The 287,653-nt window shown below is 43.2% G+C and overlaps 7 protein-coding genes and 1 non-coding gene across 29 annotated transcripts in view; 2 read left to right on the forward strand and 6 right to left on the reverse strand.

The window, feature by feature from the left end:
* Positions 1-5,150: 5,150 nt before the first annotated feature.
* AMBRA1 (autophagy and beclin 1 regulator 1) lies at positions 5,151-128,742 on the reverse strand. Of its 2 annotated transcripts, none has more exons than XM_072338664.1 (18): positions 128,611-128,742; positions 119,603-119,862; positions 119,294-119,352; positions 118,365-118,548; positions 117,579-117,751; positions 116,761-116,827; positions 114,709-116,168; positions 97,357-97,443; positions 90,554-90,736; positions 77,501-77,581; positions 77,185-77,285; positions 52,983-53,093; positions 46,093-46,281; positions 45,476-45,630; positions 30,196-30,335; positions 15,802-15,894; positions 13,963-14,156; positions 5,151-6,673 (listed from the first exon to the last, which is right to left on the reverse strand). In XM_072338664.1, the coding sequence occupies exons 2-18, from the start codon at positions 119,735-119,737 to the stop codon at positions 6,183-6,185; spliced, it is 3,903 nt and encodes a 1,300-aa protein (XP_072194765.1). In that variant the 5' UTR covers positions 119,738-119,862; positions 128,611-128,742; the 3' UTR covers positions 5,151-6,182. The 2 variants fall into 2 exon arrangements, with proteins under 2 accessions (XP_072194765.1, XP_072194764.1); XM_072338663.1 differs by having other exon boundaries at positions 77,501-77,584.
* Positions 128,743-129,277: 535 nt separating this feature from the next.
* HARBI1 (harbinger transposase derived 1) lies at positions 129,278-132,036 on the reverse strand. The gene is made up of 2 exons (XM_072337178.1): positions 131,261-132,036; positions 129,278-130,057 (listed from the first exon to the last, which is right to left on the reverse strand). Exons 1-2 carry the CDS (start codon positions 131,928-131,930, stop codon positions 129,681-129,683), a joined length of 1,047 nt encoding a protein of 348 aa, XP_072193279.1. The 5' UTR covers positions 131,931-132,036; the 3' UTR covers positions 129,278-129,680.
* ATG13 (autophagy related 13) lies at positions 131,698-153,197 on the forward strand. 10 transcript variants are annotated; one of them, XM_072337169.1, is made up of 18 exons: positions 131,698-131,828; positions 137,514-137,595; positions 138,264-138,344; positions 138,929-139,048; positions 139,494-139,540; positions 140,046-140,186; positions 140,632-140,672; positions 141,199-141,295; positions 141,639-141,737; positions 142,486-142,576; positions 144,928-145,026; positions 146,929-147,039; positions 147,720-147,853; positions 148,610-148,727; positions 149,392-149,469; positions 149,773-149,889; positions 150,339-150,467; positions 151,026-153,197. In XM_072337169.1, the coding sequence occupies exons 2-18, from the start codon at positions 137,527-137,529 to the stop codon at positions 151,101-151,103; spliced, it is 1,650 nt and encodes a 549-aa protein (XP_072193270.1). In that variant the 5' UTR covers positions 131,698-131,828; positions 137,514-137,526; the 3' UTR covers positions 151,104-153,197. The 10 variants fall into 10 exon arrangements, with proteins under 10 accessions (XP_072193270.1, XP_072193269.1, XP_072193271.1 ...); XM_072337168.1 differs by lacking the exon at positions 131,698-131,828 and adding an exon at positions 132,507-132,645; XM_072337170.1 differs by lacking the exon at positions 131,698-131,828 and adding an exon at positions 132,507-132,645 and having other exon boundaries at positions 146,956-147,039.
* Positions 153,198-154,629: 1,432 nt separating this feature from the next.
* Positions 154,630-179,934, reverse strand: ARHGAP1 (Rho GTPase activating protein 1). 5 transcript variants are annotated; one of them, XM_072337202.1, is made up of 14 exons: positions 179,824-179,934; positions 175,745-175,928; positions 175,148-175,240; positions 169,946-169,975; positions 165,017-165,104; positions 164,669-164,800; positions 164,095-164,181; positions 163,385-163,483; positions 162,594-162,701; positions 161,320-161,396; positions 160,831-160,908; positions 160,140-160,268; positions 159,816-159,919; positions 154,630-158,890 (listed from the first exon to the last, which is right to left on the reverse strand). In XM_072337202.1, the coding sequence occupies exons 2-14, from the start codon at positions 175,881-175,883 to the stop codon at positions 158,711-158,713; spliced, it is 1,344 nt and encodes a 447-aa protein (XP_072193303.1). In that variant the 5' UTR covers positions 175,884-175,928; positions 179,824-179,934; the 3' UTR covers positions 154,630-158,710. The 5 variants fall into 5 exon arrangements, with proteins under 5 accessions (XP_072193303.1, XP_072193304.1, XP_072193305.1 ...); XM_072337203.1 differs by lacking the exon at positions 179,824-179,934 and adding an exon at positions 179,499-179,661; XM_072337204.1 differs by lacking the exon at positions 179,824-179,934 and adding an exon at positions 176,141-176,279.
* Positions 179,935-184,223: 4,289 nt separating this feature from the next.
* On the forward strand, positions 184,224-194,086 carry F2 (coagulation factor II, thrombin). The gene is made up of 14 exons (XM_072336971.1): positions 184,224-184,310; positions 185,233-185,396; positions 186,572-186,596; positions 186,768-186,818; positions 187,343-187,448; positions 187,528-187,658; positions 188,044-188,340; positions 188,691-188,801; positions 189,067-189,193; positions 189,661-189,828; positions 190,151-190,324; positions 190,481-190,659; positions 192,133-192,203; positions 192,615-194,086. Exons 1-14 carry the CDS (start codon positions 184,232-184,234, stop codon positions 192,753-192,755), a joined length of 1,824 nt encoding a protein of 607 aa, XP_072193072.1. The 5' UTR covers positions 184,224-184,231; the 3' UTR covers positions 192,756-194,086.
* Positions 194,087-194,234: 148 nt separating this feature from the next.
* CKAP5 (cytoskeleton associated protein 5) lies at positions 194,235-239,747 on the reverse strand. Of its 6 annotated transcripts, XM_072336961.1 has the most exons (46): positions 236,453-236,977; positions 231,514-231,605; positions 230,805-230,998; positions 229,525-229,731; positions 227,270-227,441; positions 226,246-226,378; positions 225,874-225,977; positions 225,391-225,504; positions 225,067-225,171; positions 223,093-223,182; positions 222,820-222,984; positions 221,886-222,014; positions 220,937-221,116; positions 220,598-220,711; positions 219,430-219,540; positions 218,393-218,485; positions 217,732-217,917; positions 217,062-217,156; positions 215,724-215,781; positions 215,516-215,641; positions 215,022-215,158; positions 214,693-214,867; positions 214,209-214,322; positions 210,961-211,089; positions 210,113-210,307; positions 209,398-209,533; positions 208,997-209,085; positions 208,390-208,500; positions 207,960-208,085; positions 207,128-207,277; positions 206,664-206,867; positions 206,284-206,419; positions 205,308-205,501; positions 204,684-204,856; positions 204,450-204,473; positions 203,396-203,569; positions 202,865-202,985; positions 202,122-202,301; positions 201,508-201,695; positions 200,895-200,970; positions 200,113-200,301; positions 199,894-200,031; positions 199,298-199,381; positions 199,045-199,204; positions 197,139-197,293; positions 194,235-196,695 (listed from the first exon to the last, which is right to left on the reverse strand). In XM_072336961.1, exons 2-46 carry the CDS (start codon positions 231,568-231,570, stop codon positions 196,441-196,443), a joined length of 6,246 nt encoding a protein of 2,081 aa, XP_072193062.1. In that variant the 5' UTR covers positions 231,571-231,605; positions 236,453-236,977; the 3' UTR covers positions 194,235-196,440. The 6 variants fall into 6 exon arrangements, with proteins under 6 accessions (XP_072193062.1, XP_072193065.1, XP_072193063.1 ...); XM_072336964.1 differs by lacking the exons at positions 208,390-208,500; positions 236,453-236,977 and adding an exon at positions 239,617-239,747; XM_072336962.1 differs by lacking the exons at positions 204,450-204,473; positions 236,453-236,977 and adding an exon at positions 239,617-239,747.
* Positions 202,703-202,813, reverse strand: LOC140253663 (small nucleolar RNA SNORD67). The gene has a single exon (XR_011903939.1). It is a non-coding gene; the product is annotated as a small nucleolar RNA SNORD67 (small nucleolar RNA).
* A 775-nt stretch (positions 239,748-240,522) lies between the features above and the next one.
* LRP4 (LDL receptor related protein 4) overlaps positions 240,523-287,653 on the reverse strand; it is a 78,223-nt gene continuing 31,092 nt past the window's right edge. Inside the window, exons 2-39 of one of the 3 annotated variants that reach the window (XM_072336970.1) lie at positions 281,357-281,503; positions 272,391-272,507; positions 269,532-269,645; positions 268,974-269,090; positions 266,454-266,582; positions 266,035-266,154; positions 265,775-265,900; positions 263,521-263,646; positions 262,933-263,067; positions 262,644-262,769; positions 261,027-261,257; positions 260,573-260,729; positions 260,011-260,228; positions 259,531-259,707; positions 258,861-258,986; positions 257,959-258,167; positions 257,274-257,355; positions 256,524-256,629; positions 255,423-255,624; positions 254,918-255,107; positions 254,541-254,672; positions 253,906-254,046; positions 253,164-253,250; positions 252,780-252,951; positions 252,534-252,696; positions 252,061-252,286; positions 250,503-250,806; positions 249,947-250,165; positions 249,499-249,633; positions 249,210-249,318; positions 248,722-248,866; positions 248,109-248,222; positions 247,704-247,821; positions 247,016-247,083; positions 246,321-246,408; positions 245,648-245,789; positions 245,015-245,083; positions 243,718-243,831 (exon numbers count right to left, since the gene is read on the reverse strand). In XM_072336970.1, the coding sequence (XP_072193071.1) occupies positions 245,039-245,083; positions 245,648-245,789; positions 246,321-246,408; positions 247,016-247,083; positions 247,704-247,821; positions 248,109-248,222; positions 248,722-248,866; positions 249,210-249,318; positions 249,499-249,633; positions 249,947-250,165; positions 250,503-250,806; positions 252,061-252,286; positions 252,534-252,696; positions 252,780-252,951; positions 253,164-253,250; positions 253,906-254,046; positions 254,541-254,672; positions 254,918-255,107; positions 255,423-255,624; positions 256,524-256,629; positions 257,274-257,355; positions 257,959-258,167; positions 258,861-258,986; positions 259,531-259,707; positions 260,011-260,228; positions 260,573-260,729; positions 261,027-261,257; positions 262,644-262,769; positions 262,933-263,067; positions 263,521-263,646; positions 265,775-265,900; positions 266,035-266,154; positions 266,454-266,582; positions 268,974-269,090; positions 269,532-269,645; positions 272,391-272,507; positions 281,357-281,503 (5,363 nt within the window). In that variant the 3' untranslated portion in view covers positions 243,718-243,831; positions 245,015-245,038. Of the gene's footprint in view, positions 243,832-245,014; positions 245,084-245,647; positions 245,790-246,320; positions 246,409-247,015; positions 247,084-247,703; positions 247,822-248,108; positions 248,223-248,721; positions 248,867-249,209; positions 249,319-249,498; positions 249,634-249,946; positions 250,166-250,502; positions 250,807-252,060; positions 252,287-252,533; positions 252,697-252,779; positions 252,952-253,163; positions 253,251-253,905; positions 254,047-254,540; positions 254,673-254,917; positions 255,108-255,422; positions 255,625-256,523; positions 256,630-257,273; positions 257,356-257,958; positions 258,168-258,860; positions 258,987-259,530; positions 259,708-260,010; positions 260,229-260,572; positions 260,730-261,026; positions 261,258-262,643; positions 262,770-262,932; positions 263,068-263,520; positions 263,647-265,774; positions 265,901-266,034; positions 266,155-266,453; positions 266,583-268,973; positions 269,091-269,531; positions 269,646-272,390; positions 272,508-281,356; positions 281,504-287,653 lie in introns of all 3 variants that reach the window. The other 2 variants (XM_072336969.1, XM_072336968.1) reach the window with 2 other exon arrangements.

A 287,653-nucleotide genomic window follows, 5' to 3' on the forward strand; every position in this document is an offset into this window, starting at 1 on the left:
CATTACGATAATCGCAGTGCGGTGTCTGCGGGGAAGGGGAGGGGAGCCGGGGAGAGACGGGTAGGAGCTGCCCGCAGCCTTTTGGGGCACAGGATCTGGTGAGGGGCAGGCACAGGGCATGAGACCCCGTGAGGGGATATTGGTAAGACACTGACAAAAAGGTGGGGATAGAGCCCACGGGGTTACACACAGAGGGAGGGGGGAGGCAGCCTCCCACCAGGAGGTTTCCATCCATCTCCTTCTCCAACTCGATCTGAATGAGGATTTTGCTAGGAGGAAGAGAAGCCCTGAGAGAAGGTGCGCAGAGAAACCCAGAGGATGCAGCGCAGTTGGAAATTAGAAGGCTCTGTTTTGGCATCAATCCTTCACCTCCCCTTAATTCCCAGTAATTACACCATTTATTTAGGTAAGGCCCTTGGAGCAGAGTGCAGCAGAGGAGAAAATGGCAGGAGGCCCCCCACACAGGCATAGCTCCATCCACCCTCCCAGCCAGCTCCCTTACGCACTCGGGTGTGCAAACATGTACGTGCAGCCTTTCTCCTCCTCCTCCTCCTCTCAGCAGTTCTTGCTCTACCCATGCCAGCAGTGCTTCAAGACCCTCTCCCACACCGGGGAATAGTGTTGTGCCCCCCATCGAGGCTATGGACCCCCTACCTCAGGACTAGGGGATAAGCAAGCAAGGAAGAGTGAGAGGAGCACCTGGAGGGGCAGCCCAAGTGTCCCACGCTGCGGTGGGTGGCTGGGCTGTGTCCAAGCCCCAGCAAGTACCATCTCCAGCCCGTCCTGCTGCCATCAGTGTCATTAACTGCGTGGGAGGCAGCGCTCCTAGGAAGAAAAACCCATTCAAGCTGATGAGCATAAGATAAATAACAGTGAAGAAGGGGTGAAAAAAAGAGCAAGAGGAAGGTGCTTGAGAGTGTCACTCTGTGAGAGCCTATAAAATATGCTGTTCCCTGGCAGAGGAGTCATGGGAAGCAGTGGCATGGACACCTTGCAGCAAACATACCACAGTCCTTTTGTTTCACTTTGTCACTGGAATGTGGCTGAGGTGTTTCCCCAACCTGGGTCTGTAGAGGCAGCAAGCAGCTGTGGGTAGTGCTCATCCCTGCCACGCCATGCCTGCCGCCCTGGCCTTGTCTCAGGGCCACAACCTACATTCCACATCCCCAGCACATGCCGTGCACTTGTCTGCATTGAGCCCACCGAGCACTGCGCAGGGCTAGTTTCTGATGGGGCTGTCACGATGCATCATGTCAAATATCTCACAGGAGCATAAGCGTATTATGCCAACGCAGCCACCTTTGTCAGCCAGAGCTGAAATCCCATCATGAGAATGCCACAGGTTCAGCCTTCCTCAACACCCCTGCAGCAAACCCATGCCTGAGGCCCCTCGGGGCTCCCGCAGCCCAGCACTGCCCAAACCCCCAGCTTGTGTCCCCCTGAAGCCCAAATGCTGTTGCTCTGGAGATGCACTTAGCACCTACAGCAAAGCAGCAGGCCCAGCCTCACTTCCTCCTTAAGTAATTGCTTTAATTAGCGTTGGGCTTGATGTAGGTGATTAGTTCTCAGGAACTTTTGCAGCAGGCAAACAGACCAGCACAACCCCTCACAGCCTTTGCATTTATATGCCTCAGAGCTAGCCTTGCTGCCAGCTGCCGGTCTATCTCCATCAGCCCACACGGGCCCTCACTGAGCCCATCTGGGACTGAAGTGGTCAGAAAAAACTAACTGCCCATTACAGCTGCCCTGCCACATGGTGGCAGTGCCTGTCCTGGAGGAGCACTCAGAGCCTCCAGTGTTCTCCAGGTGCCACTGCTTTGTGAATCTGGGAGCAGAGGGAAGTTCGAGGGGCTCAGTGAGGTGATGGAGCAGGGCTGCAACCTTCAACATGAATGTCTCTCTGGTTTCAGCACTAACCTGAGAAAGCAGCAGGTCCTGCAGCTCCAGAGTCCAGCCATCTCTCCCAGTGGCAACACCATGCGCTCCTGCTGGCCCCATCACCCACAGCTCCCCACCCAAGGCAGGAGCAGATGAAAGGCTTCCGCTCAGGATGTGGCAGTGAAACAAATCCCTGCGCACTCTGGAGGGTGCCCAGCACACCGTGGCAGCGGGCAGAGGTCTCTGCTCCAGGGGCTGAGAGAAGGGGTGCTGCCATGACGGGGCTGGGGATGGCTGAGGGCAGCAGCTGGAAGGGGGAGGTTGTCCCCTGCTGTGTTCTGAGCCCCTTGCAGGGCTGGCAGCAGCGTCACATTGTGCTGCACACCAAGATCCCAATTAGGGGCAGACACCTCACATGCTGAACATTTCAATTAATTTGCCTTTTCCTGGTGGAAAGTGGCTTCTCTGACAGATGGGGAGGGAGCAGAGAGGGCTGCTGCTGCCCAGCAAACTGCACTTCTGCCTAAAAGGCTGGCAGCAGCAATCCACTTGTTTTTGGAAGGAGTCCCACCTGCTGCTGGCCTCCCTAAGTCTGTGGATGAGAAAAGCTGTGAGGAGTGGCTCTGTGCCTTAACATGTGGGGGAAGGGGCACCACCAACCACTGCCACCAAAGGAGGGGAAGGCTCCCAGCAGTCGGCTGTGCCCATCACCCCACCAACTGCTGCGCAGGGCTGCCTGCTAAGCCTGGTGCTGGAGCACTCATGGGCTGCAGCAGTGCCTACACAGGGAAGTGCTGTGAAGGATTGACACAAAAGCCCCCTTCCAGCACAGCAGCTCCAACCAACAATTCCAGGGCTCCAGGCTTCTGGCTCCTTCTCTCTCTTTTCCTTGCTAACCTAAATAACATTGGGACTTCAGCTGTTCCCCTGCTCTTCTAGCTCATTAGGGTGTTTAGAGAACCCTAGCTCCTACGGAGCCTGGCCAACCCACCATTAACCTCCTTCCACACCAAGAACTGGCTCTTACTTCACCTCCCATTCCCACCTCAGTTTTCGTCTCCAGGCGGACTTTACCCCTCACCCTGGAGGTGACTCACTTTCTTTAATAGCCTCTTGTGAGGGACTTCATCAAAACCCTTTTGAAAGCTAAATAAAATTCTCAGCACTGCATTCCTCCTTTCCCCAGGATTTTGTTAGCACATTAAAAGACTCCTGACAAGCTAAGGCTGAGAAAAGCTTTTGGTTTTTAAGATTATTTCCTGCTCCTAAGCAGCAAAGCTCTCATTTTGCCTCCTAAATTGGGCCAGCAAACACGCGTGGCTCCAGCTTGGTTTCCTCAGGCAGCTCGTGTTGAATTTCCACCTCGCTCCTGGCAGGGTGCTTGCCTCCGTGCTGCGTTATCACGCTGCAGCAAGCAGATAAGCTGCAGGCTTTTTAGGAAGGAGCCTCACAACACCGCTGCAATCCCACAACCTGCGCTGCACAGTACTCTGCACCTCAGGCAGCTGGGCAGACTGTGGGATGGCCAAAGGCCCACGCCAGAGTTTAGCTCAGCCTTGCTCTAACCAACCTCCAGCTCTTGGACTAAGGAGTTCAAGGCAAGGGAGGGGAGCTGCGCTTGGCACATTCTAGGACTGCACTCCAAAAATAAAATATGCATTTCACACGCAAGGTTCAAGAGCACCTGCTAGTTTTGTGGCCATATAGCAAGATGCCTCTAAAGCACATCCAAGGCAGCATCTGAGGAGTAAGCCTACTCTCTCCATTCCTACTTACAGCTTGTACAAGCACAGAGATCAGGCCACAGCTGTCACTACACTTTGGCCCAAGGTTAGAGAGCCAGTTAAGAGGAACACCAAAGCTGCCTGCTCTGATCAGGCCTCTCAGCCTTACCTCATCTGTGGGCTTTCCCCATGAGCCCTCAAACAAGCAGCTGCTTTGGAACTTCAGAAGCGTCCCAAGTTGACGCCAAGTGGAACGGCTGCAGTTTGCTGCAGCTCCCACTGGAGTTCACTGCCGCTCTGCCAGCACCTCAACAGGGACAGGTCCTGACCAAGTGGCAGCTCCCAGCAGAACAGCTCTGGGCCCTGCACAGAGCAGCTCTCCGTGGCACCAGGACTTTGAGAATCTCTTGCTAGAGCAACACAGCTCAGAAAACCTTTTTGCAACCACGATGGAAATTTTTCCATAGGTAGTTTGGCTCTGGTTACAGAAATGGACATGTGTAAATACTTTGCAACACATCCACTGAGAATGGGTCTGAAGAGTCTTCCAGAAACCAGCCAAGGAGAGGGAACAGGAGATGCCAGACTGAGCTGAAGCAGAAGCGGTTTTTTCCAGGCTCTGTTTTTGTTTTCAAGCAGAGCAGTAAACAGCTCTGCCCAGACCTGTGCCACCCTGTCTGCTCGAGTCCTCAGCTGAGACACAGCTCCTCCGGCTCCCAGTGTCGGCACATCCTCAGGTCACCCAACACTGAGGCTATACAGATGCATGAAGCCTTCCTCATCACACAAGGGAATCCCGTTTTTCAGGCTGCTCTCCTGTCAGATCAGGGATGTGGTTGGCTCAGGGCAGGCTTTAGAGTCTCATTAACACTCTGCAATGAGGCCTGGCAGCAGCTGATTTGATTTAAGGTTCATTTCCAGGCTGTGATTTAAGAGAAGATTTGCTTAATGTTCTCTAACAGACTCTTCTGACTGGGAGCCTGAGTGCTGCCTAATGACAGCCTTATTTATTGTAACATCTTTGCAGTGCAGAGTCTAGAGGAGCAGAGCAGAAGCACAGCAGCTGCTGGCAGGTGATCTGATGGCAGAGGAAGCATCCCTCAGTGCAGACAGTGGTAACAGATGCTGGAGCGTGCATTCCTTTATCCAGGACAGCCAGACACTGGATCTCTTTTCTGCTTCAAGAGGTCAGCAAGACAGATCCCCCTCTGCTTGCCTAAGATGGACAGAGCTGTTATGTACCATTTTGAGCAGGACAGGAGAAATGCTCCCCTTTCTCTCTGTTGCAGTACCTGAATGATAGGAAATGCAGAAGTGCCTGCTCATCCCCAGACTGGTTGAAAGGCAACTTGCAATTGAGATTCTCTATTCCTTCCCTCTGCTCCATAGTTGAAAACCTTCCACTCCAACTCTGAGCCTGCTATCCTTCCGGAAAGGGAATGACCATTGTCAGACGTTTGTAAGCTACCTTGAGATTCTGAGCTGGATGTACCTATCTCCCGAAGTTGATCCCACAGACATCCATCACACAAATGAAGACAGTAGGTCAAGCAAGGGTTTGTCATATTTTAATGACATTGATCTTTGGTGTTTCCCTCGTTAGCACTCACACTCTCCCTGTCCTTCTTCCACAAACCTGCTAGGGATGGAGAGTTACAAACGAAAAGGAAAATCACATTTGAGACTAAAAACAGAATATCAGAGCCTTGATTTCTCCACTAGAAACTACATGTACAAGGTCAAGATTTCACATGCAACACCTTACATCACAGACCCATACCTCACACCCTGGCCTAGAGCTCAAAGACATTTCCTGCCCCCTGCCAAGGAGGTGCAGCTCAGTCCTGGCACCATGTAACCACTGGGATGGCTCACCCATGTTAAATGTTGGCACAACTTATGAACTGCATCCTGACTGGAGAGCAGTAGCCCCTGTCCCTCTATTCATCTACATAGCAGCTCTGCTTAGGTTCCTGGCAAGTACTAACCTAATTTCTAAGAAGGAAAGATCCCCACGTGTAAGCAGTTCCCGAGCCATGAAGGTTTTGATGAATCCTAGCTCTTCCCAGAAAAGACCACAGCACAGGACTGTGTCCTGGAAGACTCCTCTGCTCCAGCAACAGCGCTGGAGCATCACGCCCAGGTTTGCACAGGAGGGCTGCCAGTCTCCGGAAGGATGCTCAGGCCCATTTCCCTTCACTCTGCTGATCAGCCCCTATGCATAAAAGGGCAGGAAAAAGGAAAGGGAAGAAGCATTACAAAGAATGACACTGACCAAATTGCAGGGTTGAGCTCAGTGGATCCCACACGACTTCAAAATCTGCATGGGGTGCAGCCAGTATTGTTTATATTCCTGTTCTTATTCAGCAGTGGGAATGTTGGAAGTTAAGATACTATGCTTCCTTGCCCATGGCTTCCTCGCAGTTCTTATCCATTGCCACTCACCCAGGACATAGAAACCCTCTGAACTACCAACATCCTGTTGGAGCCACATGTCCCTACTCTTCCAGCTTCTGGCCAGCTGTGAGGTACAGGTCTCTGCTGAGCAGTACAAGGGTAGCACCAACACACAACTCATTTCTACCTGTTCCGCGACTCCCCACTGGTGCTGTCATTACTATAGAAGTTGGTACTGTCAGGAAGATGGTTATTATTAGTTAGGTCACTGTATTCGATTGGTCCCTCAGTGTCCATGGAGGGCTGGGCCTGCTCCGGCAGGTCCAGATCACCGGTGCCTCGTCCTTCACTCCCGCCAGAAGATGTCCGCGGGCTCAGGCCGTGCTCTGACAGCTGCATAGACTCTGAAAGGATCCGTCCCTCCAGCTCAGATGCCAGCTGCTGTGAGGTGGACTGATGTGCTGATGTGCCCTCAGCTCCAGTGGACTCCGCACCAGTCTGAGAGCTGCGGTGGATCCGGTGACTCACTATGATGTTGTTGCCAAAGCCACCCATGGACGCCATGGTGGTGCTCTGCTCCCGCTGCACCACAGCAGTCATGCCACCTTCTGCCATCAGCCTTTGTATCCTGCTCAGGGCATCCTCCCCACCGGCTCCATATTCTGGACCTTCACCTGCAAAGAGAGAGCAAAAGCAACTTTGGTGCACCAGGCAGACTAAAACACCAAGAAAACGCATGCACAATGTCACTGAATAACAGGGCACGTGTGCTGGGACAGAAGACAGGCTTTGCTCCAGTGGAAGCCCAGTATTTCATTTCTGTAACTTTCCTTCAAATGCCAAACAAATGCAGTGCCCTCTGTCAAGAAGTCCAATGTGTAGGTTCCTGCTCTCCTCAACATATATCTTTTCGAGGAACATCTCTTAAGGTCTCTGTTTACTCTCCCTCAAACTTCCCCTCATAATCTGGTTGTAGTGAGCTCTGAGGGAACCACTGTCAAATGCCTTGGCTGCTGAAGATCACCTCTGAAAAAGAAAATCTCTCAGACAAACAGCCCATGTAGATTAAACCCCACGGCAGGAACATTCAAGCCCAGTTCTGTTTTTCACCATTCTCCTTTTGCTACAAACCTTAACCAGACCGTCTGGGGAAAACAATCTGTAATCATAAACTACCAGAATCATTCCACAGTGGGATCCTGACGATTCTTATTAAAGAGATAAATCTCACTCCCAGCTCCATGAAGCTATCACAGTGCTGATTAGAGGAGGAGAAAACCATGGGCTCTCCTGGCACCGAAGAAATCAACACAAATGTCAACAAGGCTAAGATGTAGGCTGAAGTTAAAACACAACAAAAACCAAAATGCCACGCTGACTAGGAAGACAAAACACCTGGGACTGTGGGATAGAGATCGTGTCTCCAGTATGGGAGCTGGAATATTCAGCACACAAAACACCATGCTGCTGTAGATGTTAATTTTTGTGGAAAAAACAAGATAGTTAAAGCTGTTAACATTTATGCAGTCAGTCGGTGACAGCTTACTCCTTTTATTCTCTGTCTCAGTGGTATTTGCATCAAATACCATTGACTTCCTCCACCACAGAGTATGCCTAATTTCTTCAAGCAAGCCTGCTGACATACTGCCCTGCTGTAGAAACACAGCAGATATTAAGGGTAAGCTTAATTCTCACAAGCAGAATAAGTCCTTTTCTGCTAGGAACGTAGCAAGCCTGCTATATCAACCATACATACAACAATTACATAGCTCCTTGATTAGGGCATTAGTGAGACCGTGGAGACACCAGTAATCACATGAGAATTTGAAGCAGAGCCCAGAGGATTGTGCAAGAACACTGACTGTGCAGAGCACGGCCAATAGCTGCAAGCAAAGAAATCCTGTCCAGGATGCGGTTGATGTATGAGCTAGGAACCAGATTGACCAGCACAAGCAAGACCAAGAAAAGAATAAGGAAGGATTGGAAGGACTGGAAACTTCGGTGTGAAAGACATGAATGCCAGGTAATATTGGAACATCAGTCTTGAGCAAGAGTTAAGTGGAAGGTTTGAGAAGCATGGTTTTGAATTCAGTCGCTGCTGCTTCCTTCTGGGGACACAGTCATAAGCACTTCATTACCAACCATCTGGTCAGGCCAGACAGGAAGCTCGAGAAAGCCAAGATGTGCAACCTGGTTGAGAGGAGTGCCAGCCCACCCTACCTACACAAGCCCTGGAACAGCAGGTACTGTGCTCTTGACAGATCGCCTGCTATAAGCTGGCCCATGCAGGAGTGCTGGAACTGTGTATCAGCCTGGGTCCCCAGCCGATGCTCCTTAACATTACAAACATATGCTTCACAAGAGGAGTCCATGCACACAGCGCACACCGCAGCATCTCCTGCTATTCCCATCCCCTTAATTACTACATGTTATAGCTGAACTGCCAGTTAAGGCACATGCCTGCTCAGAGGCTGATGCCATAGTAGGAATTGGAAGGTCAGAAGTCCTCAGACTACAAGGACTGAGACACAGATGTGCTGGAAATGCCAGAAAGACAGATTATCAAATGCCAGAAGTCAGCTTTACCATTCAAGTGGCCAAGAAGCACCTCTACTCTGGGAGTTAGGGAGTTGTCCTCCCCCCTTCTCACTCTCCTCAGGTTTCAATTTCAGCTGACTGGATCAGAGCAAAGCTTCCCGAGCAGCGTGCCTTGTGCTGAACAACAGCACAGATTCACATAACAGCCTATTTCTACTGTCTGGTGACTCCCACACATGTTCTTCACCATGCTGCCAAGGCAGACCACACTAGTTCTCCGTGCAAGTGAAATAAGCTAACTTCCATTTAGTGGACATTCAGGCTACATACCTGGGCACTTACCCAAAACAACAAGTGCCCTGAACCCAAACCTGAGGTTACCAGAAATTTCAGCTTGATGTAGTGGTCAAGCTCCATTACTTACCCAACAGCTGAATAAAAACTGGACAGAGAGAAATCCTGTTCTGGTGACACCTTTTTCATATACCAAGGGTTTTAAGCATAACCTGAGGTCCTGCAGGAGCAATAAGCCACATGACTGCATATCTTATTCTCCATCCAGAGAAGGCAATTCCTCTTATTTTATGCTCAAAGCTACATTCTGATCTTCCAAGTCCTGTAAGATCCTTTATGCTAAGGATAAAGGAAAAAACACCCAGAGTACTGAAGACAAAATTCAGAAAACTGAGCCAACTGGTTCCGGAAACAGACAGTGTGTGGAGCAGGTAGGTGTAAGACCTGGAAACTTGTTTTCTACCTCAGCTGTTCCTGGGTCAGAATCCATCACAAGGCAGGAAGTAATCCCAAAAGGGTCCATCCACTTCTGGATAAAGACATACGTATTCTGTGCCTGACAGTACAGAGAAGCAATACTCCATTCCCTTCCAGTAATAAGCTATTCCCACAAACCTTTTCTACTCAAAGTAGTAAGAAAAACCTTTTCTTACCCAAAGTGACATTTTCAGAGTTCCAAACCCCCATCAATCCCACAAATACACACTGAAAATCACTCCTGAGAGTAATTATCCCAAGGGCCACAGCATTTCAGTCACTCTGGGTGACAAGGATACTCCTGAGCTAATGCATTTGGCTGCTGAAGCCCTCTACCACACTACTCCAGTAGGATGAATTTGTTACAGAAGACTACAAAGGCAAAATGCTTGGCAATCTGTCAACGTAGGTGGGTATACAGAGTATTTCTGCTCTTAAAGGAAGTGGAATCTGACATAAACACAGGGTGTACAACTTATTTACAAACGGACATGGAGAATGCAACACCCGATAGAACAAAGCCCACGAAGGCAGTCGGACTCATCTGTTGCTGTGCAATACAGTGATATCCCTCTTCAATTTTTCCTATTTTCAGCTTTTCTCTTTCTAAACTCAAGCAGTAGCTAGCTATGCCTGCAAACAAAGCTGTAAAATTAGCACTAAGTGTTAGTACTGCAGAGTTACCTAAGTCTTCAGAGTACATGGAACAAGAGCTCTGAGGTGTGAGCTGACCCACTAATTCAGATGCTCAAAGATAAAAATAAAAGCATTTTAAAATTAATTCATGTATTGTAGAAGGGGAGGAAGGGGAGGGTCACAGCTCTGCCTAACCAGCTATGAATAACAGCATCTCCCCTAGTGCCAGAAGAAACACTACCAGTTACTTTCCTCCCCAGCCCGCTCAGAAGCAGGCTCACACTCCCTGTCTGAGGTGGCTAATTCGAACAGAAAAGGCACAGCTGCTTTGACTCATAACCAATTTCTTAACAATAACTTACCTTGGTGATTGGAAGAGTGAAACTTATTTTTCTCATTAGAGTTTAAAAATTGCTCTATAATTTAATCCCAAGAGAGTCAGGTACTTGAAGTACTTAGCACTGTAAAGGCTTGCACAGTACCTGAAGATGATTTTTTTCAGGGAGCATTTTTCAGAGGGCTTTAAAGAGAAAGTGAACTTTGCTGTTCTGTCGGGCGCGTGACACACTGTACAGATCTGCAGCTCTATAGGACACGGTACATTTTACAGATGGGCAGGCAGATGAAAGGTTAAGGGACCTGCCCACGTTTCTGCCTGGAGAATGAAAGGCAGATCTGTAAATAGAGCCCTGGTGTCCCGGTTCCCACACTGATCACAAGAAGTCACATCACATATGACAACAGCATTGCAGGAACGTGTTCAGCTAATGCAAAATGGTATGTTTCTTCATAGCACACGTGAGGCGCAGCTGCTATCAGGGTATTCCTGCCCATGCAGTCCCTCAGCACGTGTTCCTAATGTCTCAGATTAAATGTATTACATCACAGCTAGGCACACTGACTGTGCTCCTAAGTGCTGCTTAGGCATCCTCAGGATGATCTGTTTATACCAGAAAAGTTTCATCTGCACTGGACATAATCACTGGATTAACTTGAAAATGTACCAACATGCAGCCAGAGATAGCATGGGCACATAACCAGACAGGTTTCCTGCAGTACCTCTTCCCCTGCTGGCAGCCAACATCGCTCACACCGCTCTTCACACATCCAGCAGCCTGAACAAGTGTCAGCCACAGCTTGACACAATCTGGACTGGGAATTACATTTTCTAAAGGTTAAACAGAGGTCATTAACACTCATAAAGAATCTTGCTGATTTTTGAGTGCGATTTCATATGCCAGTTGAATACAGAGCCTTTCCTCATTGTGCCCATTTGCAAGTGTAAATGTTTACATCATGCCCCAAAAGATTGTGTTTAATTAAGAATGCCTCCAAGTTACAACTCTACCACAATTTCCACTACGTCTGTCAGCTTAAAAGAAAGCAGGAGACAGCTGAAACACTGTTCTAGGCATTTCTCAGTACCTCTCCTAGTTTTTTTCCTAAATGTATCTTATCTTGGTTCATGTGTGGCTGGTGAGCAGAGCTCACAAGGCAGCTATCAACTGCTGTATAACAAAACCATACAGACATAAGAGGGATCCGCTTCTAATGAAGTCATCATATACTCATTCCTCCAAAGGAGGTAGAAAGATAATCAGAACAGCAAAGTCCCCGCAGAGCTTTGCATGAGAAAAGGAAACTATTTATACCACCACAGAGCTTAATTAGATTTCTGATGCAATTCTGCATACTTTTTTTTCTTTGTACAGTAAGCACACATCTGCAAGAAATGCTGTGATCCAGAATTCCCCACAGCAGCAGAGCTCACACGACACAGGACAGAAGCTCACTCCTGGGGGTAGCACTATTCTGTTTTAATTTTTCTGGGGAGACGTTCAGGGATTTTTATTTTGTTTTCTTTTTTTCTTTTCTTGTGACGAGGTGATAGATAAAACGTTCCTTTACTTTACTCAGAATCACATCTGATTTACCCATTTTGCTGTTGATAATACTTGCTAAGCCCTTACACAGTGATTTACATCTTCAAAGCCCCATACAAAACACTAATTAATCTTCACAGCCCCTTGTGTGCTGTATGGGAAGATTTATTCCCATTTGGTAGACGATTAATATTTTGCCTTAGGTTACATACTATGTTAGTGGTACTATGGTACACTTTCCCTCCCCATGCCCTTCTTTGGATGTCCCTGACATCAAGATACTGATTACAGGAAACCTTGTTTGCCTTTCCACAGACAAATAGTTATGGCAGATACAATGGGCAAATTTAACCATCAGAAAAGCAGCATAGCACCCAGTCTAACCTGCTTGAATGCACTGGGAGAATATGAGTTTACGATGCTAGAATAACAGTAACCTTAATGCCACAGCGAGATCAGCGGGACTCAAGCTATACATGTATTTTGCAACTTGCAGAAGAACTGATCAACTACAAAGCATGAACACCGGAATCGTCACCAGAGCACAGGTCCACACTGGGAGTAATTCCTTTGTTCTGGGAACCTGTATACCAGACAGGAGGATGGACAGCCCATTATGCAGGCAAAGCCACTTGTGTAAGGGCACACAGTTCCAGTCAGAGTTCACACCAGATGTGGAAACTGTTGCTCTTCTTTCAAGCAAGAGACAGACTACAAGTCTCTGCCCTTGGCTTGCTACCTTACACTCCTTTTCTTCTGAATGCTCTACGTTTCACTCCATTACAGAGAAACTCTGCCCACAACACCAGTAAGGGATATCTCTTCCCCACCTCACTGTCTAGTTACAAGCCATGCTCCAGATCTGAAAATGGAAAGGTTATAAAAAATGAAGAAGAGAAACCTGTAGGTGATTGCAGAACAGCAACAGAGGGAGGAAATATAGAAGTTCTCTTTTAACAGAGCAGAGAGAGGTCCCCACACCTGCAACATCAGCCATCACTGCCCTGATGCAAGAAGCTCCCAGAGCTGCTGCACGCTGTGCCCTGTTCTCTGTCTGCACACCACATTCAGTGGAAGCAACAGTTCCCATAAGCTCAACATTTGTCCAGACATTCTGTGTTCCAGTTGAATTCACATGTCCTCAACTGCATTAATGTTCTAGAGAAGTTAATCCTAGTTCTGCTGAGATTAGCAGATAGGAAGCAACACAGATCAGGAATCTGCAATCTAACATTAAGCAGAAGAGCCAGTATCAGTGAAACACAAAATTGTATCACACATGCTGGATGCTGCAGAGTGGGAACTGTGAAAGAGTTGCATGCCAAAAGGCATCTTCCACAATGTCAGACCACAAAGCATACAGATACGGATGTCATGGGGCTGCTCTGCACAGTCAGATGGACTGTCATGAACTTTCAAAATTGCCCCTTTAATTTTCTCTGCCTTTCCCACATACACACAGTCCAACACCAAGCTTTCAGAGTTGGACCCAAGTGCTACAGTTCAGTACAGAGACAGGAAGCCTGGACAAAATTACTATGGTTTCAAATTATCAGTGATTTGTTATCATAAAGGAACTGCACATCAGCTGCTCAAAGCTCTTTATATGCTGATAATTTCTCCCACACTGGGAAACATTAGAGATGTTTTCCAGTAGCTGAGCTGGACATTCATCACAGCTTTCATTAATCAGACTAAGGAGAACACTCATATCTGCCTTTGTGAGAATTAATTTAAAGTATGTTATTTTGTATTTCAAGGCTGAGCTTGTGAAGCTTGCATGGGTTTCAGGTGCAGAGGTTGAAGGACCAATTGATGATCCTCAGCAGTCTGCAGCCCTACTGATGGTTACAGCACAGAGTATTTGTGAGGAGTGATGCCAGTACAATTGGCTTTTCTTGAGATCACTGTGTCTTTGTACAGCTGATTTTACCCTGTGAAAGCATATGAAAAAGACTTTTCTATTCATGTGGACAAGCTGCCATGATCATCTTGGCCTGGCTACAGGTAAATCATGCTGGAGAAATCTTTGCTGAAGAGATCCAGAAGTGTAAAAAATGCGTCATGGGATATGGAATCTATATGGAAACTCCTCACCCAGCAGATAAGTTCTGGCAAATAAATAAGCTCCTCACCTTCCCCAGTCCCTGCAGAGGTGGATTCCTGCTCCTGTACCTCCCTCTCTGTCTGAGTCTCGGCATTCTGCAGCTGAGGCGCCAAGGTCTGGGTACCCTGTGAAGTCACAGAAGTGGGGGGATTTCGGGGTTGTAGGCCTATGGCATTCATCAGGCCCATGTCCCTATCTGTCCTCCACGTGGCTCTGCTGGTTCTGAAAAGAGAGAAAAACAAATATGATCATAAGCATTGGAGGTAAAATATCCCAGCAAGATGGAAGCATCTACCTGAGCCTCTTCCAGTCTCCACTCCAACCAGGCAGCTTCCAGCCACTGCATAGTTTGGGACTGGAGTGAATGGTTATCTGCACTTAAGCACAGACACATCTTTCCAGCCTCAGCTAGCTGGTCTCTTGAGTTTTAGGCTAAGAGTGTCTTTCAGTCTACTCACCCTTCCACAGAAGCAGTGTGTCTGACAGGCTTAAATATGTATCCCTGCAGTACCACAGCCTGCAGAACTATTCGCTCTCGGGGTCACTGAGTTCAGTTGGCAACACAAATTCAGCGCAGGACCATAAACACACATACCACCTCCCTCTGCAGCAGGACAGTTTCTGCTCCTGAGGGTACAGCCTGTATCCTTTCCCTCATCTGGACCCCCTAGTTTGTCAGCATCACACATGAATGCACTCTGGCAGGCATTTCTGCTTGTTCCAGTCAGACAAGAGAAATTCTCTGTTCTCCAAAGCAAATAACAGGAACCGCCTCAAGGCTCATTAGCTTCCCAGAGAAGAACAGTTGAAGTGTATTCAGCTACAAAAGCTGAATATTGGTAATGCTTGGATGCTCTTTCCAAAACTGACCTCTGGCTGTAAGTGCTGGGAATGGTAAAGAGTTTCTAGGAAAGACTGCCTCGTTCACAGTCAAATTCTTTTGTAAGTTTTTGAAATCTGCCTTGCTTCTCTTACCCTCTCTCAGGAATTTGTTCATTCTCAAGCAGTGTTTCTGTCTCTGATGCTTGAATCCCCTAAAGAGGTAATGAAGCTCCCACCTTTCAGGCTGCTCCTTAGCCCATCACACAAGACTGATATACACTGTCAAAAAAAATGCAAGTAGTGGCAATATCCACTCATGGCAGGCAGAGAATCTCTGCTGTTTATTGTTCATTTTCAGTCAGACAAAGGCTGTAGGACAGCATAAACACCGACTCTTAACCTGCTTGGGATCCTGAAGCTCACGGTTCAGAAACAAGACTGCAACACTCTTGACGAGACCGGTGAGCTTAAGGAGAAGCACTTTTCAATGGGGAAAAAGCATGGTACTGCACTATTATATTTGTGTTTAGGATAACTAAATGCATGTATGCATCATTAGGTAGACTGGATGAAGAAGCCAACTGGGCTCTAAACGGATTTAGCTTTATTTTTAGAGTTCAGTCATGAGAAACAACTGTCCCATGACTAGAAACCAAAAGGATGAAAATCATTCACAGAGGCCACCCAATGGATTTGCACTTGTCTCTACAAACACCACATTGCTCAGTTATCCTCCAAAGGCACCATTAACTTAGCATTGCATCTTTGATGATTGAAGCTTCACATGTTCCTCCTATATCTTGCTCAAGGATATTACCAAGGCAATAGATGACACATGTAATTCACTATCTCCAGCAGCACTTTTGGGCATCTCACTTTCCGAAAGCATCCCAAGTGGCCTAACACAATAATGTAAAAGGAGATGAAAATTGTGTTTTTAAAGCTGCTGGTACAAAGGGAACACATGGCAAAAAGTGATGCTGTCAGATGTAATGAAGCCAATAGAAAGAGTCAGCTTGCTCTAACCCATGTCCAGGAGACTCACCCAGGCCGCTCAGTGCTCCTGCTGCTGGAATGCACAGTGAAGACATTCTCATTCTGCTGGTCCCAGTGGTATTCAACTCCAGAGTTTAAGGCCCTTGAAACACCAAAGAAAAAGTTATTAGTATGGCAGGACACTGTTTCAGCAAGCATGCATTACATCACCACAACGTGGAGGATAGTGCTGATTCCTGTCCCACAGAGAACACAGGTCTAGCTCAGCTCATGTTTTCATTACAGGGGTTCATCATCACTTGCAAACACCGAGTATTGTATTACCCAGATAGCTGTGGAGTATCCCATTCATTTCAATTCAATATTAGTACTGAAGCACAGCAATACGAGCAGAGAGATTTTCAGGAAATGAAGACATACAACTGTGTATAAAATCAGGTTACCGTACCTCCAAGTGACTAAACAAAGAATTGGAATGGAAAGACCAATTCTCTTTGTGGTGTCTGCCAGCATTTCCTGCTCTAGGTAATGCTAAGTAAAACACTGCTCTCTATTTGACAATTAGTTTCTTTGTTGGTTCTCATTCTTTCTACCTAAAAATAAATCCCTATGCAGCTTTCCCACTGACAGTCACTGCAGAGCAAGGGCAGACTCAGAGGAAATTCTGGTAAGTTTCCACAAAAGAGTGTGCTGGATCAACTATATCTGTGCCGGAAAAGTCCAAAACTAGTATTTTACAGCAAATGTTACTAAGTTTAGCAAAACAGCAACGCTCCAACAAAGTTTCACAGTGCATTGTCTAAGAAGATATGTAAATCCAGGGCCAGCTAATCACCTCACAGGAACAGGCAAGGTCAACAGTGTATTGCTATTCACCACTGCACTGCTGAAGACACTAAGCTGTTGTAGCCAGGATGCTCTAAGTATACCTCCTACAATTTCTGAGGCCCAGCAGCAATTCAACAGGAAGAAGATAATACGGAATTCCAACTTATTCCATACCACACAGAAATAAGAGGCCTTCTAGTCACTTAAGAGCATCCATCTTCTCCTATAGGATCAAAGCAGGTGACTATGGGATTTGATCTAGCCAGTTGAGAAGCCCTGCCTACATAAAGTGCAAGAGCATGGACAACACTGTAGTTATTTCAAGCCCAGTATAACAGAAAGAGCATTGATATAAGCCTAAGGATCATCTGTCACACTCTGTAAGCCTCCAATCACAGGACTGATGCTGTGGCAAAAGGAAAAGAAGGAAGTCCTGCAAAGATAGAAAGGAGCTGCATGTGAAGGGAGGGACACACATCACTCCTCAAGTAGTCTGAAAGCATTCATCCGGTCTGAAAGAAGGATACAGAACAAGTTGCTGGTAGCTGAGTATGACTGAGGCATAAACGTAAATACAGTGTTTATGAGTATACATGAAAACACACATCCTCCATAATGAGATGTCTCAGCAGAACTGCAGTAAGACTCCAGTTCAGAAGGGGGAAGGATGTTGCAGGTCAGGTGTGTTGCAGTGGCTAAGCTGTGCCGACTGGAGGCCTGGGGCATGGCTGCTGGGTGACAGAATCTCAGGTGAGGGCCAAGGGCAAAAGCTGTAGAAAATGAGGTCAGCAGACATGGTTCTGCAGAAGTGATCATTACAGGCTTTTTTCCAAGCTAGCCCTGCACTGTATTATATCCCATGAAAGCAGCTGACACAGAGATGCTGATTTACACAGACTTCAGAGTTTACTGGCAGATGACAATCTACCACTGCACACATGCTGGTCCCTCTCTGGTTGTTCCATCCTTTGTACACCAGAACCTAACTGTCACACTCTGCTGCCTACAAAGCGACAAACTCCCTGGGTAAGGAAGACTTCTTATCTTGGTAGTGAAATTTTCCAGAAAAAAATAACCTCCTAAGTATTGGCAGCCGTGGTACAATAGAGCCAAACTGACCCATGCTCTTCTATCTCTCCCTTCACACTTTCATGCTTTCTGAAGTACAGGCATGGTCCCCACAGCCACCCACGACTGGTATTCCTCACCTACACCCTGTGCGAACCACTCGTTTTTGTCAGTTTCCACTTCCAGAAACCAGAAGATTGCAAAATCTTCCCCAGGGCAAATCAGGAGCTGGCAATCCTGCATTTCTCTCCTTCCCCCAAACACCCAACAGCCTGTACTACACAGAAAGCTCAGCACACATACACATTTGAGTGATTCATCTTACTTCTAAAGGGAGCATCATGATACCAGCATCATGCTGACACACAAAGCAGGAGTAAATGCTGCTGTCCGTTCTCCCACCCATTCTGCAGAGGCTCGCTGTCGTACAGTCAGGTTCTTGGATAGGAAATCCCAGTTCAAATCCATGCTGTCAGTTCACACCTTTCTCTGGACAGTGAAATCAATAGCCATTCTGCTGAATACATGACTTCGCACGCTACTTTTAAATGCTGCCATTTATCAACTATATTTCACTGCCAAGAACCTATTAGCTGCTCATTTACTGCCAGAGAGCAGAGGACTTTGCTTTCCTTTTGCAGGAGGAAGGCCTGTGGCAGCTGGTACTGCAGCTGCCTTTGCTGACTCTGACATTTAAGCCGAGGTCACAAGATTTGGTCACGATGGGAATTCAGCATCCTCACTGCCACTTTAACCCGGATTTTTAGCCAGGACTAAGCATGTCTACCAGTAAAGCCAGAAAACTGGCTCAGAACAGGCAGTGGGCAGTAAGCATCCTCACTGCTACCTGTCAGCACTTTTCTCCCACCAGGGCCAACCAAACAACTTGCTCTTTCCCAGCTCCACATCTTGTAACAGACTTCTAGGGGTAAAGCCTTTTGCATGATCTTTGCTTTCTCTTGCAAACGTGTACATCTCTCTGATGTGGAATCCACGGCTATAAGGAAGGTGTCCACCTTACAGCCTTAGGATGACTGTTGGAGACTATGCAAAGGATTCTTCAGAATGCATCAATATGCAGTGGAGAAAGCAAATGCCTGAACCTACTAGAGGGAGTCAGCCGGGCAGTATAATTTATACAGAGATCATCACCTCACGATTAGCAAATATTTAATCAAGGAAAAGCCACTATTTTATGGGTTAAGTGACAGTTTTTTGGCCTTGTCTGCATTAGAAAATTGATCAGATATTTGTGCCTTAATCCATCTTAAGCACGTAAGACGTGACATCCACAATTACTTTGGTTTAAAACATTTTCAATTAAGCTTAAAGATTTGCACTGGTTTAACCACACCTATTTAAAACAGTGCAGTCTCCCTTGGCAGAAAACCTGAAGGGTTTTTTTACGCCCTTTGCAAAATATTGCTTGATTTTTGTAAATTAGCAAGCCTTTTGCAGCACGTTTCCCAGGAGACTTGCAAATCAAGGCTTGACTATTCATTTCACAGAAGAGCTTACACTGGAGAAATGAATATTTTTCAGGAAGCGTTTAGCTTTTGCTCGATCAAACTCCAGGCATGGAAATGCTGGAAGCCCTTAACATTTTCCAAGGCATAAGGTAGAAGCTTTGTGTAGCATGGAGCATGTTGCCACTTGGATGTGGACTCAATAAGGAGGACATTCGTTGCCGAAGGCTTCTGGGTGAAAAATTGCAATTCTCCACACTGTGTCAGTCATGGACAGTGAAGTCCACTTAGGCAAGTTCTTATTTTTTTTTTCTTTTTATGGCTGTCTCTAAACCCTCACTGGAAATTTCCATTAGCTTTGTCAGATGCAGAGCTGCTCTCTGACAGGCTTTCCCAGCAGAGCAAGCCTCTGTCCAGCTCCTGTTATTAACGAGCTTGAAGAAGATGAAGGGCACAGACTTGCATGCTTTGCTGAGAGCTGAATAAGGACTCTAAGTGGTGCCTGCTAAGTACCAAGTGGCGACAACTTCAGTAACACAGCCCCTCCTCCTGCACTGGGCTACATAGCTCATATTCAATCCCCTGAAGAACCTAGAATCAAACTCTAGAAGTTAACGATGAATTCACACGTAACGAGAAAGAAAAGATGAAACACTACTTATAGCACTGTCTTAAACAGTATTTGAAGAGTAAACCGAGGGAGCAGCAGCCAGCACAGACTGACAGACATTTGGGTAATGGCCCAGCTGGTATATCCATAATCCGGGGTTGAAGAGAAGGAGGATAGGACAACCTACCATAACAATAAAGCTCAGCATCAAGATGGCAAAACAAAGAAATCATTTGCAGGTAAGTTACAGATGTCCAGAAAGGCAGAAATAATACTTGCTTACTGTCTTTTCACTTGAGTCATCCCCACTCCTGAAGAACATACAAACAGTGGCCAAGTTCTCTCCATCAGATGCTGCCACATGGAAAGACTCAACAGTAGCAAATATGTCTGCTACAGCATTGAATCAATTTCTGATTATGACACTGCTGCCTGCAATCCCTCCCTACATATAAAAGTACTAGTACAAACCCATTTCTATCATGTAAGCTCCTGGCAAGCCCAACATGGAACAGACATACTGCACTGCAAAGCACTGCAGCACAGAGCCAGGTGAAGATCAGATTTTCATGCTGCCAGTGCTCACTTCCTCTAAGTTAGTCTTTAAAGCTATTTTCTCTAATATACTGCCCATTCAAGATCATTAACAGCCAGTTTAGTTTACAAAGGATTTTAGTTTACCATGATGCACTTTCCTCCCTTTGCTTAAACTTATTAACTCTTACAGCATTCAAACCATGTCAAGCAAATATAGGGGGAGTCACAGAGAGCAAGGTGATACCATGTCAGGAACAGCAATCCATTGTTCTGGCTCAGGAATGAGGAATCAGTGCGTGGTACTCCATGCAATGCAATGCCTGGACAGATTCCAGATGCATCCTTGTCAGTAGCTCATTATCTCTTCTACCAGCATGTGCTGATCAGCACAGCAAGCTCCATCCCTGGCTCTCATGATTATCCAAGCAACATTATTGTCAGTACAAGGCAAAGTTTGGCACTCTCAGCAGTCGCCTGGGTAGGCAAACAATCATTTCTAACACCCGACTTCATAAATATTTAGCTTTCTGTCCATATGATGTGCAGAGGCAGACCCAAGAGAAAACTGGCTGCAGTGCAAACTGTATGGAACCATCACAGGATTCCTGGAACAGCACTGCTGGGCAGTAGTTCCCTTTGATCAACGTGGCAAGCTTCACTGGCACCTCCTACTTCAGAGCAAGGCCTTGGAGCACAGCCCATGTATGATTAGCCAGGGAAGAGCAGGAGACTGAACACAGGAATGTCTAACAAGGTAAGTCACAAAAGAAAAGGGCTGCAGTTTAAGAACCACAGGTACTTAAGTAGCATATGAAATTATCCGATTGATCACATCCAGGAGAGCACAGTAAAGGTCATCTCTTCACTACAGGTAGTAGCAGGTGTATTTTGAGTGTGTGGATCTCTACAGCCACACAGCCTGCTAGTTTTCCAGAATTCTGCAAGCTTCACCTACATGGAAAGCAGCAACTATATAAAAACTCATCCTGATACTTAGTTGAATTGCCAAAGGTGCTAAGAAGCAAAACAGCAAGCAGCTTGGCGCAGCTGGTAGCCACGTGCCTGCTTCAGGGAGGATGCCAACTCAACTTAGAATACTATATAAGATGACTGGCCCAGTTTATTCAATTGTGAAACTCTGCCAGTAATGTTAAATACTGGGATTTTTAAGAGGCTCCCTTCAAACTCACACCACTTAAACGAGCTTAGCCTTATTAATTTGGAGGCACCAGTGCCTTATAATACCTTCCTGCCTCCACAGGGTGAGTATGCATGAGTTTGTTCTGCCTGTCAGGGGACAAATAAAAGTGGATGCAATACAAGTTCCTGGAGAAAGTGGGTAAGATTTACAGAAGACACATCTCTAATAGTCTTCTTCCCCAGGTGAAAATGTGACATTTAAGCTCAGAAATTATCCTTCAAGTTAAGCTTTTAGAGACCTCAAAGAGAAAAAGATATTAACAAAGCAGAAAGGGTGCAAACTGAGTGGTTTCTTCTGATTCAGACTATCATGTAAGAAGCATCAACAGAAAACGCATGAGGAATTCCTGGGAAGAGTGTCCTAGATTACGAAATCAGTTTTTTGACACGAGTGATAAATGAAAATTAAGCATCAAGACAATGACAGAGCAGAAAGAAAGAGTTTTGTATGAAAGTGTTAGTGTTTGATCATCTTGGACCTAAGAACAAATATCATGGTTAAAAGTATTGCCCTTAAGGGACATGAAGCTACACAGCAATACCTCTGTTGAAAATAAGGACAAGAAAAGTCTTCTTGCAGACTTACATGCCCATGCTAATTTCTCCATCAAAAAGCCACAATTGCTTCTTAAAGCAAGCTTTGCTGACAGCTTTTTCATGCCACTCTCAGCAGGAAATAGAAGTTACAACCCACTCCTGACAGAAAAATGGGAATCCTCTGTATTTGACTCCTGTGCTACCCACATTGTAATGAGATATCAACTCTTCTGACGTTAAAAGAGACATACCCTCATTTGGAGTGGCATATTGGAGCCACAGTGCAAAATATCCATATTATTACAACACTGTAAGCAGATGGACAAAACACAAAGAAAGGAAGACTTTGAGTTAAGATTTTTCTCCTGCAAAGCTGGTAAGATCTTTGTGTATCATATAGTGCACTATGGAGCAGTTTTAACACTATTAATAAATGGATGCTTATGTGCACAAGAAGATGCCCTGCAGGTCAGATAACCTGGAATAAACAGGGCAGAAGAATTGTTTGCTGACTTTCTTCTCACTCAAAAGCTTGCCTGTATTCCACAGTATCACTTAAGTGGCTTCAACCATGTGAAACAGCATGCAGAGACCCTCTGAAAGGTTCCTCTGCATTCTGGAATTTGTTAGGTTCCCTAAATAAGAACTATCCAGCTTAGTATCACCTTAAACCAAGCTCTAAAGATGGATAACTTGCTTAAATTCCTTCAAAACCCAAAGCCTTGTTAATTGCTTTAAGTGATTATAGGCAGACTATGCTCTGAATAAGCTTTGAACTCTCAGAATATCTTAAGCTGTTTATGATCGATGAGCTCTTCCAGTGGCTTAGACAAATTACAATGTTAGGAGACTTCAGGGGAGTACAAATTGCTTAAGCCTTCTAAGGCCTTAAACATCTTAAACTGCTACAAGTCTGGAGAGCCAAACTCACACGTCAGTCTTTGAACTTTCACTGGAATTTTAGCAGAAACTAACAATCACCTTGATTCAAAGACAGCAACTCTGAAGTCAACTTCTGTAGATCTTATGCCAACAGACCAAACCAAGAAGACATTTAGAATGTGTTTAGAATGGGAGAAATCAATGTCAAAATAAGTGCTTACAATCAGCAAGCATAGCAAATGCTTTTTTTCTTTTTTTTTCTTTTATTTTTTTTTCCTCCCTCAAATAGAATATTGCATACAAAGCTGCCAAACTCCAGAACCATGGACCCTGTCTTGGTCAAATCTCAATGAGATCCAACACCAGACCAACTTCTCTGCTTTTATCTTCTGCAGTTTTGAAATCAGACAACTGAAAGTGTTGCGGTGGAACCTGCTCGAAAATCCGAACCTCCACAATTATTCCTGCAATTACATTTTTGAAGACACAGAGTTGAAATCATTTGCAGCACCGGGCAGCTTCTGGGTTTAAAACAGGGAAAGAAAATGAAGAAAAAGTTGGCTGTTTCACTTACTAGCTCAAATCACCACAATCTTGATGAAAAATGCATGTGTAAGGGACAACCAGTAACTCCACAAATAGACTGGATCAAAGCCTGGAAGATCAAAGATGATCTTATTGGAAAGCCAAGGGAACAAACAACCAAATGAGAAAGAAAGTCTAATATGGACCTGCAGAGAAAAAAGGTTCTAAAGAAGCAGGATGGACTGGTGCTGCCAAAGAGGGAAAGGACATTCTAAAAATAAACATGAGGAAAATGGTACTCGAATGAAGAAAGGTCTATTTAGCAGCGAGGCTAAGGATAAAATCAATGATGACTCGAAGTGGCTGAGATACTGAATTTTCTCTCTGAAGTCTCCACTTAAAAAAAAATAATCCAATGGTATTTATGCAATTAGGAGTAGGAAAAGTCTTTGGTCAAAGACGAAGTCAGGCACAGCAGCTAGTTGTACTCATTAATTTTAAAAGGAAAAAAAAAAAAAGGAAAAAAAAAGTTAACTTTTTGAGGCAGTCACACCTAATATTGAAAAAGTTTGAGTAAAATGGGAAAGTGACAAAAGGCCAAAAAAGCCAACTTAGCATCATTCCTCAGAAAGAAAGTCACATTTAATGTGACAATTACTCTCTCCTAAATGCAACTTTTATTGTTAAGGGGAGTAATGTAATAGAGAAAAGAGAATAAATCTGAAAACAATGAAAGAATGAGCCACATGCAGTAGGCAGGGGGATTTAGTAAGTCAGATAATTGACTGCATGAAATTTAATTGCTTTTGTAGATAGAACTAGAGAAAAAGAAAAGGAAGAGAAGGTGGCAGATGTGATCTGAATAGAATGAAGTAAAGCATCTGGTAACTGTTCTGGAAGTACATGGCTGTGTTCTGCGATAGAAAGATTGCTACTCAGTTCAAGAACCAGTAAGGCCCTGCAGAAGCACAGTGGTGTTATGAACAAACCAGTAAGCAACAGGTTAAGTTTCTTTTACCACTGAGCTCTGAACCAAATTCCCTACCCAAAAGCAGAAAACTATCACTAACGAGTCAGTGCTGCAGCATATCTTGAACTAGGGGAAGGAAACGAACTTGTTAATAACTGAAGACTTAAAGCAACTGTCAGATTTTATCTCCAGAATTCATATACATATTAAATGGAATTGCATGAGGGTATCTTCTACCTAATGCCATCACTCATTGTGGATATCAAATTCACGTACTGAAATAGAAACAAAACTGGAACAAAAACAAAATCAGAAGGAAGATGCTCTTTCAAGCCTCCATATTACCACACTACTTTTCATGTATCTTCAATGACCGAGTCTCTTGGTACTCAGAATAGTCAGGCTTTCCACAGTTTGGAAATAACTCAAGTTTAGTTTTTATTCAAATGTTTGTAAGCAATTTTGTCCCCTTTTTTCATCTTATTTTAATCAATCAAAACACATCTTCAACCTTTACTTAGAAAATACACTGCATTATGGTTAACAGGCAGGAAAAGTTCAGAATGTGGATTTGCTTATTTGGCCACAACCAAAAGACACTGCTCAGATGCAAAGAAGTCATTGGCAGAGAGGACTCTGGCCTAACCAATACCTCCAGCTGCCCCAGTTAACAGATATGGAAATATTCCCTGGGCAGGTTTGCAAATATACCTTGACGACACATAAAGGAAGACAGCTCCTCCTGACTTAATGTTAACTCCATCCTATCAGCAGTTATTCTTAAAAGGAAAAAATAAATAAATAAATAAATAAAAAGCACCAGGGCTTGTGCTGCTGGAAGGTATCATTGCAGAAGGCTGATGAACCAGATGAATGGAATCAACCAGCAGACAGGACATAGCAAGCAGCAGCATTGATTATCATTTCCTTACCAGCACTGATAACTACAGACATTGTCCCAATCCCTAGATAAGAGCATATGCAGTACTCAGAGGAAGAAAAAACTGGACTGACATTTGCAGACAACTGCAAGGATCCTACACAGCACCAGCATTCCTTGTGAAAAGAGTTTTCACAGAATTATTTCACATTTGAGGCAGAGCTCACTTAAAAGAATTAGAATATGTACACTGCATAGCACTGAACTAATTTGAGACTCTTCACACCTACTTTCCAATGAGAAAATTCCATGGGATGTAGTCTTTGAATCAGATACAACTTCAGGAGGCATTTTAATTCCACTGTCAGAGGTTCTGTCTGCTGAAGAAACGTGTCTCTCTTGCATGCAGTTGCCTGCACTACAGAGCAAGCCGTAGGCAAGGTACCTTCGGTGTTCAGTTCTGAAACATCATTCTCAGAACACTGGGGGTTGTAAGGTAATATTTTCAAAAGCATCTGAGCACTGAGATCTTCTGGAATGTACTCCCAGCCACTGGAGGCACTCAAGATGAAATGACAAAGGACTGATATGTGGCCCTGCTTTTCTCCCTTGACAGTCCTTTATAAGAGAAGCCAGCAATTGCCAGAAAGCAGCATGCAGTCTGTTCCTCCTCAATTTCAGTCTGATCTGTTCACGTTCTACAAGACACTTGAGATTCTGCACTGGGGGTGTTTGTGAATGGGAAAGCTCCTGATATGACATGACAGGATAGGAAAGGCTATGAGCACTAAGAATAAAAATCCCTGTTTCATTTAGTAGAGGTATTTCTACTGCATTGGACACTGTGGCTTTCATTCCATTTTGAAAAATATCAAGGATTCAGGAACAGAACCAAGCCTTGTGCTGCAGAGAGCCAAGAAAGACGTACAAAACCCCAGTGAGCACTAGCCATAGTTACATTCGAAGTCAGGCAGCATATGGTGCATGAGAAACAGCCTGGAGGAGGCTAACAAGCAGTAGAAGCTATGCAGAAAAGGCAATGCACAGTAGGATATGAGGTCAGGAGAAATCCACACAGCTCTGCCACACCCCCTGTGCTAGACCTCAAGGCCACAGCGAGTGGTAAATGCTAACCCACCTCATAGCTGCCATCTTCAAATATCTGAGCCTTCTTCACCCACCCAAAAAACTTACAAGCTACTGCAGGAAATCATTTGGTTAGAGGCCTTTCTCTAGTTTACAGTCATAACCTAGCCATAGTGAATGACTAATAAGAAGTATTTAAGTGTCAATAGTTCTCTTTTCTTAAGCATTTAGAGAAGGCTATAGAAGCCCCCCTCTTCAGCCTTCCTTTGTAGGCTGAAGACCCACAGCTGCAGGTTTTCTTAGATAAGCATTTGTTCCACTGACATCACTAGCTGCTTTCCTCAACCACAATACTAGATGGGAATAGCTGAATTTGAAGCTGTTTCTGCTTATGTATCTAGTTTCTTCTACAGCAATACTAACATTCTGCTATCTCTACTGTTAAGTATCTTGTGTTTCATCCTAGAAATAAATTTGTTGCTTTTACAGCCACATGTACTGATGGCTCAATCATCTACAATCAGTGAAAACCTCAGGCCTTTTCCCCTCTGTCACTTTAACTACTGAGCTCAGCATTATTAGTCACTAAGTGCACTTTGTACTATTAAATTCTATCTCATTTCTATAGCTCCAGAAACTTTTAAGGCAATCCAATTCATATATGATACTCTGATCCTTCTCTGCAATGACAAGGTTAGTGTCACATTCTCTGCAAATTTATTCAGCACACCCTTACAAGGTATTAGTGTAAACAGTAATAACAGCCAGCCCCAGAATAGGTCCTGAAGAAGGTCCAACAGTAACTACTTTTGTGATAGTATCCAGCTTTCAATCCTGCTGTATTCCTTCCTTCAGCATACCTTTACTTGCTCCTTACCAAGTCTTATTCCAATTTGTAACAATTTAACTAGATTTAGATTAGCATATCCCAACATGCTAATTGCCTTACTAAAATGTGTTAAGATCTAGAGCAAATCCTTGTATTGTAAATACAATTCTCAGTGATAGGTATCCACCTGCTGTACTTTACCACAGTCAAGTCATATTGCACTTGAACCTACTCCTCACAGTTTTAATTTCCCCTTCCTTCAAAACATATCCCATAAATCTGTGTAATGAGTTGACATTATGGATGGCCAGCATAACCTGACCTTCCCCATTTCTGTCTGGAAGAACAACTATCATCAGTGCTACCCTAACCTAGCAAGATAGTCCTAAACTTCTGATTTTACTTACAATTTGTTTAGATTTCTGGAAGAACTACTTGCATAACCTCTCATTACTAGCACATGAAGTTTCAAGTTATGCTTCACTGTTTGTGTGTTAGTTTGTACTTTTAGCCTACTCAACTCTTTTCCCCTGAACTCTTCAAGTCCTGTATATGAGGCACAGCTGCTACTCCAACCTGTTTATGTTAGCCCTGTAATACTTGGGTTTCTAATGCTTTCATTGTACATGGGAATAAAGACCCGGGGAATTATAACCATCTCAGTTTTTTGCTACTGACCACTGTTTTCTTTGCCAAATTAAAACAGTAGGGGTGTTTTCAGCAGTGCAATGTTTTTTTGGATCCCTGCTGTTCATTAGACTATCCTCGTATCATACTCTGTCAATTGCTTAGTTCTTAATTTAGTATTTCTTCCCTTCTGTATTACTGTCTATGGAAACAAAACAAATACTTTTTGTCTTTCTTTCTCATTTCTTAAGTCAAAGTCATCAGATATTAAGTCTGTTAAGCCAAGAATTACTGAGATGCCATCTACATATAAGAATTTCTCCTCTTTCTCTGATGAGGCAGACCTGGAAAAGGCATCATGGATGCAAACCACTTCAGCTCTGACAGAGTTACTTATTTGCATGTTCTGATGTTAGAGCCTCCATGCAAACTCTCCAGAGCAACGAATATCTAAATATTTATGCACAGATTTTCAAGTCAATCTGTCTGTAATTGGCCTACAAAATGATGCAATTAAGAACAGAACATATCAGGAGTCCTGCTCCAAAGAAGTTCATGTGAAGTCTGCAGTAATCATCAGATGCATCAGTTATTCCAATCCACCAGCAGGGAACCCACTGAAGTGTTCTGATCAAACTACTAATAAATATCCCACCTTTCTATTCAGTGTCCCATGTTTATATTCAAAAAGTTTGCTTGTGTTGAAATTTCTCATGACTGTTGCTAGGATGGAAATAAGGAGACTGAAAAGTGTCAAAGCAAACAGGTGAGCTAAGAAAGGTTTCACAGAGATGCTACAAAAAGACTAGCAGTGCACCTGTAACACACAAAGCAGTTCCTGTTGTGTCTTTAATTAGGGAGATGCCAATAAAAGACATGGCACTCAGCTTGGAGCTACTGTAAGCACCAGAACAGATATTTAACACAGGATGTGGCAAGCTGAAATAGGCAGACCAAGCTTGACTCTGCAGAAGACAGTCAATCAAGACACTTTGATTCCCCTTTTCCCCTTCCTTTCCCCCAGTTTTTGTCCAAGATCATCTTATGAGTCATAATCAGTAGACTAGATCTTACCACTTCTCTACACTGAAGGTAACTTACAGTAACTAGTGTTTGAGAAAAGAAAAGCCGCTACTCCCAAATTATTCCTCTGCTTAGAAAGTACAGAAACTAGACTTGAGGAAAGCCATTTTTCCCAGATGAGAGTGATTACAGCTTATTCCATAATAATATCTTGTAGAAGTTCATGTATAAATAAGGCCTTGATGAAAGATTATGTTCAAGAGAACTAGAGAGCCTTTTGAAGAGCACTGGCATTTTGTGCTATTTAAACTGGTCCAATCTAAATCCTAACAGCAAATTTCACCAGAAGACTGTACTGTATTAGTCACTATTACAATTGTACATATTTATTCTGATTTATGTAGTGGTTCCACGCTGATCATATGACTCTTGACAAGCACCACATGCTTGATCTCATGCGCAACAGATGGAGTCCACATGCGTTTGGTAAGATCTCCAGCAGCGCTGCAAGTTTCTAGCTGCCAGACTCTAATTTATAAGCTCCAACTCAAAAGAATACCAACACAGCTTAATACCAGGAAATAACTGAAGCAGAGAAATCCCTGAAGTACTCCTGTAGAACATGAGAAGCACTGCTTCAAAAGAGCCCCTTGCACAAGATAATGGAGAAAAGGGTCTCAAAGTTTTGTACATAAACCACCAAGAACACTAAAGGTGATTTACACATCGCTGCTCACTCTCAGTCATCATCTGTGTGACACAACATATAAAATAGGTTGTGCTTAATTGCAGGTTTGCAGAGGCAAAGTTATTCATACAGTGCCATAAGGGCTGTAAAAGTGAGGCAAAGTCTATGCATCACACCACTAGGCTTTCAAGTGAGGATCAAAACAATTCACTGGCTTGCTCATAATCATGACAAAGACCTCTGCAGTTCATTGAATCTCATACTTGAACACTGTAATAGCTGATAAGCCTAGGTCAGCAGTTTTCAACCTGTGGATGGTAGATATCAAATGTATCTCTAATACCTTGTATTTGCTACACTCATTGGCAAGTTGTGGAAATCCTAAATCCGAAGAGACTAAAAGACACTGCACTAGACAGTGCATATAAAACAAAGGATTCAGATATCCAAGACAGATATGGGAAATAAAGTGAGCTAATAAGATGTTCCTCGTAAGTCAGCAAAACTAACAAAGACAGTATGAGACAGTGTTAACACTGCTGTAGTCCAAAAGGAGTATCATGACTACTTGTTTGAGGAAGGCACCTCAAGTACAATGCCCCAAGCATTGAGAAGACATCTTATTCCCAGCAGCCTAAGAACAGAATAATGAAAGCAGTTATAACTCCATATAAAGCAAACACTTACTCTGGTCGGCAAATCACCAGATCCCCTTTGTTGGTGCCATATGCCAATCCCAGGCCTGGTTCAGGCAGCCAGCGAGCAGAGTTTATGCTGACGTGTCTTCGCTGGTCAGCAGGCATCGGGTACAGAACATTGAAAACTCTCTGAAACAAAGACAGAAAGTTACTTGATGAGACAAAAGGCAGAACAGCCAAGGAGGCTCAAATAAAAAATGTTCAGCCTCCCTGCAGCAACAAAGCTGACGAAGGAGACACATCACTTTACAGGATGTTAAAAGAAACCACTAATCCAGCAGCAAGAGCAAGCATTTGCTAGAGACACATACACCTGCCCCTAAGTGCTTAACAAACAGATTGGCACATAGCTGCAGAACATAAGAAATCCTGCCACCACAAGATTCTGCATGTCATTCAGTGGGCTGCAGAGTTAAAGTGATGGGAACAAATAGCACAGCCATCAGACAGCAAGACAACTAGATCCCTTCTAGCCTTCACTTCTCATCTTAATTCACCAGGGAGGAACAGGAAACTGGCAAGTGCATAGGCTTTCAGCATCAACAGTTCATTTTTTTTCCATTAAACTAAACAAACCTTACCCAGAAATAATATACAACTCATATTTTAAATCATTTAAACAGTCTTCTGAAAACGGCTCAGTTTGACCACCTCCCACAACAACAGGGCACAGATGAGATAAATTAATGTCCAGAGATTATCAGAATGGCACAAGTCTGCAAGTAACAAATCACTCAGTTCACATTCCCTTGCATCCATTTTACCAACACTAAAATGAGAGCTGAAGAGCTGTTAAGACTGAGGGTAGTTAGCACAGCTGTAAAACTGTTTCCTAAATACTGCTGTAATATAGCAGAATGAAAGTTCCTTGCACCTGTAGGACAAATATTAAGCTCCGCTCTCTGGTCTGCACTAGTTTGGTATCTTCAGTGTATGGGCTTGAAAAGCAAAAACAACGAAACTGATCAGATTATATCTAAGCAGATAATTTCCAGCTCTGAAAAGCAAACACCTTTTCTACAGCTCAATGCTTTCTTTCCATCTGCTAGCCAGCAGCTTGTGTTGGTATGCAATTTGGACTTGGAAGCTACACTTTCAATGGGTTAATTCCAAGTTGAGACACAAGTTTTTCTGAGGGGCAATCATCTGTCCATCCCCAGTGGATTCCAGATTCCTCAGAAAATAGGAATGGTGCTGGACCAGAAAGCATGGAAGAGAACTAGGATGCACTGGAACAAGAGGATGAAGGTAGACAGGAATGCAAAATAACCACCACTGCACTACTGAGATGGCCTGAATTAACAGTTCCCAGCATGGGTCTCATTAGTTAGCATTACAGACTGGGTCTAAGGACAACAGCTTATGTACCTGCTTTTCCCTACAACTCTACCCCCCTCCCCACATGTTGCTTATCTGATAGTTTAACTTGATCAATCTGAAGTGGATACCATTCAGCTGTACATCCTCCAATAGCTAACACCTACAACCTTCATCTGGACCATCTTAATGCCAAAAAATCAAGTCAGGGCAAAAGAATGTAACAACATTATTTCCCATAATCAGTAACACTTGTAACCTGTTCTCTGAGGAGTCCACATCAGAAAAGAAAACTGCCCTTTAGGATCTCACTTGCATGACAGAAGCTGGTCATTCTTTGCCCCAGATATCTCTCAGCAGCCAGCAGCATTTAGAGAAGCTCAGCACTCAAAGGAACAGGCCCTTTGAGGTTTATGTAGCTCTTACCCATCCCTGTCACATTTTCCCCCATTCTTCCCCTAGCTTTTTGTGTAAAGGGAAAGAAGGGGAAAAAAAAAATAAAAATCAGACATATGTTGCAAACACTTGTTACCATGGAGATGATGGTGCACTCTGAGATGGGGAGACTAGATTTTGAGTAGGAGGAGGAGGAAAGGGAAGGGGAGTGGTGCTCCAGAGCTGCAGCTTTCCAAATCAATCAAGAACAGCAAGAGTATTCTATCATACCCTTCTTCAGCTAGTCAGAAAAACAGTTTCTTTTATCCTGAGAACACCTCTGTAAAGCATCACAGCTAAGAAGTGTCCTGCTAGAGGTAGCCCTAAGTTCTCTCACTGCAGGTCAGCTTGCATAGCCGCTGTCCCACAGGCTCACAAAACAGTCACGCAAAGGCAGGGACTTGCCAGCTCCTGATCAGCATCCAGGTGTTCAATGTAAATGGCACCCAATGGAAATCCTGACAACCTGCAAACATGTTGGCTGAGGACACAATGTCAAAGGCAAGATGGCTTAAGAATCCTGTACAAGAAGAGATGCTTCATCACTCCACATCTTCATACACTTCTAAACACACCAAAAAGCTCCCCTCCCCTGCTGCTTCCCACTCCCACGCTAATGGGACAACTCCATGCAGCGTTAAGGGTGATGACATCCGTACGTGCGGTAATTAGTACAGAAAAAACAAGAGCAGCTGTACTGGCATAATCACCACTCGCAGCAGTAACCAGGACCCAGCTAATCAATCTGATGCAGTCATACAGATTGGCTCTTGCAATTGCATCCATTAGCAAGACCCCCTACTCTACCCACAGAGGAGGGAGGAAAAAAAAAAGTTCCTTCAACATCAGCAGGCAGGTCCCTCTCTTCAAAGGAGGTTAGAAGTCTTCCAGGAAACACAGATCATAGCTAATTTGTTTTGGGGGTTGTTTTTTTTTTTGTGTGTGTTTTTTATTTATTTATTTATTTATTATTTTTATTTTTTGCCTCTCTTGCTAAATTGTATAAAGTTACTGAGATGCTTCAGCCAAACTACTCAGCCTGAAAATATCGTAGGGTGACTGCATATCTTTGCCAGTGGGATTGTCATGTAATCACAGAACACCCCAAGTTAAAGGGACCTGAAAGTCCATGCTTTTCAGGTCTGAAATTCCAGGAATAATGTTCCAAGTTCTTACTGGAATCTCAAACTGACACAATTCTTCAACTTCTGCATCAAGAGACTACTGCCAGTCCTCAAACACTCTTACAGCTAGCAATAAAAATGCAAAAAGTTGCTAATTCTCCACTTCCCTTTCTTTAGGGCTGGTCCACAAACTAGCTGTGGGCCACATGCAACAGTTGATGCTCAAGGGTTTGAGAACCACTGTTGTAAATGTCCTCTGATCTTTAAGGCACCCACCACATCATACCACAGTCTCCAGAGAGATTATATTTAATAGGTTAGCATTTTAATTTTGAACAAACATGCTGAATCACACTATCAGTCCATAATCACTGTCAGCAGTCACATCAAGCTTCCAGACGATTCACCATAGCCAATGGCAAACTCTCCCATGGTACTGCTGTACTACTAATCCAATATTACAGAGCCACACCATTAGATGTGGCTACACAGCATTTTATTAAGTTGGCAGCTGCAATTCATTTGTTTTCAGACGCCGTTCTGAAACAAGGTTTTGAATGATATGTTTCTCTAACAATAAACACTGTAAAGTCTGGGAATGGGGAGCTTCAGGAGTTGCCCCATCAGGCATTTCAGAATATCCCTATGGAAGCTTGAGCCCAAACAAGCATCATCAGTTTGGCAAGCAGCTCTCTTCTTGGCAGCAGAATAAACAGACTGTCATGTCCGCAGGCAAGAAAGTTCCTGCCCCTTTCCTTTAGTAGCCACACAACCCAGGTTACATTATACAGAACAGCTACTTGACTGTTGCCTATATTTGTAGAAAACTATGCCTCCACACTTCAAGGAGATTCCAAAGAACTCCATGTCTCCTCTAAGTGCAAGGCATGCTGGCAAGGAGCAAAATCTTCCTCCAGGAATACCAAACTGTCTAGGTAGCTAAGCTTCCACACAGAAGGCAACAGCAATACAAAGAGAAAGGAATACTCACTGAGAAAATGCTGGTTATTACCATTTTACATGCCTATAACAACGGAAGTGTAAGGAAAGGTTTGGCTGGGTCATTTATGCCCGTGCATTTCTGCTTTCAAAGACTGCTCCAGAAGCAACTACTTACCTCTTTGGTGTGCCTTTCCACCCTCCCTCGACTTCTATGACTAATCAAGGAGTAACACTGAATTCATATGGGAAAAAGATGGCTCAAAGAAAGAAGGGCTATAAGGCAAGAGAAAAGGCAAAAAACCAAACCAAAACAAAAAACAAACAAAAAAAGACAAACAAAAAAAAAACAAAACCAAAAAAAACCCAAACAAACAAAAACCAGCCCCCCAGAAGTATTCAGCAAGACTGCTTCATGCAGAGCACCTGAAGTCTATCACTGTTGTTCTCCCTCCAACTTGTCAGTGTTGGCACATCAGCACTGTGGCACCTGTTACAATCACTCAGATATTAAACTAAATATTTACTTATGGCAGAGAGCCAGAGAAGCTGCATGACAATCAACAGCTTCAAGGAATCCTTCCCAACCATCCTTCCTTCATCATCAAGCTGCTGACTTGAGTGTGTTGTGCCCTGGGCACAACACATATGCATAGAGCTAGACAGTTAATTTGTACCTGCCCTGGAGGAGAAGGAATCCATTTTGCTGCAAGGCTTCTCCTCTTCAAAGCCCTACAGTTAGTTATTGACCTCGTGCTTCACTCTTTCCCTCCTGTTCCATCTCAGAGAAGTTGCTACCATTTAATAACACCATTCAAAGTCCACCTTCTACTTCTATTTATGGGATCCACCAATAATAAAAAGCTGGACCAGGATCCTGCCAGTCAAAGCAGCAGGCTGCCCCAAGCCTGAGCCGATGCCAGTTGGCAGCAGTGCTGCACCACTCACCTGGGCTGAGTAGCTCCAGGACTGGGCAAGCTGCAAGCACCATGCTGCTTGCACAGCCAGTTCTTTGCTCACAGCAAAAGAAAGCAAGGGAGTACTGATGACTGTTTCTTCAGCAGAGTACAACCTATCTTCTCCTTCTTGCTGGCACCCAAGAAGGACAAAAACATATTTTGAAGCTGGAGGAGAAGAGAAAGTTGGCGCGGTTGGGCAGGGAAACTCAGCAGGAACTCTTGTGTTTTATCTTTTTAAATTCAATAGAGACATTTCTGCTCTCAACTAGATGCATCTCCTTTCAAGATGCCAATAAATTTCAAGCCATTACCTTTGCTTAGCCCAGGCAGTAAATTGGGCTGCTAGATCAGCCTTGATAAAGAGTGAGTGGGGAGGGGGTGCAGCTGTTCACTTGTTTACATGGTGAAATCTTGTCATCCGTGAAGCTCCATCCTGACAGGTAAAAGGAGAGGAAAGACTGGAGCAGATGAGGTTGGTTTATCAGGCACTAGGCTAAAATTTAATTATTAATTTTCAACTGAGTCTGTGCTGTCACCAGAGGCAAGCTGTGAAAACACACAGGAAGAAAAACATCTAGTGTGCTAATCCAAACAGGGCTGAAGGGCACAAGAAGTATTAAAAAGGAACTGTGCAGGGAGGTGCAAGTAAGAACAGAATGCTAGGAACTAAGGTACAGAATGTAACCTGAACACAAAGATGGCGAGTGCATCGAAAGCATCAACCTGAACATCAAGTTGCAAAACAAACACTATCCCGCATGGGGCTGCCTCTTCCCTGAGAATAATACTGGCCCAAAGCTACTGCATCAAAGGACACAGGACAAAAGGGCAAGTAGATTTAACTTGTAGTGCCCAGGAAAGAACAAGAGCTCTCACCACAGCTCTAACTTGACGCTGACGGCAGGCACAGAGATGTGAGACCCTGTCCACCCCATGCTCTGTTCCTGGCTCTAGCATTCTTCCTCATCCATACAGCTGTCATACACTGCTTCCTGGGCAGCAGACACTCTTTACCAGGGGACTGGTAAAATCCAAAGCCACCCTGACTTGGGTTGCAGAGAAAAGAGGTTCAAAAAGAGAGTTACAAGAAAAAACAGACCTGTGCAGGCACAAGAGACAAGTACTGACAGCACAACTAAGTATCTATACACATACACTGTAGATCAACAGAGTACTCTTTGTATGGATACAGGTTATACCATCACAGTAACTGTGGGGACAGCACAGCTTTTCAGTGTAGCTGCAATTATGCTAGTGCTTTAGACTGTACAGATACCTCATTAAGTAATACACTTTAATAAACTAACCTACATGAGCCATGTAATAAGATGCAATCTTAAAAGCACAATCAATTCACAGCACTGCATTGCATTCACTGAAGTTACATCTGAAAGCAAAGGCTACGTACAAAGAATATTCAAACAGCAGTAGTAGCAGCTTGTAAAAAAACTGCAAACTGCACTTGTGATTTGCAGAGCAGCAGATGAGGTGCAGTGACAGGATGAAGGCACAAGCAGAGTGAAAACAAAAGCAGTACAACTAGGACTTCATGCACTTTGCATTTTCCCATCTGCCCTTCATCTTTGGCTCTGCAATCTGACTTTGAAATTTCAGAAGTTTATAATCTTGCCTTTTTTTAATTGCAGTCACACTACTGAGACTGAACCTAAATCAATTCAAGATGGCTTTCTGCCTTACTCACCCCAGGGGGGTGTTGCCACTGAAAGATCTCACCTGGTACATTTTTTAAGTCAATGTATTCGCATCTGACATTAGCATATTGGGTACGAAGCAGCTGTAAAGCATCTACTGCTCCACTAAAAGCAATGCATGTTCTCTGCTTTGCTGCCAGGAAGCCACCTGCATCGCTGACTTCTATAATGCTGCCAATTACTTTAAACAGCTCTTTGTTCTTTTTTTTTTTTTTTTTTTTTAAGGTCCAGAAATATAATAAGAAACAGACATCCTAACCTGACCTCCTTAATAAATAACACTCTCCCTTTTTTGCTTAGATTATCATTCTTCACTCCACCTTCTATTTATGAATTTCAATAAAGCTGCTGAAATTGAGGCTTATATTGTGCGCTGCCACAAAACCTACAGACCTCTGCAGCAGAATTCAGCTTGTCTAAAGCAGAGGGCCTTGAAGGCAAAGTAAAACAAATACTCTTTGGAATAATTGACTGATGGATTGATATATTAATCCAAAAGACAATGTGCATCAATCTATGTTTTGTAATGAAGCAAATCTCCCTTCTGGAAGGAGTCTCCTTTCTGTACCTATTTGCAGATGTAAAGAAAAAGGCATACATTTCCAATGATCAGAGAGGAAAAAAAAAATTGCTCTATTACTCTAAGTCTCCTCTTATTAAACAGGTTGGACTGTGCTGCACTCATCCCCTCCCCCAGAGCTAATTCCTGCCCACAACAGACACGTCCTTCCATTAGATCTTCTCCGTTAAAATGGAAGAAGCAAAAATAATGCACTTATCTTTTTCGACTTGTCAGTCTTATCCTCAAATGGATCTTATCATCTAATGCTCAGCACAAATAAAATTTCTTTCAACTCCATTTATCTACCCCAGACGCAATAAGATCATACATGAAATTCTTCTTCATTCTTTACTGATACATCAAACCTCTTCCTGCCTTTTTCTGCATCTGTTGCCAGTGCTGAAAATCCTTGCCTTGCTTTCTGAGCGATGGCGAATTAACTGAGAGCTAATCCTTTATTTTCAGCAACCACTGAAACCTTAACTGGGGAGACTTGATCTATTTCCTAAAACAAGACAGAATCTGAAGTGCCTGCAGATTAACCAAGAAACTTTGCACAAATATAAAGCATTGTCAGTTCTTCCTGACCATACTTGGTCACATAACTTAGTGCTGATCAGGAGAGGTTTCATTACAGCACTCCTCTCCTCAGGCTTCTCTTTAGCAGTTCCTCTCTTCAGGCAAGCTCTTGGCATTATATCACCTGGTACTTCATCTCACAAGTCTGCAAGTCCAACTACCCAGTAGTTTTTAAATAACTAAACATTAACAAGAGCTAGGTTACATAAAGAAGCCGATTATTTCAGATAACAAAGCTCTCACCATGAAGATAACACTCTTGAGGTGAAGGAGCTCATTAATTTGCTACCATCCTCCCAGAGGCTGCAAAACCAGGATAATACCTGCAAAAAGCCCTTTCGGCAACTGGTTCAAGCCTGGATCCAAAAACTAGGGCTGAGTAAGCAAGAAGCTGCCAAACAAAACAATTGTGCTTTCAATCAGGCGTGTGTGTGGCTGGAACAGATGAAAGGACAGAAAAAAGAATGCCAAAGGGGGTGTTAGCAAGACAGAAGATAGATACGTATATATTCAGTGCAGACACAAAAGTGAACTGAACTGTGCAAGCAGGACTGTGCCCCCAGCTATTGCTGTCTCCTGCAAAAATCACTGACAGCTGTCAGTGCTGGAACAATCTAATAAAAATATGGTCACTTCTGTGGCAAAAGGAATGACAAGCCTCTTTATTTTTGCCTTTAACTCAAGACTGCAGTCCAAAAGCACTGCCTCTGAATTCCCCATTAAATGTCACACTAAGACTGTAACAGTAAAATCCACAATATGTTAAAGATCTAATGACAAGAGCAAAGGATGTGAGCACAGCTGCCATTCCACCCTACTCTTTGTCTGCTGAGCCTCAACAGAGTGGCATACAAGATCAAGTGTCAACAATATGTTGATGACAGAGCTATATGCACCCTCATCTGGGTGATAAGAGGCTGTCATCCAGCTGCCTACACGTCTGGAAGGAATAACTAGTGGAGAAAAGAGCTAGCTTAAATTTAATTCAAGAAAAATCGCATGAAGAGGTACTGAAAAAATCTTCATGAAATTCCGCAGGTCTTCCCAGACTGCGGTGACTTAAGCACGAGCCAAGCAGCAATTTACCAAAGCTCCTTTTCCTCAGGGTGACCTCGATAAGATGACTGAACCTAAGTCATCTCAGAAGTGGAACCATCTTTGCCATAATTATTCCTACCGAGTTTATAACTATGTTCCCAACTGCACTGAAACAAACAATAGCTACTGCAGGGCAAACAGGATCATGATTTTACATAAACTGCTGTAGCTCAGCCTTACTAATTCTGGCCTCCACATTAAACAAGAAGTCTTAGCTCCTATTATTCTATCCCACAAAGTAAGCCCGTACTGAACGGATGCCATCTTCCTTCACACAAATTTGTTACAACCAATACTGCACACGTTTAACCGTTGCATGAGATATCAGCACAGTATTTTCTAAAGGTAACCCACTCAGTTAAGTTTCTAGTTTAAGTTCTGACCCAGCAGCTGTTGTGCAGACATGGGTGAAACCAATCAAGATAACAATTTCACTACCTGATTCCAAGATGCTATTTATTCATTTATACCCAAACATGCAAATCTATGGAGTTTTTCAAGCCATCTGCAACGCTAATGCAGCACAGCATTTTCTGATAGTGAATTTACTTCTTATCTGCAGCACCCTACATAAACAGTGCTTCCCCCAGCATAAGTTTTGGATGCCCTGTTTTATAGAAGTAACTAGAATCTACTGATTGATAGAGCACAACCAACCATTTGGCCTTAACAAGTCTATCATATGCTCCTCACTGTATCAAAATGAGAGATTTCCTTTATCAATAAGAACAGGGTTCTACCCCTATGTCCTCTTCCTAGTACCAAGAAAGACATTTAGTCTCTGACTTAGCTTGGACTTTCGATTGTGAGAGAAGCATCTGCATGGTTCAATTTCTGCCAGCAGCAGAAAATTTCTCAGGGTGAAAGTGGATATACTACACTCTGCTCTATTCAGAACAGTCAAGAGCTCCCTCTGTCCACCTGTAGATGTCAAAGTCTCTCTCAAATGATGACATGAGAGACAACACATGTTTTTTCAGTAACATAGCATGAAGTTGGTACTGTTTTTTGTTTGTTTGTTTGTAAACTGTTGTTGTTTACAGACGTATGTCAGTTCACCTGAATTCTTCTGATGGAGCTGACTTGTTACGGTAAGCCATCTCCACATGTTGTCATCAGTTTACTTTTTACATTACAGTTCTGTCAGAACTCTTGATAACTCCTGTCTCAGTGAAGCAAATGTGCACAGCCATTTGCTATCAGGCATAAAGAGCCTTCACTTACAGCTGCAGGAGCACTCACAACTCACCAAAGTAAGTCAATGAGGTGTGGCAATGCCATCTCCTTTGCTGCCCATACTGAATACATTCTGTTGACACTTGCACACAGCTCAGAGTATTCAACACAATTTGACATCTTCTCACATGTTCTGTGCATTCTCCCAGTTAAGAGTTAATACTCTGAAAGAAAGCTTGTTTCTGTGCTGAAACTTGGTGCACCTTTCTACTTCAGGCTTTTCTTCCCGCAGTATGTGGAATTCTCTTGTTTAGAATGAAGTGCACACAGCTCTTTCTGTCCAGACTACTGACCAACCACTTCAACAGGATCTTTCCCACTGTCAGAAGTTAATTCTGGGCTTTTTAACTTACCAAGAGCTAAGTCTGGATTTTCCTTTTACATTCAAATCACAATGCAGTGCCTGAGACAGGAATTGGTTATGTCATGTTACTCCCCACAAACTACACGATTAGTTCTTTAGCTTTGTGTCAATTAAGTATTCAATCATCTTCAAGAATCTTATTCTCCTCAGTTTAAAAATTCCTTTCTGAGTTTTATTTTAACTTGAATTACAGCAATTGCATTTTTGTGATTTCAGAGTTAGCTTTGTCTGGGTAAAACAAAAACAAAAAGTTAAGTAACGTGAGGACATCAGAATTTGTGAATGCCAGGAAAAAAAAAAAAAACCTCCAGTCTTCTCACTAATATCCATTGGCAACAGACCAAGGGCATTATGATCCTCACAATTCTAAGTTCCCAAATATTGAAGTTCACATTATTCTATATTCTTTAGCTTCCATGTACTCCTGGAGTCATAGAAAATACAGAAGTCATCCCAGGACCAAGCAGCCTGAAAGCAGATACTTATTCAGATCACCTCTGCCTACAGTTTCAAAATAGGCTGCAAAATCCTGTGTTCTTTCTCCAAACCTCCCATCTCCGAAACTCATCTGTATTAGGACAATTCCCAGCACCGCTGCTTCCTGCACCACCCCTAGCTGCTAAAAGCAGCTACAGGCAGATTTCAGACATGTTTGTTAGTCGCCAAAAGAAAAAAGAAACAAAACAAGGTTTATGCATAACATTCCTGTTAAAAGTCAGGACTACTCGCAAGCTTTTAAGTCTAAATATGAAAAAGAAACTTGCTCTTTGGCAAAGGCAGGTTTCTATCTCAAATGCTAAGCAGATTAAATTTAAAGGAGTAAGCAGAAAGAGCATGGATCTCTAGCTCATGATGCTATCACAACTGATCAGAATTTACCACTTTTACTTCATTTCTAAGCACAGTTCATAATTAAAATCATGGTTCTGACCTATTTAACTCTACCCAATCTCTCTTAAATAGAAGAACCAAGACGTATACAGATTATCAAGATGCTCCATGATAATATCCAGGACACTTCCCTTCAGCTCTGCAAATTATACCACCAGCCAGGATATTTCTAGGTGCTATTGCAGGTAACAGCGCTAATTACCTGCATCTTCAAAACTTCTATTGCAACAGGAAGATGAAGAAAACAATCTGAGGAATGGAAACTTGCATTACCCTTACTACTAGTCAGGGATGCAGAGAAAGGAAACAGAAGTAATCACTGTATGTCACTTCTCAGCAGGTTGCCAAGCTTTGACAACAACTTAGGAGCCACACTGCCAAGCCTTGTTCTCCCAATGCATTGACAGGTAGTCAGATGGTGTCAGGAAGGAAGGAATAATCCTGAGACACCTTGTAAGAATTTGCATACTATCTGATACAGCGTTTCTTTTGAATTTCTCTCTGGGGAGTTCTGCAAGTAATGCACAATTAAAACATCCACAAAGAACTGCTTTAGAACATGGCTATGACTTCTTTTTAATTAAGAAGTTGAGCAATAATTGCTTTGTATTACAAACTGTTGGCACAGAAGCAGCGAGGATGCTTTCTGATTCTCTCTAATGTACACATTAGAGATAGAAGAATACAGTTCCACCAGCACCTTTTCTCCTATGCTTCTTTCTACTGCATGCTGGCCAAGCTGCAAACAGGTTTTTACTCAGTGGAATATGAATGCAGCAGTCACTGTAAAGATGGTGAGCTATGAATAAAGTTTCCTACTTAAAGTTCTATTTTTACTTTGCATGTCCTAAAAAGCATTACAAACTTATGGAGCTATTGCTAAACTCAAGACAGAAGAAGCGCCAGTTCTTCTGGCGCCAGTAGTTGATTTACTAATTTCTACAACTAGATGAAGGAATAACATTTGCAAGATTAACAGTTTTATGCTTGAAAAACAGTCCAGCAGACTGCACAAAGACAACCAACAACACACCAGAATGCTGAAACTAAACCCAACGTCATCCGACAGGAAGGCTCTTAAACCAAATTAATTTAAATTGGTCTAGTTGTGACCCTGTCACATAGGCAGAAAGCTGAAAGACCAAAGCAGTCAGAAATGAGACATTTTAAACGTCTTTAATCATGGTGCAGGAAAGGGGAAAAACAGCAAATTAGTTAACAAACCCTGCTAGACTGGATAGATTTGAGAATGTGGGGGAAAAGCTTTTGGAAGCTAAAAATAAACGTGCAAGAAAGATGAAAAAAGCAACCTTTAGAATACATGCACACCATCTGGAGAAAAATAATCCAGAACTACAGCAGATGAAAAAGACAGGGGTGCAGTGATGCAAAGCAAGAGCGAGAAAAATTGTACAAAAATTTCAAGGTACCATAACAAAAAAAAAGTAAATTAATGTAAAATTAAAGCTCCGTATTAAATAATAATAATAATAATAATAATAATAATAATTAAAGCTGAAAAACAATTCTCTGTGGAGTTCTGGTAAGACTCCGTTTATCACATTATGTACATTCATCACACTACATATGTAGGAAAGATAGGAATCTTATGATGTTCAACAATGACAAGTGTATAGTCCCATATCCAGGGAGAAATAACCGTAAGTACCAGAACAGGTGTGGGATGACTTGATGGAAAGAAGCTCTGCAGAAAAGGATCTGAATGTCCTGATGGGCAACATGCTCAACATGAGCCTGATGTGCCTGAGTGTGAGTGATGTGCCTGAGTGGCCTAGAAGGCCCATGGTATCCTGGAGCACATAAAAAGGATTGAGGCCAGCAGATCAAGAGAGGAGATCCTCCCCCTCTACTCTGCCTTGAAATGCCACATCTGGAGTACTGTGTCCAGTTTTGGAGAAGACTGAGGGGAGATCTTATCAATGTTTACAAATATCTACTGGGCAGGAATAGATGGGGCCAGTGCCCAGTACAGAACGAAGGGCAACCGGTACAAACTGGAACACAGGAAGTTCCATCTGAAAATGATGAAAACTTCTCTACTTTTTGGCTGACAGAGCACTGGAACAAGATGCCCAGGAAGACTGTGGAGTCTTCTCCTCTGGAGATATCCAAAACCAGACCAGATGCTGTCCTATGTAACCTACTCAAGGAAACCTTCTTTAGCAGGGATTGGACTAGATGCTCTACAGAGATCCATTCCAGCCTCTACAATTCTGTCATTCGAATATATACCAGAATTAGGGGAAAAAATAGCTCTTTTGGAGAGAATTTAGGATTTAAAAACCTAAAGCTAGGAGACTGAAATACAAGAAAAGATTAAGGGAATACAAAGCATTACTTCGCTAAATGATGACTAAGAGCAAGGATACAAGCATCTAAAGTATAACAGACTCTGGGGAAAGAAGGTATGTGCAAAATGGAAATGAAAAAATAAATGGAAAATATTGGAATGGAAGATTCAGACCAAAGCTTACTGATTTTGTTAGTTACACAACATGTGTCCAAAAAAAAAAATGGTTATAAACTACAGCAGCTGGAGCTTAGGGAAAAGGTAAAGAAAGGATGAGAGGAATTAATCTTATCATAGCTTTTTATGCAAAGAGACGTGATTTTAGCTAATAGGACTTCTTTACCTTAACTTACTCTGATACAATACAAAGACTATGGAAAGTGACACTCCCTTGTCTGGCACTGAAAACTGCTTCACTAGGATCTGAAAATGACTGAAAAATGAATCAGTACCAAGGCAAACTAGAAGGATCTAGCAGGATACTAAATCCACGTAATTAGCAATGCTGTCATATCCACACAGTTTTCACCAACCATACCGATTTGGTTCACTAAAGAATATCTTCATTATCGGTCTTCCTTTGCCTCATTATGTGGAGCAGGTGATGAAGATAAACATAAATTTTAACACTGGCTGATAAAGCAGCTCATGTAACAACGTAGCTGACATGACCCTCCCTGAATAATGAGCAGCCTAGACAGTAACTACAGAGCATGAAGTTGAATCTAGCACTCTGGGCCAGAGGTAAATTCTCTCCCTACCACCAGGCCACTAGTCAAATGGTCCAGCGCAATTCCTGTACATCATTATGAAGGCTCTGCCAAAAGTAAAATAATCAGAAGGCCCTTTAAAAAGACAGAGATATAGACAGAGTTCAAAAAGCTGTCCATGGAAGAAATTACACTATAATCAAGTTATTCCCCAAAAGTGAAAAGGCTCTTACATAGTTATTCTTTATCTCCTGCAAGATGCCTGAATATGTGGCAAAAAAAATAATAATAAAAAAAAAATAGTACTGAGTCCAAATTTCAGCTTCAGAAACTATCTCCTAAACTATTACTGAGCAGCTGTCTTTCTCTGCTGATGAATGAAGCAAGCTGTATACATTCTCCTAACTCTGTGTCCGTTTAAATACAGTTTTCCACACATTCTGAATAGTCAGAGTGGGTCACAGCTCAGCAACAAAGCCTAAGTACAGAAAAGAAATTCTGTTCCCAAAGCTGGACTACATATACATAGAAAGCTCATCAATACTTAGCTATGAACACCCTATTTGGCAAAAAACATGATAAGGTTCATGGTAAGCAAGTCTAATATGAAACCACTGTTGGCCGCTCCAGGAAGTTAAGTCTCTTTTAGGAACGTCAGCCAATACACTCCCTCACAGTTAAGCCAACTGCAGTGCCACAAGACAGATAAATAGTAACCCCCCAAAATAGAAAACACCTACTAAGTACTGTGAGTGATATCTAAACTTATGATAATGCATATATGAAACTGAATATTTGTTTGTCATTATATTTGAAACCACAGTATAGTTTTAAAATTCTGCTAATATTTATATTCTCCTGTCATGTTTGCATACCTGTGTGATAAATCCCTACATGTGTTTATCATTCAGCGAGCCTGGAGCATGTTACCTTTTCGGTATCATAAACCAGAAACTAAGTAGAAGGCCAGAGCCAAAGGAGCATGACACCACTGACAAAAAAATCACAAAAACAGAATATACACATACTCACCCTCATAGAGGTTTCTCCACCATGGGGCTGTTGCAGCCTGAAGACTTGAGCAACCATGTGTTCTGTGGAAGGGTGCAATAGGATCCGCCGGGAAGCCAGTCCCACCATTACATATCTGCCCATTGGAGACAGGCTCACAGAAATAGCATTAGGGCCTACAAAACAGAACAGTAGTTACTTCTCTCAAAGGTTGACATCCCTCCTGACATCATTCACACAGTTTCCACATTCTCTTCTAGCATTTCAATAACATAAAGCATACAAGCTCGTTCTTCTAAGAGGCAGAAAAGAACAAGGAGTCCTCCACGAGTATAAATTTTGTGAAGACACTTTACTGCTGCAAGTATCCTCCCCCCCCTAAGACAGTGAAGTTCTTCAAAGAATAAAAAACTGCCTTATAGCAGCTCCCCACTACCAGCACCTTGAGTATCCAGACAGCATCACAAACTTCCTCCCAGCAATGCTAGGTTTGTGGCTAGTGGGATGGCCAATATTGTATTTCTTGTTACTACAGTAGACAGGCACTGACATTCAGACTATTGTGTTTCTCATGGAAGGCTGCGTTCTGAGGTAACATCCCACATCCCCACCCACCCTGATTTCTTGCTGCATCTTACCAAATCGTTTTGTATAAAGCATCTCGCCCAAGTTATGGGGTGCCAGAGAATACACAGCCAATATTCCTTCATCAGGGAAGCCTCGCTGGCTGCTGGGAATGAAAGCTGCCAGTAGCTGCCCATCTGCAGATATATCACAGCTAGCATCATTGTAAATCTTGCAGTTTTGAACAAGCACGTTGACAGATGCTGAAGAAAGAAAGGGACAGTGATTAAAACATTCAGGCTCAACAGAACAAAGTAAGATTCAAACCTGATGCAGGAGTCAGGACACTAAAAGTACGAGGCATTCAAGACATTTAGCGTCTTCCAAAGGTTTATGAAATATTAATACTCTGACTAATGTAACATTTGCTCCAAAACAGAGATAAGACACCACAATGAACCCAGAGAATGAAATCCACTCGCCTGGAGCCTTCAGCCAAGAAACAGCAATGACTGCATTTTATCAAATCCCTCCTTTCTTGAGTACAACACTACCCTTTGCAAAGGACAGCATAGTTTAAACAAGTCCCAAATTGTGACTCTTTGACATACTCCAGCAGTGGTAACATTAGAAACAGTGCACCTTAATTTATTTCCCCTTTTCATACAGAAACCCTAAGTTCCACCTTCCCATATTGCCAATAAACAGAAGGTAAATGAAAAATTCTTCCCCGTAGATACAGACATTCCTTTCTGACAGCTGTTTTTTTACACCAATTTTGGATAAAGGAAACAAGATAGGAAAGAGAACTCTCTAGCCAGTCCACCATTTAATTACTTCAGTATGAGACATTTGTGCAATCAATGAATTAGCTGTTAAACAGGCAAGGTAGTGAACAGCACCTCAGAAAACTAAAGTTTTACTTTAATCTCTGCCAGTGAGCTACTGAGTGACCTCGTACAGACCTTTCCCTTCTGTGCCTTGCATTTACAGCCTACATGGTCTTTGGGCAACTGAATCTTACCACACATCCGTGCCATACCTAGAGTAACAAAGTTCCATGGCTTTTAGTATTATCTCTTCACCAACAGATTACTATATTCACTTCCTCAGCTTAACCAAAAAGCACTTCATTTTCTTGACTGGAGCCGCTGTAATTATTGCAGGAGATACGGAGCTGAAACAGCCACTTGCAGCAGCAGGAAACAAAGTCATGGTGGGGTGTGAGCCAGAACTGATCCCTCTTTGCTGATTAAAAATGTTTGCTGAACTTAATCTTTACTTTTTTTTCTGGTCTTGAAGTCATTCCTTTTTGGAACCACTTACCTGCATGGTTGAGTATCAGCTTCTACTGCTCCATTTCCATTTAAAAAATTTCAATGAAAAAACACATGAGGATAAGAAACGGGCTATTTAATTACATTCTGTACTAAACCACCTACACCTGTACTCTTAAATTTACTCAGCTTTTTTTTTTTTCCCTCAGTTTCGAAGCTGCTAAAAACAGTAATTTTCAGCCTAATATAAACAGAAAGGTGCTGAACAGGAAAGGTAAATAACGTAGTCACTGCCAGTGCTGAAATAACCAAAAATACACTTGGTCCTTTAAAGAACAGACAGTCCAAAATATGACAAAATTCCGGAGTGATCAGTCTAAAGCTAGCTGAAGAGAAAGAGCACAGAATAAAGGGCTGCACTACCTCATTTGAAAATGGCAGAATTAAAATGTGCCTTCCAAGTCCCCCCCTTCAGGCTTCACTGAAACACTCCTCTATCACAAGAGGAGATGGGCATCAACACAAGAACTACAGTACATATGCAATGAACTAGCTACAGGATACATGGCAATTCACTGTTGTAATTTCCATCAAATTGGGAGGATTCCCGCAGAGTTCTTCAGCGACTCATTTCAAAACCTACCCTATTTATTACCTTTTTCAATCAGCTAGACACAAAGGGTGCAGCTGGTTGATGAATTCTTTGACAAAGTTGGTTAACTTCATCAACAGAGCATGATTGGCTCACAAATGGAAAACTGAACTATACAGAAGCATAAAAGAAGGGAAATGCAAGAATTCTGGAGTCTGATAACGTTTTTAAAATTCTGCTTTACCTCGCATCTCATCAGTTGGAAACAGGATCAACTTTGGTGATCATAGCAATGACTGAGGCACCCACTTGGCATGACAGTGAAAGAGATGGCAGTCCTGAGCTATAATGGGGAGCATGCTCACCATGGAAATGTCAGTGCTACCATACCAGCCTCTGCTGAGAGCACGTGCAGAACAATGAGCACAGTTTTAGCCAGCCATGCTCCAAAAAGATTAAGCCCTAAATGGTACCAAGTCCAGCAAATAGTTAAAAGATAATGGGAAAATACGGCACTTATTTTATGGTTTAAAAAAAATAATAATCATGGAGAGGAAATAGAATTGCATTTACGAAAAAGCTCCAAAAACCGAAGTGCCAGAGAACATTAGTTACAATTACCTTCAAAACTAACACTGACAGGTGAGAGTAAGTGCGTAAAAAAAAAACCATTACGTTTAGAAATTAGATTTATTTCTTTTAAAATCAGAATTGCAAGATTCTATAATGGTTTTTCAACCAGAGTGGAAGGGGAAAGAATTTAACTAACTTGAAGATAGAATAAGAGGAAATAAAGGATGTGTTTGCAGGGAACTAGACACTGGTTAGGAGGGTCTTTTCTCACTCAACTCTCTGGAGTTTTATTCTAATCCGCTGTAACCTAAAAAATATTTTGGGTTTTTTTTGTTTGTTTTCCTTTTTTTTTTTTTTTTTTTTTTTTTTTTTCCCTTTACTCCTTTAGCACAGCATGCAAAACAGAGTTCTGGTGAGACTTTCACAGTGATGTCCAACATGACTGTGTGTCTCGTTCTTTTTAAGGCTTAATGCATATGCTGAATGGCTCTTAGAAAAACAGATTGTGAGCTCCTCTGCCAGAAGTGAACTATCTTTCCCCCTCAAAGTTTGCCTGGAACATAAAACGTCACAGATGCAAGTCACACAGAAGAAGAGTGCCCTTTATTTCAGACTTGCAAGATCTCATTCACACTGGCATCACAGTTGTTTGGTCTTCTGTAACTTGCAAAGGATGGAAGACTCAGGTGGCACAAACACCCAGGACCAAAGGCACCTACTGTGTCAGCAGAAAAACCTCAAGGAACAGCATCTAAGAGATTCCTAAGTCAGGGAGATGATCAGGATGCCTATGCATTCGACTATTTGACTTCTTTGAGCTGAAGTTCCATCTATTAAAATGAAGTCAAAATAGAAGGTTTTAGGGGGAAAAAACTGCTATTTTTGGAAAACCATTTGCAATAAGGCTGCCCTTTCATCTTGTTTTCTTTTGTTGTTTATGCAACCACAGAGCTGACAGAATAGATCAAAAGCAACATCAGAGAACAAATTAATCAAGCTCTTGTGCCAAAACGGAGTGCTCACACCTACAGCATAATCCCACCTGAAGCTAGAGAAGGCCTGGAAATACCAGCATGACAGCACTGTTTGCCAAAGATAACCCAGGATACAGTGTTGGGAACAGGTTCTCCTTACCACCCCTAAAGATGCTGCTGAGGAACTTCCTGTGCTTCAGTTTGTGTCTGTTTCCCCCTGTCTTATCTCCGTGCACAACTGAAGAGTTTGGCCTCGTCCCTCTGCTTCCTGCACCTTAGATATTTAAAGACATTGATCAGATTCCCTCTCAGTTTTCTTTTCTCAAGGGTGAACAGACCCAAGCTGCTCAGCCTTTCAAGACCTATGTACACTTGCTGGGTTTGGCATCAGTGAGGTCCCTGCCTCCAGAGCCAAGGCTTGTGAATAGCCAAAGGTCAGGCCAGGCCTGCACTAAGCACACTGCTGTCACAGGGCTGCACTAAGCACACCGCTGTCACTTCACATTTCAGTGAAAAGCATCCCATTTCCAAACTACCTTCTCTTTGTTTAATTGTAACAGGAAGAAGAGCTGCTCTGAGGTGGAGGTTGGCCACGGAGATGTTTCTCTGATGGGAAGTGGAGCTGGCAGGCAATCTCAATTTTCAGCTGCATCATTTCATCTGCCTTAACTCCCAAAACACTTGTGTCTCAAGTCTGTCCCAGGAAGTGCAACAGCACCCTCTCTGTAAGCAGACTCTCACACATCATCATCTCTGATTTACAGAAAACAATGGAAAAAAGGAGCTATTGAGGTCAGATGCTTTACTTGGAAAATTGTTTGTACCCAAGGTCACAGACAGTCTGAAAAAATCTCCACTGCACTGTTATACTCTTAACTTTGCAGTATCTCGATTAACTTGTGCATCTGCATCAACATTTTTGCTAAGTGGCACAAGCAGACCATTGAGATAAAGCTTCTTTGAAGAGACACGCTTACTATATAAAATGGCCTGGAGTTTAAAAACAGATCATCAGCAGCACTACCATCAGGTTATGAAGGGAAGGATTAGTAGCCCTAGGCGACATTAACAACTTTCTGGTTTGGCAAACTTGCAGCTTCCTTTTTTCTGTGACTCTGGAAGCGTGGTAAATGGCTGTCTTAGGATTAATCCAGCTGTTCCACGTTCATATGTCCCTACTTGACTGTGGCAAAGGGAGATACAGCTAACAAATCTAGAAAAGCCAGACTTGGGCTGAGTATGTAAGAACAAAGAAGCAGAGTAAAACCAAACATTTCCAAATGGTAGTAAGTCAAGAAAGACAATCAAGTACAGCCTAGAGAAATAAAAAGCTCAGGGAAGACCTGATTGCAGCCTTTCAGGAAATAAAGGGGACTGTATGAAGGAAGAAGACAGATAATTCAGGAGAGTCTGCCATGACAGGACAAGGGGAAATGGCTTCAAACTGTAAGAGGAGAGATTTAGATTGGATATAAGGAAGAAGTGGTGGTTTTTTTTGTTTGCTTTTGTTTTGTTTTGTTTTTTTTTACAATAAGGGTGGTGAGACACTGGAACAGGTAGCCTTGAGAGGGGGTGGATGCCCCGTCCCCGGAGACATTCAAGGTCAGGCTGGACAGGGCTCTGAGCACCCTGATCTGGCTGTAGGTGTCCCTGCTCATTGCAGGGGAATTGGACCAGATGGATTTTAAAGGTCCCTTCCAACTCAAACAATTCTACAATTTTAAGTACTACAAAGCATAAAGTGTGGATTCAGAAAGGATGGAGATGGCCCGCAAGAAGGGCACAACGACAAAGGAAGCCTTAGCCCAATATCCAGCTCATTGGAAATGAATTCAGAATGGAAGCTTTTTGGCAGAGGAGAGGGAGAAGATAAATATCGTTGCCTTAAACAGCAGATGGTCTTTATTTTCCACAGAATTCTATAAATTATAAACATCTTGAGACTTTTTTCCCTTCAAAAAAATAAAACAGCAGCCTGCTCCTGAACAGTTAGATGGGGCCAGAAAAGCCACTGGCAGCTGTACCACTCTTCAAATACTTTACAAGCTTAAAGAAGAGTATACAAGAATCCAAGTAGCAAGATGCTTCCCTCTCTTCTCTTCCTCATCATTTCAGAATGGATCATGGAAAGTATTGCTACCACATGGCAAAACTTCACCTTGTATGTTGATCCCTTACATTATTACTACAAAGTTTGAAACTTAACAGGATATATCATAGCACTGACAAATTTGCGTTCAGTGAAATACTCTACTTTCAAGATGACACTGCCTCTTCCTTCCCATGACAGAATGCTTATCAGACAAAATACAAAGCATCTTTCCCCTTCTCAACATCAAGCATCACCATCTAAAGGCAGGGCTTTTATTTCTCACCAGACTATAAATGCCACACCACCACATTCTATAAAAACAGAAAGATTATGACACAGGCACCAGGTACCTTGTCTGTGTGAATGACACAGTAAGAAACAGCTTCTTTAACAGCATGGGCTATTGCTGGCCTTTTCCTAGATACTTTCTGCAAACAGAATCCCTGTTACCTCTGAAAAGAAGTCAAGTAGTTAAATTTAAAATATGCACAGAGATGGTCTAAGTTAAAAATCACTGCACAAACATTCCTATCTCCGTATCAGGCTGCCACAGATATTCCAGCAGCTGTGCAGCAACCTATATCAGGATTCCGTTGCAGATTAAAAATAGCCTTCTAGCCAAGTTAGTTCTAATCCACCAAAAAGTCATTCCTTGATCAGCTGATCACAAGCATCAATATTCTTGAATCTGCATAACAGAATCTCTTCCAATGCAAGAGCTAGCTTATGCCAGCACAGAATGCATGTAAAATTAGGGTTTAACTCAATAAATGGAATAAGAAGGGAAAACAAAAAACAAACCCACAGCAAAACAACAACAAAACAATAAATAAAAAACCACAAACCAGTAATACTGTTTATCCTTGACCCAGAAGTGGCTTCCACCTGAAATGTGGGACAAATCCCTGCTTTGGCAAATGGCTAGAAGCTACACCTACTTCCCTCATCTTGCATCACTGTGGTAAGCAACAGACCAGGATTCTGATTACTGAAACACATTGCAGCATTTTAACCCACAGTAATGCCAGTAACATGAAACATCCAGTCCCAGTTTATTAGTAGCTTCTAATGCACAAATATAAAGATAGCATGCCAGCCATCCCTCTATAAACTTGTTGGTAGAAGAATGAGGGGATTGGATACAGATTTTCCTTTTTTTTTTTTTTTTTTTTTAAGCAAGGATTATATATTCTCATGAGGTTACTCACATACAGCCCCAGTTACACAAGGATTTGCTGATAGCAAGAACACACAAGCTAGACAGAGCAGTAACAGCTCTGAATGCATTTTGTCATTGTCAGCTTTCCCAAAAGGCTAAGCATTTTACAGTTCCCACTGCAACAAGGCAATCAAATAAACCCCTGCAGCATATAAATACCTTCCAAAGATCATAGTGCTTATGGTACCTCCAGATGGACTTAAAAGAGAGTATGTACTGGTGTCCTTTCTAGCTTACCATTACTGATTTCTGGCAGGTCAAACTTCGTGAAGTCCCACCACTGGAGCCGGTAGGTTGTGTTGGCAATGTTGCTGGCCACAGCTGACTGTCCATCTCCAATCACAGCACCTACAGGAAAGGGAGAAAAATAATCATCTCCAAAAGATAATTATAATTAGTCTCCAAAAGATCATCCAGAAAAAAAACTGCAGTGACTAAACAAAGAGCTTTCTAAAATCAAACACAAAGTTCAAGATTCTTAAAGAAGCCTTATTTACAGAAATGGCAACATCACCTAAATAAGCCACAGAAAACAGGAAATTAATAAGAAAGAACCTCTCTGCAACATATTTCTGAAAGAAAAGAAGGCTGATAAGCAATAATATTTGCACAGGTTCACAAGGTAGAAATCTCAATCAGGTTCATTCAGTCCAAGCTTATTCAATGTTAGTGAAGATGTATTTTCACAGGCACCAAATTTTCTAGTACAGTTATGAAGGCAATAATGTTGCCCTGTCAAATCACACACATTTGAGGACATATTCCTCACTACCCCTAAACTCCACATAGAAAGATTCAGGCTGCCTACAACATACACCACACTGTAAGGATGAGAAGCAATTCTATCTGAAATGACAGTGAAAGGAGAGCCCACTACAGAACCCAATCCTACACTCCTGAAGCAGGAACTCCTTTTTGGAGTCTCTGAGACAGAGGAATACCACAAATACAGACTGTGGACTTTGGTAATACATACACGCAGAGAAAACAAAGAAACTCTGTATATTGCTTGTACTTTCACAGGCAGAAGATGAGTTAGTTCTGTCTGGTAAGGAGGACCTCAGAGCTGGCCTCAGGGTTTTCCAACCTTTACTGCTCTGCTGACCTATCCCTGGCAGGGGCTGTGCTGGATGCAGCCCCTTGTAGCCACCCTAGGATTTGGGCAACAGCCCAAAGCACACAGCTGAGTGTAATATTTCAGTAACTAGCACAAAGAGCCTAATTCTCCAGGCAGAAAGGAACTTTTTGCTGGCAACTTAAGTAGGTATACATGTAAAAGCTCAGAGGCATTAAATGCAATCCTTATGGCAACAAATGGAAAAAGGAAACAGTTCTCCCATTGCAGTACTACAGTCAAAAATCTGCTATTTCTAGTCTCTAAGACCTTCAATTGCATGTACAAACACATCCTAGCACTCAAAAATGCTCAAGCTATGAGAACTGGATAAGGGAGAACAAAACAAGATCACCTCCATGTACACATGAGGAAAACCACAGCATTTCCACTGTCTGATGGGAAGTGTACAGTGACTTCACTCTCCCACAGGACAGTTACCACAGCAGCACCGGTGGAAGAACACCTGGCCAGCTCAGCCTCTGCTTCTGCCCATCAGATGCTCACCTATTGCTGGGAGGGCAGAAGCAATGATGTTTCCTTTACTCTCACATGTGCCCAAACCCTTGTTCTCCATACTCCCCCAAACAAAGGGCTCCCCTAAACAAAAGATAGGCACTGGAAAACGCAGACAATGCATTAATGAAATTACATTTTGCAACCAGAAGTGGTTGAAGGACAATTAAATTTTGTGTTCCTTTGTCTTCAAGTCTCCTTGTTACAAGCTCGTGGCTGGTACACAAGGGCACCCCTTGTTGAGTTGCTTCCAACCACCAGAGGGAGAACAAAAAAACTAGTTCTATGCAAATTTTGAGCAGTAGCACCTGCTGCACTGAAACTGTACCTAGCATGACCAAAGGGTAATGACTGCCTCAACAGGCTGGGTCAGGCCAGGAAACGCTCTGTGATGGCAGGCTACAACAGCACTATTCAGGGCACATAATTCCAGAATACTTCTTGTTGCAGAACAGAATCACAAGGTCATCACCTGTTTTGCAATGACAACAAACTCTGTTGACACAGCCAATAACATACGAGATGGAGAGTAACATACGCTAGCAGAACAATCTTACACTACCTCTGCATCACAGAAGCCTAGCAACATCACCCACTGCTCCACAAACAGCAAATTCATCTGGCTTATACTACTGTTGCATCTATGGCTACAAGCACCATCCAAAGAGCTACTGGTAAATGTTCTTGATTTTTTCTCCTGTAGATATTCTGGTCCTGTTTTCCTTCTCCCTGGAACCTTCAGGAGAGTTATGGTTGAACCTCTCATCTCCTTGTATTTCCTAAGGTACTTAAGTCCTACACAGCTCCTGTCCATCTACAGGACAGCCTTGCACAAATTCCAGTCAGCAAAATCCAAGTAATGCTAGTGCCACAGGTAACAAATGTCTTCAGCAAAAAGAGGATCTTGAGGGAACGAGGTCCACAGTGTAAAAAGTGTATGTTCAGAAAGATTTGGTCAGTTTCTCAAAGAATCCAAACAAGTGGGCCTTACACTAATGGCAGTTCCATGATCTACCTGTTTTGAGTAAGTAATTACCTCCACTTACACTAATCGTGTATTTGAAAACCATAATTATTAAATTGTATCTAGTTACATACAACAAAAGGGAATAACATTTCTATGGTTTCACAAACCCTGCCAGAAGCCTCCCACATGCACTGCCCTACAGTAGAGACAATTAAAGGCACGAAAACATTTGAGACATTTAATTTAGGAAAGAAAATAATCCCCAGTACACAACTATGCTGTCCTAACCTTTTGTGTTTGATTTCTCTGTTGGTTGGTAGGAGAGACTTGAGAACATGGGAAAAAAAAAATTAACAGGGATGTTAAATCATCAGTGTTATAGAGTTTGTATTCGCTGTGCAGCTCAAGGACTCTTCTCAGCTGCTTCACCTCAACTGGGTTTCAGCCTGAGTAAGAACATAAGAAAGTGCTGATGCCTCTTATGTCCTAGTGTAACTTGAAGCAAAACCCACAGTTCAGCTACTTAAATCTGGGTGGCAGCAGATCAGCTCTCAGAAGCAACAGTTCTCACCAAGCACTTGACAGTCTGTCCTGATCCCTGGATCTTGTATTGTTTGATGGAATCACAAGTGACTGCAATGGGTACCCGAGGGTCTCAGGCTTGTCATTGCCATGAACAGAACGACCTTTTTCTGCAGAGGAGATGTAGATTTCAAAATGCTGAAATCCAAAGTGAAGGCCAATTGAAATGCAGTGAATGTAGGTTTGATTGGCAGCTTTCCTGCGTATGTCTATCACGGCATAATAAACACTGGATGATAGCAGAAATGAAGATAAATGCTTTCAGCAGCCCCCCTTCTCCCCCCACCGCCCTGATCTCCACCCACCCCCACTCAGCACATGACAGGAGAGTTTAAAGAGTGGGGGAAAAATGTCTTAACAAAGGCTTAGGAAGAAGAAAAAACACCACCTATTCTTATAGGCCACCTACACGTGCCACTTATTTATCCATCAGTCTCAATCCTTTCAGAGGGTCCAACTCATTTGCCATGTGGAGAAGTGAACCTTTGTCAGTAGTCAGCTATTGCTCATTTATGAATCAAGCCACACCAGCTCATGTCAGAGTTTAGACTGAAAGAGAAAAAACGGGCTGCAAAATCACTTTACAAGGTATTTCTGAAGTGGTGAAGAGTAGGATACTTTGAGACTACTGCTATCAGACTCTCAGTGGATGAGCTAATACTCAAGGTACATAGCCTTTGGTTTCAAGAATGCAGACCATCTACATGTGATAAAAATTTCACTGCCATGAACTTAACAGAAAGTAGAGTTTAACCTCTTTTTTTTTTTTTTTTTTTAATACTTTTCTTCCCCTCCCCTTCCCCCCAACTAGATCATTTCCCCAAGTTTTTATTGTCTGGCAGATTCCTTCATAGTCAAGTAAAATTTATTAAGATGCCTAAAGATAAGGCAGATGCCTTTGAGGAAGTTGGAAAAGTCCCTGAGCTAATTTGTGACTCAATTTGAGAAAGTGATTAGGCCCTGGTATAAAATTCCCCCTAGATCAGTACTTGTATCTTTAAGCATGAGTACCTTTGAAAAGTAATTACCTCTTTATGTGCCCATTTGTAACTGTAGCTAATGATACTGAGGTTATTCAAGGCTTGCAGAATGGATCTATCACAGATGGTGAGTTTTACTTATGCAAATCCTGAGTTTACTACTACCCAGTCTCCAGCAAGCCCAAAACACAGGACCAGTTTATTTGATAAACCAAGAATAGAGCTCTTTGCTGCAAGAGTGCGTCAGACTCCCTCAACCAATCTGGAAACAAATTGAAGCCAGATGAAACGTGACTATCGATCACCACATCCTAGTCAATTAGTTGGGGCTGTAACAGCTTCTTGCACATCTCCATGTCTGAAGCATTCCACAGGGCAGCCTGGCTTTGGGGACAGTAACAACATGCAATCCTGAATACGTTTTTGACAAGTCACAGCAAATCTGTATTCCAGACTACTAGAGACACTGCCTTGGGAAGTGGCAGATGTAACTACCTACAACTGGACTAACACTGTCATGCATAACAATATGCATAGCAACCTGGTATTTTTAAGGATCAATTTTGGTAAGTAGCCATTTGAAGAGACCATTTTTTCCAATTTCCCAGCATGGTTTAAATAGCAAATAGGCAAAATTATATGAATGGATGCACAAAAACATTGCTAAGTGTAGTATAATGATGTGAACTGAGAAAGCCCCAGAGAGATCTATGCTCTCTGAAAGCTGAACCCTTCAAAAGGCTATTGTTTTTCCTTTACCCCAGACGTACAAAATAAGAAGGAATGCAATTCCCCATTCATGTTCATTCCCATTGCAAAATTTCCTTTAACAGGGGCAACACTTAGCATGCCAAGTTCCACAGCCTTAGCAGAGATGGGAATTTAAGTAGGCCTCAGCTGCAGGTAGCAAAGATGAATACCCTAATAGGAGCTCAGTGAGTGCCCGAGGGCTTCATTCGCATCGTGAATAATGCAAACATGACATGCGAAAGGGAATTTTCCTGCTACAAGTTTCAGACCTCAAAAATAAATGAGTTTATTTTCAAGAACATAAACAAGAAACTAACAAATGCCCTGCCCAAAGCCTCCATCCCCAGTACACTCCTGATGGCTCCTCGACATCCTGATATTAGAGACATTCCTCTGTCTGATGTAACAACTGAAATAGAAATGCACAAGGGAGACATCTGCCTTTGATGGTGGGGTCTAGCTGTCCCTCTGGGAGACTAGCAGAGGTGAAGGTCCTTTTCAGATGCATTCCCCTCTTGTCCAAATTGTTTGCACTTCACCAATTAAGCAGGTAATTTCCTCCTCAGGAAAGAGAATTCCTGCTTCTCTCCTGTTGTTCACCCCACAGAGATGTCCCTGCTCATGCCAACACGATTCCCTAGGAAACTGGAAAACCAACTATGAAAGAAAACAGCAAGATTCCAGGACCAGCAAGAGTTCAGTCAGCAATATTCACACAGAACTTCTCAGATGAGGAAAAGCACTACCCTCTCATGGCTCACAAATAGGTTACCTTATTATATATAGTATATATATTATATCTTATTATTACCTTATTATAGCCTCTGAACATAAACACAGAACCAAGCAAACATCACTGCTTAGGAAGTACTCATCCCACTCAGAGTGACCAGTAAGGAATAAGTAGTTACCGCTAAAGGCTTTTTGTTTTTTTTTTTTATATGTGAGGTTCATAGTCTCTTGCCATCAAAAAAAAAACTAGGTAATGAGGAATACCAACTGAACTGTGGGCATATCAGAGTGTTGAACTCAAGCCTCGGCTCAGTGATGAGCAGGAAGCAAGATGATTGCTCAATTGCTGTTGGGAAGGGGAAGAGATGAACAACCCAGTGACCCTAACTTTGTCAACTGAAGTCAAAGTAATAGTTGCATCTTGTTAATGATATGTAATTATTTAGCTTGTGCAGATTTATTGCTATAGAGGATACAAAATTTGCACAGTTTAAAATTTGTTCTTACAGGGTAGTTAGTACAATCATCAAATGTTGCTTGCAAGTCTCAGCGTTGTTTATATTCACACAACTCAAATGAAGCTTCTAAGTGCAATTTTTTTCCTTCTTAGAAAACTTAGAAAGCAAAGACCAAACGGGCTCAGGTGTTCCTCTTTCTCATTTGTCATTTCTGAACCTTCTAGACACCATAGCGAAGAATATCTATGGAGAAGTTCCACTTTGCGAGTTACTTTACACTATTTAGTAGCACACGTGAAAATGCATTTTAAACAGCAAAACCCTTTTCCTTACTGAGTACCAGGTGACATCTGGAATTCTGATTCTGCATACCATTTCTAAAGACAGAGAGGTGTCCCACGAGGCACGCAGGTAGAAATAAATGTTACAAGGCTAGAGAGTCAATTGAAATCTTCCTGCTAATGGAGATCATTAGAAGAGCTTGACAGGAGAAGGTTATGGAAACAGAAACTAACATCTGTTACTGTTTGACAGACAGTGGTCACAAGTTGCTTAAGAAGTGGGTGGGCAAGCAAGCTTTCCTTTCAGTCCATTCATGTCCCTGGCTGGGAATAGAACTCAAGGCACGAGTCCTCCAATCAGCAAGCTGCCAGAGCCATTAAAAGAAGCATCTGTAGATACTGTTGCTTGTTTTGGGACCCGTTTCTTTATTTCCATGTGACAGCAGCGTGTGTCAAAAGCATGCCTCATATTACCATATGATTCAAGCAGTAAAACATGTTTCCTACAGCACAGGCTTTTAGGGAAAATATTCAAGCACTAAAAATACATTCCAATCTGCACTGCATTTCATCTAATGTTTTGTTTCAAGCATGTCTGCGTATTTCAGCCATTTAGATGATTTTGTTTGTAGCAGAAAGAAGTTCTAAGAAAAAGCACCGAGTAAAGGGCTGGAGGAAGGAGTTTACAATTCCAGATGAAGGTGGTATGAAAAGGCACAAGAGAGCTGAACTTTGTAGTCTACAAAGAAGTGTGTATTTTCTTCTTTCACCTCTGTCTGAAACTACATATGAGGGTACGTTCACAGCTCTCCTTCCTTTCCAGCTTCACAAAACAGTAGGTGACTCTGCAAGCCAAAATGCCACATCTCTCCTGCCAGAGTTCAAATTTCATGCAATCCCTCTGAAGGTGAACTAGCAAGGTCTCACAGCTAATCTGTACTGAGTGTCATTTGGGCTCCTCCCTCTGCCAGCTCCATCCCTTGCAATGCCTCCTCTCTCCTCTGTCAATAAGACCCTTGCACCATTTCCAAGCCCTTCATTAAAGGCCGTTGGAAGTCTGCTTTTTAACCTTCACATCTGTGTTTATTCTCTGCACAAAAACAGAGTGGAATCTCTGCCTGGCAGGCAATTCCTTTCGTAAAACTCTTTTTTCTTTCCCTTTCTGACTTTTCAGAGCATGAAATGTGCCTGCTAATCCTAATTGCCTCAGATGGAGAGCCTTGCAGAGACTAAACAAAGGGGCAGCCTTCCACCAAGAGCACAGCTCTGTGCAAGTCGCGCAGAGCGGCCACCAGGCTCTAAGCTCAAGTCTCCAGAGCTCCCATCTCATTTTGCTGCATTCCTGATGCACACAAGGACAACATTCCGCATGTAGATATTCTGGGAAGAAGGACTTTCCCCTCCCCTACTTAAAGGGCTCTTCCAGCACCAGAGCTCATTACGCTGCATGGCATGGGCACTGGTCAGGTAGTCCTCAAATACAGTTGCTATGTGTCAAAGCAAAGCAGCTCAACACACCTGACTTTTAAGGGTCATTTGTGTGCCTGCATCCCAGCATCAATTCTCTTATTCAACAAAAAGTTTGCAAGGTCCCACCAGCATGTGCACAGCCAGCCTATTCATGTGCTGTGCCTTGGCCAGTGGCACAGGCACTGAAAAATGCAATTGGCAGGGATTCATACGCTTTTGCTTGCAGTGACCACTAAGAATTTAACTTTCTGGTCTAGCAGAGATGTCTGGATTCAGAGGAATATTTCCACTGTAGAAAAAAAATAAAATTAAATAAAATTAAAAAAATCTCATTTACAGGCTTGCTGTCATTGCTTAGTGAGGATGTCCTTAGCACCCAAGGCCGATGCTTGTGAACTTGAGCTGTCACACCACTCACACTATCCACTACGTCTACTGCAGTTCACTTGTCTAACAGAGGCTAATGCAGCATCACACTAATCCAGCCTTGCCAGAACTGCTCTATATGATTTTAGCTAATTCAGAGCTCCTGCAATTTTTGAGATTTTCTTGTAGAGACTTGTCACACTTGCCAGCTTTACCCCATATTCCACAAAAGTTATATGTTATCACCAGCTCCATACCTGGCAGATTAGCACGGCCACACTTTCTTTTCACACTGAATAATTCCTCTCCTGAGCTCAAATAGGACTCCCAACTAAATAACACAGTGGTGCAGATAGATGTAGAACAGATGCTAAAATAGAGTAAAATTGCTTTTTATGGAGAATAGCCTCTTCCTTTACGAGTGAAATCTCTGAAATCCTATTAATGCAAACAAATCAGCAGCCAAATGCCTGCTGCTGCCTCTGCAGCTCTTACTGCAAGGATGTGTGCTTAGCACAACTTGAAATGCATGTGACTACTGCCAAAATACTCATCTTCAGTGGGAAAAAACCTCAGCTGTATCCTCATAGAGCACATAAATGTCTTATCAGCCACCACACTGCAATAACACACATTTTCACTGATCCAAAAAGCAGTATGATCCCTAGAAGGATCCAAATTCCCGAGATTTAACTGCATATCAATACAGTGCAAAGCTCCTAAACAAGAGGCACTTTCATTGTAGAAAAAGCAGCATGCAGTATTAATACAAGCTCCAAGCACAGAAACACATCCAAACCCTCTGTGCTCATCAGTGAATGGAAGACTTGCAAAAATTCTTACTATCTTTATACACATTTCAGAACTAGTTTTATTACAGCATAAACCCTGAGCATCCTACAATGGAAACGCTGTGTCAGCCCAGCAACACAAACTGAGCTGCCATCACAACGTGGAGAAGTAAGCTAAACACACTCAATGGTTGATTACATTTCACAGCTATAATATCCTGTGACCAGAGTAGGTCTGCTGAGGAAACACTTGCCTGTTCTGAATGAGTACACATACGGGGAGGTTAAGATGAAATCACATCTCCTTGGAGAAAAATGCAACTCCATTAATAAGAATGCAGGTCCTGACAACTTAAATAAACTCCATATAATAAACTAACAAAGTGTCTTAGGGGAAACTTAGAGCTGACAGGCGGCATTCATGAAATGTGCTTTAACTGTGTGCTGCTCTCACTAAAGGCCACTATTCAGACCAGTGGGTCCCATATAGTTGCTATATCTGCAAGCAAAATTTGCACTAATCTTGCTCTTAGAAGACAGAACTGAAGAGACATCACTAATGGAGCAATTTATGAGGTATCCCCAACCTGATGAGAAGTGAAGGAAGAGCAGGAACTGGGAAGCAGGCAGCCAGGATAGCTGTTTTCTGGGTAAAGTGGTGAACAGGGAGACAACCAAGAAAAGCAGAAAATGTGCAAACTGGGAAAAAACAAAGCCTAATAGCAGACAAACTAATGGGAAGGCAGTTCAAAATTAAAGCATGGTAAAGTAGAAAGCAGGAAGCTCAATCTGGAAGAACACAATGAGGAGTCCACATTGTTCCAGCTGGGAAATAATAAGGTAAAAGTAATCTACATTAAGAAAAGTGCTTGGCCCTTACAATGCTTTGAATACTTTCTGATGAAGGAAGTTTTGAGGGCAGCTTGCGATGACCTCAATGACAGCAATGGAAATTAGACTCTTAACACCATTAGATTAAATGCACTGAGCAAGCTCCATAACATCAGTGAATACAGAGATTCAGGCTCAAGGAGTGATCAGGATCCTGGAGCAAGCAGAGCAGGACTGACAGTAGTCTACATGCTGCTGGACCACTGTTTAACAACCTGAAAGAAACAGTACAACATTTAAAACACAGTGGTTCAGCAGCAGAGCTCCCAGAAAGCAGCACTCTTCCCCAAAGAGTTCAGCAAAGTTCATAACCTTGCGCCGACTTCTGTAAATCAGCGCCACAGCTGAATTCATGCCAGACAGGTCCAATTCACTGCAATTACAAAAGCAACTGCAAGATCAAAAGAGACTGACACTTTATCCCATTATTTTACTAAATGTTAGAAGTCAAAATCAAAGCTACACAGGGATAAACTAAGACCTAAGCTCAAAGCAGCAGCAGTACATCCCAGCTACTCCACATGTAGCTCCTGGGCTGCACAACAGATGGGTATTTCAGATAGGTTTTTATTTCTTTCTAGGGCAGACTTGACCTTAATCCAACACAAATTAGTTCATAATACTATCAGAGGATACAAGCAAACGTGTTCAAGAAACTGCTATCCAATGTAACTAACACTACTAATAATAGCAAAAGGAAATTCAGACGATGAAAATGGGGCAATTGCAGCTTACTGGTTTGATGTAAAATTTTAGATTATAAACAGTCTGGAGAAAGCCATGCTTCACTAGAGGTAGGGGTCATGAACTAAAAGGGAACTGCAGTGAGGCTCCAAGATCACCTTTACTGCAGGAAAGTCAGAGGTCCAGTGCCTACCAGAACAAAACATCAGCACAGGTAAAGCCTAAGAAGATGAGCACTTCAGCTCAAGCTCTCAAGTCCTAGGACTCAGTGTAATGGCACGATGCCACTGGACAAACTTATTGGACTTCACAGGTGAGAAGGACGGCAGAACGTAAGCAGTAGCTAACTAAAATCAGAGAAGTAATGATACTGACATCAAGCTCTTCACAGTTCTGCACAATCAGCCAACTGGAAAGGGCACTGTCACCAGGTGCCCTGCACTTAATGCAGGGCCCTGAAGCAAAGGCATTAGAGTGTCTGCACACACTCAGTGGCAAGAACCTTGAAACAAAAGAAACTGAAGGCAGAAGAAAGGTCATTAGATAGCTATCAAGAGTGATTTTTCTTTCCAGCAAGAACCAGAATATCAATACAGTGTACTTCACAGGCAATGCTGCTGCATTTTCTATGGCTAGGGCCACAAGGGTCTGCACCCTGCTCCAGAGAGCTTCCTGCTTGAGAAGGCTGGGCCAGCAGCAGCTGCCAAATAATTTAAAAGAAAAAAAGGCCATTTGAACTCTGACCATCCCCATGCAGCAATACACTGACATTTCTGGTCAGAACTAGCCTCTTTGCAAGCAGGGAAGTAAAGACGGGGCTTTGCCTCCAGCTTTCACTCCTTTCCATGTCAAGAGGAACATACGTGTTAAGTGAACAAGGAGCCTTCTGCGGAACTCCAGCAGCCAGGCTAGAAATGCGCACCGCACACCACTCACATCATTTCCATGCCTTCCACAAAGGGCTCAAACTCTTAGCTACGCTGTCACCTATCATTCAATAGCTTTGCATAACTGTTCATTCCACATGGCCTACAAGATATTTCTCTCAGTGCTGTGTTACTGAATCCTCTCCACCATAACTGTCTTCCAGTTTCTGTTAACCCTTCTGTCTTCTCTCACCCCTCTTCTTACTGCATCTTCTATCACTGAGTCTGTCAAAACGTTCCCTTCATGCTTTTTGGTGTCCTCATGAGATGCATTTGTTTTGCTTCCTTCCTCCCAACCATGCTCCTCACCAGATTTGAAAACAGTTCCCATTTCACTATCCACTGTAAGATATCTCTGTGCGTAGTAGTGATAGTTTTCATCGTTTTCCTTCTACTATGGCACCTCAGGGTAGATGCAGCCGGCCTCTGTCATGAACCAAAAGACAGATCCTTGAACAAGCTGTGTGCAGCACACCAGGCGACATGTCACATGGATGGGTGTATGCATGCCCACACCGTGAATGCTAATATGAACAATTGTTTGAAATAAGGAAAAGTACTTCTCCCATTTAACTAAAACCCACGCCTGCAATCCCAGCTGCCTTGTCACCACCTTTGACTCATTCCTCAATCCCTCCCCTCCTCCAGGCTCCATTTCTCTCTGCGCAGAATCCCAATTGCTTATGAGAAATTAGAGAATGACATTACTTCTTCCATCTTCCTAGCCTCCCCATCCCTCCTGCTATTCCTCCATCACATTCAGAAGAATCTTGCCAACCTTTTAAGCTTTCCACTTGCTCTGATGATTTTACCCTATTTCTTTTGTGCTGATTTCCACCCCTCATCACTTGTCAGTACACATTTGTACGCTCTTCTTTTCTCTCACAATACAAATGTGCATTAAGTTCTTGTATCTCTAAATTCCTCAGGCACTGGACCACAGATTGAACGTGTCGGGTGAAAAGGGGAAATGTATTCATCACGACCTTTGTTTTCTGCTCAGTCTTCTTTTCAGCTCTCAAATGCACCACGTGAACAGGCAGTCACTTCTCTTTTCCTACAAACACAGTGCTCACTTCGGCAAAACCACTTTTCATGTCTCCAGCCTACCTTCCATCTCTCAAACACTATTAGAGCTGCTTTGCTTTTAGTAACCATTTCCTGGTCAAAGCTCAGAACTAGTTTCCTAACCATCATCGCTCCTGACTTAGCAAAGGTCATAACATTTCTGATTCCTGAATTGCTCCTAAGTAGGCTTCTGTGTACGACTTCCACCAGTACCACACTCACCTCCCCAGAACATGGAAGAGACAAACAAGTGATTATGAACATACCCACAGCTTCTTCCACTCCAATCTCTGTGCACTGCCAGCTCTAATGTTATCTAACTGGCCATACGCCACATCTACACTGCTGTAAAAGCAGGCAGGTTGAAGCAGCTTGGTACAGCTGAAATTGCATACAGTTACAGGCAGTGCTTGAAGCAAGGGAAAGAGATGTAGATCAGGTTCCCAGATCAACAACAGCTGTACTCAAAAGTTAGGCTACCATGGCACTCAGCATGACTCAAGAGCCCAGAGCACTTGTCTTCATAGATGAATTCCTGGCTCACAGCTCTTGCTAATTTTGAACTCGCAGAAACACAGAGACTGTTGGATTCCAACTCACACAGAGCTCAGCAGGTGAGCGTCAAACTAATGCTCAAGTAAGCAAAATACAGTTTCCTGCAGCAGTGCAGACATGCAGCTCTTTCTTAGTTCAAAACCAACTCTCTGTGCTCTTGTAAACAATGGAGACTATCCTCTCCTCTGTCACCACCTCTGAACTAGAGGCATATCCATTTAAAAAAGAAGGCACTGGAGGGAATGGTATATGCAGAATACACTTTCACACTTGATTTCTGTTTGTATTTGTCTAAAATCAGTGTACAGAATCTCCTCCAGCTTACTTTTGATTGAGTTGTGAGAATTAAAAATTTGATCCAAGATTACATAATACTCTCAGCTTGACTCGGGCCCTTATTTGCTGTTGTGGAAACACTGCTAGGATCCTCTGCCTTCTTTAAGAATGCCTGTTTCATGCAGGACATTTACTACCTCCTGACATCACTCCTACTTGTTTAACACCAACAACAAATGTAGCTTTTATGCTCTGGGAAAAGTCCTATTTATTGATAGTTTGATGCACTGCTCAGTTATCAAAAACTCCAGGATGGCAAGCAGGAGGATCCAATGACACAAACTAGTCTGCCTGGGAAAGGGAGCTAGAGATCAATATACAGCATCCTTACCAATCCCTTATAAAACATACAACTCTGTTGCCGTAACAAGAACTTCCTTCATCTTCAAGCAAGGATTGCTACAGAAGTGTCTGTGAGGGTAGTTTATAATGAAAGTAAAGAATCTGGTCCAAGGTTTCATCTCCCCATACCATGCAAAATGTGTAAGCAAAAATCAGGATTATTCTCTGCACAGACAACAACAGTCTAATGTGGCAGGTCACTGAGAAAGCCCACAGCTCCACAACTCTGCACACAGATCTCAACAGGTTCCCTGCCTTCCCTTCTCCTTCAAGAGTGGGGGTGATCTTTTCATTAAAAAAGAAAGAAAGAAAGAAGCAATGAGCTATGGGAAAATAATTTAAGGCTAAGTGAGCTTTACCACCCACAAAGAGACATGTCCCCAAGGGGCCTTCACCGCCCACAAGATGATGAGCACTTCTGCAAAATCTTACCCCGTCTGATATAATGGTATCGAGAAATTCATCACTTTAACAACGCATACAAAAGAAATCAGCTAGCACCCTTCACTTTTAAGAGCATCATCATTTCTCCCCAAGCTACATTTCTTGCCTTTCTAAATCTCAAAGACAGCTTCAGCTTTCCAGTCACCAAACAACAGAAGGGCCACCCTGTATCCACAAATACTATATACAAGCTCTCTCACATTCAGTGCTCACTTCTGTCACAAAGCACTTGAGCAGACTACAGCACATGAAATGATGCACATGGCTACTGGGGCCTCCTGCCCTGGGACCATAGGAGACACCTAGTTGAGGCTATCGCATAGACCAGAAACAGTGGGACAAGCTCCTACACTCATAAACATCTCCCTGAGTTCAGGGAACAACTTTGCTAGTTTAAACACTTCACCTACCAAAAAAAAAAAAAACACCAACAGTTTCATCAATAAGGAAAGTGGCGAATTTTATGAAGCAGTACCTTTAGAAATAAACAGAAAAAACAACTCTACCAATACCCAATATCTGCTATTTGTTTCCAGTCCAAATTAGTCTGCATTTTTTCTAATTCCTTTTGTCTCCTAAAGCATGTTTTCTCAAAAACTCTTCCCCACTTCATTGTATCTAGACCAATCAAACAACTATTACCTACTACTTCTTTGATTAGCTAAGTACATTAAGGTTATGGCACTACATCTGAAGTTTTCCTCCACAGATTCTTCCTTGAGCTACTTCAAGTCCTTCTAAATCACAGAGAAAAGCTGTAAGTGGATTTGCACACCACCTAGAAATGTGGTACTAAAACCATACAAAAAGATAACAGCAGTTTCGTACTCTGATACTGCCTGCTTTATTGTAAGGTTTTAGAGCTATGTAATCATGACAGGAATTCATGCTCCCCTTGATTATCACAAGGAATGAAGAAAATGCAGGAAAGATCTGTCCACTAAATCAACAGATTGCTGCAAGTCCAATTTTACGGGCTGCAATCAGATGTGGATTGATCCCAGACCCAAGCTCCTGATCCCAGACCCAAGCTCCTGATTCTTCCAACAACCAACAGCAACAGACCAGTAACTATGAACTAAAGGCTCCTACCCACACTCAACAGCTGGCTTCTTTGAAGTACATCTTGCCTCTGGCCTGGGTCATTGCACAAAATCTGCTTCCCTTAACTGCCTGAAATCTTCCCCATTGTTTCAGCCTAATTTAGGGATTTGAGTACCATACTGTTCCTGTTTGAAACGTGCTTCCAAAAACGCATATGGAGGCCTGCGTACCAGGGCTGGTAACAATAACAGTGCAATTGCATCCTTCATCTCTTCTGGGAAATGTAATCATCGTAATCATCCCTCTAACAGAATGGCAGAAGTGTAATTAGCACTTTGGGGCTCTGTATTTGGGACCTCATAACCCTTTAGCAGAATCTTCTCCTATGAAGGATTGGGAAGGACAAAGCCATAAGCATTTCTGTAGCAGAAACTCTTCTCCTGGGGCAGCATAACCAAGGACAACACATCAAAAACATCTCCACAACTCCTGAAATGCAGCCAGTCACAGACAACATCTGGCACACTTGAGTAAATGCAGATCTTCTCAACTACTGCTAATCTCAGTGCAGCCACATTTCCAGATCCTAGCCAAAAATCCCCTGACACCTAACTCTTCATTAAGCATATCCTGTAAGATGAAGGGGTCTGCACTCACTCTGACTGGAAAAGTTGTACTCATTTTAAATTGCATTTACAAATAAAATTGTAAGTTACGCTCATAACATATTGCAGCTAATCCACACCACCTTTTTCTACAGACTCATGTTATGTAAGTGAGGGATTGAACAGTGTTTGTCTTTCTGGTTCAGCTTACCAAAAGGAAACTGAGACTCTTGGCACAAAATAAGTATCCCTAAAGAAAACTAGTAACACAGCTTTCTCCAGTAATACTCACTCTTTCAGACAATCCTTGAGAGTCAGAAGTCCTCTGCAGAAACAGTCATCAACGTCTTACACCAGGCTATCCGAATACATGCAACTAGAAACAGCTGTACCTACTGCTTCAAATAGAACTCCGTTCTCACATACAGTGAGCCCAAATATCATTTCACTACTCTTGTGTACTCCATAATTCAGAGAATCTCTGAAGGTCAATGATGGAAAGGATCTCTGGAGATTCCCTAGTCTAACCGCCTTGCTCAGTGCAGGCTGAATTTCCTGGCACTGCTGCTCTGCCAAGCAGTATTTAACCCCTGGAAGCAAGGCATTCCCAAAGGAGCATGCTCCATACAAGCCAAACAGCTAATTCTTTTCCTCCTCTCAAAGTTCTTTGTTTCTTAGTTTGTTATACCACCTCTGCTGCTTCCATTTTGTCCATTCTGCTTCTCTTCTAGATGTTTTTTCCTGCACCCAGCTGTCAGGGCAGGATGCAACCAGCCTAATTTGATGCATGTAAAGGTACCCACAATAGAAAGGTACTTCTCCCAAGTTCCTTATATAATCACTGATAAAAACACTGGCAGCTCCATGTAAGATTTAAAGTACCTAAGTTCAGCTCCCTCCATATGAATCAGAGCAAAATCTTCTCTAACTACTTCTACACAGGAAGCTTAGTTTCCCAAGTCAGATGACCAACAAATTACAGTGTAAGTACCCCCCACAGCGCAAATAGCTGTGGATTCTTATTTCCAGCTGACTCATATTCCCTATCAATTAACACATTTCCATTTAGCAGATTGAGATGAACTGCAGGCTAAGCTGCAAAAAACATAAAGGGAAGACAAGAACAACAAGGACTAAGCAAAAGCAAGCTTTAAAACACTAGTAGCACTATTTTGACTTTCCAGTTGCACCTTCATTCTGCAGTATTTAAGAGCCATTTTGAACACCTCCAGTTCTTGGACACAAAGAGGCAACTCTTATTGTGTGAAAAAAACTGATATACATATAATTTATTACAAGTTTATCTTAGTAAATAAACTGGGTTTGGAGACTGTGTATGAGCCTTGACACTACTCTGGTCTCTGCAAACGAACAGGATAGCATCTAACAAGGATTTCTCCTAAAATGATAATACTCTTTATTCTGATGTGATTTCATCCCTTCTGCCCTTCAGTCTCTAAAAGCTTTGTATTCTTAATGCCCCAACCAAGAAAACCTCATTGTACCTGTTCACAGCTCACAGCATAGAAGTCTCTGTGCCTACAGAGTACCTTTGCCACTAAATGCAAGAAGCAAGTAAACAGAGACATCGAACAAGCAGGGTGTTACAAGCAGGCAGTCAGATTAATGCTCTTTCATTCCAACATGCAACATACCCTGATGCTTTTTCTCTGCCTATACTTTCTGTATGTGACAGCATACAGCAGAAGCTGGTATCAAAACGTGGAAGAGTAACCACATGGATTTTCACCACGAAATTGGACAATTTGGATGGGAGGAAAAGGCTAACTGGAAACAACATACGCAACTTTCTTTTATATAAATGTACATGTTAATGGCTTTCTTCAACACTCCCTACCATCCCATTACAGATGTCTCTCTAGACAGGAGAACTAAAATCCTTCTGCTCAGAGCAGCATTTACCTATATTAAAATCAATGCGAGCAGCTCGGGAACTTTTGTGAGGTCTTTGCACAGGACTAATACTTCAAAAGATGGTTTGTGGGTCACTTGAATGCTAATGGCATCAACTACCTTCAAGCTTTCACTGAGTCAAGTTGCTGCCACTGGATAATAGACTGCAGCATGAGAAAGGAAATGCTGGATTGCCAATTAAAGCACAGAGCTGGGAAGAACAAGTTCATTGGTGTCTCGCAAAACAGTAAGAAACAGCTGATATAAGATAAAGGTAAGACCTGTAAGGGAGAACATAGCATCTGTGGATCAGCTAAATGTCCCCTGCGTAGCCACAAAAAAGTTACATAATACCAGCTAGTTCCTAAGTTTGCTCTTCTTTAGTGATAAACTAATTCCTAGATTCTGGGAGAGGGATTTCATTTGAAGAATATTTACCATGAAGTTCATTTTCTGATGACAGTCATGATGTGGTAAGACACCGCAGCCAGTGCTGCAGAATCTATAAGACAATACTGGATCTAATAGTAAGATATAGTTAACTCACAGACATTCATTACTGGCTTTTTCTGTTAGCCTGCTTCTGCCTTTTCACTTAAGACAACTCCATGAATTTGGCTGAGCATCCTGATCTACTCCTTTTGACAATAAACAGACCTATAGAGAAACACAGTCAATGAACATAGATAGCAGTATGCTTCTGTTACAAGTCTGTTGGGTACTGCTTAATATGAAAAGATGTTAGCCTTTGAGTCCTCCTTCTCTGTGGTCTCTCCATAGCCTATGTCACCAGCCAGTAAACGTAAGAAGCTTAAAGCACTCCTCAAGTTCCTTTTGACTGGAGAGCTGCAGGTATCTATCACCTTCGTGACAGACTTGGGAACTGTTCACATTTTTTGTGGAAATACAGCCTCTCACTCAGAAATACAAAGAAGAAAGGCTGTAGCACTGAGTTGTAGATGTATAAAGTAGCTACAGCAGGGAGTGGAAAGTGCCTTTGAGGAACTGGAGCAACATCCTTCCCAGAGGAAGTGGAGTACACACCTGCTAATGGTGAGAAAAATGGGGGTGCAGGAACAAGAAGGATGTATTTTCCAATCAACTTTTGATGACCTTTTGGAGTTCAGTCACCTATTTCTGTCTTACCTTGTACAGCTTGGCATTGCTGCAAGCACATTTGAAAGGTGAGGGCATCTCAGAATAGAATTCACAACTTGCTATGACACTGGAAGCAACAGAACACAGCTAGGTCAAGAAAACTTCACTACGGGAGGCATTCACACCTGTGATGCCAGAGGAACTGGAGAATCTAACTGCAGTACTGTTTCCAAGGAAACCAAAGCAGCCTCATATCATGATCACTTTCACCATTAGCGCATAGACGAAAGGTTACTGGGTGAATTCTAGTAGCAGCAGCAACAAATACTCTTTCCAGTTGTCTGTGTCAGAGGCTCATCAACATCCATTTTAACTCATGGTGAGTTATAGTCATTCAGTTGTATTTGAACAAGTGAGCTCTTAACATCGCTAGAGTGCTAACAGATTGGGAACATGCAGCAGGAGACATCATTAGGTCACTGCCCTAATTCTCATTAGGAAAACTATCATGACCTCATACAAATCTTCCTATCACAGAGAAAGGACAATATTTACACACCATCTTAGCTAATCTTTATCTAAATGAAACTTCAAATGTTCCAGCTATTGTGCCTTAATAGTTTCTGGCAGAAGTACAGAAACAAGAAGCTGAACTTCTGCATCACTTGTAGACATACGACCTGGAATTCTCCCAGGGACAATAACTCTGAGCAATAGGACAGTTTATGTGATTCTGCACAAATATCATCTGGGTACCATATGTGAAGTCCAGCAACCCAAATCAAAGGCAGGCTGTCAACCTTCCAGTACTATTAAGTTTAAGGTGACAAAGTAGTAATTTCACTTACAGCCTCAGCCCTATCCCAATCCAAGAAATAGCAATTACAATTCATATTACATGGCTTTGTTGGCACCTACACAGAGAGATCCAAAACTGCACCATTATCCCTCTTGTAGCAAGTTATATACTGAATAGGGATGAGTAATGGAAAAATCTGAAATACCAAGCTTATTTCTTGAAAACATGTGTTTAGTCTCTGGTCTGAGTCTATTACCCTAAAATAGCAAGGAAATCACTCAAAATCTGTAAACGTAGACTGCCATTCACGGCCATTCAGCCCTTCACTTATCCTGAGTGTGGATTTCCCCATGAGATGGAGAACTCTGAACAACTGTGCTGGAATACATTTCAGTAGATAAAGTCTGGTGGCAAAGTCAGAACACACAAACACAATCTGTATCCACACACTGAAAAAATCTTTTATGTGTGGAGACGCATGTAACAGAAAGTTGTCCACTAAACCAAAGCAAGGTGAGAAAGAAGCATTTCCAGTACAATTTCATTTGAAGATCCCCTGCTGATTAACAAGAACATCAACAAACTGGCCTCTGTGTCAATTTTTAAGGCCCCCCGAGAAGCTCCTTGGCAAACACTGATTTCTTCTTCTGAGCTTGCACTAAACTGAAACCAATGCCTTCTTTATTTCACTGCACCAACTGCATGTCTTTGCCTACCCTGAAGTAGCTGGATAATTACTATAAAGCCTTCAGGAAAGGCTCATGCAGGCAAAAGAGGTCAGAAGCACTTCAGTAGGAATGAAAGGAACTTTTTTTTTAAAAAGAATATTTATATTTACTCCTTTTTAATAACATATTAGGACCTACAGCTGCCTATAATTAGATGTCAAAAAACCATCCATGACTTGGTTCTCATACTACTTCCTGTCCTGCTCACAGTGTGACTTAGGATGAAGAAATCTGCAAACAAAATACTGGATGGAAATCCTCAGCCTCAAGGAAAAATATATATTAAAAAAAAAAAAGAAAGAAAGAAAGAAAAGAAAAAGAAAAAGAAAAAAACAGTAGGAGGTGATAAACAACACTGAGCTGTGACTTCCTTGATCCAGAGCCAAGCATGTTATGCTGCTGAACTCTGCTACAGCACTAACTCCCATTAAGAAATGTGTAACCTCATCCCACAGAACAGCTCTTTGGTCTCTCCTGGGAGGCACAAATGCCTATCAGAACAAAAAGAAAAAACACACACTGCTGGTTAGACTAGAAGACAAACAGTCCCAAGACACTGTAGTCCATTGCATGAAATAGGTCAGCCCTATTGAATACAAAACCAAAATGTATTTATTGCTTTCACTGACACAAAAAAAAAACAACAAAAACATCATCCAACTAGTTTTCACTGTACGGATGCCTCCTCGGAGACTATAACTCCATCATCTATGTCAGTTCAATAAGGAGAGAAGAGTCCAAAGGGCAGCATGCAGCCCACACTAGAGTATCAGAAGAGCTACCAAATGAACTCCCAGATTTCTGATAAGTCTTGAAATAAAAGGAGAACATGGAAGACAGAAAAATATGTTAGTGTTATACCAGTATTTTAAAAGGTTGAAATAGGATGAGACATGTCAGTCTTGTCAGCCTGACATTGATTCCAGACAAAATAATGAAAAAGCTGATATAAGATTCAGTTAATAAAGGATTAAAGGAGGACAGTGTAATTACTGCCAATCAACACAGACTTTACAGTAAAATATAACTTGTCAAACTACCAACACTTTTTGGTGTGATTACAAGTTTGAATGCTACTGGTAACAATGTTGATGTAATAAATTTCCATACAGTGTTTTACTTGGTGCCACAAAACACAGTGATGTAGTGTATCATGTCTGCTAACATAAAGATCTACGCTGTGTCAGTAGATGACTGGAGAAGGACAGTGCTACTAGGACTTATTTTTGTTCCAATGCTACATGCAAATTAGGCTGCTGGCATGAGATATCTGTCTGTCATGTTGACTAGTACCCTTTAATTCCCAACACCCTGAACTCCCATCTGCTTTACCCATCTGTTATCAACCTTTCCTACCTTCACCCAGTAGTGCTTTGTAGCAGGAATGGCTGCACATCCTTGTCTAATACAAGTGTATCTAACCCTGACCTAAACCTTGCCTGACATCTCTAAGCCCTCCCATTCCAACAATGCCATGCCGTCAAATCCACAGTTTTGCTTTAGTGCTAGCCTATCTGTTTAGATAACTCGTTATTTTGGGGAGTTCATTAAAGATTGCATTTATTCACAAGACACTCTCACCTAGCATGGACCTACTGTCTTTAAGAGTTGCAGGAGAACAACATTAAATAATGGAAAGTTGTTCATATAAAGCAGAAATCTGAAAGTAAATGTGGACAGAACTTGACAGCAAGAAGTTTGACACTAAGAAATTTAGTCAGTGCAGCACAAAAAACACAAACCCTTATGATCCGTCTGCTTCTTTTGTTTCCTCTCCTCATACAGCAATAAATGGGACAGGAGAAGCGTAACAGCTCCCATGTACACATGGCCACAGAAGACTATAGTCAGCTTTTACGGAAGCTGTCAGGCTAGGAATTTGTTTTCTGGCATCTTTCTCAAATCCTGTAGAGGTTGCATAAGAAATACATTTGGCATTTAAGGATTAAAAAAAAATAATCAGAAGTAATAGACTGGATGCACCATAGGATGAAGCAATTCAAGGCACTGAGGCTTAGATTAGCCTGATTTAAGAGAAAGATGATTGATTTTATCTCAGCCAAGCCTGGCAACCTCACCTGTAATTGCCAGGCCAGGATTAAAGTACTCATGAGTTTTTTCACTATGGTAGTGAAGAAAGAACTACCACTTTGGCAAGGGCTAACCAGAAAAGAAGGCATACTATCTGCATTGCAACTTTCAACAGCCCCAAAGTAAAGTATCCAAAAATGCCAATGCTGCTGACTGACCTAATGGCCACAAGAAATTCTCTATTCCACAACTGCCACCTCGTTTTCTAGTTCTCATCCTTCACACCTCCACCTAATATTTACATCTTCAACTTTCCTGGCTTCTGTAACACATTAACATGTTTTTGAACGCAAGTGTAAAACATTTTGAAAGCTGAAAGTGTACGTAAATACCAAAATAAACAGAATGCTGAAATAAAGTATGACAAGGAATTACTGCATTAAGGAGAATTAATTACTTTTATATTTAAGGCAACAAAAGTCTTCACTTGGAACCCCAGCCATTTCCAGTGTGAGGACCCATAACACTGCAGCAGCCAACAAACCACTCCTGAAGTCCATTCAGCACAGTACCATACAGAAAAGATTGGTCTTGTCTGCTAGAAGCCCTATGATTACAACTTCCATCTTCTTTTGTTAATTTTGGCATGCATGCTGCAAACAGCAAATGTTGTGTATTTTTGGGCTCAAATTCCCTAAAACGTGCAAGGAGAAGAAGCCAGGCTGCTTCCCAGTCACTAAGGAATAGGCAGATCTACGAGGAGGGCTGGAAGATGGTTGAAGGCAGGTGTCTCCTGCAAAGCTGGGCTACAGAAAATCTCTGCAGTGTTGCCTGGCAGCAAGTAATTATCTGCCAGTGTGCTGTTTCCATGTGCCAACAACCAAAGCCCACACAGGCAGAAAGCATGGGAAAGTACATGCGTCAGCTAAAGCTTCAAGCTAATTCCACTGTTTCCTAATAAAAAATAGCGGAGGTGCTTTGAAGCCTCATCTATTGTAACAAGGTCTATGAACCATACATCCACTCAGACAAAAATGACCACAGACAAAAATCCAAGAGATGCTTCTGGCACTTAAGATCCAGAAATCAAAGACAAGACCCCTGTCCTACAGATGCAAAAACCACAGCTCCACACCAGAACAGTTGGGAAATATCTAATGTAGGCACAGCACAGTTTAGGCATAGCTGATCATAGCTTAAGATAAGCTAAAGATCTCTCAGGAGTCTGCACGACCCTTACAGCACTCCTTTCAGTGATGAAACTACCTACAAACAGGAAAAAAAAGCACATCCTGGTCTGTCTGTCCATACCTTGTCCACTGTTCTCCCTCAAGCTCCAAGATGCCCTCCCTGTACTTGGGTTAATTACAGAGCAACTCAGAATCAGACAAAAAAGCACCCTCAAGAGTTATGTCATCCAGAACCATTTCATTCATGAGCTGCCGGAGTGTGTTGACTCTTGTCCCCCTCCACATCCCCTCCCACCTCCGCTTGCCCTTTAAGGCTCCCAAATGCCTGTGCACCATATGTGGTGGCAGCCTAGCTTTTTAATACACACTTATTAACATCCTAATTGAATCCTGCATTGCCTTGTGTGCATCTTGCCAGCCAGAACACGAACAAGGCACCCTATAATTCAATTAGAAGGACCTGCAGCAAACTGATCATTAGTCTGTCAGGTTGTTAAGTAAAAGACATCTAGAAATAGGGAAGGAAGCTAAACAAAGACAACTGTTAACAGCACCCCTCCCCAAATCACGCTGACATTCCCATACACATCTTTGAAGAATGGAATCTGCAGTGCCCAAGAACTTGAATGATAGTTTACCATCGTGCCTTAAAAGTCCTCTCTCTTGTTTCAAGGGACTTCAAACATCAACAGTTGGAACTAGCCTTTTTTTGATGGGTCCTCTTCTGTACAGATTCATACATAACATACATAATTTCAAACAACAAAATCTCATTACCTGCCAAAACCCGGTTGACAGAAGAATGAGTGGCCAAGCCAGGCTGTCCCCTTTCATGGAAAATTCCAGCATAAGGCAAGTACTCTGGCAGCAAGAAGCGTCTGCAAAACAGAGACTGTAAATGTACCTGAAGACACATCTCAGTATGCTACAGCAATAGCTTTGATGAAACATGACTAGATCTCAGAACATTGTAGCAGAAGGAAGACTGGACTCCTCCGCTTAGCCAGCCACTTCACTGCTTGAAATAGAGTTGTACCGCAACAAGCCCTCCAGGATTTTCACATCCTTCTGTTCTTACAAGTAGAAGCCTTACCTTGGGACAAAGCGCCCCAGCGATGGTGCAGACATGCGGGCATTACGGGGAGCTCGGTGCCTGGATCGATCTCCATTGTCCCTTCAGCAAAAGAAAAACAAATAAAAATTGCACATTGAAAATACAATGTAATAATGTATTCTCCATGAACAGAAAAAAAAAAAAAAAAAAAAGCAATGTCAACTGGTCATCTTGAGGACACCATTGAGTTTTAATGGTTCTCTCGCAAAAGTCATATGCTTCTTGTGCTCCAAATTCATAGTTTATTATACCAGAAATGTCTGATAGCTTTGCGTACAGGTTGCCTAACACAGTTTCCTCATCGTTTGTGTCTCAAAAGCATCAGCAAAATCACAGTCAATTAAAGTCAGTACCCAAATAAATGAATCAGAAACCTTGAGATTTGGACCATGAGAACAAAAGCAAGCACACCACAGTTCTGCAAAAAACGTTCTGCTAGCCAAGGACATCTGCAACATTTCACCTGTTCATTTCCAGTTCTGGCTAAGGAACATCATCTGCAGACTCCTTCTGAGCTCTCCCCCATCAAAGTCCAGTTTAAGTGGCATCACAACTTAAAATAAGTCTCAATTTTCACAAGCTTTTCCTTTGAAGTCAGAAATGTTAAGTGGTATCAGACAAAACCACAACTCTTCAAAAACCTCTCATTCCATTTCACAACAGATGACTGTGCCTTGGAGAATGAGGTAAAAGGGTTTAGAATCTTTTGTCCTACAACAGGTATAGGAAAGCCTTCTTCCCCATAACAGTGCGAGACCAAAAAAGACTGCCCAGAGAAGTTGTGAGGAACTGCCAGCCTTGGAAGTCCCAAGCCACAGTTAGACAAAGCCATGGCTGATTTTGGCAAAAGCAACCCCACATCAAGCAGGAGCCAAGATTAAAGGTCCTCCAACAAGCAAAATTCCTGACACTGCATTCACAGCTGTCAGAGTGCCTGTAATCACACATACAGCTCTAAAACTGCAAGGAAAACAATGACACTCCATCACTGAGTTGAGTTCTGAAACAGATCTCTGTAATACTTTACGCTTTCAGTTCAGAAATTTACTTTCTGCATGACCTTGCACAAGCAGTAAGTATGTTCTCCTTGGACTCCAGACCCCCATCTGTCTGCAGTTCTAACTGCCCTCTTCCCAGACAGCTGTGGGGAGAATATTACTTCCAGACCCCTAGAATCACTAGAAAACTAAATGTTCCTTGTGTAATACAGTAGCAGTGCATTCCTAACCCACTCCAGCAAGTTGTGTACGTGGTTGGGATTGTTTTCTTTTTTTATTATTTTGCTTTTTGAAGTCAGTGAGCAAGAAACGTGGGCTGAGAAGAAAGTCCATTGCATGGCTGTTTCCCACACACTTGAGGAACCAAGAACACAAGAGCAGAGGTTGTTCTGCAAAGCTCATTAGCATTTCAAGTTATTTCCACTAAAATAAAACCTAAATCAAAGCTCATACCATCCATTTCTCCTCCTGCTGCAGAAGCAGCATTTGCTATTCACAGCCAAAGCCACACCTCTCCTTGAGGTTTCTGTGAAACCAGCAGGGGTTCATGAAATCAGCAAAATAAAAGATTCCACTGGTCTTTTTATCAGAAGCCTCCATTCTATCAGGAAGCAGATCAATAACAGAAGAAATACTGAAAAGCATGAGTGCTGGCATAACAGCTTTTTCCTGCTAAAGAGAAAAGGCCAAAGGGGACAGCAAGCATCCTGTTCCAGATCCTGCTGCACACAGTAAGAACTGCTGAAAGTCAGACAAGAAATAGATTTATTATTATTTTGTAAGAGTTCATGTAGCAGTCTTGGAGACTATGCTGATATGCAGCCCTTGGAGAGCTAAAGCCAAACAGTTTTCAGGATCTGTACTTGTTTTGGACATCTACTAAAACCACAAGATGCTCTTGTAGAGGACAAACAAAGGCAAGAGGAACAGGATTACACCCTGTAGAACTACCCAGATAAAGAGAATCTCTGCAACAGGCTTCAAAAGGAATGAGGAATTAGCTCTAGCAAACAAATTTGAAATGGTGAAGGTGCAAAGTTTCCCACAGCAGAAATCAAGAATCCTTAAGCAAGTAATTCTGGTATTTTAAAATGGCACTAGCCAAAGTTCCATAGGAAGGTTTTAGGACATGTACTATCTGATGAACTGGAATGGAAGATGGGAGAACTTAACTTGAATGGGAGAACTCCTTTACTGTCTCTACTTACATAACCCCCTCAACACAAAAAGCCAGAAAGGTAAAAAACAGACTATACATCCTTCAGTTTTCATCATGACAGCCTCTGGAGATTCTGAGAAAAACAATCTACTTTTAAGACACCCCCTCCCCTCCCCCCTAAAAATTAAAATAAATAAATTTTAAACCCCCACCATTCTATCTACCACTGCACTGTAACTTATGCAACAGGATCTGGAATGAGGAACAGTGACTATCCTGCAAGAATGTTAAAATTTCCAAGTACCAGAATGGAAGCTTAAGATACACTCGCTTAGCTGTTTGTGTGAAAAAGGGATATTACCAAACATCACTCCAAATCACCAATTTACAGAGTCATTTATATCTAAACTCCTATGCTCAACGTCACGTAAGAGTTTTTGAGCATCTACTGCTGTAAAGCTAGAACAGCTGATATTACCCTGGTGCCAGCTGAAGATTATTTCTGCACCTTCTAAAAAGGAAAATAAAAAGCTCCACAGATCAGTAAAGATGGGTGGCACTTCGTGTTATTTCTGTACTACACACTGCCTGCTGACAGAGGGAGGAGAGCAGATGTTAGATTGCCTGCAGTGCCAGCGTGAAGCACTCCTGTAAGAAACTAAAAGCTTCCTACGAAGTTCTCTAAACTAGGAGTTAAAACCTCATGTTCCACTTCCTACCTAATGTCAACTACCTATAGATTCATTCAGCTAATTATTTGCAGTGGATAGTCTCATTAACATAACCTGAAAAGACAGATCTTTCAGTGTGTTTGCACTGGTAAGATTCCTCTGTAAAAAGTCCCAACAGCTTCCCTGCAAAAATAAGTGAAACCAATGTGTCACAGCAAGTGCTGTAACAGGGTTGAAAAGTCTCCTGGAATATCTTTTGCTGTCAGTGCACTTGCAAAAGCCAGTGGCACAGGGGAACTTATGAAGAAACAAAACCAGACTAGTTCGTCTGAGGAGGAAACCTCACCAACAAATGGTCAACAAATCTTAAGGGTCTGGCCCAGAATTCAGGTTACAGATAACCTGCTTAGACCCCAGCATGGGATAATCCAGAACAGCAACACAGAATCACGGAATCACACAGGATGGAAAAGACCTTAAAGAACACTGAGTCCAACCACAACCTAACCATACTACCCTAACAACCCTCCGCTAAATCATGTCCCCAAGCACCACATCCAAATGGTTTTTAAACACATCCAGGGATGGTGAGTCAACCACCTCCTCTTGGGAGCCTATTCCAGTGCTTAACCCTTTCTGTAAAATAAAGACTTTTCTTCACATGTAGTAACTCTGCAACCACATTACTAACTGAATGGATAGAGAAGATAATCAAGACCATAAGGTAAAAAAAAGCTAGGTTTTGCTTCTCAATCTTGGCAACAGTAATTTTTAATATTTAGAAATTGTTGTATTAGGAAGTGAAATTAAACACACAGCATGGAATTTCTAATGCAATCTGCTGGTCTAACCGTTCCCATTGTAGTCAACATTAAAACTCCCGCTGCCTACATTGCCAGCAGAATTAGGTCAACAAGGACCATTTTGAAACGCCATTTAATTACCTGAGCCAGTACCAGTAAAGTCACACAAGCAGGGAAGAATCAAATTATGCCAGACCAAGCCAATTGTTCCATATTTTTGGCATTTTATAGCGCTTCATCTGATCAAATTTAAAATGCTAAATCAATTTCTATTGCAGAGGTTTCTGCACTTCATTCTGATGCTAAATAACTGGTAAAGTGGCATCTACAAATATCTTGAAGGGTTGGCAGTGGGTTCAGTTATACCATCAATGTAATATGAAGAAAAGCTTTGTCAGTACTTCAAACATGAGGCATCTCCTCACACTTGCTAGTAGTTGTTTAAGACTGCAGCAGGTTACTTCAGAGGAAGCAGCAGAAGGGCAGGAGTAGCATAAAGACCATACTGAGAGCTTAGAAGACACTACCAAAAAGCACTACTTGGCTTCAGAGGCTGGTCAAAACTGACCCAGGTCCTTTACAGAGTGCACTTCGGATATCAATAAAATGGCCATGAAGAAGAAACAGAATGTGTGTAGTTCACGGGGTTCTCTGAGGATTTGGATGGGAAGAGATGATGACTTATACTGTGAAGGGCATACTCACAAAAGCTGCATAGGATGATGAGATAAAGCACATTATGTTTCATCAAAGGTACAGAAGCATGAAGGAGTGTGGGGGGGCACATTATGTTTGCTAGTGATTCTAAGAACATGTCAACCACTTCCTAGCACCGCTACTGGTAAGAGACATACAGAGTTGTGAGCACAATGACAGTAAATTAACTACTGGCTTTACAACTGAGAAGATCAAGACATCAGAAAATGTTAGGACTTCATCTCTTTTCTGCCTGATCTTGCAGGCTCCTGAGCATCTCCAGCAAACTGGGAAAGCTAGAAGCTTTTCTAGGAAATAAGCCTCTCAAAATTGAGAGGTAAACACAACATAAATAAAACCCTGACGTTCTCAATATTTCAGCAAGAAACACAGAAGATGAAAGTCACGATGCAAGTTGCTGTAACTCTGCAGAAAGACACAGCAGCTGGAATAACATGTCCTGGATCAATAAGATTTGTCTCTTAAAAGCATGCAGTTTCCACCTTACAGATGTTATTTTACTCACAATCCTTAAGACTTAAAAAAATTGTAAACTCAACACAGAAAATGGGGACCATCCTACTTACAACAGAGGACAACAGCATCTTACTTAAAAACAGGAATATGTTTAACAGAAAAGATCCAAGACAACTTCTGAGCTGAGACTTTTTCTGTATGTAGGTACAAATAGCTAAGCACGGCATACCGAGCATATTAAAAAGGGTAACAAATACCAACATTCACAGACTTTAAAACGATGTAAACTTTGATTTAAATGAGCATTCAATCACATAAAGATTAAAAGCATAATTTCTTCTAGCTGTCTTTGAAAGGTATTGCTGAAGCACTTAGAACAGAAGAACACAATACGAACCAAGAAAAATTAAGCAAAAAGAGGCATATGCTACACTAAGAGCTTTTCCTGGCACTACATGTTTTTGGACCATGGGACAGACTCCCAAACATAACAGTGAAAGTCCAGCAAAATTGAGGAATAAAAATACTAAAGAAACTGCCAACAGCAATGCTGTCCAGCTGGAGAGGTAAGAACTAGAAGAGATTATTTAACATAGCTACTTAATATGGTAATTGATGAAGAAATTAGTTAAGTCACTCAAGACATAGCACCTTTCCATTTTCCTATGTTCTTCTGAAGGCTTAAATGTCAGTCAAAGCAAGCAGGTTTGTTGTTTTTTTTTTTTTTTTCAAGAAAAGTTTCCTCTGGTGTTCCAACATATTTATCAACTAAAACTTCCTAACAGCAATGGTACTGTAGATTGCTGTGTTACTAATGGCTCTCCTGTCTAGAGGGAAACAAAACCTCCAGCCTTGATTACCTTTTAGAGGGCCATTCTGAGGGAAATGTATTTACAAGATTAAAAATGGCACTTCAGAAGATGAAGTGTTTCAGACAAGCATCACATAAGAGAGGATTTGTCACCCGGTCAAGAGAAATAGCAGCACTTACCTGTTAAACACTGAGGATTAATTACTTCAGAGAAACACTAATTTCAAACCACAACAAAGCCCTCTTATCTAGGAGCAGAGCAGGTATCCAGTTGACTCTATTCTAATCACCTCACTATGTGATGAACCTTCAAACAGATGACACCTTTTAGAATAAGGTGTTATACCCCATAGCTACATTGAACCCTTATAAAAGAGAAACAGAGTCTGGACAGAGGTAGAGAATCCCTACACCCCAGCCTAGAACTGGTACTGAGGATACAACTCTATTCAATGTTTTATTAATAAAGAGAAAAAAAAAATCATCCAACATTACAACTGTCTTTCTTTGGAGACCCCTTAACTGGGCATTTTCAAGCACTTAAATGTGAATATGGGTAGTGAAAGCATCACTACAGCTAAGTAGTATAACTGGTGTTCATTCAATAGTTCGTACAGCAAACACTAACAGCTGTCCCATTGGACTTCAGTGCTGGAATTAAGCACCTAAAGCAAGCACTACATATATATATATATATATATATATATATATATATATATATATATATATAATAGGACACGTTGACTATTTGTTACAATCCAAAAGATTAATGCAGTGAAAAGACAATACAGGAATAAAATAGCAAAGGGACTGGCATGAATGGGATGGTGTTATAAAGAGAAAAGTGCTCAACCATCTCTGAAGATCAAAGCCTGCAGGAAAAACTCCACAAGGGAGGAATCTCCAACCAGAGATCCTTTCCCAGTGACGGTCAGCCCTAAAATGAGGTCTAAGAAAGGTGCAGACAGGCTCCACCCCTTGGGGTCACATTGCCTTCACCTGTGCTCTGAGAGCTAACGACTTCCTTTCCTCAGGTGTTCAATCAGTGGGTCAGGCCATGACTCAACAGTCATTACTACACTGCTTTTCCAAGAGAATTACAAATGAAAACATAACTGCACAGTTAACTATCAGTCCCACAGGTTTGCAGAAAGCTAACCACTGCCTGCTCTGTACAGTCAACAGCAAAAATTCTGCCTTAATCACTCTCATCAATACCAGACATCATTTACCAGGTGATCTTGTTTGACTTAAGAGTTTCAGAGACAGAAAATAAAGGCAAAATGAAAACAAATGTAACTTCAGAGTAGCTTAAGCTGCAGGAGAAACTCAGAAGGGTGAAGGATTCAGTCTTGACATGAAGACTGTTTCAAGAAGCCCAGGCAACATACAGTGTGGGATATGATGTGAGCTTTTCTGGCAACTGTCACCTTCCAAGAGGCATTCGTTCCTTTACCACCCTGTTATGAAGATGCTTGCCTTGCTGGAATGTGACTTAATGGTAAAACAGCATTATACTGGAGAGGTTAGCAATATCCTGCAGTGCTCCTGCAAGGAAATAGTCAGTGCCTGTCACTGCATCCAAGCAGTATTATTAGACATTAAGACCAAGATAAGGAGAATACAAAAGACTGTCACAAAAGATAAAGATAAAAAGAACAGGGAAAATGAAGCTGCAGGCTATTATGAGCAGATCACAAGCCAAACTAAGACTCTCACTAATCCTTGAAAAGTGAAGTTCAAAGAGTAGGTTCAGTATCATTCCCATTCATCCAGGACTTGTTAGCATTCTTAGCCTGCAACTGTGTTTAAGATGATGAATATAATTAACATAAATTGCTGTGTATCTAGAAGCAACATCCTAGCGCTAACTGCTACAGAAACTTATACCAAAGTGAAGAACAATTAATGTGACCATCAAGCTCCAACCAGTTGGCACCAAAAACATAGATAAATGGGCTCCAGGAAGAAAACAACAACAAAGGCAGCTACATGCAACAAACAGTAATCCTGTTTTTTTTCTTTTATATTTATCTCTGAACTCAAGTAACAAAACACTAACAAGACCATTATTTGTAGGTGCTCACATAGGAGAGACAGATGACAAACTTTCCAATTAAGACTTCCAGAAAGAAATTACTTTTATTTCTGCAGCTTTCTGGTGAACCGAAGATCCTAAAAATCTCATTTCACCAATACTTAAGCAACAAGCACATATATGTTTTCCACCTCCTGTCAAGTGTTTTGTTAACCTTAAACATAAACATCAGGATAGCAACAGTAAAAAAGAAAGAGGAGTATAAACATTGTTACAAACCGCTATGCTACTTTTCTATCACCACACCAAAATACTATCAGCTCATCTTTACTACACTGTATCAGAACCCAACACTTGGCATCCCATCCACCTGGATGCGACGTGGGAGAAGCTACAGTCATCTTACCAAGTAGCCTTCTTTCTTACCTCCCAGATTCCCTACACTTCTCACAATGGAACTGCTCTTAGTTGCTGTCTTGGAGCTGCAGATCAAAAAGCTCCATGCTTATCTAAAATCTCACAAAAGCTTTAGCCCTTCTAAACAATCTGTTCCCCTCACAAGAAAACTCCAGTCCTACTTTTCAGAGCTCCTTCTGAAGAAGTTGAAGGCTGACACTGGAATTCAAAAAGCACTCTGAATAAATTAATGCACAGTGGACAGGAAAGCAGCAGGTACATTGTGAACTGATTGCATTTCTACAGATTAGCATGCAAATTTTTCATCGTAATACACAACTCCCTTCCCACACCCAATTTTCATCATTCCTCTTGACAAGCAACAGTGAGAAGAGTCAAAAGCCTGAACTATCCAAGTGACACTCTGAGTTACCACACTGCCATGGCCACTGCTCGTCCCTTCAGGCTTTTCTCAGGTAATATCACTTCAGACACAACTGCTTCCAGGCAGCTCTTAATATTTTCAGGTATTAAGACATGTCAAGCTTTCTAAAAAAACATAATAAATGATATTTTAAATTAAGAGATTCTGAAGGAAGAGTGATTGCCTGGTTATCTTGCAGAAGTATCTTATTAGCCATGAACTTTCCTACTTTTTATATAAAAGTTCAACCAAAACACCAGCTCCAAGCAGAGCACTGGCTATGACAGAACACCAAAACAAACATGTCACCTACAGAAGAGGGGAAAAATCTAACATATCACTCTCTAAAATAATATCATGTTCAAGAGAGTAAAGGTGAGACATACTGACCCAATAAAGCGGCAATCAGCTGGCAGACTTCAATTACCCAACTTTTTAAGACAAGAGACTACTGGAGGAACTTGGATTTGCCAGTTCTAGTTATGGCAGCATCAATAATGTAACTGAGAGTAGCAAAAAACAGACATGGTGGGCTCTTACACACTTATGAAAGGACCTCTTCCAGACTCCCATTTGAGAAGTCTAGGTCCAGAAACACCATAAATAAAATGATTTAAAGCTGACAAAAAAAAAAAAAGCTAAATGATTTCACCCTGAATCCTGTAAGCTTTCCATAGGTGATTCATCACTTCCACTAAGCAAGAGCCTGCTCCTACAAAAACAGAGTGCCCATTATATTCTCAGCAGAACAGTGCCTATGGTGCTCATATTCTCTGTCTGGGTGCTCTGAAATGTCTCAAAAGAAATAAAAAAGACAAAGCACCAAAACAAGTTCTCAAGGTCTGGGAGGTGAAACACTTCTTGTATAGAGACAACACAGGAAAGACCTTTCTATCTGTGACAATGGAACAACTGAATGCCCAACACGCATCCTTTTGAGAAGAACAAAAAAGGACAAAAGAAGAAAAAGCCACAGATGTTTAAGTAGTATTAACTCTAAGATCCTTCAAAACTACATTCTACCAGGTAGCCTGGCCTCAAAAGCAGGAGTCAACCACAGCCACACCTTTAGCCCCAGCTTGAAAGCCTTCACAGAACTGAAGGATTTTTGAGCAAGGCTTCCAGACAAGGAGGTATACTGTACTGTGTTATCTGCTTTTCAGCAGGCAGATAAAAAACCCTGTATTCCTTCCCATATTTGCAGCAGAAAAAAAAAAAAAAGTTACATGAATGGAAGAAATTAAACTGCAGAAACAGCTTCACATAATGATTAGGGTGACTGATTTTGAATTGCATACAAAAAAAATGTGATATCCCTGGAAGCACAGCCTCCCATATTTTAACTGTTCCAGAGTAACAGGCTCCAGAACAGATCCAGTCAAACTTATTGAAGAAGTGAAAATACAGTTTAGCTCCATAAATCTAAACTTACTATGTGTTTCAAAACAGAAGACACTCAAAAAGACCTTGAAATTAGCAAGTTCAACATCTATGAGTGGTCTGCAAAGAATCTATTTCCACCAGTTATTTTGGAAGAATGAAGTGATGTCATTCGCCACTCAGAGACTCTTACTCCAGAATACAAGAAACATTTTCATTTTAGCTTAGGATTCATAGAATGTTAACCTAAAAACCCACTCATATCAATTTATCTGTTAATAACCTAATATTATAGTCTGTATATACAATACAGTCTGTATAAAATACTTTCTTGCAGACATGACTAAGTTTACAGTTGTCAGTTGTATTTAATAAGAACTGAGATGACAACAGTGACAGGTTAAACACAGGCAGTGCATGTAGAGAGATAACATCTTATTAGATCAAATAATACAGGTATAGCTTGTCTCCCTCCTCCCTCTGCCCATAGCAGCTGGTATAATAAAAGGATATTACTAATACCTATGAAAAAAAACCACTCTATTTCACATACTTAGACCAAAACTACAGCTATCACTACCACAAATAAAATATATTTATGAATTAATTCAAATGAGATTCTGGAGAAACTGCAGGCATTCTGAAGGAAATGAAACCAAGATACTGATGTGCAGGGCAAGAGGCTTTAGCTTAAATTTATGGGCTATGTGCACACAGACAGGACAGAGGCCAAGGCTACTTTGTCCTGCATACTAGGTCATAAGGAAAGCAAAGCTGAAAAGTCTTAACAGTGAATCCTAGAGGAAGTGAATCCTCAGAAGCCCAAAGAAGATGAGGGCCAAAGATGATTTGTGCAGAGTGCCTACCAGACACGTACTAGACTTGTTCCTTGGCCACAGCTTTACCTTTAGTAAAACCAACTGGTGTTTAATGCTACCTTCACTTTTCATTTTCCTGGATATCAAGAGTTAAGAAGAGAGAGGATTTACCAATTGCATTAATCAGTTTAGAAAGATAAAGCACTGAGGGAAATTGCTATGGCTTTCACATTGAGAGAAGTTCATTAGATACCAATAGAAAAACATGAGCTGCATCCAGCAATACAAAGAAACTCTGTAACGCATCAGATCATCAGAAGCAGAGAAATTAGCGCGCCTGGACCATGGTGTGAAAGAAACATATGACTCTGCTCAGGCAACAAGTAAAAAGCAGGGATACAGGAGTCAAAAGGAAAAGAAAGAATTTTGTGCAAAACATTTCATTGTGTAGTCTCAGCAGAAATCAAATGAGTCAGGAGACAAGTTCCAGCTCAAAGAACCCTGCACAGCAGCTCCCTCTAATCAGCCAGGAGAAATAATGAAGCAGAGAAGGAAAAAAGACAATGTCTTGAATGCATAGACAAGAATTCAGTATGAAACATTCAACCAACAAATTCAGCTACTATACAATAAGGAATGAGCACTTCTCTTTGCTCAGTATGAAATGAAAGACAACCAATGAGTTTGGTTCACTGAAGTGTTCCCTGACTGGGTGCTCACACCATGTGAATATTATCTGCAGGGGAACACACTTCTCTGCAGGTATTTGCCTGGCTCTGTGAATGGAGACTCTACCAGCTTTTCTTTTCCCAGCAGAACAAATTGCCTTGGATGAAAAGAATGGAGTAAAATAAATAAAGGTCTATACTTCTGAGGTGCCCGCTTTACAAAATTGGCTCAGCAGCCAGCACATTTCTGCTTTTCCAGGCCAGAGTACTGCTTTAAAAAACCTACTAGTCAGTGACTCTTCTGCATTACCTTACCTCCCTTCATTTTCATCTTACACAAAGCCACAATGACAGGGGAGATACTGATTTACCTTATACTTCTCAATAACTGCTGCAGCATTAAACAACAGCTTCACAAAACAACACCCAGGGAAAAAAACAAACAAAGAAACCTATTCTACCACCACTTGAAAGGAATTAACGACTTGCTTTTCTGGGAGCAGTCTTACCAGCACCCTTCATAAAGGACTTCATGTTGATACAAAGAGCATGCAGCTTTAGCATCATGCCATCTCAAACATGTGCAAATGCAGCAAGCAAACAAGAAACTTCTGACAACAACGAAGTTGACAGCATCCTCTGCTGGTAGGAAAAACGCAAAAGCCCAGATATATGAGGGGCTCAAAGCTCCTCTCAAAGAAACGCAGCTCACTACCACACTGTCTATATGGACTACTTTTATAACCATGTTCACAATCCTGTGTCGTAAGCATAATATACACAAAAGAGGAAAAATTCAGTGAAATACTTAAAATACCGAGGGAAAAGTCTCCTATTTAAAAGGAGTGACTGAAAGCAGATGAGAACAGTCATTCTCTTTTCTTCCAAAATTCATTTTCAAATAAATGCCTGAGCTTTTGGTTTCCATGCCGTCCAAAAGGCCTATTATTCTTTTCCCATTTATTGGAAAGGATTTGCTATAAATTTGTTCTCTGGGATCACTTTGGGTATCACTAAAAGTCCAAAAGCAGATGTTGGAGAGCAGACTTAAAAGTCTGTCAGGAGAACTGCTCAGGAAGAAATACAGTGGCTTACAGAAGTGCAGTTCTAAGGTTAGGATGCAGAGCCATTCCTCATTTTGACATGAGAAGCCATTTGCTCTCCTTGCAGGAAATTAAGCCTTAACACAGATTCACAAGCACAAAGTCTTCCAAAAATGCAATCCCAGAAACTTCAAGTAACCTGACAAAGTTGCATAGATACAACAAGTAAAAGTAACAGAACATGCTGGCTATTTCCAATAGCCTTAGACTGCAGAACTAAGTTCTGCAAAGCCTCCTGGTTGTTCTTGATCTGTCTCAATATTTGAAAGCTCTAATATATTTTTGGCTCCTCATCAATTTCATGACAAAACAAAATTCTCCTCTCCTTTGTTCAACCAGTCCTTTAAATCTGGTTGAGATAGAATTATGTGCCAAGTTTGCCTGAAGCCTCTTTCATTTTTCATAACAGAAATGACAAGATCAATTTGTAGCAACCTGTTTTCATTGAAGGACTGAATGAATGATCTAAACTTAACACGCTCCTACAGGAGGCCTGAGATGTCTTTGCTTGGCAAGCAACAGGAAGCCACAAAGTGGTCCTTTGCTGACAACAGACTAGCAAGAGGGCAAGACAGCATATGCACACTTACTCAAAATCTTCAAATTCCAGGTCATTTCCCTCTACAGATGGGCTTGAGTTCTCTGAAGTGGAAGAAGAAGAGGAGGAAGAGCGGAGACGGTTCTGCTGGTATCGCATGGATCGTTGTCGAATACTGTCCCTCCGAGAAAGATACTGAATCATCCTCTGAGCATAATATGCAGCAGGAGATAACCTGAGCAAGAGAGAGATACAGACAGACACTTGTTACAGAAGCACAGAATGACAGCTAACCTTGCCCTTCTTTGGGAGCTCCAAGTTCCAGGATGGTAGCAGCACATCACAAAACAGGCTGGTTTTATTTTATCCAGGACAGTGTAAATTAGTAAACTAAGTAAAACTACTTTTCCCTTCGTACATTTCACTCCTACATCATTCTTCTGTTGTGCATATATGAGCACTACAGGGTACCTGTAAACAAAAACTTAAACTGCAGCACAGATTTTATTATTATTATTATTTTATTTTATTTTTTAAGAAGTCTTTGGAGTCCATTCTTTCATTACCAAATCACACAACTAATCCCAGGAACCATCACTGGTAATAAGCAAGACTGCTTCCAGTCTGAATGCACAATGCTAGCAATGCCAAACAGCATAAGCGCTCAAACAGCGAATCAAAGTGGTGCTGTCTTGAGGGTACTTCACAGGAGCAGCACAAAACATCAAGCACATAATAAAGTAACACAGCTTTATATACTTTGTAACCCAAATGGTAAGGATTTCATATAAAGACAACTTCATCAGACCCCCCTAGATGTTCTGAGAGTAGTGCTGTGAATAAAACCCTGCACCCCACCTTCCTCTGCAATTAACTCTTAACCCCTTCACAAGTATAATTTGGCCTTTGATTGCATCAGCCATCACGTACTAGTTATTACCCAGTTCCTTGGTGCTAAATGCGTAAAAATACACTGCTTTCCCACCCTACGAACATCCACAACTTTTAGTGAACACTTTCTGCAGCACAGTTACTCAATATTAAAACATGAGAATTGAAGAATCGTGTCTCCCCCTTTGAGTTAGACTTGAAAATAAATTTAGGGAAAGGGACCAAAAAAACCCCAAAACAAACAAAACCAACCCTCAAAAACTTAAGACATTAACATGCCTATTCCTTTAACTTCTAGCTCTCCCATTCCGTACTTGTTTGACTTTCATCTTTTTCATCAATGCAAGTTACCAGACTTTATTTTCACGACCCTGGGATGTACTGATCTCCTTTTCCATAAAGGCATCATGAGCAAAAGACCAATAATAGAGTCTACAGCCATGCTTTTGTCCACAGATAAAAGTCTGAGCAGCTTTTAACAAAGAAAAAATGAAACAAAAACTTAAGTAAACAGTAAATTCCAGACAGTAATATAGAGATGAAAATATACTATTTTGCAGCCACACAGGAGGTAGGCTTTCCACTTTTTGTGAACACTATCTATCCTCAGAACAGAGCTGCAATGTGAAGTCTTTTCAGAATAGACCTCACTGTCAGCTATGAGAACTCTTAAGGCCATATTCACTCTCGCTCTGACCACCACTACAAAGGTTCACTGAGTTACACTACAACTAGTGTCAAAATGTTAACTCAATAATCATCTCTTGATAACATGATTGTTATATGGGCTAGACTTTCTTCTCTGCCCACTCATCCCAGAGCTGTGCTGGTTCTATGGTGATGTACTACGAGTAAGATGAATGAATACATTTACATCCAGCAGCATGAGCAGCAAACAATCAGACCAGGTCTGACAAAGTGCTCTGCTAATAACCCTACAGCCATATTTCACTGGAAATCTATATTTAATAGCATTTTGAGAGATTGCTCCCTATAGCAGCATGAAGAAGAAGAAAAAAAAAAATACTAATTCTCCAAGAGATTGATTGTTATTAATGCTGTTTTGACTGCAGACAATCATCAAGTACAATCAATCTCCCATTCCTCCATACATTCAGGGCGTATAAGCAAAAGAGAAGGTGATGAGAAATAAGTGGAGACTAAGAGATGTCCCTCTTCCTCAGTGTAAGCTCCCTACACACTACCAGGCTGCTGTTTCTTTAACTTTGCTAATATGTAGGCAGACTAGAGGTTATGGGGTCTGCTAAGGTTCTCAACAACCAGCAAAAGTGGTAAGGAGAACCATATACATGAACTTTATTTTCGATGTTTCCTTTGTCTTTTACACATTGTTAGATGAGTTAAAGTTGTTCATGCTTTCAGAATGTAAAAGACTTGGCTGTACATAGCATTCCTCTTTACTCTCTTTACTCCCCTGAAAACTTATCGGGCCAAGAATAATTAAAAAAAAAAAAAGCAAGGCTTTACAGAAATGCGCATATAAACAAAAAGCTGTTCTCCCCTCCGGCCTTTTGCATAAGCCAATGTCTCTGCATAAGCCAAGGAAATAAGTCTACAGCATAATATGTGCATATAGACAAAGAAATGAACACGGGCACAAGGTAACACTAGAAAACATGAGCAGCGGTCTCAGCAACCCAGAAAGCATAATCATTTAAACCTTTTTCTTTGTTAATTGCTCTCCTAGGGAGATTTTTACAGAAAGACATGAAGAATGAATTCTGCAGACATTTAGTATTCTCAAGTCATGCAGCACATCACAAGAAAAACACAATGATTCCTGTTTGAAGGACATGAAAGAATAAGCAATAAAGACAGGCAATAACAGATGACTAGCAGCCAGATTCAGCTTCTTGGCAGCCCGTGGCATGCAGAATGGATAGACAATGAAGAGGATTTCCAAAGGTAAGACAAGAAGCTTAAGCCTGATACACAGAAAGAACAGTGCAAGTGATAACATACAACAATGTAGGGGAGAAACATATTCAAAGCAGCAGGCTAAGGAATTAATCTTTGCAGATGAGTGCATGCATAACAAAAAATAAAAAAAATTAAAAAAAAAAATCATATTTGTCAGGCTGTATCAGCCTCTGGAATATGGTCATGACACAAATCAGAACTGAGAACCAGCATAAGGGATTTAACTGTCCTGAAGGGAGCAGAATGCTGCAAAGCAGCATAAGAAATACTGGTTAACATTGAAAATACCTCTTCAGTTCATTCAGCTACTGAATACAATTGTAAATCAGTCCCTGACTGCAGCTCATCTACCAGCTGGCTGAACACAAGCCAATCACAGCAGACTGCCATTTATTTCCCACCTAAGCTTCCAAAAATAACCAATGGCAAAGCACAAGCAGAGTTTATCCAGTAATTCTTAACCCAAGTTTGCATCCCCAGGACAGTCAGCCGTATCTGACAGCACCACGGGACCAGAATTAACCTAGTTTCTTAGGTGACTGGACCCTGAGTACTGAAGCAGATGGTTCGGAGTACAAGAGATGATGCTGCCACAAGTAATAGACACAGAACAAGGCACTGAGTAGGAGAAATGCTGCTGTGCAAAAACCAGAATCAAACAGCTTCTATCTCATCCAGCAGCTATGTCATTGAGAGATGGGGTTTTCTCTGGGTACCTAGTGCTGCAGGCTGGCCAGTGAGAAGAACTGAAGTAATGTGAGGATCTGAAAGAAATGTTTTACTACCACTAAGTTCAAGTATCTTGCACTAAATAGCATCATGAGCATTAAAGAAACAGCTACTGCATCACACAATGTCATCAGCTACAGTCAGACACCTGAACAAGCTGGACATGTTTACAGAGCACATGAAATATTTTAAACAAAAAATGCTTCTCTTCACCTTCTCCCATTGTAGTGGCTTCAGAGGAAGGAAAAATAAAAATCGCAAGAACTTCAGCCAAAGGATAACTACATACAGCTGCCCAGAATGACCACAGCAAGAAACTGCATTCCATGTATGTAAGGGCACTACACTGCTCTGCAGACCTCCAAGCTCCCTAATGTCTCAGAACAAAAGACACCACTCATCAGCTCTAACTGATCTGATGACTAGGATATTCACATTGCTATAACTCATGCCTGTGAATGTTTCTCAACCAGAAGACTTTTTAAAAGTGGTTGCCTGGCTGGTGCCATTGATTTCCTTGGTGATTACTTCAGCAGCATACCACCACCTGAAGGCAGCACTGGTAACGGACACCAGCTTTTAGTTGCCTCCATTCCACTTCAGGCTCAACTCTGAAACAACACTCAGGCTTGACAATCTGTCAACCTAAGCATTTCTTTTCCAGCAACTGTTTCAGAAGCTTAGATTTTTCTAGAGATGCACTTACCAACCAATCCCGTGTTCCTTTGTATGGGTTGTCTGGGAGCATCTTTTGGAATATCTTTATTTAAAGTACTATTAAGAGGTGTTCTTTTGATGCCAGCGCTATTTGATTCCTTAGCAGCTTGTAAGATTAATATATCTGACCTATGAAGAATAAGCTAAGAGTCAAGATGACCTTAGAGATGTTCAGCAAAGCCCCTGAGAAAATCGGCTGTAATCCACACCTGAATATATAAGCCTGAAGTAACTTCAAAAATATCCTTCCTGCCTCACTCTTGACCTAGGCTGTTCGAATGCAGTGCCATTACAGAAAGGAGATGCTGAAACACACAAACACAACTGAAAATAAATTCTTCAGAGCAAGGATGGAGTTAAAGGAAAATAATCCATTGGAAATAACTAGGTCTTGAGGAGCATAGATCAAGTTTGCTGTCTTTGTTTCTCTTTCTCCAGTTTTGTTGTTGTTGCTTTGATAGTTTGTTTTTAAGTTCTATCTTTCCTGTTACATACTTATGATGCTACACAAAACTCAAATACAGTAGCATTCCATTTATTCACCTCCCTCCAATTTCTAACAAGGTCAAGTGACAATTAAAAAGATTCCGCTAGCCCAGCACACCAGCAAGATTTATGAAGGAAAATAACTCATCTCACTGCACTCAGATTTTCAGCTCACACTGATTAATATTACGTACCTCATTCTCTGAAAAAGATGAAGTGACACTGAGTGGAACAAATTAAGCCTCTTACAGGTTTCAATACTGGACCGTTCTTTCTAAGATCCTTATAAACTCACACTACTATACCTTCTATGGGATTAAAAAAAAGGCTGAACTTTCACATGAAGAATGCTCTATCAGTTCAGAAATAGCTTCAAGTATAAAAATACTTCTGTCAATGCTCCTTCTTATGCTTATGTTTCACACAGTCATCCCCTTTTCATACACTTTACTGAGCTTCATCATGGGAGAGATCTGACAAAGGAGGAAAAAATAAATAAAATTGGTAATCTAAGCAGGCGCTCCTGCTTTTTTGCCTATTTAAACTGTAATTCCCGAGAGCAAGAAGCATTTCTTACAATACCTGCTCAAGAAATTTGCTAAAAATCAAGTAATCAAGAAAATGCTGCATTATGCATTCCAGAGAATAAGGACTGGTACATTTCCAGAAATGTAACACATATTCACAAACTGACCTACATGTAGCAGTATCCTTTTACTAACGTTTATAAAATACCATTTTCATCTGTCCAGGTGAATCAATCCCTTTACCTATAATTTAATCAATATTCATCCAGAAAGCTTTTACATTTATCAGCATTGCTCTGAAACTCAGTTGACAAGACCATGACATGTTTTCCAATGACCTCACCTATAGGTAGCAGGCTTTACCTTGCACCTCACTCACAGACAGACTCACATCACTTCTAAGCCTCTGAGCCATCTTCACAGAGCAAATTTCTTTACAGTACATGGAAAAAGACATAATACTTCACCTCTATAAGGATTTACTTATACAGAGTCAGCAAACAGTTGCTTACTAGCATAATCATACTGTGGTTAGCAAGCAACATCGCTTCTTATTTCAAAATCTGTACTCGAAGTGTTGTCTGAATAAAAACACAGTTGTTGCCAATGTAGAAAAGAACAAGAGGAAACTCCTCCAGCAACTTAGATATTTAATTTTGATACACTGCTATACCCATATTATTCTATTATACGATAAATTCTAGTTGCCTTCAATTCAAGCAATTACGCCATAGGTTCCTTAAGAGCATAAATGTTTAAAATTCACTGAAATGTTCTCATTCATAGCTTCGTTAAACCCAACTAATGAAAGCTCATTTTGCCATTAGTTAGTTTTTGAAAGCTTCCATAGCTGCTTGCAGTTAACAATTCTATCATCTCTTCTGACAGAGTCTGTGGGTCACAACATCCCATCTGTTGCCTTCTTAATACACGAAGTGGTAACTGCAAAGATTGCTTCTTTCCATTTTTGATAACTCTACCATGTTTGCTTTTTCTAGTCTTCTACAATACTCCCACCTCTTCTGGAAATTAAGCAGAACTACAGGTGTTTCCATGTCTAATGTCAGTGATTCATGACTCTTCAGATATAATTGTCAATAATTTGTTCTCAGTTAAGTATACTTAACATTCTGGTCTCTCATACAGATACACTTGTGGAGACATTTCATTCTTACAAGCACACTGCCTGCTCTCAGCTGTCTTTACTGCAGTCTCCCTTGCTTCCAAACAGACAATTGCTTTCTTCATTATTATCTTTTTGAGAAGATATTTCTGATGCATTCACAACATCTCATTTACTGTTGGACCTGTTTGCCACCTAGTGTTCTCCATCCCAAATGATTTCAGGAATCCTTACATGCTTACCTCAACAGCAATTTCCTTCTCATTTCCTCATTCACCTCAAGGCCTAACGACTTTTTCCACATTCAGTTTGATCTCTGTCCCTAAGAAAGTCAGTAGGGAGGAGATGGGACCTATACTAGGATCACTCCCAAAGGATTCAGGGATATTTGTATTTTTGTCCATGAAACTGAAATATCTTCAAATTGCATTTAGATCTTACCTGGCTGGATCTGGATAGATTGGATGTTCCCGGGACCCTGCTCCATCATAGCGAGATAACGAAATGAGGGAAGACTCCAGCAACCTCCTAAAAATAAAATTAAAAAAATAAAAATAAAAAAAAATTGAAGTCCTATGAAGTCTCTTCTGTTTATGTCCTACTTTCTAAAGCCTCTTAGAACTACTTCTATCATTGGTGCAGAAAATTCTGCAACATACTAAATCACTGACTGAAGATGTGTTTTTGTCACATACCTATACAAACAGTAGCATCTTCACCATACAGAAGAAAGAATACCTCAAGTAAGAAGAGTCATCCCAAACTAACTACCAAATTTCAAGAGAAGGATGCAGATGTTATTTCTCCTTTGGAGACAAGCTATCCCAATTTACCAGATCCACAAAACCGGCTAATGAGCATGGGACAAAGGACACAGTTCACAACAGAGACTAAGGGCACTGTTGGCAAATGCTCACAATAAGATACGTAGTCTTAAACTCAGGGCTCAGGAGGAGGTTTTTGGACACAAAAGTATTCATTTCCTCTGTATCTTAATCAGTTACTGGGAGAGATACGAAATATTCACTCAAGAAGTAAATGTATGCAAATGCAGCCAGACAGCTTGAATACGTGAGAAGGAAGTCTGAGTCATTAAGGCAGCAGAATCGAAGTATATAGCAGGAACATGTCCTCCACCACAGCTTCTACATGCACCTCTATGAAGCTTCTTGCCACAAAGCAGAGGATGACATTGTTTCACAGCTGACTCATTCCAGCCCGCTGCAGCCATTACATTAACACTTACAAGAAAGATGATTTTGAGCAGGTGTGGAGAGTTCAAAAATCAACTACTAAAGTTTATAAGGCGGCTGAGTTTCCTTTCAAGTCCTTTTGCCTTGGAGCTCCTGCTAAATTCTGTTTTCCAGTCATTGTAAATCAAATGAAAATTGTTATGGTTTGAAAGTCAAGGAGATCTGACACCACATCTGTTCTACCCACCCCCCACACACTTGGTGAGAAAGGTCTGAATCCATCACAGTCTTGGCCTCACATTCATCCTTTGTAGTTAGCATTTGCAATGCAGGACACCAAACGTCAACACAGGAAGCAGGATGGTGGACCAGATCCACATCCAACTTCCCATTTCTGGACAGCAAGTCATAATATCACTGAGAGCATAAGCCTGCCCAGAATTTCTCAGGCAAGCACAGCAGGAATGCAAATAACACATGTAATTCTGACGGGAAGAGGGGTAAGTCCGCTACTGGGAGAAACAAGATAGATCTGGATTGCCTTCCAGGAATAAGAGAAATGAATAAAGTCTTCAGTTTCAAATGTTAAATCTAGAACACAGGGAGAAGCACGAGACTTCTCCAGCTACTCAGTATGCCCTGACTGCAGAGACTCAGGGCTTGCTGCAAAGCACTGGGACTTCACAGGAGGTAAAGAATCCTGTTCACTCTGGCACAAAGCTTCTTGGAAATTATCTGTCTTATTCAAGAATAGTTATTAAATCTGTTATTGAAATGAATTAATTCCCCAGGTCACTGAATCTAAAGTTCTCACCTTCAGCACTGCTAGATATTGCGAACCCCTTGGCTCCCCAGAAAGTTACAATACTTTAATACTGGCTCATCAAAATCTCTCTCCCACACCAAGTACATAAGTCCATACATAAAAAAGCAGCCACTCCAGAAATAATGGTACAGTAGTTTTAAACAGTAGACCCTACAACTACTACAACCCAACAGTTGCAACACAGAGAAACAGCTTTTATTGCTTCTGAAAGGCAGAGGTGGATGACTGGATGATACGTCACAAGCAGAACTGATACCTGCAATGTTTTGGTGGGATTTTTTTTTGGTCTGCTTTCATGAGCTGCTTACACACACACAGCTCTCCCAAGTCAGCAGCCTGCAAGCATCCTACTGACCAGCCCCGTCTAATCTCTGCACAAGCACTTCTCTCCAAAACCCAGAGCAGTTTATTCTGAGTCTGCATCAATAGCTTCATGTTCTACAGATGATGCTTCAAACAAAACAACAAAACCAGGAGCATTTCCTTGTTCTGTGTCCCAAGCCCAAATGTGCAGCAAAGTTTATTGTGTGGACACCCACAGCCCACATCCAGCCCACGCAGCATCATGCACCCCACAGCCCAGCAGCTGGTGTGTAAGGGGAGGCTTACAGCAGCCTCTTTTAGAAGGAGGTACAGGAGCCATGCTTCGCCCTGCAGTGACAGCAGTCCCATGCATGCCAAATGTGGAGCTTTGAGCAGAAAGCAGGAGCAAGGCACGCACCGCAGTACCTTGTACCTTGGGATAGTCGTCCCAAGAGGCATTCCACTTGAAAACAGAGTTTAGACCCTATCTGATCCTTTAAATAAAACATGAAGAGCCTATTAAGTGTTACTTCAAGTAAAACATAAACCAGCAATTGACTGAGCCACAGACTGACACCCAACACCCAGTTATCCAGGTAAACGGACTTCATATAGGCTTCAAAGCCATGTGATTTTACTTCATCAGCTGGCAATTCCACCCCACTTAGCAACAGGAGCTGTTGAGGGATGACAGATGTGCTTCATTAAGTGCCATCCATAGGATGCACTGAGACTGTGCAGAGTTGAACAGTCTCAGTTAACACTGCCCTTCAAGAGTCTTCCAAGCCTGCCAGCACCAAAGACACCTCCTGCACTACATCACAGCAAGGTACACAAGCCACTTAGTAATGCCACACTGAAACCACGTGGGTGATGATAATTCTGCTAAGAAACCGCTAAAGGTTGTGGATTCTTAATTATCCTACAACTGTGCCCTCTCAAATTACTAAGAGCAACAAACAGGTGGAAATCAATATACACAGTAGGAAAAAAAGCAAAACAAAAAAGGCAAAATACAATCTCCTGAGATACAGATGGATCTCTGCACTTAATGCTCCCAAGAATAACAAAATCTGTACTAAAACCTGAGTACTGAACACAAATAACATCTATTACTTAACTAACTCATTCTAGACTAAGCTCTTGAGGCTCAAGTTACAGATTTGAATGCATCTGGTACCAACAAATGGGTTCAATAATAGATTCACTGCTATAATCATCAATAACACGTCTAATTTGATATTGGTAGTGTAACCTACCGTCCCCAAAGAAGCAGCAAATTAATGTTTTTAAATTAATTCATGTGGCATTCTACAGCAGTCTTAGATGCTGCATTTGCAGTTTTTGCCACCCGAAGTCCCACAAGGGGCACAGAGTGCATGTTTTCAATAAGTCCAGGGTTTAACACAGCCCAGTAGCCTACCAAAGTAGACATTACTCAGGTTAGTAGCGATTTTATTAAGGAGTGTAAAGACAATGCACAGACAAAACAGCAGCAGTTACAGGAAAGCACTAGCCACTAAATGTCTAACTACTTCCAACAGAGAAGCATGCAAAGAGAGAACAAAAATACACATCTCTTGCACCTCCGTTAGAAACATTTCAGTAGATCGTGTCTAACGCCCAAATCCTTTCCGGAGCTCACAGAATCCTCTTTCTCTCCTGCTTGCTGCACGCCCTCACCCCCCCAACTCCCAATTTTTGCTACCCAGATATATAACAGGTTAACACTAGGCTCTGTACAAGCAATTGCTCCACTATATCTGTCTAGACAATATGAAACTGTCACAAATGACATCTAAAGTACAATTAGCAGAAAAACCGCAATTTCCACTCTCCTCCCCCGCTCACCAGGAAAAAAAAAAATCACACATTATCATCCTCCAGGTTGTCAGTCACTGCCACGATGATGAGAATTAACTCTGCTCACCCTGGGAGATGCTTCTGGCCCAGCTTGCTAAATTCGGAGGAGGAGGATTGCAGTTCTTTGTCAGTTTTGTTATTGTTGTTTTTAAAGCTACTACAAGAAGATATAAACTGCCTTTTCATCAGCACTGGTGTCTCAGCAAACGTCGTTTCCATCAGACATCAGAACTATGAGACTGCCACTCTCTATGCACTCCATTCACTCATGGCTGCAAACAGCAGCAATCATTACTGTAGGGGAAAAGGAAGTGAAGGCCAAGCTACAGAATGCCTTCAACTAAGAGCATGAGGGATAACACGGATGTGCTGAATGCTACAAATGAAAAAGGAAAATTTCTCAGGATTGAGGCAGCTGAATGCCAGAAGATGCAGCACAAGTGGGGAAAAAGTTAGGATGCAATCTCCTCCAAGCACATCAACTACCAGACTGTGCTATACTCCCTGGGGGCGAGGATCACCACTAAAGCCTCTTGGGACAGAATGATTCATCTAGGCAAGCTTTGAAAAGATACTTAAATGCAGCAATTTAACTTCTCAGCGACAGTTTCTAGCAATATGCAGTTCCCTACACCAAATCTTGGATTTGCTGTCACAGCACGTGCATTGCTGAGCAGTGCTTCCATCCAAACACAGAGGGAAGGGCTCTCCTTCCAAAAGGGAGGCACTCACACAGCACCGAGGCTTTAGTCTCCTTAAAGCCAAGAGGTTGTTCAGTCAGCTTCCATCCTCCTAAGCAGCTACTGCACATGAGTGCCTTAGTTTTTGCTGGGATGGAATTGTTTTCTTCAGCATCCAGTATGACTCTGTGTTTCTGGTTCTGGGAGAAAAACAATGCTGATGACACACTGATGTTAGCAGTTGCTGCTAAGCAGCGCTGCACAGAACCAAGGCAACTCTCAGCTATGGACACAGGCAGTTGGGAAGGAACAGAATTAGGACAGCTGACTTAATCCAGCCAAAGGGATATTCCACATCATATGACATCATGCAGAAGAAGTTCTGAGGGGGGTGGGAGCTCATCTTGTGTTCTTCCACTGCTTGAAGGTTAGCTGGGCATTGGTCAGAGAGTGGTGAGCAATTGCTTGTGTATCACTCAAACAAGAACAACCAGAAGAAACCAGTGCAACAAAGCATGCTAAGGGCAGCACACACTCCCACCCTTCACATGGGCCCAGCCTTCAGCCATGAAGTAGGCCTAAGACAGCATTTCCTAATCATCCCTCGAAAGAGTACAATGACAATTCTAGCAGCTTCTGTGAACTTCCTCCTCTGGTTCTACATCTCCCCTGGTTTTAGATTCCCTGCCACTCACTGAGAGGTGCTGTTACAGCACTACACCCACACCCCTCTCTCAGCTCTCTGACTTACAGCTAGTAGTCAGCTCTCTCGAGCAATTGTCCGTATGGATCTGTTCCTAATGATTGCAAAAAAAAAAGCAACAGTTTAAAACAAGAGGAGGATAACTGAAAGGAACCTAATGATGGTGCAACAATCAACAGAAAACAAGAAAGCTGAAGCATGAAGACAGATGAACAATCTCCATCTCCCCAACTGCCACCTGCTCTCAAATCCTAGGCTCATTTATTAGCTGCTAACAAGTCCAGTTAATTCTTGAAGATCACTTACAGTCTCAGTAGAAGATTAGAAGCGGGGCTATGATGAATAAAAACCTAATCCAACCCAATCCAATGGTTTCATTTCTTTTCCCCTTTCCCTTTTCTCTGACAAACAGGGACAAATCATTTCACCAAAGAACTCTGTACTGTCTTGCCTAATTTCAAAAAAACAAATGAAGTCACATATGCAGAATCCATTAGGCATTTTTTAGTCTTTGTAAAACAGCAAAACATTATTGCTATCACCAGTTTCATATTCAAGCTTAAAATAAAAAAGCAATCAGTGTGCAGTTTTAAAGATTGCCTGAAAAGATGATTTCTAAAATTAAGTCCTTTATAGAATCAACTCTGATACCTCCAAGCTCACATTTCTAGACTTGTTTCAACTTTTGCATGACTGTGCTTAGTCATAGCAAGCTTGGCATCAAGACTGAATTAAGACAGATCACAAGCAGATGACTAGAAGCAAAGAAATGGTCAAACAAGAATATGTTTTTCTTGTGACAGTTATAAGCTCCTGCAAGATATGACACCTAGATAAATCTGAGATATCCCTCAGACAGGACTGATGAAAATCTAAACACTCACCTGGTCTCACAGCTGTGAGTTAGCTCCTCCAACCCCTCGTTCATATCTGTGTTGTGCAACTTCTCCTCCCCAGTAAAAAGCAAGAGCTTGTGGCTGCCATCCTTACGGTATCTAAGCACCACTAGGCATTCTTTCATTCATATGGAGTTTAGGTGATTTTTTTTGGTTGTTTGTTCTAGGGGAGAAGAGTTACTTAATATAGTGAATGCCCCTTAGGGTCTTCTTTCTTTAGGGAAAGGAGCAAACAGTGACAGCAAAGATGCAAACACAATCACAGATACATTCCGAACACGGTCTTTGTACAACACTTTGGTCTGCTTGGGAGAAGGGGTTTGTGCTAATTCTGATGGGTGGATGAAGACAGATGACACCCTTCCAGTGTGGCATTCTCAGAGAAACAGAATCTATTTTTCTGAAGGAGAAGCAGGTTGTATATGAGACAGAAATTCTTGTGAAAAATATTTTCTCCCTTGACTGACTCAGTGTAAGAATTCTGTAGAAAACAAGTTTTAAGCATTTTTTAGAAAACAGACAGCATGTCAGGTGTCCAGCCAGGATGGAAATGAGTCTATTTGAGAAAGAGCATAAGGAAGTTACAAGACATAAAGAACTGCAGGTAAAAGTACAAGAAGTAGAAATAGATGTTTGGATTTGAGTTCTTTTAATCACGAGGCAAGGAGCAGACAGTTTCAAGAACATTTAGCTGTTCTGCATTTAACCAGAAGGTAATACTACACATTTGCTCTCTGTGTAGGAACTTCAACCTCCACTTACCACCAGATGCCACAGGAGCTACACAGCACCTTTAAGCTCATCACAGGGAAGGTCAGTGGCTCTGAGGAAGATGATGAATTCTCTTAAGTGGACCCAAAGTCACATTCTTAATCTATTATTTCACCTGCTGACAAAGGCCATGCATCAGAACAAAAGATGAAGGACCATTACACAGAGGTCCTCATCACACAGCACCCAAGGAACAATTAATGTATTATTTCAACAAGCAAGAGGAAGCACATATACATGATAGACATTAAAAGGGTCAAGAGCAGCTACAACAGCATTGATTAGTTTAGCAGTAACTCTCAGGAAAAAAAGAATGATGAAAGATCCTATACTTATTTTGCCATCTCAAGACTTGGGGTGGAGGAAGGAATTCACACAACTTGAGCTACTGCACATGCTGTTTTGCTCTATAGTAGCAGATTTATAACTGTGTTCAGGATGGGACAAGCCAAGCTGAAGACAAACATTCCTACGCAGACACTTACCAACATGTCATTATATACTGGAAATACAGCCAGAGACCAGGTCCTAGTCATCATGGCTATGAAAAAAGGCCTGAAAGCATGGCCAGAAGATAGCAAACACACTGAACTCCCTGAGCATGCAGACCGCTTTGTTCATCTAAGGGCTCTTCTACCTGCCCTCACACTCACAGCATATGTCTTCCAGAACAAGGAGAATTTGAGATCGCGACACCACAGATTATGAGGACAGCAAAAATCTCTACATAACCACGCACACAGATCTGCGTCAGCTTCTGGGATAATTACATAGGACTCCCACTTCTCCATAGGGAATTGAAGAGGAGGTATCTTTCTTGAGGGGGCAAGAACCATACTGTTATCTCTGTAGGTTTCTAAGGCTATGAAAACAGAAATCCCACTGCACATCCATCACTTCATTTCAAATGCTCTCGGGCAGGCTGAAATAATGAAAAGACCCAGGACAAGGGACGACCTGCAGGACTGTTCAGCCACTTTCCCCAGTCCTCCTACCTCACGAAGACGGGGGAAGATTTGATACTAATGCATTCTGGGCAGAAAAATGAATCAGTTTCCTGGCAGATACTAAACCCTGTTTATTCACAGACTTCAGCTCCTGCAGGTGCTTTCTTGTGAAGAGAAAGGGAGGGCGTCAGTTACATCACACAGACAGCCATTTGGCGCAATCAGTTAAATATGTATGTGCAAAATGTTTAAAATGCATGTTAGCTATTCAACAGACCAGAATGGCTCAACTAGAGAAATCAAGAATCTTCACTATTTTGGTTACTGTTGTATTACTGAGTCACACCACAGGTCCCTCTCTCTCCCTCCCCATTTGCTCCAGGCCCAAGGAGTGAATGTGCGCTCCACTGCAAATTCTCAGGCCCAGATTCTCTAATAAGGAGCGAATAATTGGATGAGGGCAATTTGTCCCCAGGCACACTGTGCTGTGTGCATTCATAAAGAGCGTGAAAAATAAGCATAAGCATGCAATATATGTAAGTGACTGCACATCTAACGATTAAGGGCTCCTATTAGCATTAAGAAGAGGCAGATTATACCGTCAACATCCCCAACTCCACCTCACACTCAAGAAAGCTCCAAAAATCCTTCACCTAAGATGGAGGAATAGGAGCTAAAGAAGTTAACCACCTCAAAGAGCACTATTAATTATGAGAGTAATCTCCTACACAGAGTATCACACACTCAAACCCAGCATGAATAGAAGCAACCTTTCCAGACCAAGCGAGCTTGCCTGGACCTGCTGTCCATGATGCTGTAGCAGGAGCAGAAATGTGCATGGAAGCCCCATGCAGCACAGGAGATGGACGACCTAGCAAAGAACAGCTTCCAAGGGAGGAAAGCCATGAGCACTTCTCCCAGCCTGTAGGAAAGCTGTCTTGTCAGCTCAAATAGCTGTCTTCCAACTTCTATGCAACCTGCATAACAGATCTTTATTTCCTTACAGACCCCCATACAAAAACAAAAGAAACCTCAAGTACCAAAAACTTTTCTGCAGGAGAAGCAACAGCATAAGACAGTTTTTGGAAGCATGCACCTCTTCCATTTTAATAACGGAAAAACATGTCCAATTTCTCTTGCTACCATCCAGGAGAAAAGAGACAAGTGAGCAAAAAGACAAGTCATAAAACAGTTCCATAACAAAGACTTGTAAGGAAACAACTTCTCATTTCCCTGAGACTGAATGAAAGCAAAGTTTATCTATTTCTTCTATTGGGGAACCCTTGATTCTAGGCCTGGACTGACAAGAAAGAGGTAAGAGAAAGGAAGTGGTTTAGCTAAGAAAACTCCATTCAGGTATTTGGTAAGGAAGCGCTGCTTTTGTACCTGCTCGATTTGCAAGCTGCTGCAAGAATCTGCTACAGCCATTGCTGCATATTTTAATTCAGACCAACAAAAAGAAAAGAAAGCTTAAGCCTTTTCCCAAGTTTGGCAAAGACTGGCCATGGTCAGCTTTCTGAAGTATGGTGGGAAGCTCAGCAACAGGGACTAACTCCCATTAGTCACTGCAAGAACGAAAGCACAGGAATCATTCTTTTCCCTCAAGCAATTCTCAGTAAAGAAATAGAAAAGCAACCGTGCATTATTCTTCAGTCAGGAAACCAGTCGTCAAAGGCAGAGGGAGGAACATTTGTACAAGAGGACACATCTTTCACTCGTCCTTCTACATAACAACTCACAGAATATTCAGGAGCTCAAACTTCTAACATCTCAGTAAAACAAAGTCTTTCCTGCCTACACAGACAGCACTCTCAGTATGGGGAAAGAAGACACACCAAAGCATGACAGTGGCAGAAAACCCTGAGCTGGCACAGAAGTGCCCACTTAGGTACCATCGTGGCCTCTCCCACAGTTCCGGCTGCTGTAACATTTTCATGAGGAAAACCATTTTTTATTTTCCATTGTTAAAACGGCCAAATAAACAACACCAGCCTATGGTGTGTCTATACAACAAATAAATTGCGTCCAAATAAACAACACTAACCTGTGGTGTGTCCATAGCCACTATGGTGTGTCCATAATATACACATCTCACCCACCAACACAGCTAGCAAAGACATCTTTGCTCCTGCATGTCCATGCTAACATTTCCAGAACTCACTCCTACCCAAATTTTGCCCTTCTCCCCTTAAGTCCCTTTTTCCAAACACAAACCCGAACCAGTCTGCTCTGGTTGCAAACCCCCCTAACAACATCCATTTATCCCACTCAGTACTGAGATATTACTCATCTCTAGTCACTGTTATTTGTAACAAGTGTCTTTGGAATTCAACAAGCTGGAAACAGCACAAACTTTTCCATAACTGCTATTTTATACACAAAGGCTACAAGGTTTGCAAGAAAACCCTCCTTTCCACAACACTTATGAAAGAACACTACTCTAAGACCTATATAATCTTTTTTCCTCATATACCTTACTTAAAGCCAGCTGTCTGGCCAAAATTCTTCAGTCCACATTTCATAGAGTCTTTCCAAGCTCCTCCTTGTTCAATTGACAACACAGCAAGAATTCAGAACATAAATGTTATTCCAGCAGGAAGGTGATGTCTAAACACCACCAGTTCAAACAAAACAGCCCAAAATAAAAGTGCCAGGACACAAAGTTAGCAGGGTTTCCAGTAGTGACAGGCCTGAGTTTAGGGGCCACAGACAAATGACAAACCCACTCAACAGCTACTGATAGATTTATTGGTTTAGATTTGGCAAAGGAAACATTTACACTGACATTTACTCCAAGCAGTCAGAACCGTACTGCTGCGTCTACAGCTCAGCAATGCGCTGTCGTTCTCCTGCTCCACTCCTCCTTTTTAATTGAACTTAATACGTCACTGCTGTAATAAATATTAAATATTTGAATAAACAAACCACAGTTGCTGTCAACAATTAGGAAAAAATAGTAACAACGCTGTTTTTGTTAATCAAGGAACAAAACAAGGTTGAACACAGTATGCATATGTTCTGTCTCCACCACAAAACACACTTGGTAGGTTTGGGCAAGGCTTCATTTCCCCCATGCTTCAGTTTCCTTCCCTTCAAAAAAAAAAAAAGAAAAGGCAGTAGCACTACATTCTTCTCTTTAATTGTAGGCTACCTCTGGCCATTCTGATGACACATTTCAGGCATGGAAATGTCTCATGAGAGGCAACTCCAAGCCCCTGACAGGGGACAGGGAAATATTTGGTAGGTTTGTTTTTAAGGATAGGATATGAATGATGCACAATTTACTGCTTTAAATAGTGAAAAATCTACCAGGAGTCAATATATGCACAAATCTCAACAGCCTGGTCGATTAAAGCAAAAACTAGAGCAACGCACAAGAGGCTCAGGCTCTAGCAAGAACTCCACAATCACCTTTAAAAGTAACTATTCACCTTTTCCATCTCATATACAGCACTTCCCATCACTAGGCAGGAATGTGGGTGCTCCTACTCTGACAAACTAGTTTAATCACAGCTTGGTCCCAGCCTGACCACAAGTCAATATCATAGCTACTACTTAGAGACGGAAGAGGCGTAAGAGGCATCCCCTCATAGTCATGAGTAAGCCATGCCAGTCTGCATCAGAAAAAACAAACACCACAAATATATGCATGTCATGGAAAAGGCTAAAAATTTAGGCAATGGTTCAAAGTACACTTGAACAAAAAAAATAAACTGCCCCATGGAAAAGGCAGTCACTCAGCCTCTAGTCAACACCTGCCAAGCATTAATCCAGAAAACAAGTCACATATGGAAGTCTTCAGAGGAAGGATGAGCACCCATTTAAGTGGGGACAAAAACCTTCAAGGCAGTTTTGTATATTACCTCCAGATTTGGTAGGAAATGAGTGATAATTCAAGATGAATTTGGTGAAGTTGTCGAGGTCTCTTATAGCTTCCACTTTCGGGTATTCATTTATTATAAAAAAATACCTGTTTCATCTCAAGATCCACAGCTATTCTTATAAAACCTCAGAAACACCAAGAAGCTGAGCCGCTCTCTTGTCTGCGTTCTGTATCAGTCTTTTCCCCTCCAGGATCCCTAGTCATGCCTTTCCCCGAACACCAAAGAACCTACAAGTGTATAACAATTAAGCAGATAAACTGCAATTTAGGACTAGGGATGGGGAGGGATGGGACCTCAAACTACATTTTTTCCCCCCGTTTACAAGAACTCAAACATTTCAGTTCTGCAAGGAGACCAGAATAGCAAAGAGTAAAAGCAACATTACCACCTTGTGGCAGCAAGGCAATAAGGAAATGAAAAGAGTTCAGAGAAATTAGAGGAAAACAGACTGCACGTTCCTTTTCATATCCTAGTGAGTATATGGAGGGCCACAGGCTCCCAGGAAGACCATCAGGAATGAAGAAAGGCGTTCTGTGAGCAGAAAAAACAGCATTTCTGCACCTGCCACCACTTTAGGCTCCTGTGGGCCTGACAGGAGCATAGCAGAGATCTACCACCACCCAGCACGTGAAACCACAGGTAGAGCACTGACATCTTTCTGAGGGCAATACCACAGCCAAATTCATTCACCACTCATTACCCTTTATGTAACTTCCTCATCTCAGCCAAGCTCTGCAGTCTCAGCCCAGGAAAGACAACTGGTCTCAGTATGCACAGCAAAAGCAGAGGTCACACTGTGAGGTGACCTTGGTCCCCAGGCAGAAGCTAACAAAATGAAAGACAAATTTCCCCCCGTCACTATTGCATGAAATCCCAGGAAAGCTCATCTGCATTTGTCATTTTGTGCATACTGCATCTAAGACTGGAAAGCACCAAAAGAAGCCATGTGTTCAGTCAAACAAGCAACTTAAGCAGGCCAATTATTTGCACGGTGCTGTGGATGCTGCACTTCTGTACACTCACAAACAAAATACAAGAGTTGATACAGATGTCCCCAGACAAAAGAAACTCCTCCATCTCATGTGGGCTCCTACCTGCACATGGCACAGTTCAAAAGATTTCTCAGATTTTCAGATTGCTTCAACAGCCTATCTTGTTTGCTCAAGTAAGCAAAGGCAAAACCATTCGCTATTCTTAACATAGACACAGAAACTGTCCATTTCTCAGCCTACAGAATTGGACCTCTAGAATGAGCACAATGGAGCAGTTAGACAAGCATTCAACTGCTGCTAGACAAAGCTTCTTAATGTAAGAACAAGGACAATAAAACACCTTTCCTCATCAAACACAGGCTTCTTTCAAACGCACCTGTCTAGAGGACAAGACCCATGTTTCATTTACAGTAATCCATTTAAATTTCTAGTGAAAGCAAAAGGTAAACAATATCAAAATTGCTCCCCTTAGCACACTGTGAACAGCGAAAGCTCGAATGTGTAGGCCTGTTTCTCCTAGTATATTTCTTTCAACTCCCCCAATCCAGAACAGTTTCATAAGGTAAGATTTGAGTTGCATGACTGTGGGCATGCAAATAGCACTGTTTGTTCTCTGCATCCATTCTTGAAAAGTTGTGGCCTACAGCATCATGCCAGAATGCAGAAGCAACAAATGATTTAAAAATCGAGACTTTTCTATGTGCAACAACTCACTAGTTCTGTAGACACCACTTGTATCCCACTAACATGGCCAGAGAAGCGGCATTTGGAGATTTGGATCAGTTTGGTTAGACAGCACTGCACTGCTCCTATTTCATTAGCTAGCTGAAATGCAAATCAGGAAGGACCACTGCTAGGGTTTTATACATCATTTTCTTAAGAAGTTGACATCAGCTCTACATGAGCAAGCGGCTGACTAGAAGGATTCTGTAGTATCCTTATTTAACTTGTCGCTATAAATATGAATTGGCCCATGCAACAACAATGGCTTGAAGTACTTACAGGATCTTTTTCCTCGCAAAGATTACAGCATTAACACAATGCTTTCTCAACCCATTTTTAATTAACAATTTACAAAAAAAAAATCATCAGTTGCTCAACTATCTTTCCTTCATCCTGATCTTGCCAAAAGCTTCTATCACCAATTTCATGCAGCATATTTCACAGACCAATTTCAGGGATTTCTAAGGCTCTTTTCACTTTGATGTTAGAAGCGAGGCAAAGATCAGTCCAGAGGGGGGAAAAAGACAACAACACCTTACATTTGAATTAACCAGAACATCTTGGAGAACCTCAATCCCACCAGTTTATGCTTAACTAGACTAAGACTCTCCCCGACTTCAAACATCACTCACACAGCTTCAAGCTCCTCAATGTCTGTATTGCTTTCAGGCCAAGTTGAAAATGACAAGGCTGCCATACTGTTGAGGCTCTCAGTGGCACATTTCTCCTATTAGAGGTGCCAGAGCTGTTAGTCAGGAGTAGCTTCATTACATAGTTATTAGTGCTTTCACAATTAGTCCAAGATAATTAACCCAGCATCATCAGAAAGAGAGTGGTTGTTTCCATAACCAGGTAGCATAGCTGCAACAACACAATTCAAAGAGGAATATCTTTCATTAAACTACCTACTGACTTAATTGACCCTCTATGGCAATGTCATCTCAGCAAGCTACTTTAAGTCAACGGAACCACGTCAAGAAATGGATACCACCCCAGCATAGGGAATGGGAATGTACACACAGTTTCCAGATGCAATTTTCATCTAAGAATTTTCAGCTAGTCTATGAATAAAGTGCTCAATTGTCCAATGAGGACATCTAATGGAGAAACAAAGAAGAACATAAGATAAGGCTCAGGGTAGGAGCAAAAACATGAAGGTCTTTAATGCTAAAACCTAATCTCATGTCCCCAGGTACAAAATTACCTTGATTATAAGTACGTAATTCAGTTACCACTTGTCCTCTCAGGCTTTAAGACTTACCTCCCCTCCCTATCACTTTCAGCATTACGTAACTTACATTTCATGAACCTTAGTCACTAATCTTTGCAGACTTCTGTAGCTGCAAAAATTAATACATATTTTGGATACTGCCCTATAGAAGTGGTTCCAGAACTGCCCATCATGAGAGCACAACCTGTGTCTGGGAGACTCTGGAGCTGGCCCTAAGGAGGCACATTCTAAAGCGTTTCACTAAAGGTTTCATGCTATAGAAATTCCTCAGGAATTAAGCCTACTTGTTGAGCTACACGCCTCAAATTCACCCATCCTACTAAAAAGCATCTGTTCTCAGAGGCAATCAGGTAGATAGGCAACTGACCCTGTGCAGATGCTACAGACATGAAGCAGACAGCAGCAACCAGCACCTGCAAAGTCACCCAGAGGTTCAGTTACAGGACTTCAGCTCTAAAGCCACAATCAGTTCAGCTCCTGTGTGGTGGGGTACACTGAGCTGTATGCCCCAGGAAACTGTTAAAAAATAGTAACTCCTACAGAACTAGCTGGAGGACTGTACCTATAGATTCCTTTACACCTCACTGTCCAAATAAGTACCAATAACCTGATCACTGCACTTGCCCTCTTTACTTCTGACACTGCAGCGGCTTAGTGCAGAGAACAAGCAAAGAAGTGGAGCGGAGATAAGAGCATGTAGAGCTGTTTCAGAAGAAAGATGATGTAAAGTTTAAGTGCCGTTTCAAAGGTAAATTTGCCAGTTCCTTCCCACCACTCTGCTCTTTTATATGGGTCTGGAGGATACCTGAAATAAACCAGCGTCAGGTAAGTCTCAGCCCAAGAAAGAAGTAGCTACCATGCAATCAGCTTGATACTCTCATAGCAGGCAATAAAAAACAACAACAACAACAACAAAATTGGGGCAAGGATTTAGAAGCAGACAAATAATTTCATGACCACCACAACTTACTTGCTACGCAAACACAGCAACAAGAAAGACAGCCACTGTTCCAGCCCAAGTATAATCAGCTTATCTGCAAGGAGGAAAGAATTCCCTTTCCTCAGGCACTCCTGTGTACAAAGCCTCATCAGTCAGTACCATTGGCACCAAACCTGGAAACTTTACTTTCCTAAAGCACACAGCATCCATTTCTGAGAAACAACAGGACTGAACTTCTCCTCTGGCAAATGCATATATCACTTGACCAAGAGGATGTCAAACTGAAAGCACTGGGGAAACCCTATGCAAAGAATGCCTATGTAGCTGAATCATTGCTGTAAGCCAGTGGAGAGCAAGTGCAATTTGGCTTGCTCTGTTTCCTCTAACACGTCTAAAGTCTTAAAAATCCTCCCAAAGCAGAATCACCTTGCTAAAAAAGAAAACAGCAAGCCCTATAATTTCCAGTGATCAGCAGGCTCCCAGACAGCTCTCACCAGATTCAGGTGAACAGAAGCCACTTTCAAAACTTATTTCCATATCGAAGGCAAGCAAAGCACATGGGTTTAATCAACCACTCACAACCCAGGTATATGCCCAACCATCGGACATGGAGCTTTACTTTTTCTCACCTTACACGGCATCACCATTAATCAGTAAATGACTGTTAATCCTTCCAACTCAGCAACTCTCAACAAGACAGAACACTCAGCCCCACTGAAAAGGGCTTGTGGATGGCAAGTTTGGATGTGAGCCAGCACTGCGCCCTCACAGTCCACAAAGCCAACCATACTGTGGGCTGTATCAAAAGCAGCATGGCCAGCAGGTGGGGGAGGTGATCCTGCCCTTCTGCTCTGCACTGGTGAGACCTCAACTGGAGTACTGCATCCAGGTATGAAGTCTCAGAACAGGAGAGATGTGGACCTGTTGGAGCACATCCAGGGGAGGGCCACAAAAATGATCCAAGGGATGGAAATCCCTCCCCTACAACAACAGGTTGAGAGAGCTGGCATTGTTCAGCCTGGAGAAGGCTCCAGGGAGACCTGATAGCAGCCCTTCAGTATCTAAGGGAAGGGGGGGGGGGGGTGCTAAAAGAAAGAAGGGAACAACCTTTAGCAGGGTCTGCTGTGACAAGACAAGGGGAACTGATTTCAAACTAAAGGCTGGGAGATTTGGATTGGATATAAGGAAGAAGTTTTTTACAATTAGGGTGATGAGGCACTGGAGCAGGTTGCCCAGAAAGATGCTGGATGCCTCATCCTTGGAGACATCCTAAGTCAGGCTGGACTGAGCCCTGAGCAAACTTAGCTAGCTGTAAGTGCCCCTGTTCATTACACGGAAGTCGGACTAGGTGGCCTTTAAGGGTCCCTTCCAACTCAAACAATCCTATGATTCTATGACTCAGAAAAGCAGCTCTCAACTCCTGCTTGATCTCCCATGCGTAATCTGGGCAGATTCTCCATCCAAAGCATGCACATGATATGACATACTAAGGACTCCAGCATATCCTGTGTTCCCCCTCTTCTGCAACATCTGAACAACATCAGGAACACAGCTCATGCCAAAGCTTTGCTACAAGAGCATGTCCTTTTGCCTGTATGTGCTATCATCCTCCTTCCCCATTAAGAGGCCTGCTCCATGCCCTTACAACCTTCAGAACCTATAAACAGAATGACAACAGCAGCTATAAAAGACATCAATGCAGATTTTCGGTGTTTTCATCTACACAAAAAGCACATGAACACGTAAGAAAAGGTTTTAAACGCTGAAAATACTGAAAAACTCAGACCAGATGGAACAGGCTTAAGAAAAAATGTAGGAGGAAGGCCGGGCATATATCTTACCTCCTGAGTGAATCCTCCTCTGAGCTTTCCTCAGGCATTTCCTGGTTTAAGGCCTCCTGTGATACATTCCCAGGTCTGCTTGAAGCCGACTGGCTGTAAACTCTCTCCCAGTGCCCCGTCTCCTGGTTAAAGACCACTCCCACGGTCCTCTCCTCCTGCGGGGTGGAAGAGCTGCCCAGCTGCAGCCTGCTAGAGGCAGGAGCTCTGCCCTCGGTTCTCTCTGCAGGCTGCACCTGGCTGGTATTTGGAGGCACACCCTCAAATGTGCTTTGGACCTGCCCTGGTGTGTAGCTAGGCGTGCTTCTTTCCCAGCGCAGCGTGTCATTGTTAAAGGTCAGCAGGTTATGACAAGCGCGACAGCGGTTCAGGTGACCCCGGGATAAATTGGAATTGTTTTCACTGCTGTGTGGAGTCTGCTGATGGGAGGGACCAGGCCGATCAGGCTCAATGTTGTTGTTGAGCATTTCTTGAGCCTGTTGCGACTGGCTGGGCTCCCCAGCAATTCCCTGATCTAACTCCTGAAGTCGGTCATATTCCAGGAAGAATCGCCTCAAATCACACTGGAGCTCATTACGGATGCTGGCCGGATTGCTCGGGCCAGTGCCACTACCACTGTCCGCCTCAGCCCCTGGGGCTAGGAAGCCTCTCCCTTCTGTTGCAGAGGTATAGACTGATGCCTGGGAACCTCCCTCCTGCTGCCGCAGCACCGACAGCAAGCTCACGGAGGAGGCACTGGTCCTAGGGGGAGGCATGGCTTCCAGCTCTGACCGGGAGCTCATGTTCAGCACTGTCCTGGACCAGTCAGACCCTCCCAAGCCTGAAGCCATCTCTCTTGCAGACTGCTGGTAGCGGGACTGGTGGCCTGCCAAGGGCCCGCTCAGGGACCGCCGCGTGGGGCCCAGGCTAAGGTTGCGCAGGGTGTTGCCAGCAGCGCTGCTCTGAACTGTGCTGAAAGCAGAGGGCCTGTTAAGTATCCCCTGCTCCTCCTGTGCTACAGATGCCTGCTCTGGGGGCTGGTAAGGCTCTGTCTGCACAGAGGAGAAGGACGTGCCAGTGGCCCCAGAAGACGTGGAGGGTGCATTTTCCTGGTGTGGGAAGAGAGAAGACGGAAGTCTTGCACTAGAGCATCGGCTGCAAAGGCACAACATCCCCAAGTGCTGGCAGCACTCTGCTGTGGGGTAGCTGACACGCTCCCGGAGCCTGTTATAAACAGATGCCCTTGTGTTCTCACTGGCTGGAGGCGGAGGTGGTGGTGGTGGAGGCGGTGGAGGGGATGGGGTAGCAGAGTCTTGAACACTGTTTTGCTCTCCCACCTGTATGCCAGAGGAGCGGGAGGACAACATATGCAGAAAGTTGTGGAGGAGAGGTGTACGCCTCACGGGCTGAGAGGGAAGGATAGCACGCTGGCGATAATGCGGCATCTCTGTGCTGTCCACGGAGATTTCCACTTCCTCATCACTCTGCAAAAGGAAACAAAGTTCAGCTTCCTCAAAGCAAAAATCCTACACTTCCAGATAAACGCAAGAAAGCCAACTACTATCCCAGACAGATGAAAGGATGTGATAAAGCCTCTTCCTAGAGATGAAAAAAAGTCTGGCATTGACTTGCAGGAAGCCAGACTTCAAAGGAGCTCATTTTTGGGATTCAGACAAGCTCTTCCTGCAGCCAAGCAAGCTTCAACGGCACACAGTTTATACCAACAGAATCAGCAGCATCTGAGAGTCAGCAGCTGTGGAGAAGTACTGCTAATCATACCTTGCATAGCTTCAAATCCAAGAGAATGTCACAGAACAACTGAAAGAGCAGGGGCATGAGAAAATCTGTCCCACCACTAATGACAGTGGGGCAAAACAAGCACACTTAAGAGTTCTTTAATAGTCTTGCACATTACGTGAAAACATTCCTACGACCAATCAAGCTGGGACAGAACTCAGCTTGGAAAGTCTTCATATTTTTTGAATAGTATAAGGCTGCTTAGGAACAGACTAGGGCTAATACATGTGGAGCATCTTGTAAAGAATTAGCCAGTGCGGGTACTGACACTACCCTTACCTGCTGGTTGGAAGGGTTAACAATTGCTGTGAGCAAGTAGTGTCCCAAGGGATCAAACCGTACCAGCCTAAAACAAAGGCAAAGACAGTATCAATCCTCAGTTCACATTCCACATTGACACAGGGAGTTGGACACAGCACAACAGAAAATCCTACATGAAATATATGCAATGAGAATGTGACTACATTACAATCTTTGCTTCTGAAGGATGTAAAAAAGCTGATGCGTTAAGAAAATACATTTATTTACCTGAGGACTGCAGTTATTTTTCAGTCCACAGCAACACTACAGAGAAGTTAAAAGCTGGAAGCAAGCACGCCTGTATCAGTTGAAACAGCCAAGAAGTTTTAGGGAAGATGTACATACATATTACAATTTAGAATTAAGTACAGAGGGAGAGGTTAACTCCTCTTGAATGTTTCCTCACTGCCTTAAACTGCTCAAAGGATAGCATCAAGTTTCCAGCAAGTTTTCTCTGTAGTTGCACTTGCATAGTAGTTCAGCACTCTCTTCCAGCAACTTCTGGGTTCTCTCATCCTTAATGCTGACAAGCTTAATAACCAAGTTTACAAACAAAAACGGAGTAGATCCAAAGACATTTATAGGACTATAAATAAGAACAGCCAAACTGATAAACTATTTCCAATTGCTTTGCCTCCTGCCCACAGAACTCATTCTACTAGTCTGCAACTCTTTGACCGTACAATGCTTCTCTCCACTCTCTCTGTGTGCAGTATCCCACAGGAACAACCCTCAGCCCCCAAGCCAGACCATTTCTTCTAGATAAGCATTCACTGCCCCTGGAAACAGGAACTTACCGGACCCGCTCCATTTCACTGGCTGTTTTCACCACTGCAAAAGGCTCTCGACGGCTCCAGTCCCAGAAATGTATCTCATTGGCTGTTGCAATCAGCAAGAGCTGAGCCGTAGGATGAAAAGCAAGCGATGCAATGGCATTGTTGCTATCTGTAAACCAGCTTTCACTTCCACCCTGGGTGAGGAGTCAAGAATCACAAGCAGTTTATCATGGAGTTTGAGATCATTGAGATCATACCTACAGCATGGAAGTTACATATTTTCAACAGCAACAGCCACTCTAATATGAGTCCATGTCCAGAACATAGCACTGTCTGCAAGAATGACCACAGAAGTATTTATACTACTAAGCGTGTCTCAAGCAGCCCATACAAATGCTGCCTTTCAGAGCAACCAGGTGAATACACAAGTTTTGTCTTGGGGAAGATCATTCAGCAAAGCAGAACAGGCAGGGTAGAAGCTTCTCTAATAAAAAGTTCAAATATGCCCAGTGGAATGAAAGATGTCAAGTCTTTCACATAAGCTAAACAGGTACCTTGCAAAAAGTTCTCTAGAAGTAGAGATGATCTGTATCACTCATACCAAATATATGTGCCGGGCTAAGAACAACAACCTACCTGGCCTGACTGAACGAAGAATCTGTTGTTATCTCTCTAGACAAAGGAGCATGGCTATCATCTGTTTTACATAAAACTTCCAAATGGGTTTCTTACCAGGCAACATTTGGGAAACAATTTCAGACTAAAAAGGTCAACCACCCACCAAATACAGTTTCAGGAAAGACTTACATGTAGATCCCAAATTCTAACCTCCCCATCTAGGCATCCTGAAGCAATGAGGCCTGGGATGGTGGGATGGAAGGTCACACACCAGGGAGTGCGGCGATGTCCAACCAAGGAATGAACGCATTTGCCCGTTTTCACCTCTGTGATGTAGATGTTGTGGTTCACATGTGTGGAAGCCATTAGAGTCCTGGGAATGCAGAAGGCAGGATAAACATCAGCATGAAAAGAATACAACAAGACCAAACTGTGGTTAGCTTCAACTAAATAGGGTCTTTCCACTTCTAACCCGGCTGCAGTCCCACACAGAGCCCCACACTCAAAGGATAAGAGGCTATTGTATCATCAAAGGCAATAGAGATTCTTGTGACCAGACTTTGGGGTTCATGCAAACAAGCTCAACAGATCTGCAAGTACAAACTTGACTTTTACAGTCAAGAGAGTGAATGTACACCTCAGAAGAAACTATTTTGACTGATAGTTTAGGGTGAATAAACATTCCCATTTTTCCACACCAGCTCAAACAGAGTCAAGCGACACTGAGAGATCCCACCTCCATTTCTGTTTCCAAACATAGGCATCAGTCTGCTCTCTTCTCTCGTCCTCAGTATCCCAGTGGATGTGCCCCAACACTTGGTATGTTGTGATGAAGCACCCTTTACCCCCTCAAGTGTTTTTTTTAATGAAATCTCGTGGCAACCATACAAATCCTTCTTCCTTAGAACTACACATCACTTGGACGTGTCAGAAATTAAGTAACAGCTACGCCTGAAGCTGAGAGATTAGGAAGGTGTGCAAGTTCTGTCCATGCACATCAGGAACCAGAAGCTTCTCTTGACTGTTCAGGCTTGAACAACTCAATGGGCACAAACCTCCTTCACTTCAGTAAGTGCAAGGAGACTGCTGAAACAGAGAATGAACTAGGAGTTAATTACCTGTCTGGACTAAACGCCAGCAAGAAGGTGGAGCGTGGACTGTCTGGTAACTCAACTTTCTGAAAAAGCCAACAAAGCAGGAAGTGTTGCATGTGTCATAAGATCATACTTGAACTGTAAGCCACACAGACAATAAGGGGAACCTGCTGCAGGAACATATCTATTATCACACCACTGCAGGAACTGAATACAGCCAGAGAGCATATCAAGTATCACACATCAAATATACAATCATGAGAATTTATTTCAAATCCCTGCCTCCCACCCCCATCTCCAGCATCAACCTGCACACCTCTTCCACCACCTTACCTTGCCCTCCCATTTCATCCATCGAGTTTTATCCTCCACCAACTCCTGCAGGAGCCGCTGAGCTCCCAGTGCCTGGGTACCTCGTTCCCTACCCCACAGGATGCGGACCGCATTCTTCTCCGGTACAACCTTCATGACTCTCAGCAGCCAATGTGACAGCAACTACTGGGAGAAGATACCAGTGGGAACCTTCCAGATGACAACCAGCACCAAGCTACCAACAGGCTATCCACATTTCAACCTTTTATCTTCATGGAAACCTAGAAAGAAAAGAGAAAGACAAGAAAGGCAGTTTTTAGCTGGATGAAAAAAGAACACTAAATCCCATTACACCAGATTTAAGAGGAAAATCTCTCTCTCCCCCAACCTTTGCTGCCTTCTTCCACGATCAAGACCCAAATTTGACAGTTTTGCAATGAAAGACTACTTTAAAAGGTTTCTGAAAGCATCCAGCCCCTTCCATACACAGATGTCCTAGATAGACCACATTTAAAGAGAACTAAAATACTGGACTCGAAAACTCCCACCCCTCCCAACATCTCTTGCTGTACATAATAAAGAAAGAAGATTTATAAACTGACAGTCCTTGAACCTTAAAGAGATATCTCTTATCTGGGAAGACTGAGGTAGTAAGAGAAAGAGCATTAAAAAATTGACAACATGAGAAGACTCTGGGAAATCACGCAGATTTCAATAGCACCAACCTGTAGCACTGCAAAGGTTAAACAACTGGCACACCTCAAGTCCTAATTATTTTCAATTCCATCCCAACAGTTCACAGTGTATGAAAACAACCACTTATCAAACCAAAGCCTTTCACTGAAGGCTGTAGTGGTATAGTGGCCAATTCCATTGAGATGACTCATTCTGTCTGCAAATCATCTTTCCATCTACCCCGTACTTAGAAAAACAGTTCATCCAAGTAATACCAAATGGCAAAGATTAATACTTTTAGTACACTTTGAGCTACCAAGGAAAAGCATTTAAAACATCTGGGTGTTTTTGGTTTTTCTTTTTTTCCTAAAAAAAGTTCTTTAACAGAAGCAAACATAGCAACCCTAAAAGCAACCATGTTACACAGCCTCTGGATGGTCTCACACACAGGGGTTTGTTATCAAAAAGCTCTCCAATTACACTTTTATTAGAACAGACAGAACAAGGAACGCTGCTGCAATGCTATCACCTTTTGATCCCAGCAAAGTGCATATACTACTCTGTCATCTCTTTACAATGGAAAGATCTAAAGAGGAGTCCTCCCAGCTTCACGTCACACTGAACAAAACCACCCATATACTACTGTGAAGAAAAAAACCAAAAAACATTGAACACACCATACATCACCAACAGGAAAAAAGATTCATGTACACAAGAAGAGCTGAATTTTTATGTGACAGAATTCAAAGCAGCCAGCAGCAAACCTTCCCCTCCTCCCTAAAAACAAAAAGCCTCCTGAGCAGATGATTGAAGACAGCTGCTGCTTACAGGGAGGAACTCAAGAGATAAGCCAGGAAATAAGTCCTGATAAAGCAGACTAGTCTTTATTTGTAGAAGTTCAACAAAGTGCAATGAAAGTAACGAACAACTGCATCGGCCTTCCTAGAAAATAAATTCAGAGCAGAGAAATTCAAGTTAGCTGGAAATTCCCTGATGCTTAATATGAACAACATGGAGATCTTCTATTTTTATAGAGAAGCTAAACTCCTCAGTATAAAGTAAACCTTTTGAGAATCTGTGAAAGCCAGCCAAACCTTAGATAGGAGTTATCTACAAAATAAAAGCCTTACTGAAAAGCAACAGAAAGACCAAAGCCGTCACGCTACAAGAGTTGACAAAAACCACTGCACAGATGAAAAAAGGACAGATCCAGAACAAGGCTAATTAGAGTACATGCAGCCAAAAGTGCCATGTAAGTCTTTTATTTCCCCCTGTACTACTAAATCCACACCTGTATTCTGCAAACACCAGTCAAAAGAGACCAGGATCAGAGTGGAAAAAGCATGGCAGAGAAGGACAGCTTAAGAACAACGCAGGCAAAAACCAAACCCATTTTACAGGAGCAAACTATAAGCATAGTTCCATCTAGTGAATCTGAGAAGACAGCAGCCAAATTGTCTTTATGGGTTCTTTCAAGGTGTAAATGCTACATCAATCCAAGAAGAAACGTATAAGCCAAACACAAATGGAAGACCAGACTTGCAGCTGGAACAAGCTGTAGTCTGAAGAGACTCAAACCTCAAGGTTCAGAGCAGCCTTCCGACAGGTGTGAAGAACAAACAACCTCAACAACTGAAGAGATCCAATAATTTACAAGCAGGAGAGCCCAATTACTCATGAAAAAGAACAAGCTCTGACAACTTCAGAACGTTTCAGTTCTAGTAGAAAGTGTAATATTACATGAAGTACAATAGCAACAAGGAAATCAAGATGTTTATCAAACACCTTGATGTTTATTTATGCCGTGAGCAAGTTTACATATTGTAAAATAAACAGATAACACCTCCAACTGCATTTTGTGAACACCTTGTACTAACCTTACTTAAAGGCTAAGTCACCTTCACAGCATAACAGCAAGCACCTACCTTAAAACAGCTTATCTACATCTCTGCAGACGCGTACTAATTTCTTGAACTAATTTGGATACCACAAACGCTTCATACGTGAGCGTGTTCACACTCGATGTTTTTCCTGCAGGGACTGTCCCTCATTTTTCAGCCACTGTGAACTGACTCAACCTCTCAAAGTCATTTGAAAAGAAAACAAAATAAACCCAGAGACTTAAAGCCTAAGGACTACCCTGTTAGTCTGCTCAACACACGGAGAAGTTGGGATCTCTTCAAAAAGGGCTGAGCACAGCTCCTGGAGCAGAGCTGCCACATCAGAGTCACCAAGCCCTTTGTGGCCAAGCTTTACTCATGCTTCAGAAGTTTAATCCTTTACCTGAACCAGTCTGAATGCAGGAACTGCTCTCCGCTACCCGGCTCAGGAGATGGGCATGGAAAAAGAGTCAGAGCCTTTAAGTAGAGTACAAGATGCAGCGCAGATGGAGGCATTACTTCTGCTACCTTTTGTAGGAAGACTTAGTAATTACTGGATTATCTTATGGTGGTTTTGACTAACAGTGGAGCTCAGCGAGCTTAAAAATACTGCTCATGTCTCAGCGCAAAGGAAATTTGCAGTGCATTGCACCAAAGCTGCCCAGGCCAGAGGTGGAGCAAAGCAGTACCAGCTGCTGCTATTACAGACACCTGAGCTACCGCAGCTGATGAACGGCTGACCACCAGGACAAGGAACCGCTTTGCAACCAGTACTTTTCTGTTTTCTTGTTTTGGTTTTAAATCAGGATGACCCAACATGGTGCGCATCATCTAGAAGATGAGGTGATGGCCTGGATGTGGTCCAGGGCACCAGACAAATTCTGAAAATGGAAACTCAAATTTTTCTACAATTGGCAGCTTTGTTTCCTTAACAGTTTTCTCCCTCCAGGGCATTTCAGGACAGCATGCTGGGCTGTTTACAGTTTTGGAAAGAGCAATACACAGCCCAGCCCCAAGCCTTCTGACTTGCTCTGCGCCAGCTGTCCTTGAAGAAGCCTCAAGAACTCCCAGACTTGGATCAATATAAGCCCCACCGTGACTTTACAGATGCTGAACTGCTAGAAAACCACGGCAAAGCAGCAAACCGTAACACTCTGGAGTGGCACAGGACCCCACGAAGCTGCCAACAAATAGGTGAGGACAGAAATAGAATATAAAAAAAGCACATGCAAATAGCCTTACAGAAAGGACGTCAGGATATTTTACGCATTGTGCAGCAGTACAGTGCTCCAATTAGATGCCTCAGCACTTTATAGAGATCTTGGTCCTATTTCCAACATACACACCACTTCAGCATTAACAGCTTTGTGGAGAATCTGGGAACACGGTTGGCAATCAGAAAATGCTGTTTATAATGGGAGTTCTATCCAAAAGATGCCTCAGAGTCCTTTCATCAGGTGTAAAGACTATCAGAATGCACTGGCTATCAAGGCAATGTGATCCCCATAAGTTATGGGCCAGCGCCAGCATCATATATTGCAGTAAGAGAAAAAGCAAACAAAACTAAGCTGCAAAAGCACAAGCAGACTCAGACCATTTGTACTGTGAACAGCCCCACGCTCCAGCCATGCTCCTATCTACCTTGTAAGCCCAGAGCTTCTATTTTCAAAATGTCTCTTCTCAAGTGAAGCATCCAGTCACTATCAATAAAGCGTGCCATTTCATTTACTCTAAATTAAGCTTCAGGCTGCAGGCTTTGAATATCAGCACATCATTTCTTAAGCAGTTCTCATGCAGCACTGGCAGTCATTAGTATAAGATCCACGCAAATGTGCAAATATAGGCAGGAATAAGAGAAAAGGATTTAGAAAAAAGCTCAGCTTCCATTGGGCTGTATGGAACAGCACAATGCTCTCAGAAGTATGTTGATTGTATTTAATAAATCTCAGTGATAACTCAGCAATCCCTCCCTTGTACATGATAATAACATCAGGCACGAAAACAAGTTGATGAAGTGGTACAAACTACAGCCTTGTTTATACTTCAGACTTTCCCCCTCTGCAATATGGGGACAATGACGCCAGCATCTTCCTAAGTCACACAAAACAACACACGTGAGAAACCCCAGAGAATACACCCTGGTTAGAAGAACACCTCAGTTCCACCAGCTGTTCTATTAAAACAACGATTCGATTCATACCAAGCACAGTGCCATTCCTGCTAGCCCTCCTCGTGTCTCCACTTGGAAGACTGAGCAAAATAGATAAATAAATAAATAAGCTTGTGTAAAACCAAAACAAAAATAAAAGCTGATTTGCCCTCTCCGTGCTGCATCAGTCCAGCTAAACAAACAAGAGAAGCCAAAGAGTCCTAGTTTGGTAAGTAATCGAACTACACAGCAATGGAATTCAAACAATGCAATAACAAGAAAATCAGTAAAAATGGGTGACATGACTCATACCCAGAATAGCTCTGCTGATCTAAACTTAGAGCCTCCTGCTCCTCCAAAGCTTGTCCCATGCACAGTACTGAGCAGCCAGAACACATGGATTTCTGAAAGCATACCTGATCAGCTGCATAGTTAAGTTTCCTCTCCATACCATTATTTGTTTCCCTTAACTCCACCGGTACCACCTCTACTTATGCCTTAAGAGTATTCTCAGAGTTTCTGCCTCTTCGTGGGCTTCAAAAGAAAACAAAACAGAAAAGGTTTTTCACAGAGACAACTTCAGTAGTCCACAGAGGTACAAACAACTTCCTCAAGCATGGTTAATCAAAACAGCGAAGGAAGAAGAACTAGAGTGCGTTCTGCTTCTACCCTTTGTGCCAGTGATTATCCTTAAAAAACAAACCAATAAAATACAACACACCAACTGAAATGAAGACACTGGAAATACACAAGTTCCTGACCTCAGGCTACTCAAGAGCATAAAGCCAGCCCCACAACCTATCTGCCCTACACTGTTGGAAGAAAGGAAAATAAGGAGAAAGATAGAGAGCAAGTTCATGATCTGAAGCCTTCCTTTGACCAAGGCTGGAGAGATTTGGAAAGCAACTCCAAAGCACCTCTTCTGCAAATGCATGAGATACACTGTTCTAAGCCACATCTGCAACACTGAGCACTTCCACATAAATCACAACAGGATCGTGAAAGAAAAAAAGTCATAATTGTGCTTTAAATTGGAATTACAAGGAGCTCAGGAAATTTAATTACATCACAAAGACACCAGGAGTACATTGTCAGTATGAGATACCGTACGACACCAACAGAGAGCTGACTGCCAGCAGAATGTTAATTTGTCTTCCCAGTCTGGATTAAATGAGCATGATACTCTCTTAAGAGAACTTTTCAGTCAAGAGAAGTACGCTTAATTGCCAGCTATTTACGGCAAAGCTATCAGGAAGCGGAAGAGAAAGTTGCAGATATCAACTTGTGAAGGTCAGCAAACTGATGGTAAAGATGAGAAGGGGAAGTAGCAAAAACAAGAAAAAAGGTAAGTGATAATCTGTGTCTGGTGCTTGATGGCTCCACTGCCCTGTGGTATTTATTATGGAGCACTTTCACTTCTACTATTACTATTTCCACACCAGCTTCATGAATTCTTCAGAAGATACTAGCTTCAATCCACAAGCTAGGAGAAGGATATGTAATTTTACAAAGCTATAAGAGATGTCAAACAGGAGACGTGAGATCCAGCAGACTGCTTATTTCCTAACTCCATGCTCAGCCCATGGTACCTTTGGCTTATTATTGGACACTGTAGGAAACGAAGGACAGAGAGAAACACAGCAGAAAAGAATGCAGATTAACCCCTTTCCCAGAAGCACTCTCAAGCAGATAACAGAGTAAAGAAATGTGCAGTTCAAGGGGAAGTACTTCATTCATTCAAGGCTGAGCTCAAGGTACACCCACCTTAACAAAGCAAGGAAGAAAAAACTACTGGAAGTGAGACCATTTGTTGAAAAAACACAGCTCCGTGTTATTCTCCTGTGCACGTGGAAATAATCAAACACGGGAACGAGGCAAAAAGCAAAGATTAGCTACATAGGAGCTGAACTCTTTATGCACACCTTTCCCCTTCTCTGTCTCTGAAGGTGCGATTAGCACAAGGTGGGGATAAAAAAAGGCAGTGTCAGGAGCAGGGGTCAGACACTGCTCTCAGCAATTCCGTGCTGCACAAGGTGGTGAATTAGCACTGTGTGCCAGCAATGGGCAGCAGGCAGGGGTTGCTCCAGGGACAGCCCAAGAGCCCACCCCGACAGTGCCAGAAGCAGAGGGTATGAGGACTCTCCACATTCAACCTTAGCATCTCATCACCCCTTGTGTCCTCACACAGCCCTTGGGAACTGGAGAAAGCAAGGTTCCTGGACAACAGGTACAATCAAACATCCTAGCAGCCAGTGTTAAACCCACTGGGCACACAGGTCTCATCTGTTTTAAGCAACCCAACCAATGGGTCTTTCACTAAGCAACTGCTATAGAACTGAACAACCTTCAATTCAAAAAGCTCTAGTACTAATCCCCTTTCACTGCCCTGCCACTTCTGAAAACCATAGCTCTTCTGCCCTCTGTTCATTCATATTTTGGATCTGTCACTTCCCTTACTAGGCAAGTGCAGGATACTAACACAAGAGCACACAAGGTAACTATTAACATGCACTATGCCCCTTATCAGCTCTCCATACCAGCACAACATGGAGGAGAAGAAAAAGAAAAAAACCAAACCCAAACCGTAATGCTATTTGTCTCAAGAGTATTAATGAATTTTAACATCAGTGACTTTGCAAATGTTCCAAATTCAGTTTGTTTGCCAACCAGTGCATAGAAAATACTGAAGTCACTTTCCAACAGTTTCACAAAACAATATGTTGCAAGAAAGGCGCAAGTACTCCAAACCCTACCCTGTGGCAGGGGGGTAGTAGTGGACTGCGTTACTGTTCCTCTTCTTTACAAATGGTCATTGCAGTTGCACAAAAGTTAAAACTGCTGCATGCAAAAGCAGAAAACAAGTGACCAAGAATCCAGAGGGTCAGCTATGACTCACAAAAGGGCAAAAGAAAGAAAATGAAGGAGAAGCTGTCAGCAAATGAAACAATCTGTGTAACTCCCCAGCAGCGAAGCCTGAAAAGGCAAGTCCACATATCTGGATCCAGGCACATTCTGTGCTCCAAGTACCAGAAGGATAAATACCAAAACGCTAACAGAGTTCCACACTCATTAATAACCACACTGCCACAAACCAACTGGTGAGCACAAGGTACCCAGACATCACCTCACCCCACTTCCAGAAAACTAACCCAAACCAAAGCTGAGCAGCACTGTCATGGGCTGCCAGGGAACGTGCATCAGAAACAGGTCATGGCCAGGTCCCACTTCAGCATTCCCATCAGCGATCTGAAAGAGGATGGGAGTGGCAGTGGCTGAGATGCCAGATGACATTTGCAATGGCCACTGAACTAACCGGGTGGGGCAGTAAACAAGGGCAGCACTGAAAAACACAGTGGGTTCCATACAGAGCACTGCAAATGTTTTGTGTGGAGAAGCGGAGCAGCGTGGAGCTCTCTGCCTGAGCACAGCTGCACGCACCAAGGATTCACTCATACCTTGATAAAAGCCTGTTGTAAATCCATCTCGTACAGCAGGTTAACTTTATTGTATACACTGCAAAAAAAGTTAGCGACCATCCCAAATGACCTCTGAGACTGAAAAGCCTTTTTTAGAGCAGAAATTGTGTTGCACGCTTCCCAGGGGCAGCACAAGGAAAAACACTCTCAGAGAACTTGGAACACGGTAGGTGAAAGCAGAAGCGTTTCGATACCCAGCGAAGGACCGGGCCGTGCTCCCCCACGAGCAGAGCGGCGTCAGGGCCAGCACCGGGCACACGTTGGGGCCTTTCACACCGAGCATTACTTACACGGCAAACGCTCCGCACCACACAGCGAAACGCTGAGGAAACGACCCGAAAACGCAGCCGTCGCCACTCACTCTTTCAACCTGCAGCCGGCCCTGCCGTCCCGCGGGGCTCCCGGCGCGGCCCTCTAGAACGCAGGGCGCGGGAGCAGCGCGAGGGCCGTGCAGGGGCAGCGCGCACCGTGGGCACGGCTCTCCATCCCCGGCCCGGCTGCCCGGGGCCCAGCAGCGCCGCGGCGCTTTCCCCGGGCCGCCCCTCCCGGTCCCGCGCCCCGGAAGCCGAGCGCTTCCTTCGCACGGGCCGCACCCGCCTGCCGCCGGCACGGGGAGCTCGGCCCGGGGAAGGGAACGCCTGCAGGCCGCGGGCCCGGAGCTCCCTCACAAAGGCCGCGGCCCCGCTCCTCGCTCCAGGCCCCCCAGCCCCGCGCGGGCCGGTGCCGCAGCCTTCCGGGGCCCTGCTGCGGGGTCGGCCGCGCGGGCGCGCCCCCGCGCCCGGCCGGGGAGCGACGGCGCGGCACCGCGCTAAAGCCGAAGCCGGACCGACGCGCGGGCCCGGAGCCTACCTGAGGCGGGGGGCCGGGCCGGGCGGGCAGGAGCAGCCCCCAAAGCTCGCTCGCCTCCGCCGCCGCTCCGAGCTCCGGCCAGGCCAGGCAGCCGAGCGCCGAGCCAGGGCCGAGGAGAGGCGCCGAAAGGCGGCCAGGCCCGAGCAGCCGAAACCAGAGCGACGACAGGCAGCGCCAACCGAGCGCCGAGCTCCTCCAACGGGGCCCTCCCCGCGGCCGCCAGGGGGCGGCAGAGAGGAGGGACGGTACGGGACGAGAGGGGCTGCCCTTGACGGGGCCCCGCGGCCGTGGCTGCGCGTCCCTCTCGGGGCGGGATGCCGGGGCTGCGGCCGCTCGCCTTAGTCCGCATCCCGCCCTCGGAAACGCGCCCCGCGCCTCACCCTTCGCACAGCTCAGTCACGGCCAGCCGGCGCTTACCGCCTCCTTCAGCCTGTGTGGAAGGAAGAAATGCCCGTCCCTTCCTGCCCCTCCAGGTATGTACCAATACGGCGGCAAACACGGCCCGTGCCCATACCACTGCCCGTGCCCATACCACTGCCCGTGCCCATACCACTGGAGGAACCGCTGGTCCCTGAGGTGGGCATGGCTGCCGGCTGGCGTTTAGCAGGAGTTTATAGCTGCAAACCAAAGAGAAATCTCCATGCGCTCCTCCGCTTATGAACTCAGACACAGCCCCACAGTGAGGTTTAATGTGTGTGAAATGCTGTTCAGAAATCTATTGTAAGTGGTTTGGGTTACAAGGTGGCATAGAACCGCTGCTTTGTAAAACAGTGCGAAGCTTACAGATCTGTTAATAGTTATCACCACAATTTTCCACGTTTCCCCACCAACCTCACGTTACAGTCATTGTCCTCTAAGTCAGGAGAAAGGGCTGTCTGTAAGAATCACGACAGCAACAATTCAGCAATTAATGACACCTACAAGGAGATGAAGTTCTGGATACCCCAGGAAACAAACAGAATTTCTCCCCGTCTCACATCCCTTAGTCTTGACCATCTTAAGAGGAGGAGGCGTGCTGGTCTCTGTATCTTCTCAAAGGAACAGTGAGAAGCCTTCCTGCTGCCACAGCGCTAGCTGAAATGAGTGAGCAGCAGCTCCTGACGAATACGACAGGCTTCAGAGTCCATCGACTCCATTTGCTCATACTCCTCCTCTGCTGGCTCCACGTGCCCCGCGGCAGGGGCAGACCACACGTCCAGCCCGTGCTGCAGGGAGATGTTGTGAAGCACGCAGCAGGCCAGGATGATGTGGCTGGATTTCTCGGGGGAGTACTGCAGGGTGCCTTTGGACCCGTCCAGGCAGCGGAATCGTGATCGGATGGTTCTGAATGTCCGCTCAATGACGTTGTGTGTGGCAGAGTGCGCCATGTTGTAGCGGTATTCCGCAGGGGTCTCAGGGATGTGCAGGGGGGTCATCAGCCAGGTGCGGAGAAAGAAGGAGCTGTCGCCTATTGGCAGGGAAAGGAAGGAGAACAGGTTACAGGCCTACAGTTCACCATCAGTTCCAGGTCTTTGCCCCCCAGTTTTCTTGTAGTGTAGATAGGGAATAACATATTTCTCTGGCTAAAATAGAAAATGAGAAGGAGCACTGAGAGCTCTTGTTTACAAATGTGATAAATAACAAAATAAAAACATTCCGGTTTACAAAGGGAAGTCTTGGAAGAACATGACATAGCTGTGAGAGAATCTCTTTAATACATATTACAGTGAAAGTACAACGACTGGACTAGGCCCATAGATTTGATAGTGGATAAAAAATTGGCTGAATGATCATAGCCAGAGGGTTGTTGTTAATGGGTCTGTGTCCAAGTAGAGGCCAGTCACAAGTGGTGTCCCCCCTGGTCTTGGGACCAGTACTCTTCAACATCTTTATCAATCATATAGACAGTGGGATCAACTGTACCTGCAGCTAGTTTGCTGATGACGCCGAGTGCTGCTGTTGACAAAACAGGAGGAAGGCATGCTATTCAGAGGGACCAGGACAGGTTTAAAATGGCTAAGCGCAATGTGTTGCACTTAGGCTATAGCAATCCAAGCTTGTTTAGCTTGGAGAAGGCTCCCAGAAGACCTCATTGTGGCCTTTCAGTACTTGACAGGAGTTAACAAGCAGGAGGGAGACTGACTTTACATGGACTGATGGTGATATGACAAGGAGGAATGGCTTTAAAACTAAAAGAGGGGAGATTTAGGTTACATGTTAGGAAGGAAGAAATGTTTTACTCGGAGGGTGGTGAGGTGCTGGAACAGGCTACCCAGAGAAGCTGTGGATGCCCCATTCCTGGAGGCATTCAAGGCCAGGCTGGATGGGGCCTTGGGCAGCCTCATGTAGTAGGTGGTGACACCGCCCATAGCAGGGGGTTAGAACTGGATCAGTTTTGAGTTTCTCTTCAATCTGAGCTGTTCTATGATTCTATGAATTTAAAATTGCATCGTTCTGCTTACGTAGGTCTTGAATACTGAAATATAAATGAATGAAACAAATATACAATAATCAGAGTAAGTAAAACAGATTGGAAGTTACTGTTATGAATTTCCAAGAGGACAGACCAAACTGAACAAGAGGGCAATCAGAAGTAAGCTTACCACCAGTGCCAAGAGGCTCTCTACTCCATGTAGAGCCGGCAGAAAGCAATAACAAAGAACCGACTTACCCAACAGCCAGCCATCCTTGTGCAGCTCGGTTTCAAACTGGCTGGTGAGGGCTGCCTGCTGCAGCACGGTGCAGTCGGGCATGCTGCCGGGCCAGTGCGTCTCAGCACTCAGCAGGGCCCCCCTGGCATCGCACACCATCAGGCAGTTCAAGGAGTGGAGGCCCTTCCGGTTCACGTAGGACAGGTCCTCGGCATTGGGTGCTTTGATTGCCACATGGGTGCAGTCCACCACACCCAGCACACCCGGCATGCCTGCCAGCGCGTAGAAGTCGTCCTTCAGGCTCTGCACCGCCGCTTCATCCTCAGGAAAGTGAATGAACTGGGGAGCTCTTTCCACCAGCGCCTCGGTGACGTTGGCAACACAGCGGCTCATGGAGGCTTGGCTGATGCCAATAGCATCCCCCATGCGTGTCTGAAAGGAGCCAGAGGTGTAGAAGCCCAAGGCAGCCAGTACCTGGGTCTCGGGGCTGATGGCTCGGGAGCGCTGCGTGGGACGGGACAGGCTGGATGCCAGCAGGTCCACCAGGTAGCAGATGAACTGCCGCGGAAAGCCGTAGGTAGATACCAGGTACTCGTCCGTGACGTCCTCCAGCTTGAAGCGGTCCAGCGTGCGGTGCCCGCGGCCGTACAGCAGGAGGTCGCAGTCCAGCACCGCGATGGGCACGGCCATGCCGGCGGGCCGAGGGCTCCCGGGGGCCGCCACACACCGCCCGTCACAGCGCCTGCACCTGCACGGGGCAAACGGGAGGGAGGCTCAGCACGGCTTTTAACCGACAGCCTTGCGGAGTCTGTCCCCATTTTCCTTTTATCCGGCTTACGCGGCGGGCTCCTTTTATTCCTCGCTTTTTAGAAGCCCCGGGAACCCCGATAAGAACCAGCCCTTACCGGCCTGGGGCGGCTCCCAGCCTCCGGGAACCCGGGGCAGCAAAGGGCCCGGCCTAGAGGCGACGCCGCCGCCGCCTGGCGCTGAGGAAAGGAGGCCTCCCCGCAGATTCGCTGCGGCCTTCCGCGATGAGGGCGGCGCGCCGCTCGCCGCTCCCGGCCGCGCCTTCCTCCTCCCGCGGGGCCGGGCCGCCGAGGGCCGCGTGTGGAAAGTGCGGCGGCGGACGCTCAGGCGCCTCCTCCCTCCCTTCTTCCGTCCGTCCCTCCCTCTCTCCGCCCGCAGCGGATGAAAACAAACAGCGGCCGCGATGGTGACGATGGCGGCGCGGCGCGGGCCGCGGCTGTGAGGCGGAGCAGCCCGAGCGCCGGGACCGAGCGGGAGGCGGCCGCGGGGCGCTGAGGGGACGCCGAGCGCGGCGAGGGAGCGGGGCCCCGCGGGGCGGGCAGCCGGGCCTGGGCGCGGGATGAGCCGCTCCGCCGCCAGCACTGCCGCCCCCGCGCAGGTACCGGCCCGGGGTGGAGGGGCGGGGAGGCGGGGGATCGTTGCGCTCTGCTTGCGGGGATCCGCGGCGGCGTGCGGGCTCGGCCGGGCCTGGCAGTGCGTGCGGCCTGCGGCTGCCCGGGGACACCGAGGGGAGCGGCCTGCGGGCGGCCCGGCTCCCCCCGCTGCTGCCCGCTGCGCTGTCAAAGCTGCCCGTTTCCCGTCCTGCGCGACGGTGTCTCGTGTCGGGGAGCGGGGGTGCTTACAGGCGGCCACGGCCTTCGTCCCTGTCTGAAGAGGGACTGCTGCCTCGCTGAGCTGCAGCTGGCCACGCAAACGAAGTGTGGGGGCAAATCCTGACGATCGCGGGAGCGGCCTGACGTACTGAAACCGTCCTGTTTGCGGAGAGGGATAAGGCATTGCGCTCAGCCGGACGTCCGGGAGGATCGAGCAGGGTCCCCTGGGTTTCTTTGGGACTTTCCCGATCGTGTGCACACACCGAGCTTAGACGTGACCACGGTGCTGTGATACGGGGCGTACAGCCGTACACTGTGTTCCAGCCCATGCACTTCGGCCTGACACGCGGTGCCAGGGCAGACATTTGTGTTGACACATCGTTAGAGCTCAGGGAAGTACAGAATGTAACGGCCGGTCAACAGGAATTACTCTGTTTTCTTTCTAAGCAAGCGGAGCTGGCAGCGCTGGCTTTAGTAAGGCGCTTCCTCAACTGGGAAGTCATTTATCAGTTGCAAAGTTCTGATCAGCAGGAAAAAAACAAGTCTTTACTAGTCAAAACTTAGCCATACAGTGAACTACAGTGCCTTTGATTACATCAGAATGTTTGTATCATATGAATCATTTTTTTTTCTCCTAGAATCTGCTTGTCTGTGTGTTTTTTTAGCTCACAGAATTTCAAGAATGAGCGTGGCACACCTTAAGTTAGTACCATTCCCTTCTCCCTCCCTCTCTTCTTCCCGGGTTTTCAGCAAACCTGCTAAGAAGGGGAAATTAACTTTCAGTCTGTGTAGAGCTTGACACACAGGCCTGGCCTTGGAGCTGATGTCTCCATCGTGAGCTTTTTATAGTTGCTTATTAATGCGCTGAAAATACCTGCTTGCACTGGCACTTCTTGATCATTGAAGGAGATCTTCTAGGAAAGCTCCCCTGGCAGCCAAGCCTATTTATCAAAGACACTCTATTAAAATCTTCCAAAACTTTCCTGTTTGTTTTACCTGAGCGATTCAACAAGGATTTTGTGGAGGTTCACCCAGGACACACTCAAATGCTGGATTTGGGTCCTGTGTTTACAAAAGAGTTCTGAAAAAACAGTGGGAGTGGGGGACAGTGCAGGGAATGGTCAGACGATGGGAAAATGAGAACTGTGCTGAGAGCAGCCCGCCTTAGAAACAGGCAGGGCTGTCACTGTCCCATGCTCTTTTCAGTGTCAGTGTGCCACTGTGGGATGGAAACCCTGAATAACTATTTAGTGTTGATAAATAAAGGAGAGCATTATGAGTTAAAGTTGTAGCAGCCATGATGCAGGGTGAAATCTCAGTGGAGAGACGTAATGGAAGCAGCCTGTATATGCTTTTCCCACCATTAATGCTGGTGCCCGCTGTGCGTCAGGCGTTTCGGCTCCTTTCTCCTTTGTATGTCAAACGCTAGTACACACTGAATTCCCAGACATGAAAGCTCTACGGCAATGCAGGTGCTCACAAGCACTGCTGTGCACCTGTTCCGTGGCATGGCTACAAGTGCCTGCATGCAGCTGGCTGCTGGCAGTGGGCACGGCATGCTGAGAGCCGTCCTTCTCCGGGCTGGAGCAGTGCTTGAAGGGAACGGATGGCTCTTGTAGCCTGTTGCATCATGCAGATGAGGTGCCCTCACCTCATGTTCACGTGCCCTTCTCCTTGGTGAAGGAGACTGCACCTGCCAATAGAGCGTGTAAGGTACAATGCTTAGATATCTGACTGCCGGGTAAGGCTCGTATTCTTCACTGCCTCACGGCACTGTAAGAAAGAGTGAGGCTTTAGCTAAAAAAACCACATGTAGCATTTGTCCTTCGAATGTTTTTCTCAGACTAATGTTTAGAAGAAAGTGGAGACAAAGGCATGATTAAATAGGGCATGGAAGTGGATGCTGCAGAAAAGCAGCAACAAAGCCAAAAGCTGTGTGGCCATGATGCTTGGTTTACCTGTGAGCAGCCTGTGTGCAAGGTTCAAGCAGTGCAGTTTCTGTTTGGTTAAGGAATTCTTTGGTTGAGGGGAATCAGTCATCTGTGGGTTTCTGATTGCGACCAAAGGTCAGTTCCTTCTGCTTGTTATTCCGTGTAAAATTCGATCACGTTCCCCCGGAGTGGAGCATTGCTTGAGTGACCAATATTTAGCAAGGGCCCTGCTGGCATCACAACCTACAAGACTGAAGAGTTGGATGAGTTTGGTCGAAACAAGTTTAACAGGTTTCCTTCATGTTCAGCTCAGGCAGCAGCAGGTAACCTGAGGGTACCAAGGCATTTTTGTAAGTAGGATGTTTGCTGTGGTTTAGTCTTGATTCTTCCAAGAGCAATCCCAAAGGTGAGCTGTGTCCTAAGCCCCAGCAGGTCACACATAACCATCAGAGGATCCCTACAAAAACGATGAGGTGCTGGCTGCCCAATGCCAGGCCTTGGGCGTGCCAGTGGCTGAGTTCCAGTGTGATCGTTGTCCCTGAAATTACAGCTCCCTGACATGAAATCCTGCCCAATGCTTGCTACTATACATTAGACTCTAGTGAGTCAGCTGTTATGGCATTGGGAGCTTGAGGTGAGAGTATGAGGCTCCAAATGTTCTGTGGATGTTATAGAAAGCATGGGATCTTGCAGTAGGAATCCTGATTCAGGTGGAGCAAGGCAGAACTATAAAGCTCTCACTTTTTGAACCCTGCATCTGAGGTATGTCTCTTGACAGCTGCTTTTCTCCCCTCGAGAGTTATTTGGGTACAACGCTGTTAGAACTGATTCATTACAGTGTGCAGAGCACTGTGTTGATGCTTCATTTCCTTTCCTAGCAGACCAGTGAGCCTAACAGCTTTCATTATTTTTCTAATATCTTGCAAGTCAATATCCAGACTTTTTTTTTTCCAGTCCCATCAAGAAAATATAGGTGCTATATTTGGCAGCTCTCTTGCAGCATAAGGAGGTAGTGCTTCATTGTAGCGTTCTCCAGGGGTAATAAATAAATGCTCTCTCTCTTCTTTTCTCATTAAAAACTAATTTGTTTACTCTTGGGTGCAGATTTCAATATTCTCTTTACTGAGAAACAGATGCACTTTTTTAATGCAGTATTTTGTTGGCCACGTGATCCAAGTTTTGTTGTGGCTCTTGGTTCCTCCTCCCTTACATGGCTTTGCTCAGTTAAGTCAAAAGAGTAACTACAGCTCACTCTTCTTTTGTGGTGGGAAGGGTCTAAACAGAAAGCTTAATTTATCCTGCATTAGAGCGATGCATCATGAAACATCCGTGCTCCAAGGACCGGCTTCCTTTTACATCCCTCCTGCAACAGAGAAATGTGCAGTCTGGCTGGTGGATGTTGAGCACAGGAAACATTTTGAGGAGGTTAAAATACCCAAAGGATAATCTGATAGCGTATCTACAGCTTATGTTGCTAGATTTCATGTCAAACCATGACTTATAATTAAAGCAGTAGAGTATGGGGAGGCGCACTATGAATGTAGCTCTGGAACTTTCCACCATTGTAGATGCCCAGCTTTCTTTTTAGTGTCATTCAGAAAGCAGCACTCTAGAAAATGCTCTGGAAGTTGCAGTACTCTTATATAGCAGCATGACTTAAAAGAGATATTTACTTCTGTTGATCGGGCTGTTTTGAATAGAAGCTGTGGATGTGCAGTCATTAATGATTGCCTGATGTTCTGTGGGTATCTGGGGTGACTGCAGTGAAGGTTGAGTTCTGAGTGCTCCTGCTTGCTGAGAACTGCAGCGCTGCTGTGAGGGGCTGCGTGCTCTGCTCCATACATGTGATGTCTGACGAGCTGCTTCAGGGCGATTAGCTGTCTCAGAAAAAAACCAGGAACAGGAGTTAAGAATGAATTAATACTTTGAAGGCTTGTGAGTAAAAAGCATTGACTAAAACTGCTCATTAAGTCAGTCCTCCCCGTGGTCTCTATGTGATTATTAACCTACACGTGAAGAAACTGAAAGAAAATTATCGTTTCTCTTGGGCCACGTGATGTGATGTGGCAGAAATCTGATTAGTAGCTTGGCCTGCCAGCTTCGGGCACTGTGCAAGCTCCACACTGCTGCTAAAACCTTTCCTAGTCCTTTGACAAGCAAGCCAGTATAACTGGGGGAGTTTGACTGTCATCAGGCTTTCAAGAGAAGCACACATAGAACTGTAGTCCCTCCATTGGCAAAAATACATCTTTTCAGTTGGTTGTAGGTGGATTTACTGCCACATTTACCCAGGAAAACAGTTGGTCTTGGTTCTGTCCCATGTGGTTAACAGAGAATATATTATATCTGAAGCCATTCTGCTGCGTCCAATGGATGGTCTGCTTGGTACAGACCCCAATGCGGTGTTGGAGTGTTTTGCTTTGTTGGTTTTTTTTTTCAATTAAGCTAGCAAAATTAGAGAAATTGTACCCTGTTTTAATTGTGACCTCCCTTTGTTACTTCTTTCTCAGTACCTTTTGCATTGACCAGATATATTATTCACATGAGATTAAACATCACATACACCCCTCAAAACTCTTGTTAAACTTTTGACAGGCTGAGGCTTTTGGTGCTGTTATTTCTCTTGAGGTGGCTTCCAATGGCTTTTTGAACATTTTGAAATGTTGAAATCCAAACAGAAAGCTGAAGGAAGACTCCATTCCTATGCCTGTCCTGTATTTCAGATTGCCGTATGCAATGGACACTGATCTCAGTTCGCAGGACAGGAAGGACCTGGACAAGTTCATCAAATTTTTTGCTCTAAAGGTAATTTTTTTCTCCTGCAAATAAATCTTTATTTTTTCTTGCTTAAGGAAAAAGCCATAGGATCAGTTTGAGGTACATCACACCTCTGTCAGTGCTGGGCTCCCATCAACACACCTAACCATCCCACATTTAGATGGTAACTTCTCTTGGGCTCTAAACTTCCTTTTCAGCCTATCTAAATTTTTATATTGCATTCAAAACCAATAATACCAGAATGTTCCTTTGTATTATGCTGATATGTAACTATAACCTTTGGCCTGGCTTGGTCCATCTGTTTTACTGCTTGGCCTTGCTAGATGACAATGGATTTTTAACATGCTGGAAGTGTACAGATTGACTTCCATTAGTGTCCAGGTTCAGGATGTGGTTATTAATTTTGATTCAGTAGTACAGAAAACTGTACAACTCCTGATCAGAAAACTGAGTTAGTCATTTCATGTTATTACAAAGAAAGGTTAGCTTAAAATCATTTTCTATCTGAAATACATTTACCTGTTGTATATAATAATTTGATTACACCTGACAATTAGCACAGCAATCTTGCTATGCTTCCCTGCCTTCTAGTGACCCCTTTTATTTTTCACTTGGAATTTGTCTTTTAGTTTCTGAGCTGAAGTCTGTGCTGGTCTCTCCTGAGCCCAACATGAATCATGTCCTTTCTGTTTCAGACGGTACAAGTAATTGTCCAGGCCCGACTTGGAGAGAAAATCTGTACCCGATCATCGTCCTCCCCAACAGGCTCCGACTGGGTAAAGCCATGTTTTGTAAAGCAGCTCCATAAAATCTCTTGTTGTTTATTTTTAGCGTTGAGAACACAATACAGCTCTTACAGCATTGTACAGCCTATAATAACTATTCATATTATAGCTACTAGATTTGATTATGTTGACTGGCCTTTTTTTTCTTGTTGTCACTCGGGGCTTTTGAAGGGCTGATTAGAGGAGAGATAAACGATACCTCTCAGCAACTCCTGCCAGCTGACTAAGGCCCTTTGCCAAGATTTGCAGGAGAAGGGGTGATGAGTTCCTTTCTGTCACAAGTTCCCAACTCTGCAGTTCCAGACTGTGTAGTAATGGGCTTTATTAAAACTAGAGAGACTCAAGGCCCCACTCCGTGGGTGAACACGTGATGCAACTGAGATAGAAAGAACAAGATTTTTATGGCAGGATAAAGAAGAACATTTGAATTAACAGTCAATGAAACGTTTGCAAATATAAAAAGCCTCAACCAATCTGGGAATTCTCTATTTCATAAATATTTCAATGAATGCGGACCTAGTATTAGGCAGTTTTCCAAAGAAATGCAAAAAATAACCTTCTCTTTCATTCTGCAGTTCAATTTGGCCATCAAAGATATACCAGAGGTTACTCATGAAGCAAAGAAAGCCTTGGCAGGACAGCTGCCCGCTGTTGGACGGTCTATGTGTGTGGAGATTTCTCTTAAGACCTCAGAGGTGAGGACATAGTTAAAACAGATGCTGATTTTTTTTATTATTATTACTTTTTACTTTAACCCCAGCTCACTTTGCAGAGTTCTCACCCTTTAGCTCAAGATAATGTGAAAGCATCTTCAGATATGAAGTTAGGCAATGTGCTAATGAAATGTATTGTCTGGCAGAAACAATTCACTGCAAATCTTGGGGCCAAACACACAGATGGTGAAACAGCAAAACTTAATTTCTTAAGCCATGAGATGCTTAGCTACTCTGAGGATGGTATTTCCTTAGGTGATCAAGTTCTGCAGTGAGGTGCAACACACCTTTTACTACTGTTGCACTGTAAGAAAAGGGGAACCAGAAGAAGCATCTTTACTGAGAAGAGTGGCTAACGCTGATTGTTCATGAGATGTTAGTTAATGCAAAGGGCTGTGTACTGAAATGAGCCTTTTCTTTGATCCAGGGGGATTCCATGGAGCTTGAAATTTGGTGTCTAGAAATGAACGAGAAGTAAGTGCATTCTTCACACCACCTCTTTGTTTGCTGTTTGTTTGTTTTGGCTGATGAAACTGAGCAGTACTCAGTCCATGTTGATGAATGCGCACATAATTGTCTGTGTGATTTGTGATGCTTCACAGGGGTCTTTGTCTAGTGCAGCTGTTGAGCTGCTTAATATTAGTGTCAAGAAAAGAAAATAGTAAACTTGTTCAGTCTTAGTTCTTTCATTATAATGAGTATACTTCCCACCCCTCAGAAGAGTTCATCTGTTCAGTAACTCTAAAAGTGTTTAATGCTGTAAAGATGTTACTGCCAAGTACAGAGCTGCATGGCATTTTTCAGCAAGTAGATCTACACCAGGTGACTAAATTGAAGCAGGGCTCTCAGCTGAGCATGGGGATCTTTTTTGTCATTTTGGCAATGAAACTGACGTAAAACAATTCACCCGCTCATTTGGATTAAAAATGTACTTTCTTATTAGGAACAGACGACTAACTTGTTCATTTGCATTCTGTAGGTGTGACAAAGAAATCAAAGTCTCATACACAGTATACAACAGACTGTCTCTACTACTGAAGTCTTTGCTTGCTATAACCAGGGTAACTCCAGCCTACAGACTCTCAAGGAAGCAAGGCCATGAATATGTGATATTGTACAGGTAAAGTGGAATGTGAAGTTCCACATCCGGAATAGAATAAGCAGCCAATCTAGAATTGCGTAGGGCAGCTGTAAATGTGGTAAAAAGAAATTAGCTACAATAAATTCAAATGATTTGGATCTGTCTACTACTGAAAGCTGATAGAGAACTTTGGACTTTGTGTTTATCACCATATAGCCTCATTCTGAGCTGTTGAATGCTTAAAGGAATACTCTTTGTTAGACTCAGCTACCTTTTTCTCTTTCTTTTTACATGGCCTGTCTTCCTCTGAAATAGCTAGAAGGTTGATGTGGCCATTCTAGTCACTATGCATGGGGCCTTTTTTTCCCCAAAAGAAAATGTGCTTCCAACTGTTCGACTCATAAAATTAAATAGGGAACGTGGATATGTATAGCATTATGTCCCCACTGGACCTGATAGCTTTTCCTTTCTTCTTTTCCCACAGGATCTATTTTGGTGAAGTGCAACTGAGTGGCTTGGGAGAAGGTACGGTTAGGCATTACACAGAAACAGTATGGAACTATTCTCCATACTGGTGAGCTATTTGTTACTGTTCCTGAGTGCCACAAACAGAATAAAACCTGAGGTTTACACAGTATTTATATGTGGCTCAGTGAAGAGTCGTATCATAAAGTGAGAGGTGAAATGTGGTGCTTTGGCAAAATCAAGAGCGATTGCCAGTTTGACACAGACTTGAAATAAGAATATGGAGGTACATTTATAAGGAGCAGGACCAGTAGAGGAGACAGTGATCTACACCAGCTTAAGAAGCACTTCAGGATAGTATCTCAAAACAAGATAGGAAGTAACATCAGGAGTTTGTAGATAGAACATCCCACTAAGGCAACCTGGTGCTGCTTTGTAACAGACCCTGTGTGCATATTTGGAGTTCAAGTTACAAAGGATAATGGAAGCTCTATAGAAATAAGATCACAGAATAAAACAGTAACGAAAACAAACAATCAGATTCTGTGTAATCAGTAGAACTGATAATCATTTTTTAACTTTATAGGTTTTCAAACAGTTCGTGTTGGAACAGTGGGTACCCCAGTGGGCACCATCACTTTGTCTTGTGCCTACAGAATCAACCTAGCTTTCATGTCAACCAGGTGAGAAGATAATGCCAGAAACTTTCACAGCAATGTACTATTAAATCCCTCACACTGTGAGCCCCTAAATCTTTCCCTTCTGCTTATCCTTTCTTGCTGAATTCTGCTTAATGGAGAACATTCTCTAATGCTTAAGTCTTGCAGCAAATGGAGTATTTGGGTTGCCCTGAGTCAAATGCTGGAACTCCAAATTGCTAATGCATGCTTGGAGTTGCAGAGCTGAATTGTAAAGATACTCTGGTCCCATTAGCAGACACTAGCGCTCTCTGAGGATACCACGAACTGGGATACAGTAAAGAGTAAAAGCAGCCTTACAATAATGCCATTGCTTGTTGCCTTGCAGGCAGTTTGAGAGGACCCCTCCTATCATGGGGATTATCATTGATCACTTTGTGGACCGCCCCTATCCCAGCTCTTCGCCCATGCATCCCTGCAATTACAGGTGAGGAAACGCTGAAAGAAGTCATGGGCCATGGTGAAGGCATCGTTATGCCCAAACACAGAGCCTTTTCCACTGACTGCATGGGAAGGAGACTGGAGGAGTAGGGTCTGTCATACTGATTTAGTCAAGCATATACGGAAAGGCAACATTTCATGTCTAGAGTACTGAGTGCAGCAAGCACCAGGATATTGCCAAATTCTTTACAGAAGCACTTGGACACAAAAGAAGTAAAACTTTGCCTCTGTGAGTTTAAAAGGGTAGCGCTTAATCTTGCTGCTGAACTACTCAGAGGCATGCAGCTCCAGACATATCCAATAGGGAAGGACTGAAAGTGAATTTCTCCTTGTAGATACAAGGTTTGTCATCTCTGACGTTCATGTGAGGGCACTCAAACTGGGACCAGTGGTATTGTTTGGCAATGGTTCTGTAAACACCAAAGCCAGTAGTATTGGCTGACATAAGAAAATCTTTCTTTGGTATAATAAATAAACAACTAAAAATCATAGAGGGAAGTTTCTGTCTGGGGGTAGAGGAGAAGCCCTTAGGATAATCCTGGGCAAAGTAACATTCCCATGCCCTCTTTTCCTCAGTTCTGCCAAGTAGATGATGAGTGCCCTTCAAAATTCTCCTTTCAGCTCCACCCAAATACTCCCAGCCTCCTTGCAGCATTTGTCCCCATATGTTTTGCTATTTGCTTGTTATGTGGAATATTTCCAGTTTGGATGTTTTTGTTTTCTTGCTACTTTAGAGCTGGTGAGGACAATGGTGCAGTATACCCCTCAGTAGAAGATTCCCAAGAAGTGTGTACTACATCATTCTCCACCTCTCCTCCATCTCAGGTAGGAGAAAACAAGCCCTTTTTATTCCTAGGCAGAACCATTACTGATAGTGTAGTGTGTGTATATCAACTGCTGTGCAAACATGCAGCCCCCTGACACTAATTAAAAGGTGTAAGCTTCTTATTCAGATGGTTGTACTCTGGGTTAAACCTCATTAGATACTGATTTCAACAAGATGGCAAAGGACTAGAAAAACTGAATTACCAAGAACGATTGAAAGAACAGAGATACACTGGAAGATGACAGCAGCATACTAGATACATGCATGTAGCGACACTGCAAAAAGGGGAATTCAAGAGATCAGTGACAAGCAGCATAAGTAGAGGTAACAGGCTTACACTGAAAAGGAAATACTGAAACAGCGTTAAAATGCTTATGGCACAGGCATATTTTCCAAGCTGCAAAATGGAAGAGCAGGAAAGAGGCGAAAGCTTCATTAGTTGGACCATCTAGAACTAGCTGGGGGAACAGGAGTAAGTATCAGCAAAGAAATGGGTCATCATATGAACCTGGGAATCAGTTTAGTTCTCTGTACCTCTACCTACCCATGCCAATGTTATTGAAGTTTCAGTTTTAAAATATACATAAAACAAATGTCTGGTGAACCTTGCAAAACAGCAACTCAAATTTGTCCCTTTTCTACTGTCCTTATGCTTCTGACTCCAGAGTTACATACTTCAAAGGCCTGGGCATTTGCTGTTCATCTATAGCTTTATATATTCAAGAAAATTCTTTGCTGTTCAGCCAAGCAGATGCATTTTAAAGACAATCTAAAGACTCTGTAAATCTCTTCCTCTGAATGTAAAACATGGGAAGAAATATAATTGGAATGTCATGCCAAACCAAAAGAATATGCTGTGGGACTTTGCTTCAGAGGAATTAGTATGGTTGGTTTAATAGAATTTGTTCTACTGAGTGAATGAGCCAGAAATGAGCTTTTCTTAGGAAGCATTTTTGAACCAACTGGCTTTTGAGTGACGGGGCATTAGGCACCATTGAACTGACCAGCAGGCACCCACGGTAAGTCTGACAGAATAAAGATTTTCCTGTTCTGGGATACACAGCTCAGGAGGTGTGTTTGTGGCTGAGTTGTAGTCTGCCTGTTCACAAAGCAGGTTAAATGCAGTAGGGTTCATGAGGAAATTTCCACTCGCTTGCTTGTGACAGTATTAAATAACAGTACAAATATTTGTAAATACAATGAAGCTGGCATTTCCCCTGGGAACATAAAGTTTTACTGTCACTGAAGGGAAAAAGCTTTATGAAACCAGATGAACCTCGAGGATTCACATCAATCATGAGCCTACGTTCTTGCTTTTTACATGGCTCATAGCTTCAGTTTGCTTATTTATAAACAACTGCCAGTCTTCTTTATAACAGTTACAATCAACTGTTTGACGGACTGGTTTCTTTCTCCATCTTTTTGCTTACAACTTAACACTTGAGAGAACACAGGGAACTGTGTGGTGTAGACAGCGTATAGGTAGGCTGTCCAAAGCTCTGCCTGCCTCCCCACTAGAAATGAGGCCTAGCCTGTGTGATACGAGGCAGTAAGTGTTACCTTCTCTCCATCAGCTTGTATAGCATATTCTTTGTGTGTGTTTCTGAAGTATCCCAAATGTAGAGTAAAATCTAGCCTCAGGCAGTACCCTGAAATAAAGCTTTCATAAAACCATGCTAGTAGGAAAATAACTGGTACGAGGTATGTGACTGAACCAGATTTGGGTTGCTCCTTTTGCATTAGCCCTCTCTAAGACAGCATTTACTTCTGGTGTCAGTTCTGGTAAGGTCTCTCTTCCCATTAGTATGCTCTAATCTCCCCTTTGTCTGGTCCCTCCTTAGTCTATGGCTGTAACACAGACATGCAGAAATACAGTCTGCTGCCCTTCCAAGTGCTGGAAGACTAGGGGCATGTTCATTTCACAGGTGGAAAGTAATCAAACTCAATGTTATTTCTACATTCCAAAAGTAAAACTGTTTTTACCTTTTTTTTGGTAACTACTTGGCCTTGACCTTGCTGTTTGGCTGGTAACAGTTCTGTTAGCTGTGGGACAGTATCTGGCAGTTACTTTCTGTCATTGTTCATTGGAGTCTTAAATATTACCTGTGTGGAATAGTTTCCTGAGACCAGAAAGCAGTCAATTCTTTATAATAGCAAACACATTTCTGGCAATATTGAAATATTCTGCTCTACATATAGACATGGCTGCTGCAGCCAAACTCTCTTGGCTAGCATTCAGTTCATCCAACTCTTTATAGTCCTTCTCTGAAGCCCTTTTCTCTCTTTCTCTCTCCCCTTCTCCCATTCTTTCTTTTCTTTGTTTCCTCTGTGCGTCTGTGTTTGTGCACAGTGTGTTTTTACTGTCACAAAGGCACATTTTCAGACCCCTCCTCCTGTGGTGACGGACACCTTGAAGGTCCCAGTGATGGGGCTGGCCTTTTCACATCAAGTGAGTTGTCAATAGAACGTGTTATACGTGGCCAGAGAGTCCTGGCACGACTGAACAAATACAGGAAAGTACACATTTGACAAAGCAGAATGTTTGTTGTGCATGGGAAAGGCTGGTTAAACCAAAATGGGTTATTTGGAAATGGAACAGTTTGCAAAAAAAACCAGTGTGCTCTAGATATAAAATACACCTGCAGTCTTTGTGCTGAACAGCAGATCTGCATGAAGCAGCCTGTAAAACTCAGGGGATACAGAAGAAAGAGGAACTTTCCGCAAGGTTTTAAAAGGACTTCACTGGAGTGAGTTTAAAAAAGAAGAAAAGGCACAGGATGATTTTTAGGCTGGCCAGGTTGAGAAGGAGCTGACATTCCAGCATCCCCCACCTCTGAGGAGGAGCCCTGCCTACGGCCACAACACTAAGGATGCAGCAAAGAGCACAGCCCGTGGTTGGCAAAGGAGGGCTGTGTGACAGAGAGAGCAAAGGGACAGAGGAAACAAAAGGCATAAGGGCAACTCTATTTTATACTCTTAACGAAGAAATACCCAATTTAGTGGAAATACAAATAAATTTTGGTCTCGTTGACACTGGAGGTCCTCCCAACTTCAGTGAATGTTATCTACCTTCATTAGGAGCCAGATCTACTTGGATGTTTTTCTTGCATGAATTTCAATGAGACTCAGCTGCTTAAATGCCTTTTCAGCTGAAGGTCTCCTAATGACAGGACAAACACCCTCGAATAAACAACAGCAGCTGCAAGGATTAATTGTTAGTCAAAGACACAGGAGGCAAGGGCACAGCACTGAGTGCTTTCTTCTTAACAGTCAGTGGCTCTAAAACTTGCACAGTCATTAATTAGAACTTTTCCCGGATTGGAACAGAGATGCTGTTAATTTGAAGGAGAAAAAATACCAAATTCACTTCCACCTGTCTTCCAGGTTACAAAAAGCACCTTATCAAGACCTGAGTTTACTCTTTGTTTACACCTTACAGGTCTGCCTAAAGTCACGTTCCTCATGTTTGTGCCCGTGTCTCACAACAAAGAGTCAAGTTGTCTGGACATTTGTAGGAGAAAAATAAGAATCCTGTACCTGCTTTTCTTTAACAAGAGATTGCTCTGTTCAGCTTAATTAGCCTCATGTGAATAAAAGTGCTGCTCACCATTCAGTTTCCTGCAAATTACATCAGCATTGGCACTGCTAGGATAGCAAATGCCCTGAGAAGCTTTCCTCTCGAGGCCAAGACAGCCAAAGCAAGAAAAAGTTATTTAATGCAGTTAGATTTCTACTTAGGGAAATCTGAGTGTATAAGGAACTTCTCCTGGGTTTCACTCCTTGGAGCACTTCATTTCTAAAGCAATCTGAGAAGGGTTTGCTTCCCAGTTCTCTCTTTATCTAACACATTTATGGGGCATTGTATTCTTCAGCAGAAGCTAACTGAACAGACTATAAAGATCAGCTTATTTTAACTTGCCTTGGGAGTGGGCTCAAACAGGTGATAATGCATTTGTTTTGGGGGGTGGAGGAAAACAAAACATTTAAATATTAGCTTCTTAAGTATGCAAAATAAACCTGTTGAGCAGAGCTTCCCTGCGACTGGCTGTCAGAGGCAGCCATACCTCTCACAGTCTGTATGCGTGGGAAACCAATCCTGTTTATGACAAAGCCCAAATGTAGTCCCCTACAATATGGACTTTTTAAAATAATAACTTTCATGGGGGGAAACCTGGCATCCTTCTGCCAGCCTGAAACACTGTGCTGTGCCTCTCACTTCTCCTGTGCCTTCTTCAGTAACTGATGATGATTCAGACTGTGGGACATTCCCCCTCCCTTCCTCTCTCCTCTCCCCTTGTCGTCCCCCTCCCCCCCTTTTTTTTTTTTTGTTTTTTTCTTTCTTCTTTCTTAGCTTTCCAGCTCTCGTCTTTCCTATCAGCCTGCTGCCCTGGGAGTTGGATCAGCTGACATGGGGTATCCTGTACTCTTTGCTGGTGGCTTGAATGCTGCACACCCTCACCAGGTACTTGTGGAGGGTAGAAGAACAAGCATGGCTGGTATTGCAACCCTCTTGTGTCACCTCTACAGCTGAGGGAGGCTTTGAAACTAGTGCATGCGTTAGTATCTTGTCTGTCAGAAACAAAAAGAATCTAGGCTAAGTACAGGGAAAGCACAAGTTGCAGAGGAGTTAAGAATCAGCTCCTCAGCATCTTTGACTGTTCTGGGGTAGGGTAGGGGTCACGTAGAGAAATGGCTGAAAGATGTCAAACCTGTTTGTAAAACCAAATCCAACCTATTTGCCTGCACTGATGTGCCACTGATTCCAAGCCTTGGCTGTCTTACAGAGCTGTTGCCATTGTAGCGTCCTGAGCACAGCTCTGTAACTTAAATGCAGGGCATGCTGACAGACCACACTGGCATATTTGCATCCTTTTATCAGACAAAATAAGTTCTGTTCTGTTGCGTAGGACAGTTCTTATGTGTAGGACAGGCTTAAGTGGAGAGGAGAAGGAAGGAAACAAGAAAGAGCTTGTACTGAAATGGTCACCTGCTTGACATCACCTGCTGCCTTGTGGCTGCGAGAGCCCAGTCATATGGCAGAAACCATGACTTAGTCCCAACATGTGGAAATGTGCTCTGTACTGCGCTGTGTTGCTGACCTGCTTTGGAGCTATCTAACTTAATCATTCCTCTCCATCCCAGTTGGTCGGTCCAGGCAAAGAGGGGGGAGTTCCCCCGGTTCCTAACCAGCCAGCACATGGCACTCAAGCTGACCAAGAGAGGATGTGCACCCCACTAGATGGAGTCCACTACTCAGCAGCTACTCCTTCTAGTAGGTAGGTTGCTTTGCGATGACCCTCCACTAGCGCTAACCCATTTGGGATCACATTAAGATAAAACTGTTTTCCCCTTTTTAGCTATTGGTTTTAGCATAACTGTTGTTTTTTCCTCCCCCTAAAACAGCTGGCAGTTTTATCTGACTGGGGCTTTCCTAGCACTTTCCTGGGTAACATTATGCAAACAGTCCTCACACCAGAAGACTTAACCTTTCTCTTTGGTTATTTTAAAGTTCCAAATGCCCGTGATAGGAAAGCAAACAGGCCAGAGAAAACACTGAGAGCCATTTAGTGAACTAATAATCCTGGCTCTGGCTGTTGTGATGCATTAGACTGCTACCAGAGTGAATGGTAGCATTCTGCTTCCTGACCTCACCTCCTCAAGATTCTTGCAGTGATTGCATTACTGAAAAAATAATGGTGATGAACAGGAACAGCTCTGAACAAGAACAGCTCTGAACATGCACATTCCAAAGTTAAGTCTCTCTCCAAAAAAGAAAAGGCTGTTTCAGTGTCAGCAGCACCTTTTTGTTCGACCAAGGAGTTTTGTTCCAGATAGAAGCAAAATATCTGATTCCACAAGTTCCCCCTTTCTGCTTACAACTGAGGAGAGAGGTGTGGTACAAGGAGAACTATTTCTGTTTTTCTCCTATCTAATATTGGGAGTAAACCCAGAAAAATGAAGGAGCCTTTCAGAGCATCTTATTTGCCTGTATTGGTTATGCATTGAGGCACCAGTTTGTCTTCCTTTTCCAGCGAGGACACAGAAACAGTATCAAACAGCAGTGAAGGGAAGTGTGGCTCCCCACATGACCTTTTGGAGACCATCTTTATCCGGAAGGTGGGAGCTTTCGTCAACAAACCTATTAACCAGGTAACTAGCAGACAGCTTTCTCACAAACGTATTCTGCCTCTCCTGCCTGTTCATACAAAGAGGAAACAAAGCACCCCAATGCCAGGGCAGCCCAGGAGGCTGAGGGTGCATATTTCTGCCTGCAGCATTTGCCTGCGGTTTTGTCATAGCTATACTTGCCATAAAATCCTTTTGGGATGCAACAGCTGCTGAATTTGCCCCACTTTGCCAACACCCAGTCTGGGTATGGAAGACTTCATAGTCCACAGTGATCCCACAAAGCTGGCAGCAAGCCTCCTTTCCTTGAAAGGATATGCAGTAGGCCAGTTCATCACAAGCAAGTAGGCATTAAGGAAGCTCAGCTAGGGCAGCTTAGAGATGCATCCAGTTGCTACAGCTGCTTTAATTATGTTTTTAAGCCCTCCCCTAGGCCTTTTGGATGGGCAAAGGGGGTTTGTTTGAATGTGTAGCAGTGTGTTAACCCTTGCCTGTCTTGTATAAGATGTTATAAATGGAGTGTGTGTCTGTATTTTACGTCTTTTTAAATGAGGTCATCAGCATCCTGCCAAACTGATAATGGAATCCTAGGCAATTTTTAGTAGACCTGACAAAGACTTTCAGCATGCTTTGCTGTGCTGGGTAAGCAGAGCCTCTGAGTGACATTTTGTTTGCTGAATCTCCTCAGGTGACCATGGCCAACTTAGACATTCCTTTTGCTATGTTTGCTCCCAAGAATGTTGAGCTGGAAGATAACGACCCCATGGTAAGCCCCTTCCCAAGGAATAATTTGTGCTGTCTCAGCATCCCTCATGCAATGTTGATGTTATTCCCTTCCTTGAACACACTTCAGCATTTATATATATACACTATATTACTAGCTGCTTGAAACCCAGGAACTGGGGTCTCTTGTGTTGAGTCTTGGGCTCTCTTGGTATTCAAACAGTGCGCACATGCTACTGCACCATGTGCTTATCATCCAGTCTAACTACCCACACAGCATAAAAACATGAAGACAAATGAGTTCATAAATAACATCACTACTCACCGTCTTCAATTCCTTGGGCAGGTCAATCCTCCTGATTCTCCAGAAACTGAATCTCCTCTACAAGGCAGCTTACACTCAGAGGGCTCCAGTGGCAGCAGCGCAGGGAACACCCACGATGACTTTGTTATGATTGATTTTGTAAGTGCCCTGGTCAGCATTCTCACATAACACCGACACCTTGGGTGGGCTTTGGGTACCGGTACAACAGCAAATGACATAAAAGTTGTTTTCATGGGAGGGAAAAGACCCGTGATTCCAGCAATCCCCAAACCACAGGGGCACTGATACCAGCAGCTACCAATTAAGTAATCCAGCTCCTACCAACACCTGGGCCATTTGTCCTCTTTAATACTTAAAGGAACCAGGTTCCACAAAAATGCTCCTTTCCAAGAGTTCAGGCAACCACAGATCTTTGCCTTGGTAAGGCTAAAGCTGGAGCTGTTCAGTTATTTAATCTGCGCTATTACAACAGCAGTTGTAGCACCAAGATATTTACTGGCAGCAAGGAGGGTCTATATCTGAGATTATGACAAAAGGGAAGCAAAGGTCTCTGAAATGAGAACTGACGGTGGTGTTTCTGATTCTAGAAACCAGCATTTTCAAAAGATGACATTCTTCCAATGGACCTGGGGACATTTTACCGTGAGTTTCAGAACCCCCCTCAACTCAGCAGTCTCTCCATTGACATAGGAGCTCAGTCCATGGCAGAGGATTTGGTATGGAACTAAACAACTTCTGTTTGTGGGAATCATGTGTTATAGTGCTCTCCCTATTCCTAGTTTAAAAGAATCTGACCAAGGGGGGGTTCCTCGATAATATATTTCCAGCAAGTGCAGATTTGTTTATAGCACACCTGAGCCACTGAAACTTTTGTGTTTATCTTCAAGCTGAAAGCTGCTACCACGTGCTTGCTGTAGTTGTCATTCAAACTCCCAAAAGGTTTCCCTCAGAACCGATCCCACTTCTGTTCTGTAAGACTTAGTGACAAACTAGGCCTGATGTTGCAGTCCGCACACAAGTGAAACCCTGGTGGATCTGCACAAGGCCAGGCCCCGGCACAGAACACGTGCTCTGGTCAGAGTGCCTTTTTCAGGGTCCCTGTTTGGATCCTGTCAGAGGACTCTTCGTTTTGTGCATGTGGGAGGGGGAGCCCAGAGCGGTGGAGAGGGGTTGGATTGCTTAGGAAAGGAATTTTTGCTCTACAAAGACGCTTTAAATGTATTCTCTGTCTGTTGTGAATGAGTCCTCATCCGAACCTTTCTTTGCCCCTCCAGGACTCGTTACCAGAGAAGCTGGCAGTCCATGAGAAAAATGTCAAAGAGTTTGATGCCTTTGTAGAAACCTTGCAGTGAAGCCATTTTCCAGTTTTGCTGCAGCATTTCTTCTTCCTCGGGGCATCCTGGAGAATGATGTCAACAAATATCTGTCACCCCTGCTCTGCCTTTTGTCTTGCTTTGACTGTTTCCTTCCATCAAGTGAGCTTTCTTTGATTGCTCTTTCAGCAGCAGGTACAGCTCATCTGCTGGTTTTCCTCAGCTGCTCCACTGCAGTTCTGGACTGCTCTTCCTGTTCGCATTCAGTCTCGAATTCATGACCAGTAGGAACACAGGAAGTCAAACTCCAATGTATGAAACACATTTGCTCTTCAGTCTGTTCTGTGTGGAGGGGCTTTGTGAAAAATTGCCATCTTCTTCCTCCAAAGATCCCGTGCCGTGAGTTCCCTCAACGTAGCTTCTTGCTAACAGACACTTTTTTCCTACAGTCTTTGATCCTGTTAGAGCATAGAAAGCTTTGGGCCGTTTCTAAGGTCTGTGAGTTCAGCAGATCAGCAGCTCTATGTCCAGGACATCCATTCCGCAGAACGGGCCATTGCAGCCTGACTTGAGTGTGAGTGCCTGGAGCACAGGGAGAGACATCGGCTTTGGGACCTGTGTAATACAAGTTACCTTTGCTTTTCTGCTTCTGAGGAACCGAGTCTGCACGGTCGTTGTGTGACACCTTCTGTAACGGCTCGCTGATAAGCAGCAGTGAAGCTACAGCAGTGCTTTTCCAGGTTTCCTTCCTGAGCGCACTGATACTCAGCCATGTAGAGTTTACCAGTTTTGACTGTTGGCAAGTCTGCACGTAGCAGCTGTGACGCTGAATTCGTAGTCTCTGCTTTTGAAATGTAACTGTAAATACTAGGAATCCTATTTCTTTAGGGTTATGTAATTAGGAGTCTTAGTCTGAGATTCTTTCCTCTAACCCGCGCCAACTCTCCTGCTTTATGGTTAATAGATGATCCTAAGAGTTGAGAAATATTTATTGCTTTTAAAGAAACCTATATTTAAAAGATGTTGTTTTCATGTAGTCGTGCGGGTCGTTCTGCCTGGATCACTGCAGACAGCATGTGTGCCATGGGACCCTGTCCACTGAGTCTCCTTTTGCAAGAAAATATCCAAGATATTTATTTTATAAGACAGGCTTGATTCATTCTAATACTCTGTTTTGGGGACTGTGTTTCCATTTCACCCAGTCAGGGCCCACGGACAGAATGAAACGCACACATCAGTGCAGTGGCAGGGACTTAGAAGCTGTACTCTGATAGGTATGGATGGATTTGCAGTGTTCTTCAGCCATTCAGAAGGCAGTTTCTTTAAAGAAGCACATTTTGGGGAGCTTATGGTACTTTTTAATCAGCTGCCTTTCGATGAGCTGAAACTTTATTTTTGTAACGAGCTGGCTGTTAGCAGTGTGACTGGCTGGCAGCACGCTGTGCTGGATTGGGCTGCTGCATGTCTTTTGTCTGATAGAAGGACAGCGGGAGAAACGGTGGCACTACATAGAAACTTAGAGAAGGACGTTGGTCTTGTGATTCGTTTTCCTTCTCCTCCCACGTGCAACCAGAATGAGCAACTGCAAGGCCCCTTCCCGCCCGATACACTTTTTCCCCCCTTCCTACAGGAGTGGTGTTGTTCCTTCAGCACTGAGGAACTGTCTTCACGTCCCTACAGTGGTTAAGCATCCAGCCTTCAAGTCAGTGCAACGTGGCAGCCTCTTCAACCATGCTGCATTCTCACTTGAAAGAGATGGTTAGCAGATGACTGGGGAAGCCCAACTCCTCTCTAGAACACTAATTCCGTGCCCACTGATAGAGCGAGGAACCAAGTTCAGAGTAGAGCCTATTGTAAGGACAGAGCAACACCGTGCTTGAACTTTGCCAGCTTTCTGGTTGAGAGGCGCGCTCCATGGGAGGACAGGTGAGCTCTGAAGCTCCAGGTTATAGCTGTGTTAAAGAAGCACCCACCAGAACACAGCCAGATAACTTGCTCGTGTGTTGCTACGGCTCCCGCATCTCAGAGCAGAACTTCAGTGTGGCCATTCTTTTCTCTGGAGGGCTGGAAATTAGCCTATGTAAGCTGCTGGTGTTGAGCTGGATGACCATAGCAATAAAGAGATTCTCTAGGGCTGAGTTATGTGCCTCTTTTCTGGACATTCCTCAGCTTCAACACGTAGTTGCTACATCAAGGCTCCGAGTTCCCTGACCACCGTGTAAATGCTCAGCTTCAGCAAAGATCTGGCTGCTGCTGTAGCCTGCTACAGATTGTAGTACTGGGGCTGCTCATTTTAGCAGATGTCTGCTCAGATCTGTGCTAAGGACAGCATGTGTATAGCTGCTGCTTTCCAGATAGTTTGGGTGAAGGATAAGGCTCCTAAATGGTCTTGTTTTGGAAATGGTCTCCGCTGTACTTCAAGTATTCAAAGAATTTCCAATAAAACTTTTACGTAAGCAATGTGCAGCCACGCTGCTCCCTTACGCGCCTGCCTCCACGTCTGCCCACAGGTTTGGGACGGTCCCAACCCCTGTCTTCTCCTCCAGGAACCTGGATGCCCCTGCCAGGGGTAGCGGCTGCAGTGCACTGCTGTGTTACAGTGACAGTAGTCAGCCAGGGTGCGTACGGTGTTGCTTAAAGTTAACCTCAGATAACACATGATGCCATGTAAGGTGCTGACATCTTCAGAGGAGAAACAACAAGATGGTAAAAATGGATGCATAAATACAGGCAGTGCTGATTCAAGCTGCAGCATAAAGGGTGTCTGGTTATTATACAGGGGAAGATTCAAGAACAGAAAGTGACCAAGCATAGCACAAGGTCCTATGAAGGGAACTATTCCAGCACTGGGAGCAAGGATAACTGAGTAACAGTCTAATCAGAAACCGGTATCCCATTGCAACCCTACAGCTACTGAGCTGTGTACGTGATGTGTGTGCACATACATGTATTTATCAGCATCACCTTGTGCACTAAGGAAAGGTGCTGCACACAGCGAGAAGCAGTAATTGCCAACAAACTCATACAGACCATTGTGGGGGATCTGGGCCTTCCCGCAAGGCCCACCAGAATCTTTGCTATCACCAAGGCTATGACCAGGCACACGCTGCCCGAGTGAGCCTACTCTGCACTCTTAAAAGAACTCCAGGAACACCTCAGCCTGTAAAGGGCTGACAGCTGCTCACAAGCCATGCTGAATAATGCCGACATAAGGAAGGGGAACTGGCAACACTGGAAAGCTCTTAGACAGCACGAGCCATACATAACACACAGTAACCACTGAAAAGCAGCACACGTGTAGAAACAAATGTTAACATCAGAACCAACATATTCAGACTACAAAGCATGTGGCCAGGGCTCCTGGGGGTGTGGTTTTAGCTCCAGTGCTCTCTGCTCTCCTACCCTCACGTGCAGTATTTATTCCCTTTGTTGTTATGCTGCACTAATCACCTTGTGCCTTTCTACTAGCCAAGAAGGGTTCCCAATGTAACCAGGAATTAAGCATATGTAGAGCAAGGAGCGGAGTCCTGCCCACAGCCTATTGTACATTAAGGAGTTAGTGACCCATATTTATTTATCCATTTTTATTGAAATACAAAAAGTGCAAACTGTGAAATACAGGATTGGTGCCGATTAGAAGGAACTAAACAATGTGAACCAATACCACTGTGAAACCCCAGCCCTGCACCTGATAAACGTCAACAGAAAAGAAGGCAGGGAACAACAGCAACAAAAGCGATGCCAAATACTTTGCACAGGGGCCCCTGTGTGTGAAACAGGAGCCAAACTGGCCCTTAGCTCTCTGTCAGACGAGCAGACGTTGCCACAAGGCGTTCAGATAGCCCCAGCCCCCTCTGCACCAGCCACAAGCTCTGGTGTCACTGTTCAACCTGGGTCAGAGAGCGACACGGGGCCATGAAGACAGCACTAGGTATTAACAGAGGGAAAGGAGCTAGGTGCTAAAAAGCAGAGGGTTGGAACAGAACCATTTTTCCACCTCCAAAAGGAAAAATGTCTGATCACTGACTTGAAAGACGAGGGAGGAGACCCTCGGGCAGCTCGACAGAAAGAAGGAAAATGCCACAGATCAGCACCCTACGCAGACCCCATCCCCCAGGATCAGCAGGGCCCGCACCCTGCCAGCCCGGCTCCTTGTGCCTGGGCAGATGCAGCTGTGCACAGCCGCCCACTGGCAGAGGCTGTGGGCAGACCTAGTTCCTTGCTCAGGTCACACAAGGGATATCTCAATAGAAGGCATTTAAGGGAGCAAAAAGCAGAAGCAAAAGCAGCCCTGGTTATTGTGCCTGCTCCAGGGCCCCCAGCAGCTCCAGCACGAGGAGCAGCAATCAAAAGGGGATATTTACACTGGGTCCCTTCCAGGATTTGCAAGCACTTTCCCACCATGAGCGGCAGCAGCTTCCTGAACACTCTCCAGATCTGCTCCCTGCAGGCACTGAACTGGAGCAGGCTGTTATCCCTGCCTGCAGGAGATGCACCAGGCTCCGTTTGGCTAAAAAAGGAAACGTTAGAGAATTCACTAAAAAAAGAGAGGAGAAAGAAAAAGAAACAGCACCCACCAAACAAACTCCGTGCACAACAGGTACAACCACAGAATCGCCAAGGTTGGAAAAGACCTACAAGATCATCCAGTCCAACCGTCTGCCTAGCACCAACAGTTTCCACTAGAGCATGTCAACAACTAAATGTTCCTTGAACAGCTCAGGGTCAGTGTTACAACTAGCAACCGACCCCCAGCTCATTACAGCCTCCCTTCAGGAAGCTATAGAGAGCAATGAGGTCTCCCCTGAGCCTCCTCCAGACTGAACAATCCCAGCTCCCTCAGCCGCTCCTCATACAGCCTGTGCTCCAGACCCCGCACCAGCTTTGTTGCCCTTCTTTGAACACGCTCCAGGGTTTCAATGTCTTTCTTGCAGTGAGGGCCCAAAACTGGACACAGTACTCAAGGTGCAGCCGCACCAGCACTGAATTCAGAGTGACAATCACTTCCCTGCCCCTGCCGACAACACTGTTTCTGCTACAAGCCAGGATGCCATCGGCCTTCTTGGCCACCTGTGCACACTGCTGGCTCGTGTTCAGCCAAGACACTTGCAGCAACCTGCTCTCCCCACGGAGCACAGCTAAGCTCCCAGCACTGCTCCTGGCTACTGGGCAGGGAATGGCACTTGTTCCTCCAGAGCCTCCCTGCCAAGGGATGTGCAGCTGCACGCAGGGCCCAGGCCTTGTGCCACAGCACACAAGCACATCCCATCCCAAGCTCCTGGCCTTGAGTTCACTTCTCCCTGGAGAAATCGGCTGGGTTTGCCTTTCTTCCAGGGAGTGGCAAGCACGGCCAGCATCAACTGCAGACAGAGCCGGAGCACTGGTCTCTCCCCACTCTAAAGCTGGGGAGCAGGGTGTCTGCATGGACAAAGCACTGGATGCTGAGCACTGGGCTCTTTCAGCCTTCCCCTTCCTCCCAGTATGCCCAGGAAGCCTCAGCTCCTAAAGCAAGCACTGCAGTAGGTGCACCTCTTTCCCCACTGTCCATCTGCAGATGACTACTGCACAGCAAATCAGTGCTGCTCACTTATTCCAACAGAGATCAAAGGTGAGCTGGGAGCCCACTATCTTTACCTCCAAAACTTGGTTACTGCTGTGAACAGTTTAGGCCAAAACAGTATGTGTGCATCTCTTGGCTAAATAGGAAAGACTCCTACTCTCAGAGGAGGGAGAATAAGCAGTCTCGCAGCTTCCACAGAATAAAGTCCCCTCGTATCTAGAAAGGATCAGGCCCAGCCCTGTCCTAGAACATCTCTTGTTCCAACCTTAGCAGCGCTCAGTTTCTTGCTCACTATTTCCACCCACAAGCTGCCGTGCCTCCTCCAAGCCAGCTGCTAGACCCTCACTGCCCTGCCAGGCTTCCTGTGTTCACACCCATCCCTGTTCCACAGCGTAGCAGGAATAGCAACTTCCATCATCCTTGCAGCAGATGTCACTTATTTTGATTGCAGTTGGAACAACAAATTTGATCAGGCTAAAATGCTACAAAAATGTAAATTCTGTTCAGCATCCAGTAGCTTTAAAAAAAAAGAAGAGTTCTGTTTGGTCCAAAACATTTGACCCTGTGGCCAAATACAGCACAAAGCAGGACTGGCCCAGGCAGGCAGGGCACAGAAGATAAGGGTGTAACACACCAGAGAAATAAGGCTAGAAGCTCCCCATGAACACCCCATCAGGCCCAGGCTAAGGAGAGGGATCTCTTCTAGCTCAGGTATGACGTGCACGCTACAACCCCAAACCAACAGTGATGCCCTGCTTTGGGAAGGCAACAGGCACGTCCAGCCCTAAGCCTGCCTTGCAGACAATCCGATTTCTCCAGGCATGCCCAGAGCATACAGGATACACCAGATGAGGCTTCCATGGGAGGATGGAAGGGAAAGGAACTGAGGAGAGAAGGCGAATCCCTCAGCAAGGAATAGCTGATCCCTCACAGCTTTGGCACACGATTGCTCAGTACCTGGGCAGAAGCTTGTAAACCAGGCCTGGTGCACTCCAGGGTGAGGTGGAGCAGAGCCTAGACCTCCCCCTAAGGCCACACTCACTGTTACATTGTGCAAGAAAGTTCTGCTCAAACTTAACCAACCAAGGCAGTCTGTGTCAGCACAGATGTGCGTGCCTGAAGGAATAGAAGAGGCTTCGTGTTGCTTCCAGAGGGAAAGGCAGTGATCTTCATAGTTTCAGCACTCCTTTGCCACCATTACACCTTCTTGCAATTCAGACTCCCATCTATGAAAGGGCCCCAATTAGAACCCAAGCACAGCCAGGCCTGATATGCACCTTCCGAACCAGGCTGGAAATACTGCGGGCTGGATAGAAACACCTGAGCTGGGTAACTACAGGAGGAACCCCAGCAAAAGCTGAAGAGTAGCTGGCATGGGTGACCCCCAATTTAGGGCTAAATTGAGCTTCTGTGCATTGCAGTCTGGCAGGTCTATACAGCCCATGTGCTGTGGAACCCATCCTTCTCACTTGCCTGCCAAAAGCTTGTGGCTAAAGTGGTGTTTGCAAGTGCAGGACAAGTACCAAAAGCACAAGGACTGCCTGCTCCACTCAGTGTTTCAGATGCCCCTGGGGAAAGGCAGGATGTGTTCAGTGCAGAAAAATGGCACCGACAGCAAGAATATCTCTACCACACACCCAGCAAGTCTTGCCGGAGCCCTGATAGACCAGCTGAAACAAGGGGAGTGAGATGGGGCTGCTGGGAGTTTAAACAAACAAACAAAAAAGATCTTTGCTGAGGAAGGGACAAGGAGGGCAGAAAAACCATATGTGAGGGAAGAAGGAAAGGATGGCTGGACATCTTATAGGGCAACAGTCTGGTGATGAGCCCTGGAGGAGCTGCACAGACTGGCAGGTGGGGCAGGACTCCACACAGTAGCTGGAAGACCAGCTCCCATCCCCATCTGGAGCAGCAGTCTCCTGCTTGCTTACTTACGCTTTCACCACCATCTCCACAGCCCTCATTCTGCTCATCACCCAGGAGATCAACAGTCCCTTTGTACTGGAGACAGCTTGGTCACAGCCCCAAGACAAGGTGGGAAAGGTGGGAAGGTGGGCACAGTGTGCTGGTGTGGGCTGGCTGGGAATCAGGCCTCCACATCCTCAAAGAGCTCCTTCTGGTGGTCCAGCAGGAACTTGGTAAAGGTGTTGATGGGGTTGATGGCTTTTAGGGTGATGGCTACATCTTTGGCCCACAGCAGATTTGGGCCAAACACAACTGCCAGGTTGGTGTTTGTCATCTTGTTTCTGTCACTGTGAGCAGATACCTATGGGGGAAGGAAAGAGAACATTGTGAAATCACAGAATCACAGGGGTTGGAAGGGACCTCCAGAGATCACTGAGTCCAAGCCCATGAAGCAGGCACTCTACAATAGGTCACACAGACAAGCAACCAGATGGGTCTTGAATGTCTCCATAGAAGGAGACTCCACAGTCTCTCTGGGCAACCTGTTCCAATACTCCCACACCCTTGCTGTAAAGTTCTTCCATGTGTTAGTATAGAACTTCCGTGTTCAAGTTTTAGGCCATTACTGCTTGCCCTGTTGCTACACACCACTGAGAAGAGCCTGGCCTCATCCATTTGCCTCCCATCTCCCTTTAGGTATGCTGCACAACAACACAGCAGCTGCCCTCTTCCCTCCCCAAAGCCAGAGCTGACAAGACTCTCCAGAGCAGATGGAAGGAGAGTGGCAGACAGAAGCTCAGGACTGGCTGGGGGAAACACACACAACTTGCAGCAGTCAGAAAGCAAGAAGCAACATTTTGCCATTTCCCACATCCCACTATGGCTCAGCAACCAGGCCACAGTGCCATAGGACCAGGAGCACTGTCAGCCAATATCTCTACAGATTATCACTAACTAAAATCATCTTCCCTCAGACTAGTGTCTCTAGCAACAGAAAGCAGGGTGGATCTGTGACCATTCTTCTAGTCCAGTCTTCTGCTTGGGTATTTTGCAGTTGCAACTCCACACTTTCAGCCTCACTGGTACAGACCACATTGGCTTAATGCTTGCCTGCAACTCCCAGTCATGAGACTCCATATTAGAGGAACATAAGGTAAAGAGAGGCAGTTTCTTAGCTTAAGATTCATTTCTTCTTAAAGGAAAGGACAGAGCAGGCAGTCAAGAAGCTGATGCAAGGCACTGGTAACTGAACTAAGAAACAACTTCCAAGCCTTGGAGCTGCTCACCTGCACCAGGAAGGCTGTCAGGAAACGGAGCACATGGTAGTTTTCTTCTGGCAGATTCTGAAGTGTTTTGCGAATGACATCCACACGATTCACTTCATCCACACCTAAAAAGCAAGGGAGATGGGGTAAGTAAGTCTGTAAGAAATGCTCGTCTCTCCATGGAAAAGATGAATACCTCAGCACACACTCCAACAAAGCCCAGTTTGCAACCATAGGGTATCCCATGCAGGACTGTCCCTTCCACAGCCAAGGGTGGTTTGGAAGATATCTTTGTCCTTGGCCACTGCAACATTCAGGGAAGAGCACACGCTTGTTACAACTCACTCTGGAAGCTGACAACATGGCTGTAGAGGCCAAAAGTGAGGAGGGGCTCAGGCAGCTCTCTCAAGAAGGTCTTGAGAATCACAGCAGGGAGGTGGACATCTTCATACTGTTGGAAATCTACCGGCACACCTGAGAAAGGAACACAGAGACTCAACACTCACTGGCCAAAGTAGATCTCCTCCAGACACAGAATGTGATGTGAAGGTTGTGAAGGCTGGAGCCCAGAACTAGGGAAGCCACTATTTAAAGAACATTGAGAGGGTATTGAAACACTGCGTCTTCTAACGGAGCGGAAAAATGTGCCCCGAAAACATATCCAAAGCACCGCTGAACCCAGCACTAAATCTTCAGAAAACATGAAAGAGATGACCCAGTCATCCATCTTCAGTCCTTTCAGCATAACCAGACAAATGTGGTTTATCCTATCTTAAGAAACAGGGAAACATTCCCGAGAGACAGGAAAAGGGTGGTGTAGGAAACATGAGTGTGAAGGATTACACTCTCCACAAACCAGAAGTACTGAACAGCGTCAGATGCTTCTACTTTGCAACTCAGGTCCTACCCTGATGGGCCTTCACCGAGAGGCCGATCAGAAAAGCTGAGGAGCCCCGCTGGGCTCGCTCCAACACAGCTGTAGCAGGACAGCAGGAGTCAGAGAACGAGAGGGGCTCAGCTGAGTTGGAGCACTCACCCGTGTTGTATTTTTGCTGGACCTCCCTGACAACCTGCGTGTTTGCTGATCTCCGGAAAATCCCTTCCGTTGCGAGAGCTGTAAGGTGAGAGCAGATGGAAAAGGAAGATGCGTTATGTGGCAGCCTCTAGGAATGCTATTATGAACAAGCATAACTCCATGCTGTGGGGTGTTTTGACAGCTATCAACAAATTCCTTTTTTTAACTTTTTTTTTCCCCTCACAGAACTGAAATTCTTCCTGTCTTCAGCAGCAGGCAAAGGATACAAGCAGCATTTACTACTCTTAGCCAAGTGACAGGATGGCTAACTGAAAGAAAAACACCTCCCAGGCATGAAACTGTACAATCTCTTCAAGGCTGGGTCAGGCCTTTACACCTTATCCTAGACGGCTGCTCTGCTGTGTCTGAACACACTGTGGATTAGAACAGGGAGGAGGAGAGGCCAACACCGTGGAATTAAGAAGGGCTTTGGTTTCCCCAGACACTTACCATGCTCCTGCAAATGAGCAATGGTCTCTCTGACCACCAGGGGAACAAGAGACTGGTCAGGGCTCTTCTCCCGTAGACTGTGGGAAGAGACATAAGGTTACAAAGGACTGGTCCGCCCTGCCCTGCACACAGCCCCTGAGACCTCAAGTTGCCTAAACGTGTACTAACTTTGGCTGGGATGACATAGTATCTTGCTATCTCTGTCTCCCTGGCTCTTTCATTATTCCCATCATGAGAAGTCATTCACTGAAGCAAGTCTGTGCTCATTATTTATATTTATCTGTCCTCCATAAAAATCACCACAGGCAGACACCAGGACAGTGGGGTTCCCAGAAGGTAAGGCTGCTAGTCACAAAGCAGGTGAAGAGAGTTAAACTATCTTGGTCTTTTCCCTTGTGGACAAGGGCAGATAGAAGCCGCCGCATGGCAGAATGATACATAGGATAATTTTATCTACTGCATTTCTGTAGGGGAAAAAAAGCCAACACAGTGGCTATCAGGGAACACCTAGTGATGCTGAGGCATCCACTGCCACTCTCACACTAGACAGTCCATGTACAACTTTGTGGCATGCAGATGTTCACCCCTCAGTCCACTAACAGGCTCGGGCACACAGCACCACAGGAGTGACATGAGGAAGAGTGGTGAAGCAGGGGAATGTGTTCCCAGATTGCTTCAGAGGATCTGTCTGGCCACACAATCCCGGCCCCTCCTCATTTTCCTGCTGCAAAATCACGAAGTTAAAAATACCTCCAACACTTGGGCAGTATCACTATCCCCTGCCAGCGTCTGTGTTTGCCTGCGTCACTGTGCAGGAATGGGGGCTGGAAATCAGTACAAGACTGACTACAAACGACATGGAAAAAAACTAAACAACAGATCTGCGGCTGGACCCAATAAAAATAGCACAGCCCTAAAGACACCTCATTCAGTCTCTAACAGACTTCCTTTGTTTAGACACAGCTTTTAATGGCACAAAGCTGTCCTCATGGTCCTTATTTAGCTCCTCCCTCAAAGAGCCCTAACTACAGAAACAATTTCACCCTAATTTAGATAGGATCTAGGTTCAGGCCATGGAATGAAAAGGGTGGAACTGAACTGAGTCAATCAGAATCTGGATGCAGATAGAGCTCCTCAGAAGGATGATTATAGTTTTGTAGTAAGTCCAAACTGCGAGAAAATCTACAGCCATTCCTGCAGCTCTTCAGCTATAAATACAGTGTCCTCAAAACAGATCAATCAGGGCAACAACAACAAAATTCAGAGATACTCACTGTTGGAGCGAGACTCCAAACTGCTGGTTTGGCAGCGGTGGGCGTGGGGGAGTTGGCTTCTGGGGCACTTGTGAAGGTTTCTGGAGGGATCTGAGATATTCATCATATCTGTGGCAAAACACAGGCTAGTAAAAAGCCACTTCACCTCCCAGAAAGAACACAGACCCAGCACTGCACGTGACCCACTGCTAACACATTGGTAACACCTCCAGCCTACCACAGTTGATTTCACTTAGGCACATACAGGACAGGCAGATCCGGAGCAACATTAACAAATGTAAGGCTGACAGAAAAAAAGCAGGGGAAAAGGAAGATACATATGGAATCATGAGCTGAAGCAGCTGAAGACCACAGCGCAGGTAGGAGGCTAGGGCAGCACTGTTTGTGATGAGGGACTAAGATTGTAGTGACTCTGGGAAGCCTCAAAGAGGAGCTGAACTGTGCCAAATGAGCAGAGGAAGTGCCTGACACAGCAGATACGTGCCACAAGGTCCAGGTCAGCATTAACTTCAGTAACTTGCAGAAAGCCCCTGGGGGTTGAGTGGGATGGGTGCATGAGCACGATGGGTGCTCCTGTGGAGAAGTATTTTTACTTCAAGGGCAGAATTGGGTGCTGGGATCAGAGACACACATGAAAAACAGCAGAGAGAAACAACAGTCTTTATAGCAATTTGTACTGCTCCTTCTAAAACCACTGCCTGGGTGGAATAATCCTTTCCTCCCCTTGCCTTTCACCCAGTAAAATCCCCTCTTAGAGCTCTAAACAAATGGAAGATAAGCAGCACTCTTACTTCAGCACTTGACTTGGGATCCCCAACTGTTCCAGCTTTACATATTCCTCCAGCTCACTAAGGAAGTTCACATAAAAAATCTTTCGTCCAAACTTAAAGCTGAAAAACAAGAGACAAGAAGGTTTGTGAAGAATAAAGAAATCCAGTATCTGAAAAGCAGATCTTACAGGCAAGGAGAGCAGGGGTCTCAAAGAAGCACTGATGAGGCAAGGGGGTAGGGCATGGCTGAGTAGCAGAGATGTTGTCCACGCAGCTCTCAACTCATGTATTTTACTTGGAGATGTGAAGACTTTCCAGGTCATGCTAGAAGCCCTAACAGCGGCAGCCTCCCCTGGCCCTGCGTTCCTTCCTTCTAAGCAGCAGGTGGAAATAACTACTTTTCTATTATTTTATGGAGTTAGGATTTCAGCATCAACACAACGAGTTAACAGAATTTGTACTGATGCTCTCACTTCCTTTTTTATTCTTAGCAGAATCTATAACACATTATTTCTAATTGGCTGGATAGCAAGGGAGCAGCACAGATCTGCAAAACGTTTTGTATTTCTTGTGTCTGAGTATTTTCAAGCTCAGAAACAAGAGGGGACAGCACAGGGTATGAGGTTGTAGGGCAGGCTTGATAGCCTGTGCATACATTGTGCTTCCCCAGGAATGCTCCATTATTCCCCAGCAATGTGAGCATTGGGTGAGCCTCCCGTAGTGCTTCCTACCTGATCAGAGGCTTGAAGAGAATCAGAAGAGTCTTGATGAACATGGTTGGATGCACAATATACAAGGCTTTTATGTTCTTCTTGTACCTGCCAAGAGAAGCTAAGTGAGGTGACCTTCGCTTTAAGAAGGGGGACCAACCTTTTCACAAGATTAAGACATTCTAGACGCTCTGCTCCTTTTGCATTCCACCTCAACACTCCCCAGTCACCCGTGGCCTCTGCTTTTCCATGCTTCATACTCATGTCAGGATGCCCAGCAGTCTAAGGGCACACTTGCATCATTCCAAGATTTGCCCGGGAGCAGTGACCAGCCTCACCAGGAAATAACAATTATACCACAGAGCTGACATACTTGCACTGGTTCCTGGTTCTGCTCCTTGCCTGTTGTCCTAAAAAATGCAATTTCAGAAGGAGCTGAACATCCCACAATTTACCCTGCAACAGACAAAACCCACCTCTACAACTAGTAGAAACAGGCAATAGTAAGATGTGATCACCAAGCTACCTGGGAAAAAGGGGAAAGACCTTCTGTATGAGACTACAGAGCAGCATGCTGCAGCTTTTGCCTACTCACTTGCGATCAAATTCCCTGTAGGCATCCCGCAGCCAGCTCAGGGATGGCTTGTTCTCACTAGTCAGGCCATGGTGTAGATACACCAGTGTGTAATCACTTTCCACATATTGGTCCAGGGTGAATTTCAGGTACCTGAAAACAGACAGCTCATGAACTCACTTCATACTCTGCCACAAAGGGGCTCTTCCTCCTTTTAGTGTGCCATAACAGAGGACTGTATCCTCAGCAATGGAGGTAAGCTCTTTGCAAGGACATGTCCAGATAAAGACGATACACCACATAGACCTGGCCTCAGGAATCCAGTACCTGGAAATTGCATTAACAGCAGCCTCTGGAGACACTACTCACCCCAGCAGTTTCACATGGTCGAGCTGATGACTTGGGGGCATCCGACAGGCACTGAACAAAATGACTTTCCTTCCATATTTGTCATCACCTGCAGATTAAATGTCAGAGATTACAAGAGTTTCAGAACTACGCTGTGGGCTTGACAGCAAAGGGGAAATGGAACACGGAAAACCACCATAACAAGGCAGAAGTCCAAAATGCCAAAGCTGACAGCAAAGATGAACTTGATTTTTAGCTGAGTTGTTATGGGCCTAGGATGAAAATAGAAACCTGAGCACCAAGGGCCTGGCAAACTGGCAACATGAATAAAGAACAGAGTCCATGCTTCAGCCCTGAAGGAAGAGCAAGGACTAGAAGCCAGTGTGCTTCATGGCATATACAAATGGAGGCCTGCAGTATTCAGAGCATTAATGCTGCAACGCTGTTTCTGGGGGCACTGCTCCTGTCACATGCATGCACAGGGAGGCACAGGATAACTGCCCCCTCACAGAGGCAATAACCACTACAACTGCACACAGTCCCAGAATAACTGTTCATGGTCTGGTGTGTGTATTTCTTGCTTCACCTCATGCTTCGTTCTGCACACAGAACAAAGCCACTCCATACCCTGGAAACCAAGAATTTCCCAGGAACAGGCAGCCCCAGCCACATCCCATAAAGAAGTAAGCATCATCACAAGCCTCTTCTACAGATGGATCAGGTTAGGGCTGCTGCACTCTCCAGACGGGGCTCAGCGGGAGGTGTGTGCCGCAGACAAAGCTACTGTTCACTGCTTCCTAGATTTTTCCATCCATAATGGTATTTTCCCAAAGAGCTGCGCTGAGCATTCTATGTCAAAAACCTATCAGAAAACAATCCCTATCACATTGGAGCGAAATAACCCACATGGCAACCTTATCTTAGGAGGGACATTCCCAGCCACCTCTTGAGGCTTCAGAGGCAATGAGCTGAGTTTTCCTCCAAATATGCCTTCATACATCAGCATGCTTCTACCAGCAGAGCTCTCCATCTCCATGAACAAAACCCAAGCAGGTGGGCATGGACAAGCTCAGCAGACATGCTGGGGGAACTGAGAGATTTCGATAATTAAGAATCAGGTCTGGATACACGTTCTATTGGAGAGTCCTAAATGGGCACACAATTCGATCTGCTTCCATAGAGATGACCTACTTTTTTTTAGCAGCAGTGGAGGCGACATTGTTCCTTTAGAGTGAAGAGTTCAAGTATTCCCATCTTTCTGGCTACTCACCCAGCTATGTTTTATTGTCAATCAGGAGAAGAGAGCAGTGAAAGAGCTTACCAAGGTTATGTTCAAGAATACCCACCTCCTTTTCCCATGGCACAATCATCCCATTCAAAACACAACGCAGAAAGCAGCAAGGATCTCCACTTATGCAGGACAATCCTGCAGTACATCATTACTCTTGAAAGATACCCTTTTCGCCATGCTGGCTTTATGGCATTCAGAGCATGCAGCTGTTTGTTTTAACCTTGCTTGGGCACCAGCACCCAACTATTGTCCAGCCAGACTTGCCATGCAACAACTGAGATCTCACATTAAGTGCAGAACAAACTTGAGGCTCCCAGAAATACTGCCTGTTAGCAAGAGATGACCACTTGCTGCTTCAAATAGCAGCCAGAGAATTCACATACACAGGCCATGACACTAAGAAGCCACTAACCCTTTTACCTCCATCCTGGTCAGAAGAACAGATTCTCTCTTCTTGTTCACCTCCATTTTCCAAGTTTCATTTTCAAGTCACTCACCAGACAACACAAGACAAATTTATTGATGCACGCAAGCCAGAGCCTCTACAAAGGTTAGGGACACCTGAGGCAGCACCAGGTACAGACCAGAAAAGGGCTGGTGTAGGCCATCACACTGACATACACATGCGCAGGTAAGGGGCAGTTAGGGAGCACACATGACCCAGAAAGCAGGACTAGGAGAGAGTGATGCAAGGATCATCTGGAACAACCAGATACAGCCACAGCCAGGCCACAAAACCAACATCACATTGCATATCCCACGGTAGCCCACTCTCTGCCTAGCCCAGAGTTTATTGGTAGCTTGCTATGAACTTGAGGGATGGATCAAATGCACCTAAGCTCTCTGTAACACAAAGATGAAGGCTAATAAGTGCTGAAAGGGAAGATACAGCACATTTGGACTCTTCTGCTTGTATGGCTTTGTCTAGAAGACAAAGGATCCTGCCCACATAGAGCACTAATGATGGTAGCCTCTGAGAACCTGATGAGTTTTATAGCAACGAAAGAAAATGGGTGACAGATCTGTGCAGATTGTAGCTCTGTGCTAAAGTCAGAACAGGTGCTATCTTCAGTTAAATGAGGCTGTGATTCATATTGAAGGGGATGGTCTGAAGGCCTGAAAAGAAGACTGAAGCTTGATCAAGGAAGGCTTCGGTTGTGAAGAACTGCAGCAGAGCACCACCTTACTGTGATGCTGCAGGTTGCCACACAGTTCAGCCTACTGGGCGCTGACTTCCAGACTGGATAAATCACAAGTGAGGAACCAACCAGCTTAAGCATCTTCTTCTAGAATGACATAACACTTATGGTGGGGCCTATGCAAAGTCTAGAATCTCACTGTTTTAGTAGCCTTAGTAAAAAGGTTTGGGACTCATATTAAAAGAAAAAAGCGACCATCTAGAGAGATGGCATGTTTCTCCTGGATAATTTCCAGGGCCAAGTACACTAGGAGACCATCTGCAGTCATTCGGATCACTGAAGGAGTGACCCTTTTTGCCTTCCAAATCTAAATGAATTTTTGCATGAGCACCCCATACCCATCACTGAGTTCTGGGTTTCTCTCCAGTTTTGTCACACTGAGCTCAGCCTGTCAACACAGAAACACTTAAAACAACTGAATGACCATCCTGTTTTTTCCTGACGTAAATCCGATCAGTCTGACTTCTTTAGATATACTGAAATTCAGTTCCCAACCACTGAAGACAAACAATCAGTTGTTGCAATTTATAAGCAGGAATGTAAGGCCCCCTCTGTGCATTCTCAGTTGCCAGAAGAAACTGCCTCCATGTGTCCTCTGCCACAGGCTGAACAAACCCTTACTGCATCTCATCCTTCCCAGATGCTCCATCCCTTACGCTATTTGCTCACCTGTTTGCAATATTAATCTTACAAATTTACTTTTTTTTTTCCCTACCCCTTCTTTGCACCTGCAAGTAGCTAAGGTTTCTATTGTGCACAACTGGAGACCATGAAGTAATTACTCAGCTTCTCAAGAATAGTTAACAACTAACCACAAAAGAAGCAGCTGTACACACTGGTACTCACAGAGCCAAACCATCAGAGCAGGGCCGTACTTCTAGAAGGAATGAAGACTAAATACCAAAACGAATGCTTCAGGTGGCAACCTGTATCAATGCAAATATATCAGGAGAACTTCATATTAAGGAAGCAGCGTTGTCCTGAGACAGAACTCTGCATTAAACACATCTGTGCAGCCAAAATGGAAAATACACACTTGACTTGCAAATCTTGCTTTGCACTTCTACGTGCTTCTTCTGAAAATTACCAGTCATCCTTTCTGCCATGATCTGATGTTATCAGCTTATTCAGCCAGCAACAGAACTGCAGTATGGGGACCCAGTTCATTCACCAGGTACTCGCAGCCAAGGATCCACTTTGATGGAAGATTCAAATGAGAATAAGCTGGTACTTCAATACTGACAGAATGCAGACGGATCAAATCTGACACCAAAGCTAGCGGAAAAACAACAAAGTGGGCAGTTTGGGGATGAGGAAGGGACATCACTGCAGAAATCTGGGACACTATTCCATGTTTCACAAAGCTTAGGATGCTTCGGAGCCACTGCCAGCTTAAAAACCAACAACAACCAACACCTTCTCTAATGTAATTCCAGGTTTCTGCTGAGCACAGCTGAGCAATGTTTAAGTATCATTGGTAGAGTTTTGATATCTGTTGAATTCCAAAGTGGATTTAGCCTCTCAAGAAAAGAAAGTAAAAAGCCCAAAGTGGCAGTATTTTAATACCTAGAATCTTTCACCGAGCCATTCCCAATATTTAAGCATTGCCAGAATTATAAAGCCTTATCAAGTGACTTACTGCTACAAAACAAAATTAAAAACCCTAGAGAATCAGATTAGGGAATGCAAAATGGAGGATGTCTCCATCAGAACACTGCAAACAGGGGAGAAGCATCCATATAATGAAGTGATGAGGATCAGCAATTCCATGGAAAGGCTGTACCTTTCCAAGGGTTCTGGCCTGCTGTTCAGAAACAGCAGAAAGAATTTCATAGCAGAAGAGAATTTCCTCTGCACTGAGAAGTGTGAAAACACTGGCAGCCAAATTCTTAAGGCCTGCGATTGAAGTCCAGAATATAAACAAACACTCAGCAAGCACAGAGTAGCTCAGCACAGCTTCAGACTAGAATGAGGCACAAGTTACCAAGACACTCTGCAGCCAAATGCAGAAGAAACTGATAACAGTAGATTTCACCTGGAGAATCCAAGTGTAGTGCCAGCTGCATAATGGGTGAATGCAGCCACGGGTCTAACAGAGGGAGAAGAAGCAATCCTAGGATGAACTTCTAGAGCACACATGACAACAGGGTAAGTGTTCAAACTGAGCCGGTCCAGCAGGCCACCACCAGAAGAAGAATAGAATTTACACAGAGACCGGAGAGCCCCGAAGCACCACAGGGAAAAGCCCACAGGCCAAAGTCGGTTCAGATGATTCCACTGTGCCTGAGGCAGAGGTGCAGCGCTCAGACCACAATTTGGTGCAGCCTTTGGACTCCTGAAAAGTTGCCAGCATGGCCCGAGGCTGAGCAAAGTTTGGGCTCCCTTGAGATAACCCAGCTATAGGCCACAGTCATGCTAAAGGAATACCATGATCTACAGTATCACAAAAAATCTACCTACCTGGTTGGGCCCCATCAAGTGCACCCTGGTCTGGAGGAACAGAAACAAAGTTATAGCAAGCCAAGTTTTGCACTCTTTCCCAGAAAGTAATCTTGAGTATGAAGTCTCAGTATGCAGTGAGACTGACACTGGGATGCATTTACTTGCTGTCTTGCAGCAGTTAAACCCCTTCCACTTTATCTTTCCCACAAGTTCCTCTTCTCTCCTGAGCAACCATATCTACAAAGTAGAGGTGGTTACTGTCATCCATGACAGCTGGTTCTCTTGCTTCAAACTGCAACAAATTCAGTACAGCCATGGTCCAGTCTCTGGCCCTTATAAGCTATAGTTACACTCCCTTCACCAACAAAATGGCGACTTTTAAAAGGGTTTAATGCTACTAATTCTTTCCCTCAAGGTCCTGCAAAGAACCACAGAAGTGTGCAGCAGAAAGCATCCCCCTGTATAAATAACAAGCCCAACAGCCCATTTGGAAAGAAGCCCAAACTCACTAATAAGAATATAAGGACACTTTAGAAGTACAACACTGTGTTCAAAACAAAACTTTTCATTAGATACTGAATTAAAAAAAAAAAGAGAGAGAGAGAGAGAGAGAGAAACTGCCAATTTGCCAATTAGAGGTGAAAAAAATGGGTTTCTCTGGGAAGGGAGAAGGCTATGGAAGTATTTATTGCCATCCCTGGATCCTTCCCATCACCAGCTACACATACTCTACAGACCCAAATGGAACTATTGGCACAGAAGGCTGAGCTGAGCAGAGCCCTAAAGAGAAACTCTCTGTTCTGTTGATCCCCCTTAGAAACTTAACATTCTCTTAGAAACTCTGCTCCCATGATCTCACATCTCAAAATATGGGGCTTTCTTTGGATGGGCCCAATTCTACAGAAGCAGCACATCATTCTGTATTATACAGAGGTACTCTTTATAAAGTTAGAGCCATAAGCTACAACCATATACAGCAGAACTGCAAGTGTCCTGTGCTAATGGAGCCAAAAAGAACGCACCATACCAGAAGGGAAAGGATCCTTGTTAGTAGATCCCTTTGCTGAGTACACTGGCCACCAAGAGCATGCTGCAACAAACTCCCGACATCAGCTTTGCCTGCAGCTTCTGCCTTTGCCTGCTTAGTGCAACAGTAGCTAATGTGACCCAAGTTTAGATTTTATCTCCCCAGGTCAGTCACCAACAGCAATAGCAAATGATCAGCACTAGTTACAACTTGGGTACCTGCAGCCAACAGCCAACTACAGTGCTTTTCAGGTAGGTTTGGTAACATGCACCAAGAAAGACATTCTCTGCAGTCTCACAACATTCAAGAAGGTACGCTCCCTGGACTCCACCTCGCTTCCCCACCTCACAAGCAGGTCTTACTACACACTAGCATCGAGCCTTCTCTGCAAGGACAGTCCTATGGCTACCAATTTAATGGTATGAGGAAGCAAGATTTCCTACAAGCCTAGCAAATACACGCTCTAAGCTTCTGTAAGGCCTTGAGGGCACTGGGTAGAGACTATGCAGCTGATAGCAATGGTCTCCTGACAACTGCTGCATCATCTCCAGCTCCAGAGCAGCAGAAAATTCATCTGCCAACTCCACGTTAAGTTCCAATCTTCCTTACAAAAAAGGAAGAAAACAACTTTTATAAAAAAATGGGAATCCTGACGCACCTCATACAGGTTTGCCTATTGACTGCAAAGGTGGCAGACCAGCACTTCTGACTGGGCAGAAGAACGAGGAAGGAATGCGTTAGAACAATCCAAATGTCTGCCCACACATCCCAGATTTCAAGTAGGAACACCTTCAGACTGTTATTAACTACCTGCCGTATTCCTGCAATTCAGCCTCTGCTGAAATTCAAGGCCAAGCTTACATCACACTAGTTTGCCTCAGCCTTAAGCAGACGGAAGCAGAACCTCTGCCACAGAAGAATCTGCATTAGGAAACAAAAACTCTCATCAGGAGTTTGGGATAGCTCATCAACAGCCTTCAACCAGAAGCCTGTGCTTCCTCCAAACGCTGTGTGCTCTAAGGGAAAAAAAACACTTTGCAGAAGTGGTTTGTGCGGTGAAACTGAGCCACCTCCACTCCGATGTTCAGCCACATGCAAAGACAAATTTATCTGCTCACAAAAAGGCAACTCAAAATCAGTGAGAGCACAAGCACACGCAGTCCTCACATGGCCTCCCTAAGGCGCTCCATAAACAGACACCTGAAGGCTGAAGTCTGAAAGGATAGGCAAAGAGTTGCAGCTCTTTCCTTCAGAAAAGCTCTATATCCCAGAAGCAACAGAAGCTTGCCCAAAACTAAAATCTTCATAGATTCAGAACTGTGCCACTGTCATCCCTTGGAACCAAGGTCTGGGAGCTTTTTGCTCTGTCTTCCTGTAACACACCACTGCTAGGGATAGCAATGCCATGCCAGCAACTTGCAGGGCAACAAACAGCCTCTTACAAGGAAGATCCCAGCCCCCAAGAAGAGATGGGAGCACAGAGCACGAAGGGAGCTTCCATGGAACTGCTGCACTATTTTGAAGCACAGAAAAAAAACACCACATTTCTCTGGAAAACTCTGCAAAATGTTTTTGAATCATTTTTTTCCCCCTTAAGGCCAGATAGTTACGATATTCAAACGCAGCATGACTTGCACTGAGTCATAAATTAAAGTCAGATACAAAATGAGTGGGTTCAAAACAGTATTTTTGTTTTGTTTATGAACATTGAGCATCATCCCACAACAAGCAATTACTGCTCTGACCACACAGGATAACCCTGGGATCTCAGCCTGAGGATGGGAACCCGCCTTCTGCTCTTGTCTCAAAATAGCATCAGCACCCAGAATCCATTTCAGGGAAAGCACAAACAGAATGAGCCATATGCCTTCTGCTCTACAGTGTAAAACAGGGAAGGACACAGAAGAGAAAGCGAATAAAACAGCACAATGGATAAAACTGCCCTTCATCTGCAGCCCTTTGCCAATATTTACAAAAGAACTGGGGTGGAGCCACTTGGTTTCAGGCTTAGCGTGGCAAATGTTCACTGCAGCTAAAAGTGCTGACAAGCACAACTTGTTAGTACAGCCAGATCCAAACAGTTCCATTTCAATCCTCCTGTGAGATTTTTGACTCCTCGGGCTGCTTCTGAATGGATTTTTCCAGATTTTCCCAGATCGCTCACTTCCAGTGACAGCCCAAAGAACATTACGCTGTCTGATTCTCTGAACTGTCAATGTTATTAATTACTGACCAAGAAAACAGAACAAACTGCTTCACCTCAGAACCCAGATTGCAATTCCAGACCCTTCAATCCACTTTACAGTTCTCACTTCCGGGAGATGAAACAGCAGTGAGTCTCACAAACCAGGTGCCAGCAAATCCCCTACCCAGGGCTGTGTTTCTTTACTTAAGTAAGGCTCTGCACCACATTCTATGGGGAAAACTATCATACATTTTCAGATAAACCAGCTCTGGTGAGAAGTGGCCCCTAACAGCCAACACCTGATGGGTCTTTCAGATGCTTTTGTGCTACACAGAGACACAAAGCCAGAGAACTCACTAGAAACACAAATTCAAACCACCATGGAGAAGAGAGCAGCCATCATAGCTCCCCAAAGCCCTTCGAGGAAGTGAGGAAATTCTTCCTGCTTGTGCTAGACATCTGTGACAAATGGCTGCTTTCCAACAGCCAGTGAGATGCATCTCCCTTGCAGCAACACTCTATTCAGAGCTCTTGTAAAACAACCGTTGAATGGTTACCTTAGAACAGATATCCCACAGAAAGACTGGTGCTCATATCAGGAGGCAGCCCACAAAGTGTATCCTTCTAAGAGCTGATGACATTCCATTCTTATCAACGTCTGTGATCTAAGCACTCTGCTAAGCTCTTGGGTTTTGCCTGGGGTGAACAACAGTATTATTTAACCCACTAGCTCCCAGAGTTTAGAAACCGTTTCCTCTGTCATTTACATTACAATCCAGACATTACCAGTGAAGTGGCAGGAGTCCACACATCTGTTCCTTCCCAATTTCAGCAGCAGGAAGACCAGTCCAGATTCAGGTTAATTCCTATCCTGACAGCCAGCCCATGGAAAGGGTTACTAATATATCTGCAAATCAAAGCACTTGTAGAAAAACTGGAAGACACACCGGCTCCAACATTAAATGCCTGTCATCCAGCAACAAAGACGCAGAGGGAGACAAAGAAGGGTGAGGTTTTAAGTTCGCCATTATCCTTTGTAACATGAGAGGACAATAGAAAGAAACCTCATTCTAATGAGGGCCAAAGAAAGACTGATATCAGGACAACACATGCCAAGGTAAGCTGCCCACAAACATTTCCCATCTGATCAAGCCCTTCTGCAGAACAACCCTTGATCAGAAGGACTCAGGCTTGTGCCTCTGCTTCTCTGCAAATTCATATCTGGGGCAAGAACCAAGGTGCAGAGAAATAACAAGAGAAAGGGGATGAGGTAGCTGCAGTTGGTCAAGTAGGAAGTGTGTCAAGTCCCAACAGGTTGAAGAAGCTTTTTTTCTTAAATAAGGAATGCAAGACAAACTAGAATAATCCTTCTTCTCAGACTTACCATAGCAAACTGAAAACTATCTCCAGCTGTCTTTCTCCTGGAGGTCCCAGTACGAAATTACCGAGGACTAGTGCAATTAAAATAATACTGGTAAGACAACCATACAGAAGAAATAAGAACACTCATGATTCTGAGTGATCACCTCCTTACTTGCATTGAGCCTTGGGCCTCTTCCCCGTTTTTCAGCTCTCTAAAATATGCCATGTGTAGACAGGATGGCAAGCCCTGGCCATTCAGATACAATAGAGCTTCCAGACCTACTCAGTCAGCTGAGGAAGCTCATAACTGTGCTGCATAACTAGGTAATTTCTGCGACATTATCAATAGAATCCACATCCTGTGCTCAGGGCCATGCCTAAAACAAATCAGCAAAAGCAACCAAGTCCTACTAATAATGTAATCAAGACAACGAGGCTCAAGAAAGAATGCAAGTTTAACCAAGGTCAATGGAAAACTAAAACTTATTGCAAACAGTCAAGAAGTTTGATGCTCCTTTTCTTTATGATGCCAGCTGTCATCACCACGTGGCCGTGGCAGACGCTCCCACCACTATATTAGAAAAGAGCCCTCCTCAGCTTAGCTGCAAAGATATCAAAGGAGAAAACAGGGAGAAAAGACCATTACCTGCTACTTCCACAATGTGGTGCCTGGCAATATCATAGTAGGGATCATCCCAACGCAGGTGAGTGACAGCCTCAGGGGAGCCTTTGGAGTCATCTGCACAAAACATATGGAATAACCACTTAAAAGAATGGATCTGGATTGTCTGTTCTATGTGTCCTTGAGCTAGTTTCCCTGACCTCCTTGGGCAACAGTTCACCACACAGTAATTGAATGGATTCATACGGGTTTGAAGAACCGGGCTCTAAAAGCCTGTCTCCCACATGGAAGCTCAAGACCCTTCCACCTAGGCAGATGAAACTATCCTGCAAGAGACCGTAAGAGATGATATTTCAGGGTTTACAGTGCATCTATGCTGCCACCACTAAAGCACAGTCAGTGCCACAACTGAGAACAGCATATTCACACCAGCCGGCCTTGAACTTTTAGCACTGTTCAATGGAAGAGCTAATCCACTTGGGTGTGGTGCAATGGAAACGCACCTATAAAGCTTTCAGGAGAAGCTGGGACATTCTACATATGTAGATGCAACCACAATGTTGCAGGAGAAACAGCTCTTTTTTGGCCTAAACCCAGACCCCAAACAAGAAGGATACTGACCTGATTTGGGAAAAGCAGGGTCTTCATCTGCTGGCCAATTCTTATCGTCTATAGAGGCCAGTTTGAGCTGGCTGAGGGACTGGTTGGTATCATCCAAGTTCAGGTCATCCTGAAGCTCTGAGAGTGGGTCTGCAGCCATGGTCTCCAAATATTGCAGATTATTTTGCAGCGTCTAAAACGAGGACTGCAGAGATCACTGGGTGAGACACAGAGATCACAAGTTTCCATCCCCAAAAAACCTCTCCTCACTGATTTTTCCCAAAGCCTTCTTTATCTTTACCTAGCCAGAGACCATGTTCCCCTCCCCCTCTTCCTCCTCCAAGCCAGGAGCGCTGACATATGTCAGATTCTTTTGTGTCAGTTCCTATCAAAAGCACATCAGGAGCCTACACTAACCCTCTCTCAGTGAGTCTGTTTGACCACAGCTGTGTCCAAATTAGTTTCTCTCCTGAAACCAGAGCAGCAGCAAGATGCCGAGGAAGGTGACAGGCTATGCCAGCCCCTGCCCAATACACTCGCTGCAGCTAAGAGCTCCCCTCCCTCTGACAAGCTGGCACCAAGCCCAGCTGTTTCCATAGCTGGCCCAGCGCTGGAAGCTTTCCCAGGAATCACCCCCCTTCTCCCCATAAGGGAGGGTCAGAGCTCTCAGCAACACCAAAGCGGGTGCTTCAATGTGCTGGGATCTGCACACAGAAGCAAAAAGCTCAGAGCTTCTTAAAGCAGGATTCTGTAGGCTAGTAAGACAGAGAGAACAATACACATAACACCCTATTCTCCTTCAGCATCACCCAGCAAATACTTCTGCTGAACCACTGCAAAAGTATGGAAATCATTGCTTCAATTTAAAGTCCTACTGCTCAAATGAGTATTTTTCACCAAACTTGCCATACTACTAAGGATAACAAGGAGTTAAGTGGGTCCAAGAAACAAACAACTGTGTTCTCTCTTGCAAATATTTCTCGCCCTAACTTGGAGCAGCAGCGTGTCAAACCCAGAAGAGAAGTAGCACAACACAGGGCACCTCCTAAGGGCACCGATCCTCAGGGAAGACCCCCAGGAAACAACTGGCAGCCATTAACGTCAGCCTGTTGGAAACCAGCAAGGAAACTCGGGACAGGACAGATATGCTGACCTGGACTACTCAAACAGACCCAAGTCAGCATCACCACATGGACAGTAATTCAACAGCCAGCAGGCAGCAAGCCAAGAGGAACTGTAGGAACACAAAATGATACCTTGCATCAGCAAGATTCCCTGTAACATTGCTGCTCTGACAGGCTTGTGCTTGTTTCGCCTTACGAGGGGAGCAAAGAGCTAAACGATGATCTGAGGAGGCACACTGACTTTGTGTGGAAAGAAGATAATCACAGTAAAGCCATTTCCTTTAGCAGAATGGAGGGGACAAGAATATATTGCATCTTCCATCTCTAGAGCTTGACTGTGTGTATCTATCCAGAGAAAATGATTGAGCCCTGGGGACACGACCTGCAAGAGACCAAGCACTGGAAGGTGTCACAGCCATGTTCAGGGCAACACTCAAGACCAAGCTTGGTGTATTTTGACAGAAAAGGAAATGGAACAGTTACCATTTGTCCCTTCCCCACAGACTACTCCAAAAGCTTACCTCCTGTCCTCCCTTATCTCTTACTCACCAGTTTACAACCGGTTTTCACTTCTCTCAGGCTCCCAGAGGGCAAGGGGCCTTGCTAAGCAAATGAAATTAGATTCCCAAAATATGAAAGAGCAAGATGCATCTGGGCAGTGGATGGTCAAGGCTGTATGGCAAACACACAGGGTCTGACCTCTGCAGCCAAGCAGAGGCCCAAGCAAGGCCATTCACTGCCCTCCTGCAAGGACTGAGAGCTGCCTGACCTCTCTGCTCTCAGAGGAGCAGAGAGCAAGAAATCGGGTTCTTCTGAACCATGAGCTCATGCCAGAACCACGCAGCAACAGGGCCAAATGACAAGCAACTCCCCACCCCTAGCAACTGCTCTGATTTCTATGGTAACGCGAGGCACCGATCCCTATGACTCAGTGAGCTAAAATCATTCCCACTGCAGCTCAGCAGCCCCACCGCCCAGCCCTGCACAGGGCATGATTAATGCAGCTCTCAATCACTCCTCACTCCAGTGGGCAGAGGCCCTACCTACCTTCAGCTGCTGCCATCCACTGACCCAGGGAGATGCCCTCTATACCAAGCTCTTGAGGATGCCCTGTATAACAGTGCCCCCCCCTAAGCAGCCTTGATGCCCTTAAGGACCAAATCCAAACCTTCCCACAGAAGAGTGATAGTACTGCCACAGGGCCAGCAAGACACCAAGTTTCCCTGCCTCTCACTACAAGGACCACAACTTGGCTTCAGAGACAACTGGCAGCACATCTCCAGTGCTGTAAGCGTTGGCTATTTGACAGCACTGGCAGACTTCCCCTTTGGCACACTCCTACAATTAACGCTAGTGTGGCACCACGAGGAAGAAGGAGGTCACCAGTTCCACACCAGGCAGAGCTAAGTGGGTACGCTCCTGCCCAAACCTGCCTTCCCCCTTTGAAGGCAGAGTGGGCTCCCCAGGTACCTCCTTGCACTGTTCACTAGCAGGCAGGCAGCTCTGTTCCTCAACAATAGGTCAGCACCTCATGGCAGTTAATGGCAGGAGAACCCAGAGAAGACCTCTTAGATTTCAGGTTCTGCTTATGAAGCAGACTGTAGGCCCCAGGGACCATCAGAGGGCTTTCTGCAGAATTTCCCCTGCCCTTTCCCACTGGTGCAGAAGACAGAAGCACACAGTTTCTCACATCACAGCGACTCAGAAAAACACGGCACTCTGAGTGCCCAGGAACTGATGGGCACTGAGAAGATCCAGAGGTGAGAGCTGGGAGGTAAGAAACTAAGCGTGGAACTGAAGCCAGGACAGCCCTTATGCTAAGATCCTCACAAGTCTACATACTTCATTTTCTGACAGAGTGGCTGCATGCGATTTTTTCCATCTCCTCAAAACGAGCCATAAGCAGGATCTGCCACTGACTGGGATGTCCGTCCTGCATCAGTATAAGGGCCAAACAGCAGTCAGAGAACAGCACTTTGCCAGGCGTAACAGAGTCTAAGAATGTCGCATTTAATAGAGAAACTGCATGACAAGATGCAAAGCATACAACCTGCACAGCCAATCAAAACACAAGGACAATTATGATCCCAGATTTAAAAAGTTAAAAGCCCACTTAAACATTTCAAAACAGAAGAATCACCCTTGGCGTCAGAAGCACTTCTCCAAAGAGCCAACTGCTCCCATTCCTCCCAACTGCTCTCTGCTCCTCTCCGGGTCGCTCTCAGCACTCGCTAAGCCACGTGCTTTGCTCTCCAGCCAGAAAAAAAGGACTTTTTTTGCTGGCAGAGCTGTGGTGCAGCACAGCACGTTGTGCAGGAGGGAACCGTCAGCCCTCTACAATACAACCTTCACACCGATTCTGAGCGGGACGCTCCTTAAGACAAAATCCAGCTGCGCCGCACTGACACAGAGAGAAGCCCGGTACCCCCTAACAAAGCAACGCTCCAACCAAGAAGGAGCCCCGCTCCGGTGCTGCCGTTATTTTTCTGACCCTGCTGCCACCTGCAACTCCCGCCGGTTTCACTTCAGCTGCAGAAATGTCTCCTTCCGTACGCATCCAACTAATCCCCGCACCGCGCTACACTCTGCACAGCAAACACGGCCCGGTAACGCACCCCAGTAATGAAAACATCAGGAATAACAACTCTTACAAGGTACGGCCCCACGGGAGGGCTCCTCTCCGCACTGCAAAGCAGAAGTCACTCAGCAAGAGACCCCAGGTGTTCCCGGCTTCCACAAGACAAAGACCCGAGGCCGACTCTCGCCGGGCACACGGCCGTGCAAGTAGCCCGTTTCAGGCTCCCAAGCGGGGCCACTTCCCGCCCAGCCCTCCGGCTCCTCCCCCTCCCCAGCAGCCCGGCTCGGCCCGGCCCTCCCTGGCCCCGCCGCCTCCCCGCACAGGACGGTCCCGCTCACACCGGCCTACAGGACTCGGTGCTCCGAGCCGCGTCGCCCACCCCCCTCCGCCTCCGGTACCTGCGGCCTCCTCCTCGCCCGGCCCCTCCGCCAGGCCCCTCCGGCATCCGCCTCCCGCCGGAAGCGCTGCCCGTCGCCGGGGAAACGCCGCCCCGCCTTCCGCGGGACTCCGTCCGGCCGCGCCCGTCGCTGCCTCGCACCCTGGGGCATCCTGTGTGCGCCGCGCTGCTGGGCTGTCGCCTGGTGGAGCGGTGAGAAGCGTGGTGCGCGGCCGAGGGCCGCGGCCGGCGGAGGTGAGCGACGGGACGCCCCGCCGGGCCGGGTGCCGCGGCCCGCTGCCTTCCCCCACGCCGCCCGCTGCCGTGCCTTGCGACCTGGATGTCGCCGAGGCCGACGTGGTGCCGGGGCGGGTGGGCGCGGGGCTGCGTGTACTCTGCGTGTGTACTGTGACCCAGCAACAGCCAGTTAATTCACCCAGCGTGCTTCTGTGTTTGTGCAGGCGATTCCTACTTCTCCAGGATGGGGCCTGACAAAACCAGAGTCCTTGACGTCCCCTGTTGAAGCCAGGAGGCTGGCTGCCAAACGCTTCCATGGGCTGCCAGGAGAGGAAAGCACTTCTCCCATACATGAGCCGTGACAAGCCAAAGTGCCCAGGCCTGAGAATGAACGCCTCAAGGCCATCTCAGACATCAAGGCCAGCGGCAGGTGTAGGGAAGAAATGGACAAGGGATGTTGTGGATCCACAGCAGAAAATTACAGATGGGGCAAAAAGAGGCACATTCAGGAGACCTGGATCTGCCCTTTTCCTCAAGTGGGGTTCATCTCGGTGTTTGCATGGGCATGTGGGCCAGTGATGCTGGAACAGCTGGGCAGGAACCCCAGCAGCCCAGTTCTGAAGAATTCCCACTGTTCTGTCTTCTATAGTGATCATTTGCCATTTGAGCTGTGCTGAATAAAATTGATGCCTTGTCAGGGAGAAAATGTTTCTTTCCAAAGGCCTCATAGGAAGAGATCAACAAAACCGGCCCTAACAGAGTCTTTCAGACTTGCCTGCCCCGTGCTTGCATTTCACATGTAGCACAAATGCTGCTTTCATTTACTGCCTCTACAGATTTAGCCTTGATCTCCATTCTGCCCCTCTCCAGCAGCTGCATTTCCCCAGGAGGCTTTGTTTAGAGGCCTGCATTCTGTGAGCTTTTAATGTCTACTGTACAACAGAACAGTATGGCATCACATGAGAACCGCTGATAGCACTGCTCCCTTTCGGGGTGCTACAAAGACAGCAGTGTGGCAATCTGAGATGTCAGATGTTCATTTTCTTTTCCCCTCCATAAACTTTAATGGCCAGTTTGTAGACGAGGCGTTAGTCACATCCACAACACCTTGATTTGAGATAAGGGCAGGAGGTGAATTCAGCTAATGAACAGGTAAGTCTACTTATTTTCAGCTACTTTCTTTCAAGCCAGGGGCAGATGAGCCTGGTCCTTATCCTGAGCTCTTGAATACAGACCAGTGGAAGCACAGGTGTATGAGGGGAGGCCTACAGTTGGAGCTGTAGTTCTTTCTACTGCTCTCCCTTTGCTGCCTATCCAAGCTCTTGCATATTTCAAATATTGACACAGCTGCAAAGTGTTCTCGCTGGAGCTGGGCTTACATGCTGTGTTTGAAGCGTGTGCCCTCTGTGACAGCATCACTGGGAGAGATGGGGGAGGAGCAGAGGGAAAGGAAAGGGAGAAGCCAGGCTCCTATTGCTTGATCTACTGACCTGTGACATCTTTCTTTATTCTGAAGTGATTGGAGAGAACAACTGGGAGCAGTTACAAAGTGGTTGTGAGAGAAACACTGCTGTATAAATGATTCGCCTAATGCTTGATCTGAGTATGTAGGTGCAGGCCTGTGCTATGTTGCATATAGCGGACTAAGCCTAAGGAGCCCGTAGGTGGCTCCCCCAGGCACCTTGTGATGATGCCACCACCATGACTGGACATCTGGTTGATGCTGTACACCTTGGGGTTCACAACATTTGTACAGATGTAAGATTGTTTCTTACTATCCCCCTTTCTCACATTATCTCCAATAAATCGTATTTTAATTAATACATTATGGAGCCTGAGCACCTTTCTTACTGGGATCCATAATGAACACCTGTACTACATTTTGTGTTGTCAGCAAGACCCCAGTAAGAAACACCTTACTGGAAGGATACATGAGAAAAAGAATAGATTCCTGCCTCATCCCACATTCAGGCATGGGAAACAGTAAGAAATACAGGCGAAGAAGCATGCCGCTTGCTGCTGTGCTGTGTAGGTTGCTGTGCTCTGTAGGCAGCATGTTGTCTATAAGCAGCAGGTACGGGATAAAACCTGGCATCCCAGAGATGGGACAACTAGTTATGAGCAAAGAGAAGGGATGTCCCGGACAACCTTATCATGTGACTTTAGTGTGAGATGACAACCAAGGAGAATAGCAAATCATGGCTGAAACTGGCAAAAAATACCAGCTGCTGAAGGAAACTACAGTTATCTAGTTCTATTCCCCTTTGCCTTCTAAAATTATCTCCAACAAATGGCATTTTAATCAAAGCTTTATGAACTGTAGTTGCCTTTCTTACTAGGATCCACAATGAACACTTGCACAGGTGTGTGTGTATTCATCACTCATCACTTAGACCAAGGGCGTGGGTGATACTCACATCCATAAAGGCTTGCTCAGTAATGCTCTGGTGAAGGCAACTCTAATGTCACTTGTCCCAACTGCACGTGAAACCAAATCCAAATTATCAAACAGAGTGTAAATAAACTGCCTTTGCTGTTATCCTCTACAATGTTGTCAGCTGGGCAAGTCCCTCTGGTTGCCTGCTGAGCTTATAGAAACGTGTGCCTGTTTTTGCCTCCTCGCACAGTGCAGAGCAGTAGTGACTGCTGAGTGGGACAGCAGACTTTGATTTCACCACTTCCCAAACCTTTGTTGGAGCACTGATACCTTATTCCCATCCCAGCATCAGTGCAGGCCCTGCCTGCGTGCTTTTAAATGTTGAATCCCGTCTGCTAAGTAATATGGGGTGTTTCTAGGGCTGTGGCTAATCTTATGCACACACACCCAGGTCAATCTGGCTTTTCCCAAAAGTGCCTTTCCAAAATCCAGGTGTGGTGGGTGAGAGTAGGGATACTCCTGTTAGATGAGGGCGGGAGCCTCTGCAACTGCTCTTTGTACCAGCGGCCACAGAGTCATTCCTGAGCCACCCTAATGCTAATATTTGCACTCCTTCTATGGAGATAAACATTACAGTTGTATCTGCTGCACTGAGGCACAGAACAAAACATGTTCTTTGCTGGGAGAAACCACTTTTATGCCCTGTGGCAGCTTCTGAGCCTTACCACAACACTGCCCTGTTTTCTGCTGCTCTCTCACCATTCCAGCTTTCTGCATGTAGGAATCACTACAGCAATCCCAGCTCTGGTAGTTCAGCTCTTGACTTGCTTGTTAGCAGATGTTGTGGCACCCATATAACTCTTGCCTTCCTGTTCCCACAAGCCCTTGTTTTTCTGCCTGTTTCTGGTGTGCTTTCTGCTTGCTTGTCAGCTTCTGTTTCCTTCTGTACTTTAATGTGTTCCACTGGCGTGGGAAGAGAAGGGAGAGACCAGACTTCAAACTGCTTCACCCTCCTCCACCCCACTGGGAATTATATTGCCACGGGACGTATATGCTGAGGATGGCATTACTGACCTGACTGGGAGGAAAACTGAAAATCCACAGACTGCAGCCAGCACCCCTTCTGCTACTTGGCATGGGTGAGGGAGATGGGAGAAACTTAAATTGTGTGTTCTGGTGCCAAAATATCAGACTGAGCCTGCTGATAACTGTGGGGAGAGAAGACAACTGGACTCTATGGGGAAAAGGGATGGAACTTGCAACCAAAAACAGGAAGAGGACTGGGAATGACTAAGGAGATCTCCAAGTCTTGCTACATGTGAGGCTGCTGGAGTACAGCATCCAAGAAGATTTTGCAGCAGGGAACCAAGCCAGCATGATGGGGACACAGCAGTCATGCCAAGAGCTGCGGGAGAGCAGGGTGACACGGAGAGCAGTAGCAAGCTGCTTGGGTTGGGGCAGCTGGCAGGGACCTCTCTACCGGCCCAAGCTCTCCCTGTGCCCTGGTACAAACGTATCCTCTTAATCCTCATGCCATGTTATACATTGGGATGCTAATTTTAATCTGGAGTGTGGCGGGGTGTCCAAAGACATTCGGTTTGGTTTCCACTAATTAAGTATGAAAATGAAAATGCCCCAGAGGGAGGGAAAGATGCCAAGAGAGAAGGGATAAGAGGAGCCTCAGTCCTGCTGTCCCTGACACACCACGACCTCTGGAGTCCTGTTTCTTCATTCTGGTTTAATATTAACCCAGCAGGGCTGTGACTCCACTTATTCTGCTCCCTTTGCATTTCCTCTGCGGCCAGGGCTGTACAGCATGGTGCACAGCAAAGCCACTATGCTGCAGGGCCTGCTCCTTTTCAGCCTTCTGCACCTCACCTTGAGCCATGATGGAGGTAAGAACACAGGGAGATGGGCAGTACCAGTGGGTGATTAAGGAAGGAGGATGGGCTTAATTCCTTCCAGTGGTAAAGCCTATAGAAGGTTTTCCAGGTAATGCAGAAGGAGATTCTAAAAGCCTGTAGCTGGGAGTGAAAGGGTGCAGAGAGCAGAGCGAGCATTTTGCTTCCCTGCCCAGGAGGATGCAGTGGCACACAGCAGCTGGCAGAAAAAGCTGTGACAACAGCCCAGTGGATTTCACAGGTCACCTGACTGATGGTGGAGGAGAATGTGGCTCAGAACAAGACCCTGTGTAGCACAGCTGTGGGTCGTCTTAGTTCCTCAGCTCACCCCACTGGCTGCAACTCTGCATTGCCTCTCCAGCTATCCTTTATCTAAAGTTTAGGTCACACACAGTATGCAGCCTTCCTGCTTACTGCTCCTTTTTCTTTTACTAGAGCCTCTACTTCATCTATTTGCTTTTAATATGAGTTCGGGTCCTTTCTATCCCACTGCTGTGTGGGGCAAGACCTGTCACAGGTCTCAGATCAGGGCCTAGAAGATGAAGATTGAATTTACCTATTCCTATTGCAGTAGTCTGAAATTGGCAATATAGAAATTCAGTGGTTGACAGACAGCAGTAGGAAGCCCCAAGCAAACAAGCAAATTAGCAGAGCAGCTTTGCTAAGGATAGCAGAAGATCTTGTCACTTCTGTGACCTGGATGAAGCCAATACTGACAGATGAATTATAGCGAGACTGCTCTGACCATCAGCTGTGGACCTCACAGGTCCTTGACAAGGCTTCCCTTCTCTGTACGGTGAGCTGGGGAGGCTGGGCTGTGGGAGCATTACACCCGCTGAGTGAATACTTCAAGAGGAGACACAGGGACCGTCCCACCATGAGCATCCCTTTGACTGGCAGTGTTCTGACTCGGTAGTTTTCCTGGAAAAGGGGCAGGCACTGTCACTGCTCAAGCGTCCGCGACGTGCCAACAAGGGATTTCTGGAAGAGATGATCAAAGGAAACCTGGAGCGAGAGTGCCTGGAGGAGACATGCAATTACGAAGAGGCCTTTGAAGCCCTTGAATCCACTGTTGACACGGTACGTCACAGGCCACACTGGTGTCCTGCAGCCAGCTCCTGCAGTGAGACACGTGGGTCACACACAGCCAGGGGCTGGGGTCTTAACAGACAATTTTGTGCTATAGATGGAAAGCTACTGTGCCTATCAGCCAGGGAGAGGCGAGATATCCCTCCTAGATAATTCCCTCCTAGAGCCACTCCTGGAAACGCACCACAAATCTCAAATTCTTTTTCCTCCCTCTCTATTTTAAGCGTGAAGTGAAATAAAAGAGAGCCTTCCCTCAACCATTAGATAAGAATTTCATCTTCATCTACTAGTTCAGTATGGTGCCACACACATTTCAACGGCTGCAGTCCCAGACACTGAAAGAACAGCTGACAGCAAACAAATTTTGAGCGCAGATGCCTCAAGCCCCTTTGAGCTGAAACTCTGGCACAGTGCATCTGTTTTCTGGCTTCCAGACTCACTCTCTCAGCTAATTCTTTTCAATCCATCCTGTTGTAAAATGCTCCTAGTCCCAAGGCCAGTATCAGTGATAATTCCACACCTGAGTATAAAATAATAAACATTACCAGTCAGGAGTTAAAGCCAGAATTATACAAGCTCTACAAGATATTTCTAGAGCAATCACTCTCAGGCTGCACAGGAGAGATGCAGATGTGAAGAACTGAGCAATACTTGCATATGACCGTTACGAATTCCAGGTTAAATTCTTTGCACTTCTGTGCTGCTGTACTTCCTCTGCAGGCTGATGAGGAGGAACTGCTGTAAGCATCTCTGGGGTTTTCTTTAGAAGCGACTGTAGTCCCTTCTGTTAGTCTCATTAGTTGCAAATCCACAGCAAGTGGCCTGAGTTTCTCCTAGTGATGATCAATTACTTGATTAACAGCAGAACATGGAGAGCAAATGTTTCTGCACATAACCAATTGTTCGTGTTTGCATCTCAGAGCAGAGCTGAAAAAGGACTTGAATCCTGAGTCTGATGAGTGGGAACGTGGTTTTATACCAGACTTCCTGTTTCGCTAGATCCCCTGGTATTTAATACAAACAGAACTAGCTTAGCTTGCTCCATTTGCTGCACTGAGGCATTCTGCTTGTTTGAACTGCAGCAGCCAAGGTCTGATGTACTGCATCTCTACTCCTTGATATTTACGCTGTTTTTGTTTTGTTTTTTTGTTTCTCTGTTTTTACAGGATGCATTTTGGGCAAAATACCAAGGTACGTTGCTTCAAGTTCCTCCATCCTGGAGAAATGGCTCCCTGCCCTTTTAAAAGAGCTCACTCACCAGGAAAAAGCACTTGCGTTTTGTCCCTAGATGATAATCTGGTTCAAAACATGATGCTTGTTTAGATTTTCATATAACGTGCTTCTTTCTTCTTATTTTGCAAGTATGTCAGGGCACAAAGATGCCTAGGACAACTCTGGATGCTTGTCTAGAAGGTAAGAAATGAATGCAGACCTTAAGATCCCAGATATGTTGAGTGCCAGGAATTTGCTTCCTCCAGATTTTGGAAGGAAAAACAAAAATGATCTAAAGCTAGCAAGGTCATCTAACTAGAAAGAAAAATAATGAGGGGACTTTTAAATTCCCTTCTTCTGCTTTATTTCTCCACTATCTATTTTACAGACTGCCTAACTCCTCCATTGAAATGGCAGAAGGTAGATACCCTTTTCCCCATGACAAAGTAACACGGTCTTGAGCTCCGGGTTAGACTGGCCTCTCAAAACTGCTCAGGCCTGTGCCTTGTAGCCATAGCAAAGCACAGAGCCTCAGGGAGAGCTCCCTCTGATAAGGCAGAGCAAGTTTAAGTGATGTGCCCTTCCCCTCTTATAAAAAGAATGCCTATGGTTGTGGAGGATCACACACATCCACAAAGTTAAAGGAATCTGTGGTACTTCTGACACTGAAAAATGTAACATCCATTCCCACTGACCCAGGCTCACCTGTTTGGGGATTTTGACAGGTAACTGTGCTTTTAATCTGGGCAAGAACTATCGGGGGACAATTAGCTACACCAAATCGGGCATTGAATGTCAAGTGTGGACAAGCAAATACCCACATATACCTAAGTAAGTTCATCTCTTGCTTTCTCCTGCAGTGTTCTCCAGGGTGCCTTTCCTTCCTATCCTAACCATCCTTTCCTCACAGATTTAATGCCTCCATTTATCCCGACCTCACTGAGAACTACTGCAGGAACCCAGACAACAACTCAAGAGGTCCGTGGTGCTACACACGAGACCCAACAGTGGAGCGGGAGGAGTGCCCCATTCCAGTATGTGGTATGTCTCAGCACTGCATCCTAGCTTTTCTCCAGCAAGGGACTTAGCAGTAAGACTGACAATAGGAAAGGGGAAAGAATTAGCAAGGAGGGTGCTTGTACAATAGAGGACACACGGAATAAAGGACCTGTGCTTTAAAAATTAAAAGAGGATTGAAAGGAAATGTCATTGAGTTGCCCATACATTCCCATACCAGAAATAACATCTGATGCTACAACTTTGCTGAGGGTCATTGCTCACAAGGTAGCACAGCAGAAGTTCTCAAATATAAATGGATGCCCCTTAGAACTCTGTGCTTTAATAAACTGGCTCAAGTACTATTTGCTAACAGTAGTATTTTCCAGGGCAAAGCTATGGATTAAATCACAACTTTCTGTCTTTCTAGGTCAAGAAAGGACAACAGTCGAGTTCACTCCCCGGGTCACACCATCAACCACAGCACAGCCTTGTGAACCAGAGAAAGGCATGCTTTATACAGGGACACTTTCAGTCACTGTATCTGGGGCTAGGTGCCTGCCATGGGCCTCAGAGAAGGCCAAAGCATTGCTCCAAGACAAAACCATTAACCCAGAGGTGAAGCTGGTGGAGAATTACTGTCGGAACCCTGATGCAGACGATGAGGGTGTCTGGTGTGTAATAGACGAACCACCATACTTTGAATACTGTGACCTGCATTACTGCGGTAAGAAACCTTTATTGGTTTGAGTAGGCACAAGTGTCAGGGAATGGAAAAAACAAAACAAAACAAAAAATGACTAGATTAGCATGAGTCATGCATGTGAAAGTCCTACTTGTGCAAACAGCCCTTGCACTAACCTACCTACTAACATACCTGTATACAAAGCCATTACCTCTCAGGTGTACTCTTTTCTCTAAAGCTTCACACTGATGGATGATGAAAAGTAGCAATGGTTTTAAAACATCATTCCTCCAACATTCCTACTGTGCATGGAAATGAACATCTACACTGGCTGAAATGTAGAAACTGCAGCAGTAGGCTTTTTACCCTGTTCATCTTTTTGTCTCTCTCAGACAGCTCGCTAGAGGATGAGAATGAACAGCTGGAGGAAATATCAGGACGTACCATCGTTCAAGAGTTCAAAACCTTCTTCGATGAAAAAACTTTTGGTGAAGGTGAAGCAGGTGAGCAAAAAGTTCATAGAGAATTTGCAGTTTCTTCTGCCCAAGCACTCACTGTGCCTCTGAAATACCAGCTTACCAACTGCTGCCAAAAGTGGTGGGAGACACTTAAATTCCCTGAAGGTGCAGAAGTCAAATTCTAGTTACAATTATGGACCTAATAAGCACTCTCTTCCTAGGCTCTTCCAACTTAGCATGCTGACTTCAGATAAAATTGTGCTGCTGTGAAGCAGGCAGAGTAATGAAAACAGACTGCCTATTTTTTCAGACTGTGGCATTCGCCCTTTATTTGAAAAGAAACAGATAACAGATCAAAGTGAGAAGGAGCTGATGGACTCCTACATGGGAGGCAGAGTTGTACATGGGGATGATGCAGAAGTTGGAAGTTCCCCCTGGTAAGTATTACCTCCCTTCTCTACCCTTCCCACACCCTTCATGCAGGGGGAGAAATACAATGGGCAGTCTGACAGTTAGCATGTAGCTGGTATCATTTCTAATCACAGATTCTCCAAGTGGTCGACAAAGCAGTAGGAATAGCTAGAAATAAACTGAGCTAAGTATACAAGCTTCAGGGAAAGCAAGAGCACTGATGTGGTCCACGGTTCCAGCTTTGCTGGAATAGACAGGATAAGAAATCTTTGCAAGTGAAGGAAATAAAGCAAACTGTCTGTTATGTAAGTTACACATTTCCAGGGTAGATATATTTTCAATGAAGCCATCTGTCCTTTTATTGGTACAGCACCATGTGCTTCCATGTTTACTGCAAACCCCACTTTCCTTGCATAGCACCAAGACACACCACAAGACACATGCATCCAGCCAAGACATCAATCCTGAGCACTCCTTTTTCCTTGTGTCTAAGGCAGGTGATGCTCTACAAAAAGAGTCCTCAAGAGCTGCTGTGTGGTGCCAGCCTCATCAGTAACAGCTGGGTCTTGACTGCTGCTCATTGCCTTCTTTATCCACCCTGGGAGAAGAACTTGACTACAAACGATATCTTGGTGCGGATTGGCAAGCATTTCAGGGCAAAGTAAGAGCCTAAACTAAGCAAGAGTGAACTAGCTCTGCCCTTAAGTAGTGAGATACAATGAGGTTTGGATAAAAATCAGCATCCAAGGAAGTATACAGAAATATGCAAACAGCAAAGGCCTCCCAATAGTGAGATTTAATGGAGCTATATTTGCTCTGCTTGCTGATCCCAAAGGTTGAAGTGAGAAGGAGAGCAGAACCATGGGAAGTTTAAAGGTGTACTCCATTGTCAAGAGGGGACAAAGCACCTGAGAAAATTATCAGCCCCCAGAGACTCTCACTTGCTACAGTACAGTGAGTTCTTTCCTTTACAACTATTTCAGATATGAAAAGAATAAAGAGAAAATTGTTCTGTTGGATAAAATCATCATCCATCCCAAGTACAACTGGAAAGAGAACATGGACCGAGATATTGCACTCCTGCACCTGAAGCGACCGGTCATCTTCAGTGACTACATCCATCCTGTCTGCTTGCCTACCAAGGAGGTCGTACAGAGGTGAGTTATCTGTCCCCTCAGCCCCAGAAATATAGACTATAACATTCTTCAGGTCATCATGGAAGATAAGAAAGATGCCTGTTTAAGCTACTTTCAGGAAAGAGTCTGGCAAGAGAAAGCTGCCACAACATACTATAATCTTATTTCTTTCCACAGGCTGATGCTGGCAGGTTTCAAAGGGCGGGTAACTGGCTGGGGAAATTTGAAAGAAACATGGGCCACTAGCCCAGAAAACCTACCAACAGTTCTGCAGCAGCTCAATCTACCTATTGTAGACCAAAACACCTGCAAGGCATCCACCAGGGTCAAAGTCACCGACAATATGTTCTGTGCTGGTAAGTGCACCTGGATAGGTAAGGTTAAAGCTTGCCATTGAAGACTTGGAGTCTGGGGTCCTCATGAAACTCGTGCTACAAAGTTACCTTCCAAGAAACTTGCAAATGTCCTCAAGGAAAACTTTCCCTTGACAATAACTCTTTCAGCTTCCAGGCTACATAAAGGCAAGAGAATTTAGGAATAAGCTTTTAACGCTATGCTGTCAGGCTAAGTAGCCTAATGGAACAATTCCACTAATTATCAGCAACAGCTGTGTGAGAACTGTGCTCATAAAACAATCTTTTCACCAGCATAAGAAGCAGTTCAGCAGCTTTCTACGTTAAGGTCTGCAAACCAGCTATTATAATACTCGGTAGACAAACAATCCATTCTTTACTAACTTGCCCCAACTGTTTGAACCTGTTTAATCCTATGCCACTACTATGGGAACAGACTCCCTCAGATTAATTACAGCATATGTGGATAAAGTAATTTCCAGTGTCCTGTTAAATTTCCTGACTAATAAATTAGAATGAATCTATACTCATAATATTTCTTGATGTCACAGGCTATTTTATGGATCTCTTGTAGCTCTGTCATTTCTCTTCCAAGCTGAGAAGCACTCATTCCATTTTCTTTTTCCTACTATAGAAGAAATACTGTACTTCCGATAATCTTTATTGCACCTTCTTAAACCTCCTCTACTAGCACTTTCTTTGAGAAGAGAGTGTTCAAGACACAAACACACTAGGGATTTATGTGCTAGATCAATACTTCCTGCTATTGTTGTATTCCTAATTCCTGCAGGCATGTCAACAACTATTAGGCTGAGTTTGTGCTGTTTGCATCTGACAATATGCTTGCATCAGGATAGAAGCCAAATTCACGAGTACCCCAACAATACAGTGTTCCTATTGTTTATTCTTCTAAGAAAGCATTTTTGAAAAAACATAGCAGAGATGCAGACATACAGCAGCAAAAAGGAATCTTGCATGACAGAACACGTGCTCATCAAGCACGACAGTGAAACCTCTGTCTTCCTTATAGCAAGGCTGTAAAATAAGCATCCAGCTGGACAAGGAAGAGCAAAGCCCGCAGAATGACACGCAAGTAAAAACGAGGAGGGTCATTTTTCTCTAGTCAATACAAAGAAAGAACAGAGTGCATGGAACTTGCACACACTGAAGTCTGTGAAACAAAGGCACAGCAGCTCAAGCTATAGCTGCAAACAGCAGCTGACCAATAGCAATTCTGATAAAAAACAGTAATGAGAGCATGGGGTGGCAGAGTACAGTGATGTTGCAAAGACAGCAGAGATAGCTGTTATGTAAATATTAAATTAAAAAAAAAAAAAACACATTTGCTTTTAAGTCCACTGTTTGTAGAAGCAGTGAGCAACCAGCAAGCAGCAGCTCATTATGAAGCAATGCTTCAAGGAAATGATGATCACCACTCTCCTGTAGTCAAAAGCCTAATTTTCCTCTTGCCTGTAGGTTACAGTCCTGAAGACTCAAAGAGAGGAGATGCTTGTGAAGGGGACAGTGGGGGGCCCTTTGTAATGAAGGTATGTTCACGAACAAACAGACAAGTTCAAAGAGACAGAGCTGAGTTTGTCTGATGCTGAAGTTATATAATCACCTGAAAAAACCGCAGCAGAGATTAAAACTGCTGAGTGACTAAAGCAAACCCATCTGAAACCTGAGGTGATCAAATCAGATGCATCCTGCAATCATCTAGCTCAACTTCTTTTCTGAGTTTCCTGCAGATATAGATCAGCTGCTGAATTCATAAGCAATGGCCAATTTCCACTTAGAGGTTTAAGAGTGAAGACAAAGTTATGCCAAGAAGCTACGTTATCTAGCAGATTACCAGTCAATTTCAAAGCAGTATTTGTGGTGTAAAAAGGCTGTGGCACAAACAAGTCCTAGATCTGAAAATCTTATTCTTGTGCTAATTTCATTTTTCTTTGCTTTAGAACCCAGATGACAACCGTTGGTATCAAGTGGGAATAGTTTCATGGGGAGAAGGCTGTGACCGAGATGGCAAATACGGATTTTATACTCACGTATTCCGCCTGAAAAAATGGATGCGAAAAACCATTGAAAAACAAGGATAGAAGAGCTTCCCCTTGCTTGTTCTCAGTTCTGTTACAATATTCCACTTCTTAAAAGCACACACGTTGAAAATCTTGAAGTAGGAATTAAATCCCTGCAACTTGACAAAGGAATGTGTTTTTCCTTGAAAATAAAAGTTCTCAACCATCTTCTTCCTCATGTTCATGCTAAGCTGAATGGCACCTGAATGGCACCTGAATCCATGCCATCGCAATAGCTAGAAGCACCAACACAACAGCATTAGCAGTACTGCTAGTTAAGATGTTGCCCTTCAAATGTTCTTCACTCTATCAGCAGTAATAATCAACAGATTTTAGACTTCAGATGACAGACTCGCGTCACAGCAAGCAAGACCTCTCTTGGACACCATCCATTCCCCCCTTCAATTAAACTCATTTTCTGTTCCAGAAATCTAAAATGATGATAACAAACTGGAGATACCTACCACCTTACAAGAACTGCAGCATTATTCAAAACTCCACATCAAAAGCAACGATAACCCTTGTTGGTAAGACAGACATTGTTCTCAGCCACAACAGCAGCAACAAAATACCAGCACTGCTCCTTATAAGTTAGTGTCTTAATTTACAGATGTCATCAACGTGCAACTAAGGATGTACAGAAACAGGGGTCTGAATAGATGAAGTAACATTTCTGCATTGTAGTAGCTTTCTATATGAAAAATACTGCTGGGACCTGAAAGTATATTTTCCAATGGCATAACTAGATTCAGAAGGAAGCAAATTGTAAACAATCAATTTTCCAAGGTCTTCCAAAGGCAGCATCTGGCACTGCACCTATTTTGTTCTTATACAACTGCTTAGGATTCACACTTAAAAGAAGCCCCACTTCTTTCATGAGCTCTTGAGCAAAGACACTGAAGTACAATAGTAAATATGTATTACATAACTATCCAATCTGTTCAGACCAAATCTCTCTCAAGGTAATGAAGGATTTGGAAGCTCTCTTTGCTTCCCAAAACATCATATTCTCAAATCCTTCACAGTGACATCAAGTTACAGAAACAGGCAATAGATAAAGCTGCTTCTGCTTAAAAATGGAGTATTAAGAGAATGACTTGGAAAAAAGATGGTAGAGAGAACTATCTGAAATGCATCGGAAATAAAGTTATTAATCAGTTACTGTGTTTTGCTGCCTCATTGAAATTGGCTTATTTGGGCTGTCCTCAAGTTGATTCCTATTTTGATTGCTCAAGAAAAGTATAAGAGCAACCTCTCAAAGGTACCTGAGGAAACCAACCTCAAACACACAAGTTCCACAACTGTTTCAAGTCATTGATAACCAGAGACATTGAAAAATGAAAATGCTTAGCTCTCTTAATGCTCAAATTTTATAGCTTCATCCTTTCACAACTACTTATTATTTGTGAGAAGCCTAGAATACCTACAGAGAACCAGGACCACACGATTTCTGGTGTAAGTCACTGTTAATGCGGACTTATTACAAACAATACAGAGGAATCATGTTTAAAATTCAGTTTAATATTATTTAAATATTTTCTGGGCTAAAGATTAGGCTTTATTAATTTATGTGCACAAGTTTTAGTTCAGAACTCCCAGGATATTGAGTCCAACCAAACACTACAAAGACACAGGGCAAAAACTCATTCATAGTAAACAACTATATCTTCTTCTACTCGTTATTCCTGCACTTCCAATTCAGTTTCAAACTTAAAATAGTTGTTTAAAATAGTAGTATGCAAGTTCGCAGGCATTGCCGCTTTAACATCCTGAACTAATTAACAAACAGCTCTTCAAAATGTCTATTAGACATGGTACAGTAAATAAAAATATGAATTCATTTAAATGTTGTTTCAAAAAGCAGCTGGTAACTGAGAGGTAGTGGCAGTAACTCCAGTGACATCCAAGCAACTATTTGCCAACAGCCCCAAGTGCACAAAGCTGCTGCACTTACCAGCAATAGCCAAAACTTGTTTTTGCCATTTAGATCTGTTTAATAAAAGGGCACGACCACTTCAGGTTAGCATAGGAGACCGCAACTACGGAATCAAAGCAGTGTGAAGCAATGAAGGGCATCATGTTAGTTAACACAGGATGAAGACTGCTCACAATTCACCTGCTATCACAGTGCATAAACTCACCACAAGCACCAAGCAGTATTACAAATCCACTGTAACCCCAGCCAAGGGGTCCTGTGAAAGGAAAATTGCAGTCATTTGCAGCAGCTCTGGCATAGATCTGTCGTATGTGTACTAATTTTAAACCAAGATTTTACTTAATCAGGCAAGATTGATTCAGCTGTAGCCCAAACGCTGAGACTCCTGTGGTCCACAGAGCAAACAACAAAAGCAGCAGTTACATGAGCCAAGATTAGAACCCAGAGTAATAAAACACTGCTTTAAGCCTACCTGTCCAACTCTTCAATAGCTTTGTTCTAGCGATGGAACAGATACGCAATTTATGCTTTACAGCCAGCTCACACAAGGCAGAGAAGGAGCAAGAAGAAAACATCACCTCCTGAGAGATGAAAGTGCTAGGAAGGCTACACAGTGTAGGTCTTTTAAGCTCTCATACTCGCTGCTTCTGAAGAAGGCTAGTCAGAATACGCTCCTCACTCAAAAAGCAGTTGACTACAGCTTTTGAAGATCAGCACTAGCAGGCATTTTCTAGTTATACAGAACAGGATGGTTTGCTAACATTGGATGTTTAAGTGCAACTGAATATGGTGCTGTGGTCTACTTGCATTTGAGAACTCCATTAGGAAGACCACTTAAATGAGTTCAGGATAAATGAGGCCACTGACTGTACATCACTGCTAATCTATTTCTTATCAACAGCAGTAGGCTCTCTCAAAGAGAAAGCATTTATACACAGAAGGGACTATGCTTCATCCAGGTAGAGGCAATACAAGGATTAGTAATTTAAAATAAGCGTGTCAGCAAACTAAATATCCTCAACTTACTTGCAACTTACAGAAACCATAGTCCAAAACAAAAAACAGCAACTACATGGAAAAAAAATGCACTACTGCTCACAGAAGAGTGCAAACTCTCAGGATTGCAACCCAGAGATAGTATTATTCACTCATCTTTCCTATAAAATATCCAAGCTTTAGGTTCATTTCAAGAATAGCTTAGTTCAATTTCTAGATGCCCAGTCACTAACATTCAGGAATAGACAGCAACTTCTCTCACCAGCAGTCACCGCTGTTCCTATAAAGACTGGTATAGTTAATGCAAACTTTATTTACAAAAGACACTTAAATTAGTTACTTCATGCCATGTGTCCATAAGAATCAACAGTTCAAGGATTACATGGAGAAGAATTCACAAAATTAAAAGTGAAATCACTGAAGATTTTCTAAGAGTTAAGAACTAGGAAAAAAGACCTTAAAGACAATATTACAAATAAAAAAAAACAAGTTATGAGAAACTAGTCTGAGCAAGAGGATGGTTGTTTACAGGTCTGTACACTAAAACTAATACACAGACAGCCTTCTATTGTCAAGAGATGCTCACTGAGAAGCAGAGTATGTACAAATACTTGTGCCACAATGACCCAGTCCCTCCAAAATCCACTGTATTATACATAAACCAGTTTGTATACATCAGGCCTAAATGAGGCCATTTAACTATGAAGACTTCTAGTTTAGTAAACTAAAGCTGAAGACAGCCCAAGCAACCGTGATGCTGCCTCTCTCGCATCTCTATTTGCGACTGCTTTTTATTCTCTCCAATCTTTTTTTTAAGTCATCAATATTAGCTGCTGCAGAAGAGGGTGAAGCTGTGGTAGTTCCAATGCCAGAAGAATGAGTCTGATTGGAGTCCAGGTCCAGATGTTGGTACTGTTCTCGTGACTCACGGAGCTGGGAGAGCTTACTGTGAAGCATATCAGTAGAGGATGCAACTGCAGGGACTGCTGGTTTAGAGAGCAGAGATGTCAGGGGTGGTCTGTCTTCCTGCTATAGCGGAGGAAAGTGAAGTGTTAAGACAGACAATGGCAAAAGCCAATTAAAAAGTATAAAATACAGTCAATGGCCATTTTTTATAAAAAGCACTGAAAACAGAAGAAAGGAAAGGAACAACATTGCTCTAGGTCACCAGTGCTATTAAAGTCAGGTGTCAAAGTCAGAACCGTGCAAAGCCAGCTACAGTGCTCAGTTCTTATACTGTAAGTAGCTGATGATTAACTTCATGTCAGTATGAACACAAAGGAACTGCACAAGTCCAACCACTTGGACTAAAAAGTCACACTATATCCCTGACATTTTCAGCCTCAGAGCATAGCTAGATTCTGGTGTGAATTTGTCTTAGGCACAGCAGAGCCAATCATTTGAATCCTTATAAAGGAAGCATAAATGAGGTACAACCCCACAGGATTTCCAAATGTTGTCAAGTACAATACCTTTGCATTGTCAAGGCCACAACGTTGCCTGAGGATTTTTAATCTTTCCAAATAAACTGAAGGCCCCACTTCCTCCCCATTTGTGTTTCCTATAGATGAAGGTACAGTGTGGGTAGAAACAGGAACACACGTTCCTTCCATCTGAGGAGAAATTCCTGGAAAGGAGAGTTGTCATAAAGAAAAAAAAGAAAAAAAAAAGAAAAAAAAAAAAAAAGATTAAAAACCTTGAAAATAAGCCTCTTGATCAGTTGCTTCAAATGAGATGCAAGAGATGAAGAATTAAATTATATGCATTTGCTAGGATAGTAAGACTGGCTCTTTCACATCTGTTAGGTAATCTTCAGTTTTCACTCTTTCGAGGAAAACTATAAAACAAAGAGAAAGCAGTAGAAGAGCAGCTCCAGAAGTAGCAATGATGCTGACAGCTGGCAAAGGATGGGTATGTGCATACACATGCAGGATGGGGAGAAAGACACATGCAGGATGGGGAGAAAGATGCTGACGCAAATCAAAGATAAACAATAGCAGGAACCTAACAATTACACTGTCAGGATGAGAAATATTTGGAGCTTTCCATCTTTTGCTACATTCTTTAGTCATCCCATCAGACCTCACCACTGATTCTAAATGCTCTTTACTTGTTCAGATAACTCAAAACTATTGCAAATTCCAGTTCAGTCTGAAACAGTGATGTCCAAAAGCATGTTACATGGTGTTCAAAACTTCCTTCCCCAGTCTTCTAGAAGAGATTATACATTATGAAAGTAACTTCTTCCATTCCAAAATGAATGGCAAGTTGTAAGGCTTAGCTTGAACAGGGTTTTGTTTTCATTAGTTTACTGCAAGGGTGTTTAAAAAGATTTAAGGAGAATTACAGTTAAGTGTTTATAGTTGGTCTAACCGAAGTATAGTTAGCAAGACAGAACAATATCCTTCGTTATCTCCAACCATTATAGTTGGGAGAAGAAAACTGGAGCACAATCCAGTTTCAAAAGCATTAATAGCTCAATCAACATTTCTCAGCTGTACAGAGTTTTAGATAAACAGGAAATTCTTCTTTGTATCTAGTCAGATTTAAGAAGTGCTGAGATAAACTTTCTTCTGAATGCAATTTACAGTATAGGGGTAGAAGAGGAAACAGTAGCAGGAGAAAAAGCTTAAAAAAAAGGAATCACACAGGACACAGTTAAGTACTTGAAAAAACAAACAAACAAACATTAAAGGTAGCTTTGCCACACAACATCAATTTGTACTGCTACTCATTTGTCACATTCCCTCCCTAAGATTGCATTAGTCATTTGTGTTTGCCTGCAGTGAAAAGACTCACTAACAAATTTAAAGCATGCTTTATGATCATTTATCCAAAAGAAAAGATCGTTTGCTAGATCAGGGTCACCACAACCACTGTAAAAGCAGTTCAAACTACCTACAAAATTTTAGATTCCACATTAAACAGTATTCAGCAAAAGAACAAAACTACTGTACAGTTTTTACAAGCAAGAGGTAAAATGTGAACAGCAGCAGCTGCCAAGTTTGCCAAACAGCTTGTATGCTTTCAAGTAAAAACTGTTACCGGAAGCATGAAACACAGATAATACTTGTCCCACACTACAGGACAGAACTTAGAATTACTTGTATATCGTGCAGCTTTCAGATATTTCATCACTTGATGTGATTATAGTTTTAACAACTTCCTTGTAAATAAAGAACTTCTACCCTGCAAACCATACTTAACACAAGCACTAAAAATATGTGAATTGCTTTGGAATCCCATAAAAAACATATCTACACAGATGTGTATACACACACACACACACACACACACACACACACAAATCTGGAGATGTTGAAAACATGACACATGCAAGTACTTCCTATAAATCAATCTTGTTGCTGTAACATGTACCTGTAGAAGAAGCAATGCGTCCTTTTCCCTCCCTTTCTGTTTCTATCAGTCGGAGGCCTCTTTCCACATAGCTCTGGAAGAACTGAGATGAGTTTTTCAGGAAGGGCTCAATATCTGCATCAGAATATTTCTTTTTGTATTCATACAGCTCTGCCAAACCCTGGGAAGGAAGAGTTTCTGGGCATTACTACAATGGCTGCATACACTACTCTACTGCATCATGCTTTCTTCTTCGCAGGAAAAGAGCACTTACCTCCTTAGTGTTCTCCTTGGAGCCAATCTTCTTAAATATTTCTGCCAAAATATCATTCACTTTGGCTTTTGAAGCCTTTTCTTCCTAAATAAATTAAGGCAAACTTTAAGCAGAGTGGGTAATACAATCTTCTCTTAAAAATGAAGGGAAGTACAGACAAACCCACAGTAACCTCATCAGGTCTGTCTGTTAGCTGGATATAGGAATTCAAAAATTAAAAAAAACAAAAACAAAACACCAAAGAAAACCTTTACAAAAGTTTTACATAATTACTGTTACATTACCAAGCTGTAAGCATGCTTCTGAGAGGCCAGCATTTAAGAGCTGGTTTGGATATGGTTAACTCTTAGTAGATGAAGCGAGCAGTACAGAGCCTATGCTGCACATGTCAGTGTCCCAGGAGACCATCTTACCTTGGCATATACATACAATATTTAGAAATATAACAGAAATACACTGAAACTTTCTAAAATAGCCATAAAAGTAGATTATTTACAATGCTACTTGCATATGGAAAGAATAATCCTTACTCCACAATCGCTAAATGAAGCTCATTTCCTGAATAAATTGCTGTACAAGATATTCCTATTACTTACTATGCGAGAAGCCCCTTTTTCTGTATCTTTATCTGCTTTGCTTCCAGTCTGATCCATGGAGTGTTTCATTACTCTACACAGGTGAGCCTCCAGCTCCGATTCATTTTTGTTTTCTATCATCGTTAAGTGATCTAAGATCTAAAGAAAAAGAGGCAGAAGTTTTATCGAGTACATGAACAAATTAATTTAAAGAAGTACGCTACTTGTGCCAGGTCTGACCTTGGGCCCTTTCAGCTTGCACAGGGTGTGAAGCAGAGTCTTCAGTGTCCTTATAGGAAACTCACTCTTACACTGCTTCAGCTTCTCTTTGGGAAAGACCTTCATGAAAATGTGGATATCCAGTAGAATCCGATCCAGATTGATGCTATTAATGGTTTCTGGTAGAAGACGCACCATTCTCCACAGACACTGCAATGACAGGTTGACTTGAAGCAAAACAACTCCAGGAAGAAATATTTAAATATTTAAGACTAGATTATACAAAACTATCCTTGATTTGTTTCACTTTGCTACTACATACACTGAGATATGTAGTTTGTGTGTCTGTTAAAATTAGTGGTACATACGGTCCCTTTAATTAGCAGCACTCCATCCAGATCTTCCTTTAAAAGTGATGTATGAAACTGTATGTAGTAGTACTGGCTTCACTACCACTAACAAGAGACAGCAGTAAATCACACCAGTTATAAAAGAGTGCTGTAAAATACATAAGCCAGTTTCAGCCTGGGATTGTTTGAACACATAGCGCACTACTGTGCCTAAGCAATACTCCAAGCAGGTGACTATATCTCCCTTTGTGGAGCACATATAATCTCCTGTATAGTACTAGCAAGTGTTAAGCTTTCTCTCAGTAGAGAACAAAGTCATTGAATTAAACATTTCATAAATATTTCAAATTATAGTCACTTTTTTTTTTTTAAACACTACCTGTTCCTTAAAGCAAGGCTGTTGATTTAAATAACCAGGTATTTCACAGTTCAAAACCACTATTAGAGTCTCACCTTCATGACAAGTTCTGAAAACTTAGGAGAGCTGGCTGTTGCTAGCAGACTGTCTTGAAGTAAAACAAGCAGAGCACTAGAAGGATGAAGTTTAGAGTTGAATCACATGGGAAAGAACTACACAGAAAATGACAAATTTCTCAACACAGTATCACACCAGAAACTACTCCAGTTGTCTATGTCATGCTGTGTAAGAGCTCCCTCCTCACAGTACTTCAGAAGCATTTACGAGACAGCCTGCTGAAATACCAAATCACTCCAAACTGGTTTGCTTGGCCTGCCTTCAGCAGCAGAGATTATGCAGACAAGCTATGATTACCCACTAATGACCACTTGTCATGTTTTTTTTTTTTGTTTTTTGTTTGTTTGTTTGTTTTTTTTTAAATGATCCACACTGCACATGATGTTATGATGTGGAATATTGACAGCAACATTACAAAACCATGACACCACTGACGATTCTTTATCAATTAGCCGAACAATTTCATGGACATCATTCTCTGCTTACAGCATAACTAACGAACACAATTATTTGAGAAACACGGAACAGATGAAGTGGAACAGTAGTCATGGGTTTTATTTTATTTTATTTTATTTTTTAAAAAAAACATACCTCAAAATGTTGGTCTGGTCAGACTTTTCAAGAACTTTCACTACCAAGAGATTGACTGACCGGATGACCTGCTCACCCTCCTCAAGGTCTTCAACCCGAGAATCCAGCATTAACGTAATAAGACCATGCATTAGGTCCTTCAGCACACCAGTAGAGGCCTCTCGAGCCAGACTCTCTATCTGGAATAGCTACAAATTGAAAACAAGGTTAGACATCTTCCCTGTATAAAATACTTCAATTAAAGGATTTCACTACACTATCAAATCCTTTGACATTCCTGCTTTATCCCTCAATGGGAAGGTTATTTGTACCGAGTAACTTCTGAAAAATACCTGAACATCCAACTAAGTACTCACAACTTCAGGAATATTAAAATAGAACTTAACAGAAACATCAGAATGGCTGTAAGCTATTGAAGAAGTCCCTCCTCCCTACTTACTCTCAGTCCCTCCCAAAAGGTGCAGTGGTGAGCAGATAAACAGCAACAAACCTTTCATAAAATCAAAGTGCGCTAGCCTAGGTACAAGTCAGCTCTGCTCAGACATTCCATTTGCCTGCAACATCAGCATAGAGATTACTTGCTTTTCTCCTTAATTTATAGGTCAAAGCCTTACCGATATCATGCTCCCAATAATACAGCTGTAAAGTTTCACTATCTCATCTTTGTCGAGTTTCTCATCTGCCATGTGCGTATTGTAGATTAACCGAAGCTGCATAAATGTAGCTATTAGAAATTGGTCAATGTGGCCAGACATAGCTTCTGCTTTGTCTTCCTGTCTGAAAACTTCATCAATCTAAGATTTAAAAACAAAAGAGAGCACCCAAGTCAACATAATAACTACAAACTTCTACTGCTAATTCCAATGTAAGATGTTACAATTGCATCAGCACCCTGTACAGCGATGGCATCTATTACAGATTCTGGAATTAACAATTTTGCAAAATCTTCCAGACAAAACATTTCTACATAGTTTTTGCACATTCAAAATAGGCTTTAACTATAAAAGATACAAAATCCTTCTCTGCTGAGTCTGCACAGCAGTTTACATTTAAAAGTTAAGTTTCATTGGCAACAGTCTGCTTTCTCAAACCTGCAGTATAGATGCATACCTGACAAAAAATTTATTTTTTCTGCCCTTAATGCGTCTGTGTTAGAGTCTATTCTACAACATGGAAGTGAAATTGATATTGTTAAAGCGAGTCAGATGGCCCCTGTGCACTTAGTTTTGTCATCAGGGAGATTCTGAGCAGAGTCCATGTCACCTGACACGGTTGCTCCACCAGAGTGCAGCTCATCACCCTCGCAGAGCAATAGTTTAGTTCAGTATGAATAGTTGCAACACCTTACTTCTCTTACCTGTGATAGAGCCTGGATGCTTGTATTTATATCACCACTGGCTACTTGAGAAATGACAAAGTTGATGGTAGAAGCAGTGTTGCTGTGCATGTCATCAAAGTGTGGCGACACAGCACGGATTCTAAACAAGTGAAAACAGGATTTGTTACCCTTTGGAGAGAGTGTTCTAGTTTACACTACACTGCTATTTTTCAGAATCAGTTTAGAAACAAGAGAGAGAACAATTTCATCTTCATAGGGGATATTCAAGGTAGAAAGAATTTCTAACAACATGTCTGTTACCATACTTGTAAACTCACAGGTAACATTTAGAAAAATCAAATAAATAAGCAGAACTCAGGTTTTCCATTAGAAATAGCAGTTACCCAGAGTTCAGAACAGTACCATAGACCATGACTTTAACAGCTCTTTTCAAAACAGTTGATACTTCACTTTCTCAGTTAGAGAGGTCTGTACAAATTGTCCATTTCAGCTTCTCAGGACAGTTCTTAAGTAGCCTTATTGGTTTTACTTAGATCTAACTAGACTCACTTGGGCTCAGGAATCAGGACCGGCTCAAAGATGTCATCTAGTTTGTGCTGTACAAGTGCAGGCATCTCACATTTGACAGTACCGTTGTCATTTTCAATTTCATCAAGATCCAGCTGAAATTCCCGTGGAACTGTATGTGCTGTCTCTGAGTGACTGCCCATACTGCGATTTTGGCTACAGAAACCAGGAGAGAAGTTTATTATATACACAACAGGCAAAAGTACTAGTACTAACATTACTGGTAGCCTTAAAGCTCTCATAATAGGACAGCAAACATTTTGGAGATACGATTTTACCCATGATCCTTAAAAACACCCCTTTGCTGCTCCTCTAGCTATTAGTAAACCAAAATATTCTAGGCCAGAAGAGCAGCTACCAGTTACTTGCTTTCCTAGTTACTCTTACAAGATGAGCCCCTGCCGCCCCAACCTGCAGTTAGGTATACACTAGCTAATTTTGTCAGATATCATTCAGCACAGTTTAAAGTAGCATTAATGGAATGTAGGCTCAGAGCTCATGTGTTTGTTTTTTTTTAAAAGATGATGAATAGGATGCATGTGTACACAGAAACACTGCAAGCTCAACTAAATCTAGGATTCTCCCGTATAACTTGTAATTCATACTAATTTTTTCAAGAACATAATACACTATTCTCAATAGGGACTTTTATTCCAAATCAAGCGATGAGAATACTGTTTCTGAGCTTTTGTTTCCAATACCATCTCTCCAGGCTCTATGTTTCACACATGCTCATCCAGTTCTGTGCTATATACTCGTCCTAACAAGTTAAGGACACAGTCCAGATAAATGCAACACACAGGACACTCTCCCAACATTTCCAACAGCTTCTACCACAAGTGCCATAACTGCCTACAGTTTCACCTACAGACATCTTGGTAGAAACCTCTGCTTTTGTTTCTTTTTGTTCAGATCGTAGATCTATAAATCTAGAACTGGCCATGATAAACCTGTCACCCCTCTGGAAGGGATAACTAGGATAGAAATGGAAAGACAGAAGAGCCCTGGCACTAAGGAGTTAGTGGGCAGTACTTACATCCTATAAGTGCGATACATAATTCTGTCCATGGAGAAGCAGTGAAAAAAGGCACAAGACCATTTAGAAAGATTTCAAGACAGACAAGACAAAAAAGTTTCAGACATTGTTTTAAGTTATTTGGCCAATTTTCACAACATGCAAAGATGATGATACAAAGAAATAAAATAACATAGCTGGACGTGATATTAGCACATACACTATACCACCTGCAAACCATAACATATTACATACTTGAGTTTGGAAGACATATCCTCAGCTGGCCCCTTTCGCAGCATGCTAGCATTAGCACTGATGTTTTGGATACGCTGAGGTTTCTCCTCTGCCTGTCTTACTGGAGCAGCAGACGGTCTCTTGGCTGACCGTTTTATTCTCTCCTCCAACATGCTCATGTCTTTCTCTGACAGCTAAAACAAACAATGTTTTCACTTAGCTGAATGAATTTTAGAAATGTATACCTCCTGTAGGTGACAATTATTATTATTATAGACTGAGATTTTGCAATTCCAAGGCAGATCAATACTACCATCTAGAAGCACTCCAACAGGGTCACTCTATCAGATTCTTCTTCAGTAGTTAATCCATAATGACAAGCTACAATATGAATTACAACCACTTCTAGCCCATGCTGCTTTCAAGAAGCAGTTTTTAATTAAAATCCTAGCACTATCAATATGTTTAATTGTTGCTTGTGTTGCTGAATAACAAAACACCTATCCACCTTCCATATCCTCTACACCTATGAACCCCAGGCAACATTTTAACACCACGGACTCTGCTACAGAAGCCAAGGTCCTGTTACAGCTTGCCTATTCTAAGCACTTGTAATTCAACCATCATATTTCCAGTTACACTCACATTTCCAATCAGCTTGAATACTTGGTCACCATGAACATTATAGACTGTTACAATGGTGTTGAGTGCAGCATTACGAACAGTGTTGTCTCTGTCACCAATATGAGTTGCCATTTCTTTCAAGGCTTTCCCTGGAGTTGGCTGGCATACGTTCATGCCATATGATTCAACGAGACATCCAAGCTCTTCCAGGCACTCTGAAGGAAGAAAATGATACAAGCACATCCAAAATTAAAGCTGTTGGAGAAACAGTCCTGACATCCATGCTGCTTGAGAACACTCACTATACAGAAGTGCGAATGTCATTTGTCACAATGCTCAGTTTGTTAACAGAATGATAGTTCTTGCCCTCCCTGTTGATAGATGCACACATTTGAGGTGTTTTATGAGATAAAGAAACACAGATGCATCTAAAAGCTGTCAGTCATTCCCATACCTGTCCAAGTACTTCCCATTACCATGAGCAAAGTGATGTTTAACTTCACAACTAGGAAGTTTAGACAGTTGTGAGTTTGTAATGTCTTATAGAATTTAACCTAGATTTATCAGGATTCAAGGTGACCATGGAGTTGTTTGAGCTTCAGAACACTACATGGTAAATTATTCCTAAAGTAAAACAGTTGAGACTTCTGTACAGTATGAAGACACCTTTTCAAAGTTCTGCTCATATTATCAGATTCCCTTAGTCACTTGGACGGTACTATCACCATTGTTCTCCACAACACTGTTTTATTTACAAAAGCCTATTCAAGGAAATTCAAGGAATATTCAAACTTAATGTTGATAGTAACTTAAATTATTGTACCTTCCAAAGATTAAAAAACAAAAAGCAATAAAATATCCAAAAGGGTTATTTGCAAGTGCATATAATTCTATATACAGGGCAAACCTCACATTCTACAAGTTATGTTGGCTTTTCACAATGCAGAACAACACGACTTAAAATTGAAACTGCTTAGTATGCAATGCTATTTCCCACCTGCACGCTGTTTTGAGTTTTTAGATTTTGTCCCCTCCATGATGAAAGTAAACATTTTGCTAGCGGGATATATGAGACACATCCTATTCAGAATAGCACGTACATCTTTGCGGATGACATCTTTTGGTTCTCCTACCTAATAGAAAAGAAAAAAAAAAAAATCAGGAAGAAAAACTAAACACTTTCAACAATCTCTTCATACTTATGAGTAGTTTAGACAGTCAAAATTATTCTCAGTGCAAAAGCTGCTCCTGGAAAATGCCTTTTTAAAGGCAAATACACAATACATTCAGAATGAGCATCAAACACTGTAGTAAAATTTGTTATCTTGCAATATTCCCCATAAAAAGCGAGGTTAACTTCTGTACAATGAATAGTACCTTTATGATAAGATATGGGATGAAAGATGATGCTTCATTTTCAGTAAGGTGATACTCTTCTTGACTCAGCATATTGAAAAGCAATTTAAGGTATTCAAGCGTTTTCATAAGAACGCTTGTGTTGGTATCAAAGAACCGAAGGGTAAGCCACTTCAGGATCAGATCCAGGCAGCTGATGACTCCATCTTTCTCACTTTCCAAATGCTTCAAACAACAGGGGAAGAAAAGAGGGGGAAAGTGAAATACACAGAATAAGGAAGAAGTTATGCCTGTTAAGACAGTCTACACTCACTGATAGCTTTCTGAAACTGCAAGTGCTCACTTAACTTGCACAGGAAAAGTCTCAATTTCACAGTACAGTTACCTCTAACTTCTCAGAGCATTCCTAGTTGATTTTAATTCAAGATGAGACAACAAGAAATAATTATTTCTGTTGTCATCCACTAGTACAGACCCAAACTTACCTCAATCATAACAGCCAGTGCTTTGTTGTGGTGCTGGAAGTCTGCATGAAACATCTCATCCTGTAACCATTTGGCCACACAACTGGACATCTGAGTCTTCAGCTGCTCAATGTATTCATCGCGAGGAGTAGTGAAGTTCCACTTCAACACCTGCAAAAAGTTGCATTTGGAACTTAAAGCAAGCTGCACTTTACGTTCTTGAAAGAACCTGCAAATTGCATTGCTTTTAGTACTACTTCAGGATACGTTTTCAAAATCTTCTCATTATCAAAAGATAATGGAAAAAATTAAATGTCATTTGCTCACTTTGGCTTACATAAATGATCCTGCGTTGAGCAGTCATCTTTAGGCTGCCACCTAAATTACTACCAACTAGTCAGAGTTGTTTCTAAGCTAGATAGACCTATTCACTAACGAGTAATCAGTAAAGCATGTTTTAAGGAACAGAATTTCTACACACAAAAAAAACAAGCTTGTTAAGAAGTACCGTTCAAAGTACATATAAATAATTCAAGGCAGATCCTAGAACTCCAGCATTAGTTACATGCAAAAGGTTGATCAACTTGGCACTACAAAGCTGAGGATCATCTCTTAGAAGCTGTAAGAAGCTCTTACAAGAACATATAGATGCACAAAATGTGATAAACAGACAAATATCACAATCAAAGTAATATGGGCCTGTGCAAGTCAACTTGGGCACTAGATAAACAACCCAAAGGACAGACAGAATAGAACTTTTGTGTCCTAGCATATTTAATTCTAAATGCCAAAACAAAAGGATACGTTAAAGTTAATACTACTTCAAAACAAGAATGCATTCAGACTTTCTCACCTTCAGTCCTTTCTCATCTTTCATTCTTTGTTCTTTCCCATTTGGGACTATGATAAAAATGGGACCCGATTTGTCATCATCCTCCTTCAAAGCAGGCTTGTTTAATACTTTCTTCCCCTGTACACCCTGAAGAAACAAACAAACAAAAAAAACCCAAATGCAAAGTATTAAGAAGCAATGCAAGACGTATGCCTTAGTACAAGCAATAGCAAGCATTAGATGCCAGCCAACCTCATGCTGCCTATGTATACAAGAGCCAGAGAGAAGCTGAAAGAATAAAGTTGATTAGAATTTTTTAAAAGTATGTGCTCTGCCGCTGTGGAAGCAATACTTGTGACAGTGTGCACAACAGTATCCTGTGAAAGATGACACATCATTCTGGACCAGTGCATCAGTTACCCACACGCATCCCTAAAACCCAGTGTAGTACCTGTTTGATAGATTTGCTCTTTGTCAGACTGGTATTGCCTTTGCTGAGGTTTGTATTAGTTTTGGACAGACTGGTATTGCCCTTGGACACACTGCTATTAACATCTGACTGCTGTAAATAAGCCATAAAAAAAAAAGGCTTTGTTGTTAGAGATGTATTTACTTGGAAGAGTTACCGATCCAAATCACTTACATGGGTTTTACTTATTTCTTTTTGTGTTCACTGCAGAGACATTAACTCCAGAATCAAAACAAACAAATATAATAACCCTGACAAGCCAACAACAGCTTTCAGTTTGTTCCATTCATTTTTGTCACAAATCTGGACCTTCATCAGTTATTCTCATAACATCACTTTAACAAAACCAACAGGATTATAAAAAAAGCTTTTTTGTTTAACTTCAAAATAAATAGAAAAAATACTGTAACAAAGAAAAACAATTCAAGCATGCTCAGCTGAAGCTATTACTGTGCTTTTAAACATTTCTTCTTGCACCTGTGCTCAAGGAGATTTTTTTTTACCTTTCCAACTGTAAAGGAGATGAATTTCCTTCAATACATGGGCTCAACACTATTCTTCACAGCAGAACAGAAAATAAAATAATTACCTTAGTTTTAGAGGAAGCTCCTCCTACTTTGGCTTTTTTGGGATCAGGCTTGGACTCCGCAACATTTGATCCTGAATCTTCAGCAAGAGCTGGAAAAACAAAGATTATTCCAAATTACCAGGAAGCCTATTTCAGATCAATATTGTTTCTCTGTTCTTAGAATAATAAACTACTCACAAAGATAATGACAGTAACATTTGATAATGCCCCTACCATCACACAGAATTCAGAAGACACTCTCTTGCATGTTAGCACACACAGTTCTCAACATCATAGTATGTCAAATTTGTCATAGTTTAAAACATAAATAATCAGTTAAAGAGCTGTTTCACCAGAAGTCTTCTCAGGGGAATGTAAACCAGACCTTTTTTTCAGTTATCTCCCAGAACTTGAGAGGTTACCTGAAGCATGTTGGAATTTGGCTGGAGCTGCTCCCCCTCCCGCTCTGGAGGATGCTTTAGCAGGAGGAGCTGGTTTGGCTGGCATGTTGGCTTTGGCTTTTTCAAGCATAGCCAGTACCTGGTCTTTGGAAGTAGGCTGCAGAGAGAGGGGAAACAAAACAACAGATACAGAAGGATTACTGTTTCAATCCATACCACAGACAAGAAAAACAACAGTACTTCAAAGCAGAATATTCTCTAGTAAGCATCTTCCACAACACTTAGAACATCCATACTTTCAGATACTCCCATTCTGAGATGGGACAACTTGCTGTTAGTTTATTTCTGGAAGATCTATATGAAACATGAACTAGCAGTCTGTCCCAGCTGAGCAGTCCTATGAAGTTACTGGAGAACCCTATGAGTAATTGTATGAGTAAGCCATCTTTGAAGTACATGTTCAAAGGCATACAGTAAGACAATAACTGGTAAGCTATCAGCAAACAGATTTCTTTCAAAAAAAATACACAGTGAATAAACAACAAGCTCTTACAGTGACAAATCATTTGTGGCCATGGTCTTTTTGAAGTACAGAAAACTGTATCTCCTGACCTTACTTTCAGCCCCCTGATGTTCAGTGCAAGCAAACTTTTTCATGACCAAAAATATCATGAGCCTAACCACGTAACAGTCACTTATTCAAAGTCACATCATCCACACTCAGTCAAAACAATACCTTCAGCTTGCCGGTGGCTTTTGCCATCTTCTCGAAGCCAAGATGCATCATAAAGAATGGCAGGGCATCCTGCGCCTTTTTACGCACATCCCCATTTCGATCTTCAAGGCAGGAGTAGAGGTGAGGCACACATAAGAGCAGGTCAGAAGGAACAGAGCGGAGGGTAGGCAACTTGTCAGCCAACCAACCAAGAAGCTAAAAGTTTAAAAAATATTTTTCAATAAGCAATCATTGATATTTGGAACATCTAACACAAGCCACAAGAGCATGAACAGCAGTCCTTTACATATCTGTATAAAGAAGGAAAAAAAACCTATGTTTAGACAAACATAATCTTAAACAACATAAATGAAGTATCAACAATTAAAAACTACCACAAACACTGAGTACAGTATTTGAATAGGCAGATTCTTTAAAACTTGGAGCCTGGTCAGGTAAGACTGTGGGCTGTTTCCTTCTTCTGCAACACAGAAATTTCAGAACTGGGTAGTCCAGCTGATTAGTAAGTTGTACTTCATTAACCTCAATATACTAACACACCTCCAGTTCTGTTCTGGTCTTCATCACTATTGTAATAATTTAAGGGAAAACAAAACAGTTTTTATAAGGGTTTCCAAAAGAGGCAAAACCTCAATTTCCGAGGCACTGAAATCTAAGTTACAGCTATCACACTGGGGTACAGCTCATCAGCCCTGTGAAGTTTAACAGTTTTGTCAGCAAGAACAGACTTGCTCCTTGTTTACTCATAACAGTTGTTTTGTATGAGCAAACTGATGTTACATAACTTAGTCCATAGCAAAAAAGGTTATTTTGAGTAAATAAACACAAAGAAGTTAAGAGAAGCCTACCTCTTGTCTTAGGAAAGGATTTTCTTTTTTGAGCTCCTCAGATAGGTCTTCTCCTTCCAGCCACTCTTTCATGCCAGTTTGTTCAGCCCAGGCATTCACCGTTGCTAGTGCAGCAGCACGAACATTATTCTGTAGCAACAACAAGATTTAAGAATAAACCTAAAGAAGGGTCAGAAAATTACAACAGGAGATTCTATGCCATAAGTCTTAAAATCTGTTCTCATTCACTGCTCAAGAAACATAGGATTCAGAATCCAATTTTAGCAATGCCATCAGATATAGAAGGCAGCAAATCATATATACATATTTTCCAATAGTAAATAACAAACAGGGACAAAAGTTTATCTTAAGGTAGCGTTCACAGCGTTTCTAAACGAGAGTTTGTGAGTCTCCTGAATGAATGAAAAAACAGCTTGTAGAAGGCTTAGCACATTCATACAGCAGGACAAAGAGGTTATGGAACCTGTTTCAGTAGTTTCAGGGCAATCTTATTTCAGGTTTGTGAGTTGTGTTCAAAACAAGGACAGGTGAGTCTTTTATCCAAGTTCTACCTTTAGTGTTTTGTTTCTTAAAAAAAACAAACACTTTAGAACAGTGCCATTTTTGAAACAGATACATGAAATTGGAAGTCAGATTGAACATGTGACTCTTCAAAATACCATCAGCACAAATACAAGTGTATACATAATAACAGACCACTCTCCTGTAGGCTGAATATGAAGCAAGCTAATACTAAAGCTGTATTACAGATAGAAGATAGATGCTACATTTGCACTTAAAACTGACTTTGGGCATGTACCCAGAGTCAGCATCCTCAAGTGTGAACACATACATTTGTCTACTTGCACGTTACAGACTGGTTTTGCTTAATTACTCAGTTAATCTACTGTCAGCATTTTAAGTGTGGCTCAAAGGTCTTCCTCTTCTCCCTAAACACTAGCAACTGCGTAAATTCTGCAGAACAGTTATTATTGCAACAGTGTTTGGATGAGCATACAATTCCCCATCAGTATCACAGTATATTGCAATTGTAATACCAGTAGCATTGTATTCTGCATTTGTATTACACATTTTGGCAATGATGCATGCTAATCTGAGTAGGCCTTATCTTTAAAAAGCATGTACTTGCAAGTGAAGACAGCTTGCTGTTTTCTCACAATAACTTGAGGGGTGAATAAAAAAAGAAACCAACTTGCTCATAAAAAAACCAACCAGTTCTTTAGGACTGAGAAAACAACCTGAACTAAAGCTTCTTTTAGTTTTTATTTTTTTTTAAATCTAGATCTTTATGCTGGTCCTTCCACTATTGGCAAGAAGTAGATCCAGTTTCATTGTTGTATTAAATGTGACAATTTCTGTACCACAATTTGTGCATCTCCTCAGAACTGTGCAAAAGTGAATCTGTAGATTGTAATTCAAAGTCTGTATCCTTGCAACTGCACCATGTAGTTTTGAGCTTCAGAGATAATGAGCTCTTCAGCTCACATAAGGGGGTATCTGTTTCATTAGAAGCTTTAAGTCATCTACCCACATGACTGATGACTTGCTGCATTTTAAACGGAAATTATGCTCTTCGGAGAGGAATCCCAGAGAAGAGATACGGTGACTTACAAGTAGCACCAGGATCATACTTGCCTTCTTCACAGAATGATTTCCAGCAGAAGGGACTACTAGATTTTGAGTGCTGTTCAGCTCCATACTGTCAGTATTAAAGGCATCAGCAATTCTTGGCAGCCCTGACTAATCTCCACATACCAAATGATTTTAATTTATTTTGAAGCAATATTCATCTATTTGTGGTGAGCAAGACTTGCTGTCATTCCTACTGGTGCAAACATATCAAACTTTCTGACACAAAAAGGAGCAGTCTTTTGAAGTCCTTACATGGAATACTTCTGAATTTTTGCCTCTTCAAAGAGTAAACAAGAATCGCTGCAGACAGTACCAATACCAAGGATGCAGATGCATTAAGCACTGGCACATTGATGCATGTTGGCATGCAACAACATTAGCATGTTGTAGTTCAAAATATCAGCACAGCTCATCAGTAGACTAGAAGACATTTTGCATTTCCATTTGTAGATTCCAGAATATCGCAGCTTGTAAACTGAAAGCTGGCTTCTTTTGTTTTCAAATACAAACTCCTCAGAAATAGTAAGCTCCATGAAACTGAAACACAGAAGCAGTTACCTTCTCCTAGGTAACGAGCGTCTTCAAATAAGGACAGAACCAGGTTCAACAAGATGCAGTTGACTAGAAGGTACTTGCTAAACCACTATCAGTTTATGCTGAGCGAGTGAGCTTTCACTTCCAAGCAGCCCTGATCTCCAGGCACTTCCACTGGAAGAGTTCATCTCAGTTTGGCAGAGGTGAAGGGAAGATGATTCTCCTTTTCAATCTGCATATGAATGCAGACTTGTGAAAGTGCATCAAGCACCTTTCTCCTACAGGCACCATCAACAAAAATAGCACTTCAGTAGGAATCCAGTTTTGGCACACATCTTCAGCAGCTCCCCAAGTGGTTGCTTTTGCTGCTAGGAGGACTTCCAGTTTCAACCTGCTCACCTATTTTCCGTGCTTTTTACTACTCACACTCAGAGTAGGAACATCTGAAATGTCACCTCTGATGATTGCCTGTGAATTCTGGCACAAGTGGTTAGCATCGCCTCAAGCCTCCCTCTCTCCAGTTGCTCCAAATAGTTTTCTCCCATGGTCCTAGCTTTGATTTGACACAGTATCTTGACAAGCTCAACGCTGACATTATACAAGCTTTGGTATCAGTCAGTGTCATATTTCAGCCTACATGTTAGAAGCCTCCCACACAATCACAGAACAAGACAACATAGCACACTGGAATTCACACTGATGCACTAGAAGAAGAGTTCTACACACAACTTTAAAGTCAATAAGGTTTTCTTGGTTAAGTAGTGTATTTTCATTCTGAGAATCATGTATACATATAAAGTCGTTGTGTTTCCATTTGTAAGATGAACTATGACCCCAATTCCAGTTATTCACAAGCAGTAGAATATATTTCATGCAGAACACATACTAAGGACACTTTATTTGGATAATAAATCATTACTTAAGCAAGAACAACCCCCCTCCAAAAAATCACCATCACAACTTGCATAAGCTTCCAAAGCTTTAATTACCATCTACATCTCAAAAGCAAACAGTAAGAATCATTCGCAGGCTTATCTCAGGCAGTGAAAGGCAAAAAAGGAGAAAGGTATTGAGCATCTTACCTTACTGTCCCCAAGGACTGTAATGACAGGAATGCCCAAATTTTTCACATGCTGTTTGATATTGGGGCCCATTGCTGTTGCCAGCTGCTGAAGAATGCTCAGTGTTTGTTGCACCTGCATATAAACAAAGTCTTTCAGTAAGACACAGTTATAATCATATGTGCAAAATTTCAAGTCATATGGGGAGAGTTAACACAGCTGTACATAGGCTCTTACTTCAGAATGCCTGCTTAGTGACATATGGAAACTAAAACAGGGTGAATTATTTGTAGGATGACCTACATAGATTTTTTCTTTTGAAGGATTTTTTTCATTAATACAAAGCAAAGACAAATGCTTGTAAAAACAGCAAGCATATCATCTGGAAATATCCACTCCACTGGTTTCAAACTCATGGTTTCATGACATTGCAACAGCTCTCAGCCATAAACTATTTCTCATTTCCAAACTGGAAATAGCTGAAATAGGTTTTCAAATAACATACCAAGATTTTATTGGAGTCATTGAGACGACTCTTCAAGGCAGCAGGAAGTTCTCCTATGTTGGGCTGTATGAACTTGGCATCATTAATGATGCTTGTCACTTCATCTAGACCTTCCTTTCGGATCTTCCAGTTTTTGTCCCCAATCTTAGCCACTAGCTCAGCTGTGATCTTATCACTGTACAAGATAGAAAAAGTAAAAAGTCCATCTACTTAGTTACATGCCTTTAGGATTAGAGTGCTTTAATAATAACAATTTACACTTATAAAGCATGTCAGTTAAGCTTTGAATTGCAGTGCAAATGTCTTCAAGTTGTAGAAGATAAACGCACCCAATATCTGTTCTTGGCAGAAGATCCACAACATCATTCCCAACATCTTCCTGTTCCTCTTCCTCACCATCATCCCCACTTCCTCCACTGTGCCTGGAAATGCCACGAGTTGGGGCTGGTGCTGTCTGTCCTTGCATCTGCAAGCAACAAAAATTTACAAGGGCTATTTTAGAGTCTGACATTAAAAGTAAAGGCACTTGCGCAACACAAATATACTACTTCAGTGTAGAAGACTTTAAAACATAATCCTCCAAAAAACAAACAAAAAACCACAACCCAAAACAGGAGCTTTTGAAATCTGTCATAGGAAAAAAGAAACACTGGCATAGCTAGGCACAATACACTTGCTCACCAAAGCAGCTGCTATCTTCAAAAATCTGGTTCACTTAAAATAAAATCAAAGAACCTACCCACAGCACTAGTACACATTGCAACTACTGCTGTTACCAAGTAGTTTTAGTGACATTTGGTATTAAGAATGCTACACTTCATACCTTTTCAAATTCTGCATCTATCTGGGAGAGAAGGGCTGGCTTCTCATCCTCAAAAAACATTCGCAAAGGAGGTCCCACATAAAGATACATGACTCCCAGCAAGGTAATGGCAGAAGTCCTTACAGCCTGATGGACAGATGATAAAAGCATTCAGTCTACACATTAAGGACTGATCAAAATTCTGGATTAAAAAAAAAGATTTTCTTACTGGGTTAGTTGCAGCAAGAGCCGTCTTCACATTACTGATAAAAGCTTTGACATTCAGTCTGTGGAAAGAAACCACGTTCCCATTAGTAAAACCAAACAAAAACATAAAGCAAAAAACAAAATCATAGTACGTTAAAGATTAAAATAAATGCAATGAGAATAAACAGATACATACAAATCACCAAAAAGCAAGTAATATTTGCACATCACTATCTTAAATAAATACATAGATCAGTCTTGGGAATAACCTGCTATGAAAGGCAACACAGTAAACCTAAGATATTTAAAATCAAAGACTATTTATTAGAGTTGTGGAATTTAAATTACTACAGTCCTGTGATTGCTAGTACTGAAATCCAAAGGAACAAGTCTAGTACCATTTTAAGCACATGAAATGTGGCTACATAATAAAAAGTACTTTTTTGTTCACTTGTACCAGGATCTTGCCGAAAAAGGTCCAAATTTCAGAAACAGGAATTCACAAGATGAGGAAGGTTTAGATTACTGAATCTTCTATACCACCACAGCACAGCAACAGAAAACAGATGGGCCAACATGGAAGCTTCTTTTCTAAGGTTTCAAACACCACCACCCTACAATCATCTCAATTCATACACCACTCTGGTGGAAATACACACTTCTCAGGGAATTTTTCTCTTAATATGAAGGTGCCACTGAAAAACGTTTCCAAGACTTATCAATGCAACCATCTGTTTCATGACTGTTAAATAATTTAGACAGTCAAGGTAACTGCCTAAGCAATCAAATAAATTAGCCTTTGCTTGCGGATTCAACTATTAGAAATTTATTCTCATAAGTAAATGGTTCATTACTGTATACACATAACAGAGAGTTCAGTTAGGAGATAGGTGCTGAGAAACTAAGGAACATTATATACTGGTTCTATTGAAGAACCTATTTTCCACCCCCATCCAGCACCAGAAGCAATACTAATTGTGTTGGCTAAAACATCACCCTAAAAATTTACCCAATGAGGAAAAAAAATAAGCATCCCAGTATGTATTTCACCATACTATGCCAAACAGAACTATATAGTGATGTGTCACAGCATGGATGCATCAAATATCACTCATCTCACTCCTATATGTGGATTAAGATTCTTCAGAGAAGTCCTAATGAGAAAGGATCTTTTAACAAAGGATGCAATCTTACTACTCCTGTCAGATACTTTTGTTCACATATTTAGAAGTGGAAGAGCAGCTGATAAAGTCAGAGCTGAGAGAACTAAAAGTTCAGTGTACTCGCACTCTTGAGAAAGAACAAAACTTCAGCTCAAGACACAAAACACTTAAACTCAAGTTTCTCTTGAAAGACATACCCAGAAAAGCCAAACTCTTTAATTGCATTTGAGAGCCAGTTCAAAGTTTCCGACTGATTTTTAGGGTTCTTTTGAGAGAAAGCCATAGCCACAACCTAGAACAGAAAAGTAAAGCTTGAGTTTCCATTGTCAAGCCGGTGACAAAGTGCTATTGTACATACATGAGAGATAATACCTGCAAAAAACAGGCTACAGCAAATAAATCAACTGAGCTGTGGGTAACAAAGCAAAATTCATTGCATCACCATAGCATAGCGTAATTTTCCTTTTTCCTTTTCAGATAGCGGCCTGCAGGCCGTCTGTTCCCCTGTCATGGGTGCAGATAGATTTTCGGTCAACCCGTGACAAGAGCTGAAGTAACTCAGAAGTTAAAGTACTAAAAGGCTTCCAGAGATGAGCTATATTACAGAAAAGTGTTTTTTTTTTCCCCCCAAAACACTTTTTACAATTTTTTTTTTAAAAAACAATATTTCAAGAAGGTACCTATTTATTACTCATTATTTGTTGCATTTAGCAGCTAACTCAAGAGATACGTATAAACAAGTCACTGTTGTTTTGTTTTCTTGTGTTGCACAACAAAAAAATCATGGAGATTGAAGACTTAATCCCTGAATTGAAAGAACACGTTTCTGTCTTTAACAGAGGAATATTTTTTCTGCTATTCACTCACCTGCTCAGCAGTCCATGGCAGCTGGCATGCCTCAGCTATTGCTGTCATGGCTTCTTTTGCATTGTTCCCACATTTCACATCACCAACCTTGTCTACAAGACCATCCAATACAACCTGTGCTGAAGTCTTGGAGAAGTTTCCTTTCTGTGCAATCAGTGCAACTATATGCAGTTTCATCTGCATCACCTGGAACGTTCATAACAGCAAGGAAGTCACTTTTTTTAACATATTTTAGACTTTTAAAAAGTGTATGTCTTTAATGTAAAAAATACAAATTGTATTTTTTCTATTAAACTGTGTGCATACTCAAGTACACACATGCATTCGTCTGAATATAAACAAGTTGTGGATACACATTTTAATACTGTCAGTAATACTGACCAACCATTATTAGCATTTAGAATTTACCTATAGCTATATATGCATATACACCAACACACCTTTATACATCTAGACACATTCAAGTGTCTCCTGAAGCCTCAACTGTAAGCACAAGAAGAACACACCTGATTTTGAGAGTTTGTCTTAGTACAGCATCCACAGCTGTCTCTACAGCCAAACGAGAATATAACACATATACAGCCAGGGCCCTTTTTCAGTTGGAAAAGCAGCTTACATTAAGTAATAAAAACAAACTGTTACTTAAGTAAAGATGTATTACCTGAAAGTTTGTTTCCTTCCAACCAGGTTTCTTGGCCAGCATTCTTACTAGAGCTTGGCAAGGCATTTCACTTCTCTCCATAAGTTCAACAGCCTCAAGGATAAACATCAAAAGTTAGCCAAAAAGTCACAAATGGTGCAAAAAAACCCTATCGAGCAAAAACCAAACATCCACACAAATGGAAACTACCTGAACTGTCATGTAAATGTTTTCTTAATATTAGACTGAGTTGCAGAAATTCTTAGCATAAAAATTTACCTGAACAGCCTCATCTGTAAGACCCATTTCAGTAACAGCTTCATAATTTCAGTTAGTCAACACTTCCACTAAAATACTACAACTCAACAGCAACTGCAATACAGTAGTATGAGCTACTCGTACATTAACAGTTGATTAACAGTTGCATTCAAAAAGCAACAGTTGATTTGCTTTTTGAATGCGAACTCTCAAAGGTTTTAAGACAGCTACCACAGCAAGAAAAATCAGGCTTCACATTCCAGTTTTGTGAGTGCACCATATTTACGTGTCTGTAACTACACGAAGTACTCATTACCAGTTATGAATACTAATACTGCTGTCATAAGTTTCAAGCATCAACTATTTACCAATTGAAACTTTAATGTTATGATCAGTCACCACTTAGTGTGACCGATGGGGACTTGCAAGAGTTTCTGTACAAATCATTGCAAAACCTGTTTTAATCTAGCTGTTCTTGAGACCAGCTTCACAATTACTCTGTATTTTTAATAGACCTGCATGCATCCTCAGTCTACGTACAAATACTTCTGACAGAAACATATCTACATAAAATTAAAAAGGTTACTGCACCATAGTTAAGGATTAAGAGTTAATTTAAACCACGTAAGCCTTTGTATTTTGCAAGTATTGTTTAACCCACCTTAAACAGCATACTGACATACAGTAGCAGTCTACTCTGGTATGTCTCTTAAAATGAGAGCTAGCAAGCCTAAAACAAGCTGAAGAAATTATTTCTTACTTTATCTCATTTCTCCTTTTATCAGTTGTTGCAAACTCACCTTCTGAAACTCCTCCATGGAGGCAAGTCTCTCTTTCCAGTTACCACTGTCCAGCTGCTGGATACAAGAAGCTGGAAGGACCGCAGCAGCTTTCTCCTCACAAACTTCTATCTGCATACAGATCAAAAGAAAGGTAAAACATCCCAAAGGATTTTGTGATAGTAAGGAGAACAGATCTAAGGGCATATAATGTACTGGAACAACTCCTGCTCTTGGATGCACTTAAATTTACCATAAAATGAAAAAGTTCTGTTGTAGATTGAAAGATTTTGTACAGATTACAACTCATAAATTACAAACTCATAAATTTAGGAAGCTGCTAAACACACCACAACAGAAAAACAATCCCTGAAAAGTTTAAGTAGCACAGTCAAAAATGGTACCAGGTAGCTTTTACTCAAACAATCAAGTAGAGATAAACTGAAATACATAAGTTAATTTTGTGTGAAGCTTGGATTCATAGTAATTATTGAGGGGGTAAAGGTATACAGGAGAAGACATCTTCCACATCTGTCTTAATGGAATGAATTCAAGTTATTTTTGAAAACAAAACAAAGCGAAAACTTCCTTTGCATCTCTGTTACCAGTATTACACTCCAGAACTGTATCCTGATTTTGTGCCATATATAATTATATATTTTGATATAATGGAAAGTACTCATGCTAAAGGATAATCCCTGAAGGTAGCCAACAACTCAAAAAATAATTGCAAATAGATTTCATAAAGGAGCAAGTCAGAACTTAAACAGTTTTTTGTTACTGTTTGATCCACAGAGGGGGAATGAGGCGAACTAATCTACTACAAGGATATGGAAAAGGTTGTTTTTCTTAAGTAGAAACAAAGCATCTAATATATCATATGTATACAAACTACATGACTCAGATTTACAATGCGTTCTTGACCCACGCCCAACTACAAGCAGCATGTAAGAAACCTGTAGTTTATTAGCTTGAAATCTGAAGCAGAACACATTGAACTCCAGAGCACCGTATTTTCAAGCTTTTAATGCCAGACAGGAAATCATACATGCTTAACTACAATGTAAGTAATTATCTCTACCTTTCTCTACCTTCTACATCTGTTTCCTCAGTGAAAAATGTAGTAACTGGAGACCTGATTAACTATTTACATAGGCCACTTTATTTTGGATAAAAGCAAGACACTCACCGAGAGCTCTGATTCAGCTATCTCTTTGGTCTCAGGACCCTTCTTGCCTTTAGCCCCAGCACCTCCTGAACCCGCAGCTGCAGCTGGTTTGCCTTTCTTAGGTGGGCCCCCAGGCTAGAAAGGAAACACAAATTAGCAGAGATCAATCAGCTCTCCAATTCATCAGATTCTAAGTGAACTGCTGTTTTTCTATCTCTGCATTCTGACATCAAAATACACATTTAGAAGACACTTCTGGTACCATAACTGTTACGCTTAATCTTTAAAATATCAACTAGTTATAAGTCAGTACAACCACAGACAAACAGAACTGTCAATAAACTCTTGACAATCTCTTACTTTCACAGCAGGTGCTTTTTTCTGCGGTCCTGGTTTGGCTGCTGTGTCTTTTAATTCTTTATCTCCAGCAGACCCTGAAAGAGTAGGCGTCTTTCCAGCAACAGGCTTGCTTTCTTTCTTCTCAGCAGCTCCAGTCTTTTTACCATAAACCAGTTCTACCTTCTCAGCACATTCTTTAATCTGATGAAGTGTTTTAAAAGAAAATAGAACAAAACATAAAAAAAAAAGTATCTTTTTAGTTACTATAACTTTACTATTCTAGAAACAAGATTAAGTTGTTCAGACAACAAAGTTTAGTATTACTGCTGTAACACAGGATAACATCAGTCCCTGTTATATTGCTCAGTTCATTTTCTTAGTTCAAAATGAAGCACATTCATACATGAAGAGCTGAGAGAACCCCTTCCACATGCAGATGCTCTAAAACCTAGTTCTTAGCACAATAACCAAGTCGTCATTCAAACCTGTTAACTTAAGCAGAAACACAAAAACTTTGTGTAGTGAAGTATGGATTGAATATCAAATCATATCTTGAAGTATAGAACTAGGTCATGCCTTTGTGACTTAAATCCCTCAGATTTGTTTCAGATGGAGAAAGAAGCATTTGGAGAACCCACCAACCAAAAAAACAAGCAAATAAACAACACAAAAATCACACCACTTCACAGGTAGATTCTTAACGCCAAGTGCATTTACGAGTAAGATGCAGCAGTGCTTGCATATCAGTACACTTTAGATACTGAGTCAAAGAAAGGACACTCAATATTTTAAAGGATACTCAATATTTTACAAGAAATTTTAAAAAATGACTTTCTCCAGACTTCCTGCTCCAATAGCAGATGAAGTAAGATACGTTTCCAAAACAACTGTGGAAAATCATTGTACCTCCTTTCCTCCTCTTCACTAAAATGCATTTTAGATGAATAAATTGAGCACTTCATAAACTCACCCGATCAAGCTTTAGTTTATCAACATCTGCTAGAAAAGGATTCACAGCTTTCTCTCCAGCAACCTTCAGTGCAGTGCCTAATGCTTCGAAACCAGCATCTCTTACTTCAGGAGCAGAATCATTGATATGCTGCCAAGAAATACAGCATGCATCACATGGCTTGCAGCTCACATCTAAACAACTGTTTAAACTCATGTTCCATATAAACCTGTTCCAACCTTAAAAAAAAACCTACAACCACTACAGCATAATACTTAATATTCCATTCCATTATAGAAAGAAAGAAAATTATCTACTTCTGTTTTCTCATATCCTGATCTGCTCTGTTTCTCAAATACATTTAGCTCCCCATCCTTGAATCTTCCACACAGGAAGAGAAGGAAGAACACCTCAGCTTTAAGGAATACTGAAACACCATAAAGTTTCTAAGTAATTTTAAACACCACAATCCTTTTCAAATCTCCATTCTGGAAGCCAGGGAACTTTCCCAGAAGAAAACATATAATAAAGCATACACACTTTGTTTACACTGGAAGTTCTCCAGTGTACATGCAGCCTATGCATTAATAGAAGCTTATACCAATAGCAAATTAGATGCAACACTAAGAAATGCTTGCTACGGATATCTGCAAGAAGCACTTGTCAATGTCCAGCGGTTAGTTAGAAAAAAAAATCAATATCTTAATCTATTACAAACTAGGTGAATATATAGTTTTAGAGACAGTTTAGTCTCCTCTTAGCTACTCCCATGACCAAGTCACATTCCACTTCAATATCAGCCAGAATTCACTGACAGCTGCATAGTATACAAGCTCTTTAGCCCCACCACCCCCTGCACTGCCAGATGTCTTTCTCCCAAAAACAATCTGATGCTTTGCACCAACACTTCAAGTCAATATCAGAGAAGTACTAATTCCTGCTGCTTTATTTTTACCTTGAGAAGTGCAGCACAGAAAGGTTTCAACAGGCTTTTTGGCAGAGTAGAAGGTGTGCAGTGACGGAAGCTTCTTGCAATGAAAAGGGATGTCTGCTGCTTAATTGTTGGATTTTTGTTGTCCATCACTGCCAACACATCTTCACTTATGTTCTGCAATGTGGTCTACAGTGAGAAAGAAGTTACTAGTTTCAGTAAAGGAACAAAAAAGCAAATAAAAAAGAGACAGCACCAATTCTCAGACAATGGGAAAATCATCAGTGTTTCACTTACAGTAAGAAAGATTGCATCAATGGCTTCCTGCAGTGCTTGCACTACCTGAGGTTTCTTCTCTTTAAATTTCTCTAAGATGGTTGGAACAACCTGTAGAAGAGAAAAAGAAACCAAGTCAATCCACCCTTCATTAGTATAACTGTAAAACATGAAAATTTGTTCCCTGATGTTTCACAAAGAAACAAAACAAATCAGCATTTCTCCTGCACCACTGCACATACAGCAGCCTGGAATAAACTAGTTCATCCTGTTATCTCTAACATGAACTTCTTTCTATTCAATCTATTAACAAAATAAAGATTTTTGAGCAGTTACATAGAAAAGCTAAGAAGAGGCATATATAAGAAGAGGAATATAAATTCACAAGTGAATATTCTGGATGTAGTGCTGTGGAATACCAAGACATTGACAGGAAATTAAACAGTTCCAGAGTAGAGTGCTGTGTTTTCTTTTTTTTTTTTTTAAGAATTCAAGAAGGTGTGTGTATATACATACATATATAGACATTCAGTCCCATTTCCCAGATTCTTCACAGCATCCAGCACCACTGTCCAAGACACTCTTATTTGACTACAACACTGTCTCTCCAGTTGTGAAAGCCTGAACCTTTCCTACACTGGCATCCCTTCCAAGAAGGGTATTTTTGGATTTATCAATTTGAAAAAGCACACCTGATAATCAAACCACACCACATTGGAGCTTCTCCACAATTTACACCCAGTACAGCTTCTCAGTCAACCAGACATAGCTGACTCTTCAATGTGCTGGTAATATGAGCTGCTCCACTTAACTATGGTCTCTATAACCTTCACCATTAGTAACATAACAAAAGAAATTCTGATGTCTAACTAAAGACACGCAGAGCTTTTAGCTGTGAAAAACAGGCTACTTTCAACATTTTGGAAGCATACCACCATCTGGTTACTTGTAAAAGCTCTTGCATAACAGGAAACAGGTTTTCCTATAGGTACCTCTTTCTACACAGAATCTGACTACAAGATCTCACTCAACCCATTATGACACAGAGACCATGGCTCAGGTGGCACCTTTGTGCTGTTAACCCTTGCCAATTCCCTGTTCACAATGCCTTAAGAACTTAAAAATAAATAAGTAAAAATAACCATGTTCCTCATAAAGAACTTTCAGAATGAAAGCAGCTTTCAGAATGAAATCATCTTTGCCCGAGCTTTTGTCCAGAAATCAGGAGACCCAAAGGCTTTGAAGCAATGACATTTAGTAACTTCACAAGTCACCACAAAACATAACACTAAAGGCTGTCAGACACATCATTTTTCCACCTCCATCAGCTCCCCTTTATGTATCTTCTTATGCATCCCAAGAAAAATTAAAGTTGAGCAGCATAAAGAACAAAGCAACAGTGACTCTCGAGAAAGAAGCGAGATAAACAACTATTTCCACAGCTTTCCTAGTGCTATTTTTGCTAAAACAAGAGTTGCAAAAGGAGAGAAAAGCATTAAACCAGACCACCCAAACATTTTGGTACCAAAGAAATCTCAGTACTTTGGCTGTTCAAAGCAGATGATAACACAACAAGTCAAACCCAAACCAACAACCATACATAATGGCACTACTAGGTAGACCTCAGGCTCAGAAATGCTTCCCCCCTCTCTGTGTGCTACAAGTGCATTTCTGTGGTTGTACCTCCAACATGAGATAATGTAAATCAAATTCATCCTATGGAAGGTGAATTAAGAGTAGTATTAGTACACAAGATTCGTTGCACCAGTAAAGCTTTATACCACTCATTGTGAATAAGTATTGTCCTTTTAACCTTAAGCTGCAAGAGATTTCGCTTCTTAATCAAGGTAAATGTAAGCATTTGCAATACTACAAAAATGTATCTTTGACAAATACCAAGCCCTGAAAAACAAACTCCCCCTCCCCCCCCTCCCAATACTTCCTGGTGTCCAGCATCAACAAAAACAGGGAAAAAACATACATACTCTTACTTACATGTCCTGCATATTGTCCAAATTTCTTTCGGAGGCCAGAAGCCAGACCAGCAAGGCATTTGGCGGCTAACGCAACCAGCATAACATTTGTATCTTTTCCAACAACCTGAAAAGGAAAAAGTAATGAAAGGTGGAAAACTTCAGAGACTTAGAGAAATTCCTTAGTATGGTCAGCAGGCTACAGATAAGGTTACTCCCACCACTGTTCCAACTAAGAAGTTTATGTCCCTGAGAATTATCTTAATTAAAACTTTTAAACTTCAATACAAAGAAATTATAGCAAAAAATAATTATTAAACCATACACATATGCTGTGTTTCATTACCTTTTTGAGAACTTTCACCAAGTCTGCATAGTCACCTGATTCTAACTTAGGATTTTTCACCAGCAGTTCCACAGCTTCCAGAGCTTCTTTCCTTTCCTGCCACTTTTTTGCTTCCTGCAGAGCAAATCACAGAGATTAATCTATAAACCTAAACAGTCCTACAGGATCCTATTTGCCACAAACCATAGATTTTTAGAGCTCAACTCTATTCTGAGAAAACCAAGATTTCCCTAAAGCTCAACACCAATTGCAGGGAAACACGAAATACATCCTGGAAAAGGACTGTATCTTATCCTTAGAATTACAGCTTTCTTGATGGTAAAAACCAAAATTTAAGACTTACGACACTCTATTATTTGCTTACGCTAGTCTGTTATTACCCATGCAGCAGTATAGTTTATGATGCAAAATGCAAGTCTGTCTTTAGACTCATTAGCTCCACATGCCACAGAATTAACCAGTGGTATTAAAGTTTATGCTTACTATTTTCTCATAAAAGTCCTTTGGAAGCTTTGAAAGAATTTCTACAGCTTCAAGCAACTCATATGCATCTACTTGTGGTACTGCTTCTTCCTCATCATCATCTCCTGCAACCAGAATTAAGAAAAACATCAAGCTATGTGATAAATGCAATTTCAACCACACTACCGTCTAAGGCTCACTTACAAAACAGTGCCAGCAACCGTGAATTGCTATGCCAAAGGATAGATACTTTATCACATCAAGTTCTTACCCTAGCCACATTCTCCTGTGGTGCAATGCATCCCATGTTTTATATCATTTTGAATAGAAGAACATCCACAATTCAATGCATTTTTCTACAATGCCTCCTAGTGGAGTAAATGAACAGTTTACCTCCATCTCCATCTCCACCAGCTGCCTGCTGCTGCTCAAATTTTGCTTTCAGCTCCTGTTGGGAACGCAGAAACCTGGTCTGCTTAGGAGCAGCCGACGACACTTTGACCCACTCTTCTTCCAGTTCTTTTAGCTGCCAAAGGAAAAAGAATCATAGTATCCACAACATTTTGTACATACCACAGACAAGCAACCCCTCACAGAAAGCACCGGAGGTTTCCAATTACAAGTTTAAGGCACTGCTAAATATTAAGTTCTTCGGTGACAAAAGAAGTGACTTCTTCACACTCACTGTTCAGAAGCTTTTGAACAGATGTACTCACGTAGCTGAGCAACAAAACCAAAAACACTAATGCCAAGCATCTACTTCAGAACAAAATGCAGAATGGTCAGGCCTCTAAAGGTTTAAAATACAAGTAGCTGAACGTGGAGAAAGATTCTCGTAATAGTTTTAATATCTGAAGACAGCAGGGCTAAGACTAAACAAACATGTTGAATTACATCTGACAAGGCAGTTTAAAAAATAAACAAAAGTTATGCCCTGCTCCAGAAAATTACTGCTTTCCACTCAAAATTAATACAAGTGGACAGGAAAGAAAGATGTATTAGTAATACTAAAAGTTTTAAATTAACGGAAAGTTCCAGTTATCTACCACAACACAATGACACTTCCTGAGGTGGAACAATCATATGTGGAAATAGAAACACTGTAAATGCAGACCTGAACTCTTCTAGTACTGGGGGTCTTTTTTCACCAGTAATTATTTGCCCTTGGGTTAGGTCTTTGTGACAAACTATTCTACTCTTCCAAATGCCATCCTTAAAAACCAGTACAAAAGAAACAACATTTTGTTGTCATCCCTTTAGAAACAACAGTGAGGGACCAAAGTCTTCAGCCACGTTACAGGGAACTGAAGAATAACACCTCATTAATGGAAAATTCCAGCTTTGACCAAATACTACGGGATCAGGGCTGGTAAGCACGTGTGCAGAAATAGTTTTCTAACCAGACAGTTCTACATACCTGAACAGAATTTATATTCTGCAACGGAGGTCTCAGAGCATCCCTTATCCAACGGTAGATCTCCACAGCAAGGAGTTTGGCTTCATCTCGAACAGCCTTTTCCCGAGACTCAAACAGTTTTGGCAATACTTTAATGATTGGCTTCAGTGAGATTATTTTTGAACCAAATTCACTGGAAGTTAAAAACATGGAATAGCATCAGAGAGTCCAAGCAGGAGCCACAAAAAGTGATTTATTTATTTTTAAAACCAACCCATGACGCACAGTCACTACATGCAGAGAATATTGTACACTCAAATCCTTGTTTCTTATTATGATACCATTCAGCTACTGTACAATTACAAGAATATTTCCCCAATCATAATTCCTTTCTCCAAGCCAACCAGAATTACAATACCAGGCCTCTGCCAAAATTACTTCAAAACATTTAATCCAACCCATTGACTAAATCTGTTTTTGCCAAGAAGGGAAAAAATAAAGTATCCTTAGACTGAAATTTATACGACCTTTTTTAAAAAAAAAAAAAAAAATAAATAAAAATCAGAATAAATAGAATCTCCTTTGTCTATCCTTGGAGGCAAACTGCAGTAAAAGCATTAGTCATTTTGCCACTTGTAGAACTAGATAATTATAGTAAGCCTGGGTCATCCTCACAAAAAATACACGTGTTAAAATGCGTGCAACTAAAAGGACACACAGAAATAGGTTTCCTCAGCCAACTTTCCCGATCAGCAGATTCTACATGTTGAACTTAACACAGTACGTTTTTCAACCACCGCTGAAGGATATCACGTTTTTTTAGATACCCATCTAAATAGTAAACTGCTACAGTTGAAGTAGGTCACATCAGAAGCCACAGAATACCAACTGAGGACCATTTTTCCTTTCTTGAGAGCTCCAAATTAAACTTTCTAGTCACACTTTTCTTCTGTTACTGTTCAGCTAAGTAATTCATGAAAAAGCTAGTAAAAATCAGCTAGTAAGAAACAAAGTTGCATATCTAAGCTCTAAAAATTCAACTTCTAGAAGCTTTATTACAAGTCTCACTGTATGAGAAATGTGAGGTAATAAAACATGTAAAAGAGGCTCCAGTATTGGAAGTAACAATTATAGAATACAAACAAATGAATGGCACAAGCTTGTTTTTACATCACAGTTAAAATAAGGGGCATACTAGACAAAGGGGCTATCGAGAATGAGAACTCTGAGCAGTCCACTGTTCCTCTAATTCTTGTAACAACACAAGGAATAAAAAAAACTTCAGCATAAAACAAAAAACACTGGAAACGTAACTAATTATGTACTCAAACTACACACCTAGGAACAATACATAAACCTTGCTATCAGTGCAGAAACTCTGGAAGCACAATTCTAAAGCAGAAGATTAATAGAGCTCCCTGAAATAAACCGATCTAAAGCATAATAAAACGCTACGTATAAAGAAGGCATGTCTTATAAATACGGTTGGTAGGAAGATATTGAGGAAGGTTACACCATTTTCTAATTATACCATACTGTTAAAGAGACAGTTTAAAACAGGTAAAATATGTTCTTAAAAGTAGGACACTTAGCAGAACCTAATATAAATCATTGCTTACAGCACTCAGTGTAAGAAGCACCATCTAGGCACATACTTCAGCAAATTCACTAGCAAACATCGTATTCAAGTGTTTTCACATGAGCTACTTTTTTTACTATTACTATTTTTGCAGGAAAAGGTTTTCTGGCCTCACTAATACCAAAGTTATCAGCAGGAAATTGACTCAACGAAACAAAAACAAACAAATTCTGCAATGCTAATCCTGAAACCCACTCCCCTATCTTAAATAAGCTTTTGGTTTTTAAGAGAGTATTATCAGCTTTTGTTCTTAACGAAGAAATTTTTATATGGACAATGGAAATTGACACAAACAGCTCTTAAAAATAAACATAGGGAATGAGCATAGGGGTAATGAGCATTCAAAAAAACCAAACCAACAACGCAGTTGAAGGTGCACACATCAGCAAGGAAAAACATGAAACAAGCCACCAACAGCAAAAAAATAACATAGAATGAATTTCAACTTTCCTATCACTGAGTTTATCTCAGCTATTCAGAAGAGCTGCAATATTCTCACAACTGTTATCACCATAAAAATAATCAGTTCAGTAAAGACAGCCTGCTAAAAAAACAAGAGATGGATAAATGTACTGCTGAGGTGAGGGGAAAAAGCAACAACAAAACAAGCACCACAGTCCCAAACCTGAAAGCTTACCTTAGTGCTTTCCTCAGTGTCTCTATACATGCAACTATGATTTTTGGGTTTTTGTTGTCGAGACCTTTTAGCAGTTCTTCTTGTACTGCCTCCCCTTTCTCAATTTCTATATACATTAGACAGATATCTACACCCAGCTCCTTTGCTCTGGCTTTTGGTTGATTAAATACTTTATTTACAACTCCAGAAGCTACTTCTCCCGTTGTCCTGAAAGGCGAGAGAAAGTTGGTTATTTACCATCATTATCCCCAGACAGAAACACACACAACAACTAAAACATTGATGAGAACTCACTCATAACACAATGAAGACTAAATTCTAAGTTAACTTTGAAGGCTATAACCTTCTGTAAAAGATGATTTTATTACCCACTAGTTTAATCAATAGAACTCCTTCACACTGAGTGCTATTTGGCATGTTCCTAATACCAGACGATACCAGATTAGGAATACAAGACCCTATCTCAAAAAGGTCTCTACTAGCATACATTAATTCAGCATCTGCAGGAACTACATACATTATAGTAACACATAATACCAGTGTACAAACAGAAAATAAGTTTGCTTTGATTATGCCAAAGTTCCCAATACACTCAACAATTTACATTACTGGTGAACTAAGGGGTCTGGAAATGCTGTTAAGATTCTCAAATAAACTTCTAATTTATTTGTTTTTAAATACTGGGTTTTTTTTTGTTGTTTTTTTTTTTTAAACATCAAGTCACTTCAGGCCAGTATATCAAAGCATGGATCAGGTCAATTAGGTGCTGCCATTCCACCCCCAGGAGAACACATTATTTCATGGGGCTAGATAACGCTAATATTAGCAACGCCCTGTGAAGAAATAGGTGAGTATGCAGATTCAGATGGATTAAATTGCACACAACACCACAAACGAAAGTGCATTCTGTGTAACAAATAAATTACATGAATATCTCCTAGGAAAGATGTTTCCTGTATATACTGATCCAGCCAAGCAAGAGGAGGACTTCCAGCTCACAAAACCAATTTGCTGTTTCACTTCTCTACCACTTCCAAACTCTGTACCACCCTCTTTTCTTCCAACATCATTATGCACTATGTAAGCAACTTCTGATAAATTAACAGGTACATGAAATCCATCTAACCTACTACTCTGCAGGTTTTATAAATCAGAAAGCAACTTGTTCTCAACATATAATACTGTAACTCTTCACAACTCCCGCACATTTTACCTGCAGACTTTCTCAGAGAGGGACATAAAACTCTTAACAGCCTAATAACAAAGGAAAGGCTACTTACTTCCCAGCTACATGAGCATTTTCAACATAAGCAAGAGCTGCTTCCAGTCCTTTCAACTGTGCCACTGCATTGGAGTCCGTCACAAATTTCTTTACCAGTCCAAGGTATTTAGACCACTCGGGACTCTTTTCATCATCAATCTTCTGGAAGAGTTTAAGGGCTTCTTCGTAGCCATTTAGTCTGGCTTTCCACAGCTGGAAGAAGCAGTCAAACATTTAAGTGCCATGCTAATACAGGCTTCAGCTTACCGATCTCACAAAGTACTTCAATCATAGCTGTAAGTGTGCTCAGTAAGCTGGCATCTGCAAGATTTCCCTGCAGTAACAATTTGAACACTGTGCAACAGGACAAAATACCCATTGCTTCCCTGTCAACAACGACCCAGAAAAAGAGATATGTCAGTATTCTCCACTGTTCTTCATTAGCTCTAGCAACCACTCCTGGTGAGTAGGTGTGAGCCTATCAGTACTTCCAGCTACAGATGAGTAATATATTCACATGAGCAAGCGTACTGATCTTCTGGCTCACAAACATGCCATCCAGGTTATCACACAATTGAACTCTGCTTAATGAGCATTACTTGACTGTTTCAGGCCTTTTACCATGCTATAAAAATTATCCAACTTTGTTATAATTAGGTACAAGAGTATCATAGAAGTATCACAGCACAGACACACAGCGAGTCAAACCCAAAGACAGTATATCCTACCTTGTGTTCACACTTTTGATCGATGGGCAATTTCATCCACTCACTGTCGTCCCCCATTGTAATTCAGGTTCTCTTTACAGTTACAGCAGTTCCTGTGGACATAGAGGTACGTTAGAACACACACACACAAAATATAAGCAAGGCACTACTTGCAACACATCTCAAAAAATTAAATAAAAAATAAACAAATACAGCTCTAAAGTAAGTCTTGTATTTAATGTGAAACCTGCTGTTATTTACATACAACCTACTAAGATTAGGCCACGACTCTCTTTGCTCAGGAAGGCTAACAGAAGCCACTGAAGAGTAGTTCCATTTGCAATACTTCCAACACCAGAATTCTCCATCTGGTAAAGTCTCAGTAAGCTGACACAAGGCACGCAGTATACAGCTCTGTCTAAGCTTGAGGAAGAACGTATGCAATAAAGGATCTAAGAAAAACATGAGTGTGAGGACAGATGTTTTAACTGCTTCACAAATGGAGCAGTTGAAATGAACAGTACTACAAAACTAACAAAATCCATTTCTGCTAGCTAGCGACTTTATGCCCTAATTCTAACAATAGCCAGAATTGGCAACTGTCATCCAGAGACCAGTTTCTTACTTCACGTAGGCTCAAATATTACTTGTTCAAGGTCATAGAAGTGTTTTATCCCTCCCACTTCATTAAAATAGTAATATTGACCACTAGGGCATGAGAGATGAGACCTCAGCCTCAATGATCATCTCAGACATGCAAGTATCAGCAGCACTGAGACAGCTCACAACACCACAGAAGCAAATGAAATCAAAGCAGGTAAGGAGTAACACATTCCAGCATACCATTTCACACACATACACAAAAGAGTTCAATTTCAAGAACTAGTGGCCACCATTATCCAATAATTTATCCCACTAGATGTATAAATACACAATGCTAAAGTAATATGTATAATGTACATTCAGCCAATGCCAGTAAAACTGTACACTTTTTAGATAAAAGCATTTCATATATGAAGTACACACCGATGTTCTCTGCAGAAAAATAAATCCTAGATCAGTGAAATTATACTCCTAATTCTAAGTTAACACAAGCATGTCCTGCAAAGCTATCTGTCAGCCACAAACAGCTAACTCAATAGGGAAACCAGGCTAGCAACAGTCCACAAGCAAAAATGAAGCTGCCTTTATGTTAAATGCTCTTTTAATAGCTCACCTAGTCAGGGATGCAGGAATGCCCTAGTGTGAATGCAACTGCAACAACAGACTTTGTCAATCAAGTCAGTCTGTCAGCTAAGAAATACCAGCAAAGCTGTAGCCCGTGTAATATAAGTTGCATTTGTGTTAGGAATAATTAATGTACCAGCATAGAACAACTTAATGTACCAGTGTAGAAATCACTGGAGGACCTCAGCAGTGCAGAAGCAAGTCACAAACAGGCACAAAGCTTTCCCCCAAACTCACACAAGCCCTTGTCAAGAATAACTTCTTACTAAGATTACTCTGTTTAAGTCATTTTCAAGCCTAATCACAAACTTGGAGGCAACACTCAAGCTGTTCCTTGGCGGTACCCCTTTCTTGAGGAAAGCATAAGGAATCAACAGAAGGAAAAGAACTACCACAGATAAAACAGGAAAAAGAGTAGGACAGTATAAGCAGTAAAAAAGAGCATTTCCTTTGCTCCAGAAATCTGCTCTAACAAGAAAAATCTCATTGCAGGATACTGACAACCTCTCCGCAGCCCCCAGTTCAAACACTAACATCAGACGCAGCACAGATTTCCAAGTACTTTTTACTTTTACATTCAGACAACATGCATGCTCCAAAGTGTGAGCAGTCTGACTTGCATATCCTATTGCCACATTACAGAAAGGAGAAAAGGATCCTGGATTTTCCTTCCCAACACCATGAGGTACTCTTACATGGAGGAACAGGGAGGGTCAAACTGCCACGCTCTCGCTTTTTTTCCCCTCCAGTCTGGTCAAGTCAGTTTCCCAACTATTTCTGGTTGCAAAAGCTACAATCATTACTTCCAATTATAAAATGGGTTCAGTTGCCTCCTGCGCTGAATCTTGCGCCTAAAAATAGTAATAAAATTATATGTCCTCTCTGACAACTTACAAATCCCTTTGGACCCGGCAGTTTATCAGGAAGTATTTCATGGTCACAGAGAGGGGGAGCTCCCTTTTAAATATCTATTCTCTCCATCTTCATCTCTGTTCACAGCCACCCCAATCCTGAACTCCCGGGCTGTCTGCATCGCGCCTTCAGCAGAGTAACAGACTGTTGTTTCTCCCTTCAATTAAGTTCCTGCATTCTGAACGTTCAAAGAATATCCCACGTTTGACAAAAAAAAAGTCTTTTAAAAAAAGAAGTTTCCTTACAGAGTCGTGTTCAGCTCTTCTCATTACTTCTCAACACCCAAATAGAGAGCAGGCTCACACTGCAATAACGCAGCCAAATTGCATTACAACTAGTGAATCTGCAGCAATGAAGTGTTTGACCTAGATAGCTGACTTGTCAGCACAACTAATTTGACAGACTCAGAACAAACAGATTAATAAGTCTTTTGGTAACAGCACTCATTTTGTTAGCATCCAGAGAACGGGGCCTCTGAAGCAACTGAACCACCAAAATCAGTTTTGTGAGAGAGGGTTGTTATTAAGGCGGTCAATGAAACATTTACAAAAGCAAGTCAGCTGAGCAATCTGCAATGGAGATGAACAACAAATCCTCCCTGACAGTTCTTGGCACAGCAAACTCAAGCAATGGAGCAGTAAGAAAGTGAAGACCATCAAGGAGAGAACAGGATATCTTCCAAAGGGAGACAACGTAAGAGCAGAAAAATATTTATAGGCCAGCGCAACACAACAAGTTCAAATGTAAAAGCGAGAATTTATTACTGAATTATAGGGAAAAAAAAAATCATCAATGCATTGGTAACATGTGAAAGGGGTGGTAGGGGAATACTTGGATTAAGCACACGCTGCTCTGAAAAGTTCCTTACTCAGCTCCTACATAAATGCTTTCTGTGCTAAAATTTTGAAGGGCTGAACAGCAGCAACCCTACAGTTTTACAGTACAGGGGGACCACTAAAGAAAAGCCTCTTGACATAAATATCCTGACACGTGTGATTTCAAAGCACGCTCATTATGGATTCACTATGTACTGTCATGAAGCTTCACTTTCCAGACCATTCTCCCATAAGAAGTGGGAATGCAAAGGAAGAAGCCATTTTGTGCTGAACAAAAACCAGATGGTTATTGATATCAATTGTCCACTCATCCCTGCTCGCTTCCATCTATTAAGCATCACTGCTGAGCAAGAATAGCTTTTAAAATACCAAAAGGCTTGATGCCAAAGTAGCCTTCTCAGGAGGTTTACCCAAGAGTAAGCTCTGAAGAACTTACTGAAGACAGTCCATTTCCAAGCAGAACTGCATTTGAAACGTTCTTAGAGCAGGTTCTTTTAACATACACCTTCACACTTCTCACGTGCATTGACACAACAGTTCTCCATAGACAGCTCTGTGCCAGCATGGTCCATGTTTTGCTAGCAGAAAGAATTTCTATTTGTTTAACAGCAGTTTGGGGGCTCTTTGCCACTCAACATATGAAGCTTCACCGTCTCAGAAGTTTAGCCCAGCACGTTCTACAGTGCTTGCCAATTAAGCCTTTACATTAATTAAAACTCATTAGCTACAGCATAATGTAGCTCAGAAAAATGCTTAAAATATTCAAGTAATCTCAGCATAGGGGTTTTGTTTGTTTGTTTTAAACACTCAGATGCATTCAGTAGAATATGTGAACTGAAGAAACGTGGCCTCATCAACTAGCAAAATAAATAGCGCAGTAAACCACTTCAGCAAATTCCACATAAGGAGTTTTAGCTGGACTTCAGTCTTCCTAAGTTAAAGAGGTAAAAGCAGAAGTCAGAAGACCTTCCAGTCAGGCTGTCAGCAGGCCTCCCAGTTTCAGTCCCCCTGTCTTTTGATGACAGGCACGGCAACAAGGAGCTCAAAAGCTAATGCAGATGCACCACCACTCAGAGGGCCGTTTGACGCTGATGAAATTCCTAAGGTTTTAGAAGGTGGCAATTTCAATCTCCAGATGTGAAACACACAGGCTCTTGATGACAGGGGGCCTCAGAATAATGAGAAATGCAAGAAACAAAAGGCAAGAAGTAGTCCTTTGCAGACTGCTGGCTACTTTGTGGGGCAGCTTCTCTGAGCTCCAGCAGCAATGAAATGGCATACAAGAGTAAATGGCACTGCATTCGCTCTCACCTGCTCCAATGCTTAGCAACATCTTAATGTCAAAGCTAGCAAGTTATCGATGAGGGGGATAGCTACGTTCTCTAGAATATGTTTCAATACAGTCCCTGAAAACAGCTTGGATGCACGGAAAGTAGCAGCCTCAAAGCAAGAAACACCACGACATAAACCAGCCTTCTGCTTCCACCTAGATTTCTTACTGCATGGGTAAGCCTGGAGAGAAGCCAACCCTACGGTGTAGAGAGGGGTGGGAAGCAAAGGGCAGCACAGAGGCTGGTCTGTGTGCCCCGCGGTAATCCTTCGGGCAGGGGGAGGCCGACAGGGCAGCGCCCGCTCCTGCACGCCGCCCCATCCCTGAAGGAACAGCCCGAGATCAGGCGCGCGGAAGCCGGCAGGATGTTCCTTACAAGGAGAGCCCGCGCCGCCGCCGCCGGACAGCTCGCGCGGAGACAGCCCCGCGGGAAGCACCGGGCGCTCCCTCGGCCGCCGCGGCCTCCCCACACCCACAGCACCTTCCAGAAGGAAGCCCCGCCGCCCTCACCGAGTCCCCGGGCCCGGCTCCCGCTCCCCGCCTCCTCCCTCCCCGCCCGCGGCCCTTCCCGTCAGGCGGCGGCAGCGCGCCGCCCCGCAGGCCCGGCATTGTTTACACCGCCGCCTCGCCTCACCGCTCGGCCCGCGCCGCTCACCTGACAGCGCCGGATCGGCGGCGGGCGGAGGGGCCGGCCCGGAGGAAGCGCCTCCCCGCCGGCGGGCGGGGCTCGGGGCTCCGCGGCGGTACCTGGGCGGGGAGCCGGCCCGCGCCGGGGCCAGACAAAGGCGGGCAGGGCAGCGCCGGGGCCGACGGCACCTCCGCGACCCCTTTTCCCCCGACGCTCCCCGGGGCCGGGGGGGCACCGGCGGCGGTCAGCGGCCCGGGTCGCTGGGCCCGCCGTCTTCGTGAGTCATCGCCTTCGGCACCCGCAGCCCCGTGCCGGCGGAAAGGAGGTCAACGCCGAAACGGGCGGGCACGGGGCAGGCATATCCCCTCGTGCGGCAGTCCCTCAGGCCGTCAGCCTGTCGGGAGGAACGAGGCCCGCCGCCTTCCGAACGGCCCCCGAGCGAGCGAGCTGCCCCACGGCACCGCCGCGCTTCGTGCCGCACGCCAGCCGCGCTATGACAGCGCCCCGGCAGAGCTGATTCATCGGCTCGCTCCAGCCGTCACCTGACATTCGGAGATGCCTTTTCTAGCGACAATAGCAACTGAGGAGGAGCTGCCATGGTGGAAACCCTGTGCCGACAGCCTCCTCCCGAGGGAGGCAGATGCATGATGCAAGGCTGCGCTCCTTCAGACATCATCTTAGCTAGATGAAGAACAGCCACACGGCAGCTGCTCCGCGCCCCACCGAATAATTTAAGTTCCTTTCCATTCATCTCAGCCTCACCCCTGCAACACAGAGGAATGCACACACACACCACCGCTTCTGCTTTCCAACCTCTGACGTCCACAGCAACCGAGCTGTCATAGAGACAGCCTCAAACAACACGCATCTGCTCAATTCAGGAGACTCTTTATTCAAAGAGGGCCCAGCAGTGCTGCTTAGCACGAGGCAACGTTTCATTTAAGCATAAAGGTACCAGGTTCTCCCACGTTACTCTTCACAATGCCAATGTGACAAGGATGCAGGAGCAGCCCATGGCAGCACCAGCTCTATTAGCCACATGGCCAGCAATCGGCCATTCTGTTCAGCAGCACATGGCCCTCATCCCATCCTGCTCCAGCAAGGAATTCACAAGCCAGTCACACTACATTGCTAAGTTGCACATAACATCATTTCTACATGTTTCTTTTAAAAAGGCAGAAAAAGAGACACCTATCTGGAACAATGGAACAGGGGAGATGGCAAGGGGGAAGAAGAGGGAATCAATTGCTGGCCACCAGTCGGAAAATCCCTGGTTACAAGGTTTGCAAGTATTGACACTTGACAAGGGTCCTTCAAGTCCTGCACACTACAGCCTTCAAATCAAACCCTTCACATTCAGAGACGCTTACCTCTAGTCCACAAAACATTCAGATGAATTCCCTGTTTGAGATGTAATCAGTGACCTATAAAGGGGCGAACAGCAGGCTTGAAGTTGGCAGATAATTACTCAGAATAGCAAAGGAAAAAAAAAAAGATCGACTGAAAAAGCTCACAACGTGCCAAGTGAATTTCAGCTGTGAATTCATCACCTAAAGAGACACACGAGAGAAAAACAAATCTTAACATGTGCTAGAAACCAGCTTTTGGAACTGCCAAGGGGGAAACGAGACCTTCCAGCTCCAACAGACATCAGCACAAGGTGACCAGCTGCACAGCCCAGGATTTTGGAATACAGGCCCACATTACATAACTGGCCCTTATGAAGGAGAGGACAAGAGTCAGCATGGATACAGGCCCCGCAGACTCAAGTCACACGTGTATGACAACCAGGAATAACATTCCTTTAGCACGCAGTTAGTTCTTTTGTTTGTTTTTAGCAGCAAGACTAGCAAATGGGAAGCCCGGCAGTGTGCGATTCATGAGTTCTTTGTGCCTCTCAAACCAAGATTCATCTATTTTTGCACAAATGTAACAAATAATCTTTCCCATAGCTGGTCCCTGGATGAATAGGCCCAATTTTGTATTCTTTAGGATCACCTTCAATAAATGCATCTACAATAATTCACTTAGAACCAGTCCGTTTTTGTTGAGACTGTTTCCATATATCAATTTCTCTCTGTAACTTAAAGCTGTAACCCCATTGCAACTGCCTAGAGGAGGGAGGGAAACATTCACTACAAGTCCATAGCCATTCTTTCCTCAATACAGGAGCAATAACTGAGGAAGGCTTCCTTCCCATAGCCGGAACCCAGCACCCTGACATTCACACATCTTGCTCTTGTCTGCAGAGAGCAACTTCCAATAGGACCATACAACACCCAAAATAAAAACCAACAACAAAGGAAGGGGAAACCCTAGGATAATTAGACCGCTGATACATACTCAAGAAAAATTAGATAGAAAGTTATAGCACGTGGCTTTTAGGGTACGTGCAGCTTCTGTTGTTGTTTCTTAAATAGCAGAGATGGGGTTGGCTTGTGCTGCACACAATTTCTATCCCCAGCACCTGCTACTCAATGCTGTGGGACACTCACTAAGTTCCAGATGCTGGAGGAAAACCCCCTACACGGCAACCTGAAAGCTCCTGCCTGGAGACGGATCACAAGACTCGGACTCAGAGCCCAACAACACAGGAGGGCGGCGTTGATCCCCACTCCTGCCTGCCCCCCTTGTAAAGGGGCTCAGCAGGAAGCATCTCCAGATGAGGGACACGGCGGATCCCAGACCAATCCCTGAGCCTCGTACCAGAGCTTCAGAACCGCAGATGCCCTCATGGCTTTGCTTTAAGGCCGCCCTCACCTGCGGGAACGTCACTCCGGGCTGCCGTGCAAAAGAAAGCCCAGCTCCAAGTGAGGCCTCCTTTAAGTACAGCGCAGCCCAGAACCCCTCGGCCGCTCCCCGTCCCGCGAGAACGACACGCGCAAGCCCGCGAGCCCCTCAGGCCGCGGCGCCCCTCGCAGCTCCACAACGCAGGCCGCGGCCTCCGCCGTTAACCATCGCGCTCTCTCCGGTCACGAAAGCGGCTCGGGGTGAAGCCCCCAGGCCCGTTCCGTTCCCGCGGGAGGCCGTCACGGACCACGCCTCCGCCACAGCCCCTCACAGGGCCGGGAGCCCGGGCCTAATAGAGAATGGAGGCCTACCCAGCAGCCCGCGGGTCCGGCGCAGCGCGGCGGGCGATAGAGAAAAGGAAGCGGCCGTCGCAGCAGAAGCCGAACGGGGACGGCTCTCACCTGGGCCCGGCGGGTCGGGCGCGGCGAGTGTCCGGCCGCTGCTCAGCGCGGTTTGAAATCGCTAACACCGCCCGCACCTCCCAGTGTCCTCGCCGCCCATTGGCCGCGGACGGCCCCGCCCCCTCCCGCAAGAGCGCGTTTGGTTGGTCCGTTTGAATTGGGCAGCGGCGACGCGTGCTCCGCGCACTGCCGGGCCGGGGGAGGCCGGCTCGGGCCTGCTGCCGGCTGCACCGGGTCGGACGGGCCGCTGGTGGTCGAGGTGGAGGGGGGGTGGGGTGGGGCGACCCGCGGCTCCGCTCGTGCAGCCTTGGGGTGAGGTAGCGACGGTGGCGGCGAGGCAAAGGAGTGCGGCTAGAAGCGGCCCGCGGGGGAGGAAGGGCCTGTGGGAGGCGTGTCCCCTCGGGCCGGCAGTAAAGGGCTGCTGTGCGCATACGCGCTCTCTGCGCTCCTTTCTTCCTTCGCTTCGGTTAAAGCGACCGAAGGAATAGCACGCGGGGACACCGGAATGGGGACGGAAGGGTGCAGTGCCGTGCCAGCACGGAAGGACTGCGCACAGCCCTGTGCTGGGTACCACCGTGCTCTAAAATTCCTTTCAATAAAGAGCGTTACGCTCCCAGGCTGCTGCCGTGTTAAAATGCTAACAGAAATAGCGGTTTAAAGGCAGAGTGAGAGCACGTGTGCACGCGGGAATGTGCAAATGGGCGTAGCTGTCTGGCTCTTGCTTTGAGGCCTTAGTGGCAGAAGCGTGTGCTACAATCCAGTCGCAAGGACAAACCTCATCCATTCGTACCTCCTGCCTCCCAAATGAGGTACAGTTGGGGCTCTGTGTAAACACAGCCGGGAGCTCCTCTTTCAAAGGAGAGTCCGAATACCACGCACGATTCACAACCAAAAGCCAGGCAGAGTGGTTAAGAAAAGCTAAATTTATATTAAATTATCATCAACCCCTAAAATACTGAACACAGTGGTTAAATAACTCCAGAAATTCTGATGTCTCCAGTGAGTAACATTAAAACCATTACACAGGAACACAGGGAAATCACGGACGTTATCTCAGGACAGACAGGAGAGAGGTTTGCTTTGTACATAGTAAATCAGTGCTCAAGAGATCATCCTCCAGCGGCCTTTTTACATTCGTAACAGCCTAAGTGCAATGAAGGTCTTTTCCTCCGCAGTGGGGAAACATGGCATACCCCCCAGGCAGCATCTTACTGGGGCTTTCTCCATACTTTAAGATAAAGAAACTAATTTCTGCCCACCTCACTTGGGGAGGAGAGGCTGGGGGACATTGAGTTGCTCCTTTTTTTGCCATATTCGATTCCGGAAGAGAGCAGAGAGCAGTTATGAATGGTTGCTGGGCTGGAATGCGCAGTGTCCCTCCTAAGCATCAGCAGAGAATATGCTACAGTGGAGATCACAAGCACCATCAGCTGTTGAAAGGACTGACTGGGTTTTCCTTTCCAACCTGCGCTTGTGACTCAGCCAGCAACTATTTCAGCTGACTGAACCTCAAGGGTCAGGAACAGGCAGATGATTCCCTCCACCCCCCTCCCACCTCAAGAGTTTGGTGCACAAAAGGTATTTGGAGGTTGGGGGGAGCGGGGGAGGAAACAAACAAAAAAATAACTGTTCCTCCATCCACCTGCTCACTCTCACTTCTAATGCCTCCGCCCCTGTACATGGCTTCTGTTCAAACCCATTCGCCTACACTACTTGAGCCTTTGATGTCCCTGCGTGCGGCAGCCCAGACAGGCCAGGTGTGCGTTAGTGATACGTGATCCTTGCTCAGCTCCCAGTCCAGTCCACGTCTCAATCCAGAAGTGCCCCCACCCAATAAAAGCAATGTTTTCCAGGCTGGAGTCACAATCAAATAAATAATTAAATAAAAAATCTAATTTAAAAAACAAAACCCCTCTGGGAGTAGGGAAGAGTTCCACGTTAACACAGAATTTTCCAAGCCTTAGCTCCAGTTCATTTTCCACAGGAATATACACCAGTCAGCCCAAGGGTGCAGTTATGAACAGAGTTTATGCCATCTAGCCAGATTAAAATTGCCATCTCTTCCTTTCTGCAAAGCTAACTCTGGTGTAAAAAGTACAGCCAACCTGCTGGCAACCGTCATGTTTTCAGGAGCCGCAGGACTGTTAGTATATGAACAAGATTAGAGTTGAATAGGATTGATTTTCCTTTTTTTTACTAGCTGGAAAAATACTGCACAGGAGATGCATCCTTTCTCCTGTATTCCTACTGCATGCTTTGCTCTCCTTCCACCATGGGTGGGAATGTACTTGGCTTCTTCCCGGGAGACAAAGAGGTCACAGTTTGCCATGGGAGATTCTTCACTGGAAAGTTCTGCTTCCAAATATCCGCCTTAAGACTTAGTATTTTACCATGATAGTACCTACATGACTTGAGGGGTTGATAAAAATCTCAGTTTTGAAGGAGTGTCCAGAGATTTTCTTTTTTTTCCCCACTTGAAGAAATAGATAATAGGAAGCCATAGGAGTATGAAAAAGTGGAGGTATGCCTTGAGAGAATGCAAGCTCCAGCTGCTGCTGGGTTACAACTGCAAGCGTAGCACTACTTTTATCCCCTAGAGGATAAAGGCTTTGGAGGCCAGAGAATAACTGAGGCTTGCATAGCTGATGGGAAAAATGACTTTGCAAGGAGAGCTATTTAGTAGTAACACTAGAGCTTACTTAAAGTGTCATCTCTCTGATAAACAACTATTTTAAAATAGCCCTTGTAGCTCTGTGATTATTGTCTCCTATTCTAGGTCATATGGGCTCAGCCTTGTAATAAAGCAGCTCCTAACTGTCAGCACTGAGGATTCCCCTCGGGGAAACTCATTCTAGGAATCATCTTTTTTCTCCTCATTATGAAAAAGCAAAAAAATGTCATAAAGGCCGATAGAACTGGGACCTTGCAGAACTGGGACCAATGGAGATTTAGCAAATTAAAAATAAAAATAAAAAAATAAAAATAAAACAAACAACAAAAAAGGCAACAGTAAAATTGAGATCTGGCTGAGATTCATTTCTTCCCAATTAACCCTCTAGAACTAAGAACACTCTTTCCTCAAGCACAGCACTCTTGACTCCTGCACTGCAGGAAGCAGTCCTGAAAGGGCCACTTGCTGACTTATTTTCTGGAGTAGAAACATTTTTCAGTGAGAAAGGGGAGAAGAGGAGCAGTGCCTACTGCCAGCAACAGACACTGTGCTCCGATCTGAGAATTCCTTAAAGTTTTTACTAGAAGACGGGAACATAAGCAGCGATGCTCCCATGAAGTGGGTCATTGCAACAACTGTGGTTACCATCTTTATGCCCTGATGCTGTGCTGCTGTCCCCTTGAGCCCCAGGGTACATCCCACCTATTCCAAAACATCTCTCCAAGCACAGCCCCTACAACACAAGGCCTTGAAGAGTGCTGCTACTGATGGGGTGACTAAGGGAACTTCTGTGACTAGGAGCTAGCATCACGGCAGCTGTCCTCTCTTCATGGGCATTGACTGTGAGCTGGACAACATAGGACTTGCAGGTTGCCAGAGAACTCACATCTGGACCAAATTCAGGCCAGAGGAGTCACTGCAAAAGTTAACACGGCAGCTTCCAAGAAAAGAGAACATATAAATAAACCACAGACAGTGAAAATGAGCCAAAAGGGTCTCTGGGTTCCATCCAACCCACCCATCCTCCCTCTTCAACCACAACAGCACAGCTGGCCAAACTCCTTGCTAAAAGGCAGACACAATCTCTGGGCCCCTCACAAGAAGCGCTAGTCTCTGGGCCCTTCCTTGCTTGCCAGGCAGAGTCCTGTAGTCTTTTGTGCAGAACAGAGGCTAGGGAGGGTTCGAGCATTCCTAAAGCAACATGTACTTTAGACCTCGCTCTCCGTGGAGGGCTTGCGTTGGTGCTTCCAGCCTGTGTCTGGGAGTGAGCCACGCCGTTCAGGAGTGGCCGCTGCTGTGTTAACACTGCTGCACTCAGATTGTTCTTCCTGTAGCAGCTGCTCAGTTTCAGTGTCATCCAGTGAACCAGAACTAGCCTGGATAGAGACTGTGTCTGTCTTCATGCAAACATGGTCCCGGAGGATCCCTCCTCGAGAGCTCCGAATTTGCTTAAGGTCATCCCACTCTGAATCATCACTGGATAAAAGGCATATCCCCTCCACAATCTTTATCTTCTCCTTGGTGTAACTGTGATCAGGACCAGTCTAAGGAGCAGACAGATGAATGAAAAAATAATACATCAGTGGAAAAATAAGGCAAAGAGCAAAGCAGAGCTGGAACAACAACAACAAAGAAGACAAAAAGCTGGACCTCCATGTAAACAGCCACTAGCTCGCGCTGTCACACTGTCAAAACAACAGACCCCATTCTAAGTTTCACCTCTGTTCTTCATTCTCTTCTAGACCTAGATCCTCCCTGCAAGAGCTCTCATTCCAAACTCCAGGAACCTCCAAACTGTGGAATGGAAATGAGCATGATCTGTCTCTTCTAATTCAGCTACATACAACACCTGACAGCAGGGACCAAAAACAACACTAAGCCTAAAAAGGAGTTAAATAAAAACAAGCATAAATACCCCAACCAAAATAAATAAATAAAAGAAGAAGGGGAAAAAAAAGGCAAAAAAGCCAACAAACTCAACCCCATGCAAAGCAGGAACAGCTGGAAGACTTCATGGTAAAAGTAGGGAGGGTTAGGGAATTGATTTGTCTGCAGTATCTTTATGTCTGAGTCATTCTAGATTCACCTCTTAGTAAAGCACAGTCGGAATACCACTGTTAAGTCCCACAGTGATACAAGGGAAGAAGATTATAGGGAAACAGTGGAAATCATCAGAGGCTAGCAGGACCACACTGAGATTCAGGTAATGAAATCTGCCTTATTTGGCTCAGTGACATACAGGAGCATTAGAACATCTGATATAAACTTGGGGGAGAAAGTGAAGAGAGAATACATCTGGGTGTATCTAAGAGCAACAGAATTAAAGAGAATCACAGAAAGGATTTAGATTCCCAGAAAAAGCATCCTGTGTTACCCCTTGTAGACACGGCACAAATTGCAGGAACGTTTGGGAAATCTATGGGATACTACCTCTGAAAAAAAGGCAAGGAAAAATGCTCCTCTGCATAAGCCTTGCCACAATCCCTGCTGAGGAGCTAAGTAATCTAACAGGCTGTCATAAGTACTTGTACAGAAATTATCTTCTTCAGATCTCACCTACTATGTAGCCAAAGCCAAGACCATAGAAAATGACCTCAGCTTCCTTGGCAGACTGTAAGGACATAAAAGCTGATGGAAAAACATGAAAGAGCAATTAGTACGGGACAGCTACACAGCAAAGCTTGAGTGAGGGAGGCAGGATCAAACACATGCACAGAATAGTGATACCTGACATGAGGATGTAGATGGAAATCAGAAGAGGGAAGATGAAAAACTATCTGAGTGATAAGAAAACTTCTGAGGAGAAAAAAAAAGGAGAAACTAAGTGCTGAAAGACAGTGTATTAAACCCTCTCCATCATGCCACACACACAAGTTGGACCTCTGCAGGGTCTGTAATGTGCCTTATTTATTAAGGGCTCCATCTCTTTCCCTGTCCCACCTCTCCCATGCTGCATATAACCAGGAGTCACGTTCTTATTAACAAATCCTTTCTGGCTGCCTGAATCTCCTCCTGATTGTTGCCTTAACGTTGCTTTGGGGAGTCACCAACTGGGACTGTGTCCAGCAAAGACAATTCCCTTTGATGCCTGTACTTCATTAGCACTGAGTGCTGGTTACTGAAGTACAACACACCGTGGAAGTGGGGAAGAAGCACAGAACTAAAGATCGGTCATTGCAGCTCTGGAGAAGAAGTACTGCAGATTGATGCAAAAAAGTCTAATTGAGTAATTTACTGAAGATGTTCTTCCATTTTCTAAAGGGTAAATGCTAACAAGCTGCAATATTTTCACATATGAAGGCCTATAATACTTAACAGTAGTTTGAATTGGGTTCCCAGGTCCTTAGTAGCAGCTCTTACCTCTTTTTTATAGCATAACTGGTTGTACATTGTTGGCTTGGGAACTGTTTCAATCTTCACCTCCTGGGTAGATGTCCGATATGAGGGATTACTGTAGGTCAGGTTCCCTAGGCCAGGGTCCGTGAACTTGGATTTATTATGCCTAGAGGAAGAGAGGTGTTAGAAAAAAGACAGAGCCCTACTGCCAGGATACAAAGTTCCTGAGTGGAAAGCTCCAGCAATTTTCACTGCCCTACAAAGCCAGAGAGACTGCTGGTTTCACAATACCCTTTAGCTACCAGTATACTCACCACCTATCAATGCAGCAAGGCACTGCCATGTAACCACAAAAAGCTATACTAACAATAACTGGAAAGGCAGTTATTCTGGCAGAGAACATGTGAGTTCAAACACGTACAGCAATATGAATTACCACACATCCCTTCCCTTAAACCTAAGCTCTTCGCAGAAAATTTAGCTAACAGGGCTTCAAAAATACATGGTAGTGGCATGTCCAACACTTCAAAGGGACAGGAAGCAAACCGTGCTAATCAATTCATCAAGCACCACTTCCAAACGAGAACAAACAGATTGTAAATGACAATGAAGAAAGACAAAGTGGTCTTTAGTAGCTTTCTGCTCCTTAGGAATCTAGATTTTACTGTGGTCCAAGAGAGCGGAAAATATCACTCACCTATATATGATTAAAGAAGCAATAAGCAGCAAAATGAACAAGATGCTGAGAAGGCCTCCAATGATGTAGCTAACATGCAGTCCCTCACCTGAAAGCGAACAGCAAATGTATGTTATACACTCTCCTTAACTTCCACTGGATAACACTGACTTCAGCATAACACCTCATACAGAATTATAAAAACCATGCGGAAGTATGTGAAGCAAAATGTCAGCATGCTAAGCTTTAGCAAAGGCCTTTGTTTGGTGTGACGTGAACGAAGCCCTTCTTCTCACCCAGGTCCCAGCAAACCAGGAGCATCAAGATGCTTGTAAAACTGCTGAATAAAGATGAGTTGGATTTCCTTGCTGACAGGTTACTCCTGAAGTGGGAAAACATTACCCTAACTACCACCCTCAGCTAAACACAAAGAGAACGGTGAGAGGAGTTAGCATTAGTAGTGAGAGCCCAGTGGATGACATAGGAGATCAAAATAGAAAACAGTATTATTTCAAATGATACTTCAGTGTGAAAAGCTCCCATATGGGCTAGTGAATGTTTATGACCGATGTTCATTTTCAGATACACTTTGCTCAGGAGCATTGGAGAAATTCAAGTTTGATTTTCAGAAGTTTTACTTTCAAACGCTATGGACTGAATGCTCTGGACACATCTGGAAGAATACTGGTATAGAAGAGTAAAGACAAGGAACTCACCCATTGTTGCCAACACTGCCTCATTGGCATGAGTACACAAGCCTCGTCTAGCATCTTTGTCAGAGCAGCTGAATGACAAAAAGACACAATTAGAATCACAGAACAACCCAAGTTGGTAGAGACCCACGAGGATCATTGAGTCCAAATCCTGGAGTACTCTGTTACTGAAAGTAGTGCCAAAGGTATCAAAAGACAGAATGGATCAGGCTAGCATGGAAATCCCTTACACTTCCAATTCAACAACAAAAGCCTTCCTTTTTCTTCTCCAGTATATATATTTTTCCTCTGGGCAGCAGGAATAGCAAGCTGTAGGGAATTTGCAGAATAAAAGACCCTCTCTTAACTACCTGCACTGTAGCTTAAACATTAGAGATGCAAGGGTTCTATTCTGTCCCCAGATGAGCTGCCCTGTGTCCAGGCCAGAACCAGTTGCCCAGGTCAAGTCTGAGTGTCTAAGTAAACTAATGCAACAGACTTCTGCCTCCTCTAATTTTAAGAACTTAGGAGTTGATAAATAAATCAGATGAATGGCATGGACTCAGGAGGATTCTAATTCTTCATTGTGCCCATTAAGTCTGAAGCTGGAATAATCTCTTTTGGGTATGGACAGCTAGAGAGGGCTTGAATGTTGCATCTTGCACAAACAGTGACTTTCATACCCCAATTCCAAGAGAACAAGAGCACTTACTTTCCTTCCTCTTCTTCCAGAGATGTAAGAGGCTTGGTTGTTGAGGTACCTATTCTGCCAGGTGGTGTCTGACTTCTCTCGCTGGTGATTTCAGGACCAAAGGGCATCACACCAGGAACTAAGACAACACAGAAAAATAAATAAGACCCCAAGTTTGTAGAATAGGTGATTAAGTCTGATAAGCTATGAGAAGATTCTAAAATGAAAAGCTTACAAACTTGTATCAGCAGCTTTCCCACTGCAAGCCCAATCTATCAGCAGGAAGGACAGAAGAAAGTTCTGTTGCTCACAACAGTCTTACTTGAAGCATAAGGCTTGCAGATCAGTGAATGATCAATGCGTAAACAGTGGCAATGGCTCATGTGGAAGCTCTTACTCACATGGTGCTTACAAAACAAAACTCACCAGTAGAACAGGGCCGCCCATCTGGCTCATCTGGGCATGCACAGACAAAGTCAGAAGCTCTGGCAAAGCAGAGATGAGTGCAGCCTCCATTATTCACTCCACAAGCATTAGTACCTGGAAGAAAGAAGACATTTTAAAAGTTCTTGCAGATATCTAGGTAGGAGCTCAGAGCAGTGACTTTTTTCCTGCTCAGGCAGACACCTCCTAGAAATCCAGCAAATAGCTATCCTCTGGTACATGCCCTACGTCTGATTGCTAAGGAAGTTGTGGTAACAGCAAGACAATCTTGATAGGAAGGCACTGGAAATCAATAGAGAGTAGCCCAATCACCACAGACACCAAGTTTTGATTATTCTGGTATATAAAGATAACACAGTGTCAGATGAATAACACAGAAAGTGACATTCGCTGATCAAAGCTGTAGGAGAACACAGTCAAGACATATTTGACTGAAATGTCACAGTTAGAAAAAACATGCCCAGGGAAAACACATTAATAGTTTACATCCAAGGAAATTCACCAACTTCTCTTGACATCTACAGTAGCACAGTGGTCGTAGATTTTCCTTTTGTATCCATTTGTCATTTGCCCAAATGAAGATCCTCCTATTTACCTGTCTGTCTTTGAGGGGAAACCACAATGATATCCATCAGCCCTTCAACATTGGCCAGGACTGTCTCTTTGTTCCGCCCAGAGTATTTGTCCACTCTCTGTATAGACTTTGTTTGCCAGTCAGTCCAATATATCCATCTATCCTGCTGCTCAGGGAAATAGCATGGAGGAAAGGAAAAAAAAAACAAACAGAATCATTATGATGTTTAGCTGCATAGACACAGAATACCCATCAAAAACATATCCCAGTGGCAAAAGGCCCAAAGAAAGACCTTCTCCACCCCTTATAAAGCCGGTAACTATCTACACCTTCCATGTTTTCAGACAAACCTCCTTTGTTAACTCCACATGAAGAGTACAGTAATCAGCCCCTCATCTGCCTTTGTTTCCCACAGACTACAACCATTGCCTGTCCCCAAACTACTACTGTCCAAACTCATCAACACAGCACAGAGAAAGGTGGTGGCATGGGGGGGGTAATCTTTTTACCTGTGTCAGAGCAAAAGGATGTGACACCTGGCTGACCAGCACTTGTCGTAGCTTCCCATTGAGATCACAACTCTCTATGCGATCAAGATGCGCATCCACCCAGTATATCCTGGAGGAACAAGACAAGAGGTGAGCTTCCACTTATGCAATTCCTTTTTACTCTCTAGTCATTTTCTAGCCAAGATGGATTGGACAGAACAAATTACTTCACAAAACCAAGCTAAGAAAGCTAAAGAAAATTCATTACATTTCTTAATTCCATGCAGGTAGAGCAAATTATTTCACTGACCTTCTGGTGTCATAATCCAAGGTCAAGCCATTTGGCCATCCTAGGTCAGTGTTGATGAGGATTTTACGTTCAGAGCCATCCAAGTTTGCCCGTTCAATTTTAGCAACGTGACCCCAATCTGTCCAGAAGAGGTACCTAATGAGATAAAAGACAAATGCAACAAGAAAAGAACATTTTGTTCAACCTACTGAAAATTTTATTTACCAACGAAATTGCTGCATTCTTCAGTTTAAAAAAAAAGCTCATGTGCTCTGTAGGTTGTGACTCCCAACTATCTTTCTGTCCAATCTTAAAATCTACTGTCTGCTCAACTTCCTCTGTTATTCAGTCAGCCCTTGGCAGGTGCCTACAGAATCACACAGCACATCTGTTTTTCTACTCACATCCTCCCCCTCCAACCTGCCTTTGTACAGCCCTTCTCCCCGTCCTGCCAAAACCCCATACCTACCCCTTCTTGGGAAAGACAGCAATTGCTCGGGGCTCATCCAGACTGTTGTTGATCAGCACTTTCCTAGAACTCCCATCCAGTCTAGCTACTTCTACAGTATTGCGTCCTGTGTCTGTCCAGTAGAGGTTCCTAGCAACCCAGTCCACTGCCAGACCATCGGTAGTCTTCAGGCCCTGACCAATAACAGTTTCCATGTTGCTACCATTCAGATCAGACCGCCTGGATGGAAATAAAAGACAAGTGGATGATAGTGAGGAATAGATAGTTCCCGATGGTGATCACACAAAAAAGTCCCCCTAAACCACAGGGCCACTTCATACTGCTACCTCCCAAATATCTTTTTCCCCATAATCTCCCACAGGTTAAATACACCTTCAACATTTAGTTCAGCAATACACATGATGCTGTGTGCCACAGACTAGGTGTGAGCTGTGGTATACTGACAGTGCCTCACAGTCCCCTCAACTTAATAGCACACTCCATAGCTTGCTGTGGCACAGCCATCACACATAGCTAGGTGAACTGGGCAGTGGCCAAGCAGATCATTGGCACTCACCTAATTACATCAAGAAAAACATCTGTGTAGTAAATCTTGCCATCCACACTGTCATAGTCCAGAGAAATGACATTGTTCAGCTCAGGGACCGGGATGTGCACATCTGTGTGGTCACTGGTATCCAGTGAGATACGACGAATGGAAGCACGGCTAGAGAAAAGTAGGTAGGTTTCTGGAGAAGAGTCACATGTCTGCTCATCTCGCTTCAGCTGGATGCCAGTGGGGCAGGCACAGGAGAATCCAGTGGGGTGAGGCAAGCAAAGGTGGGAGCAGCCACCGTTACGAACTCCACATTTATTAAAGCCTTAGGAAGTAGAGAAAGCACAGTGTTAGGATCAATATGGTACTAAGAGACCAAAGCTCTATTTTAAAGGCTACATATGTGCACAACCTGCTGGCAGTTCAGTTCATCCTAACTGTAGCCTCTATGAGAATCTACAGCTCTTCGTAATTTTCCCTTGGAAAAAGAATTGGCCAAATGCTGATAGATTCTCAGAATTGCAGTTGAGCTTTATTATAGCTGGAAAGAAATAATGCTGACTGATAGATCCCACCCTGTGAAGAAGCAGCGTGACAATGCACCAGAGGCCAGGCTGACAAAGAAGCTTCTGTTTCAGGTTAGCTGCACACAGTGGCAAATAAACAAAGGCATCAGAGAAGCCTGTTGCAAGTGTTTGACGTATTAGGGTCATGTCTTAGGATTTTGTTGCTTTTTTTTTTTTTTTAATTGAAAAACCAGCACATATTTATTTGGAGTGGATAAGCACAGAAGGTGCAGGGAGTAGGAAGAGAAGTCCAAAAGGAGCAGAGGAGGGGAAACATTACCAGGATATATGATGGCTGGAGCACCTATTAGCTTGAAGTTATACAGTAAAGTTATACTGTCAAGAGCAACGTTCTACTGTTAGCTGCTACAGTAGAAGTAGTATGCACTGGTGAAATTCCACTGAAATAAAGCAACAACTCAGACTCAAGAGCAAGGAGGCAAGATGAGGTTGTATAGGATTCCCAAAGAATAACATAAGAAATCCATCCCTAGCACAGAATAGTTTGAAAGCATGATATATTAATATCAGCTAAAGAAGCATTGATTTTGTAGAACAAAGAAGATGAAGCCTACAATGGTTGGGCAAAAAAATTACTAGAACTAAGGTTTCAACGAGCTTAAGAGGAATGAGCATCTTTTGGAGTTAAAAAAGAGACAGTCCATTGCCAGTAGACTCAGGTGAAGTGTAACATGGCATGACTCATTCAGTCCTCTTAAAAAAAGGCCCTGATGTGTGTGAGAATGAGGCTGTCAATACAATCCAGTGTAGGAAATGAAATGAAGGGGAAGAAAGGAGTGCAGTAAGAAGTAAACAACAGAGCTATAGAGCTGGATAAACAGGGAAAAGTTTAAAAATAGTTACACAAGAGAGAAGAAGAAAAGAAAAACTGATTCTGGTGCTCTACTTCTATCACTCATGCTTCCTCAAAGGACTCCTTTCAATGACAGATTACAAGGGCTACTGTCACCACTATGAGACACTACTCATTTGGGAGCAGTCTAGCAACTCACCTAGGGGCCGTGCCCTATCAACAGCTTGAATGTCCATGAGGCCAGGCAGGTTTGCCCTCACCAGGATGACATTGGCACCACTGTCCTTGTCAGCCCTGTGAATGCTGCGAGTTTGCCAGTCGGTCCAATAGATGTAAGAGTCCAGCAAAGTGAGGCCGTAGGGGTGTTGCACTGGGGACAGTAGGGTGCGGCGGTTAGCACCATTGAGATCTGCAGCCTCAATACGCTGAAGGAAGAAGCAAGCACATCAGCCCCACACACAAAACACTTAAAACATTTGTGATTAACCATGACTATAACAAGTGGCAACCAGATCCTGAACTAGAGATATTCCTCTCCACCCTCCCAGAGGCCAAGCTCTCAGAAAAACTTATATTCCCCTTGTTCTTTCCACAGCTCACACAAGAGTTTCAAAACATCCTTCAGGCTACCACAAATCCAATGACAAACAGTGCTGAAGAAGAGAATCAGACCTCAGTGTGTGCATCAGCCCAGAGCAGCTGGGACCCAGCCTTATCCACTGCCAGTCCATTGGGCCAGCCCAGGTTGTTGCTGATCAAAACCACACGTCCTGAGCCATCCATCCCAGAGCGTTCCAGCTTGGCATTCTCACCCCAGTCTGTCCAGTACATATACCTAAGGAAAAGCAGCAAGTGTTATGGAAATAGAGGTCAGAAGTTGTGTTCCAACCCCTAGACAATCTCCCTGACAACACTAACCCCATCTCGTGGTATAAGGCTATTGCCCGTGGGCTGTCCAGATTCTGCCAGACCAAGACTTTCCTCATGGAGCCATCAAGATTGCCCACTTCAATACGGTTTGTTCCCGTATCTGTCCAATATATCTTTCTGCCAATAGCATCCACGGCCAACCCATCTGTAGTCAACAGACCTGAGAAAACACAAAGGTGTATCAATCACTTCTCATTCTCCCAGCTTAGTCAGGAACTTCCAATATTGCCTCTGTGCACCTCATCAAGATGCTTTAGGCTTTGCCTCCCCTTCCACCAAAAACTTAAAGAGATTACTCCACCAGGAGACCAGAGAATCTCTTCTCTTTTCACACAGCACCTATTTTGTCAAGAGGACAAAAATCAGTCTTACCTGTGGTGATGATGTCCTCAAATTTGGAGCCATCAAGGGCAGCCCGGCTTATTTTTCGCAGTGTGCTGTCCGACCAATAAACCTTTCCTGGGTTGAATAAGAGAAACTTAAATAAATTACCAAAACTCTTAACAATCCAGACCCAGGTGTCTGACTACCAGCTAGGCACTTCAAGACAGATGTGACTGCACAGAAATAACAGCAGCACAAGGATGTTCAGCCAGAGTGCCAAATTGTGTTCCAATCATCCCCAAAAGGTGTGTACATGCTGGCTATTAGAATAGATTTCTGCTATTCTAATAAGGTGAGCTTCACAAAAGGTAAGGGAACATACAACACTTTTTAAGCTGGTAGTAGAGTTCCACATTTTATTTCTCAGAATTTCCCAGAGGAGAGCAATCAGACCTTGCTACACAACAGGTTTACATCAACACAGCGACAGATTCTAGTGTAAACCAACAGTCACTGTCTCAGCTCTACTGCTGTATCACGCTTCAGCTGGTGGAAAGCTTTCTTAAATCTAAAATACACAGATAGCTTTCTCCACTCAGTTGGCTTTGTCCTCATATAAGGACATCCCCATCGGGAAAGGAACATTTTCACCATGTAATAAAAAAAATATATCTATTCAAGTTCACAACATACAGTAAAATCTGCATCCAGATCTCTACTCAGACATTCAGATACTGAAGTCACTTATTGCCTTTCAAACAGGGAGCTGGATACACTATGAAGTTCAAACCTTCATGAGGATCCACTCCAATTGCAATGGTGTTTTTCATGGTGACATTGACTGAAACAACGACATCCGCAAAGTAGGGAATATCCAAAGAGACCATCCGTATATCAGTCCGTCTGGCAAAGATCAGAAAGCTGGTCATTCCTGCAGAGAGTTGAAAATGAACAGCTATCAGTGCGAAAAAAGTCATGCAACTGCAGGTGTAATTTGTTGAGCATTCTGGAGCTGATATCCATATGAGTGGAAAAGGGAAAGTCACAGATGCTTATGGGAGTCTGGGCACAAAAGCTGTACTGAGTGACACAAAATGCTTCTTCATTTCCAAGTTGAAAATGAGTGCATTCATAGAAGAGTTGCTTCTGGTAAAGCGTGGGATTCGATTACAGCAAAAATATGGCCAAAATGTGAGAACTGGTTTAGTTGCCAAATGCAATTTCAAGAACAATTCCTTCTGCAAAAACACAGTATCAAATTGTTTCTTTACAGTAATTCCCTGTCACACAGGAAGTACAGGCATCAAGACTGGTTTTTCAAGGTAAAGCAGGTAAGTGCATAAAAGCATATTTTGTTCTCTAACAAGGATGGGACCAGAATGTAGCTGTGATCCACCCTCAATGAATCTTACAGAGCGGACTCACCAGTGGAGCACGTCTTGCCATCAGACTGTAGGTTGATCCCAGTAGGACAGGTACAGCTATAACCTTTCGGAAGAGGTGCCAGAAGGCACAGGTGACTGCAGCCTCCATTGTTAACTTCACATGGTGTATGTACTACAGGAAAGATAACAGGAATCCATACAGCAGCAGGATGGGTACAAGAAAGGGATCTAACAGCTACAGAAATGCATTCTAGAATGTTTTTAAATACCAAGCCGAGAGTTATTCTCATGCTCTCATATTCCACAACTTAAGGCACTGAGGGCTGACAGATAGCTCAGCTCCTTGCAGGAAGCAGTGACACACACTACAGCCTGAATAAACTCTAAGCTCAGTGTAGCTTGGGGTGAGTCCTGTACCTGGTGGCCTATGCCGGTGGAAAACATGAATATCCATAAGATTCTCCAGATTGTCCTGCAGCGTTTCCCGTGCCTGCCCAGTCCTTCTATCTGCGCTCTGGATGCTTTTGGCCTGCCAGTCTGTCCAGTAGATTCTCTCGCCATAAAGAGTAAGTCCAAATGGGTGAGGTAGATTGCTCCCAATCAGCACCTAGTTGGATCACCCCCAGCCCCCCAAAAAAACATTACTAAATGTCACTAAGGAAAAGAGGCTTCCCTTGCCCCTTCTCAACATCAAAATGTACAGACACAGCACAAGCAGTGATGGGGCAGCGTGAGCCCTCAAACAGAGATTCCCTCAAACACAGTTTACAACTGAAAGGGAACTTCACTCCTGGTGAAAGCAGCTGAACATGTCTTGATTTGGAAGATTTCATTTTCAATTGGAGAGAGAGGCAGGGGCCATCAGCACTCTGTGCTCTGGGACTTGTGCCTCATGCTCTCTCCTCAAAGATGTTTTCCATACCTTCCTGTTGCTGCCATCCAGACTGGCATACTCAATGGTCTTCATGCCTGCATCTGCCCAGTACAAGCGCTGTGACTCATAGTCAATGGCCAAGCCATTAGGCCACGTCAAGTTGGAGGAAATGATCACCAAGCGATTTGAAGCATCCATACCAGCGCGCTCAATTTTTGGGTTGGCTCCCCAGTCAGTCCAGTACATGAACCTGAACACAAGGCCAAGAGAGAGGTGAATATGTGAAGTCTGTCACTGCCATTTACAGTTGGACAGTGGCTGTAGTGAGAAGTAAGAGTCTGTTGCCTTCAGCAGCTAGCAAGAAGCAGCACTAGACTAACATCATACTCATATTCAGCCTTGGGTTTTTGTATTATGCCTAAAATTATACTCAAACTCAAATCCTTTCCACAGCCCATGTGCTGGCCTTATTAAAGCGTGGAGGAAAAATTTAAAGGTCTAATAACTAACCAATTATTTACCAGTCTTCACCATTAGCCCTTTGTACTGTTGCTGCACTGGTGTTTCAGCAACCCACTCAAGGAAAGCATAGCACACTTCTTTCTACCCATGCAATTCCCAGCTCTACACTCTGGTAAGAAGTGAATTTTTTTACTGAAACCATTTGTTTCTGTTAATCTACCCAGCAGCACTTTCCACGGTGCATTTGATCATTCAGTACTCAAAGTGACACAATGCTTTGAAGCAAATAAGTCACTAATGTCACATCATGCTTAAGATCAGCCCCAGTTTACCTGAGGAGGTCCTTCTGTTTCAGTTGTGGTTGATAAACAGAGTGCTTGAGTATAAATTCAACATAGATGTGAAACAATTAAATAGAAGGCATCTTGTTTGCCTAATTCACAACATTTTCTGTACCAGATCTTTAATTGTTAGAAATATGAAAATATCTGACTGCTCTTGCAGCATGACATGCAGTTACTCCAGCTTATCTTGTTCTACTAGTGTCCAAAATCAGGTCTCTAATTTCAGCCTTCGGCAGAACATAGAACAAAGGTGCCAGAGAGATCACTGCACTAAATCAAAGCACTATAACATCCTAAGACAGAAAAGGATTTCCATGCCACCCCAGAAGAAAGAATCTCTCACCCTCCAACGGGGTCCACTACGATATCTCTAGGTCTGTCTAGGTTCTCCCAGATCAGAACAGTCCTCATGGTCCCATCTGTGTTGGAGACCTCTATTCGATCTGTTCCTACAAAGATTGAGAGAAAGAATTAGACACATACCTCAGGAATAACAACAGGTAAGGTAAACACTATCCATAGATCAATGCTTTCTTCTCCATCCCCCATCTCTTTTTCCTGTCTGGAAGATAAATAAGAAATGTGGCTCAAAGTATCACCCCTGTCACCTGTGTGGCTGTGACTGGTAACAAGTTCTATGTCAGCACAAGTCATTACTTTCCTAAGCTACCAGAGTATCTATACAATATAGACATAAGACAACAGCTGGAGAAGAATCACCTCTCCTACATCTCTTCAAACTTGTCCAATGGGAAACAACCTTCAAATCCTACCTGCTGCATCCCAAGATGTACTGATGGAATATATCATGTGAACATGCACAGATACAAGCTCTGCAGCAAGAGAGCAGTAGAATTTGATTTCTGCTATAAGCCTTTCTAAAGAATTAGCACCAGGAACACTATAAAGAGAGGTTAACTAATGATTTCACTTCAACCTCCCCTTTGTTTAAGGGAGTTTCATCTCATGTGGGCTTTTTTGCTAGACAGAAATAGGCAAATTTGTGACGAGACAAAGAACCATTCAGCTGTTATCCAGTTTTCATTACTCATAATGAAGACTGAAACTCCAGTAAAGCAGAGGAGCCCAGTACCTGCATCAGTCCAGTACAGTTTGTTGGTGACCCAGTCAATTGCCAGTCCAGCTGGGCTTTCCAGGCTGGTATCCACCACGACCTAAATAAAAACATAAACAAGAAAATCCTTAGTGAGATCAGACCCTAGTGAAAAAGTGGTAGCCCAATGTGCTGCTTATTCACAAACATGACTTTCAAATAACAGAAGTTCAAGCAAAACAATAAGATATGAGAGAGAGCATTAAGGACTTACTAGTTCAAATAAGTCTTACACTTGAAGTTATACACCTGTTTTTCATATCTGTTCAAAACACAACTCCAACTCTTGAATTCTGTTTGCCTCATTAATGGTAACAAGAGCATAAGGGCACATACAAGTCCCAAGGCATGCAGCTCTTGTTACAATATTGTACATAACAGAAAATGTAACACATCCTCCTTTCAGAGTCTAGGGCTACAACAGAGGAATCAACCCCAGCTTGTAAATCAACATGCTTTTTCCCCACCTTAGGGTTTTCCAGATAAACAGGAACCTACACCAAACTTGTGTTTTAAGTGCTGACTGACGTCAAAGCCCATCAATGAACAATAAATCCAACATGAACTACAGTTCCTCAGGAAGCCAGTGCTTCCCGGTGGTTTCAAATCTGATGCACAAGGAGTCTCCTGGCTAGATGGTCTCCGCACATAGTTAATGTTGTACCTCCTGGCCTGATCCATCCCATTTTGCTCGGCTGATTGAGTCGGTGCTAACATCTGTCCAGTAGACATAGTCATCCTTTGAGTCCCAGTCCAGAGCCACTGCACTGCGCACATCAGCAAGGGGGATGACATCATCTGACAGGTCATCTGTGTCGAAGCTGATCCGACGGATGTCCATCCTTCGGGCAAAAAGCAGGAACTTGTCAAGACCTGATCAAAGGTCGAAAGGTCTCCTTTTAATTTCTCTAAGTTCAACAACACAGTGATAGACACAGACAATTCCCTGCTATATCCAAACTTAATCATTTACATCATTTCTTACTGACAGGTCACAGCCCAAGATTTTATTGGCAGCAAAAATTATCATCTTATAAGGGATTGGGATCAGCAGGGAGCATAGGAGTAGAGAACTGCATCCTGAGGTAATCTTTGCTAAGGGAACAAATTCAACCATACTCTTCAAAAAATGGCACAGACATATTTCTACCTTTGCCATCTCTTGAGAATCTAGGACAACAGTTGGCCTAATTCTCCCACATGGTTGAAAACTGATAGAAACTCTGGAAGTCAGCAAGGTTGAATATCTTGGTCATCACTGACACAGCTCCTATAAAAGCCTTAGGAAAAGCTGTGGCAGGCAGTGTGGCATTAGTAGCAGCCCTGGTGTGAAGACCTATGGACTGAGCTTCTCTGCACCCCCACCCATCCAGCCTAGTGAAGGGAATGGGAATGCAGAATAAAGAAATGCATCACAAAGGTGGGGCATTCTTCAGCAGGGCCCTAAATATTATCCAGTCCATCCAGATGTATCTTCTTGGAAGAAACCGCTGCATATTCCCACAACCAACCCTCTGCCACCCACAAAACATCTGGACACGCAGGCTGTGGTCCCACCTCACTTACTCTGAGCACAGGCATGGCTGCTGGTCTTCCGGAAGCCAGTGGGGCAGGCACAGGTGTAATCCTTGCTGCTTGGCAGGCACAGGTGTGTACAGCCCCCATTGTTGGCCCCACAGCGGTTTCTCCCTGCTCAAGTAGCCAAAGACAAAAACAACCACGCATAAAGCAAAGAGTAAAGAAAAGGGGGAAAACACCAGCCAAGGCGCAAAGCCCCACATGGATAACTTGTCTACATGGACACTAATTCAGAATAAGAAATCAAATTAAAGCATGAACTCCATCTTTAGGGGTCAGTATAGTAGAAAAACATTAAATCAATGTACTTCCCAAACAGATTACAGTAATTTAAAAGGATTATGGGATGTGTCAGTCATTACTTGTGCTCACTTATCTTCCTCCCACCTCTCCCCAGTCGTGAGCAATTTCTCATTGGAAAGCATTCACCACTGAGTGCCAGCAGGGGGAGCTGCGGTAACACCCAGCACAGGGTTACCGCCGCTGAGGCACCTGTATCAAGCTGCCAGATGGAGCAAATGCTGCAGCAGCCCCGGACAGAAGTGGGGGATGCATTAATATACTAGGTTCAGGCTTGACATCTCTCTGCTTTAAAGGGCAGGTGGCAGCAACAGTTCTACCAGAGGCTCGAACTGGTCTCTACCCTCTCTGCAGTTACCTGCTGGCTGACGCTGAGGATGCAGCGTGTGGATGTCCATAGGGAAGTGGAGTTTGTTTCGGATGATCTCCTGGTTCTTGCCTGTGAATTTGTTGGCACTGTTAATGCTCTTGGTGTGCCAGTCTGTCCAGTACAAACTGTCCTCAAACACGGTGATAGCAAATGGGTGTGGAAGGCCTGCAACAGACATCCAATACAGGGCTTCCATCATGTTCAACAGGAGCACTGCCACAGTCAGTCTGCTCAAATCCACCATACATTAATGTGACAAGATACTTCCTACCTCCTGTCCATTAATGTTCTGGTAGTAAAGTCCATCCATTATTAGCGACAGAATTCACCCCACAGCAATCAAAAAATAAATAACCATAGAATAACAAGTCACCTACAAGCAGGTGGCTCTGAAACTCAGCTAAGCACCGTGTCATTCTGCCTTCTTTGCTGCAGAGAACATTTCCAGTACCCAGCTCCATTACTCACCTTGGCTAATAACAGCTTTTCTATTCCGTCCATCAAGGTCAGCCCTCTCGATGACATGGTGTTTGGCATCCACCCAGTACATTCGATGCCCTGCATAGTCAATGGTCAGTCCGTTGGGCCAGAATAGGTGCGTATCCGCAATGATGCGCCGATTAGAGCCATCCATGTTGGAATACTCAATGCGAGGAGTGTTGCCCCAGTCAGTCCAGTAGATCGTGCTGGAGGAGGCAGAGAGACACAGGTTAGAATACTAACGTCCAACTTAATGCACACTGCAACATTTCCTATCAGGGTAAAACAATGTTGATCCCATGACCTCATGCATGAGACTGAGTTACAGCCATGGGAGAAGCAGCAGCTAGAAAGGCAACACCCAGCACTTTCAGGCTGCTGAAACCTGAAGAGTTCAGAATAGGACTAAAGCTCTGAAAGCCCCCAGCTTGCAAGGCTTCCCAAACTGCAAGTACCAAGCAAAGGGCTTGCACTCAGGGGCACCCTTAGTGACCACTGTTCACCCAACCCTTGCATGGAAGGCTCACTGAGGACTCAAGTTTTCACTCACCCCTCCATAGGATGGAGGGCAATTGCCCGGGGTTTCTCCAGGTTCTGCCACAAAAGCACCTTCCTGTGAGTACCGTCCAAGTTTGCTACTTCAATTCGAGATGTTCCAGAGTCTGTCCAGTATAACTTGTCATGTATCCAGTCAATAGCAAGTCCACCTATCTCCAGGGGAGAATTAAGCACAGAATGAAATAAGGAACAGGCTCTGCTCAGAAAAATAGTTCCCTTTCCTTCTTAGCCTCAAGAAAGGCCCAATTCCATCCTCCTATCTTATTCTTTGTTAGAGATAAATTCCAGGGGGACAATTATCTCACACTCATTCCATCCAACCCATTCCAGTGCTTAAGGAGATGTATTCTATTTTGAATGCAGGGAATCTACTTATCTCCACTCCCCCATCCCTATTCTCATACCATAGACAGGGCACAAGCTTTTGCCTTTTTGGGGTGACGCACCTGGACTCTCCAGACCTGTAGACACCACTTCTTCCACATTGCTACCATTCAGATTGGCCCTCATTATGCGATCCAGAGTGACATCAGACCAAAATACCAGCTCCTTGCTGTGGTGGAAGTCAAGGGCAATGGCATTTTCCAAGTTGTTCAGGAGCAGCGTATACTCTGAGCGATGAGGCAACACTTGCCGGATATCAATTCGATTGGCAAAGAGCAGCACTGGCTCTGGCCCTGAGGATATATGAGAAGACAGCAAGAGAGTACTTTGATAGAGTCCTGGATACCGTTGCCTTTACTATAAGTCTCAGAACACAGTCTTGCAGCATTTGTACTAAGAAATCAACACCCAATTACAAAACAGCTCAGACAGCCCCTTTCCTAACCCCATCACATAGTTCTACTTTGAAAATGGGCAGTTTTAAAGATTTTGGCAAACGTTCACTCAGCAAGATGTGATCAGTCCAGGTCCCACTTGAGCTCATCTCACCTGAAGCCATACACTAGGGACACACTTGGCAGTAAGGTTATAGTTGCCTTTGTCTCTATCCACCTTCCAGCCATGCAAACACAGAAGCTCTACCACACCTTCTACCACAACCTCTAACCACAGCAAAACAGGACACAGTTAAAGTATGCCTCAGCCAGATATAAAGTAAGTCAGTAGATACTTACACTGAAAAAAGTAAAAATGAAGAAAGTTTGAGAGAGTGGGCTTTGTTTAGCTTGGAGGAGAGAAGGCCCTGAGCAGACTTCCAGTATTTGACAGGAAATTGTAAAGCAGGAAGCAGAGTGAATTTTTACATCATCTATTAGTTATAGGACAAGGGGAAATTGCTTTAAACTGAAAGAGGGGAAATTTAAGTTAGATATTAGAAAAAATTCTTTACTTGGAGGGTGATGAGGCACTGGAGCAGGTCACCCAGAGAAGCTGTGGATGCCCCATTCTTGGAGGTGTTCAAGACGAGGTTAGATGGGGCTCTGGGGCAGCCTGACCCAGTGACTGGCAACCCTGAGCACCTCAGGGGAGTGGAAGCTTGATGACCTCTAAGGTCTCTTCCATTCTAAGCCATTCTATGATTCTTTATGTATTTCATTAGAGTAATTCCTAACTACATTCTTATTTCCTGAAACTGAATTCCTAATTCATCAGCTTCTATATCATGGGAGCAGAGGAATCAAGCTAAACAAATGTACAGATGCCCTTAAAAAACAGATGTCCGTACAGCAGTCACTCAGGACTGGTGACCAGCATCTAAGTTCAAACCATAGCAAAGAGGTGTGATACAACTTCACCGACAAGGAAGGACTGAGACACTTCCAAAACAGAAAAAGGACACTGTTTCTGCCTCAGGGTGTAGGCCACCTAGATGACAAGGAATAAGAAAAGAAAGCAGAGAGTGTCCTGCTGTCAAGGAAAGGAAACAGTGAAACACCACCCCATAGTCAAAATCATAAAATTTTCACAGGTTTTCACCAACAACCTGGGCATACCTAATATAAATCCAGGTACTTCCTTGTGTGTGAGCAGCATAATGTTGTCAGTGAAGCACTAGAGGCAAAGTTAAGAGAACTGGACCCAACAAACATGCACTAGAGTAAGACTGAACTTCTGTTTACCTAGAGCTTTGCAGCTACGCTTGTCAGGGCGCAGCTCATAGCCTTGCTCACACCAGCACTGGAAGCCACCTTCACTGTTGGTACAGCCTTGGCTGCAGTAGCCTTCCTCAGCGCATTCATTCACATCTGCATGTTAGAGCCAAAGGGATAAAATTACTATTATTAACAAGCCTAACAATCTCACCACAAGCTTGCTTCTGCCTTTATGCTCCAATTTGCACCCCCTCATAGCCATCAACTCCAAGCACATCAAAGCAGCAGGGAAGAGGCCACTGCTCCAAAAACTCACCCTGGCATGACCGGCCATCTTCCAGAAGCCTGTAACCTGTATGGCAGGTGCACTGCACCATCCCTCGTACCATCTGGCACTTCTGAGCACAGCCACCATTGTTGACATTGCAGTTCTCCTCCCCTGTTCGTGGACCTGTGAAAGCAATAGATGAAGATAACTGAGCTGAAACCACGAAGCAGCTGCTTGTGTTCTTAGCTGTTAAGTAGCAGTCACCCTCAAGAACAGGCTAAGCTAGACAAGGATGATACAGGTTGTGCTGGAAGCTGCCTCTTCACAGTCAGAAACGTCCCTGCAGGCCACAACCAACGGGGAACAGCTGCTGGACAATGAAGCTCAGAATAATCTGTCTGCAGATTCACTATCTCTGCAAACAGACTTTGATACCTGAGAGTATAATCTTCTCCCCATTATTCCTTCTCCACAGTATGCAATTGGAAAACCACAGAGGTCAATGCCCTCAGTCTTCAACCCACACTCCCTTCCATTAACACAACCCAAGCTTTCTTACACACATCCTTCAGAAACAAACTGACTCCCACACACAGTGCCTCCATTTATAATTAAGACCTGACTTGCAGAACTTACGACAGTTTTGATGAGGGCTCTCATCGCTGCCATCTCCACAATCATTTGCTCCATTGCAGAGCTTCCGTTGGCCAATGCAACGCCCATTCCCACACAGGAACTGGTCTGGAGCACACTGGGGGGTCCCTGCAATAGAGGAAGAGGAATATAAGCAGACCAGAGCTTACTGATGGAACAACAGTCATGGCAAAGTAACTGATAAAGAACGTTTTCTAAGATTGGTTACAATCTTTATAATACGAGCAGAAATCCATTACTTCCTCTTTCCTTGAATTCAACTCATCTTCCACTTCACACTGCTCCAGATTTCTTTACATTGATTCAGAGGCTTGTTAGCTCTCCTTCAAACTGAGGCCAGTGTTGCATTATTGGAAGTTCAGCTATTTAGTTTCTCTCAGAATGACCTCAGGGTCTTAGACTGATTCCCTTTGGTTCCAGATTCCACAATGTTCCTGAGCGTGCATCAGAAAGGAGCAAGTTCAGTCATCCGAGATGCCAAATCAGCATGGCTATGGATCTTAAGCCTGCGGAGGAATGTGCGTCTTGTCCAGCACTAACTGCACTGTGACAGACTTGGAATGAGATTTACATGCATCCTTGAAATGTGAGCTCAGGCAACAGGATTTCACACACGAGCTACACACTTCAACTTCTGCTGTTGGCAAGGACACTACGGAATTCCTGTAAGTAAAGTAATGCTATTTGTAGGGACTCTGCCAATCTAATTGTTTCTTCAGCGATAACTACGCTGTCCTATTGCCTCTTATTTCTTGTACCTCTCAAGCTGACTTTGTTAGTGGTTTCCAAATCATCACACTCTGATAATCCTACGAACACAACAAGACAATACAGTTACCAGCAAAGAAAAAAATAACTTGGCAGACAGCCTGTAAGCAGAATGGAAAAGCGTAGTTGTGAGATTATCTAAGAGAAATAAGAACTAACGGACACACCAACTGGAAACACAGAAACACAGAGACTCACTTTTCAGGGCGCAGGAATACTTTTCACAAAGGATTCTGAAACTTGGGCCACATTTATCATAATGAAGATAGAGATTCTTACTTAAGCTGATCCCCTAGTGTTCTAGGAATTTTCTTTCTATAGCCAACAAAAACGTAATTCCAAGTGTCACAGGTTTCTAACTCATGCTACAGACATTAAGGCTATTCCTCATCAGATGAGTCAGTACATGTTCTACTGTGACTAGAACTCTTTGTTGCTATGACTGTAGACCTAATGCAGAACTGCACAACTAATTTTACGGTAGCAATGGCTGCGCTCAGCCATCTTGGGGTTTGTTTGAAGTGGAGAGGTTGAATTTCAGTGGCTCTGGAATTTAGATTTGGTTTCAGGGATGCAACAGTTCAGTGTTTAAATACTTTGAGACAAGGAAGTGCTCAGAGCTCAGCCTCAGCTCTTCCTGTACAATACACAGTGTCCAGCTCATGCTTACAGTACTTAAAAATCGCTTTTATCACCTGCAAACCCACTTTTTAAAATACACAGATCTAGACAGGTCAGTATACACTTCTGGACTCTGCTCACTATGACAAATTCACTGACCAGTATGCATTACTCCTCAACAAGGGTTATGGACAACCTGAAGGATTTAAGAAAAACAGAAGATTTTAGATATTCCCTGAATCCTACAGTGATATGAGGGTCTGTTGAAACCCTCTTCTTTTCTGTATCCAAAATTATATAGAGGAATAACTGTAAGGGAAATGACAAAGAGAAAGAGAGACTCCTGAGCAGAGGTCTAAGGTAGAGGGGACAGCAGGGGTTGGCATCCTTAACCTCTAAAACAAAGGCTTTCTTCTTAACTTTCACAACATGTCTTCTTCTGATCTACTGCCTGTTAACAATTGCTTGGTAGCTTCATATGGCAACACAAAAGCTATTTAGAATTACCCAGAAAGCGTGAATTAGACTCATACCTGTTTGATGAATGTAGCAATTTAACATTATTAGTGTTTACAAGTCTAAGTGCCTCAAAGCTTTGTGGTAAAACATAGCATGAACAGGATAGAAAGATGCAGGGATCTGATACCTGACCAGAAAACACAACCACTTTAGTTAGTCTAAGCACTGCATGTGTTTGCAAGCACATAAGATAATCTACATATCTCATTTCTTCGAGAAGCACTGAAAGTTGAGGCTGAACTCTGTCAAGCCATCCAAAAGAGACTTTGCTATCTATTACCTCCAGGATGGAACTATTGGATACAAGCAGCAAGGCAGCAGACCAAACCTGTATTTTCACAGTTCTCCTCATCGCTGTTGTCGGAGCAGTCATCTTCCCCATCACAGCGCCAGGACAAACGGACACAGCGCCCTGATTTACAGCGGAACTGGTCAGCTGTACACATAGACGTAGCTGAGGGGTCAAAACAAAACAAAAATAAGTTAGATGAGCAAGAATGATTAGAAGAGCCTGGTCTCAATAACACTCCCCCGCACACTCATGCATCCAGCAGAAATGGAACACTCCCATTAGTCCCCAGCACTCACTGCAGTTCCTCTCATCAGACTGGTCATCGCAGTCAGAGTCTCCATCACACCGCCAGCCAGCATTAATGCACAAGCCACTGTTGCACATGAACTCCCCAGAGCGACATGGCTGGTGAGATGCTGCAGAGATATTAAACAACAGAGTGAATTCAGACCAATGGAATATCCAAGAAATCTCTCAATGCCACACTTACACTATTCTGGAACTCAGTCCTGACTAGCTGCTTTCATTCATGTGTGCAGAAATGTGCTGACTATGCAGTGATTTCTCTCACTACCCTTCTTTTCCTGAATTTAAAATAATGAAAGAGACAGCTTATGTGTGGTCAATTAGACATCTGTCTTTCCAGCCAATTCCAAATCCATTTAGGTTCACAAGCCAGACATTTGGATCCGTGCATCACCCTGCGCTAACTTACAGCAGTCAGATTCATCAGACCAGTCCCCACAGTCATCGTCGCCATCACAGTGGTAGATGTCCAAGATGCAACGTCCATATGCACACTGGAATTCCTCCAAGCTGCAGGTGGCAGCTGGAACATCTGATGCTAACAAAGGAATCAAACAAAAGATGTCTAAGATAACAGCGCACAATCCAGTTTAGATGCAACCTTTCTCAATCTAGTAAAAGAACAGCAAGTACTCAGTGGAAAAGTGTTGGAAATTGCCAGTCCTTGCTGCCTATCTCTGCATGACCTGTATTACTCAGAAGACTATCAGTGCTGTTTGTGCTTCACTGAGGAGCAGTTTAAAGATATACACAAAGGCAACTGTGCAGTCAACACCCTTCTAAAAAATAAAAATAAAAACAAAAATAATGGAAGAAAGTGATGAAGATCCATGAGTATCACCTTCTCTCTTGTGCTCAAGATACTGTCCTAGTATCCTCTGTAAAGAATCCTAATCGTTATAAAGTCTCCAAAAGACAGACACAGAAACAAAAACAAAACTATCCTTTTGGAATAGTTCTATATTAAGGATTGAAGCAGCTCAGAATGCAAGGTTAAAATAGAGCATGATTTCTCTAAAAATTTTAACAAAAATACGCACTCAAAGACCAAAGGAAGCGGCAGGCAGCAGAGTGCCCACTTCTGCACATAACCCTTGAAGTTTCTTCACTCCCATCACCCTCAAGCCATCACTCGAACAGTTTTATCAGTAAGGAGCACTGGCATTCCCCAGGCAGAACCCAGCAAACTTAGTCAAGGATTTTCCTACTGTTCTCTGGTCACTAGCATACAATGTGGGAAGTGAGGAAAAATATGACTCCCAGAGAACAGAATCTGATGTCTCTTCTCCTACTGTCCAGAGAATGAACTGCATGTTTCAGACACGTGACTCTTTCAACTGAGGAGCTCCAAAAACAGATCTATTAAATAAAAGGGAAAACAAAGACTGGCAATCTGGGACAGGAACTATGCCTGTAGGCATGCAGTAAGAGCTCCAGTTCAGCCAGTATGGGTACTGAAATGTGTGTTAACCTGCTCCTTACCAAGGAAATGTGAAAGAAGTGTTTGGGATTATCTGAGCAGAAAGTGAAGCCAATGACTTAAATTCTCATGTACTATGATTAAATTATATGACCCTCCTACTCCCAAGTACCCTCCACAGAAATAAATGAATAAATAACAAGGAAAAAAACTGAACAGCTTTGTCCCACATTGTTTTAGATGAACAATGAGCAGCATTGGATGTAAGAAAAAGATGACAGCCACACTGAGGAAGATAAGATAAAAGGAGGTAGCCAAACAAAGCTCCTTAGTGAAGTTCCATACCTAAAATGCCTTACAGAAAAAAACTGCCAGCCACAATCTGAGAGGCATTCCAGCTCAGAGGAGCAGGGGCACAATTCAGGTTGCCTGTAAACCTTCATAAGCAGGCAAGGTTGAAACAACATCTCCCCTCACTCCCCCAGGGCCTATTCGTAGCCTGTAGGGAAGCAACAGGCAAAGGAGGGAGAAAAGAGAAGGGGAAAGGCGAGGAAGAAAAGCTGCCTTCCTCTTAGAGCCCTTTCCCAGCTTAAAAATGTCTGCAGCTCCTGGTTTGCTGCCAACTCTCATTATCTAGAGAGATAAAAGACAACTCCTCCGTGCACCCACTCCCCCTGCCCTTCAGGAGCTGGCAGCCCCAGTCCCTCCTCCCAGAGCTTTTTGAAGTTTCCTGCTATCTAGAACAAATTCTGCAAAATGCCTTTGAGAGCACGGTGGGGGAAGGGACCACTGAAACTTTCACAGGCACTAACCGCGCTCAGAGACACAGCAAAGAGGCAGTGGGGGTTAGGAAGGGACATAATAGACTCTTGTCCCATTTACTACAAGGCTGTGGATGGTAGACAAGAAAAAAAAAAAAAAAAGACAACTGTTGTTGGCTCTCACACCCCCATCTCTCTCCATTCCCATCAGTCAAATCAGCTTCCAGCTAACTCATTTACCGTCCCTTATCAGATGTCCTGCATAAAGCACCTGAATGGTGAGAAGCTGGTTGTGCAGGCAGCCCTTGCAGCGTGCCAGTTAGCAACATGCAGTCCTTGAAGATATTATCAGTGGGCAAAGTCCCCTGAGAAATTCTGGGCAGGATTCAGACAAGAGGATAAAGAAAGCAATTGTTTTCTCCCTTTTCCCCTTGCCCTTTATCTCCTACGGTTTTATACACAGTTATATTCACTACATCATAAGCCCCCTGTTCTGACTCAAGGTCACATAGCCATGGGAAGCAACAGAGAAGTAGCCAGGAACAGATCAAGTATTTCTGTGAGGTAACACGAGAGACACACCATCCTCTCGTGCCCTCTGCAGTAGACAACAGAAGGCAGCATAGCTGCCAGTACAGGCAGAACTGACTTGTTTCTGATCTCTGTTGCAGGAAACGTGCCAAATCTCAAGACAAGAACAGATCCAAAGGGCTATTTCCTATGGCTACAAAGCAAGAAGAGCACTTACGACAATTCTCTTCATCCGAACCATCTTTGCAGTCTGTGTCACCATCACAGAACCAGTGCTCAGCTATGCAGCTGCCATCGCTGCAGCGAAACTCCTTCTCTGAGCATTTCCTCATATCTGCAGAGAAAGCAGTAAGAAAAACAATACTTTGACTTTTCTCAGAGTGCTCAGAAAATAACCACACCATAGTCTTGAAGCTCCGAGGGCACCAACAAACATGCCTGCTAATTAAATCACACATTTCCACGTTGTCCAGTGTCTGGACAAAACCACCAGTGCTCATTTAATAGACACAGAGTAGTGGATTCAAAAGGAATCAAAAGAGATTTCACAATGGCATGTCAAGGAATAACAAGTCACAAATTTGCCTGGCAAATAAGCCACAGCCTGAGATTCCAAGCAGCCAGTCAGGGAAAAAGTATCACACAAACTTTGCTCAGATGAGCCAGCTGCAAGCCCTTGACATGCTAAGGGAATCTTAGAACTGCACAGGTGTGTGTGCAATGCCTTTTTAAGCACCATCAGGGCATTCATCATATTGGCAGCACCATTACTCACCACACTGCTCGTCACTGTTGTCTCCGCAGTCATTGTCACCATCGCAGTGCCACAGGCTGCGGATGCAGTACCCATTCTGACATGAGAACTCATCTTCCTCACATTCTCGTGGCGCTGCCGGGACACAATGTAGAATAAGGTGAAGGTAAGGCACAAAGATTTATCTTGTAGAAAAACAAACATATGATGTATCCTAAATAGAGCAATATCCTCCTTCAAGGATACTGCCATGTTGGAGAGTTCATTTCCTTTTCCCTAACAACATCAGATGGCCACTGAGTGTCTCTCTCCCACTCCAACTGCAAGCTGACAGTACAGCAAACTCTAAAGCCTGAGAACAAGGGCACAGAGCAGAGTAACTGAGCCATCCACCATGTGCTGATATTTCTGTAGAGCTCCAAGTCAAGTTCAAGCGATCCTCACATCAAAAAAACCTCCTTAAAAATTTAAAATATAAAAAGGTTTAACAAGAAGCAAGTGTAGAGTCTTGCAACTAAAGAGGAATAACTGTATGCATCAATACAGGTTAAGGGATGACCTGATGGAGATGAGCTCTGTGGAGAAAGACCTGGGGGTCTTGTGGACAATATGAGCCAGCAGTGTGCCCTGGTGGCCAAGAAGGTGCATTAAAAACAGTGCGGTCAGCAGGTCAAGAGAAGTGATCCCCCCCCTCTACTTTGCCTTGGTGAGGCCACTTTTGGAATAACGTGCCAGTTCTGGGCTCTCCAGTTTACAGAAGACTGGGATCTCCTAGGAGACCAGCAGAGAGTCACAAAGATGATAAAAGGACTGGAACTTCTCTCATATGAGGAAAGGCTGAGTGACCTGGGTCTGTTCAGCCTGGGGAAAAGATGATCGAGAGGGGATCTGATAAATGTTTATAAATGACTAAAGGGAGGTGGGAGGCAAATGGCTGAGGCCAGGCTCTTCTGGGTGGTGTGTAGGGATAGGACAAGGAGCAGTGGCCTAAAATTTGAATATATGAAGTTCCATACCAACTAGAAGGGTGAGAGAGCACTGGAAGAGGTTGACAGAGAGGCTGTGGATCCTCCTTCTATGGAGATATTCAAGACCCATCTGGATGACTATCTCTGCGACCTATTGTAGGGTACCTGCTTTAGCTGGGGGGCTGGACTCAGTGATCTCTTGAGGTCCCTTCCAATTCCTGCATTTCTGATATTCTGTGACTATCATTATCTGGAAAAAGTTTAATGGTAGAATTGTAGCTGCACCTTTATTTTTTTCCCCCACAATGTCAAAGTTACCTCCACAGGAAAGGAAATGTTCACTGAAAAGTAAAAGGGAAAAGTTAAAATTCTTCTAAAGTCTACAGCATTTGCAGCCTCACTCCACTCTATCTTCCAATCTTCTACAAAAGCTTGTCTGCCGGCCATTGAGGAAAGAAAAGGGGACTGCAGAATTAGTACCTGAGGACTTCAATCCATCATAAATCCTTCTATGGTTATGTGCTAGTCTGGACAACTCCCTAGGACTCTCTTATTCACAGAACCAGCTCCTTTCATTAGTCTCCAGATCTTTTGATCACACCCTTCTCTACTGTTGCCTTAAATATACGGGCATTCCAACTTTTTGTGAAAAAAAACAACAACAAAATAAAAAACAACAGAAGACCAAAAGGATTCAGATCTTTCATGAAAAAAGGACCAGAAAACTAAGCTTACTCCTGCCATTCAGAACATCACACAGAACAGATGTTAAAAACCTGAACTCTGCTTTCCAGTCCTCTGCCCAGACAGCAAAGATCAGGGGCATGCTGATTATAAAGTGAATTAATTAGCACACAAGTATTGCATAAATAGTTAAAAAGACATGGAACAGATCACAGCCAAGAGAATTATTTTGCATTTCTTGAGATATGATTGAGTCACTCTGGAGTACCACACACACAACTGTTGTAGAATTCAAGAGCTGCAGGGTGATGCTTATCAAGCAGCTGCAATCAACCAGACAGCACAAAATACTGCTCCTAGCTGCAGCCCGATGTCAGCTCCAACAACCAATGCTGTTTCAAAGAAGCTGAAGATCAAGTGCTATGCAACACATTAGTTTCCCAGAACATGCTGCCAAGTACAGACTGGATGATCTGTTTTGGTGAAGGAAAGCTGCATCCCTGAACACCTTTTGCAACAGAAGCCAACCACAAATAACAAAACATAAAAGTGTAAAAGGAAGGGGATAAGGTCCAAGGGCTCAGGCAAAATTCCCTCTGTTTTAATAAGCTGTAGAAGCACAACAGCAGTGCTCACGGCTAGCAGCCTGCCATGGCAGCTCTTCTGAAGACAGCACCTTACAGGCAGCAGACAAGCCAGCTTTCAGGGTAACTGCTGTCTGCACAGGCAGCATCCCTACAGCAATTTTCTCTCTCCTCAGGGAATGCGGTTTGAAGGGAGAAGATGCTGGGGACAGGTCCGCACAGCAGAAAAGTCAGACAGTGGAACGTGAGGCCACAGGAAGTCAGCCAGACAAGCAGTTCAGTTGGTATTTGGCAGAGGTTAGGCATTTCCACGAAGAGGGGAGGACATGAAGCACTCAGCTCAGGGAACTACTTCATGCGACATTAACTGGCAAGGCTGTGGGGCATAAACTGTTCTGCAGCTGGACAGAGAAGCATCCCCTCCCCCAGGATACACATTCAAACAGCAAGCCAGGTGCCAGCACAGGAGGGCTTACTGACATCAGGAACACCTCTCTGTCAGAGGAAGGATGTAGCTTATTGCAAGCCAAGGGCTTGCCTCGGTGGATAAACTCTTAGAATTCCAAGATAGAAAGGGTTAGCTTTCCCCAGCCACAGCAGGTAGGCACTGCGCCCACCCCTCTCCCCTTAAAGAGGTGACTTACGGCAGTCCTGCTCATCAGAATCATCCTCACAGTCGTTGTCTCCATCGCAGACCCATGACCGGCGGATGCACTTCCCGTTGTCGCAGTGGAAGTCCAAGGGGGAACAAGTGGGCAGCACTGCAACAGCAGAGAAACACCTCAGTACGAAGCTGCAGATGGCTTCCTTCCTGAAAGCTCCTTCCTCCTAGTGGAGGAAGGCTACACCTTTTTTAAACAAAAGACATGAATTTTTGAGTCATGAGGAAGAGCTGTGCCTCAGATGGTGGGCCAGGGTAGGTCTACAGCTCGTCAGTCTTTCCTCCCCAGAGAAGCAATGACCTTTCCACAATAGAGTAGCTGTCACTACTCCCCACTGAGTTTATTTTTTTCTCTTTCATCCCTAAGCCTGCTCTCATCCTCTAATAGCACGTTTTTTTATAACAAGGAAAATTACAGTATCAACATTTTTCTGTATGCTTCACAATGCAGTTCACACAGTTTCAATCACAAAGTTCTTTAGGGTAAGAACCATGAGAAGCAGCAGTTTTGGGAACAGGGTTTTGCAAGCCACGTGAAGAACATATAAAATGTGTGTTTCAGCTTGGGGGCTCTGACAGCAATTTAGTCTAAAGAACCTGCAAGGAGAAATGGGAATCCACCACTGTAGATAAATTCACTGTAGCTCTGCTATGGGCAATGGAATTCAAATGCTGCTAGAGATCTCCAGGAGGGACCGAGGAAGAGGCAGCGTGGGACACTTTCCTACACAGGATTCTGGTGGCAATGGAGCGGAACCACAAATCCACAGCATTTAATGAGGCCTGGAGTCACAAAGATGAAATTTAAGAGGGAGCATCAGCCCTGTCCTTCCCCCACAGATGAGCAGAACACTCAACTCCAGTGAAGTTCATGCTTTTAAGCGCTGCCAGCTGTGATAGGGAAGGGGCTGCACAAGACTCTGTTCCTGACAGGTGTGTTCTCCAAAGAGAAGGTTAGCTCAGCGACATGAAGGGGAGCAGAGGCAGTGCTTGAAATCCTTTCATCCCAGCCCAGCCTGCCGACAGCATCTCCCATCTGTCACCAGGAGGGCCAGCCCTTGCCTGCTATGCTTCTGCTTTCCCTGCCAACGCTATCCTGGAGGTGGGAGAGCAAAGGGGTGGGAGAAGACTGTGAAGACTGCAGCCAAGCACACAAAGAGGACTGGATAAGAAGAACAAATAGTCACGTTTTCAGCTTTTCCAGCTTCCTTAACCCTCTGTTTCCATTCACCCCAGGACTGCTGCCAATGTCCTGCAAAAGCAGTATGGATTACACTATGTAGAATCATTCACAGCTCTGCTCTTTATAGCATGCCCTCTAACACTTCATACCAAGCACCTGTCCTAAAAGCCTCTCACCCTAAGAATACACCAGAGCAGTTAAATTCAGACTTGCTGTAACAGACACCTCTTTTTGTAACCACAAATGTGGATCATCTATTCAGTCACTCCTAAAAGTGAGTGTAGCTCCTGTAGCAGTGCAGGCATAGGTATCCCTGCAACTGACAGGACATCCCTGCGGACATCACCACAAATGATGCTGAAGTTGTGATAGATGACAAAATACAGAACTGGACACGAATCCTTGCAAAAATGTTCATCACGTCAAGGATGCCCTGTGTAGGTATATGTCCAGATAGCAACTCGCCAGTTCGAGGCCTTGGAGAGGTAGGAAGGAAATGGAAGCATACAAATCTGTATAATCACTCCACACCTCGGGCAATACCCTGGTTTTCCAGTGGCTGACCCATTTCCTTAATGTTTGCTTTCTCTGAGCACCCCTGTGCTGCTGTATTAAAGTGAAGGTGCATCCCCTTCATCCTCTGGGGGACAGAAGGGGAAAACACTCCAGATCCCTAAATTCTACTTCCAGACAAAACCAAGACAAAGTTTTAGATTCAGAAGATCAGTCCCACAGATCAGTCCTCTTTCCCTCAAGTGCAGATCCCATACTGTGCACGCTGAAGCAAACCTTTCCTGGCCTCAGCTGCCGTTTCAGGACTAAGACCATCCCCCCAGCATATGCTTTTCTGTCTGCTCTCCCCAGTCCCAGCGTGACTAATCACCAAAGGACTGCACAGGAGCCGCCTGGAAGGGAATTTGCATGCTGACTCTCCAGGGGAGAATTCTTCAGGCTCCCAGAGGGTTAGGCCATTAGCACTGGTTCAGAGCTGATACCATTATCCCATTGAACTGCTGCATCCCTTCATGAGGTAACGACACAAAATGAAATTCCACCCCTACAGGGAGCAGTTCAGCCAATTTCATACTCCCCCTAAATATAAAAATTGAGCTTCAAGCACAGAGGAGGGGGTGTAGGAGCAGGGGAAAGAGAGCGAAACACATACAAAAGAGGACCTAATTCCCACCCCAGCAGACAGCAAGTGCGTGCCAGCCCAGACAGCACCAGGGGGGAGATAAATCCCCTTCTACAGGAGCTCTCCTTTAAAGGAGGAAGAAACAAAAAATAAATCCCAAAACTACTTAAGACAAAAACAAAACAAAACAAAACACACCCTAATGAAGGCTGATGTTTCATAAAGCTTAGGAATCACCAATGGGATCAGGACAGGGATCCATGTAAATTTGTAACTTGAATCTAATCATGCTCAGAGACAGATGCTTCAAAGGAAAATGCAGGAGATTCCAGGAGCAGCTTTCAGGCAGGGGCAGCCTCTTCTTAACCTCTTTTTCCAGCCCTGCCCCTCTCAGCCCACAATCCCTTTTCCCCATTAAAAAGCAAACTGTCTTCACAGAAACATTCCTGCTTGTTCTACACGTCAGCTTCAGTTTCACTGTGCAGCCCTTTGTTCTGGGACTGTTATCATTCAGCCCTTCTGCTGGTCATTTATTTCTTTGTACTTTGGTGGAGTTGAGTTTTATTCCTATGAAGTGAAAGCTGAGGGCATATCATCAGTTCATGCTGTTGTAAATATATCCAGACAAGATGTTTGGAAATACAGAGTTAAGAGGAAATTCAAAAGTGAAGATGTCTCTCTCAGGAAACATGTAGTATTTGACATTCAAACAGCCCCCACTGTATTATCCTCTGACATGACAGAATAGCTGTACAGTATGGTAAACACATTTTACTGCTTTGACTAATTGTAAAAGCCACACTTCCATATTCTTTCTCCCTCAGTCAGAAGAAGAATACAAGGCCATACAAACAAAATGTTAAGGACTTCTTCTCTTGCTAGAGAGGGAGCAAGACCTCTCTGGACAAATGGACTAGCAATTAGGAGACTGGAAAAAGAACACTGGGATTTTCTTCCCAGATCTGATTGTTATTATCACATGACTGTGGGATAGTTCTGGCCCTACAGCCCCACTTCTACCAGTGGTAAAATTAAGGGTGTTCATTATTTCCTAAGAAAGCTGCAAGGCTTTCAGTGGCATGGTTTCCACTGATGAGAAAATAATCACTGCACTAACATGTTTTCACTACTGCTCAGAGCAGAATTAGGTAACACAACGGTAAACACAGTAACACCTCAGTCCTCCACTTCCCCACTCAATTCCAGTTTCATCTCTCCACATCTGTGCAAATCAGCAGCAGTTTTCCTAAAAGAGATATGCAAAGGCAAACCCTAGGATAGAGCTGAAGACAGAAAGATGCCTGGAAAGACAGGAATGAATCTTCTTTCCCAGGAAACAAGCACAAGGAAGGGAAGCCTGTGGGAAGACCAGAGCAAGCCAGTGACAGCCCAAGAGAGCACATCTGTCGACTGGCAGTGAGCAACACAAAAAAGCCTTTGAACTTCCAACCATTTCCCTGAGCTCATCCCTCTGCATGGTCACACTGGACATCATCCAAGGTTTCGGCAAAGCTAGGTCTAGTGTAGGGCTGCTGTTCCTCCCCCTCTCCCAACTCCTATTACACAGGGCGCTCTTTTATGGCCAAGCTGCAGGAGAGGGGGAGGGCAGGGGGGAAAGGGAAGTTTATAAGGTGAAACGCAGACTGAATCACGTCCCGCTGTCCTTTGAACACTTTATCCCCATTGCCTGCAGTGACCAGGTTGCTTTGTATTCAAGGACGGCAAGTGCTCTGATCTGGGTCACAGCAGTTTGAACAATACCATTTAATTAGACAATCTCTTTGTCACATGAAAAACAAGGAGTTAATTTAAAAACAAATATAAATTACAAAGCTTTCGTACCACCTATAGTTTGAGTCTCACGTGTGTAACGTGCACTCATACACATACACACTGGCACACAGAGATCTGTTTGCTGAACTCTGCAGCACAACAGACCTTAGGTCCACAAAGAGGAATAAGGGCTGCTAGTAAGCAGCCAGGAAAGAAGAGGTGACACTACATTCCACTTGCCACATTTTGTAGAATAACAGAAAATATTTTCAATGGCACTGCTGAACTGCACTTTGCTGGCTGGAAAAAGAAAAAAGGAAGACTGTATCAGCACTCAACCTTCCACAGCCCTTCAATCAAAAGCTCTTGTCCGAGGTGGCACTACATTATTTGTGATGGTTTTTGAAGGAAGCACGTATATACTAAGCCCAATAAAACGATAAAGCATGGAGCTAACTTTACTCACAAGAAAGAGTAGCTGCGAAGTGTTATCTTTTCAAGAGAAACCATAAACTGTGTTCCTAAGTAGCCAAACTAGAAGCTCAGAAGCAAAGCTTCACCCAGGCTCTTGCGTATGAGCTCAAAGCCGGTAATTATGGGGAAAGCATTATGGGGAAGCTGTCAGTAATTTCAGTAAAAGAACTGCAAGATTTTTATCCTTATGACTGCTGAAAAGAGATAACGGCGGACTGATAAGCGTAGTAGTTGTACTGTTTCTGGCAGCAAAGAGACCATCTCCTGGACTTGAATGTGTTGTTGCTCAAAAGGAATTACGTAAAGCTCCCAAATGAGTTGGGAACAGCAGGCCACTCCTCAGTTAAGTTTTAAGGTCAATTCTTCTTCAGGACCTTGAAATGAAATAGCATTGTTCAGCAGAGCATGCAGCTAAGCAAGGAAGTCTGTGTCCCAAGAAGCTATGCATTTACAAGCTAAGGAGGTACAATACAGATATTAAATTCAGAAAAATTCTGAAAATTCTAAATTCTGTTTCAAGATGTTGGGGGATTTGGATTATTTCTTATGAGAAACAGAACTATTTATCAATCCTTGGGCCAAGTTTACTCAGTTGTCCTTTCACCCCTGCCACAGGAAGCAAGACTCATTCACACCACACTGAACTTCAAAGTGCAGGCAGAAGGGCAGAATGAAAACCATCCCTCTGCTTGCATGCAGCTTTCGTTAGGGACAGTCCAAAGTAGTCTCTGTTGGCACAAGGCAGGCAAAGGCTTCCAAGGCAAATGCTTCCAAGCCAGACACTGTCAGTAAGCCAGAGAGCTGACACCAGAGAAAGTCTGTGAAGCTGACATGACAGCTGGGATGTTGCTTATTACTATTATTACTACAGAACTTTGGCCTGTAAACATGATCCTGAGCAGGAAGTCAACATGTCATGGAATAATTGGTTCTCATCACTGCAGGGCTTCAGATGTGTAAGAAGACATTTCCTATCACATCCAGGTAAGCACAGGCAGGATTCTACCAAGAATTACAGGAAAACACCTGAGAGAGCCAGGCAATCAATACAGGACACCAATACAAGCTAAAAATACTTACAGGAAAGTCAGTCAGGCTGGGGTGTATAGAAGGGGAAAAAACTACTGCAAATGACTTCTAAAAGCATCAGTTTACAGTTTGCAAATTAACATTAAGAAAAAAAAAACAACAAAAAAACACAAGAGAATTTATATCAAAACTGAAAAATCTCTCTCAAAAAGAAGAAACAGTCCCTGTCTCTACTCTTGTTTTTTCATAGGTACAGCATTCTCACTGTTGAGTCTCAGTATCTTCCTTCCTTAACATACAGCTTGTTTCAAGTTACCTCTTTAACTGAAATTATAGATTACCAGCCCCAGCCTAGATAACTGCTTTACTATAGAGCATTTAGTAAAGTCTGATCACCTTCATAAACATATGCAGTGTCTATAGACACTGATCCAGAACTGAATCTCAACTTGATACTTTCTGCTTTTCCCACTACCTCAGGTTTCACTCTCCTGCTTTATTAGGAGCGTAGCTGTTGAAAGTCTTCCCACTCTCACGTTGCTTTCTCAATAAAGTTGACATAGCTCTTGGAAACTTCTTGTTTCATTCGCATACAGTATACATGTCAGCTGATAGACTTAAGGACAAACAGATCTTAAAACAAGCATGGTGGCTACATAATTTCTCTGATAAGTTTGGACAGCTACAGAAGAAGGAAGAAAATCCCACAACTCTCTAAGACTAGCCTGCAAGAAACTGGGAGAAACGTAGGATTTCTTGCAAACATTTGTTGGTTCTTGGATCAGAGACACCTACTTGATGATATTCCAGCTCCTGCCTTTACCATTCAGAGTTCTACTTTCACATGATGCTGAAAAACAATCATAACAGTTTGAGCACCTCAGACAAGTTCACTCAAGTGTTTGCACAGATTTTGGTTCATGAGTCAGAATAAACCACTAGGCTCATCTCAGCATGAAGACTATCCCACGGTTTGTGAGAAACCTCACTGATTTCTTAGCTAAGCCTTTAAAATCAGGTTGTAGGATGACCTCATCAGGACAATCTGTAACTTCAAACCTGTAACTTGGCATTTATGTGAAGAAAATCAATCCTAAGTGAAAGTCAACAAATAGAAAATAAAATCAAGCTCAAAATATATGTTGCTGAAAACTTTACTCCAGCCATAAACAATGCACACAAATCATACATTTTCTTTCCTTGCTGGCCATGTATGAACTGATCATTATCATATACTGTGTACAAGTATCAGTACTGATTTGTGAGAAGCTTACAATGGTTTAAAGACTGAGTTGCTGTTCAATGGAGCTTACACCCCACCCCATCTCTTGCACTCCTGTCTTCTTTATGCTGGCATAGTCAGTAAACCAATGAAACTGAAACTTAGTCCCACAGAAGGATATATCCTCCCAAGGCTCCAATAAGTCAAGCAAAATAGAGAGATTTAACAAGTGATCTTTAGCAAAGAATTACAGTGCAATAATGACTATGCAAGATATGAAATAACAGACAACTACCAGGAGCCTAAGCTGAAGAATCAATCTGTCTTACAAGCTAACAGATATGATAATATCACATATTTGGACTTATACAGAGCAGCTACTCAAAACAAAATCCAGAAGTCTTAATAAAAAAACCGTTCCCAGGGCCTTACCACTGAAGCCCTGCATTTACCCTTTCTATAAGGTCCTTAACCCCATTACTTAACTTATCAGATTGCTTTTTACAAATGTTCAAAGTTTCAGAATCAATCTTTTGTGGTAAGAAGACTCACAGCTTGAGTACATGTCAAATGATAAAGTAACTCTTGTTAATTTTGAAAAATCTCTTCCTAGTTCCCCCTTCTGTTTCTACAGTTCTGCAGTTGCTTAGTGTAAGAATCTTTGGTGCTGGACTGCATTAATGCACAAAGTAGACCTTATCGACAAACATGTCCTGTCTGAATGGTGACTGACCCCTTCAAGGCACTCCAACAGACTGTAGAATAGAAGCATAATCATAGAAAAAAATAAACAAGTTTCTGTGCTCAGGAAGAAGCTAGCAAAACTAATTTAGTTACTGGATTGTCTTACCTCTCCATTTCCCATGCTCCTGTTTTTGTTTTTGTTTTTTTGTTTTTTTTGCTTTTTTTTTTTTTTTCTCAGCCTGAGCTCTCTCTTGTTCTTTTGAGATTTTAATATTATTTCTTTAGATCTCAGATCTTCATCTCCGCTTTCCTGCTGTTATAATTTCCATTCTCCATTACTAGATGTAAACATGCAGGTTTTCCTTTAGCACTTCCACTTCTTTCAGTAATTTTAAATCCAGTTAAGCTTCCTTCCTTGCCCAGTAACCCTTTCATGAGTCATCTTTAAACCAAAGCATTGATGATCTCAGTTTGCTGGTGACCTATTTCTCAAAAATCTGCTTTTCACCAAGGCCTCCTGTGTGTTCTTGATTTTGTGCAAAATTGTATGAAACAAGAACTGAGAAGGAAAGAAGATTTCCTACAGCTGGGTTGAAAACACTTAAGGAAGAATAAAAACAATATACCGATGATGAGGAAAGCTCTTTTTTCTTACAGATGTGAACAAAGGAAACCAGACAGGGCTACAGAAATATCCAACAGAGGAAGATTTATTTCTCAGCCGTGTCCGTGCAGTCTTAAGAGGAGTCTTATATCTTCAGCTCTAGAAAAACTTTCAGGAAAGGAACTCCACAAAACTGGGCCTTTTTCTCTATAATTTAATTCTACCAAGGTCTGTGGAATCCAAAGATTCAAGGGAAGAAAGCAATTAAATTGTGGCCTCATGGAAAAGAATTTTCTTTTCCAATTCATTATACTGCGAGATATCCACTAAGACCGAGACTTCTGATCAGTTCCTATTCATCTGAATGCATGTACATAAATGCTGACAAAACACAGATACACAGCAGCTACAAGCTAATCAGTGAATCCCAAAGCCAACGGAAGTTGATCCTAGTGCTCATCTTAACACCTCTTCATAGAAATTTGAAACCATAGTATTACTTTATCTACCTTCAATACACATCACACTGTGTTTTGGGTTTTGTTTGTTTGCTTGTTTTCTATTTTTACTTACATAAGAACCATGTAACTTTGTGCACAGAGGGTGTTTTTGAAAGAGTGGAGAACATCCAGCAAACATTCCAAAACCTCTGCAAAAGGAGAAGATGTCTTTCACTGTGCTCTGCCAGTAGATGCTGGCCCTGGTAGATTACAAGAGTAGGTCACCTACAATTTTAAACACCTGTCAGTCAAAAACTAGGACTTGTCAGTAAAAGAAACATCTGCAGAAAAGGAGCTAAGACATTCAGCTGTACACAAACACAAGTCAGAAAAAGGTATTCTTACTGCAGCCATCTTCATCGCTGTGGTCCCCACAGTCATTGTCTCCGTCACACTGCCACTGAGCTGGGATGCATGTACATTCCCCAAAAGCACTGACTGCACATGTAAAGTGATTGCGTCCACAGGAACATTCGGTGCTACTTGTTATGCCTGCAAAAGGAACAAACAAACAGCGTATTTTGAAGAGCGTTAAATACAAATTGACATCACAATTATTCTCTATGTCCACACCACATGTATGAACATACACTCTCCTGCAAAGAAAAACATTCACCCCTCTTGCACTGTTGAAATAGGAGATCAAGCACTGTGCGCAGTTTCCTGGAACGGAACTCTGTGAAGGCAACAGCAAATAGCAACCTGCCAAATACAGCCTTAGGAATCAGATGGAAAATAAATTTGCACTAATCACAATTGAGCTGAAAGAATCCCAGGAGCCAGAACACCCTTTTTAATTTTACAGACTCAGCCTTCTCCTACAGCAGAGCGCTGACACTGCTCCTCTTAGTTCTGACAACACAACAGAAGGGATATCGAAGATTCTACTTCTGAGGGTTATTAGGGATTCCTTGACTCCAGAACTTTCTAGATGCCAAATGTTAATTTGTCAGTGCTTTAGAGATTTCAGATTCCAGTGAAAGATCAAAAAATAAAATAAAATAAAGAATAAAAAATAAAAAAATCATTTATTTATCTGTGGAGATTAACCTATGACATTGTCGTGTGCACAAATGACATTCATGAAAGCACGGAAAGAGGATTTTCAGCTCTACAAACAGACCAAAAGAAAATGCAGTTCAAATGTCAAGCCATAATCCAATAGGAACACTTTTTTTTCAGCTTTAAAGTTAGCTTAAGGAGTTCCCAGTCCTGTTCTCCCCTTTGCCACCTACTGAACAAGTCTCTCCTCAGCTCTGACTTTAACCCAGTTGCAAATGCAACCATTTATGATGTAAACCCATACACTGTTAATAAGTGGTAGTTACATACACACACCCACCCCAAAACATCTATTTGCAGAAGTATTGATCTCATTTGTTGCATTTAGTATATCCATGATTGAACATGGATTGTGGCAAATAAACCATAAAATCCTACGGTGGGAGTGGGGGGAGAAGAAAGGCCTCAATTTCCTCATTTCCCATTCCAGTTGTTAAAAGCAGTATCAGCAGAATTGCATGTAACTGTTCTGTAAATTTTCTCAACAGCAGAATTCCCTCCAGTGGAGATACCCACTTAAGTAAGTTAAGCTAAGATTTAAGTTTCAAGGGGATGTTTGCATCGTGAAGGAATAATTCCATGATAACCTTCTTCCTGGCTGAGAACATTTCAGGCAGCCCCTGCTCCCTCTGCTGCACTGTCTGTTGCCAGCCCCCACTCAAACTATTTCCCGAGCACACCCCAAGCAGTATTTCTCAAGGATGCTCACAGCCAAATTGGCTGCTTTATCTCCCAGCACATAGATTGCCATGGGTGCAGAAAGCTTTTTATTTCCCATCTCTGTAATAATTTATCTTTAAAAGGCCTGGCAGAAAAGGTATACCTATGGTGTTACTGCAGATGTTGGGGAAGGCAAACAATGTGTGATGCAAAATGGAGTAGAAGCAGGAAGAGCAAGGTGAATAAAGAACAGAAAGAAGGGCACAGAACTTGAAAGGGGCCAATGAACCCACAGTGACGCTCCATGAACCCACAAGTTTTGGCTACAGCAAAACCTGACTCAAAAAGACTCACAGTGAGTGAGTGATGAAGATGTCTAAAGACAAGTTTAATTCTGATGCGAGGTGAAAATCTCAGCCCAGACATCCTTAGGGAAAAGAAACACATCACCTATGCAACATATTTGATGAAATGCAGAACCACAAACCTCCACAAAGCTCAAAGAGAAGTTCCTTCAAACCAACAGCACAGGAAATTCAAGACAAACTACCTCCTGCTGGAGCCTACCACTACTTAGAAAAGCACAACCACATAAACCTAAAGTAGATACTGCTTAAAGTATTTTATTTATTTATTTATTTATTTTAAGTATATGTTCTATCATTTGGCTCAACAATAACTCACAGCACTTATCCTAAATACTCGCAGCTCCAATACCCCTTCTTGCTGGAGTACACCAAGATGATGATCATTGTCCTCATTACCCTCAGAAAAAGACAAATACAAAAGTAGTAGCAACTTGCTGTATCTTGCCAAGGCCCCATGATCTCACATCCTAGGGTAGATTCAGGAAAAGGAAAGGATCAAACATCAGTGCAAACAATTCTTAAACTTGGGGGGAAATATTTAAGATAAACACAAATGAGAGACTAGTTGGGGAAAAAAAAACATAAAAGAGCAAATTATTTTAGCTGCAGGACAGCAGCTAAAATGCACCTCGGCTTTGAAACAGCACAGAAAGAATTAGTGCAGCTGTCTCAAACTCCTGGGAAATCTACACACTGCAACTCAATCTGCTGAACTATTAAACATACCATTATCTTGCTGCAATCAATACCAAGTTATACACACGCATGTCTTAAATCTGCTCCTCCTGCCTCACTGAAGTTGCGATGTTCAGCCATTTCTGTTTTCACCAAGCTACAGAAATTGTTGGAAACTGGAGGAGATGTTACAACCCAAGAACCAATACCTTCTTGCATGCACTATCCAATATCTATGATACTACTATGTAAACGCACTGTACTTAAATTATGATCTTTGTGATCCTTATGCTTTGCAATCTGTGATCTTTAGGTTAACTAACCTAGACTTTATAATGATGTGTTTTATATATTATGATTTACTCTGACCTTACAATTGGATGTTATTTTTCAGGAAGCACTAACATCGCTCACCTTGAAGAAAGATGACCCGTTAAACACAGTAACTTACTCCTACCTATAAACATCCTAATAAAAAGAACAGACTGAATGAAGCCTGAGACACTACAGATAGCAGGAATTTGCTTAATTATTTCAGTGTGGACAGTATTTCATCCTTGGTGTAACGTGATTATTTCCCAGTGTTCAGAGCTCCATTGACTTTCCCCTGTGTAACAGAAGGGGGCCAGGAAGGAGAAAGATGAGAAGTGTGATTTCTCCAATCACCCCAACAACGAGCGGAAGTAGTGCATTTGGTATGAGAAGCCTCAACGGAAGACTTACTATTTAACACTGAGAACTTAATAAACATAGAGAGTTTGAGATGGAAGACTAACCAAGCAGGCATTACAGTGGAACATAAACCCCCAGTGTCACGTTTCAGCCACAGTTAGTCTGGGGTCCAGGAGCATGACAGAAGTCAGCACTTGCCCTTCAGGCAACTGGGCCAGCAATCAAAGCAGAAATATCTTCTTACACTTCTGCATGTAATTCCGGAACAGAAACAATCAGGTGAACCTCCAGGCTTAGCCATGACAAACATCTTTCATAAAACTTTTCATCACACTGGAGTCTTGGACATTTTAACAAACCCTTTGTATTCAAAAATCATTTCACTTTTCCAAGAGGAAAGAAATGACATTTAGATATTGCAATATGTGTAAAGCAGTATACAGAAGCTATACAGAGATCATTGCCAGATTCTGAGCTAACATCACTCAGCTTTCCATGCCAACCTTGATAGCTCATATGACCACGGCACAAGTTCTTTACATGGTTACAAGCAACGAAGAATCATCACTGTCTATAGTTTTATTCCCTCCAGAAGTGAGAGCAGCAGAATCCAGAAACCAAACAATTTTCATAGCAAAATATTACACAAACAGCCTCCAAATTTTTAAACAGGAAATCAGTCTTAACACAGACCTCATACTAAACATCTGCCATCACCTTAGTTTTAGTATGGTATGCCCAGTTTCTTCAGATTGCTTCCAAATATCCTCCATTGTTATGTTTATCTGACATACAAAATCTCTTCGGAGTGAAGGTAAAATTTTCACCCCCATCTTTCCCTTCCTAAAAACATACTTAACACCTTTGTAATTTTACATTTAAAACTGGCAGAACAGTTATCTCACTTCCAGCTGAAAAGCAGCAGTAAATGGTCATCCAGTTCTTTCTACAGCTCACCCTTTTCCTCTTAGTGCACTTTTTTTTTTTTCCTTCTATTTTTTTTCCCCAGTTTGCAGGGGTTGGGTTTCTTAAACAAAAGATTCTTGCTGTTTTCCTCTTCACCCCCCTGTAACTCTTCACTAGGTCAGATAATACAACCCACAGAGAAAAATTTAACATACAAAGGTTCATTTTGCTGATGAGGTCATCTGCAACACTCAGGAGCTATTACATAACAGCCCTGTATTTTCAACACAGTCACAGAAATTACAAAGGAAACTTAAGTAGGCAGAAAAATTACCAAACTGAACTCTGTAGCCCTGGTTTGGTTAGCAATAGTGAATTCTTAGGTGAGACTGAAGATACCCTCTTCCAAGTCCTCACAGCATGTTTTATTCTAGGATAAAAGCTGCTTCTTCACTTTTCAGTGAGAACAGTGACAGATGGCAGCTCTTACCTATTTCACAGAGAATTCACCTTTCCACAGGCTGTTGCTTAAACATGTTCCTGCTCTCCAACATCCATCACCTCTGTCAGGCCCTGATAACATTCTGGCAACAGCAGGACTTTCTCATAGCCCCATAAAAATGAAGATACCTCAAATGGATTAGGGCTAATGATACTGCATCAACAGCTGCCAAAGATCCTGGCATCTATAGGCAACACCATGCTGCTTTGCCATGTTCTTTCCTTCCACATGCTGAGAACTGACTGTTTAAGAGACTCTTGCACTCCTGCAAGTCTCCACCCATTTAGTTGTATCTTCTTCCTTTCATCATAACTGAGAAATCCTTATTGCTATTTTTAAAAGCAGTAGTACTAAGTTCACAGCCATCAGTTTGCATGTACCATCATGCAATTCTGCACATATGTATAACGCAGCAGCATAGCTAACCATGGCTAATTCTACTATGCTTCAAGGCAAAACAACACCAGCAGGTTTACAAAACCCAGAACTACTAAAATACTTGGCATGATTTACAGTTGCAGACTGTTCAGTTCAGAATCAGAAGCCTTTGAAAGGAAGACTCATTCTTTCTGTCCAAGATTGAGCATCACACCAGCTCTGGGTTCCTTTCCCTCCTGGGGCAGAAGCCTAACTCTGCACTTCACGGCTCTCAGAAAACCTTCAGCAGAAGGCAGAGATATTCCTGAAGCAGCTCACTACCACAAGAGATGCAAACAGAACAAACAGATGTCAACACCAGCTTTTATACTTTTCATCCTACCACGTAGAAGTTTCTAGCAGAGGACAGAAGGTATAAATGGCTATTGGAAAGGTTTGAGAATACAGTACAAATATTTGTCGGCAACATACAGCACGAATCTAGAGCAGTAAAAGAACTGGGGTATGAATAATGGAATTAAATGGAAAACGAAGAGCAAAAAAAATGTCCCACCAATGGCAGGTATAAGACTGTGGTTTTTCTCTCCCAAAAGAAGCATGGAAGGATAATAGAAGTAGTATTTTTGAAAGAAAAACAAACAAACAAAACAAAACAAAACAACCAAAGCACTGTATTAATCAGAATCTTTTGCCCTTGCTTCAACATGTGCACTTCGTTTCTAATTCCTGTGTTTTAGGAACCCATGAGCATCTCACTGTTAATTTAGGGTTCAAATGAGTGAATTCTGTAGCACAGACTTTATTACCTGGTTCATCTGCTGTTAGAATGCCTGTGTTAAATATCATTTCCACCTCTTCCTCCTCCTCCAAGCCAAGCTTTCTTTTGTATTCCCATCACATACATTCCTCAATGAGGAAAGACTTACGTTATGTCAGATGGCCTTGAACACCGATTGATACATTTTCCCTCTTCAACCAGCACTTCACCGAGTGTTTCTACAACAAAACAGCTCAGTTTTCTTTGCTTGCCTATCTTGAAAGAAAATGAGAATTTTGGATTTCTCTCTCTTACCCAAACAGCAGTTTCCACTGAAGGAAAGTACAGTTAATCCAGCTTTAGAAAAGGGATTTGCTGACCATTGTATAAGCCCAAAACTCTGCTGGCAAACACAGCAAAAGCAACATTGCAGCTCAGTCTGATGTTGGGAAGGGCACCTCACGCTGATAAAAGCCAACAGAGTTTTTTCTTTCATTACTGCCGTTGTGAAAGTATCTGCAGCAGCTCTGATTGGGTACCCACAGGGCGTCCAAATATTTGATGCCTGCCTGGAGTAAAAATACCTTCGTGTGCCACTAAGATGAGCAATCCAAGAGTTTCCAAAGCTTTAAACAGAATTATTTCACTTTGTTTGAGGAAAA

This window comes from Excalfactoria chinensis, chromosome 5 (assembly GCF_039878825.1).
Source record: "Excalfactoria chinensis isolate bCotChi1 chromosome 5, bCotChi1.hap2, whole genome shotgun sequence".
Lineage (NCBI taxonomy): Eukaryota > Metazoa > Chordata > Aves > Galliformes > Phasianidae > Excalfactoria > Excalfactoria chinensis.

Excerpts from the sequence above, each read along its gene's own strand:
- AMBRA1 (XM_072338663.1), bottom strand. The coding sequence starts at position 119,737 with ATGAAGGTTGTACCGGAGAAGAATGCGGTCCGCATCCTGTGGGGTAGG. Across the intron at positions 97,444-114,708 it reads GAGGAGGATTCACTCAGGAG|GAGGTTGCTGGAGTCTTCCC; the intron begins GTAAGATATATG and ends TTTTATTTTTAG. Across the intron at positions 14,157-15,801 it reads AGGAGCACTGAGCGGCCTGG|AACCAGCAGAGCCACGTGGA; the intron begins GTGAGTCTCCTG and ends CTCTCTTTTCAG.
- HARBI1 (XM_072337178.1), bottom strand. The coding sequence starts at position 131,930 with ATGGCCGTGCCCATCGCGGTGCTGGACTGCGACCTCCTGCTGTACGGC. Across the intron at positions 130,058-131,260 it reads CAAGGATGGCTGGCTGTTGG|GCGACAGCTCCTTCTTTCTC; the intron begins GTAAGTCGGTTC and ends CCCTGCCAATAG.
- ATG13 (XM_072337169.1), top strand. The coding sequence starts at position 137,527 with ATGGACACTGATCTCAGTTCGCAGGACAGGAAGGACCTGGACAAGTTC. Across the intron at positions 149,470-149,772 it reads TGGAAGATAACGACCCCATG|GTCAATCCTCCTGATTCTCC; the intron begins GTAAGCCCCTTC and ends TTCCTTGGGCAG. Across the intron at positions 150,468-151,025 it reads AGTCCATGGCAGAGGATTTG|GACTCGTTACCAGAGAAGCT; the intron begins GTATGGAACTAA and ends TTGCCCCTCCAG.
- ARHGAP1 (XM_072337202.1), bottom strand. The coding sequence starts at position 175,883 with ATGGCTGCAGACCCACTCTCAGAGCTTCAGGATGACCTGAACTTGGAT. Across the intron at positions 161,397-162,593 it reads TTTGGAGTCTCGCTCCAACA|TCTACGGGAGAAGAGCCCTG; the intron begins GTGAGTATCTCT and ends CTCTTCCCACAG. Across the intron at positions 160,269-160,830 it reads CCAGCAAAAATACAACACGG|GTGTGCCGGTAGATTTCCAA; the intron begins GTGAGTGCTCCA and ends TTCCTTTCTCAG.
- F2 (XM_072336971.1), top strand. The coding sequence starts at position 184,232 with ATGGTGCACAGCAAAGCCACTATGCTGCAGGGCCTGCTCCTTTTCAGC. Across the intron at positions 188,802-189,066 it reads TTTTGGTGAAGGTGAAGCAG|ACTGTGGCATTCGCCCTTTA; the intron begins GTGAGCAAAAAG and ends CTATTTTTTCAG. Across the intron at positions 189,829-190,150 it reads GGCAAGCATTTCAGGGCAAA|ATATGAAAAGAATAAAGAGA; the intron begins GTAAGAGCCTAA and ends CAACTATTTCAG.
- CKAP5 (XM_072336961.1), bottom strand. The coding sequence starts at position 231,570 with ATGGGGGACGACAGTGAGTGGATGAAATTGCCCATCGATCAAAAGTGT. Across the intron at positions 222,015-222,819 it reads TCTGTGCTGCACTTCTCAAG|CATATCAATGATTCTGCTCC; the intron begins GTAAAAATAAAG and ends ATTTCTTGGCAG. Across the intron at positions 209,086-209,397 it reads CAAATTCCAACATGCTTCAG|CTCTTGCTGAAGATTCAGGA; the intron begins GTAACCTCTCAA and ends TTGTTTTTCCAG.